General features: G+C 38.0%; 1 protein-coding gene and 1 pseudogene across 1 annotated transcript; both read right to left on the reverse strand.

Annotated features, from left to right (window-relative positions):
• Positions 1–23,375: 23,375 nt before the first annotated feature.
• Positions 23,376–24,046, reverse strand: LOC149225199 (uncharacterized). Its single transcript, XM_089375050.1, has 2 exons — positions 23,787–24,046; positions 23,376–23,701 (listed from the first exon to the last, which is right to left on the reverse strand). Exons 1-2 carry the CDS (start codon positions 24,022–24,024, stop codon positions 23,421–23,423), a joined length of 519 nt encoding a protein of 172 aa, XP_089231176.1. The 5' UTR covers positions 24,025–24,046; the 3' UTR covers positions 23,376–23,420.
• A 106,071-nt stretch (positions 24,047–130,117) lies between these two features.
• Positions 130,118–133,249, reverse strand: LOC149225200 (chorismate synthase 1, chloroplastic pseudogene; annotated as a pseudogene).
• Between the last annotated feature and the right edge of the window lie 155,109 nt (positions 133,250–288,358).

Below are 288,358 nucleotides of genomic sequence, written 5' to 3' on the forward strand. Positions count from 1 at the left end.
GACTGCTTTAATGGATTATTTAGACATTCTCTGGCATTCTGTGGTCCTTCTCGGGTAGATGCAGTAAAATATGAATGAAACCCATAACCTTTGAATCCTTTTAACTGCTTGAGAGTGTACTTTTGTCCTTCGGCCATTCTATTGATTAATTGCAGTTGTTGAAGCTTTAATCGCACAGGTACAGGGTGGTTGATCGTTGTTTTCCTTCCTTGGCAGTAGAGAGCAGGTAAATCATCCCCTTCCTCCTTCGGGTGAATAACACAGGTCACGAGTGAGAACAGAATGGTGGAAGCAGACTTGAATCGGAGGAATGAATCTCAGCCGTCGGATCATACAAACCAACGACGGAGATTAGACTATGGAGGCCATCGGGAGGTGGACGATCGGGGTGAATGAGGGCCGTCGGATCACCATTGGGCAGATCCGACGGTCATTGTGTGAGAAAGTTGCGCGGATGATAACGGCCGGGGGAACAGTGGTATAGCGGTTTCCCCGCACCGCCTTTGGGCTGTGGGTCGTTTGCGTACATGGAGGAGTGATCCTGTAATATGGCACCGCGTGGCAGGCAGGTCCGGCGGGAAACCGCCTTCCCCGCTGCCTAACAGACGTGCAAGTTACGGGAGCGGGGGTTGCAATGACTGTTGGATCCTGGTGAGACAATTAGACGGCGCAAAACGAACATGCAGGCTATAGGCGCGTGGGACCGTCAGATCATGTTATGTGCGATCGGATGGTGGGGATCAAGGCGGGGTTTATATGCATGAGCTTTTAAATAGAATAAGGCAAAAAGGTCTGTGAAAGGGTTTGGACAGTTATCGAGGTTTTATAATGTCAAAACAAAAAACACCTGGGAGCATAAAAGAAACAAGGCTTTATGCCAAACATGGGTGTAAAACAAGGTAGTGGGAGTTATAAGGAGAAAAGGAAAAATGAAGGAGGAAATGGGAAGAACTGCAGCCAGCCTTTTATTGACCCTCAACTGTTCAAATTTGTAGCAGAGCTAACACTGGCTCCTTCTGGGGATGAGATCCTCCCTGTGAGGTCTCAAGAACCTGCAGACCAATGCCTTCATATAAAACCAGCTTCAAAAAAATTTGCCTAGTATCCATTGGGCATGGAGTCAACTAAGCATACAATAGAAACCTGTAAAAGAACATGATTACAATCATTAAAGCCTGAAAATGTAAACTTTTAAAACACTGCCCATCTGCTAGGCCATCAAAAATGTTGCCTGTCATCTGGTTCATCATAGATCAGCAAGACAAGATTTATTTGATCCTTCACCTCAAACAGTTTAGGACATTTGAGCTTGATAGGCAGATATGGATCAAATTTCATTTCCCTTCTGTGTATTTTCCTCCTTAGATGTTCTTTATGGGAGCCTTTGTACACCTGCTGAATATTCATGGCTGTTGTGTACTTGTTAGTGTTATCTGTGATCTGCACAACTAATATGAATGATGTAGCATTGTATTCTTGTGCAGGGGACACAGAAACATTGTCTGCTCCTGAATTTTTCTGTGAACAATCCTCATTCAAGGAGGAGTCCCAAAACTGTAGATTTTCTTCCTCTGTCATCAGAAAAGTTGCCCTTTTATTCTGTGTAGAGGCCACCCTAGCAGGTTTCGGAACATCAAGACTGAGATGATCAATTTCAGCCTTGAGCATAGAGCTATTTCCTGCCTTTTTGTTCAAGGGGCAACTGTGAGGGATTGTCATTTGGGCAGACAGAGGGACAAAAGATGATGGGGAGCTTTCTTCTCCCTTATTGATCACCGAGCTGAGAATGGTAGTAGGCTGGATAATTTGCAGATCTGCATAGCCATGGGAATATGGGCTGACTTCAAGCTCAGATTCTTAGAGGATGAAGGGACCAGCTGCTGATTGCTGCTGCTGATAAGATTTTTGTTCTGCAGCTACAACAAGTTGTTGAGCAGTGCCTCTGGATAGTGCTTTCTCATAAGCAACCCTTGTTAGGAAAGGAGCACCTTCCAAAACATGGACCTCCTCCTCATGCTGCACTTCTTCCATGACTATATCCTTTGATCTTCGTTTGCATCTCTATTTCTTTGCAAAATCTGCAAATGTTCATCTGCTCCTTTACATGGATATGGAGTTGGAAAAGAAAAGGAACAACGAGCTCCTGCTTCATCAAAATGCTGCTCAGCTTTTAGCTTGGAAACTTCAGAGGCTAAAAACTCAATCATCCTAGCTAATCCATCTATTTTAGGATCATAGGATGATGAGGATTCTTCTCCCTGCCTTCTCCCTGCCTTCTCCCTTCAGCATCACCTTCAAGTCTCTCTGCAGCAATGATATTTGCTTCTACTTCAAAGGCTGCAACTTGCATATCAGCCAAAGAAGTGCATCTTCTTTCTCTTAACAGCAGGCAAAATTGAGAATCAAAGGCATTAGCATAAATAAGCATGGCAGAAGTAGGGGTAGGTCTTACTTCAGCTGGCATTCTGCTGTACATATGATTAAATCTGATGTTGAAATCAGACAACAACTCATCATCTTCTCTCTACAAGTTCCCAAATTCTTCATGATAAAAGAGCAGATCTTTATTATTCCCCCAGTGCTTTAAAAATACATCATCTAGGGCCTCAATGTCTGCAATGGACCTAGGGGGTAAATTTATAAACCATTTTCTAGCTTCCCCTTCTAGGCTTTGAACAAAAACCCTCATCCAGACATCCTCTTCATTGATATCCAGGTTATCAGCATAGCTATAAAAGGCTTCTAAATGCTCTTCAGCTGTTACTCCTTCTGCACCAGTAAACTTTGGCATAAATTCTTGATAATCTCCTGCAGGCATGGCATTCAAAGGGACAGGCAAGATCAGAGGTCCATACCTAGCAGCAACTATTCGTTCTATCTTTGTAAGAGCTTGCTGACTTGCCATGACTGAGACAGGGTAAAAGGATACTGGTGGACTGAGTGGAATGAATCAATGAAAAGAATGACAGAAATAGAGGAATACGATGGACAACATGGAAAACTTCTTTCTTTGAGGTCCGAAAGGGAAATGACTAACAAGGAGCTGTATGAATCTCTGAAGGTATTTCTACACTAGCAAAGATACATACAAATCTTTAAGGCTTACCTGACCCTGATGCTCCTTGCTGCAATATTTTCTTCTGCTGAACGATCTTCTCAGGATCAGGTAATGGTTCAGTTGATGGCTTCTAAAGATTTCCGAGCATGCCTCACCAACTGCGCCAGAACTGCAACGTGGAGTCGCAAAAACTTGGTCTTCCTCCAATGGAGTCGCCAGATAGATGATTACAACCAATAATTGTGTTCAAACCTTGTCTATAATCAAAGCTTGAAGCTGTGTCATTCTCCCAGGGAAGCTGAGCTTCGATTCTCCTCTCCCTGGCAACGGCGCCAATTAATGTTATCACCCTAAGAAACTCTCCTAGGTTGTATATAAGAGATGCTCGGGAACATTACAAACTCAACAAAAGTTGGATAAATGGTGGATGAATGAAAGAAATGCTGCATATTCAAGCCAGATAACCACTTCTACTGTGCTTAACCCCAGACATGGGGGAACACCCCCAGACTACAAGGCTTTAGACCACCAATTACTCATAGTTTAAAGAAAATGTGATGATGGAGAAGAATAACCACACCAGCAGATGCATAGGACCCTGTGATGGCCGGCTGCAACTAGTTAAAAGGCCTGTAAATCTGTTTTCTAATACACAGACAGGATGACAGCTCTCTGGCATTAAAATAACAGAAACCTGCAAACAAATTCAATGATACATGCTAAATCCTAACACAGAGGTGGGATGCCAACCCCTCTAATGCTAAACATTAACAACACATGAATAAATGCAAAACATGCTATAGCCTGGAACAAGAAGAAGAAGTGGACAATGAGCAATTAACAACAAAAGAAGATTGCATTAGTTGAAAATGAAGACCAAACACTGCAGGTATCACAACAGTTACAATCTCCAGAAGTTGAACCTTACAACAAAATAACACTCATCAACCTATTACATCGTGTTTCTGGGTATATATAGAATCTGTTTATAAAAATTGCTTTGCTGCTAAGCATGGAGGGGTCATAATGGACCACCAACCACATTTACATTCCGATATGGGTCATTGCTGCAATTTGACTGCTTTAATGGATGATTTAGACATTCTCTGGCATTCTGTGGTCCTTCTCGGGTAGATGCAGTAAAATATGAATGAAACCCATAACCTTTGAATGCTTTTAACTGCTCGAGAGTGTACTTTTGTCCTTCAGCCATTCTGTTGATTAATTGCAGTTGTTGAAGCTTTAATCGCGCAGGTACAGGGTGGCTGATCGTTGTTTTCCTTCCTCGACAGCAGAGAGCAGGTGAATCATCCCCTTCATCCTTCGGGTGAATAACAAAGGTCATGGGCGAGAACAGAATGGTGGAAGCAGACTTGAATCGGAGGAATGAATCTCAGCCGTCGGATCATACAAACCAATGACGAAGATCAGACTATGGAGGCCATCGGGAGGTGGACGATCAGGGTGAATGGGGGCCATTGGATCACCGTTGGGTAGATCCGACGGTCATCATGCGCGAAAGTTGCGCAAATGATAACGGCCGGGGGAACAGTGGTATAGCGGGTGGGAGGTTTCCCCGCACTGCCTTTGGGCTGCAGGCGGTTTACGTACATAGAGGAGCGACGTGCAAGTTACGGGAGCAGGGGTTGTGATGACCGTTGGATCCTGGCGAGACGATCAGACAGCGCAGTACGAACATGCAGGCTATAGGTGTGTGGGACCGTCAGATCAGGTTATGTGTAATCGGATGGTGGGGATCAAGGCAGGGTTTATATGCACGAGCTTTTAAATAGAATAAGGTGAAAAGGTCTGCGAAAGGGTTTGGATAGTTATCGAGGTTTTATAATGTCAAAACAAAAAACACCCGGGAGCATAAAAGAAACAAGGCTTTATGCCAAACGCGGGTGTAAAACAGGGTAGCGGGAGTTAAAAGGAGAAAAGGGAAAATGAAGGAGGAAACGGGAAGAACTGTAGCCAGCCTTTTATTGACCCTCAACTGTTCAAATTTGTAGCAGAGCTAACAGTTCCCACAATTGTGCCCACACGGGCTCATTTTATTTGAGCTTCCCGAATACTAAGTGCATTTGTGATTTCACATTTGTTAATTAAATAATTATTGTCCAATATTAAATGAAGTGTCTTTTTAATGCATATGAGGAACAAGTGTTGTGCGGAAGAATGAGTGCCTAGAGCAATGAACAAAAAATTTCATTCACAATGTTCCTTCCTCTACATACATTCCCTGTCCACACACTTTTACTACACACATCCCTTCCATGTAACACTACATATTAATAAACTAATTAGCGGTTTTGGGTTATTAATGCATGCAAGGAAGAAGTTTTGTGGGGAAAATGGGTGTGCGGAGAAAAGAACATAAACTTTCTTTAGTAATGTTTAGTACCTCCACATACATTCCTACATACAACATATCAATCAATTAATTAGTGGTTTGACTTATTAAAATTTAGCGCATGAAAATTTTGGATTACGTGTATATCAACTGCGAAATAAGGGTGGGAAATTAAGTGTACCCACTACTATGTCAATGTAGGTTCTCTTTATTTCAGTGTCTTGAATACTATGTGCATTTTTTATTTGATATTTGTCAATTAAATAGTTATTATCCAATATTAAATGAAGTTTCTTTTTAATGTGTATGAAGAAGGAGTGTTGTTCGGGAGAACAAGTGTCTGAAACAAGGAACATAAACTTTCAACCACAATGTTCATACATCCCCATACATTCCCCCTCCACACACTTCTTTTGCACACCTCTCTCCTACATAACGCTAAATATTAATCAATTAATTAGCGGTTTTCGATTATTAAACTTTGGGGCATGAAAAGTTTGGTTCACGTGTATATTGTGTTATTATTAGTTAGTATCTACTACATACCATGTATAACGAGGCAGTGACTAATAACATATCATGAATAACATATTATCATTAATTAGTATCTAAAACATATCATGACATTTTAAAAGGTAATGTGACAATTCTAACTACTAATTCTATTTATTTCATCTACAGGTGCATTGCTCAGGTGTTCAAAAAAAGATATCATGAATAACATATCATCATTAATTAGTATCTAATACATATCTTGAAATTTTAAAAGGTAATGTGACAATTGTAACCATTAGTTCTAGTTATTTTGTCCGTAGGTGCATTGGTCAGGTGTTTATCATGTAATTTTTTAGCATACATATTGGCAATGCATATTTGATTAATTTTTAGGGGAGCTAGTTACAAAAAGATTTTTTCTTTGGGTTGTATGATGGTCGTTTTGGTAGTTGATTGACATGATTTTGTCAGGTAAGCAGTGCGTCTTTCCTTCTGTATGTGAGTGTTTAGAAAATTTATGCAATATATGTTACAACCCTATAGCAATCAAAGGTATACAACTTAAAAAGTGGATAATATGTGAGTGCTTAAAAGGTCTATACAATATACATTATTGTCGCGTAGCAGTTATGTGTGAACCATTTTCGTATTATGATTTTAGAACCTATTTTGATTATTTATATATAATTAATCTAATTCATATCTTTGGAGCAGGGAAGATGAACACAAATAGAACAAATTGTTGGAAATAATACTGAGAGGGGGGTAAATCAGTATTTACAAATCAATAATTTTTTTTTTTTTTTTCATTTCTATAATCAGATTTATATACGCTACTTCAGTGAAGGGAACTCGCGTGTGCACGCAACTGTTCTTAACGCAACTAGCATATATCCAATGAACTTATGATTCAGTTAATTCATCATATGTTGATCTTTACTCAATGAATTAGTACTTTATTAAACATTAAACAGTAACAATGTGCAGTAATAACAGAATAAACCATCACACATAAGCAACACACATGAACACCAAGATTTAAGGTGGAAACCCAATGTGGGTGAAAACCACCTGTTGTTGTCGTCTCTGTCTTATTTTAATGATAAGAAAATATGTTTACATTCTTGTACTAGTGCAGACCCATACCAGTACGCAGGCTTCTACCTGCAGAAGGTTACAACCTTCTCTCGTTCTCCAAATTCTACTGGAAGGGAGCTACAACCCCCTAGCTCTTGTACTAGCCAATATGTTTACTAGTACGTAGGTGCCAGCCTACAGAAAACTCCACTCTTCCACCAGGGACCACGTTTCATGAATTTTTCAGACTGGATGCTCCTGGCACATATCAAGACATATGAAGACCTTGACTCATCAATAACCCATCAGAAATTTAGAAACTCAAACTTCATCAACCAACATGTAGTTAATATGAAACAATCAGATCACTGTCATCAAAACACTGTGCTTGAACCTAGAAACTTGTATCAATATTCAGAACCAATTGAAACCTCAAAAATTCATGAGTCAGACTGTATATGCTACTTCAACAAAGAAAACCTGCGTGTATACACTACTTCCTTCAGCCCAACTTGCGTATACCTTTAAAGATTCTAAATCATAAAATCTATGAATCACAAACTGTACCAAACAACAGTGTACTGAACATCTACTGTCAACTTACAGAAATTTACATAGGCAGGCAATAGAAAACACTTCATCTGACTTATACAGTCATTCAAATATCAACCTCCTTATGCATTTAGATTTACATTAAGATCTAAGAATACTTCATTGACAAACAACAATAAAATAGCAGTAGCAATAAATCAGCAATACTGATATGATAGATCAATCATCTTTGAACATCAAACCTTTCTTTTGTATACGCTAGTTGAAAGAACAGAACCTGCGTGTATATTCCCTTTTGCCGAGACGAACCTGCGTATAGATCTACAAATATTGACTCAGAACTTTGCTGCAATTACAGACTTCAGAAAAACCCAGATCATAATAGATAACAAATAAAACAGACGCAAAACATCAGATCTAGCCTCAACCAATATCAGATCATTCAAGAATAAGTCATTTCAGTTCTCATGAGCCTGATCCAGTATTGAACTCAAGGTGCACATAAATATTTCATATCTAGTCCCAAGCATAACCTTGCAAGATAAAATATACTTCAGATAGAAGTATTCCTTACAATCTTATTCACTTCCACATATGGCCTTATGATCCTCTCTTCTTTATATAGCTTTTGGCCTTTCTCAATATCATGAACCGAATCCACTTAGGACCAATACCTTGGATCAAATACCACGGACCGAATACCTCGGACTAAATACCTTGGGTTAATATCATGGTCCAAAGATACCTTGGAACAAATACTGTTAGGCCCCTATACTACTAATGTAACCCCTTATTGTTATTAGTACAACCCCCTTATTATATTGTTGTACCCATGTAGTCCCCATATTATTACTATTTTTTTTTTTGACAAAATCGGGTACTGATATATTATAAAAACTTCCAGGGACTGAGTCCTATTACATGGATATGACAAACCAAGGTATTAAGGATCCAAAACGGGTTCGCAGACCCTTGATCCTTGTTTCTACATAAACGGTAACTGAAATGAAAGAGGTAACGGCTATATTGCCGGATAAAAGAGCCTGCCAGCCAACAAAATTTGCAATTCATGAGTCCTAGGGGTTCTTCTGGTTAACTGAGTCATCCGGGAGGGATTCCTTCCTTGCGCTAGCTCTAGTTGAAGCTTCCGCTTGCATACTTTGGGTAAGAGTCCTGATATGAGCTATGGCTTCCTCTAGGTGGGTGCATCTGTCCTTCAAGGCCTCGATCTCAGCTTTATATTTTTCCAGCTTCTTCCTTTTTGATCTGCTGTCCGCCTGATAGTCATCTTTGAGGTCGTTGAATCGCTTGATGAATCTGCCTATCATGAAGGTGTGCGCTTTGCAGAGAGTGCACTCACTATTCGTGATGACATTTTCTAAGGGATTGGTAGCAGGCTCCTGAGCTCCCTGCTGATTCTGCTGATCCGCCATTTCTCCTAGCTGGGAAAGAAAGCCAAAGTGCTGGTGTTGCAGATAGGGACGATTTCTGGGGAAGGGGGCGAAATAGGGGAAAGACAGAAAGGGGGAGTGCAGAGCTTTGCACAAGGAGGGGGCCGGATGGGAGGAACAAGATGGCGGGGGAGCAGATGAAAGAAAGGGGGAGCGCTGTGACAGCCAAACAAACAACCTGTTAGCAGGAAAAGAAACTCTGAAATTAAAATTGCCTGAGTTTACCGCTGTTGAGGGACGTGATCCAAGCTCCAGATGACTGCGCCCTGCTTCAAGAGAGAGTCTGTGCTGGGAGGAGGCGCGTGCTAGGACCTTCGAAGCGGTGGAGGATGAGATTAAAGAGAGAGCCATGCTGCTATAAATAGAGGGAGAGAGGCAGCTCGAGTGGGTGATCCAGTGCTGATCGGTTCGATTCCTGAGGTGACTGTGAGTCCAGGTGGAGATTTTGCTGCGCGCGATGGAGATTTTGGTATGATGACCGTCTGAGCAGAGCCTGAGATTGACGGCGGAGGACGAATATAACACTAGATCGGGGCTGGGAGAGGTGACATAAACGATCACAGGGGGGAGGATCTGAGAGAGGAGGGACGGAGTGGCGCAGTCGAGGAGATTTGGCAGAGAGTGAGGTGATTCGGGGATGAGCAAATTTCGAGAAAGATGGAGTCTGAGGTGGCTCAGAATCTGAGAAGAGGGAGGAGGATAAGATTCTTTAAGGGATTGCTTTGTCATAGTAGTAGTCGTTTTCTCTGACTTGGCCTACGGGTCTACTGGCTGCCTTGTTGGCCTGTTCATCAGCCTCTTTGTTGCTGCTCCTTAGCACATGTTTGAGGGTGGCCCCATTTATGTCTCTTATGTTGTCGTTGATCCTAGCTTTAATGTTGTTCAGGGCAGTTTGCTTGAAATCCTTCCCCGAAACCATAGCAGCTATAATAATAGCTGAGTCACCCATTATGAGCGGATTTTGAAGACCAAGTCTCTTCAGAATGGAGGTTCCCAGGAGAAGACTATAGGCCTCGGCCCTATTGTTGGACATTATGCCCAATCCCCACTCGTAGGTCACTATAATCTTGCCTTGATGATCTTTGATGACTCCTCCTGCACCTGCCTGACCCGGATTGTTTTTTGAGGCCCCATCGAACTGAAGGGAGGGCCTCTTTTGGTTTTGAATCCATTCTCTGATTTCCTCATTAGAGCCTCTTAGCTTCCAATCAATCTTTTTCTGACCTGTACTTGCTGCTTTGTGGTTCCTTGATTCATGACTGAATTTGCCCATCCATTCAATTTCCCTTGGGTTCCCAGATTCTTGATCTGATTGGACTATTCCATTAGCACTGATGGTCTCCGAGATGAGGGCGATTGTTTTTGCAAGGGTGCTTGAGATGCTGGCCTTCTTATTGTTAAAAATGCTTTTGTTTCGGGTATTCCAGATTTGCCAACAGAGGGTTGGAGGGATGCTATTCCACAGCCTTTTGGCGAGGGTTTTGTTTTTCTTGGGGTAGGGATAGCTGTTCCCCCAATTTTTTTGAAGGAGGGTGATCTGATTGGTCAATTCACCTATCCTTAACGGACTGATAATGAGCTTCCAGCAATTTCGGGCAAAGGAGCATTCTAGGAAGAGATGGTTGCTGCTTTCTTCCGCTGCTCTACACAGGCAGCAAATTGAGGGACCGAGGATGCCTTTCTTCCTTAGATTTTCCGCTGTGAGGATTTTTCTTTTAAGGAGAGTCCAATTAAAAAATTTGATCTTTGGGAGACATTCCGGATTCCAGGCCGCTTTATGAAGAGGCCAATTATTGGTGGCTGTGGCATTTTGGAGGATTTTGTATCCTTCTCTGACTGTGTAGTTTCCGCCATTGGGGTCCCAGACAAACTTATCCTCGGACAAACTGTTAAGGGGAGCTGACCCTGAGAGAGATTGCTTGAGGTCGGCCCACAGTTCCCTTAGATTGTTTGGGAGGGGGAGATGCTTCCAGCCCAGCCACCTGTTTTGGTCCCAAGAGGAAATGTCATATAGGGACTTAAGATTTTTTCCTTCCATCCACAATTGCAGAGGTCTGAGATTTGGGAGAGCTTCCCTTGCTTCTGAGCCCATTATGCGATCAGTCCAGATGTTAATGTCTCTTCCACTGCCCGGAGCTCTTGAGATATAATCTTTGAAATGGGGGAGAGTTTTTTTTATGAGTTTCCAGACTGGGGTGCACTGCCTGTCAACGATAGATTCCGATAGGATGTTGGAGTTGGGGCCGTTCAGGTATTTTCTTTTGATTACTTCTGTCCACCAGGCGCCTTTTCCGTTGAGGATTCTCCAAATCAGCTTGAAGCCCATGGCCATGTTGGCTAGTCTTGGGATTCTTATTCCTAGCCCTCCTTTTTCGAAAGGTAAAATAACCTGGTCCCATTTTACAAGGCTGAATTTTTTGGAGTCCTGCCTTCCTCCCTGCCACAAGAAGCTCCTGATGATTAATTCCATGTGCTTATGAGTGCTGGCCGGGGCGAGAGTGGTTGCGAACTGATATATGGGGAGGGCTGAGAGGATGGCTTTTATGAGAATTGTTCTTCCGGCCAGGTTGAGCCAGGACACACCCCAACTCTGAAGTTTCCCTCTCAGCTTCTCTATTAGTTTCACCCAAATTTCAGTTTTGACCGATTCCTTTGCTAGTGGCAATCCCAGGTACATGAAATGGCTCCAGTTCCTTTGAGCAGGGATGTCCAAAATTGAGGAGATTCTCTGAATAATCTTCCTGGGGACGTTCCAGGTATATATCATGCACTTATTGTTATTGAGCTTTCCTCCAGACACTTGTAGAAAGAGCTCTAACGTTTTCTTGAACCTTCTTGCCATGAGACTGGAAGCTCCTCCAATTAGGAGGGTGTCATCAGCGAAGAGAGAGTGGTTTATCCCCTTGGTTCCACGCACTATGCTGATACCTGTGATTTCCTTTTGCCTGCGAAGATTTTCCAGGTGTATGCTTAGCGTTTCGGCCATAATGATGTAGAGGAATGGGGAGAGCGGGAAACCTTGTCTCAATCCCCTTGAGCTTCTGAAGAAGTTGCTTGGCCTGCCAGTAATCAGAGGAGCTGTCCAAGGGAATGATATACACTCCATGATCCTGCTGATGAAGGTGCTGGATATCCCAAATTTCCCAAGGGCTGCCTGTTACACAGTAATTTATCACTGCCTTCCTGTCAGTCACCCTGCTGTGTCCAAGAAGTCACAATCACTAAATGTTTGCTCCCTGAACTGGCTAAAAACCCATTTTTCCAAAGTTTTGTGCATCAGCGCGTCTGTTCCTAAAATAACCGCGATGACCAGCGCCCCACAGTCTATTTCGTGCGCTGCCATCGCGGAAGAACATCACTTTTCCGCGATGACGCACAGCGCGGCTTTCACGTGTCCTTCCGCGCTGACATGGCTTGTTCAGTTGTTGTCATGTGCTGACAGCGCGGCAGTCTCCATATAATCCGCGCTGATCCAGTTTGGGCGAATTTGTTCAAACAACCAGCCTTCCAGATCTCTCCAGGCTTGGTTGTTAGCTTTGTGAATGTCGACTCCCTTCTATGGCATGTCTGTTCGACCTTTTGCAACTACTCCCCTTGAAGATAAGCTCATCCTTCCACCTTTTTAGGAGACTCCTTCTCCTATATAAACTTCCACCATTACCATGAGCAGCTGGTTAGAAAATAGCTAGACTTAGCTTGGATTATACAAGAGCTTGTAGTGCTCAGATTGCTGCTATAGGTGTGGTGTGTTAGGAGTGGAAGTGATTGATTGCTTTGGGAAGTTTGTTTGTGACATTTGTGTGAGAGAGAGAGACTAGTTTGTCTTGGGAGAACCATCCTCAAAGGTGAATGCTTGAGATACATGCTGACTGATCCCTCCTGAGAAGTTTATCGACGTCAGAACATTTGGTTGTACTCTTCTCTATTCTGATTAATAATAGATGACTGCTATTATTGTTCCATTCTCGTTTGTTTATGCAATGGATAAATGTGAATTATGTCTTTTCTGACTGGCATATAGTTACTTTTACTAGATTTCACGCTTGCGTTTGCTTTCCCTTCGTGTGTGCAGGTGTCCGTTCGCGGGGATCGCGGAAGACTATGACCAGCTGAAGCGAAGGAGCAAGGGAAACATCCCCTTGACAAACGACAGCGCAGGAATCCAAGTAGGTGCTCTTTACTTCTTGTCTAATTGTAACTAGGAACATGCGTGGCAGCATTGTGTGATTGTTGCTAGACCCCTGTTGGGCTAGTAGGGATCGCCTCTATCCGTAGAGGGGATTTACCTTCTCAACAATTTGGCGACTCCGCTGGGGATCAGCCTTTTTGTCTTTTGAGTCCACTTTTGTGTTTGGCTTTGATTGATCTCTTTGTGGGTTTTTGGGATTGTCTTTTGTGGCTTATGAACTCTCTGGGTGTTTCTGGAAAGCGTCTTTATTATTAAAAAGCTCCTGCCTTTGGTTTGGGAAGTTTTTGTTTTGGCTTTCCTTGTTTTTTACTCCCAGCGCGTTTTATTTCGGAACAGTCGCGCTGACATCGCGGCCCTGTTCTTTTGGTTTTCTCTTCATCGCGCCTGTACGTCTAAAAGTCGCGCTGACCTCGTTTTCAAGGGCAGCGCGCTTTATTCGTGTTCTTCCGCGCTGACATCGCGCCCCCTCTTCTTTGCGATTTCGGTCATCGCGTCTGTGTGTCTTATATCCGCGCTGACCTCGTTTGTCCTAGGGCAGCGCGCTTTTTCCCTGACTTTCCGCGCTGACGTCGCAAAGTTGCTGAAGGCCTCCCCCTGTCAGCGCAAAGTTGCTGAAGGCTACCCGCGCTGAGCCTGAAAAACTTTTTTTTGTCCAATTTGACCTCCTGAACCTCTTGCTGTGACTTTCCCTGCTTCTCCCCACTTGTCTGATGACTTGTTTTTCACTCTCTGAGCTTTGAACTGTTTGATTACGGAGCTCAACTCCATAGGGTTTCGTTTTGCTTGGTTTTAAGTTTGCAAACAACTTCCCTTCTAGCTGCTTGGTTCACGTTTTCATCCTTACTTTCGCGATTACTGGATTGTGTTTGAGTCTCTAATTGACTGGTTGCAACTCTGGTCCATCGGATGTTTGCTTTTCTCTATTTGATTTCACGCTCTGAACCCTAGGACATCTAGCGGCCGTGTGTGTGTCAAGCCTTCCGCAAGGATCCCTGTTTGCTTGATTGACCAGCTCGTTCTAGACTCGCTTTTCGCATTTTTTCAGTGATTGTTAGAGTGTATTGGTTTGTGCTTCCAAGTGATCTTTTCCGCTTCCTCCTTGCTTGCAATCCTTGCTTGTTTTGCAGAGCTTAGATCACATAGCTCGTGCATTGCCTTGTTTCCCTTTGATTTCGAGACTTTGGTTGAGTGTTTTGGGAACTTCGTGTGCTCTCATTAAGTAGTTTACTTGGTGTTCAAGTTCCTCCAAATTCCTTTAGGTGTGTTATGTCACTAAAAGAAAATGAATTAGTAGCTTATTTTAAAATTCGAGAAGGAAAAGAACATTTCATTGATTTCCATTTTCAAAAGAAAAGTTTCCTTTCCTCGCTTTAGTTGCATTTAGCTACTTGTTTGTTTGTTTTCGTTTTGTTTAAAAAATTCTTTGCCCTCTCATAGCTAGAATTCATCGAACGAAACGAAATTCTTTTGCATATAGATTGCATCTAAGTAATTGTGAGCGAACATACGATAGAGCTTGAAATCGAAACTTAATCTCAAGATCAACTATAAAATGAACCAAATGAATCTAAAAACGCATTGGAACTAAACGCAAATATTTAGAGGTCTAGGTTAGAGACGTGTTCCGGCGTCTTAAAACATAGTCACTGTTGTTTCACATTAGGTTGGGTGATTCCTCCTTCTGTGACTCGATAGTGGTCTAATACGGACTGCGCTCCCACGTACCGTCGAGTATATAGGGAGACCCCACTAGGCTTTTATCCTTTATCCATAGGAAGCCGAGTCGGCCGCCCTACAATTCGCAATGCAGTGAACACAGCATTCACGAAGATTGACCACCCGTACCCTAAAAAGTATTCTGTGGTTTTGCGAAGAGTTTGGCACACCCTCTACCTAGAGTTCCAGAGCAGTCACTTTTGATCCTTTTCAGACTCCCTAAACGAAAAGGTGCCTGTGAGCGTCTTGTCACTTCGTGCTCATTAAACATTCGAAGGAGACTGGAGTCATCTTTGTCCTTTTCTCGACTCCTGAAATATGAAAAGGTCAAGTTTGGTCCTTGCGTCTTAAAAAATTAATTTGGCCACGATAACATCTCCTTTTTAGGTCTTGTGTGCGATAGTTTTGAGTAGGCTTTTATCGATAGTTTCCTTTAAGAGTTCTAAGGGGTCTGGTCATCCTGGCTGACCCATCACCTCCCGGTACAAGTGACTTAGGTTCTCAATCCCCTGTTGCTCCCGAGGTACCAGTTGAAGGCGGTACTCTTCCCATTGTTCCAAGTATCCAGCCTATTAACGTACGGTCCCCAGGCAACCCAGATTACTTGGAGGATTGGAATCCCGTCTGGGAAGAAGATTGGGATACCCCCCAAACCCCCCGTACCCCTTTAGGTATGTCATCTCCAATGGAGGGGGCAGCTTCCAGCACGGGTGAGACACCCGCAGTCACAGACATCGAGACACCCGCGGTCACAGACATTGAGACCCCGATCCCGTCTTCATCTCCCCTCCCTCCACGATATCAATCGCTAAGGGATAGGTATGATGCTAGAACAACTTCTACCACCATATGGGATCCTTCTCTCGCGGCCTCGATTGGCCCTTTTGTTTCACAGCCTCTTTTCCCACCCCTCACCTCAGAACTCAACCCGATCGTCACCTCAGTTCCCGCTCAACCTACTGTTTGTGTAGCACGTTCGACTCCGGTCGTCAGTGCTGCGCCGATTCCCTCGTCTGAAGTTCCTCAAGCTGGTTCTTTTGTTGGAGGCATTCCAGGATCAGGACCGTATGATGCTTATGGGGAACCTATAACAGACCCAGATTACGATGGTCCTGTTTTCTTCTTCGATGCAAATGGTGAGTTCCTTGAGGAAATCTCAGGTCTCCCTCGTCACCCCTTCGAAGAGAACGAGGAATCTTTGAATGTCAGGTATGACCACACTACTAAGTACTTTGGAAACCGAGACCCTCCTCGGCAGCCCATAGGACCACCCAATCAGGACCCGTCATTCTACGTGCAGCCCCCTCAAGGGCAACCATTATATGGCCTGCCTGACCCAGGACAATCTGGGCACCCACAAGGTCAACCTTACCAGGAACAACCTATGGACATGGGAGGTCCGCCATACCCATATCAGAATCAACCTACTGGGCAGCCAGAGCAACCGTCTTTTCAAGACCAGCTTGGTTTCCAGCCAGGGTACCCCTCTGGACCAACTGGCTCAGTTTACAATCCCTCCAATCAACCAGCCATCCAGCAAGGGTATCCTTATGGCCAGGGTGGACAACCCTATATTCAACAGGGCCCACCTACCCCTCGAAACGCAAACCCTTCTGGGCAAGGGGGGCAACCCTCTGCCCAGCCTATATACCAAAGAGGGCAGCCTGCCGTACAGCAAGCCCAACCCTCTTCCCAACCCGGTTACGGTGGGGGACAAACGGGCCAACCGTCTATACAGCCAAATCAACCCGGGGCCTACCCTCACCGTCAACCTGGACAAGCTGGCCAGCCTCAGCGTCAACCAGCTATCCAACCCATTCGACCACCCGTTCCGCGAAGACAACCCTTGGTGGCACATGGGCCAACTGGCGTTCAGCAAGGCTATCCTGCTGGCCAACCAGGCCCATCTCGAATCCGGCCAAGTCAACCTTCGGGACGTGTAGTCCAACCTCAACCGGTTCAAGGACAATACTCTGGGCCTCAGACTCAAACAGGTTATCAACCTCCATATCAAACGCAGCCTGCCTACCAGGCTCCGTATGCGACCCAGCAGTCACATGGCTACCAGCAACCCCAGGGGCAAAATCAGTATACTCCTTACCAAAATTATCAGCGACCACAGGTCACTCCCTATCAAAATTATCAATATGGTCAACCTGGCGGGCAAGCTGCTAATTCATGGGGAGCTGGGGGGCAAACACAGGGACAGTCGTCCGCACACGGACAAAACTCCTACGGACAAACTCCCTATGTGCCAGGTCCTTTCGGACCAGGTCCATCGGGACAAAATTCCTATGCGGCCGGTCCTTTCGGGCCAGGTCCGTCTGGACAAAGTTCGTGGGGGCAACCCCAATCTGGGTGGAACCCTAATATCGCCTCGAACCCTCAGCCACAGATGTCCTTCAACCCGCAGCTACCATTTTTGGCTACGTTGGAACTACCCGATGTGTCCAAGTTAACAAATGATCCTATTTTGCATAACTCATGGTGGCCACCGGTTCCGACCAAAATACCAGGTGACTGTCCAAAGTTCGACGGCAAAGCCGGAGAGGATCCTCAAGCCCACGTAATGACCTATCACCTTTGGTGTTCATCTAACTCATGGCTTGATGATTCTATCCGACTGCGCCTCTTCCAGAGGACCCTCACTGGTTCAGCCGCAAAATGGTACATCGAACTTCATCGCGGTATGTTTTCAGACTTTAACTCGTTGGCTATGGCCTTTCTTACTCATTTTCAGTTACCCATTCGGTACGAGACTGGGACCCATTTGCTCACGTCTCTAAAACAGGATACGGCAACGCACATCTCTGATCATATACATGAATGGAGAAGGCGCCGTCGTTTGATTAAATTTTGGATTCCCGATCAACTCCTGACCGACTGGTTTACCACGTCCTTTGTTCCTAAAATTGCCAAAGATATTGCAATGGGGGCGTGTGTAACTGAAGAGCAAGCGATTGCGCGAGCTCAATACCTTGACTTAGTATATTCTCAGTCAGGTACTTTGTATGACTATTTGCCAGATGCCCCGAGGCACGGACAAACCAAAGCTCCACCGAAACCGTCTGTGGATGGAGTTATTGGCTCCGTGAATTCACCAAGTAAGAAATCAACCGCAAACTCTGGGAAGCAGAAACAAAACGCCTCTAACGAGAATGCTTCTCAGAGCCCATCTATTCCTGGGAATACCTCCGAGGTAAATGCCGTTCAGTCCACCGCGGCAGACAAATCCTCGAAAGGCAAAAAGAAAGGAAAGGCCAAAGAAAAATCCGGACAACCTAAGCAAAATTCTCCTAAACCTCCCACCGAGGACGGAGCCAAGCGGAAGCCTAAGTATCCCTGCCTCATTTGCGAGGAGGATCACTACACCAAGGACTGCCCTAGGCGGTCCGAGGTTAGTCGGCTTTTAAAAGGTGCTTCAGGGTCCCCCGCCGTCCTTAAAGAGCCTTTCCCATCCCAGCAGACGCATCAGGTGGCAGACCCTTCTCAATCCTCTTCCTCGTTCGGTTCTCAAGTATTCATGGCAGGAACCATCCCCGTCCACGTCACGACTCGAACGAAAGAATATCCATCTTCAGCCGGGAAGGAGCCGGAGGTCCCCTCCAGCGCTCCCGCGTCTAGTTCTGGCCCTCTTCACATTGAACGGCCCAGCACCGAGACGATCCCTCGACCCCCTCCCAAAGGTGTACTCAGGAAGTCATCTTATAACCCCAATGCTCGTGCCGCACAACATTATAGCATTGTCGAGGACTTAGCTCAGGCTCCGTCTGCTATGTCCGCGTTAGAAGTCCTCCAGAGCTGCCCCTCCCAGAGGAAGTCCCTGCTATCAGCAATTGGTGGCATCGACCCGGCAGATTCGGATCTCATTTCTTTCGACCTCGAAGGTTTCACGCAGAGATTACCTCATCAGGTGGCCTTCCTTATACAAGTTCTCATCAAAGGCAAGACGATTCACCGTACTGTCATTGATGAGGGAGCCTCAACCTGCATCATGTCAGTTGCTTGTTGGAAGGCTCTTGGTTCGCCTGCTCTGAGCCAGTCTCCCACCACCCTAGAGGCGTTCGATGGAAGAGAATCTCGTCCACTTGGTATCCTCCCGCGTTTACCTATCTCTTTAGAAGGGAAAACTGTAGAAGTCGAGGTTGAAGTCGTTGACGCTAATCTCACTTACAACCTCCTTCTAGGACGAAGCTGGACTTATGCCATGCAGGCCGTGGCTTCCTCTTTATTCCGTGTCGTTCGCTTTCCCCATCAAGGAAAAATCGTCACGGTGGACCAGCTGTCCTTTTTTGCTTCCTCTTCTGAAGGGAATGTACCATTCGTGGAGCATACCTTCAAATCGCTCGAGAGTGTGGGTGCCGAATTATTTAAAGATCCCTCCTTGATGGGAGTCTTTCCCCTCCCACCTCCAAATCTCGCCTCCGTTAACATGATCAGGACGCATTCTGATCCTTGGGTTCTCCCTCCCGTGAATCAAGAAGACTCATGGGGCGAGATGATGCCGTTGAGCCCAGCCGAGCTCAACTACATCGAAATAGTTGCTGCATCGGCTTCAACCTCCGGACCTGCTTTTCCAAGCAGCGTTCCCGATTCACCTCAAACCTTCCCCTGGTTGGGAGAGAAGGCCACCTCGGACCCCCTGAAAGAATCATTCCCATCCGACGAGGCTATTATCGAGACTATGTCTCCCGAAGAGCTCCCTTGGTTTGATCACCACCATCGCTCTTCGTTCCTCCCTCCTTATTCGGAAATGGCCACGTGTCTCGGAAAGTTTGCTTCATGTCTCCCACATATCCCTCTCCAAACACCTATCCAGTTATATCAAGTGTCCTCGGAAGGGAACATGGGTAACATTACACAAACTTTGGCTATCGACATCTCCGTCAAAACAGGAGTTGTCGAAAATATTCATATTGGAGTCACATGTACTCCCGAGGAAATTCAAATCTACACAGATCTATTTCGTGAATTTCGTGATGTTTTCGCATGGTCTTACGAAGAAATGCCCGGCATTGACCCCAGTATCGTGGAGCACGAAATCCCTACCTATCCTGGGGCTAAGCCTGTTCGTCAGCGTTTACGCCCGGTGCACCCTCGAAAGGCTGCAGCCATCAAGGCCGAAGTTGAAAAGCTTTTTCGAGCTGGTTTCATTTATGCCATTCCCCTCACGGAATGGGTATCTAATATAGTTCCTGTCAATAAAAAACAGGGCACTATTCGGGTTTGTGTTGACTATCGCGATATCAATCGCGCCTGTCCAAAAGATAACTTTCCTACGCCCTTTATTGATCAGCTTATCGATGATTGCGCAGGAAGCGAAATTTATTCGTTCATGGACGGCTTTTCTGGTTACAACCAGATCAACATAGCCCCCGCAGACCAGCACAAGACCGCTTTCATTTGTCCTTGGGGCACCTTCGCTTACAAGAAGCTACCTTTCGGTCTTAAAAATGCCGGTGCCACTTTCCAGCGTGCGATGTTGTATGCTTTTCATGATATCCGAAACATCGTACAACCTTACCTGGATGATCTACCCGCTCATTCAGCTAAACGTCAAGACCATCCATCTCATTTACGCGAAATCTTCCTTCGCTGTCGACACTACCGTATTCGACTCAATCCGCATAAGTGTGTCTTCTGCGTGGAATCTGGCCGACTACTCGGGTTTATCGTCTCCCGAGAAGGCATCCGTTTGGATCCCCTTAAAGTCGAGGCCATTGTGAATCTTCCTCCCCCTGCCACTCTACAGCAATTACAAAGCTTGCAGGGAAAAGCCAATTTTCTCAGACGATTCATCCCAAATTATGCCGAGGTGGCCAAGGGTTTCACGCGATTACTAAAGCGAGACACGCCCTTTCATTGGGACGCTATCGCTCAGCAATCTTTTGAGCATCTTAAAGACCTTCTGGTCTCAGCTCCGCTCCTAAGACCTCCAAATTACCACCGTGACTACACCCTTTATCTGGCCGCCGCCGATACCACCATCGGCATGGTTTTAGTGCAAGATGATGACGATGGCTCAGAGCACGTTGTATACTATCTTAGTCGCAACCTCCTTGATACGGAGACTCGCTATGCATATGTCGAAAAGTTGGCATTGGCTGCTGTATGTGCCGTCCAACGTTTCCGTCATTACATCCTGTTGCGCACAACGACCGTGATCTCTGACTGCAACCCCATGACCTATATTTTATCACGTCAGTTGCTGGGGGGAAAATACTCGAAGTGGATTGTAATCCTCCAAGAGTTCGACTTGGAATTTACTGCCGCCAAGTCCAAGAAATCCCTGGTCTTTGCTGAACTGCTCTATTCCTTACCATCTCAATCTGCACCATCTCACTTAGAGGAGAAAATTCCGGATGAAACACTCTTTCTCATCAGCACTCTCGACCCATGGTACGGGGACATCATTGTATATTTACAAACGTCTTCGTTTCGTCCTAATACATCAAAAGAAGCCCGACGACGGATACGTCATCAGGCTCAACCGTATCGCATTTTAGGCGACACCCTGTACCGCCTCGGCGTCGATTCCCTTCTTCGCCGATGCTTAACTCTCGAGGAAGCTGAGCGAGTCATGAATGACTGCCACTCCGGCGCTTGTGGTGGCCACATGTCCGGATACGCTACCGCTCAAAAGATCCTCCGCGCTGGTTATTTCTGGCCTTCTATATTCAAGGATTGTATCCTTGCTGTACGCGCATGCCATGAATGCCAGGTTTACCACCGGAAGATGCGTGCACCTGTTGCACCACTGCACCCTGTTGTAACCGTAGGTCCATTTGCCAAATGGGGCATCGATTATACGTCCTGTAACCCTCGTTCGGCCGGGGGGCATGGGTACATTATCGTTGCCGTGGATTATTTCACCAAGTGGGCCGAAGCAATGCCTACATTAAACGAAGACGGTCACACAGCGGCGCAGTTTCTATTCAATCATATCATCACTCGCTTCGGAGTCCCTCAGGCTATCGTTACAGATCACGGAAAGCATTTCCGAAATCATATGATGACAGAGTTAACAAACCAGTTAGGCTTGCGTCAAGATAGTTCGTCACCCTACTATCCTCAATCTAACGGTCAAGTTGAAGCTGTGAACAAAGTTTTGATCACCATGCTTCAACGCACCGTCAATACGCACAAGTCGAACTGGCATCTAATGCTTTTCCCAGCCTTGTGGGCCTACCGGACTTCTGTGAAGGATGCCACCAGTTTCACCCCGTTTCAACTGGTCTATGGACTGGAGGCTACCCTTCCCGTCGAATGTGAAATTCCTTCATTAAAATTAGCTGTCGAGTTGCTTCCCAACACCACTTCGGTGGAGGAACGACTTCTTTACCTAGAACGGTTAGACGAGACTCGTCGTTTGGCCTCTCTGGCTATCGAAGCGCAGAAGAAGAGAGTCAAGGCTCACTTCGATCAGAATATTCATCCTCGTTCCTTTGTTGAGGGAGATTTAGTACTGCTCTACGATCAAGCTAAGGATAAGCTGGGGGCAGGAAAACTCGAATCCATGTGGTTAGGCCCCTACATCGTGAAACGTGTTTTACAAAAGGGCGCATATGAGTTGATTGATTATGAAGGGAATCCTCTTGACAAGCCCCGAAATGGGCTCTATCTGAAAAAGTACTATGCATAACTGCTCACAGTCACTTTGTATATACGTGTGTTTTGAGTTTTTACTGCATGAGTTTCTTTTGCTTTGGTGTGAAGGCGTGTTTTTGCCCCTTATTATGCTTTCTCTTTCCTGCGCAGATGTCTTGTACTCCTTATGTTGGTTTCGCTGATGGTGCCTGCCGTAGTACTTGTAATTTGTCTTCGGCAGCGTGGGTGATCTACGATCCTCACGGGGAGTTGATAAACCTACAGGGTGTGTGCCTAGGTCGTACCACTAACAATGTTGCCGAGTACAGTGCTGTAATAGAATTGCTTGCCGAAGCAGTTGACCTCGGCATCCGAGAGCTAGTGGTAAACCTGGACTCCCAGTTGGTGGTCCATCAACTAAACAGGCAATATTCCGTCAGAGACCAGCGCATATTAAGGTTATACCTACGTGTGAGATTGTTAGAACGGAGTTTTGATTTCATTACTTATCAGCATATTCCAAGACGATTAAATACGTTGACTGATGCATTGGCAAATCGTGTATTAGACAGACATTTGCGAAACAGATAAACATCATGCAAGGAAGGAAAGAACAGCATAGTAAGACCATAAGCATATGTAAATAAATCATTCCAAGCATAGTTTGCACGTGTGTTTTTAAGCTTGCATTAAATATATAAAATCCATGAGTCAAGTGTCATGCAAATCCATACATAAGATCACAAATTGTACTGAACAAACGCATAACACAAGATAACACATCATCACATGTAACAACGACTCATCCAAAAACCGGTATGTATATATATATATATCGTGTGGCGCACTGAGGCGCTCAAAAATAGAAGTACGTGTCCAAAAATCTCAGTACATCCGAGTCATAATGTCTCAAAATAAACAGTGGAAATAAAACCTAGGTGACTAATCGGCTGGGTGGTGCTCTCTGTAGTACACGGCCGCTCGTGCTACCCGCCTCAGAAGGCGGTGCACTCTGGGTTCCACACCCACTGTGTGGATCTGATGCTCCACAGGGACCTCCTCAACCCCCTGGAAATCCGGTACCCCCTCCAGCAACCCCTCAAGGTTGCGAGCCACAACCTCTGGCGTGTTGGCCTCTGGAGGGGCTAAGGCCAAAGCTCCGGCTCCTGGGCCCTCTCTCCGTGCCGTGACAGCCAGGCCAATCGGTCTAGTAGGCCCTACATCTGCGTGACAAGACATTTATTAGGACATGTACATAATAAAAAAAAAAAAAATATACAAAACTCAAAAAGACAAAAAGTGTCATACCTGCATCATCCCACTGTTCACCCGGAGGCAGCACCAAGTCAGGATCATTGCGGAAATCCATCCCTGCATATGGCCAATCCTGTACGAAGATCTCCTGTTGGTCCAACCAGTCTCTGAAATATACCCCCCAGCTATGTGGTCGGCCGCCACCCCCACGTGGCATAATCCGAGCCCATCGAGTGGCCCTCGTCTCTCGAGGATCTCTGGGGGCATCCACAGCCATAGACTGCAGCCGCATGGCTGGTACTCGCTCCAGAATAAGCGGGACCAGGATCGATCCATACCCGAACTGTTTCGTCTCTCCGCGACGGCAGTTGCTCAACTGCCTTTTCATATTGTTGCACACTGCAGTGCACCAGTCGAACACGGTAGGCTCGAGACACTCGAGGGCTAGTAGGAGATGAGTCTTGGACGCCTCATGGTTCGCCATGCTGCCCGCTGCCCGGGTCACCATGAACAGAATGGTGCGCAACACTATGTCTCTCACTGTGGCGATCGAGCACTTCCCACTCCGCGTCTTTACTGCCCCTGGGCAAACCTCAGCCATTAAGTCATCCAGGGTACCACCGCTAGGTCGCTGCCCCTCTAAGATGGGCCTCCCACCTCGGCGCGACAGCCCAGTCAAGAAGAAGATGTCCATATGATCGAACTCGATGTCGTGACCGCGGATGGTGAATTTTTGGTCCACCGGGTTCCATGCCCTGATCAGCAGCTCCAACAAATCATGTTGGGCCCTTAGACGCGGCGTCAGGAAGAATTTCATGAATCCACACGCCCGCATGGCGTTGCAACAATTTACGTCTCCCCAAGCAGCCACATCCTCCACATCGTGAACTCTCTCTTGCCATTGAAAAGCCATGATGTCCTGCATGAACAATAAAACCGATCAGAAGAGCTTCCAGGTAAAAATTCACGTTCATTCTCAAAAACACAAAATTTTTCCGCGCCAGCGCGACTGTTTTAGAAACAGCCGCGCTGACAATGGCAGCTCTTTGTTAAAAATGCGAGGTCAGCGCGGAAGAACACGCCTTTTCCGCGCTGACCCGAAGTTGGTTACATTGCCTATTTTTCGATCAGCGCGACCCCGTGGGCAATTTCCGCGCTGACCGAGGGCGCACCCATGCAAATAAAAAATGCCCAATTGGGCCTATTCGACCGTTAAAAAACTCCTAAAATGAACCAGAATGCAGGGCAAAGGAATGGGAACCTACCTGGAAGAAGCAGATCTGAAAATGGTCTCCGGATGGGCTGGAAATCGCTCCGTCAACTTTTTGGCTTCTCCACGTTCTTCGCACTCCAAATAGTAAAATGGTAAAAATGACTTATTACCCCCCCCTATTTATAGTAAAAACTCCTAAATTACCATATTTTTTGGGTTTTTACCATTTTTTGCCATAAAACTAGCCTTGGTTCTGTTTTCAAGCATGTTTCAATATGTTTTTTACGTATATCGAATGGATTTATGCGGGTAGTGCCCTTGTGCAGGTACAGGTATCGCAGCTTGGTCATGACAGTCCACGATTCATGTGATTCCCAAAGTGTCGTCTCTAAGCTCTTCTCCGACGTTAAACAAGAGAAGATGGCCGAGCTCCCTTTCAGCTCGTTAAAGGGAACGAAGGGCGGTCGTTTTTAAGCTCTTTTTCCGACCGTTAAACCAAAAAGATCGCCGGGTGCTTGTCGTTTCGCACTCGATATTGGCTCTAAAACGACGTGTCTTCGACCACTTTTTTACTTTTTCCGGTCGGCGACACTATTTATGAAAAGTACTCCTCGGTTGTAATGACCGGGCGGTTCTTTCGAGCACAGTTTTATACTTTTTCGGGCTCGAGAGACACAACTGTACGAAAAAGGACCCCCCTGGAGCCTCCTTTTCCGCATTCTTTTCAGACTCTCGAAACAAGAAAAGAAGCCGAGTTTTTCCTTTGTCAGGCTCGTTAAACACTCAATGACATCGGATATTGTCAACATGACACACATCAAGCATATGTTACCCCCGTCAAGCTTGTCATCCAAAAATAATCGGGGTACCTGCCTGCAAAGGTGGGGAAAATGGAACTTTGATTACAGTCGTCTCGGCAGTACGTCGCTCTTGAACACGGCACTCCGCTGTTTCGTGTCTGGGTGGGGTCATCTCATCTCGTTTTCACTAACCTCCATGGGTTTGGGACATCCTATTTGACCTCTCGTCTGTTTATTGCCATCATCATCCTACCCGCTGCTCATTTGATGTCAAGTACTGCCAAATCCGTTATAGTGCCGTTATGTGTTCAAGAGAAGTTGTCCTCTGCCACAAAGCAACCTCGTTCGCTATCTCATCACAAATTATTATACCTCTGTCTCGTGTCGCTGATGTGGGAAACATTATGGCCCACCTTCGATCAAGGCCACTTCTCGTCGACTTCAACTCATTATCCGAGAAAGTGACTTAGAGACTCCTTCCAGGTGCCTTGGAGCCTGCATGCCTCAATGGCAGGTTCCTCGTGTTCGACGCAAGGTTTACATCGTTGACCTACGATCGAATGATTCCGTGGGTGTTCGACACCAACTCATTGATTCACACGCTACGGATTGTACCTATAGTACCTTGAGGGCCATTGTCATTATTGGTGGTACCTCTCGCGTCTGTTAACGGTTCTCATCATTGACCGGTAATCAGGCGATGTTCATACATGTTCGACTCCAACCCCTGTATTCACATGTGTGGACCTGTACTCTGTTCGGGTCGAGATGGAGCGCAAGACCCTGGATCCTTGCTCACTGTGGTCCAGGCTGCGATTTTGTGGATAATCATTACATGACTCATCGATGGATGGCTGCGCCCATACCTGAGTCTTCATGGATGGCTGCGACCATACCTTGTCTTTGTTATGGTCTCTTTAGCTGGGTGGCTGCGTCCATACCATAGACCAGTCTTGCATGTCTTTTGGATGGCTGCGCCCATACCTAGACTGCGTGTACATGATTGTCAGAGATTTTTCGGTACTTCCTGGTGGTGTTCCAGTTCGGCGTGTGTTGTAAAGCATTTCACCCCTCCCACTCTCTCGGTCTTCATGCTTTAGGGGGCATCTGTTACACAGTAATTTATCACTGCCTTCCTGTCAGTCACCCTGCTGTGTCCAAGAAGTCACAATCACTAAATGTTTGCTCCCTGAACTGGCTAAAAACCCATTTTTCCAAAGTTTTGTGCATCAGCGCGTCTGTTCCTAAAATAACCGCGATGACCAGCGCCCCACAGTCTATTTCGTGCGCTGCCATCGCGGAAGAACATCACTTTTCCGCGATGACGCACAGCGCGGCTTTCACGTGTCCTTCCGCGCTGACATGGCTTGTTCAGTTGTTGTCATGTGCTGACAGCGCGGCAGTCTCCATATAATCCGCGCTGATCCAGTTTGGGCGAATTTGTTCAAACAACCAGCCTTCCAGATCTCTCCAGGCTTGGTTGTTAGCTTTGTGAATGTCGACTCCCTTCTATGGCATGTCTGTTCGACCTTTTGCAACTACTCCCCTTGAAGATAAGCTCATCCTTCCACCTTTTTAGGAGACTCCTTCTCCTATATAAACTTCCACCATTACCATGAGCAGCTGGTTAGAAAATAGCTAGACTTAGCTTGGATTATACAAGAGCTTGTAGTGCTCAGATTGCTGCTATAGGTGTGGTGTGTTAGGAGTGGAAGTGATTGATTGCTTTGGGAAGTTTGTTTGTGACATTTGTGTGAGAGAGAGAGACTAGTTTGTCTTGGGAGAACCATCCTCAAAGGTGAATGCTTGAGATACATGCTGACTGATCCCTCCTGAGAAGTTTATCGACGTCAGAACATTTGGTTGTACTCTTCTCTATTCTGATTAATAATAGATGACTGCTATTATTGTTCCATTCTCGTTTGTTTATGCAATGGATAAATGTGAATTATGTCTTTTCTGACTGGCATATAGTTACTTTTACTAGATTTCACGCTTGCGTTTGCTTTCCCTTCGTGTGTGCAGGTGTCCGTTCGCGGGGATCGCGGAAGACTATGACCAGCTGAAGCGAAGGAGCAAGGGAAACATCCCCTCGACAAACGACAGCGCAGGAATCCAAGTAGGTGCTCTTTACTTCTTGTCTAATTGTAACTAGGAACATGCGTGGCAGCATTGTGTGATTGTTGCTAGACCCCTGTTGGGCTAGTAGGGATCGCCTCTATCCGTAGAGGGGATTTACCTTCTCAACACTGCCTTAAGGAATTGATGGTTGACTCTATCAAAGGCGTTTGCCATGTCTAGTTTAATAATCATACCCTTTTCCTTTCTATTTATGCTGCTGTGAATTGCCTCTTGGATAAGGATAACGTTATCCGTAATTTTTCTTCTGGGGACAAAGCCTCCTTGATTCTCAGAGATGAGGGAGGGGAGGAGCTTTTTTAGCCCGTTGGCTAGGATTTTGGTGATAATTTTATAGGAGACATTGCACAGAGAGATTGGGCAGAATCGATCGAAGGATTGGGGGTTGGGATCCTTGGGGATAAGGGCTAAGTGAGAAGATTTGATGTTGTTCCCCATTTTCCACTTGGAGAAGAAATTCTTTACCATTCTAATGAAGTCTTTCTTGATGATTTCCCAATGATTTCTGTAGAATGCCACTGTAAACCCGTCTGGGCCCGGTGCCTTGTCCTGCGCCATGCTGAAGATCGACCCCTCAATTTCCTCTGTCGTGACCTCTTGGTCCAGCTCGTTGTTTTGGTCTGCTGAGATTTTATTTTCGATTAGGCTGAGGAATTCCGCATTATCGGTGGGCTGAGTGTCTGCGGATAAGAGGGCGCAAAAGTGTCTGGACGCAGCCTCTTTTATTTCCTCTTGGTCTCTGAGCTCTCTTCCATCCATCATGATTTTCTCTATATGGTTCCCTGCCCGCCTGAGTTTTAGGCTGTTGTGAAAAAAGGAAGTGTTTTTGTCTCCGGCTTTGAGCCAAAGGCAGCGAGACTTTTGTCTCTGCTCTTCTTCTTCCATCCTGTTCTGCTTATACAATTCTTTGTACATTTCATTCTCTTTGGCCTGATCTTCCTCTGTATACTGGATTCGCTCCTTTTCCTGACTCCATTGTTCAAGCTGTGCTTGGAGGTCCGATCTTTTTTTGCTTTCCTCTGCAGCGTGGTTTCTTGCCCATCGTTTGATAACAGTCCTGAGGGATTTGAGCTTGGCTTCCCAAATATAATGGGGCGAGCCTATAATTTCTTTTGCCCACTGCTCCTTAATCAAGTTTCGAAATTCTTCTTTGTTGTCCCATGCCTTGTTGTATTTAAAGGGGAGAGGCCCCATGTTCTTTCCTTTGTCTAAAGTCAGAGCCACAGGTTTATGATCTGAAATGTATCCTTGGATGATTTTGCTTTGGATATTTGAAAATCTTTCCACTATTCTTTCTTGAGCGAGGATTCAGTCTAATCTCTCTTTTATATTGTTGCTGCCGGTTCTTTTATTGCTCCAGGTTTTTCCACTAGATTATGGGTTTGGATTATTGCTTCTAGTGAGTCTCTTGAAGGATCAGCATAGTAGTTTCCTCCCAATTTCTCATCTGCATTCCTTATAAGGTTTAGGTCACCTCCAAGGAAAATGTTCCTTCCTTGTACTATCATGAGGTCTGATGTTATTGATTCCCAACATGAAGCTTTGTCCCTATAATGATTAGGGGCGTATATGTTGTATATAGAGTATTCCTCTACATGTCTGTTCTTACCCACCAGCTGTAAGACTTTTGCTCCTTGAGTTCCCATTTGCTTTTGTCCCATAGTGTTCCTATGCCTCCTGAGGCACTAGCTGCACTTGTTGCTACACCTGCATAGCTTTTGCTTCTTTTTATGTGATTTTGAAATTCTTGTTCCGTGATTTTGGTCTCCTGTAGTAGGAGAAGGTCTGGATGTTCAGATTTGAGGAGATCCCAGACTACATTTGTTTTTAGGGAGGAGCCCATCCCCCTACAATTCCAAGAGACCAAAATCATCATTTTCCTTGTTTGGTATTTGCCCCGCTTTTCTCTTTCATTTTTTCTCCGCTTCCTTTTGATTTATCTAGAAATGTGTCCATTGGTTGTTGCATTCCGGTGGCCATTTCTTTTGCAGCGTTTTCATCTCTAATCTCTTTATTAGACTTTCTTCCAACTTTTCTGGGGGGATCTGTGGAGAGGTTGTTTTCCTTTGATTTATTTCTGGTTAAGATTCTTTCCACTGTTGGGGGAGGAGAGGGCTGGGGGAGGGAGATAGGGGAGGAGATAACGATGGCGGTCCCTCGAGGGGAAGGGGGGGGGATGGAGGGTCCTCTGCGGATAGGGTTTCAAAGGGGTTGGAGGAGGAGGGGAAAGAAGGGCTAGAGCCAGAGGGGTGAGAAGGAAGGGAGGGGTTTTCAAGGGGATCCTTTGAGCTTGGGCCTGGAGGGTGGTTTGATTTTTTCTTTTTGACGTGCTCCCAAGCTCCCTCGGGGGTTTCAACATTGCCTTCAGGGACATTTATTTTAGATTTGCTACATCTATTAGCGAAGTGCCCGTATTCATGACATACCTTGCATTTGAAGGGTAGCTGCTTGTAGTCCACTTGCTGAATGTGCGTCCACTGATCGACTTTAAGTTTGATTGCTTCCGGTAGTCCTTTCCCCAGATCTACTTCAACACAGATCCTTGCGCATGCATGCATGTTCTCCTTTGGTTCAGATCTGTCAATATATTTGCCAACTGCGTTCCCTATGGCTTTGACTGACTCATCCCCCCAGCAATGAAGTGGCAAGTGGGGCAGACGGACCCAGACGGGGACAGCGTTGGGGACATCCATTTCTGGGTCAAATTCTGGAGTCCATCTGTTTAAGTAGAGACCCCGGGAGTCCATGAAATAGGGGCCGTTCCTGAAGATGAGGTTCCTGGATTCGAATAGGAAGGTGTAAAATCCTCTGCCACAAAACCTGATTGCTATTTTCCTTTGTACCATCGAGTTCCAGTTTCTCTCGACCCATCTCTGAACTGATCTTGGGGAGGGCCACAGTCCCCTGAACTGGCCGACTAGGTCTCTTTCTGCTAAGGAGATTGCTGCTCTCCTCGGGAGGGAGGGAGGTAGAGCTACTTCTGGTATTTCATCTAATTTCTTGATGAACTTGGAGGTTGAAGGACGGATTTTTCCCGCTGCGCTCTCAGGGATGAGAGAGGCAAACATTTTCTCGAAGTCTTCTGGATCCTGAGGCGGGGGATCCATTTCTGCCATAGGAGAGTCAGATGAAACCTCGAGGGGGCTACCGGGGGGAGACCCCGGTGCTGGGGGAGGGCAGGAGGCCCAGGAGCGAAGAAGGGGAGGCCAGCAGATGAGGGGAGCGGGCCTAGCAGCCGCGCTGCCAGGCGCAGAGGCGCGGGAGCGGAGTCGGGGGTTCTAGGTCGCGCGCAGGTCCTTCGATCGCCAGAGCTCTCGAGTCACTCACTCATCGACCCATATTATTACTATTATGCCCCATAGAAGCCCACTATTGTTATTATTGTGCCCTTAAATTATTATTGTTATGTCGACTCTGATTATATTATGACCCCTTGGACTACTATATATAGAAAGGAGGTCTTGTCATTTGTATCATCCAAGAATTGTTCATTTGTGTAATGTAAAGGAGGTTGCCCCCTCGAAGAGGCTTATTTCTAAGGCATTCATTTATATTTTCTATCTTTTTGTGAGCTGGTTTCATAACAAATACCTTGGACCAAAACCATGGTTTTCAACATGTATGCGCTTTTCCATCTGTGGGAGTGCGTGTGTACGTTATATGCTTATTTTATTCTATTAACCCACATTTATATGTCGCTTGGACAAAATGAACCAGTGTATACCTCTTAAACCACTCTCTTTCTTCAATCTCTGGAGTTTGATCTGTAAGTTAACCTGTTGCACTGTGAACTGCCTTTTCCAAAATTGAATTGACCTATGAGTGAGTTGCCATCAAGGACAACACTTGTATCATAATGCCAACGATCTCCCCCTTTGGACTTGATGGCAACCATGATGGTGTTGATTTCTGCAAGCTGTAGAAATTGTGGGAGATAACAAGAAACGCCAAAATTCTCTCCCCCTTTGACATCAAGGGCAAATGGACAACTAGGATACTCTTCACAGCTGAATATGATCATGCTCCCCCTAGGCACATGCCAAATTCTCTAATTAAACTCCCTCTTTGTGCATGTTCTGATATGCTGTGATGCATTAACCGTCCATGCTCCCCTTGAGCACATGCAAAGTCTGCAAAAATATTTTCCAAAAGAATAACATGACTCTATAACTCAACTATGTGAGTTTGACCTTCCTATCACAAATGACTGATACATACATCAATCTCCCAATCAAGTGGGGATATACCAAATTTGACTCATTCACCCAACCAAGTGGGGATATACCAATTGTTTATACATGACAAAAATACAATAAATATTACATCATCCATCCCATGCAAAGTGGGGATATAGATTACATCATTTGTCCAATAGTCCACTTATTCAAATGTATGAGAAGACATATCACACCCTAGACTTTTACATGACTTAAGCAACAAATGGTATAAATATCTGAAGCCATAGCTGGACTCAGCAACCATAATGCCAACAATGCAGAATGCATGTGAAGGCTAATGCTCCTCCTGAACCTGTGCTACTATTTTGCCTGATAGAAAACATATATGCTCCTTTAGCCACATAAACTTGTGTGTATATGCGACTATACTTCATGAAACCCGCGTATAATAACCTTCCTCTGAAAAACTAGATTTAACAGCAGGATGATGCAGTAGCTACTCCTAGTTTTTGTCTGAGATATTCAAATGTTTCTCTGGGCAGTGGTTTAGCGAATATATCAGCAACCTGTTCTTTGGAGGGGACATACTCCAATTTGACCTTTTGTTCAAGCACTTGTTCTCATAGAAAATGGTACTTGATGGGTATTTGCTTAGTCTTGGAGTGCATGAATGGATTCCTTGAAATACTAATGGCACTTGTATTATCACATAGAATGGAGATGGGTGGAGTACATGTGATTTGAATGTCTTGCAAAGTTTGCATCATCCAAAGTAGTTGTGTGCAGCAAGATGTAGTAGCCACATATTCTGCTTGAGCTGTAGATAAAGCAATTGAACTTTGTTTCTTGCTGAACCAAGACACTAACCCGGAACCCATATAGAATGCACCACGACTAGTGCTTTTTCTATCATCAAAACTTCCTGCCCAATCTGCATCTGTATATGCATGAAGAGTGAGATCTGCATCTCTAGGATACCATAGTCCAAAGTCCTGAGTTCCTTGAAGATATTTGAAGATTCTTTTGACTGCCTGAAGGTGTGATTCCTTTGGATTTGCTTGGAAACTTCCAAATATTCCTACTACATGCATGATGTCAGGTCGAGTACCAGTTAGATAAAGCAGATTGCCAATCATGGATCTGTAAGTTGGTTGATGTACTGCTGTTGATTCATCGTTTGAGCTGAGATTGCATCCTGTTACCATTGGAGTACATACAGGTTTAGAATCTTCCATTCCGTACTTTTTCAAGATCCGCTTGAGATATTTGGTTTGTGAAAGAAAAATACCATATTTAGTTTGCTGAACTAGTAGACCAAGAAAATAGTTAAGTTCACAAAGCAAGGACATTTCAAATTCTTGCTGCATTACTGAAGCAAAATTATGACTCATGGATTCTTCATTTCTACCAAAAATGATATCATAAACATAAACAATAATAATTAGCAATTTATCATTTTCAATCTTTGTATATAAATTGCTATCTGCAGAACCTTTTGTAAAACCTTGTTGGTGTAGATATTTGTCAAGGCGGTAATACCAAGCCCTTGGAGCCTGTTTTAGACCATAGAGAGCCTTTTTGAGTCCTCATACAAGTTTTTCATCATTTCTAAGAATGAATCCTTCTGGCTGTTCAATATAAACTTCTTCTTCTAAATCTCCATTAAGGAAGGCTGATTTTACATCCATTTGGTATACTTTGAATTTCCAAAAACTGGAAAGAGCAAGAAACATTCTTATGGCTTCAAGTCTGGCAACAGGTGCAAAAGTTTCTTCAAAATCTATACCTTCTTGTTGAGCATACCCTTTACAAACAAGTATGGCCTTGTTTCTAATGACTTCTCCATTTTCATTCAACTTGTTCTTGAATATCCATTTAGTTCCTATAATATTTTTATCATGACGTCTAGGAACTAATTCCCAAGTGCCATTCTTTTCAATTTGCTCAAGTTCTTCATCCATGGCCTTGACCCAACATTCATCTTTGCATGCTTCATTTACATTTTGAGGTTCGGTGGAGGATAGTAATGCTATATAGCTTCAGGTCCCTGTAATAGTTCTTCTTGTCTGTACACCAGCCTCCTTTTCTCCTAAAATTTGAGTTTCTGGATGATTTTTCTGAACATACCTGGACGGATTCTTTTCTTCTACCCTTATATCTTCTTCTGGTGCTTCATTGGTTTCTTCTTTAATATAATTTTGATTTGATGTGGGAAAATAATCCCCATCTTCCTCATTGTCATAATCTTTTGTTGAGTTTATCTGTTTTGGATTTCTGCATGCTTCATCAACTACAACATCAATGCTTTCAACAATTTTCCCAAATCTTTTATTATAACATTTATATCCTTTACTTCTAGAAGAATAACCAAAAAGAATCCCTTCATCTGCTCTGGGTTCAAACTTACCAAGTTTTTCATCAGTCCTTTTGATAAAACATTTTCTTCCAAAAACTTTAAAGTATTTAACAGTAGGAGTCTTACCATACCAAAGTTCATGTGGAGTTTAAGTGCTATTTACCCGAACATTTGCTTTGTTGAGAATAGTCACGGCAACGAATGCAGCTTCACCCCAGAAGGTTGTAGGAGTTCTAGATTCATCTAGCATGGCTCAAGCCATTTGTTGAATTGTTCTGTTCATCCTTTCTACTACACCATTTTGCTGAAGTGCTCTTGCAGTGGAGAATTCCCTTTTTATTCCATGTTGTTCACAAAAGTCAAAGAATTCATCTGATATAAATTCCCCTCCTCGATTAGATCTGAGGCATTTGATTTTTCGATCTGATTCATTTTCAACCAAAGCTTTGAAGGCTTGGAACTTTTCAAATTCTTCATCTTTATGCTTTAGAACACCTATCCAACACATTATGGAAAAATCATCAATGAACAAAATACAGTATTCTTCTCCACGAGGTGATTTTTTCATTGTTGGTCCACATAAATCAATATGGATAAGTTCAAGAGGCTTACTAGTTGACCCTTCTTTTTCCATGAAGTGAACTCTGGTTTGCTTACCAATTTGACATGGTTTGCATATTGTATTTTCTGGGATGCTGATATCTGGAAGATCACGAACAACCTTGAGTCTGCATGCTTTTCTTATTTGAGAAAAGCTTAGATGTCCCAATCTTCTATGCCACAACCAGTTTTCATCATTTTTGCTTAGATAACACTATTTTTGTCCTCCTTTGAGTATGTATAAGTTGTTTGGAGTTCTTGTACCTTTGATCATGGTCTTTCCTATATCAAGCTCACGAAAAACACATCCGTTTGTTCGAAACACCACTTCATTTCCTTGATCACACATTTGACTGACACTCAATATGTTATGCTTTAAACCATCTACATACATAACATTTCCGGCTTTAACCTTTTCTTTCGACAAAACAAAACCTTTACCTTTTATGACAGCTGGATTGTCATTTCCAAATGAGACATTCTTTTCCTTTTCTAAGGCATTATATGAGTGAAGTTTCTCTTTTTCACCTGTCATATGTTTAGATCATCCACTGTCGATGTACCACTGATTTTATTGTCCTTCTGCATACTAGGCTATACCACATCTTTTTGTTTGAGATTCTTTCTTTCTCCATATCTTGGGATTTAATGATGTTTGCGACTTTTGAGTTGTTTGCTGAAATTTGCTCCAGCATTTAGATTCTTCATGACCAAAGTTGTTACAAATTGAGCATTCTATTTCATTTTCAAGAGGAGAAAAGTTATTATAGGAACTTCTCTTGATCCCTGTTACATTTCTTTGATTATGTGCTTCTCTAGTCATGATGGTTTTGTAAGAAACACAATGAGCAGCTTTGTGTCCAAAATTATGACATGAAAAACATTGCCCATTAAATGAGTTTCTGCAACTATCGAATCTATTTACCTGTTGATTGTAGTTTCTATTGATATTCATCTTTGGAGCAAATTGAGTATGATTTGCCTAAGGTTGGTTGTGGCTTCTATTGATATTCATCCTTGGAGAAAATTGAGTATGATTTACCTGGTGATGCCTTTGCTGACGATTGTCATACAGTTCACTGGTCTTTGCTGCATTAAGATAGCTTTTGGTGGAGGTTGACGACTTCTGTGATTGAGATTCTTCTTTAGTATATCCAAGACCTATCTTTATCAGAGGAGAACGCTGAACTTTGATAATTTCATTTAAATTTTCTGATCCTTTAGCAAATCTAAGATTGAGAGATTTTGTTTTCTCAAGATCTTTTCTTAGACCCACAATTTCACATTCTAGTTTTTCATTGTGTTTTTCTTTTTTAGCAAGTTGATATGTCAAGGTATCTATGATCATATTCTTTTCTTATAAACAGATTTTGAGTTTAGATATTTCTTCATGAAGGTTTTCCTCTTCTAAAGCATCCCAAAAATCATCATTGTCATAAGCCATGAGAAGTCTATAATCATCACTATTAGATAAACCATCACTATCCTCTTCTAAACTATCCCAAAAATCATCGCTATCATAAGCCATGAGAAGTCTGTAATCTTGACCAGTTTCATCTTCATCACTATTAGATAAACCATCACTATCTTCATGAGTATAGTAACTCCTTCTATTCATAACTTGTTTCCTATTCCCTTTTGCATATGCCTTTCCTTTTTCATATTTATCTTTATGAGGACATCTGGCAGCATAATGAGTGACTCTACCACAAGCAAAGCATTTGAAAGGTAGCTTACCTCTGAACCTTGCAAAACCCTGTTGAAGCTTCTTGACAAAATTTACCTCATCTTCTTCTTCTGAAATGTGTCCCGATTCATTGTGTTCTTCCTTTTCTTTTCCTTTTGCTGAAGCTTCAAATGCTGGTTCTCTCATATCTGATGGACCTCCTTTTCTCATCTCAAAATAAGTTAGGATTCCGTGAAGCTGTGTCATAGTGATATTCTGCAGATCCTGTTTTTCTTCTATGGCAGACACTTTTGATTCAAATTTAGCAGACAAGGATCTCAAAATTTTCTCAACTAAGGTAACTTCCTTTATTTCTTCACCCAGATTCTTCATACAATTAACAACCTCATCTATATGTAAGAAGTAACTAGCTATACTGTCATCACTAGGCATCTTAAGAGTTTCATAATGAATTCTAAGAGTTTGAAGCTTAGCACGTTTTACCTGAGAGTCTCCTTCGTAGCTCTGAACGATTTTGTCCCATATCTATTTGGCTGATTTGAGCTGCATGACTTTGACAAACTTTGATTGTGACAAAATTCCCAATAAAGTATTGACATCTTTGGCATTGGTTTCATATTGCTTTTTGCCTACTATGTCTGTAGGAATTGTTGTTGGAAAATTATATCCTCCTTCCACAATTTCCCAGACATCTGTTCCAAGAGATTGTAGATATGTTGTGGTTCTTATTTTCCAATAAACAAAGCTGCTTCCATCGAAGATTAGCGGTCTGATGGATCCCATGCTTTCGTGATTATTCATCTTGATGATCTTCTTTCAAGCAATCAAGCTTCTTTTGAAGGACTTGCTCTGATACCAATTGTTGGAAATAATACTGAGAGCAGGGTGAATCAGCATTTACAAATCAATATATATATACATTTGTTTCATTTCCATAATTAGATTTATATATGCTACTTTAGTGAAGGGAACTCATGTGTGCACACAACTATTCTTAAGGAAACCAACGTATATCCAATGAATTTATGATTCAGTTAATTCATCATATGTTGATCTTTAATCAGTGCATCAATACTTTATTAAACATTAAACAGTAACCATGTGCAATAATAACAGAATAGACCATCACACATAAGCAACACACATGAACACCAAGATTTATGGTGGAAACCTAATGTGGGTGAAAACCACCTGCTGCTGTCATCTCTGTCTTCTTTTAAAATAAGAAAATCTGTTTACATTATTGTATTAGTGCTGACTATACCAGTACGCAGGCTTCTACCTGTAGAAGGTTACAACCTTCTCTCGTTCTCTAGCTTCTACTGGAAGGGAGCTACAACCCCCTAGCTCTTGTACTAGCCAATATGTTTACTAGTACGTAGGTGTCAGCCTACAAAAAACTCCACTCTTCCACCAGGGACCACGTTTCATGAATTTTTCAGATTAGATGCTCCTGGCACATATCAAGACATATGAAGACCTTGACTCATCAATAACCCATCAAAAATTTAGAAACTCAAACTTCATCAACCAACATGCAGTTAATCTGAAACAATCAGATCACTGTCATCAAAACACGGTGCTTGAACCCAGAAACCTGTATCAACATTCATAACCAACTAAAACCTCAAAAATTCATGAGTTAGATTGTATACGCTACTTCAACAAAGAAAACCTACGTGTATACGCTACTTCCTTGAGCCCAACCTGCGTATACCTTTAAAGATTCTGAATCATAAAATCTCTTAATCACAAACTGTACCAACCAACAGTGTATTGAACATCTACTGTCAACTTACAGAACTTTACACAGGCAAGCGACATAAAACACTTCATCTTACTTATACAGTCATTCAAATATCAAACTCCTTATGCATTCAGATTTACATTCAGATCTAAGAAGACTTCATTGACAGACAATAGTAAAATAGTAGTAGAAAAAAATCAGCAACACTGATCTGATAGATTAGTCATCTTTGAAGATCAAGCCTTTCTTTTGTATACGCTACTTGAAAGAACAGAACCTGCGTGTATACACCCTTTTGCTGAGACGAACCTGTGTATAGATATGCAAATATTGACTCAGAACTTTGCTGCAATTCCAGACTTCAGAAAAACCCAGATCACGATAGATAACAAATAAAACATACGCAAAACATCAGATCTAGCCTAAACTAATATTAGATCATTCAAGAATAAGTCATTTCAAATCTCATGATCCTAATCCAATATTGAACTCAAGGTGCACATAAATATTTCAGATCTAGTCCCAAACATAACCTTGCAACATAAAATATACTTTAGATAGAAGTATTCCTTAGAATCTTATTCACTTCCACATATGGCCTTATGATCCTCTCTTCTTTATATAGTTTTTGGCCTTTCTCAATATCATGAACCGAATCCACTTAGGACCAATACCTTGGATCAAATACCATAGGCCGAATACCTTAGACTAAATACCTTGGGTCAATATCATGGTCCAAAGATATCTTGGACCAAAACCATGGTTTTCAACATGTACCCGCTTTACCTTCTGTGGGAGTGCGTGTGTACGTTATACGCTTCTTTTATTCTGTTAACTTGCGTGTATACACCGCTTGGACAAAGTGAACCAGCATATACCTCTTAAACCACTCTCTTTCTTCAATCTCTGGAGTCTGATCTCTAAGTTAACCTGTTGCACTGTGAACTGGCTTTTATCAAAATTGAGTTGACCTGTGAATGAGTTGCCATCAAGGACAACACTTGTATCGTAATGCCAACACAAATGCAGTTAAACATAGTGATAACTTTGCTAAGAAGTGTGTTTCTCTTCTATTTATCATCATTTGATTATTAAATTATACACCTCTCTGTTTTTTTTCTATATATATATATTTTTATATATTCTTATGAAAAACAATGATTTTCCAATTTTCAGGAAATATATAATACTTAGAGATTCAAATCCAGGAGAACAACTACAAGGAAAAGGGTATTTTGAACATTTCCATAAAACATTTGTGCATTTTTACATTTGTTCATTTTTCAATTTAATATATGTAACAAGGAACTATAAATTAGAATTTGTCGAAGCTAAAATCTATTTAGTATTTTACCTATATGTATAGATTTCAAATTCTATCTGGTAACTATGAACTTGATATTAGAATATACATTATAAATGACTTAGTGATATCTGGTTCTATATTCATAATGTAATTCTTACTTAGTATCAATTATAATGCCCTTTTAAGCAATGATTTTAGTGCAATATTCATGAATAGGCAAAAAATATCAGATTATGAACTAATCTCAAATAAAGGTATTATTAATGATGTGATGATAGACATGAAAGAAGAAGTAGAGATGGTAATGAGAAACATTATAGAAGAAGATATAATAGGATAAACAATGAAAGAAGAAGAAAACCGACAAGAAACAAAGACAAAAAGGTAGTTTTGTGTAAGTTTTGCTAATTGTATATCATATTTCTTTTTATTTTCGTAAATTAATTTCAATCCAATTCTCATGACTAGGGAAAAAAAGATCAAGTCTATGCCATTATTAATCGAAGATATCAGTGAAAACATAACAAGACACGTTTTCCATGGCATTGTGTTAGTTACATATCAAACTTTTTTGGACAAAAAAAATAAGTTAAGACCAATACTTTGTGCATATTTGAAAGATAAGAAAGCATAAATGACAATAACATTGCTTGTGTTGACATTGTTTATCGAACAACATGAGGCAAAACATATTGTGAATGCTGGTTTTTCTATTAGAAATTTTGAAATAATTCCAAAGCACAAATATGATAGTGGTGATTATGAGAAAACTATTTCACTAAATAGCTCTAGCATTGTAGAAAACATTTTTCCTATTTCCGAAGAGTACCAATTTTTTCCAAATATGATGATTGCAAATATGCCTTATAGTTGAGATCCATTTCTAGTTGGCACAATTGGTGCCATTGCAATTTCAACAACACAGAAAAACATGGGAATGTTGATTAGGACATGGCAATAATAAGCTTAGATTTATTTGAATGTTTCAATGATAGCAAGTTATTGTCCACCTCTTATACAATTTACATGTATTGTTTTACAAATACTGCATATGTGATGGTTCAAGTACATGAAAAACTTCTTCCAATATATATTTCAATCCAAAGACAATTGTAAGAAAACGTTTTTCCACTCATCTTGCTAAAAAATATAGTTAAAAAACAAGAAAGAGTTTTCTGGACTTCACAATCAACGTTCATATGTTCATTGAAATTAGAGAAGAAAGTGGAAAGTCTAAGAAAAATGATTTCTTTGGCGAGTGGAGTATGCACAGTAAAGTCTAACGCACACACACACACACACACATACACACACAACATATATATATATATATATATATATATATATATATATATATATATATATATATATATATATATATATATATATATATATATATATATATGTTGAGAGAGAAAGGTACAAATACATTTGATTTTAGGTTGCTAATACTCCTTTTTTATATCAATTTTCCAACACTTGTAAGGACTACTAACAAAAACTAGTGCATACACAAATTCTTTTGAGACCATATGTGCAAAATGAAATATTCCAATTACAACTATGAGAACTATGGATGAAAATATGGTTTATTGTACCATTTGCAGGGAAAACTGTCACTTTGTTTATTTCCAACTATTAACTTGTATGATACATGCAAAGGACAAGACTACAACATATTATGTTCTAAGGGGCGTGGAACTGGATAAAGTATTGCTTGATCTAAGAAATGTTTCCTATCAACAGTAATGTGCAGAAAAATCAACTTTTATTGTTTTGTTGTCTAGTTTCAAGATCTATGGCACATTTACAGTAAACCATTAAAACATGATTTTGCACGTATAATGAAAGTTCTCTTTATTTGCATTGTCGATCAATCTAATGATGGTACGGTTATCTTTAGTTTCATTATCAAACAATCTAATGATGGTATTCTAGAGATGGTATAGTGTGGTCAACTTCATGAACTCATATTATTGTTGAGTTATCAAAATAAAAAAGTGTTCTACGGAAGGTGTGGATATCCCTGTTACCAGTAACTAGTAAGACTGAAATACCATTGATTAGTGGCGAGGGGGGAGGGGGGAGAGGGGGTGGGGGCGTATGCACCTCTACACCTCTGCACTTCCAATCTTAACTCCACCTTCTACTTTATGCTTGAAGGATTTAACCATTGTCGGAGATATTTTCCAGTCTATTGGATGGTTGAGATCTAGTTTCATCCTATGGTTACCTGATATGTAGCTATTAACATTGTATAAAGACGTATTTAAATGTAGGGAGAATGACCTTAGTAAAAGTAATCATTTTAGACATATCCATATATAAATTCTCTACCCCTTCTAGTACCCAAATATGTTTTGCCTCAAATAGGAGTCTATATTAGGAATTTTTTGTGGGGAGGGGGCAAATTAGAGACCAATTCTTTTTTATTTAGTAAATTGGCTCTCTATCCGAGCTCTGAAGATGCATGATGGATTAGGTTATCTAGATACCTCTTTGGTTAATATTGCGATGGGGGAAAATTTATTCTGGAAGCTCAAAACTCATCCTAACTTATGGTGGGTGCAAGTCCCGCACGTAAAGTATCTGCAAGAAAATCATAACTATTCTTTGGATAAGGAAGTAAGCCAAGGATCTCTGATCTAGAAACTAGCTTCCTCATCTGCCTCTTTAATCATCGATCACCTCTGCTGGATTTCGGGCAACATGAATAAAATCAAGCTTTGGGAATACTCGATTCTAGGTCGCCTAATCTTAAGACAAGAGGAGAGAATTTGACCCTTGATGGAGCACCCGAGTCAGGAAATTATAGTCACCCTTTCTCATCTTTCAGATTTGGATGCTGCAGGTCATTGGAAGGAATGGAAGTTGGAGGAAGTCCCTGATATTGTCAAACCATTTGGAGCAATCTTGAAAAGTAAAGTAGTTGGATGTGCCCCACTTAGCCAATCTGCAATTGATAAGCTGGGTTGGAAATCTTCCTTCTACTCTATTAGAGAAGGCTATAATAATCTTCTTTTCAAGTCCCAGATTCCTTTGAAATTTGTAGTTTGGAACATGCTCAAGAGGGCCAATGCAATTCCAAAGGTAAACACTTTCTATTGGCTTCTCATGCATAAAATGTTTTTAACTTCTGAAAATATTCTAAGGTGATGCATTGCTATCCCTTCAAGACGTCGTCTTTGTGAGAAATAAGAGGAATCAATTTCACATATCTTTCTTTCTTGTCCTTGCACATTGCTGGTTTGGGCCATTTCCCTTGGTCCTCTTTTTCCATAAACCCGATGGTCTCCAAATATTTAATTTTTTTTCTCAATATGAAATAAATCCTATATGGGCTCCCTTAAGACCAAACCCTCTCTCAAATTATTTGGAATCCTCTCCATAAATATTTTTTTCATAAATAAGGCTTTCCAGAAATGGTGCCATCTTCAAAAACATCTCTATCTCTTCAAGATCCTTAGTGTTAAAAGCTCTATCCTTCTGTCTTGAATATAATCCTCCCTCCCTAGATTCTTCCCTTGATCCCTTAGAATCTTAGTTGGAAGTTGTGTCTTTCCCCTCAAGGTTTTGTTGATTGGAAGCATCAAGCTCAGAATTGGATCCTTCAATTTGATGGCACATTAAAGCATAACCTAGGGCTGACAAGAGGGGAAGGGATATTACTAAATACTGAAGTAAGCATTGTGGATAAATTTTCATGGGGTCTTAGATGAAAATCCAACAACCAGGAAAAAATGTATGGTTTTTTTTCTAGGGGTAACTCTAGCTCAAGACCTAGGCATCCGAGACATTATAATTCTAGGTGATTCTTTCCTAATTATTTCATATCTGATAAATGACACTCCTCCAAATGGTAGTAAATTAAGTTTTTTGTATCATCAAATTAAAATTATTCTTCACTCCATCTCTAGTTATTCCTTCTTCCCTATCTTCAAAAATCTTGTTTCTGAGGAGGATCTCCAGGCCAATAGGGATTTCCTTTTGGGCAAAGGTTAGAAGTCAATGGAATAATAAGATTTGTTTCAATTCCATATGTGTTCATGTCTGGCTCCCTTGTGCCCCTCATTTATATTTCCCTCCCCCATGACCCATTGAGCCCCCCACCCCCCCATAATCTGATTCCCTACTCTCATTATATTATCGTTTATGTTCATACGTAACACCGCATTGATTCCCCCATTCACCTCCTTATGATTGTCGAGGACATCAATTGTCATCTTGAAGTGGCAAGGTATGGCCATTGACTTCATGCAAGCGTGCTTAATTTAATTGCTTATGTGTGGAATAGACCTAATCACGGTTCAGATCCCATGGATAGTATAGTTGCATCTCCTCGAATCGATTAATAATTATTGCTTTACCTCGGGGTACTAGAAACAATAATGTTGAAATGAAAGCTCATGCTCAGCTCCCATGGTGCGATGTGCATAAATTTGAATGTGGGAGCATAGCCACATCCATGACCTATGCGTGGATTTAGTTCAAAACCTCAATTCCTAGTTGAATTTGAAGTGGGTTTCCTCTGTATCAAGGGTGGCGTCCAAGCATTGATATAATTGGAAGCTTTGTGATGAGCTTCGAGTAATTCTATGGGGTTTGTTCTACTGTGAGCACCTAGCGTGGATTTAACATCACTGCAGTTGGGTGATTTGGTGTCTTTCCCTTACATAGTCATAGGTAAGAAATTCAATTTATGATCTTCTTGGCATTGTGAGTCATTAGACTAGTGTTGACACCTTATTTGTCCTAGATCTTAGCTCTTTCATTATTCGTGTTGCTCAATTAGAGGCGACATACCCCTTCCAGCTAGGTTTTGACTCTATAAGTTGTTCTTTCATCTCAATTTGCATTTTTTGGGTGCTTTGTCGGAGTTTTTTGGTCATTGTGTATTATCCTAGTTCTCTTCTACACTTTTCACTCTTTTTCGCAGTTGGTACAACCTCCCTCCCTTAGCTCTGACATTATTTAGGCCTCCCCATGGGTTCTACGTCCCCCACCTCAGAGTCCTCGGCCTCCATGGTGTGTGACTAATGTAGAAAAGAACACAAATCCATCAATTTGGAAATATACAACTTGCATGTAAATATGTATCAACATTAGACCTTTGAGTACAACTCCTTTGATATTATTGTGGCTCTTTAGCAAAAAATTTCTTGTCTGGATGATGAAGTGGATGCATTGTATAGTATCATCACATATCTCAAGCTCTAGGGCATTCAACCATATAGTCCACCCACAGGGCCTGCCCAAGATATCGATCTTAACAGGCCAACAATTTCCGCAAACTAACTGATGTCAATGTAATGTCTAGCTTCAAATGTACGTTTTTTGCTCCAATTTTGTTGCATATACTCTTCTCAGCAAATAAGACTATTGTTAGGATTCAAGTTTTTTGATGTAATATGGGTAAGGGAAATTAAACACAATATGACATCGCAAATGTCTTCGAGCAAATTGGCAATGTAATTCTCCCAGTTATTTACCGTGACTGGGCACAAATTTAATACAAAAAGTACTCATTTGTGTTTAGAAAAAAAGAAAAAATGTATTTTAATGAATTTGTTTGTTTAAGTTCCATGTTTTGTATTATTCTATTTACTTACATTATATATACTCTAACATTTGTAGCATATAATGTGTGGCTAGCTCATTATCATATTTCCTGTGTGTTTTTTTGCAATGTGATTTTTTTTCATTATTTTATTAGTTTATCAAATTTGCAAATCATATGATTGGTAAAACAATAATAAAAAACATTTTTCCTTTGCACATATTTTATGTTTTCATAGAATTTTCCATTGCACATTTTAAACAAAGCAATAAGACAAGTTAATGCTAGAATGTAACTTTTCCTAAAGGAGGGAACACAATCCATTTGTTTGCAATTGTACAATTTGATTAGAAAATGAAAGCAAATACTTTCACACATAACATTTACATTAGTCTAATGATCCAATTTGGCATAATTTACAAAATTTATGTCCCATGAACATGATCAGAGTATAGGTGATGCAAGGTTATTAGACTATTCTACTATATGTTTTGAAAAAATATTTTTTTATTGCCTCTAGAAAATTGCAATAAATAGCCTTTAACATATATTGAATTTCAAAATTGGTTGAGCAAGTAGAAAAATTTGGTAATGATTTCTTTATTAATCAATAATAGTTCCTGGAGGTTGATGCTCCCCCTGATTGTGTTGGAGAATGAAGATCTATTTGCTCCATTCATGTTTTGCAAGAGATATTCTAACTGTGTTCTTATGGCGTCCAATTTATCTTCCAACTACCGAAACATTTGCTAAAGTTCCAATATGTTATTCATCAAGATCAAGATATCTTGGTTGACCATAAATAACTCTTCTTGCATGCTTCTGCCATTTCTCCCTTCGACCATTTGTGTCACTATTAGTATTGTAATAGTAATAGCTAAATTGTGGTATTATGAGTGATAGAGTGCGCCCCCCCTATTTGGATTACTAGTTCTTTGTAAGTACCACGATAAAGTCTAGTGCAACGCTAAATCAATAATGCCAGGAATATCAAAATCATCTTTCAAAATCCGGAGAGAGTTTCTATTTAAAGTAATTTTGGCCTAAAACAAAAACAATTTTCAGAAGGCATTTCACTAGAAAAAGAATTTTGATAACGATGATACCAACAAGACTTATAAAATTTAAAAAAAACAATAGATATATGATAAAGCACATCTTGATAACACTTGTCATTTTCAAAACAAACGTAGCAAACTTCTTGCCTAAACCTTTTAGAAATGACTTTAGTGCTAACAAGCCTACAACAAGAACTAGGAAATTCAGAAAATAATAAACATGATAAATCAAACCCCGATAACGCTCGTCAATTTTAGAACAAATGAATAAAATCACTTTCCCATAGCTTTTAGAAACGAGTTCAGAGCCAACAAGCCAACATATAGTGCATCAAACTCCATAAGCAATCTAAATCATGAATTGATATCAAGTTTCTAAAGAACATTTGACTATTATCGTTTTTAATGGTATTCATTTACCATTGATCATCATCAATCTGGCTAGTATTGATTTGCTTGATCTGTAATAAAAAAAGACTATTTCGATATCGGTTAATATAAACGATATCTTCTTTTCTTAAATTCCCACTCGAGATAGTCCAATTCATAGGATTATGTTTCATGATTCTTGTGTTTGGCACACTTTAGAAATCGATATAAACATATTATTTTATTAATATCCTAATTCTGATTCTATTTAGATTTATGCAATGATACAGTGACATTTAAACATTATTTTTATTGAATTGGGTTACTTCTTGTTTAGGGCAGTGTTATTTTTCGTGCTAGTTCGAACCTGATGTTCAATCTTAGACACAGATCTCAAGAAATTTATACAAAACATGAAACAATGTTTCGTTACAAAATTAAAAAATGCAAGGCTTGATGTTATGATTAACTAAAGCTCCCCTGCAAATAAAAGTAAATCTTTTCAACATTTATTCAACAAATCAATTCATAATAAAGACATTGTTTGAGTGCTTAATAACATTTACTTTGTTTGCTTGTTTCATTACTAGCTAATGTTTTACTATCAAAATAGAATCAATGAATCTTGGAATTCACATTTCCGGAATAGTAAGTGCATTAGTGATTTCAAATTTATGAATTGAACACTTATTATCTGATACTAAATGAAGTGTGTTTTTAATCAATGTGAGGAAGAATTGTTTTGCGAGAGAATGAGTGTTGAGAGCAAGGAACACACACTTTCTTCGACAATGTTATGCACTTTTGCATACATTCTCCCTTCGCACAGTTCTTCTGCACACTTCTCTTCCCCACAATACTACACTTTAATCAATTAATTAACAGTTTTGGATTCCTAAAGTTTGGGGCATGTACAATTTGGTTTACATGTATATCGGATGCAGAGTAAGGGTAGACGAATAACCATCTTTGCGGCCTAATTTTGTAACTTAACTCGATATGGTAGACAACTTTTAAATTTTTAGTATGTGGAATAAGATAGCACATTCTGCATCTTCGTATGCATTTCCCTTCAACATATTGACATTTTTATAAAGAGCTACATAAGTACTTAAATTTTTTACCGGTTCACATTAGGCTTGAAACTAGCATTTTAAAAAATAATTTCAGTTTTTTTTTTTTTAATTTTTAATAACTTTTAAATTTTTAGTGCGTGGAGTAAAGGATGTGCAGAAGAGGCGTATGTGCATGACAAATAATATTTTAGGGGCTAATATTCGCAAGTAGGCTATTTTTCCATGATTTTTCTAAAAAAATGATTTGCCAATTTCCCATTTTTCTAAAAATGATTCACCCGAATTTTATAGAACTTTTTTTTTACCTTAATAATCGCCAAAATGACTAAATAAAATCTTTAAGAATTTGAACATTTTTACAAAAAATTGCCAAATATTTTATAGTTTTCAGATTAAGGACTAGTAAGATTCAAAAAGATTTCTAAACTTCAAGATAAATTTCCATCCTTAAAATTTTCTCTAGTGCGTGAGAACCTTTGTTCCCCCATTTTCACACCTATGCATACATTCCCCCTCCACACAGTGTAGAAGCTCAAATTTTAGGTTTCTTGACATAGATATTTTGACATTCCACAACAACATTTTGGTGAAATGTCAAATAAACTCAACCAACTTGTTGTAGTGCAGATCACCACATATTTAAAAATTAATTAAGGCTTAATCCTAGTGTAAATGGGGAATCGTTCCAATTCTTAATAACGTTTACTCTGAAACATTGTGTAATGTTCACTAGTTCTAAACATATCAAGAAAATGCAAAGGGATTCGTAGCTAGTATCCATTCTAGCAGATTGAAACAATGTGTGGAAGAGTGATATGTGCTGGATAACTTTTATTCATCCACATCCACTCTTCCACATCAGTTCTCCCTCTGTGCACTTCTTTTGCACATTGTAAAAGTCAATTTCTACAACATTTGACACACACGTTTTTCCGTTCCGCAACAACATTTTGGAAAAATGTCAAATAAGCTCAATCAAATTCTTGTGTTGCAAAGTAACATATATTAAAACATTAATTAAGGCTTAATCCTATGATTAACTAAATTCATAACTTTGAAACTAATTTTAAATTTGCATTTAAAAATTAGTTTCGTAACTTGACTCTGTAGAATGGAAAGCTTTTAAATTTTGTGTGCAGAATAAAGGATTTGAAAAAGAGGCATATGTGTAGGAGAACCTTTATCCCTCTACTTTGGCACCTCTACACACATTCTCCCTTTGTACACTTCTTCTGCATATTGTAAAAAGGTCAATTCTTACGTTATTTGACACACATATTTTAACGTTCTGCAGTGATGTTTTGGAGAAATGTCATATAAACTCAATCAAACTCTACAACACACATAAGTGAATATTAAAAAAATAAGTAAGGCTTAATTATATCATTAAAAAAAGCTTTGCTACCTGTAAAAAAGTATTTTGAGCATATATTTGGTAAATCAAGACGTAATCAGGACATCATTCAAGTGCTTAACAACATTTACTCTTAGCATATTGAAATGATGTGTGGAAGAGTACTATGTGGGTGAGAAATTTATTTCCCGAAGATCCACACATCCACACATATCCCCCCTCCATTCACTTCTTCTGCACATTGCAAATCATCAATTTTCACATTATTCGATACACATATTTTCTCATTCCACAACAACATTTTGAAAAAATCTCACATAAACTCAATCAACTTCCTACACTATGGACTAACATATATTAAAAAATTAATTAAGGCTTAATGTTATGTTGATGGTGTTGGAAATCCACCAACACAGGGGTATTCACAGTATGAATTCTGAGCTAGACCTCATATCGTTTTGAGTAGGAGCACCATCTAGATAATAGTCCCGACCACCATTATTCTTAGAGATTTTCCTTGGCTGCAAGTACCAACATAAGAGATTATGAAAATAGCCTTTGAAACAAGCAAGTAAGTTGACACTGTGAGGCATACAACTGCAATGCATATAAGTTTCTTCCACAAAAGGGAAAGAAAGGGAGAGCCTCTAGAAGAAAAGTAATGGTACTATCCTAAAAGAGACACACAAGAGAATAGAAAGAATTGTTGATCAACCTGCAAAGTGTTGTAAAGTGCAACTAGGTTCGGTCTTCATAATGACATATAATTATGATCTTTGTAAATGATGAAAATAAGAGAATCAAATTATTTTTGTAATGCCTTGCTTCATGGGTTTCATGAGAAAGATTTTTTATCTAGTTGGCCCCCATTGAGAGCCTTAGGATTTATCATTAGAGTTAAAGAGTCAATGTCATGTATGAAGAACTCTTCTTGGGATATGTTAAATGTATACGAGTCTATAATAACCCTCCAATGACAAGCACAAATTCCTCCTCTTCATGTCAGCTTCAATTCAAAGCAAAAAAATCATGTTGACTTCTCATTATGGAGACACACCTATTCATAAGTTCATGCCAGCTTAATTTGACAGATAGGCCACTGTAAATAGCTATCTTGGCCTATTCCATAAAGACAAAATTTTGGTTATCTTTCTCCGATTTTTTCGAATGATAAAAATATAGTTTCGCATACCTCCCTGACTTCATGGAAGAGTATATTTTGGATGTATCTGTGATTTTGAGTAGACAGTAGCAGTGACAAGTTTGATGCAATCATAGGAAGGAGAAGGGAATGCAAGGTTCTATTTAGGGATGATCATAATCAACAGTAGTTCGGATCTCTGTCTAAGTTTGGATGGATGTTATAGTGGCAAGAAAAGGAACATAAGTTCATATTAGTGACAAGGGCTTTGTATATTAGGTGCACATAATAGGAAGGTCACAAGTATGTGACAAGATCATATTAAGAAAGAAGAGCTCGATGTGATCTGAAAATGACAGTGATTATGGTTCATTAGTATGTCTTCAAGATTCACAAGGAGAATTTTGATATCCTTGACAAACATAGTGATCACAGTTGGGTGTCATAACATATGGTGCAAAATCTGAAGTAGAAGGAATCGAGAAAGAGTAAACAAAAAACATGGAAGAGGACTTGTGTCTTGGTATTGGAGAGGCTACTAGGTCAAGGGTCTTGGTCTTGGTATTCGTCAATTGGAATCTCTATAAGAATAATTTGTGTGGGTTTTCCTCTCAAAGAGTGAGAAGTTTTGGCCCTAGATGATAACCTACATTCCCTGTATCTTGTCTATTTATGTTCATGCATTGGTTATTTTTTGATGAAGAAGAACACTAATAATCTAAGAAGAAGAAGATTCTAATCTAATGAAGTAAAATAACTCACAAGTAGTTACTAATATAAGAGAAATCACCTAATGTTGATGCCCTATATTTCTCAACGCGACATCATAGATATGGTGTCAAAGTCAAGGAAGGGAATCTTATTAAGCGACACTCAAGGATCAAATCTCAAGAAATGATATCAAAGCAAGTTGAAGCATATACATTGAAGAATCAAAACCTAGAACAAAGAAGGAAGTCTACTTCAAAAGAAGTCTTGGGATCATTGAATAATCAAGGAAATTAGAAGTCTACACCAATAAAAGTGTTGGATCCTATAGTCACCATCAAAAGGCCACAAAGACCCTCATCAAGTTGAAGAGATCTACAAATCAAGTATCCAAAAGCATATACATTCAAGAGAAGCACCTCAAGGACAAAAGATCACATCATCTTGGAGTAAGTCAAAGTATCTTGAAAGCTAGTTATCCAAAGAAGGCTAAAAGGAATTTCCATCATCTTCAAAAGGTTCCAAGGGAGTCTCCCCTCTGTGAAGCAATTATCTCCTCCTTATGCTTAAAGAATATCATCCGAGGAAGCATCAAGATGTCCCCATCAAATCAACATCATCAAAGGAGAGCTAGATCAAAGGCATTGGAATCATAAAAAGGGGCAATCTCCTTTTATTGAAGAAAGGAGTTCATTAAAAAATGGGAACTAATACATCTTCATCATCATCAACGAGGAAATCAAGTTGAAGATTTCATATTCACCTATCAAGTAAGTGTTGAGAAATGGCAACAAGAAATTACAATTTAATTTGTCCTCAAATTAAACCGAGAATTAAAATTGAATTCTATTCTCGTAGAAACTTGTAAATAGTTAACTACATTCAATTAACTTAATTAGCTTAGGAGTTTCAAGTTGGAAATATTTCTGAAGTCATGTATATGTTCTCCCTAAGTTTTAGGGGTCCAGTATGAGTTTAAATTGAGCTGTAAATTAGGTAACTTAGTTTACTCAGTTATGTTCAGTTAAATTAGGTCCAAACTGTTTTTGGAACTAATGGAGAGTTAATAGCCAGTTGGTGCACTAGTACATCCACAAGTGCCACTCTAGTTAACTGAAGATTCCCTCATCAGAAACTCATGCATGTCAATTCTGAGAAAGACCTAGTTGAGATTGGAGTGCAGGGACATTGTACTATCAGTTGTGTGATTTACTGAGTTGTAAATATCATGCATGCAATCAGAGAAGGACCTATGTTTGGATTGTGCAGTTTTGGAAACATGAATTCCCTCTAAATATGGTCTATTCATCCTAGGAATTACACAAGGAAATAGGGGCTTGGAGAGCTGCAAAATTGGCTAAGTGTTGGCCAAGAGCTTGCTTGTGCGCTGGGAGAGTTGAGCATACTTGTGCAGAATTGTTCTAGTGAGAACAAGCTTTGTATATTCACTCATATTTCTAATATATGCAATACAGATAGCGGGGTTTTGAGCAGTGTATTTTCCTAGATACATCTTGTGGTATGTGCCATTGATTTATCTTCTTCTTATTCTTAATGTTTTCATCGATCTATTGGCTTCTTCTGGTTGAAAGTAGAAGTAGATTCTTGTCCTGTGCTTTAGTACATTACATGAGCTTGTGAATCTACATGAATTTCTACATGGTATTGAAGTTGAAGATAATATACTAGAGGAGATTTCGAAGTTTTGAGTTTTGACTTATAGGTGAAATCCGAATTTGCAATACATACTTCAAGATCAGGGGATGGCATTCTACGGTTTGTGGCTCGAGTATGCCTTGAAAGGAAGCTCAAATTTTATAACCTAGAGGGATAGAATGGAGGCTATGCTAGAGGATAATGACTTGAAGGAATTTGTTGATCAAGAAATTCCTAAGCCAGCAGCATCAGATGCACAAAATTTGGCTGAATGGAAGAAGTGTGTGGCAAAGGCGAGGCAGATAATCCTTGAGGGAGTTCGAGACCACATTGTCTCAAGTCTCCATGGCAAGGAAACTCCGTGTGCTATATGGAAAGCATTAACCGACCTGTATCAGAACAGTAGTGACCAAAGGAAATTGGCACTGAAGGACAAAATTCAAAAAATCAAAATGGAGAAAGGTGAGAGTATTCCAAAATACTTGACCAAGTTCACTCAATGTCGTGATGAACTTGGAAGTGTTGGAATCACTATTACCGAGGATGATATGGTGAGTCTTGATCTTCCAGGACTCCTAAAGAGTTGGCATAGTTATCGGGACTCTATCAATGGTAAGGAGAAGATGCTAGATTGGAAATGACTGTGGTCAGATTTGATACAAGAGGAGATCAGGAGGAACACCAGGGATGGCTCTTCATCAAAGACTGATGATGAATAGAACTGTGCCTTAGAAATTAAGGCAAAGAATGGAAAAGGGAAAGCTTCCCATTCCAAATCGGATTTTTGTCATGGAGGTAAGAAGAAATACATGACAAAAGTGAAATGTTTTCATTGTCATGAGCTGGGCCATTTTGCTACAAATTATCCACTCAAGAAGTCCAAGAAAAAGTCCTCAGGAGGAGCGATGGGTGAGGCTTTGGCCTCTCAATTCGAATTGGACTTTTCCCTCATTGCATGCATGGTGTCATCAATGATGGGAAGTGTATGGTACTTAGATAATGGAGCTTCATTACACATGACTGGTGACAAAGATTTATTCAGTGACCTGGAAGAGAAAGATCTCTAGATGCATATCGAGATGGGTGACGACGAGAAGTATAGTGTTACTGGATTGGGCATGATTACTTCTCAGAGGGAGCATGAGGCTCTACTTATCTTGAAGAATGTCATGTATGTGCCTGAGTTGAAGAAGAACTTGGTATCTGTTGGCATGGTTGAGGATAGAGGCTATGATGTGATCTCCTCGAAAGGAAAGGCGTTCCTTCAACACATAGCCACGGGTCAAGTAAAGAAGATAGGGATTCAGGTGAAGAATATCTATAAGCTGGAGGTAGAGGAGTGTGTTTCTTTGAGCACGAAAGCTGAAAGGGTGCAGAGTAGAGACGTTGACGAGTTGTGGCACACATGATTGGGCCACTTGCATCATGGGGCTTTGAAGATATTGCAGCAGATCTCTACCGATCTTCCCAAAGGTATGCTTTAGTAAGTTGATACATGTAAGGGGTGTACTTTGTGAAAATACACCAAGTCTTCCTTTCACAATAGAGACAGTTGATCAAAGGATATTCTAGAGTGAGTCCATTTAGATGTGTGTGGACCATTCTTGACAACATCCATGACCAAACACAGGTATTATGTTATATTTGTTAATGGCTATTCTCGTAAATGTTGGATATTTTTCATGTAGAAAAAGGATCAAACCTTCACAATGTTTTGTGAGTTTAAAGCATTGGTGGAGAAAGAGTCGAGCAAGAAGGTTAAACCTCTAAAAAGTGGTAACAATGGTGAGTATGTCTCAAACGCATTTAAGAACTTTTGTATAGTGAAAGGGATTAAATTGGAGTTGATGACACCCCATAACCCTAAGCAGAATGGGGTGGCAGAGAGGAAGAACAAAAGCATAGTAGGGGTAGCGAGGGCAATGTTGCATGATTAGGGTCTACCACTACACTTGTGGGCTGAGGCATGCAACACAATGGCTTATGTTTAGAGCCGTAGCCTGCATCAGATACTTGGGATGAAGACACCAGAGGAGGCTTATTCCGGTAAGAGGCTAGATGTTGATTACTTCAAGATTTTTGGGTCATCGGTATATTGCCATGTGACCAAATATGCACGGAAGAATCTTGAGCCGACAACAGAGTTGGGGATATTTTTGGGGTACACTGATACACCTCACAACTATCGGGTGTACTTGCCGACCAATAGGATGACAGTGGTTTGCAAGGATGTCAGATTCGATGAGGAGAAGGCCATGCGAGTTTCCCTTGAGAGGGAGCTTCAACTACATGCAGATTAGGAGCTTTTAGCTCCTAAGGTTGAGGAACCTTAGATTAATGTGGAGTAGCCACATGCAGAGGATCCGAGAGTGGAGACACCCACTCAAGTAGAGTCTTCCAAAGAGGGAAGAAAACGCACCAAAGAAGTTGACATATTAGTGCATGATGCGCGGGAGAATGTGGGAGCACCCACTTCTCAACATAGGGAGAAGAGGTGACGTGAGAGGTACACTAGATACATGGCTCTTATCGGTGAATGTGTTGTGACAGAGCCATCTTCCTTTAAGGAAGCAGTGCAACAGTTAGTTTGGGTTAATGCCATGGTGGAGGAATATGACTCCATAGTTCGTAACAGTGTTTGGGATGTGGTCTCAAGATCGGAGGACAAGTCAGTGGTGAGATCCCATTGGATTTACAAGGTAAAGCAAGCTGCAGATGGTAGTGTGGAGAAACATAAGGCTATATTTGTGGCCCGTGGCTTTTCACAGGTAGAGGGGATTGACTATGGTGAGACCTTTGCTCTTGTTGAAAGGTACTCATCGATTAGATCTATATTGGCACTATCATTACAGATGGGTTGGAAGATACATCAGATGGATGTAAAGACAACCTTCCTTAATGACATGATTGAGGAAGAGGTGTACATAGAGCAACCTGAAGGTTTTGAGACCTTTGACCGTGAGTCACATGTGTGCTGGCTCAAGAGAGCGTTGTATGGGCTGAAGCAAGCACCCCATTCTTTTTACACTAGGATAGATAGCTACTTCACTGGGTTGGGCTTCACGAAGAGTGAAGCGGATGTGAACTTGTACCACATAGTGGTGGAAGGTAAAATGTTGATCATTGTGCTTTATGTTGATGCTATCATATTGACAGGTGATGATTAGCTGATCAAATCTTGCAAGGAGGACCTTGCAAGAGAGTTTGAGATGAAGGACATGGGGCTTATGCATTACTTTCTTGGCATGGAGGTATGGCAAGGAGATGGGGAGTTATTTGTCTCTCAGGGCAAGTATGCCAATGAGATACTTTGGATATTTCTCATGGAGAGCAGCAAACCCATGGAGACTCCTCTAGGAGGTAACTGGAGGAAGGAGGATGCTACTTCAGGGGAAGTAGTGGAAGCTACTGTTTACAAGTAGCTTGTGGGTTCACTCATGTACTTGGTAACACACAACTAGATATGTGCTATGCAGTTAACCAGCTTAGTCAAGCGATGGTAAGGCCTACCAAGTTGTATTGGAAGGCGGAAAAGCATGTGTTGAGTTACCTTAGGGGCACTTCTAAATTTGGATTATGGTACAGACAGACAAAGGGGGTGAAGCTTCAAGGCTTCACTGATGTAGATTGGGCAGGGAGTCCATCCGACTGGAAGAGCACATTAGGAGGGATCTTCAATATTGGGTCAGCGAAAGTTTCTTGGTACATCAGGAAATAGAGATTGATTGCACTCAATTCGGGAGAGGAAGAGTAAATGGTTGCGAGTCAGGTAGCATGTGAGGCCATCTGGATGAAGAAGATACCGGTTGGTTTGTTTGGTTAACAGATGGATCCAGCTGTGATTTATTATGATAATCAAAGGTGTATCAAACTCTCTGAAAATCCATTTTTTCATGACCAGTCCAAGCATATTGATATATGATATCATAATCTCAGAGATTGTGTATTGAGGCAGATTATGTTTTTAGAGTACATTCCCACAAAGGAGAAAGATGTTGACATTTTGACAAAGGCATTGTCAAGACGGAAATTCGAGTTTCATAGAGATAGGATTAGGGTAGTTGATAATCCATTTCTTGCTGAGAGGGAGTGTTGAGAAATAGAAACAAGAAATTCCAGTTTAATTTGTCCTTGAATTAAAATGAGAATTAAAATCGAATTCTATTCTCATAACAACTTGTAAATAGTTAATTAAGCTTAATTAACTTAATTAGCTTAATTAGCTTAGTTATTTTGAGTTGGAAGTCTTTCTGAAGTCATGTATATGTTCTCCCTAAGTTTTGGGGGTCCAATATGAGTTTAAATTAAGTTGTAAATGAGATAACTCAGTTTACTGAGTTATGTTTAGTTAAATTAGTTCCAAACTATTTGTGGAACTAATAGAGAGTTAATAGTCAGTTGGTGTACTAGTGCATCCACAAGTGTCACTCTAATTAACTGAATATTCCCTCATTAGAAACTCATTCATGTTGATTCTGAGAAAGACCGAATTGAATCTGGAGTGCAGGGATACTATACTATCAATTGTGTGATTTAATGAGTTGTAAATATCATGCATGCAAGCAGAGAAGGACCTATATTTGGATTGCGCAGTTTTGGAAGCATGAATTCCCTTTAAATACGGGCTATTAATCCTAGGAATTAGACAAGGAAATAGGGGCTTGGAGAGTTGCAAAATTGGCTAAGTGTTGGCCAAGAGCTTGCTTATGAGCTGAGAGAGTTGAGCATACTTGTGCGGAATTGTTCTAGTGAAAACAAGATTTGTAACTTCACTCATATTTATGTGTTGTCTCTGAATATGTGATAAAGAAGGTCATATCACTTAGATCTGATCTACTCAAACTGAAGGCATCAAAGGATAAAAGGTTATATTTATAATATCTCAATTGCAAAGATCTGGGAGAGATAATCTTCATTGATATAAATGCACTAACTAATGAACACTACATAAAATATTGGCATAAGCTTAAAGAAGGGCAATAACAAAGAAGATAGAAAATAAGTCCATTTCACCAAAGAAGTGGAGAAAGCTAAAAGGGGAAAAGAATTAGGAGCAAGAGCTCGTGATAGGACAACTGGAACAAAATTCTATGACAGTCAACTGTGAAGGACATATCTCTTGGTGACATGATTTAAATCTCAAGTAGGAAAGGAAAAAGTCATCTAGGATGAGGCTCATCATACATCAAAAGGAAATATTTGTTGGATAGGGCTATGCAAGATCATCAAAATTCTCTGATGAAATCCTCATTGGATGGTTCATTGATATAGAGAAAAAGCAAGTGTTTCATCAGAAACTCCAACATGTGGAATTCATGGGATGATGGTATGATGACATAAGAGATGGAGCAGATCAAGGGGTTGAAGATATTTTCAATCTAGGAAGCTGCTAAAAGAAGCCTAGATGAACAAAAGGTAAATGAGATATGTATGCTTGTATTCAATATTATAAAGTCACGTTGTATGGTTGCAGGTAACATGGATCACTACTCGATTTGAGAAGCATGATTAAAGGAAAGGAATCGCCTCCTATGAAAGGTTATCGAAAGGCATGGGCCACACTAGATGAAATAATCATAATATGTCCTCATATGAAGTATGAGATGGCTGATTACAATTGAGGAACTTTGATTGGAAACTCCTAAGAATGAAATGTGTGAAGAAAGAAAGGAAGATAGTGAGATATGAAACCATGGTAAAGGCAATCAAAATCTAAAAGACCAAGAATATTTCATTAGAAAATTTCCTGGAAAGATATGAAGACTTTGATGGAAGTCTGAAACAAATGGATACCCTTGACAATGGATATCTTTGGGAGATATGTAAAAATGTATGAAGGATGTTGATGCACATTGGAAAATGTCATGATGAAAGACCATCACAAAGGTAATTTTGATTTAAGTGTTCATTTCTTATTGAACAAATATCTAGATGGGTTTATGCAGGTTTTTCAAAGGAAGCAATAGGGCATGAAGCAATACCAGATGTAGACTAATAGTTCACCTTCTGATGAGAGGATTATGACTTGACTAACTTATGGATGAAAGTGATAGATGCTTTGTGCCCTATGAAGAAGTCCCCAAAGCAAGAAGACTTCTTTAACAAAGAAAAATACATGACATCGAAGGAATAATTTCTTCTAGAAACTGGTTGTCCTATCATCTCCACGTAAGGAGCTATTGTAAGTTCCTAATTAAGAGGGAGATTAGGTAGGAATAAATTTTTCCTCCCTAATTGAGAGGGAGAGAGATAGACACATTATTCTTGTCTTCACTTGGGAAGACATAATAGAGGATTTGGTAATTATTTGGCATCCGATACTCTTTTATGATGTGATAGGGCATCTAAAATAAGAGGAGTCATGGAGGAGCGACATTCTTTGAGGGTTGGTGAACCCAAGATAAGAATAGTGCTCATGGAACACACCCTGAGAACTCGGTTTGGGTATGTTCCGAGAGAGATAATGATGATGAGGGTGTCTATAAATCATTGGGTCTTGTCAACATTGAGCTCAGATCTTGTGGAAAGATAGAGTTGTTAGTCAAGGCCTTGCTATATAACAATGTTAGTTGATATGATTCTAAACAAATGGGTTACCAATCTGATTCTTCTTATGAGAAATTATTCAGATTGAGAATGACAAAGTACCATTATGAATACCTCCCTAGTTAAGAGGGAGCGTTGTAAAGTGTAATTGTTGGGTGTGGAGCCTGATTATATTCTGTATTCAAAGGTCTCACCACATTGGACCCCAATTCGTAATGGGGCGGCAACACCGCCTATAAAATATTTGCTATAGGGGGGGGGGCAGCTGCGACTTTTGGGAGCCCCCCCCTGGCGGGGGGATTGGGGGCAGCGCCCATGAAGCTAAGAATAGATATAAAATTGCCTTGTAAAATGTTGTAATTTCGTAGTCAATTTGGGCCGTTCATTAGGCAGAGATCTGACGGTAGAAGTTATGTTTAATTTAGGGTTTTTTTCCCTAGAAGGCAACCCCTTGGTATATATGAGGGAATTGTATTGCGTCTATGATCCGAATGGAAAATGGCATCAACCCACGGTACTCATCCACCCATATTATTCATTAACCCATGGAATTTACCCATGGTATTGTAAATGGCATCCACCCGTGGTATTGTAAAATCCACCCATGGTATTCATTCACCCATGGAATTGACCCGTGGTATTGTAACTGAAAAATACTATAAGTAACAAGTCACATTTTGTAAAAGGACAGATTGTCCGCCACAATGTAGCCTTTACAGTTCAAAGGCATGTGGCCACCACATCTCTTCTCAGAGATAAGCTACCATCGCCCTAGCTGGTTTATTTTCATTACTATTTTAAATAAAAGTTTCTTTGTGGTTTTGTTTATTGGGCATTCTCCTATTTTTCTTCCGGCAATGTAAGTTTTCAGATCTTGGGGGTCTCTCCTCCCAAGATCCATTTCAATCTTTTAGATCTTGGGGGCCTCCCCCCAAGATCCGGATCAGTGGTATCAGAGCAGGTTATGATTCCATGGGAATGAGAGTTTGATGCATATTTCAGTTTCAAATTTTGCAGCAATATTCAACAAACTTCAGGCATGTGCTACAACCTCCACAGAGCACTTTCTTGGGTCAAGCAGGAAGAATTTTTCTTTTCTCAATTTTTTGCAGGATTTTTTTTGGGCGGCGCCTTTGCAGATAATATCTGAAACATTTGGTAAAAAATTTACAAAAACAAATACCAGATCTGGATTCCTCTCGAAAAATCACCCAATTTCAAAAAAAAAAAGGGTCGAATAGGAGTTCGGATGTGGGAGATATCGCTGATTTAAAATCAGCTATTTTATCAGAATTTTTGTGACGGCGGAACTGTTGTAGCGCGAATATGAGATCTCAGAGTGTCTAGATAAGGATTTTCAACTCATGGGAAGATGTAAAATGATCCTTCTGCTTCCAAAAACAGGTTATAATAAATATTCCGAGTTATATTGGCCGAGTTATGTCCATTTTAATTATGGAGCAGCATTCGGAGTGGGTTCCCATTGGAGACGTGCCCTCCCACCCCACTTTAGTAGGCACCTGCTTCACATTCATCAGTTTCAACATAGCATCATTTGGCTTGGGTTATTTGGAGATGTGCCCTCCCACCCCAGGCCATGTAGGCACCTACTACTTCTTCAGCAACCAACATCATGGTTATGGGTCAACCGCATAAAATCCTTGTCATCGAAGTCCATTTGCTAGGCCGCACACTGTCAGAATCACAGTTGGTCACAAGCATTACATGGTATCTCTATCCTCGGATCTTCGTTTATCAGGGTTTTGGGTTAACCACATAAAACCCTTATCTTCAATGGCTCTTCATATTCAACAAAGGCTTCACAGGAGGGAACTTTACGCAATGGGGACCATTGCTTCTTAAGGAGGGAGGAATGATCCGAATGGAAAATGGCATCAACCCATGGTACTCATCCACCCATATTATTCATTAACCCATGGAATTTACCCATGGTATTGTAAATGGCATCCGCCCGTGGTATTGTAAAATCCACCCATGGTATTCATTCACCCATGGAATTGACCCGTGGTATTGTAACTGAAAAATACTATAAGTAACAAGTCACATTTTGTAAAAGGACAGATTGTCCGCCACAATGTAGCCTTTACAGTTCAGAGGCATGTAGCCACCACATCTCTTCTCAGAGATAAGCTACCATCGCCCTAGCTGGTTTATTTTCATTACTATTTTAAATAAAAGTTTCTTTGTGGTTTTGTTTATTGGGCATTCTCCTATTTTTCTTCTGGCAGCGAAAGTTTTTAGATCTTGGGGGTCTCTCCTCCCAAGATCCATTTCAATCTTTTAGATCTTGGGGGCCTCCCCCCAAGATCTGGATCAGTCTATGTAGATCTGTATTCTAAGTGAGGAAGAGAGAGGAGATTGAGAGCAAAGAGGGAATTATGGCGGATCTGTTGTAGGTTGTATCTCTTCAGTTTTCTAGATAATATAAAAAGGAGGACTGGCTGTTTCTCCGTGGACGTAGCCCAAACTGGGTGAACCACGTATATCTGTGTCTCTCTTGTTTAATGCGTTTTCTGTGTTTATATTTCTGCAATATTTTATGTATTCCATTTCTCTGTAATATATAATTCTATAACAACTGGTATCCGAGCCGAAGGTTTCTTTGGCTAATAAACTCGCAGGAGAGAAGGGTTCCTGGTTCAGTGGGAGCAATGGGGGAAGATGGTAGGTTTAGGGTCGAAAAATTTAACAGACAAAACTACCAACTGTGGAAGATGCAGATGGAAGATTATTTGTACTAGAGAGATCCGTACCACTTATTGAGCGGAAAGACAAGGAAGCCAATGAATATGACAGACACAGAATGGAATATTCTCGACAGAAAAGCAATTGGAACAATACAGTTGTGCCTAGTGGCGTTAGTAGCGTTTAATATTTCAAAGGAAATGACAACAAAGGGTTTAATGTCGACATTGGCCAAACTATATGAAAAACCCTTGGCCTCAAATAAGGTATTTCTTATGAAGCATTTATTTAATATGAAGATGTCAGAAGGTGGATCTGTTGCTAATCATTTAAATGAGTTTAACACAATTACTAGTCAGTTAAGTTCTGTAGGGGTAACTTTTGATGATGAAGTTAGGGCTCTGTTATTTCTGTGCTCATTGCCAAAAATTTGGAATGGTTTAGCTATGGCCATTAGTAACTCTGTCTCTGGATCTAGTACTTTAAAGTTTGATGATGTTGTCGGTGCAATCCTTAGTGAGGAAATGCGATGGAAAAGCTTTGGTGAGACATCAGGTAATTCTTTGACTGCAGAGACTAGGGGAAGAAAAATGGAAGAGGAAAGAGCCCTGGATAACGCAGTAAGTCAAGAAAAGGTAGATCTAAGTCCAGATCGGGGATAATGTGCTGGAAATGTGGGAAGAAAGGACACCTGAAGAAAGACTGCAAGTCTCGAAAGGGAAAAGAAGAAGATGCGTAGCAAGAAACTAATCATGAAGCGAATGTAATAGGTGATGTGTTGCAAGATGCTTTGATTCTTTCATTAGAAAATATTATTGATGCCTAGGTGGTAGATTCAGCGGCCTCATTCCATGTCACACTTGATAGGAAACATTTTTATGATTATGTTCAAGGAGATTTTGGACAAGTTCGATTGGGTGATGATAAACCCTGTAAAATCATTGGAATGGGTACAATTTTCATAAAACAACAAAATGGAAATCAGTGGCTATTGAAGGAGGTAAGGCATGTTCCAGATCTGAAGAAAAATATGATTTCAACAGGACAATTGCGAGGTGAAGGTTGCGTAACTGCTTTCACAGATAAAACCTGGAAGGTCACTAAAGGATCCTTGGTAATAGTGAAAGGAGGAAAGGTTGGTACATTGTATTTATGTAATGGTATTTCTAATTCTGTTAATGCTTTAACCTCTACAGGAGAAGATACGTCATTGTGGCATCATAGGCTCGGGAACATGAGTGAGAAGGGGATGCAAATTCTTCACTCAAGAAATTTGTTGCCAGGTTTGAACCATGTTGATTTAAAATTCTGTGAGAATTGTGTTTATGGAAAACAGAAGAGAGTCAGATTCCTTAGAGTTGGGAAAGAAAGGAAGAGCGAAAAATTAGAGCTTGTACATACAAATGTATGGGGACATGCTCAGGTATCATATCTTGGTGGCTCTCGTTATTATGTTACTTTTATTGATGATGCAACCAGAAAAACCTGGGTTTATTGTATTCGAAATAAATCTGATGCATTTGATACTTTCAAGAAATGGAAAGCTTTGGTTGAAAATGAGACAAGAAAAAGGTTGAAGTGTCTCAGATCAGACAATGGAGGTGAATATTGCAGCAAAGAGTTTTATAGGTATTGTTCAGAGGATGGAATTCGTAGAGAGAAAACAGTTCCAAGAACACCACAAGAAAATGGTGTGTCAAAAAGGATGAACAGGACAATCATGGAGCGTGCAAGGTGCATGAGATTGCATGCAGGATTGCCTTTACAATTTTGGACAGATGCTATAGATACTGTTGTTTATCTAATAAACAAAGGCCCTTCAAGTTCCTTGGATGGTGGTATTCCAGAGGAGGCATGGACAGGTAGAAAGGTAAACTACTCTTTCTTAAAGACTTTTGGTTGTGAAGCCTTTGTCCACATTAATAAAGAAAATAGAACAAAGCTTGAGGCAAAATCAAAGAAATGTACCTTTATTGGATATGGTGTTAATGATTTTGGTGATCACTTTTATGATATGAAAAAAAAAAAATCATTAGGAGCATAGATGTCATATTCAATGAAAAGGTTTTGTATAAGGATCAACTGTAGGAAAAGAAACAGGAAAAAGAAAATAGAGAATACACAGTGCTTGACGAGATCACAGGAAAAGTGATGGTTCCTGAAAATCATAATGATCAACAACTAGAACAACAACCACAATAGCAACAAACACCTCAAACACCTGAAACTAGTGTTAGAAGATCTACCAGGATAAGTAGACCCCCTGAACGATACTCTCCTTCATTATATTATGTATTGTTGACTGATTCTGGTGAACCAGAATGTTATGAAGAAGCAGTGCAGGTAGAAACCAGGAAGAAGTGGGAGCAAGCCATGAAAGAAGAGATGGATTCCTTAGCACATAACCAGACTTGGGACTTAGTCAGGTTGCCTGCAGGTAAAACAACATTCCAGAATCAATAGGTTTACAAGTTGAAGGAAGAAGATGGAGGTATAAAAAGGTATAAAGCTAGACTTGTGGTGAAAGGGTTTGCACAGAAAAAGGGTATAGACTTTGATGAGATATTTTCTTTTGTTGTTAAAATGACTTCAATCAGAATTATTTTAAGTCTAGTAGTAGCTGAAGATTTTCATCTTGAGCAGTTAGATGTAAATAAAACCTTTCTCCATGGGGATTTGGAGGAAGAGATATATATGCAGCAACCACAAGGATATGAGGTAAAAGGGAAGGAGAAACTAGTGTGCAGGTTGAAGAAGAGCTTGCATGGATTAAAACAGGCTCCAAGGCAGTGGCATCTAAAATTTGACAGGTTTATGTCTGAACAAGGTTATACTAGATGTCACTCTCATCATTGTGTTTATCTCAAAAGGCAATATGATGGCAACTATATTATATTGTTATTGTATGTAGATGACATGCTTGTTGCAAGTTCTAACATGCAGGAAATAAATGTGCTCAAAAGAAAATTGGCAAACTCATTTGCAATGAAGGATTTGGGTGTTGCAAAACAAATCCTTGGTATGAGAATAATTAGAGATAGGAAGAATCACAAATTAACATTGTCTCAAAGTGAGTACATAGAAAAGGTGTTGAAAAGGTTTAGTATGCAGAATGCAAAACCAATTAGTATACCTTTGGCTAGCCATTTCAAATTAAGTAAGGAGGAGTGTCCCAAGACTCAGGAAGAAATGGATCATATGTCTAAAGTTCCATATGCATCAATAGTTGGAAGCTTAATGTATGCAATGGTCTGCACAAGGCCTGATACATGAAAAATCCAGGAAAAGAACATTAGATGGCAGTGAAGTGGATTCTCAGGTATTTGAGAGGTACCACAAATCAAGCATTATGCTTTGGTGGTTCAAACATTGCTCTACAGGGATATTTTGATGCAGACATGGCGGGAGATAGAGATATCAGGAGGAGCACAATAGGGTATGTGTTTAATGTAGGTGGAACAACTGTCATTTGGGTCTCAAAACTGCAAAGTGTTGTTGCTGTTGGCATTATGATTCAAGTGTTGTCCTTGATGGCAACTCTCTCAGAGGTTGGTACAGGTGATGGCAACTTAATCAGAAGACCGATCTTAGTACAGCATGCCAAGGAAGTTCATATACGCATGTTCGTTAAGCCCAAGTCGCGTGTACACGCTAGTTGGATTCATAAAAAGCGCGTGTATGTGGAAAAGTATCTTTGGTCCATGGTGGTTAGTCCTTGGAAGTTGTGCCTATGATTTCGGACCATTGTGTCTCGACGGGCGTGTCGATCCCTAGTTTTGAAGTTGATGGTATTGTGTTACTATGGTTTTGGCTCTTGGTATTGAGCTAGGCCTAAGACTATATAAGGAGAAGAAGATCATTAGGCAAAATCATCTTTTGACAAGGCTTGAATATCTAAGAGAGAAAGAGATCTGATATGCAGGTTCTGGGTTGCTTGATCTAAGCCAAGGAGAGATCACATCGGTTGATGGAAGACTAGATCTAAGGATAGATCGAGATCTAATGGTTTGAAATGCACTATCATGATATGGTTGATTATGCGTATTTCTAGATCTGCATATTGTCGCAATGTTATGTTCTGGGTCTAACTAATGTCTGGTACAGCTGCAAATTGAGAAAGTTTATTTTTAGATCTGTACGCAGGTTGGCTTCGGTAAAAGCGCGTGTATACGCGGGTTTTGCTCATTGAAGTAGCGTATATCTTTTGAAGCTTGATTTTGGGTTTACAGTGGGATCTGACTGTTATTGCAGAGTTCTGTAGTCTGCTCTGTGTTCTGGTAACTGGTGATTGACAGGGTTCAGTGGTTCAGTGATTCAAAGTTTGGTTGTTTTATGCTTCAATGATCTGTTGTGGAAATTGAATGAATTGTGGTCTTCAGATTGTAATGTTGTGCTTCAGGAATATCCAAGTCTGAAAATGTATGAAAAGTGATACCTGAAAGAAAGAAGATTGTAGGTCAGCACCTACGTACTAGTATCTTGGCTAGTACAAGAGCAAAGGGGGTTGGAGCTCCCTTCCAAGGAAGTTTGGAGAACGAGAGAAGGTTGTAGCCTTCTGCAGGTTGTAGCCTGCGTACTGGTATAAGGCTGCACCAGTACAAAAGATTGTAAACTGAAGTTTCATATTAAAGAAAGATAGAGACAACTTGCAGCAGGTGGTTTTCACCCACATTGGGTTTCCACCTTATATCTTGGTGTTCATGTGTGTGGCTTTTGATCTGTTCTGTTATACTGCACATGTTTACTGTTAATGTGGTGAATAATGTCCTGATGCACTTAACTGAAGAATAAGCTAACTAAATTGTGAGTTTTCTTCTTATACGCTGTTTTACTTAGTCACAGTAGCGTGTACACGCTGGTTCACTTAACTGAAGTAGCGTATATGTTTCTGAGCATTGAAAAGTTTGATTGATCTGATAATACTGATTCACCCCCCCTCTCAGTATTATTTCCAACAATTGGTATCAGAGCAGGTCCTTCAGAGAAGCTTGATCGCTTGAAGGTAGATCATTCATCATGAGCAACTACGAGAAAGAAGCATCAATCAGGCCACCGGTTTTTGATGGAACAAATTTCAATTATTGGAAGGTAAGAGTTACTGCATATCTTCAATCTCTTGGTACAGAAGTTTGGGACATTGTAGAAACAGGCTATGCTTTTCCTTCAGCTACTCCTACAGATCCAGCTGAGAAAAAGACATATGAAACAAATGCAAAAGCAGTCAGTACTCTATTAGGAAGTATATCCCAAACAGAATTCATGAAGGTCATGCACTTCAAATCAGCAAAAGAGATATGGGACAAAATGATCACTAGCTATGAAGGAGATGAACAGGTAAAGCAAGCTAAACTTCAAACTCTCAGGATTCAATATGAGACTCTCAAGATGTATAATGATGAAAGTGTGGCTAATTATTTTCTTCGGGTAGATGAGATTGTTAATTGTATGAAAAATTTGGGTGAAGAAATAAAAGAGACTATAGTAGTTCAAAAGATTCTAAGATCATTATCCCCCAAGTTTGAATCTAAAGTATCTGCAATAGAAGAAAAGGAAAATCTCAAAGTTCTCACTATGTCTCAGCTACATGGAATTCTAACTGCTTATGAAATGAGAAAGGGAGGTCCATCAGACAGAAGGGAAGCTGCTTTTAAGGCATCAGGAAAAGAAGATTACTATGAAGCAAGCCATGTTCCAGAAGAAGAGGAAGAAGAATCAAATTTTGTCAGAAATCTTCAAAGGGGTGCTGGAAGGTTCAGAGGTAAGCTACCTTTCAAATGCTTTGCTTGTGGAAGAGTAGGTCATTATGCTGCAAAATGTCCTTTAAGGATAAAGGAAAAGAACCTGCTAGATGGAACAAGAAACAAAGTGCAAATAAGAAAAGCTACTACACCCATGAAGATAGTGATGGCTTATCAAACAGTGATGAAGATGAACAAGGTAATAAATATAAGCTGTTAATGGCATTTGAAGATGATGATTATGAGGATGCTGTAGATGTGGATAATCTCTATAATGAAATTACTAGACTCAAGAGATGCATAGAAGAAAAGAGTGTGATCATTGATACTTTGCAATTTCAAATTGATGAAAAGGAAAAACATCTTGAAAAACTAGAAGGTGAAATTGTTGGTCTCAGAAAAGAAATTGAGAAAACAAAAGCTATTAATCTTAAGTTTGTCAAAGGATCTGAAACTTTGGATGAGATTATCAATGTGCAGCGGTCTCCTCTAAACAAGACAGGTTTGGGCTATAATGGAGAAACCTCTCAAGCATCCACCTCAAAAAGTTATCTTGATGCAGCAAGAAGAAATGAGCAGAAGAACAATGAAGATAATCAGGTAAAGCAGGGACGAATTACAAACAGAAACTATCAGGGACAATCCTTCTTAAGGGTGAACAAAAGCTACAACCAACCACAGGTAAAATCTTCTCAGTTTGGCACAAGAATAGATGAAAATAGAAATTACAATCAGTTGGCTGGTAGATTCAATAACCGCAGAAGCTTCTTCAATGGACAATGCTTTTCTTGCCATAACTTTGGTCACAAAGCAGCTCAATGTGTTGCATATAAAACAATCATGACTAGGGAAGCTCAAAAACAAAGAAGTATGACAGGGATTACAAAGAGGACCTATAACAACTTTTCGGTTCTTGAAAATGAAGTTGAATGTTCTATTTGCAATAATTTTGGTCATAAAGAATCTGAATGCAGGAGCAGGTTTCAGGAGAAAAAGGAACAAGCCACGAGCACCAAAAAATGGAGAATAAAGGAACCTCAGACAGAAAGATGTGGGATAGCTTTTTATGCAGAAGGACAGGAAAATCTATGGTACATTGACAGTGGATGTTCGAAACATATGACAGGTGATAAAGAAAAACTTGAATCTTATTCTACTTTAGAAAAGGGAAAGAAAGTTTCTTTTGGAAATGATACTCCTGCAACTATAAAAGGAAAAGGTATTGCTCCTTTGAAAGAAAAGGTCAAGGCTGGAAATGTTTTGTATGTTGATGGATTGAAGCATAATCTTCTAAGTGTCAGCCAGATGTGTGATCAAAAAACCGAGGTTATTTTCAGATCGAATGGATGTCTTGTTCGTGATCTTGATACAGGTAAAACAGTTCTCAAAGGCAAAAGAACTCCAAATAATCTGTACATATTTGAAGAAGGACAACAACAATGCTATCTTAGCAAGGATGAAGAGCACTGGTTATGGCATCGAAGGTTGGGACATCTAAGCTTCTCACAAATAAGGAAAGCATGCAAATATCAGGCAGTTCGCGATCTTCCAGATATCAAAATTCCAGACAACACCATATGCAAATCTTGTCAGTTTGGAAAGCAAACCAGAACTAACTTTCCAGAGAAGGAAGGATCAGCTAGCTTGCCTCTTGAGCTAGTCCATACAGATGTATGTGGTCCATTTAGGAAAAGGACACCTCGAGGAGAAGAATATCTGATATTATTCATTGATGATTTCTCAAGGTTTGTTTGGTTAGGGCTTATGAAGCACAAAGATGAAGCATTCGAAAAATTCAAATCCTTCAAAGCATTGGCTGAAAATGAATCAGGACACAAAATTAAGTGCCTCAGATCTGACAGAGGTGGGGAGTTCACATCAAATGAATTTTTCGATTTCTGCGATGAACATGGGATAAGAAGAGAATTCTCTACAGCTAGAACTCCTCAGCAAAATGGGGTTGTGGAAAGAATGAACAGAACTATCCAACAAATGGCTCGTGCTATGCTCGATGAATCAGGTACTCCTGCAACCTTCTGGGGTGAAGCTGCACATGCTGCTGTTATCATTCTTAACAAAACAAATGTCCGAGTAAACAGCACTCAAACACCTCATGAGCTTTGGAGTGGTAAAACTCCTTCCGTGAAGCATTTCAAAATCTTTGGGAGCAAATGTTATATTAAGAATACTGATGAGCAACTTGGCAAACTTGAACCTAGAGCAGATGAGGGCATTCTTCTTGGTTATTCTCCACATAGCAAAGCATACAAGTGCTACAATAAAAGACTTGGCAGAATTGTTGACAGTATTGATATAGTGGTTGATGAGAAGGGATATATTCCTAGGCAAGTTCATCATGAAGACATTGAAGAAGATGAAGGTTACTCTCAAAGGCGAAATGATGAAGAAGAAGAACCTCAAGAAGAAGAAGAATCTCAAGAAGAACCAGAGGAGCAGACAAGAATAGAAGAGAAGACTCCATCCAGATATGTCCAAAAGAATCATCCAGAAACTCAGATTGTGGGGCAGAAAGAAGCAGGAGTACAAACAAGAAGGACACTTGCAGAAGCTTCAAGCTACTTGGCTCTACTCTCCTCCATTGAACCACAAAATGTGAAAGAAGCATGCAAAGATGAATGTTGGGTCAAAGCAATGGATGAAGAACTTGAGCAAATCGAAAAGAACAACACTTGGGAATTAGTTCCTAGACCAAAAGATAAGAATGTAATAGGAACAAAATGGGTCTTCAAGAATAAATTAAATGAAAATGGAGAAGTAATTAGAAACAAGGCCAGACTTGTTTGTAAAGGGTATGCACAGCAAGAAGGAATAGATTTTGAAGAGACCTTTGCTCCTGTGGCAAGACTAGAGGCCATCCGAATGTTCCTTGCTCTCTCAAGCTTTCAAAACTTCAAGGTATTTCAAATGGACGTGAAATCAGCCTTCCTGAATGGAGACTTAGAAGAAGAAGTATATATTGAGCAGCCAGATGGTTTCATTCTTGGGAATGATCCAAACCTTGTATGCAGATTGAAAAAGGCACTCTATGGGCTCAAACAAGCTCCAAGGGCTTGGTACTATCGGTTGGACAAATATCTTCACCAACAAGGCTTTTCAAAAGGATCAGCAGATAGCAATCTCTATATAAAAGTTGAAAATAACAAATTGCTAATTCTTGTTGTTTATGTAGATGATATTATTTTTGGCAGCAATGAAGAGACTATGAGTCAAAACTTTGCCTTGGTTATGCAGAAAGAATTCGAAATGTCACTTCTTGGAGAATTGACATATTTTCTTGGATTGCAAATCCAACAAAATGAAGGAGGTATCTTCTTGTCTCAAACCAAATACCTCAAGCAGATCTTGAAGAAGTATGGCATGGAAGAGTCAAAGCCAGTATGTACACCCATGGTTACAGGATGCAGCCTCAGTGCAAATGATGAATCAGCAGCAGTTCACCAACCCACTTATAGATCCATGATTGGGAGTTTGCTTTATTTGACAGGTACTCGACCAGATATTACACATGCAGTAGGAATGGTTGGAAGATTTCAAGCCAACCCAAAGGAAACTCATCTTCAGGCAGTCAAAAGAATCTTCAAATATCTTCAAGGGACCCAAAACTATGGCTTATGGTATCCTAGAAATACAGATCTCACTCTTCATGCTTACACAGATGCAGATTGGGCTGGAAGTGTGGATGATAGGAAAAGCACAAGTGGTGGTGCTTTCTTCATGGGTTCCAGATTAGTATCTTGGTTCAGCAAGAAACAGAGTTCGATTGCCTTATCTACAGCTGAAGCAGAATATGTGGCTGCAGCATCTTGTTGCACACAACTTCTTTGGATGATGCAGACCTTGCAGGACTTTCAAATCACTTGCACTCCACCAGTCTCTATCTTATGTGATAATACAAGTGCAATCAGCATTTCAAAGAATCCAGTCATGCACTCAAAGACCAAGCACATACCAATCAAGTACCATTTTCTTCGGGAACAAGTGCTTGAGCAGAAGGTCAAGTTGGAGTATGTTCCTTCTAAGGAACAAGTTGCTGATATTCTCACAAAACCACTGCCCAGGGAAACTTTTGAATATCTCAGACAAAAGCTGGGAGTAGTTGATGCTTCATCCTGCTGTTGAAGCTTGTCTGTTCTACAGAAAAGTTGGTATACGCAAGTTACGAAAGGTATATACGCGTATACACGCGGATTTTTGGTGGGAAAGTCGCGTGTAAGGTGTACGCTTGTTGCAGAAATTATATCCGCGTACATACGCCGTTTTATTCAGGAGAAATCGCGTATATGAAGTTCTGAACAGCAAGGGAAAACTCTGGAGTTCTGAACAGCAATGGGAATGTCAGAATTCTTCAGGCACAGTTTCAGGGGGTGCAACAGGCACAGGTTCAGGGGGAGCAGCTTAAAAGTCTCATAAAGCATTGTTGGCATTCAGATGTTTTGGTTGTTGGTTTCAGGAGAAGGAGCTCAGAAAGAAATCCTGGTTGCTGATCTAACAAGATGTTTATCAGATGCTGCTGGTGCCTTTCCTAAGTCTTGGTCTAGATCTGTTGTCTCTATGTCATGTATCTCTCTTGTCATATCTCTTTTATGGTGTCAAGGTCATGTAACGGCCTATGTTGGTTTCCCCTCTATGCCTGGGATGAATGCTGTAATATAATTTGTTGGTTCTGATATGTCCCCTCTTGGTAGGGAGTATGGATGTATGTATTGAGTCTTTTGGTGATAGGAAGGTCTCTTATGGTGTATAAGTCTTGGTTCTTGTTGAAGAACATCTTTTGCAGATCTGGCCTACTGTCAGGGGGAGCACGAGTCAGCACAGCCAAGCAGAGGTATCAGCATGTTCTCAGGGGGAGCACAGCCCTTTGCCCTTGATGTCAAAGGGGGAGAGTGACTTGGTGTGGTGGTTGCCATCAAGTCCAAAGGGGGAGATTGTTGGCATTATGATTCAAGTGTTGTCCTTGATGGCAACTCTCTCAGAGGTTGGTACAGGTGATGGCAACTTAATCAGAAGACCGATCTTAGTACAGCATGCCAAGGAAGTTCATATACGCATGTTCGTTAAGCCCAAGTCGCGTGTACACGCTAGTTGGATTCATAAAAAGCGCGTGTATGTGGAAAAGTATCTTTGGTCCATGGTGGTTAGTCCTTGGAAGTTGTGCCTATGATTTCGGACCATTGTGTCTCGACGGGCGTGTCGATCCCTAGTTTTGAAGTTGATGGTATTGTGTTACTATGGTTTTGGCTCTTGGTATTGAGCTAGGCCTAAGACTATATAAGGAGAAGAAGATCATTAGGCAAAATCATCTTTTGACAAGGCTTGAATATCTAAGAGAGAAAGAGATCTGATATGCAGGTTCTGGGTTGCTTGATCTAAGCCAAGGAGAGATCACATCGGTTGATGGAAGACTAGATCTAAGGATAGATCGGGATCTAATGGTTTGAAATGCACTATCATGATATGGTTGATTATGCGTATTTCTAGATCTGCATATTGTCGCAATGTTATGTTCTGGGTCTAACTAATGTCTGGTACAGCTGCAAATTGAGAAAGTTTATTTTTAGATCTGTACGCAGGTTGGCTTCGGTAAAAGCGCGTGTATACGCGGGTTTTGCTCATTGAAGTAGCGTATATCTTTTGAAGCTTGATTTTGGGTTTACAGTGGGATCTGACTGTTATTGCAGAGTTCTGTAGTCTGCTCTGTGTTCTGGTAACTGGTGATTGACAGGGTTCAGTGGTTCAGTGATTCAAAGTTTGGTTGTTTTATGCTTCAATGATCTGTTGTGGAAATTGAATGAATTGTGGTCTTCAGATTGTAATGTTGTGCTTCAGGAATATCCAAGTCTGAAAATGTATGAAAAGTGATACCTGAAAGAAAGAAGATTGTAGGTCAGCACCTACGTACTAGTATCTTGGCTAGTACAAGAGCAAAGGGGGTTGGAGCTCCCTTCCAAGGAAGTTTGGAGAACGAGAGAAGGTTGTAGCCTTCTGCAGGTTGTAGCCTGCGTACTGGTATAAGGCTGCACCAGTACAAAAGATTGTAAACTGAAGTTTCATATTAAAGAAAGATAGAGACAACTTGCAGCAGGTGGTTTTCACCCACATTGGGTTTCCACCTTATATCTTGGTGTTCATGTGTGTGGCTTTTGATCTGTTCTGTTATACTGCACATGTTTACTGTTAATGTGGTGAATAATGTCCTGATGCACTTAACTGAAGAATAAGCTAACTAAATTGTGAGTTTTCTTCTTATACGCTGTTTTACTTAGTCACAGTAGCGTGTACACGCTGGTTCACTTAACTGAAGTAGCGTATATGTTTCTGAGCACTGAAAAGTTTGATTGATCTGATAATACTGATTCACCCCCCCTCTCAGTATTATTTCCAACAGTTGCACTCTCAACAACAAAAGTAGAGTATGTTGCTGCTACAGAGGCTAGTAAAGAAATGATTTGGTTACAAAGGTTTCTGGATGAATTGGGTAAGAAGTAGGAGTTGGGCAAGTTATATAGTGACAGCCAGAGTGCCATACATCTTGCAAAGAACTCTACATTTCATTCCAAGACTAACATATACAGCTTAAGTACCATTTCATACGGTCAGCATTGGAAGATGGACAGTTGAAGCTGGAAAAGATACACACTAGCCAAAATCCTGCAGATATGTTAACAAAAGTTGTAACTAGGGAGACACTGAGAATCTGCTCAGTTTCAATTGGTCTTCAATTATGATGAAGAAGATGAGAAACAACGAGGTCCAAAGTGGAGTCATTTTCCAGCAAATGAAGCAGCGGTGGAGTTGCCATAATCAGTCTCCAAGTGGGAGATTGTTGGGTGTGGAGCCTAATTATCTTATGTATTCAAAGGTCTTGCCGCATTGGACCCCAGTTCGTAATGGGGCGGCAATGCCGCCTATAAAATATTCGCTGCAGGGGGGTCCAGGGGGGGCGGCTGCGACCTTTGGGATCCCCCCTAGTGGGGGGATCGGGGGAAGCACCCTCGAAGCTAAGAATATATGTAAAATTTCCTTGTAAAATGTTGTAATTTCGTAGTCAATCTGAGCCATTCATTAGGCAGAGATCTGACGGTAGAAGTTATGTTTAATTTAGGGTTTTTTTCCCTAGAAGGAAACCCCTCGCTATATATGAGGGAGTTGTATTGCGTCTATGTAGATCTGTATTCTGAGTGAGGAAGAGAGAGGAGATTGAGAGTGAAGAGGGAATTACATAAGATTTGTTGTAGGTTGTATCTCTTTAGTTTGCTGGATAATATAAAAAGAAGGACTGGCTATTTCTCCATGGACGTAGCCCAAACTGGGTGAACCACGTATATATGTGTCTATCTTGTTTAATGCATTTTCTGTGTTTATATTTCTGCAATATTTTACGTATTCCATTGATTTGTAATATATAATTCTCTAACATAAAAGAAGAGGAGTCATGGAGGAACGACATTCTTTGAGGGTTGGTGAACCCAAGATAAGAATAGTGCTCATGGAACACACCTTGATAACTCAGTTTGGGTATGTTTCGAGAGAGGCAATGATGATGAGGGTGTCTATAAATCATTGGGTCTTATCAACATTGAGCTTAGATATTGTGGAAAGATAGAGTTGTTAGTCAAGGCCTTGCTATATAACAATGTTAGTTGATATTATTCTAAACAAATGGGTTACCAATCTGATTCTTCTTATGAGAAATTATTCAGATTGAGAATGACAAAGTACCATTATGAATACCTCCCTAGTTAAGAGGGAGCGTTGTAAAGTGTAACTATGTTCGGTCTTCATAACAACATATAATTATGATCTTTGTAAATGATGAAAAGGAGAGAATAAAATTATTTTTGTGATGCCTTTCTTGATGGGTTTCATGAGAAAGAGTTTTTATCTAGTTGGATCCCATTGAGAGCCTTAGGATTTATCATTAGAGTCAAAGAGTTAATGTCATGTATATGAGTCTATAATAGCTCTCCAAATGTATAGACTCCAAATGTATATGAGTCTATAATAGCTCTCCAACGACAAGCACAAATTCCTCCTCTTCATGTTGGCTTAATTTGACGGAAAACAACTATAAATAGCCACCTCGGCCTATTCCAAAGAGACAAAATTCCAGACATCTTTCTATGAGTTTTTCAGATGATAGAAACAAAATTTCACATACCTCTCATATTTCATGGAAGAGTATAGATTTGGATGTCTCTGTGATTTCGAGTAGACAATATCAGTGATAAGTTCGATGTTATGAAACCAGCTCAAGAAAAGATAGAAAAAGTAGATCAACGCCTTAGAATTCAACCTCTTCGAGGGGGCAACCTCCTTTACATTACATAAATGAACAATTCTTGGATGATACAAATGACAAAACCTCCTTTCTATATATAGGAGTCTAAGGAGTCACAATATAATCCAGCCGACCTAACAACAATAATATAAAGCCACAAAAATAACAATATAGGGATTCTAGGGGCACATAAATAACAATATGGGGGTAATAGGGGCACAATAATATAAATAAGGGGTATAACTACAATAGTAATGCGGTAATCACTAGTATTATAGGGACCCAACATGCCCCTCTCCTTCAAAAAAGTGTTGTCCTCAACGCTTGAGTAGTTCTGGATACTTCTGCATAAAATTCTCATCCTCCCATGTGGAATCTTCAGCGGATAAGTTCTTCCACTTGATAAGATACTCTGAAATTGATCGATTTCGTAGCTGTCGAGTTCTTGTTTCTGTGACTGCTTCCGGTTCCAATATAATTTTTCCTTCCTCGTCAAGTTCTGGCAATATTGTTTGAATTGGGAGCTTGTCACCTATAACCTTCTTTAAACATGAAACATGGAAAACTGGGTGCAATCGAGAAGCTGCAGGAAGCTCCAATTTGTATGCCATAGTACCAATCTTTTGCAACACCTTGTACGGACCATAATACTTTGGTGATAATTTATTATCCTTCTTAGCTTGCTTTAGGGACATTTGCTTATATGGTTGTAGCCGTAGGAATACCCAATCACCTACATCAAAACTTCTTTCACTGCGATGTTGATCTGCCTGTTGTTTCATTCTATTTTGTGCCAACACGAGGTTATCCTTTAAGAGTTGGAGGACTTGTTGTTGATGTTCGATGTGATGTTCCACTGCCTGAACCTTAGAATTTTCTCTTAAATATGATGTGATGGATGGTGGTTGATACCCATAAAGTGCCATAAATGGGGTCATTTTTGTTGCTGTATGGAAGGAAGTGTTATACCACCATTCAGCCAGAGGCAACCATTTGACCCATTGTGTCTGTTTATCAGATACAAAGCAACGAAGATATCCTTCCAAACATTTGTTTACTATCTCAGTTTGCCCATCAGATTGAGGATGATAAGATGAGCTATGAGCTAACTGAGTACCAAGACAAGAAAATAATTCTGTCCAAAAATTTCCAGTGAAAATGGGATCTCTGTCACTTACAATAATCTTTGGGTTTCCATGTAGCTTTTGAACTGTTTCCATAAATGCAGTAGAAACTGTACTGGCTTTAAATGGATGTGATAATGCACAAAAGTGTGCATACTTGGTAAGTCTGTCAACTACCACCATGATGACACTCTTTCCCTCAGACTTGGGTAAACCTGTGATAAAATCCATTGAAACCTCCTCCCAACGTTGGCTTGGAATGGATAAAGGTTGTAATAGACCTGGTGTCTTAATTGTTTCAACTTTATTTTGTTGGCAAACCAAACATTCCGCCACAAACTTTTGAATATCTGATTTAAGGCCATCCCAAAAAAATTCCTTCTTAACCCTTCTGAGTGCCCTCCTAAGGGAGAAGTGTGCAATTCCATAAGAATCTTTTGTTTTAGCTGGGAATTCTTACAGAGGTATAAGCGATCTTTGTACCATAACGAATCATTTTGCCAGCTAAATGTATCAGAAGTACTGGAATCTTGTTGTAGCTTTCGAATAAGTGCCCACACTTCTTCGTCATTCTTCCATTCCTCCCTTGCTTCGTTTATCCAATCTGGTTGGATAATAGAAATGGCACACAACAATGCTTCCACATCCTCATCCTTTCTTGAGAGTGCATCTGCCACCACATTTTGCTTCCCTTTTTTGTAGATGATTTCAAAGTCATAACCCAACATCTTTGTGACCCACTTTTGTTGCTCTTCAGAGGATAATCTTTGTTCTAAAAAGTATTTAAGGCTATCATGATCCGTTTTTACCTTGAAGTGTCTTCCCATTAGGTAGGGTCGCCATTTCTTAAGTGCATGGAGTATTGCCAACATTTCCTTCTCATAAATAGCTTTGCTTAAAAACTTTCCCTTGATTGGACGACTTTCAAAAGCAATGGGTCTTTCATCTTGCATTAGAACAACACCAATTCCATTTCCTGAAGCATCACATTCCACAATAAAGGTTTTTGTGAAGTCCGGTGTAGCTAAGACCGGTGCTTGGCACATTGCCTCTTTAAGATGTTCAAAGGCCTTTGTTGCTTCCGGAGTCCATGAAAATGAATCTTTCTTCAATAATGTTGTTAGAGGTGCTGCTATTCTCCCATAATTCTTAACAAACTTGCGATAATACCCTGTCAACCCAAGAAATCCTCGCAGATGCTTTATGGATGTGGGGATTTTCCATTCCTTAATGGCTTTAATTTTGCTAGGGTCTACCTTAACTCCTTCATGAGATACAATATGACCCAAATATTCCACCTCCTGGACTCCAAAGAAACATTTGGATCTTTTTGCATATAATTGTTTCTCCTCCAATAGTTGTAGCACCCTGTCAACATGTTCAACATGATCCTTCCAAGACTTGCTGTAGATTAGTATATCATCAAAAAATACTAACACAAATTTTCTAAGGAATGGTTTGAAAATTGAATTCATCAAACCTTGAAATGTTGAAGGTGCATTGGTAAGGCCAAAAGGCATGACCAAAAATTCATAATGACCCTCATGAGTTCTAAATGCCGTTTTCGGAATGTCTTCAATCTTCATTCTGATTTGATGATATCCCGAACGAAGATCCAACTTGGTGAAGTAAATTGATCCATGCAATTCATCCAGTAATTCATCAATAACAGGAATGGGGAACTTATCTTTAATAGTGAGCTTGTTGAGCTCCCTATAATCCGGACACATGCGCCATGATCCATCCTTCTTGTGCACCAATACTACTGGAGCTGAGAAAGAACTTTGACTCGGTTGAATTATACCAGCCTCTAGCATTTCTGCAACCATACGTTCAATTTCACTTTTTTGGACATAGGGATATCTGTACGGCCTGATGTTTGGAGGAACACTTCCTGGAATCAGATGAATAGCATGATCATGATCACGCATAGGTGGGAGACCTTTTGGAGTCTCAAATACCTTGGAATGATTGTCCAGGACTTTTTGGAGATCTGGAGAAATAGATGATTCCAATGTGGAAACATCTAGCGAACATAATTGTGCAATTACACCTCTTTGCTCCTTTTTTAGAAGCTTTGTCATGCCATTAGAGCTGATTATCTTTCCTGGTTTCCCTGCAATACCCCTTAATTCAACTTCCTTTCCTTCCGTAGAAAATTTGATGAAAAGTTCTTGAAAATTAAAAGCTATTGTACCCAAGGATTGTAGCCATTGGACTCCTAGTACAACATCAGCACCTCCCATTGGAATGGAAAGCATTGGGCTAGTCAATACATATTCTCCCATGGATAGCTTGATATTATGGCACTTTCCAGAGCAATTTATTGTTCCTCCATTTGCAATCATCACTTGACACTCTGGTGCTGGATATAGGAAGCAATTCAATTCTTTTGCTACCCTACAATGAATAAAATTGTGGGTGCTTCCTGAATCAATCAACACTATTACCTTTTTCTTCTTGATTTGTCCTTCTATCTTGATGGTTTGAGGAGTGGTAATTCCCGCCAATGCATTACAAGATATGGTCGGATTTATTTGTTCTTCATCTAGGCTTTGTTCCTGGAGTATATCTTCTTCTTTTGACCTTTCTTGCTCCTTTTCTTCTTCCTCTTCACAATCTATGTAGAATAATTTCTTCTCAGCACACTTATGACCTTTAGTGTATTTGCTATCACAACTGTAACAAAGCCCTTTTGCTCTTTTTTCTTCCAATTGTTGTGGTGTCAACCTTATAGGTTGTGGAAGACTAGGGGCAACAACACTTCCGTCTTTATAGTTGTGAGGGTATGCTTCCTGGTTGCCATAATTTTGCTTTCCATTTTTCTTGCTAACCTGAATGCCTTCTCTAATGAATCAGGTTCCCAAAGGCGAACATCATGTTGGATATTATCCTTTAAAGACCCTATGAACACATCAATCCTATGCTCTTCTGGAATATCTTTTACCCTTATGTTCAATTTTTGGAACTCCTCAATGTGCTCCATTACTGAACCCTTTTGTTTGAGACTTATCAATTGGCTAAAAAAAGTGTTGCTTTTTGTATCTTCATAATGTGCTATCAATTCTTCCGTAAAAATTGCCCAAGTGATAAATTGTTTACGAGAGCAAAGCCATTGATACCATACAAACTGATTTGGTTCTTAATATATAGTTGCCATACGTACCTTTTGTGCGTTTTGCACATTATTGAGATCGAAGAATTGCTCCATCTGTAATATCCATATGGCGGGATCCTTGCCATCAAACTTCCTCATATCGATTTTTGGAATATGGTGATTCTTCGATCCAACATTAGCGTCTATGGAATCATGATTAACATTTCTTTTGTTCTCATCATGAGTTTCCTTTACTACCTTTTCACCATTAGTGACCCTTTCTTGTAGCAACTTCTTCAATTCTTCCATGTCTGTCTTCAAATCTATCTTCAAATCATCCATCTTAGCTTCCATGCCCTTTATCTTAGATTCCACGCCATTTACCTTAGATTCCACACCACTTATCTTAGCTTCTGTTAGCTTTTGTGAGTGTGACATTTGTTGCACTTGTTCTTGTAATTTTGATATATCATGTAGCATTTCTTTCTCTTCTTCATGAGTCATGCTAGAGCTTTCAGGTTCCTTACTAGGTGTTTGCATTTTCTTTCCTCGAGGCATCAGTTACCGATAATAATGCTTTACTATGCCCTTTGAATTCCGTTAAACCAAGCTTACACAAAAATTTAAAAAAAAACTACACACCTTTTTTCACTTTATAGAAGCCTGATATTGAATCTAATGTATCTCTGTAATTTTGGATCATCCAGTTCTGAAATTGCTATCTGTAGTAGCCTTCTGCGTCCTCTTTCCAATGCCACAAGTCTGAGCCAAATTGGATTCTCCAAGGAAGAGTTATGTGAAATCTCCCACAATGACTTGCTTTTAGACTGGTTCAGCAGAGCGAACTTGTACGACGTGCCACGAGTCACTGTTTCAACCTTTGAATCTGAAACACACACACAAGAAACTACAGTCCGTCCTATTTCTGTACCATCTTACGAAATTTCAATCCGATCCCCAGAGAGAAAGTTATGACGATTTTCCCCAGGTCACCTGTTTTGAATGTAATTCAGGAGTCTGCAAAAAGACCAACTTCCTCAGATCATATCTCCGCAAATATCGCGCGAAAAGCTCTGAAATTCGGACCCAAGGTTCAGCGCGATTTCTTCTCAAGTGGTTTTTTTTTCGACTTCTGAAACGTCACAAAAAAAAGTTATAGCGAAAATGCCACGATGACCTGTTTGGAGCAGCGAAACCCTAGAATCCAAAGCTCTGATACCAAATGTTATGAAACCAGCTCAAGAAATGATAGAAAAAGTAGATCAACGCCTTAGAATTCAGCCTCTTCGAGGGGGCAACCTCCTTTACATTACATAAATGAACAATTCTTGGATGATACAAATGACAAAACCTCCTTTCTATATATAGGAGTCTAAGGAGTCACAATATAATCCAGCCGACCTAACAATAATAATATAAAGCCACAAAAATAACAATAGAGGGATTCTATGGGGCACAGAAATAACAATATGGGGGTAATAGGGGCACAACAATATAAATAAGGGGTATAACTACAATAGTAATGGGGTAATCACTAGTATTATAGGGACCCAACATTCGACGCAATCAAAGGAAGGAGAAGGGACTACGAGGTTCTGTTTAGGGATGATCATAACAAACATTAGTTCGTACCTTTGTCTAAGTTCGGATGGATTTTACAGTGATAAGAAAAGGAACAAAGGTTCAGATTACAGTGACAAGGGTTCTATATATTAGGTGCCATACAATAGGAAGGTCACAAGTATGTGACAACATCATATTAATCAAGAATATCTAAGTGGGATCTCAAAAGGACAATGATTATGGTTCAACAATATGTCTTCAAGATCCACAAGGAGAAGTTTGATATCCTTGACAAACACAGTGATCATAGTTGGGTGTCATCACATATGGTGTGAAATATGAAGTAGAAGGAACCAAGAAAGAGTAAACGAAAAGCATGGAAGAGGACTTGTGTCTTGGTCTTGGAGGGGCTACCAGGTCAAGGGTATTGGTCTTGGTATTCGTCAATTGGAATCCTTATAGGAAGAATTTGTGCGAGTTTTCCTCTCAAAGAGTGAGAGGTTTTGGCCCTGGATGATAGCTGTTTATTTATGTTCATGCATTGTTTACTATTTAATGAAGAAGAACACTAATAATCTAAGAAGAAAAAATTATAACCTAATGAAGTAAAAGAATTCACAAGCAGTTACTAATCTAAGAGAAATCACCTAATGTTAATGCCCTAGATTTCTCAACACAAAGTAGTTCACAAGATAGCATTGATCATAAAAGCAAGTAACAACGCATTCAACATGATGCATACTAAAGCCAAAAAAATAGTTCATTTTCATTAGTATGTATAAACATAAACTTGACATAAACATACACACAAACAATGAAAGAATAGTCTTACAACATTCATGATATATGCATGAAATTGTGTCGGCTCCAACAACTTCATATATTAAGTGAAAGTCCCAAGATACACGATTATAATGATGCAACACTAGCCCCAATAGTGGAACATTAAGTCACCACTTTCTCCTACAAATAATTATTCTCTCTCCTATGCCAAATTAGAGAAGCCAAGGTGAAAGTCCATTGCTTGAGCTATGAGGGTGTATTTATAGCAAATGAGGTGACTCTTCACCTCTCTTGTGACTCTTGAGCTCCCATGTGACTTTTCAAATTCCTATGTGACCTTTGAGATTCTACATGACTCTTACACTCCCTAGTGACTCTTCATGTCCCAAGTGTGACCCTTGGGCTTCCACACATTTTACATTTTTGTCATTTTGAAAATACAAAATTACTTTCCACAAATTGTGGCAAAATACATGGACACAAAAGAATTTTCTATGATACTTTTCGAGGCCATAATTTTGTGACTATGACATAAGACTTCATTTTAATGTATGAATGCCAAGTTCCTCTCTTTGTTGCTATGTCCTTATTTCTTCACAGTAGATATGACTTGTACTTCATCCTCACCCTCCAAAGAGTCTGGATAAGCATTAAAACCTTCTTGGTCAACATGAATTGCCATCTCTCTGTTGTGGTCCAATATTCTTTTACACCTGCATGATAGCATCTTTGTGACTTGTCTCCAAAAGTGTTCTTCTTGTAACATCCATTGTTAACCTCCTTGATCATCATGATAGTATGATGACTCCTGCAAATGTAGTTCACTCATGACGAGAAAAAATCAGTCCCAAAATGACCTATTATATATTCGTTTGCTTAGGTGAGGCTGACTGCGATGAGGAAGTACACAAAAGCTAAGGAAGAAGCCTCAGATTTTTCAGTGTAGAGACTTAGGAGGAAAGGATTGAGAGTATGGAAACTGTAACTGCACACTGCACAATGGCAGGGGAGAGGAAAGGCATGGATTATGCATTGGGCAAGTCTAGAGATCCAGGAGAGAAGTAGTAGGCACTATGAATGCACAATGTGAAGTTCTTGAGGGAGAGGATCCATGCATTGTGAATTTTATCACTGTAGGGATGAAGGATGGCCCTACTGTCCACTGAGACTATGCAGTTCATAGTGGAGGCAATATTAGGTCAAGACATTACATAGTTGAGCTCCACAGGAGACAAGAGTGGCAAGCTTGGGCACTGTGACTACGCAGTACGTAGTGGCTGAGTAGGAGGCTCAAGGGACTTCATATTTGAGAACTACAAGGGTCCAAGGATGGCCTAACTAGCTATTGATAATGCACATTTCGCAATTATTGGCAAGGTTGATCAATATTGGGCAATTGAGCAAGTGTAACTAGCAACATGGAGTGACTCTGCTATGAGGTTTCTCAATGTGCAGTTGTAGGAGGTTGTCCTTTATGATTGAATAGTGCACAGTTCCAGGAGGTAGGAAATTCATTTTTGTGGTTTAGGAATGCACAATGTGTAATGCTATGGGTTGTAGTATTAGTCATTGATTGAGTGAGCTGTGAGGATAGTGAAAACTCAAGAAAATGACTAAGAGTGGGATCAATGAGACTAGAAGATGAGAGTAAAGCATATAACAAGTATTTAACTTGATCAAACACACATATACACCCAAGAACATGACATGAATACAAAAAATACCCAAAAATAACAAGAGTACTATGAAACAACAGTAAAACGACACTTGTCTCCAAGTTTATGACACAAGTTTCGACTACAACCAAAAGGTGCACTATTCCATGAGAATGTGTCCAACACATGTTCTTATGATAAATAACATCAACTAGTGCAAGGGAGTGCATTGGAGCTACCTCTAGAATGTGTGTCATGGTGCTCTTAAGACATGTGAACACAAGTGAGAGTGACACATGCAAGAGTACTAAAACAAAAACATGAAAACACAAAGAAAGCACAGGTGGCACATGCAATAATGAAAGCAGGCAAAAGTCGCACTTGCAAAAGATAGATGAAGCAAAAAAACACATGTAAGAGAAAAATAAAGTAAAAATGACACTTGCAAAAGTGAAAGCGACAATTGAGAAATTCACTCAGAAGATGAGTCATTTGCAACCACAAGTGAGAGAATGCTCATACTCCGAAAATTTACAAAGTTCATAAATGAAAGATGAACGTGGAGGTGCGCTCTGGATTAGAATATTTACATAGGGAAAACAGACACACACTAGGTTTAATATTGGTGAGTGTGTTTAGTGCACGTTGGGAAACTAGGAGCCACGAGTGAATTGACTAATGTGAAGAAGTACACTCTTACTATCAACAAAGATGGCACAATCATTGTCTGCAGGATACCATTACACTGTCACTATCCATCGAGATCACTCAGTTTTTGTCTCTAGGAATTGTTCAAGAATTGTCACAAATGACTGCACAAGCACTGACATCAAGGACTACAAAGTCACCACCACTCGAAGCCGCGTAATCACTATCATTAGGCATTGTGCAATCACTGCCACCATGAACTATGCAATGACTGTCATCAAGGGTTGAATAGTGCTTGACTTCCAAGGGACATTTACTACTAGTGTAGAAATTCTCACTATAGATTAACCTGATTATGAAATATAACTAAAGAAAAATACTTAATCTACTTCTACAATCAAACTTGCAGAAGATGAATCAATTTGAGAAAGATCAAGAAGAACACATATAACAGAGAAGAAGAATCAATACACATGAAACACAAAAGAATACTCTAGGGAAAGCCTCAGCTAAAAACCTCGCTATCTGTATTATCATACAAGTGGAAATATCTTAGGATTACACACAGATTTAGCTCTCACAGCTATCCAACTCTCAGTACAATCCCTCTCTCTGCTCATAGACATAATAGAAAACACATATGCCTTTCCCTCTACCCTCCAAGCCTCCTATTTCCTTGCACTATTTTCTCTGGGTGTTCTAGCTATAACCTTGTGTGACACTGATCTCACACACTGCTCCAACACTGTAAAACTGCACAAATCTCAAGGAATTAATTCCTTCTGCATGCAAGATATTTTCTTATAGGAAAATTCTTGCAACTGATATTACACTGTCACTGCCTTTGATCTCAACTGGGTCTTTGTCTGAACTGACATGCATGAGTTATTTATGAGAGAATATTCAGTTATCTGGAGTACACTAGTTTCATGCATGCATGCATTAACTGACTGAACTCACAATTAGTTCCTCAAACTGTTTGGAACTAATTTAACTGGACTTAACTCAATTAACTGAGCTAACTAATTACAACTCAAATACAAATCATCCTTATCTCCTTAATTAAGGGATAATCTCCTCAATCAAAGGGATAACTGTTGCATGACTTCACAAAAACTTCTAACTTGAATTTCTCCAACTAATTAACTCAAGATGAATTAATTAATTATTTTTCAAGCAGCTGGTGAGAGTAAATTCTAATTTTAATTCTCAATTTTAATTCAAGGACATATTAAAATTGGAATATTCTTGTTGCCACGTTTCAACACTCCCTCTCAACAAGGAAGGGATTATCTGCCACCCCGATCTTGTCTCTATGGAACTCGAATTTACACTTTGACAATGCCTTTGTCAAAATGTCAGCATCTTGCTCCTCGGTTGAAATATACTACAACAACATGATCCTCCTTGCCACACAGTCTCTGAGATGATGATACCGAATGTCGATGTGCTTGGACCTATCATGAAATACTGGATTCTCAGAGAGTTTGATACAACTTTGATGATCACAATAGATCATAGTTGGATCCATCCTCTAATCTAACAAACCAACTAGAATTTTCTGCGTCCAAATGCCTTACATGTTACCTGACTTGCAGCCATGTATTGAGCCTCTACGGAGTTGAGTGCAACTGACCTCTGTTTCCTGTTGTACCAAGAAACTGCAACTGACCCAAGGTTGAAAATTCCTCTTGATGTGCTCTTCCTATCTGATGGACTCCCTACCTAATCTGCATCTGTGAAGCCCTACAACTTCACTCCCTCTATCCATCTATACCATAATCCATACTGAGATGTGCCTATGAGGTATCTCAAAACATGCTTAGCTTCCTTCCAAAACATCTTGGTAGGCTGAACCATAGTTTGACTCAGCTGGCTCACCGCATAGCACAAATCTGGTCATGTGTTCACTAAGTATATCAGTGAACCCACAAGCTGCTAATACACAGTAGTCTCTACTACTTCTCCTGAAGTAGCATCTTCCTTCCCCTAGTTACCTGCTAGAGGAGTTTGCATGGGCTTGCACTTCTCCATGTGGAATCTCTTGAGTATCTCGTTGGCATACTTGCCTTGAGACACAAACAACTCCCCATCCTTCTGCCACACTTCCATGCCAAGGAAGTAGTGCATGATACCCATGTCTTTCATCTCGAATTCTCTTGCAAGGTCCTCCTTGCAAGACATGATCAACTGATCATCACCCGTTAATATCAAATCATCAACATAAAGAACAATGATCAACTCCTTACCTTCTACCATGATGTAGTACAGGTTCGCATCTGCGTCACTCTTTGTGAAGCCCAACCCGGTGAAGCAGTTGTCGATCCCGGTGTACCAAGCACGAGGTGCTTGCTTCAGCCCGTACAAAGCTCTCTTGATTCAGCACACATGCAACTCACGATTGAAGGTCTCAAAACCTTCCGGTTGCTCTATGCACACCTCTTCCTCAATCTTGCCATTGAGGAATGCAGTCTTCACATCCATATGATGGATCTTCCAACCCATCTATGCTGATAGTGCCAACATTGATTTGATAGATGAGTACCTTTCTATAGGAGAAAAAGTCTCATCATAGTCGATCACCTCGACCTGTGAGAAACCACAGGCAACAAATCTTGCCTTATGTTTCTCCACACTACCATCAACAGCTTGCTGTACCTTGTAAAGCCAACAAGAACTCACAACTGATTTGTTCTCCGGTCTTGGAACCACATCCCAAACGTTTTTCCAAACTATGGAGTCATACTCCTCCACCATAAAATCAACCCAAATCCGCTGCTGCACTGCTTCCTCAAAGGAAGATGGCTCGGTCTCAACACATTCCCCAACAAGGGCCATGTATCCAGTGTACCTATCAAGTGACCTCCTCTGTCTGCGCTGAGAAGATGGTTCTCCCACATTCTCTCTTGCATCCAACAATAATCTGTCAGCTTCTCTTGTGCGCTTCCATCCCTCTCTGGAAGACTCAGCTTGAGTGGATGTCTCCACTCCTAGAACCTCTGCACGCGGTTGCTCTGCATCAGTCTGAGGCTCCTCCTCCTCAGGAACCAAAAGTTCCTCCACAGACTGTAGTTGGAGCTCCCTCTCAAGGTTAACTTGCATGGCCTTCTGATCATCAAACTTGAGATCTTTGCGAACCATTGTCCTCTGACTGGTATGCAAGTACACCCGATAGTTGTGGGGTGTATCAGTGTACCCCACAAGTATCCCCAACTCTGTTGTCGGCTCAATTTTCTTCCCGGCATCCTTGGTCACATGGAAATATACCGATGAACCAAAGATCCTGAAGTGACCCACATCTGGTCTCTTCCCAGAGAAAGCTTCCTGTGGTGTCTTCATCCCTAGAATACGATGCGGGCTTCTATTCTGCAAACAGACTGTTGTGTTGCATGCCTTAGCCCACAAGTGAAGTGGTAGGCCTTGGTCAAGTAGCATCACCCGAGCTGCCCCCACAATTGTTATGTTCTTCCTCTCAGCCACCCCATTCTGCTGTGGGTTATGAGGTGCCGCCAATTCCCGTTTAATTCCTTCCGGTGCATAGAAGTCCTTAAACTCTTGAGATACATACTCTCCACCATTGTCACTTCTCAAGGCCTTGATCTTCTTCCCTGATTCTTTCTCAACCAAAGCTTTGAACTCACAAAACTTTGAGAAGGTTTGATCCTTCTTCTGCATGAAATAAATCCAGCATTTATGAGAAAAATCATCAATGAAAATCACATAATACCTTTGCTTCACGGTGGATGCTATTGAGAATGGTCCACACACATCAGTATGAACTCACTCTAAGATCGCCTTAGCTTGACTGTCTCAATCATGAAAGGAATACTTGGCGTACTTTCCCAAGGTACAACCTTTGCATGTGTCCACTTGCTCAAGTTTACCTTTGGGAAGTCTGGTAGAGATCTGTTGCATTATCTTCAAGGCCCCATGATGCAAGTGGCCCAACCATCTATGCCATAACTTGCCAATGTTTTGGCTTTTCACCAATTCTGCTTTCGAACTCAATGCAACATAGTCATCTACCTCTAGTTTGTAGAGATTCTTCACTCGAATCCATATCCTCTTGGTTTGACTCATGGCTATGTGTCTCAGGAACGCCTTTCCTTTATTGAAGACAACATCGTAGCCTTTGTCTTCCAACATCGCGACTGATACCATGTTCTTCATCAGTCCAAGCACATACTTCACATATGTCAACGTGAGAGGAGCAACATGCTCCCTCTGAAAAGTAATGTGCCCACTCCTGAAACACTGTACTTCCTGTCATCACCCATCTCTATGCGCATCTTGAGGTCTTTCTCCTCCAAGGTACTAAACAAACTTTTATTGCCAGTCATGTGGAATGAGGCTCCACTGTCAAGATACCAAACACAACCCACCATCGATGAAACCATACATGCGATGAGGGTAAAATCTAATTCGAAATGAGAGGCCAGTGCCTCACCTTCTGATCCTTTCGAGGATCCCTTCTTGGATTTCTTCAATGGACAACTAAGCCCACCTCATGATAGTTAAAGCATCTTAATTTAGATTTGTCAATCTTCTTCCCTCCATGAGAATAACTCGATTTGGAGTGGGAAGCCTTCCCTTACTTGCTAAGGCTAGATTTTCTTCATCATCATGCTTAGATGAAGAACCATCTTTGGTGCTCCTCCTAATCTCCTCCTGCATCAGATCCGACCACAGTCGTTCCCAATTCGACAATTTCTCTCATCCATTCATAGAGTCCTGGTAGCTATGCCAACTCTTAGGAAGACCGAGGAGAGCAAGAGTCACCATATCATCATCAGCTGTAGTTATTCCTACACTACCAAGCTCATCTCTGTAGGTGGTGAGCTTGTTCAGATATGTAGAAATAGTATTGCCCTTTTCCATCTTGATTTTCCGAAGCTTATCATTGAGCGCCAGTTTCCTCTGGTCGCTATTGTTTTGATAGAGGTCCTTCAATGTATTCCACATTGAGAACGGAGTCTCCTTCCCATGGAGACTCAAGATAATATGGTCTTGAACTCCCTCCAGAAGAATCTGCCTCACCTTCGCCACACACTTCTTCCATTCAGCCAATTGTTGTGCATTAGCTGCAACTGGCTTAGGGATTTCTTGATCAATGAAATCCTTCAAACTATTGTCTTGTAATGCAGCTTCCATGCGATCCTTCCATGCTATGGAATTTGAGCTTCCATCCAGTGCATACTCGAGTCTCAAGCCATTAAACGCCATTGGTGAACTTAGAAGTATGATAAGAATTTTATTTTACTCCTCCAACCAAGAACTTCAAACTTCAAATTTCCCTTCTTCAGTATACTATTCACAGCTCTGATCAACCTTGCTCTGATACCATGTAGAAATTCTCACTATAGATTAACCTGATTATGCAATATAACTAGCGCAAAATACTTAATCTACTTCTACAATCAAACTTGCGGAAGCCGAATCAATTTGAGCAAGATTAAGAAGAACACATATAACAGAGAAGAAGAATCAATACACATGAAAAACAAAAGAATACTCTGGGGAAAGCCTCAGCTACAAACCTCGCCATCTGTATTATCATACAAGTGGAAATATCTCAGGATTTCACATAGCTTTAGCTCTCACAGCTATCCATCTCTCAGTACAATCCCTCTCTCTACTCATATACATAATAGACAACTCATATGCCTTTCCCTCTACCCTCCAAGCCTCCTATTTCCTTGCGCTGTTTTCCCTGGGTGTTCCAGGTTTAACCTTGTGTGACACTAATCTCACACACTGCTCCAACACACTGTAAAACTACGCAAATCTCAAGGAATGAATTCCTTATGCATGCAAGAGATTTTCTTATAGGAAAATTCTTGCAACTGATAGTACACTGTCCCCGCCTTTAATCTCAATTGGGTCTTTGTCTGAACTGATATGCATGAGCTATTTATGAGAGAATATTCAGTTATCTGGAGTACACTAGTTTCATGCATGCATGCATTAACTGACTGAACTCACAATTAGTTCCTCTAACTATTTGGAACTAATTTAACTTGACTTAACTCAATTAACTGAGCTAACTAATTACAACTCAAATACAACTCATCCTTATCTCCTTAATTAAGGGATAATCTCCTCAATCAAAGGGATAACTATTGCATGACTTCACAAAAACTTCTAGCTTGAATTTCTCCAACTAATTAACTCAAGATGAATTAATTAATTATTTTTCAAGTAGCTGGTGAGAGTAAATTCGAATTTTAATTCTCAATTTTAATTCAAGGACAAATTAAAATTGGAATATTCTTGTTGCCACATTTCAACAACTAGGCTTGCTTGGAGGAAGTGTGTTATGAAGGAATTACAAGCTAAGCACGTGTAAGAAATTTTCTTTGGAATTTAAAATCCTTGAAAGAAGACTCAAGCTCTTTGAAAATAATTAACCAAACATGAAGTGACTATGAAACAACAGATTGTAAGATCATAAGGAGGCCCCAAAATTCAGATGTAGGAAACATTTTGTAGGGTGTTTGTCGCAGTGACAACACTTGGCGACACATTGGAATAACTTCAAGCATCTATTTAGGTCCAACATTAAGTATGAGGTCTAGCCTTGTGGAAGTATTGTCTCATCCTATTGATCACCCTATCTTCCTTATTTAGCTTGGTTAAAGATGTAGTCCCTTTTATTCCCCTTGTCGACTCAACACTTTTCATAAGACTAGTCAAACTTTAGTGGTTTTGATTAGGGAGTAGGAGTATGTAAATTCCACAAATTTAAGATTTTCAAAGTTTTATTATCATCTTTGGTGTTACTCCATTGACAGTAATCCTATTTGATACAAAGTCACTTCAAGGAATCACAAGCATTGCTTCTCTACCAATGAGCCTATTCAGTACTCTGGAGAAGTTGCTTGCTTCACCTCTCTACATAGGAAGCCTTTCTCTTCTTTCAACTTTTGTTTATGTTATTACTTTATGCTCATTAGTTACATATTATCAACATTTATTTTTCCAGGATGGAAGAGGGATCCCGAGTTATTTTACGGGAAAGATAGGTTGTTCCTTATTTTACAGAGACTCTTATGTATATACCTCTGAAATTTGTTTTCACACTAAAGTTTTCTTCTTTCCCTTCTCTACTTGATTGAGTTGACATGTTAAAACCAATTAATATAAATGGCTGATTTAAGGAATGAATATCCTATGATAGATATAGGCATCATAATTCTTCTTGAGTTTTCATATAGGATGAAACATATTTTTCATACATGCATTATTGACCTTAAGAGACATTTCGGCGGAAACAAAGAAGAGGATCACAAATCAGCCAAGAGTTTCTTATCATCACAATTTCCATTTCCAAGATTTTTCACTTGGTTCTGTTTTAGTCAAACAAAGTAGTTTTCATGCACAATCTTATTAAACAAAGAAAAAGAAAAGAGACATGACATAACAAACAAGATAGAAAGTAAGAAAACAAAGCAAATGTAAAGAATAAAATGAAAGAGAATGCAAGGATAATGCAATGCAAAAGGAAAACTAAAATGCACCTAAATCTAAACCTAACCTAACTAGCTAGAAGTTCAGGGCTAAGTAAAGTGAAATTTCCAATGCAACCACATAAGTTGTTCCCGGCAAATAATTTGAAAGATATGAACGATTGATAGCCAAATAAAACAATGTGCATAAATAAAGATATTTACTTGACTTACCTACACATGAGGGTGAAGGTCAGGGCTGCAAGCATTAAGGTGTGCTTTAAAAGTTCATACAATCCAACCTGCAAACTTACCACAATATATAGGATGATAAAAATGAATACCTTGAAGACATTTCTCAAACATAAATCCATACATGTTAAGTTCAAGATAGCGTTGGAACTTATTATTAACAACTGAACTTCTCAGATATGATTCCTATAACTAGACAACAATTGGATCATAAAAACAACCAGCCCCAAAAGATTGAAATTCATGGAAAGATAAGTCTTCAATTATTAAATCCATACTACGAGAAAGATCAGGTGAAGAAAACACAAACCAATATTTCTTAGACACTTTATCAAGAGTATGAGGCCTTGACATAACCATCAACAAACGTTGAAGTGCCCCAACTCCTTGACAAGCATCTGAGCAATAAAGATGTGAATCAAATATAAACAAACTACTATCATCAGATAAGTTAATGGGAAAATAATTAAGGGGATGACAATTGTCAAGGCTAGTGTATTGATCAAATTTCATGGCTAATGCATGAGGTGTTCCATTATTCAAAGATAAGGATGTATTAATTTGAGAGACTTTATAATTGCTTCGAACTAGAGAATTTTCCTTACACATGATAATGCTCAGAATGATTGCTTCATCTTTTCCAATACTTTGTATCCAATTAAAGACTAGACCATCAGCATGAAAGTCGAAAGAATTAACACTAATTTTTGGTATAGTAAAGCCCAAAAATAAAGAATAGTAAGACTGGGCTGACAAAATATCATAATCATGTATCAAATCAAATCCAGGATTGATATTAGCTTGAGGAATTAGATCTGAGGATCAAGAGGATTGATTGTGCCATAAAAATAATTAACTTCATAACATACACAAGAGAGATAAGAAGATGATCATTCACAGAAGGATTCAATAGGGAAAAGTATTTCAAACGATAATGATCTTTGTCTTGATAATCATAATGACATGTTTTAAAGTTGTGTACATCTGCGAAAGACATGTTCCCTGACCCTGGGTCTGATACAAGATATTTGCATGAAGGAGAATTAACCAAATGAGAATATTTTATTCGTCCAGAAGCTCTATCTTGAGGATTAAGATAATTAACTTGAAAGGGATGAAAATCCTTTAAGAGTGAGTTCACATCCAGTGACGTAATGTTAAGGTAATAAATTAGCAAGAAAATCCATATCGAATATAGTTTGGTGATCTCTTCAAGATCACGAAAACCTAAAATAAACATCAGCAAGAGATGAAGTGCCTTGACTCCCTGACAAGTCCCTGAACTTTCATCTGTTAAATAATAATATTTTGGTGGCTTAGAAATATCTACATGTATATGCGCACCATTATCATCAGATGTATCACTAAAAGTATTGTTAATGCCACTGACTTGATCAGATCTAAGATTAAGTATATGGAACTCTTCATGGATAAATAATATAGATGAATCAATTGGATGGCCCCTTGAACATTTGTAACATCTTCCTTCTAACCTATGTAATATTGATAAATGAATAAATCATGAACAACAGATTTAATATTTTCATCTTCTAATTATGAAACCACATTACCTTGTACCTGATTATGATCAAAATCAACAGGGTAAATATCTAAAGAATTGAAAGAAATTGCTAGTGTAGCAGGCTCATCCAACACATCCAGGTACAATGTATAGCATGCTAAAGGTGAGGAAAGATGAAAAGACCCGGGAGGAGGGACCTCACTCGCAACTGAATCTGATTCAAAAGCCACAACCTGGGTACTCATATCAGCTTGCAAAAATAATGAATCATTATGCATGCTACGCTCCATGGGATCATCTAAACATCTGCTATCAGCTGAGACATTTCCTTGGTGATGGAGGGAAAGTGAATGCAAGAGCATATCATGAGGAGGTTGAAGATGAATCGAATCGACATAAATTTCATCAACATAATGGTCAAAGAATGGCATGCCAATGTGCTTTTCATATTGATATTTCTCTTCTTCCATTAGGTATATTAATCCTAAAAAATATGGCAATTTAATTCTTTTGGTTTTGTATCTGACAATGTATGGGTCAGAGGGATACCAAGGCCATCCTGAATGGAAATATTATCCCAATCAAAAACTGGAATTTGTAAATTATGAGAAGTCTTCTCAATAATTCGATCAAAGCCTTGCAAATCTAGGTCTTCACGAGGAAGGATAATATCACCTAATATACTTGGGCACTCATCACTTCTTATATTAGCAAAAACATGAATTTCAAGGTGATGGATGTCCAAGGTTTCAATTTGAGTAAGGGTTTGTAGATCATTTGACTAGTTATCAAGATCACAAGATGATTGATAGGCGAAAAGTGTAGAATCATCATTTCAACAGGGGGGATTTGAAAGAGGGAAGAAATATGCACTATAAGGAAATGACACTCTAGCGGAGGTTTTTGTGGAGGCCCCTCTAAAAATAGCCCAAAAATTTGTTTGTAGTGGAGGTGGGTGGGCAGATGTTTTGGCAGATTTTTTTTAACGACACGTCTATAATACATAAGTGCACCGATGATTTACTATACATATAAGCTCTAGTTCCTAATCGAACTTGGCGCACCATGGCAGATTTTTTTTTTAAATAATAAAAAAATGGTGCGCTAAATAAAAAAGCGCATCGGTGCGTATGCTACTTGATAGCACTAGAAAAGGGTTAAATTTACAAAAATGTTGGTTGTAAAATTCATTTTTCCCAGTCTGGTGCTATATTATGACAAGGACTCGGTGCTAATCTAGTACGCTAACACCCTTATGCATACACAGTATAGCACATTGCTAAAGTGTTATTTAAAACAACGACGCACCACATATATATAATGCACCAATGCTTACACCACTCGATAGCACTGAACAAAGGTTAAATTTAAAAAATGTTAGTCCTAAAATTATTTTCACCATATCATTACTATATCCACTTGAAGCACTAGTGATATTCTTGTTTTAAAATGCCTCTGTGTGTAATTAAAACAACATTGCTATAGGGTTTTTAATTTTAAAAAAATTGTGGCACTATATTCCAATGAAGCACCGATGTTGTTCATGTATTAAAATGCTCTGATCCATCTTAGAAAGAGCATAACTAGGGAGTTTTATATTTTAAAAAAATGCGGTGCTATATTCCCACGAAGCACTGGTGTGGGTCATGTATTAAAACAAATCGGTGTGTCTTTAGAAGAGCATCTCTATAGGTTTTTCGATTTAAAAAAATGTGGTGCTATATTCCCACGAAGCACTAGTGTTTTTCATGTATTAAAACACCCCAGTGTGTCTTAGAAAAAGCATCACTAGGGGGTTTTTAATTTTTGAAAAAATGCAGTGCTATATTCCCACGAAGCCCTGATGCAGCTCATGTATTAAAATTCCCTAGTGCGTCTTAGCAAGAGCACCACTATACGATTTTTTTTTTTTTTTAAAGTAGTGCTCTTGGAGATAGTACATGCCGATGTTATTATAATAATGCATCGAAACAGGGTTAAGTAAAAGAAAACATATCAGTCGTAAATTTCATTTTTACCATTTGTAGTGTTGTAGAGCTCTAAAGCACTGATGCCACTCTTGCCTCACACAAGCACCCTGTCGTTCATGATTCTCTTTCTCACCATCCTTCCACACCATTCTTAGTGTGTGGCTTTCCAATTTTCTCAAATGGTGGTGAATTTTTTGTTTCTCATTTATGTGTCAAATATGCCTCCCTGACGACCAAATATCTATGTTTCTCTCTAATTTATTTTTTTTGCGGATTAGAATTGAAAAATAGGTCCAAAAATACACTGTTTTTAATTTATTTTTTCCTGCATGGTGCGTTCACCAAGTTTGGCTCTCATTGATAGCAATGTAACCTGTAAATTTACAGGGTGCACCGTAATTCGGTGTATGAAACTTACGTGCTGTGGTGTTGTCATTGCGTTGCATCTTGTAAATTACAACGCATAGGTAAAAGTTATAAATTTTAAGTCAGTGCATAAATTTTTAGGTTACTCATGGTGTGTTTATATTTACCAAACACACCACGCATATAATATTAAAAATATATAGCTCGATGCATTCAATAACCTGAACATTCCACATTGCTGCGAAAAGGTTTATGTACACACCAGTGCATAAGGTTGTCTTAACAGACGTGTTGAAAATGTATGTATGTGAATCAAAAGTGGTGCGTCATATGTGTGTATGCACTGTTGTTTTGTTTGATAGCGCATTGGAGCCAATGCATTTGGGCGCAATGGGGATTTTTTTTCTGTTTTTAATTGAAAGTTATCTGCCCATATTTATAAATACATTTTTCATTTAATAAAATAAAAGTATGTTTTATGTATGAGACTGATGTATTTTATATGTCAATCATGTAACAGAGACATCAATAGAGGAAGAAGCAATAGGAGTACGAGCAAATGGATGACCAATATAATGTGGTTCGACCATGGGAGGCACAATAGAGGGAGAGGGATTTACACCCTCGCACTATTAGCACAATGAATCGAGTGTTGTTGAGGAATGCAGGCCTCCTTAAGTACTACGAGGAGGATATATCCATGAAGGTGCAATCTAGCTTGTTGGCACAACTGATCCATCAGTGGAATTCCCACCAACAACCTTTCCGTGTTGGTCTTGACATGTGGTATAGGCCCTTTGAGGAGGACATATATTTTATCATTGGCCTATCTAGGAGAGGGGAGGATTTTCCCGAGTTCCCTAATGTCCCCCATGGGGTTACAGTAGAGAGTTAGCTTGTCTACTCTCAAAGATATGTTGGGGGTCATGTAGTCCATCTAACAGATTTTCAGGTGCGTGGTGGACAACTATAGATTGTTTCTTTTGCTACATAGGAGGTTAGGTGCCTCTCATTATTAGTGACCACCATTGCACACTATACTAGTGATGGGTGGTGCATTAGTTTCCCTCTTTTGTTTTATGTCGATTCTTTGATGCAGACGCCATGATGCATCAAATGGTCTACCATTTTTTTGAGGTAGTTTTGTAGATGTCATATGATGATACATGGGAGGACGAAATTTCCTTTCGCTTTCGAGATTTTTTGTTTATTTTTTGAGAGGTTTATAGAGACGAGGCCTACATTTGACCATCGGCCTCCTAGGTCGATGATTTAGGTGCAACTACACATGTGGGGATAGATGATGCCCAAGAGGGTCCTACCGGAGTATCTGACCAAGATTTCCACCTAGGAATTAGTGCTACTGGACAGTGAGTATGACCACACGTTTATCTTGGTGTCATGTCCATACGCATGGATGAATTGGAGATAGTGTCCCAACATCGTCTTCACATTAGATGAGCCTGAAAATGATAGAAGCAATATTAATGCTTTCTTTAAATTAATCTAGTTTCATTTTATTGTCTCAATTAATTAGAATAAAATTTACTCTAGCATGTTCTTTAACTTGTATTATTAAATTGTTTAATAAAATTGTCTAATTATAGTTGTGTACTATATATTTTGTAGACATTGACACATTATTTGGGGACATGGCTCCTCCCCCACCAGAGAGATCAAATATAGATATGGGCGAGGCCTAAGAGGGTGAGGCACATCCTCAGAAGCAGAGGGGCATGGGCATCAGGGCTCGTAGGGCGGGTCTTAGATTTACGATAGACTACTGAAACCGACTGTCTAAACTTTTGTTTTAGGAGGGAGTCCTCCCTACAAGGGATCAACACATCGGGGTAGATCCTAGGCTCTAGAGCTCTTCAGGGACTGCCCGTGCGATATGATGACTCTTATGCATCATATTGTCAGAGCTACTAGGATACTGGTAGTGAGGAGGGATGCAAGGCATGCAACATATATGCCACATGAGTCTTTACATAGTGCTAGCCCATCGGATCATGATGATGAGGGTGGTGATTGTGCTTCTAGTAATACTACCCCATCGTATCATGGTCAGGGTGTTGATGATCCTTCTGGTAGTACACCTCCTCATCATTCACGTGATGATCATGTCCCAATAATGGTGAAGGTGCCTCATTTTTCTCTTGAGAGAGCAGACCAACCACCTTCTCCTCCACCTAATAGTTCGCCTGTTGAGGCAGTACTTGACCATCCATCGTCTTGTGCTACAGATCAAGCTGCCACTACTATGTATATATATATATATATATATATTGCATTTTTTTTCATGTTTATGTACTTAATTTATATGTTGGTGTTGATGTGTATATTGTTAGGTCATGTTAGATATGTTCATTTAATGTGCTTGCAGATAAATTTGTATGTGATGGTAGTGAATTTGAATGTGTATCTTAGATGATATTTATGTTTGTTAGATGGTTATCATCATGATGTTTATTTTTATGAAATAAAATTTATTATAGATTATGTATTGGTGAACTTATATCAATTTTTTTTGTATATAAAATTACATGCAAAACGACTTACTTTAAAAAAATGCAATTTTTATTTTTATTTTTTATAAATTACGAATTTTAGTAGAGTTGAAACTATAATTGTAAAATTAATAGAAATATTTTTATATTTCTTAGATAGTTCATTCATATTCATTCTAACCTAATTAGTAAAACATTTCAATACTCGCAGAAAAAAATAATTAAAGGTAAAATATTTTAGCTATTTCTTAATAAGACGAAAATGTGTAACTCATTCAATTTTTAATATAAAATATTAATAATAATAAATTATTCAAAAAATAAAATTTAAAAAATGAAAAATTACGTAATGGTTGATCTATATATAGAGATAGAAAACCACTATAGATCCATCTTAATCACAAATTTATCAATCACTAAAAGATATTAAATCTTTTGACATGTACACCATTTTGGTGCTATTTTGGTTCTTTATTTGCTATTGTGGTTTAAATTTATCTTTTTTTTTTTTTTAATAATAAATATGAGTTAAATAATAAAAAAAACATATTATATTATATTTAACTTTTTGACAATAATATATTTTATTATTTCTTAATGAACAACTCAAAAAATATTATTTTCTCCACATACTTATCACGATATAGCCACAAATTTATGTTTTCACCTTTCTCCTACTTAATATTACATCATGTTCACAATGATAAAGACATGTCTACTTTAAATAATTTACTTATAAATACATAAAAATAGATATTTATTTTACATAATCTAAATAGGAAAGAAAATGCATCACCAAGTCTATTAGAAAGTCAAACAAATGTCTCTTAATCACCATCACATTATTTATCATTTAATTTTTAGCCATAAAATATTTATTAATTCAACTTTTATTTATAATTACCATTAAAAGAAATGTCAAAACTCTTCCATTATCCATGAAGAAAAAAATTAAAACCTCTCATGCATCCATGTAAGCCCATTTGTTTCTCTTATGGTCCATAAAAATATGTAATCAACATTTTATACATGCATAAGACCTCCTTTTAGTTTACATAATGTTGCAAGAACTAGAATTTAAATATAGTAAACATGACGTTACCTCTCATGTCAAGAATTTAATCTTACATGTTAACACACAATTTTTTAATTGTTAAAGTCCTCATAGATTTATCATGACATGATTTATATTGATTTTGAAATAGACAAGAAGAAAAAACATGTGAACTGATTAATAAACCAAAAAATATGTAAATCTAGAATAAATCTTCAATGTTGTTTCCAAGTTCCCTATTTTCTCATTTTGGATATGTTCTTCTCATTTTCCTATTTGAGAAGGATTGTGACCTTGAATCCTTATTATCATAGATATTGTACACCATCTTTTAAACTACATTTATATTTATGTGGATATGTTGCATAGTGAAGATAAGGGAGATGCTTTTACTATATTGGAAATCTTTGACGATGGTTGTAGTAGGCCATTTAGTACACATATATAACAAAAATATGATTCTCCTTCTCCATTTTCTATCAATTTGTGAATTGTTTTAGATTGATACTCACAGTTTCATTTGAGAAAGGAGATAATATGAGTATATTTAGATTGTTATCTTAATAAAATATAGTTATAAATTGATAACTCATGCTTTGAATTACAATCTTTTAATCCATCCAGATGTGTATACAAAGCCTATAGAAGAAGTATATTTTAAATTAGATTTAAACACATTAAACAAATATGTTAAAGTTTTAATTTTTAAATTATAAATTACACAATTGGAAATACTTAGTTTTAAGTGTAAAAATGTTTCCACTACAAAAAAATGTGTAAAAATGTTTGTGAATCTTACCAATTATATAAAATGCCAACAAGACGAATAAAAACAATATAATTAACAACATAAAGAAATAAAAAACATACAACAATAGTATAAATGATGAAATAGCACAAGTACATGTCACTCTCCGTTGTCATCACCCTGATTATCTTCTTCTCTTGGCATGATAACATTGTTGTTGTCAAAAAATATGTTTGATCTAGGGTTGTGTCTTAATACGAACCACCAATCCCTATCAAACACATCTAGGTAAAATAACACCTAGTTGCAGTGTTTTGGGAAAACATAAGGATCCCTAACTTCATGCCACACCTTTCTAGAGTTGATAGATATCAACCCACTATCACGATTTTCGTTTAAATTATTATGATCAAAGGTGTCCCACCACTTGTACCTAAAAATAACACATTGGAATGAAGAGAAGTCCACTTGAATGATCTCTTGTATCTTTCCAATGTAACCTAACATCTCCTCTATTAGGTTTTGATCGTAATGGCTAGCACTACTAGATTGGTCGAACTCAACTTGCACTCCACAATCTTGAGACATGCATCCATCATCGGAACCCTCCGTGCGAAAATGATGTCCATATGCCTACACAGATGGGAATAAATGCACCTATAAAAAAGTGAAAAATCACAGTGTCATGTGTCTAATCACCTGAATATAATTAAAAATACAAAATATAGATATTACAATTCAAAGGTGCATTATGAAGTTAAAAAATGTATAGAAAGAGATTATTACTGAGTTGCTGCACCCAAACCCTATATTTAGTGCATCCTTTTTAGCACGCGGGTAACGACCAGATGCATCGTATTTCTCTCTGAATTGATTAACAACACAATTGTTAGGGCATGTCATTGGCATATTTTTTTTAAATGATTAGGATAATTCACACTTCTAACATTCAACTATTTGAATTATTTGTTGTCACTGTCCCATTTCCTCCTCTTTTGCTCGTACAATGCAACCCACAGTTGTGTCGCTTCCATATTGTAAACAATGGATTGTTGATGAATTCAATTTTTGAATTCCTTGATGAAATCAAACCAACATATATAGTACTATTGTAGCAGATACAACCACCCTCCAAAATTTTTCCTTCACTTTGTTTTGGAGCCTTCCTCCTCAAAATCTTAAAAATTTGTCTTACACTGCTAAGGTACTTGTGTTTTCATTTAAGTTTATCTTTCACTTTGCAACTTGTATTCACTCACTTTCTTTGTTGACTAACCAAAAGTTTACCTCTCGTGAGTTGGTTTGCATCCAATTCTTGTGTTGTATTGGAAAACTACATAGTCCTAGAGGGCAGCTTGCCTTGTGTTGGTGCACTAAGATGATTGTTAAAAGAAATCTTAATTTACATAATCGGTTGCTGTTTGTATTGAAAAAATAAGATTGAGGAGGCTAAGCTCCTGTGTTAGAAGGCATTATGCCCGGGAAGCAAAGTAAGGAAATATTATAGGGAAGACAAAATTCCTCTTTGCTTCTGTCATGCTTGACTTTTGGAAAACCTGAACAAGTATAGATTCTAATAAACTGAAACAGTAAGAAACAGAATTTGTAAGACATGCTTAGTCTATGTTTATATGACTAATTTGGTGGGCTGTAGATTCATCAATATTGCCTTTAGCTTCTGCGTTCCTTAGATTTGAAGAGCTGGTGCTGGGAGTGTTATTCTTTTTCATGATGAACTTCAGAATGTTGATGGACACTTGGACATGGCTACATTTGTTTGAGAGGTCATTGAACTACTCCTGAAGGGAGAAAACTCTGTGGATAAAGAGATTGAGGTTGGCCTCATGCTTCTCCTTAGTGATCTTGGAATGGATGTCGATTTTGGTGTCCAAAATCTTCTGATGAGCACGGATTGGTTCCAATTCTGCTTGTAGATCCGTGTAGTGAAGGAAGTCTTCATTTCTCGCTATTTTGTATGACCAGTCTGAGTTCTCAGAGCACTGTGAGCACAGAGTGCTGCAAAAGAGTTGAACCAATGTTCCTGGGTAGAAAAAACTGAAAGGAGGAGGGGTAGAATAGAGGGAAGGGAAGTGAAGGCTCAGAGCAGAAGGATGCCTGAGAGCAAGCGATAGATGAAGCGGGTGCAGCTAGAAGGAAGATGAGATGTGATACTGAGCGAGGGAGAGTGCGGTTAAGTAGGCAGGCTCTGTCGAGAGGGTAAGGGAGAATGGAGTGGAGGTCACGGGAAAAATGCGAGGCGGGTCATGGGAGAGGAAGGAGCAGAGCAGAGAAGAAAGTGCGATTGGACAGGAAAGGGACAGGCGGATCAATTCCAGAGATTTGGGGGTAAAATCATAATGATGGTGAATTCCCATGTAGATTCTAGCAACAACCAAGATTTGAGTCTGCTCGAGGACGCTGCAAGTGTTAGTGAGAATTGATTTTCTGCGAGCCTTTCTAAGAATAGATAATACCTACATTAATCATCAACCGACGGTAAGTCTGTTTATTTCAAAAACGTTTAGCATTGTGTATGCAAGTGAATTCAGAATGAAATGATTTAGAATCGTTGCAATAATATATAATTCTCGAAGTTCAATCCAAACAATTCTGAAAGAAATCTTTAAAGCATTTTCAAATCTACCTTAATCTATTATGCAAAGAACTGAATCAGAATGCAAGTGAAAGGAATCACTCTTAGCAAATCTAACTGATATTGACAATAATACATTCAACACGAAGGGAAGCTACAACAAATGAACAACAAGTAACTATTCAAACATCTCATGGAAATAAATCAACTATAAGCTCGAGATATCTGGTAACACTACTTCATAATGAACAATAAACAAATACTTAAATCAACCTGATTAATTCATTAAAGATTAACACGCAGATGTAAAACACGACAAGCTCTAGAATCTAGTTTGAACAACAGAAGAAAATCATAATCATCAATACTTAAAGCAATCAGAATAATTCTAATTTCATAGACTAACAATAATATACGATTATAAGAATAAGCAGAAATAAATATGACACAATTAAAGCAGTAAATCTCCTATCGATCGGGCCCAAAGTCTCCAGAATTCACTGCTGAAAGACACTCAGAATGCAATTATAGGTAAAACATAGTCTTCTTCATTAAACTTGATAATAGAGTTACAACATCACAATAATGAAAATACTCTTTGTCCAAAATGAATAGTTACAATCTTAAAATTTCTAACTAGCTGTTCATTTCACCGAATGGCTTTATATAACCTTGGAAAGATAAATGGATAAAAGTGAATCCTCGGGATCAGGAGATCCTGAGGATTTCGCAACCGACAATCTGATTTCATCACAGAATAGAATTAATCCTCCTAGTCTTCCACTGTCCTTTGTAATCAAGATGTTGTATTTTTCCTTTCTTGGTCGCTGATGTTCTGTCATTTGAACAACAATAGTTCAATTTGTGTTCTTGCATATAAAGATAGTGAAAGTTAGTTTTTCATGCCCAGATTTACGCAATTCGTTAATGATCAATTTTATCCAGCTTTTGCGATTGTTTATTCTATATTTATGCCTAAAACAAAGATAAAAACATAAAGACAAATGATTGATTTAATCTATTATGAGGATAAAACATACCTTTTCCATGACCCAATATACTCCCCTTCCTACCTTTTTGCATGTCCTCATGCAATAATATGATTGAGGTGTAGTTGTGTCAAGGAATAAGCAAGGAAACTTCTTCCTTATATAGCCTAAAACCGTTTTTTTGTTTAAGTACTGCAAAAGCCTCGTTTACCCTGTGATCTCGCAAATTATAATCACTGTGATACCCATCAGGAGGGTACCAGATAATCAGACATCTATAATGACACCCTATCTAGTCAGGGCCCATGCTTAGGACCATATTGTTGTATCTATGTAGGCGAGTAGAGGAAACTTTGAAATTTCTAAACCCAAATGACTCCTTGTTCCTAACATTGTTAGAGGAAGCTTCCCATCTTTTTCTTGTTGTTGAAAAAGCTTCCTCCTTAATTTCCTGAAAGTATTCCTTTCCTGCCCATATAATGTCGGTATGGAGTGGTCCTAATTGAGCCACGACTCATATTTTTTTCATGAACTGTTTATGCTGGATAGAAAGGTGTAGCAGTTTTGTGGGTTCTCCCCTGACCCATAAGTCTATACCATATTCCATTTTTTTTAAAGTGTTATAGGCTTTGGCCCATTTGATCTGATTGGTGGCAAAAGAAAGAAAAGCTTGAAATTGAATATCCCCAATGAAGGGGCCGGGATTATTATCTAGGTCATCCTCCAAGAAAAATTGTGCATGTATAACTCACATAAAAGGTGATGTACATGTTCATTTTGTTTCTTGAAACATTTTACAAAGTCTGGAGTGGTCTTGAATTCCGTTGACTTACCAACCTTGACGGCTTTAACTTTCAGTAAGAGATATCTTTCTAACAAGAATAGTGCATAATTGGTTGCAGGTGATCGACAAGACAAAGCATCAGAGTAGAGAGAGAAAATAGTTTCAATTTTCTCCTTGGCTTTCTACATCTTGGCTTTTTATTTTTCCACTTTATTCTGCTCATATTTGAAATTGGTGAAAGTCTCATCTTCTGTGATAGTAAGTGCCTCAAATTTCTTCTGCAATTCCTGGTGTACTTGTAATGACACTACTTCTTCCTTATGTCGAGCCAACTCCTACTGAGTCTTGGCTAGTTCATTTTGCAATTTTATGATAACAACTTCCCTTACCAGAGGAATGTAATAAGGTGTTTCCTCTATCTGCATTTCATCATCCTGTGTTATCATTGAATCAGTTTGAACAACAACCTCAGCTGCTTCTCGGGACATACAACAATTTGCTTGGGCATTTCCTTTAAAATCAATTTGAACAACAACTTCAAATTTTCCTTGGGGCATACATCAGTATTCATGAGTTTTCTCCTTAGAATTGGTTTGGACAGCAACATCTATAGTGGGAAAATCCGTTTGGGTTTCCATTGAGCAAAAGCAAGGACCTTCCATCTGAATCTCACTGTTATTCAAAGGACATTGCTCTGTTTGGGTCCCTTTTGAACAAACACAAGGTCTCTCAGTCCAGCCTTCAGTATCCTCCAAAGAGAAGTGTTCTATTTGGGTCCCTACAGTCTCCAATTCTACTTTCAGTTTTCGGATGCTAACTGCTTCCTTCAACCATTCTCTCAGTTGCTTAATTGTTTTCTTCTGCTTCCTGTACTTCTTAAGCAGCTTCCTTAATCTATCCTTATACATTTTGTTCGTCGTAGGGTTTTTGATCGGCAGTGGCACAACTGTGTTTATTTTAGGTTCAGGTGGAGCTGTGCCAATATCAAGATGATGTTCCAATTGAACTGTGTCTCTCGATTGATTCTCATCTTCCAGGTCTTTTTCTTGATGGGCTTCCCTCTCAGGGGACTCTAACGAAATAATATCTCCTAAGTGGTTATCATTTTCAAGGTCTTCTTCTGTATGGGCCTCGTCCTCTAGGGACTTCATTAAGACAATATCCCCTGATTGATTTTTATCCTCCAGGGTTTCTTCTGTAGGGCTTTCCTTTGCTGGGGGTTCCAATGGAATAGTAACCTCTGTTTGATTTCCATCTCTGAGGGTTTCCTTTGCATGGGCCTATTTTTCAAGGGGCTCATTCATAGAGGGCACTGGTTCCCTCTGGCCCTCCAAATTATCAGCAAATGGAAAAGTGTCAGCATGGCCGAAACTATTGGTAGAGGCAGACTCGTTAAGTGCATGATTTTTCCCTTCAGAGTTTCCAAAAGGCTCCCTTTCCTCATATAATGTCCCCATATTATCTAAAACTCAGGCAACATCTTCCTCATATTCTTGCAAAAATTCATCTTGTGGACTTGGAGAGGGCATGTGAGACAGCCCTGCCTCTTCTATTGGAATTGGGGTGTGTTGTTGTGATTTTATCCTCACATAGTGCCTACGCTTTACTGGGCCCGAAAACAAAGAAGGATTCCTTCTTTTTCTTGTCCTTTTCAGACCTGTTACTCTTACCCCCTGCTGTTCAATCTCTAGTTTTTCTCTTGGTGGGGTCAAAGCAAGATTTACAAGGTTATCCCAGGTCAATTGCTACTGGGTCAATCCATGAATGATGATTAATTTAATTAGCCCATGATGGCTGATGACAAAATGTGGGTCCTTAGCCTTTATGACCCAACTAGAAACGTCATGCAATAAAGAATTTAAATAAAATGGAAAAGTAACTGTAATTTTCTACTTCAGAATAGCTAACAGTTTGAGTTTGCAAGGTTTTACCACGTCCTGACGTCCATCACAAGTGATATACCTCTTAACAATGGTCGCTAATTCATGCCATGGTTGCCTTAAAGCTGTAGGGTGAATCCATTTTTCTTTGCGTACCAATTTTTCGTCTGGGTCTTGAAATATTGCGACTGCATCCTGCTGAAGAACATGCTTATCTATCCATCTCGTGCCTTCTGTTGGAAGTCTAGAGACTTTAACTATAACTACTTCAGAAACTGTTATGTTTCTGCCTTTCACCGTCGTGCGCCCATTCTGTAAATTATGCAGAAATTCAAGTGTTATATCCTCATGGAATCGATGTAATTTGGTAAGGTATTGAAGCTAGTCGACGCACTGTAGGTTCACTGCAGATGGATTTCCCTCCCATGGTTGTTGTTTCACAGTAACTGGTTCACTTGCAATTTTTCATGCACTCTTCTCACAATTTCACAGTTTGGAACAACAACGTAAAATGTTAAAGCTATTGATAGAGCAGTGACGTTGTTTGAGAGTTAATATCAAAGGCAATTATGTTATTTGTCTCATTAGCAGTATTTGGCGCAGCTTCATAATTAATTCGCATGCTATCCATAATGCTTGCCTTCCCCCCTCCAATCAGAAAACAATTTGATAATTATTACACATGCGTGTTCATAATGCATTCCTTCCCCCCTCCAACCAGAAAGTAGTTTAATAATCATCACACATTCTATCCATAATGCAGACCTTCAATGGAACCAAAATGTTGGTGCACTAAGATGACCGTTAAAAGAAATCTTAATACATACATTAATCATCAACCCAAGGTAATTCTGTTTATTTCAAGAGTGTTCAGAATTGTCTATGCAAGTGAATTCAGAGGCTAGTTCATAATGAAATGATTTAGAATCGTTGCAATAATATATAATTCTCAAAGTTCAATCCAAACAATCCTGAAAGAAATCTTTAAAGAATTTACAAATCTACCTTAATCATTTATGCAGAGAACTGAATCAGAATGCAATTGAAAGGAATCACTCTTAGCAAATCTAATTGGTATTGAAAATAATTCATTCAACACGAAGGGAAGCTATAGAAAATGAACAACAAGTAACTATTCAAACATCTCATGGAAAGCAATCAACTATAAGCTTAAGATCTCTGGTAACACTACTTCAGAATGAACAACAATCAAATACTTAAATCAACCTGATCAATTCAGTAAAGATTAACATGCAGATGTAAAACACGACAAGCTCTAGAATCTAGTTGGAATGATAGAAGAAAAACATAATCATCAATACTTACAGCAATCAGAATAATTCTAATTTTATAGACTAACAGTAATAGACGATTATAAGAATAAGTAGAAATAAATATGACACAATTAAAGCAGTAAATCTCCTATCGACCGGGTCCAAAGTCTCCAGAAGTCACTGCTGAAAGACACTCAGAATGCTATTATAGGTAAAACACAATTTTCTTCATTAAACTTGATAATAGAGTTACAACATCACAGTAATGAAAATACTCTGTGTCCAAAATGAATAGTTACAATCTTAAAATTTCTAAATAGCTGTTCATTTCGCCGGATGGATTTATATAACCTTGGAAAGATAAATGGATAAAAGCGAATCCTTAGGATTAGGAGATCCTGAGGATTTCGCAACTGACAATTAGATTTCATCACATAATAGAATTAACTCTCCCAGTCTTCCGTTGTCCTTTGTAATCGAGAGATTGTCTTTTTCATTTCTTGGTTGTTGTTGTTCTGTTGTTTGAACAACAATCATTCAATTTGTGTTCCTGCATATAAAGATAGCAAAAGTTAGTTTTTCATGCCCAGATTTACCCAATTCATTAATGATTGATTTTATCCAACTTCTGCGATTGTTTCTTCTATATTTATGCCTAAAACGAAGATAAATACATAAAGGCAAATGTTTGGTTTAAGCTATTATGAGGATAAATCATACCTTTTCCACGACCCAACACCTTTCTCATAGGAATTGCGCAAAGTAGCCCAACAACCTGCCTTGTTCTCAAGAAATGCATAGAGCAACCCGACAATTTTCCTTGCTCTCCAAAATTGCACAAAACATCCCTGAAATTAGCTTACACTCCAAAACTACGTAGACCCAGCTGAAAGATTGTTTTCAGCTGGGAAACTGTGCAGAGCATGAGAGGCAGCCAAAGCCACTGAACCCATAAATTGTGCAGAGAATATTGTGCTTAGAAACTGTCTGATGCATGTGTCGGCAGGTTGCCCGGTTCCCTCCAGAACTGCGCAATTTCTCCATGCATGCATGAAATCTCTTCCCAAAAAGAAAGAAGCTAAAAGGAAAAACATCCCTGGGAAGTAGGGATGTTATAGATCTAATCCAAAAATATATGATAATAGAAATAAACCCAAGAGATGATAATATCTGAATATAGATAGAAATTATTCACTTTATTGATCAAACCCTTAAGGTAGGGCAACACCATACATTCACTCCTTAAGGAAGGAGAACACTCCACAAGCCATATGCCTGTTCATACAATAATCCTTGACAATTATTCCTTGACATGGAGTCTCTAGCCTCTATATAGGCCTCATACATACAATACCATGGGTCATTACCATGGTTCCCTCATACCATCAAACTAATACCATCGGCCCATTACATTATTACTAACTACTTGTGGTCCCTTACATGATATGGGTTAACCACCTTATTTATTACTATGGCCCATCCCATTATTACATTATTACCTTGGGTACCTCCCTTGGTACCCCATATTATCCCCCCTAGGTATATAACATTCCACCCCCCTTAGCATGTTTCGTCCCCGAAACATGGGAAGAACACAAATAATAAGATCTACTCAAAAGAGTAGTCCACTGGTACCATGCACGTGCATCTAACCATCCAAGAGAGAGGTGAACCCTCAGTCTCGCTGGTGCTTCGCTCGCTTGAGATGGAAGTTGACCGTGGTAGCTCTTCTGTGTTGATTTGTAGTAGGTGGATCTTCGATCCTCTCTATCTGTCCTGCGGGGGTTGTTGTCCGTGTGGCTAATTGGTTGCCATCTTGATGGTTGTCTTGCGGGGTGATGTGGGTGATGATATGTTGAAGTTTTAACCCACAATGGCTTTTTCTTTAATTCACCCCTTACTGGAGCCTGACTGTTATGTTGTGGTGCCTATTGTGGTGTCTTATCTTCCAATATTACTTCCACTACTGAGCTCTCATCTGATGTATCAGCACCTGTAACCTTTTCTGCTTCAGCCTCTATTTGTGTTTGATTGTCGACCATCAACTGCTCATCATCTGATATGTTAGTCCCTGGAACATCTTCTGCGTCAACCTGTTTATTGATGGAAATATCCTGTAATGTAATTTTCTTCTTTTTATACCAGAGCTTTAGGAATTTCTTCTGCACGTTAATATTTATAGTACCCACAGATTCCATCCAAGAATATCCTAAAACAACATCCATATTATCCATCTTTGAAGTATAAAAATCACCATGCAACACATACTTATCCATAGAAATCTTCAAATCCTTATACACTTGAACATCCTCATCATCCACCTGTGTGTTTTCAATGTGTTTTGTAGGAACTTGCAATTTTTTTGCCAAATTAACATTGATGAAATTATGCTTGCAACTAGGATTTATAGAAACAATGATCTTCTCTTTCTGAATCAATCCATGAACCTGCAATAAGGAGATACCAGAAGAAAATAACCCTTTAGGTTCCTTGGTTTCCTTCTTTTCTATAAAATATTTGCTAGGCTGTGTGTCTGTCTGTGTGAGCTTATCCACAAGATTAGCTTTATGGTCAAAGTGGTCCATAAGATCTTTTGTGAATGTGTCCCAAGTTAAGGGCCTTTGATAGCAACGTTGATGCCATTGCCACCATTGCCACCATTGCTGTCTTTTTTGCCCAAGAAAGTGCTCTGATACCACTTGTTATAGCTCTGATACCACTTGTTATGGCTTTGATACCACTTGTTATAGATCTAACCCGGAAATATTATAGATCTGATATGAAAATATAATATAATGCAAATAAACCCAGAAATAATATGAAATGATTCTTTATTGATCAAACCCCTAAGGTAGGGCAACACCATACATTCACTCCTTAAGGAAGGAGAACACTCCACAAGCCATATGCCTGTTCATACAATATTTCTTGACAATATTCCTTTACATGGAGTCTCTAGCCTCTATATAGGCCTCATACATACAATACCATGGGTCATTACCATGGTTCCCTCATACCATCAAACTAATACCATGGGCCCATTACATTATTACTAACTACTTGTGGTCCCTTACATGATATGGGTTAACCACCTTATTTATTACTATGGCCCATCCCATTATTACATTATTACCTTGGGTACCTCCCTTGGTACCCCATATTATCCCCCCTAGGTATATAACATTCCACCCCCCTTAGCATGTTTCGTCCCCGAAACATGGGAAGAACACAAATAATAAGATCTACTCAAAAGAGTAGTCCACTGGTACCATGCACGTGCATCTAACCATCCAAGAGAGAGGTGAACCCTCGGTCTCGCTGGTGCCTCGCTCGCTTGAGATGGAAGTTGACCGTGGTAGCTCTTCTGTGTTGATGTGTAGTAGGTGGATCTTCGATCCTCTCTATCTGTCCTGCGGGGGTTGTTGTCCGTGTGGCTAATTGGTTGCCATCTTGATGGTTGTCTTGCGGGGTGATGTGGGTGATGATATGTTGAAGTTTTAACCCACGATGGCTTTTTCTTTAATTCACCCCTTACTGGAGCCTGACTGTTATGTTGTGGTGCCTGCTGTGGTGTCTTATCTTCCAATATTACTTCCACTACTGAGCCCTCATCTGATGTATCAGCACCTGTAACCTTTTCTGCTTCAGCCTCTGTTTGTGTTTGATTGTCGACCATCAACTGCTCATCATCTGATATGTCAGTCCCTGGAACATCTTCTGCGTCAACCTGTTTATTGATGGAAATATCCTGTAATGTAATTTTCTTCTTTTTATACCAGAGCTTTAGGAATTTCTTCTGCACATTAATATTTATAGTACCCACAGATTCCATCCAAGAATATCCTAAAACAATATCCATATTATCCATCTTTGAAGTATAAAAATCACCATGCAACACATACTTATCCATAGAAATCTTCAAATCCTTATACACTTGAACATCCTCATCATCCACCTGTGTGTTTTCAATGTGTTTTGCAGGAACTTGCAATTTTTTTTCCAAATTAACATTGATGAAATTATGCTTGCAACTAGGATTTATAGAAACAATGATCTTCTCTTTCTGAATCAATCCATGAACCTGCAATAAGGAGATACCAGAAGAAAATAACCCTTTAGGTTCCTTGGTTTCCTTCTTTTCTATAAAATCTTTACTAGGCTATGTGTCTTTCTGTGTGAGCTTATCCACAAGATTAGCTTTACTATCAAAGTGGTGCATAAGATCTTTTGTGAATGTGTCCCAAGTCAAGGGCCTTCGATAGCAACGTTGATGCCATTGCCACCATTGCCGTCTTTCATTGTCCAAGTACATTATTCCCACACTCAACTGAGTCTCATCATCCATGATGTAATTCAATCTAAAATATTTCTCCATTTGTGCTAGCCATTTGGCTGGATGAGAGCCATCAAATTTATACAAGTCCCTGAAATTCTGACCTAGGGCCGCCATCACAAAAAAAATTGGCAAAAATTTGAAATGGTCACAATTTCGTCAATATTGCTCAGAATTCGTATTATGACCTGTTTTCAGAAATGGAACAACCATTCTGCATCTGCCCATGTGATAGAAATCCTGATCCAGACACTGGAATTTTAGATCTGCGCTGCTACTCTCCCGTCGTCACCACAATTTTTGCAAAAAAGATCTAATTTTAAATCAGCGATATCTCCCTCATCCGGACTCCGATTCGACTGTTTTTTTTTTGAAATTGGGTATTTTTTCACAAAGAATCCAGATCTACAATTATATTTTGTAGATCTTGCACCAAAACATACAGATCTGATCTGCAACTCGCCGCCCCTGAAATCCTGCAAAAATAAAAAAAAAATTCTCCACTTTTTTCCCAAGAAAGTGCTCTGATACCACTTGTTATAGATCTGATATGAAAATATAAGATAATGCAAATGAACCCAGAAAGTATATGAAATTATTCTTTATTGATCAAACCCTTAAGGTAGGGCAACACCATACATTCACTCCTTAAGGAAGGAGAACACTCCACAAGCCATATGCCTGTTCATACAATAATCCTTGACAATCTTCCTTGATATGGAGTCTCTAGCGTCTATATAGGCCTCATACATACAATACCATGGGTCATTACCATGGTTCCCTCATACCATCAAACTAATACCATGGGCCCATTACATTATTACAAACTACTTGTGGTCCCTTACATGATATGGGTTAACCACCTTATTTATTACTATGGCCCATCCCATTATTATATTATTACCTTGGTTATCTCCCTTGGTACTCCATATTATCCCCCCTAGGTATATAACAAGGGATTTATTATTAGTTTCCTGAAGGTGACACATTGCCATCTTCAATAGTTTAAGCTAAGTTTCAATGTTGTCCTTGATCTCAAGCATATGCGTCATGAACTCCATTTGCTCAAATATATGTAGTGGACACCTCTAGAGCTCACTTATGCATTCAATCATTTAGCTCTAGCTTCTCTAGGAGATCAACGAGCCTTCAAAGCATTGTCATTGCTTTTCGGGGTGAGGTTTTCTTTTATCACATTTTGTTGCTTTTTCTGCCACTTTTGCCTATTTAGCTTTTGAGATTATTGTTTCGCTCATTTTGTTGAATGACCGTTCACATTTTAACTTGTAGAAGTGTTGTTTCAAGTTATGCATTGCCTTCCCTAAGCATTGCATGAGTTTTCATGTTTTTGCACCAACAGTCACCGGTGCAGCGACCCCTTCGCACGCTTTGTGTTCCTTCAGTTTAAACCATGGCTACACTTGGTTTACATGAATACATCTACACGTCAAATATACACTCATCCTCACATTATCCTTCAGATATTCTTGTTGGCACACTACCCATGGAAATATCTAGGCTCCCCTTGCTCAAGTCTCACATTCACTTGCATGCATGCGCAATGGGGCAGCTCAAGGCCTTTGCCTTGGCTTCTGGAATTGTGTAGAGGTTGTCCTGGGTTGGCTCCATCTGTGCACTATGCAGTACCAGGAGCCAGTCTCCCAGCTTGGTCACTGAGACTGTGCAATGGGTAGTCTCTCCCAGTCCCTATCCGAGATTGAACTACGCATTGCATAGTTCCAGTCAGCAGGCTTCCACATTGACTGCGCAATGTGTAGTTCCCACATTCAGTCAGTCACCCCATGTCAATAAAAACTGTGAATTTCCTCTCATGAGATGCCCTGGATGCTGCTCGATCATGTTGTAAAGTTAGATTTGTAAGAGCTAATGTTTGCTTTCCATGAGTGTATGTTCTATCCCACGGGTACCACACTCGTGAAGCACTTCTCTCCAGAAGTCATTGTACCATAGCACTAAATATAGCTCCTTCAAGAGTGACCGCTGAAAGCAATACTGGGGAATTAGTTGAGCAAGAGCCGATTCACTTTCCAATATATGCAGATGCTCAACACTAAAATTTTAGCAAGAACAACAACAGTGGTAGAAGGCAACAATCTAGTATAGGAACATGGAAATAGGATGTTTCTGAAATAACAAAGGGAGAAAACAAAGTGAAGAGCAGAGCTTGTGGGTAGCAGAAATGAGATTGAAGCAAGCAAAACAAGAATCGAAGGAAGACCATGAGCTAAGAAGCAAAAATGGGAAGAAGAACAAAGGAAGGGCATAATGACAGATCAAACAATGCCCATACAGGTTGATAAGTTGGAACAACCAACAACTTTGGAAGAGAGTGAACAGATGTAGATTCCCTCACCAAAGCTAAGCAGGAGAACCAAGTCCGGTCAGTGGTTGACAGGTACATGGAGCAGTTGATGTGCAAGGTCATGAGTGATTACTTGTAGCTAAGCTTGGACAACATGAAAAAGTACATCGGTGGTCCATCCACACTTAGGACAATTTTGTGCATGCTTCAGGACAAGATGGACACTGGTTCCAAGACCACATGCCTAGATGACATGGGGGCAAGAGTTCACTTTCAGCAAGACAACATCAAGACGTTTGGGGACATCACATCCCAATACCAAGCTTGGCATCAGTACGCGACCGAGTAGCATCAAGTGGGTTTTTCCGAGTTGGTATTTCCCCAAACCTTGGAGTCATAGTCTTTTGTCTTGTTAGGCTGTCTCTAACCTATTTTGTATCACATGGGTACATCTGGAAAATGTATATTATTATAAACATGTTGTAAGTGAAATTCCAAGTGTCACTAGTGGAATGCGAATAGTCACTATGTAATGTAATGAATTTTGTAATGATGTTGAAGAGTCATGAGGGTAGGTGAAGAGTCATAAAGGCGAATGTCAAGGGTCACCCCACCCTTTGTTATAAATAGAACCTTGTAACTCATATACCAGGGTTTTGGGAGCCAATATTTTGGCTAGGAATTTCTCAGAGAAGGCTTAGAGAGTATTGTGACGAGCCTTGGCTTCTCCACAATGTAGAGCGAGTACATCTCTTTGGAGTAGCAAGCGGTGTTGATTGTAATGTCCATTATTGGGGCTAGTGGATGTCAATGGTGTATGTATGGATGGAACTTTCACTTAATATACAACAAAGACAACATGTTGTCATGCATATGTTGTTATTGTAGTTGGACTATCTTGGTTGCTTTAGCAATGTATGTTATTTAACTTACACATTTTTGTATGAAATATTTTGTATGCAATTGTATGAATCTTGTTGAAAACGTGTTGTTGGTTTAACCCGTCACTTTGGTTGTGGACTATTCCACTTTCCAACTTATGATGTCATTCCGCTCGTGTGTTACTTTCAGTCTGTGTACTATTACACACTTCTAAGGGACACACTTAATTTTCCCCTCCATGTGTTAGAAACCCCATGCATCTCACTTGACTAGCTGCAAGGTCACACACTTGCTTTCGACAAAGTTATCACACTTACCTCTGCGCTCTACTGCAGTCAAGGCATTACTTTACTATCCACTACTAGGACTCCTAATCCAAATGGTCTAAGGTCTAGTTGGGACTTCTTACTGGGGAGATCCCTTGACAAGTTGGCGGGTCCAACACCGTCAACATTTCTAGCACTGGAAGGAGAGCTAGATGAAAAGATGAGTCCTTAATGTCTATTTTGAATCTCTGCACATTCTTCATGACTTACATTACAGTTAAACCTCCGACATGTCTGTCTCATGGACGTGATTTTGAAGTGTTGGAGCATCTCCTTAATGACTTGTCACGTAGTACATATGATGGTAAAGACAGAGCAACTTTGCTTAGTCACATAGTTGCCTTCATGGCTTTTCGTGAAGGAATGAAGTCCTCCCAAATGACACTGCATGCTCACTGTTCGCTTACATGCTCAGAGGGAACACATTGCAATGGTGTGTCACATTTCTCACAACCTCAATTCGCTCTTATGATCAGATGATCGGAGAGTTGGCCCATGCTTTCTATCATTATGATCATAAACCACTCAATAAAAACATTATGGAATTATTAAAAGCACCTGATGAATCCCTTTTGTGATTTTGGAATCACTTCTATAATCTCTCTTTTCAAATCCCAGAAGATGAAATTGATTGGAAATTTCTCAATGAAATATTTTAGTATCTTCTTCACATATCTGCAAATCTGCAGGTGTTAGAATCATTCAAACCCCCTCCCAGCATACCTCAGTGTTAGAGCTTCCAAACCCAACATGGACAAGGTTGCTATCACAGGTGACACTCTGTCCTCTCCTCATCAAACAGATCTAGCTCTGTAGTGCGAGGTGGGAGAAGTTGTGAACCCGTCTATTGAACTATCACATCGTCCCACCCCACTTGCATTGGATATCTACATAGATTTGGCTCGTAATCCTATTGGTTGTCACGTGAACTCGTTTTCTCAACCTCCGTCCTCTCGTTTTGCTGATCCTCTGGATTGTACTGTGTTGTGTTCTCCCATTTCGGACTCCACATTTGTTGTTCATGAGGACCAAGTTGTCAAAAGAGTTGGTGTTGAGAAGCCAACATGCACTGCCATTTTTTATGAGTATGTGTGGGAATCTGAAGAAGAACCTGAAGTGAAGGATGACCTCATTTCATCCATGCCTAATCCTCTTTTTCCTAACATCTTTTATGATTATGTCATTTCTAACTTGTCGTGTGAAAATTTATCCCTGGATGTTTTTACTTCTGATCATTCACAGAACACACTAGATGTCAGTTTGTCGTTTGATTGTGGAGAGGACACATCTTTCTCTCTGAATCCACCTAATCCATCATCTTTTCTTTCTGGAAATTTAGAGGGTGAAAAATTATGTTTCTCATGAACCCCTCTATATGATTCATCAGATCATGAGGATGTCGATGGACATGTCAACTTTTTAGATCATGAGGATGTCGATGAACATCTCAAATTTTCAGATCATGGTTGTTGTGATATCTTTACTCCTTCATTCGATAACGATGTTGATTTACTTTTTGTTGATGTTTCTAAGCCACTAGTCTTTGACGATCTCTTTAATGATGAAGTGGAAACCCCTCAAGCTGTCTAGGCACTTCACCCTGTGCTGATGGTTATGTCAAGTCCTCGCTGTCTTGAGGTCAGTTCTACTTCCAATCAGAAATTAGTTGAAACACTCCAGGCTCCTCATCATTCTCATGTTTGCATTGAAGATCAATTTAGTTTACAGATTTCACATCCCCCACCTGAATCACACAATCCTGTCACTCATGCATTGGAGGAATCATACACAACGAGTACTCTCGCTCAAAATTTTTCTTCCTTTTTCATGTTTTCTCATTTGTCATGGTCAAAAGAGTGTACATGCTCATTGTCTGTGCACAATGTGTTGCAACACCATGGTATGTCTGCAAAATGTTTGTCTTACACGTTAAGTCTTTTCCTTTTTGTGGATGCTTTTAAACTTCGAGCTTATTGGTCTTCATTGTCTTATCTTTTTTGTGCCATGGTTTACTTGTATATATTTTTGGTCGACTATGCTTTCACCAACATGGGTCAACCAATGCATCGGTGGCTGCATTGGAAGTATCACTTCGCATGAGTAGGCCCATGCACTGTTTAGTTTAGAAGTAGTAGTGTTTTATTTCTTGTTGTCTTTGCTTTCAAGTTCTATGATGCTTTCGTTTTACTTATGTCCTTTTATTGCTTGTTTGTTTGCTTGTTATGCACCCATAGGTTAGTTTCACATGAAATCGAGTTTGTCTCTCGAGATAAGAAATGTGAAGGACAAGAGGACTTGTACAACTATCAACATTGGTTATATGTTATCCTCTCTCTTTATGAATATCTTGTTGTCTTCAATCGATGATACCCTAATGGAAAATACGTTATGTTCAGAGTGAGTCTTTTTGAAAGCACAATGCTTTCAGTTTTAACTAGTACCTCCTACTCTAATCGGTTTTTTTAATATTCGGTTAACCCTTGTCATCTCAGCCAAGTAGAGTAAGGTGAGGGGGGAAACCTTAACAAGTATATCATAGGTATATATAACATACTTCTATGAAGGGACAACCTCTTCTGCTCTCAATAAGTCGGGATCCCTCTTCCGCCTCATGAAATAAATAAGTGCCTATGCACAGTTCTTTGAAAAAAGAAAAAATAATAATAAATAAAGGTGAAAGAAGAGAAACGCTACCTGCTCAGAGAGGTGAAGCAAGAAACTCCGCCGGGGTACTCTCTAGGCTCATTGGCAGCGGAGCGATGCTTGTTTTCCTGAAGTGACTTCGTCCAGGCCTACTGGCTGCGAAGCAACACTAGAGATGAAACTAAGACCCTGACAATTATATTACTTGTGCATCAATATACCCCTCATCCCCAATCAAAACCACTCAGTTGACTTGGCTTGGTATGTGTGCTGATCGATCAATATAATGGCAGGGACTATATCTTTAACTCAAGCTAGTGAAGATGCCATGAATATCAAAGAAGCGAACAATACTTCTAGAGGAGTTAGAATTGCTTTACAGAAGACAAGGTACATACTGAGAGTTGGATTTCTACCAGTGTTGCCAATGTTGTAGCAGCTACAACTACCCTCCAAAAATTTTCCTTAGCTTTGTTTTGGAGCCTCCCTCCTCAAAATCTTAGCATCTTGTCTTGCATTGCTTAGGTACTTGTGTTTTCATTTAAGTTTATATTTCACATTGCAGCTTGTGTTCACTTACTTGATGTGTTGACTAACCACAAGTTTAACCCCCATGACTTGTTTTACATCCGGTTCTTACTCTATCTTAGCAAATTGCGCAGTCCTAGAGGGCAGCCTGCCTTTCTCTTAGGAATTGCGTAGAATAGCCCAACAACCTGCCTTGTTCTCAAGAATTGCGTAGAGAAGCCTGACAATATGCCTTTCTCTCCAAAATTGTGCAGAACGTCCTGACATTGAGCTTAGGCTCCAAAACTGTGTAGACCCAGCTAACATCTTGTCTTTAGCTGGGAAACTGCACAGAGCATGAGAGGCATCCAGAGCCACTCAACCCATAAATTACGTAGAGCATACTGTGCTCAGAAACTATCCAATGCATGTGTCGATAGGTTGCCCGATTCCCTCCAGAACTACACAATTTCTCCATGCATGCATGGAATCCCTTCTAGAAAAGAAAGAAGGTAAAAGGAAAATCATCCCTGGGAAGTAGGGATCCGTTACTAGTTTCCCGAAGGCGACACATTGCCATCTTCAGAAGTTTCTACTAAGTGTCGTTGTTGTTCTTTATCTCAAGCATACACGTCATGAACTCCATTTGCTCAAATCTATGTAATAGATGCCTCTAGAGATCACTTATGCATTCGATCATCCACCTATAGCTTCCCTAAGAGATCAAAGAGCCTTCATAGTGTTGTCATTTCTTTTCAAGGTGAGTTTTGATTTTATCACCTTTTCCTGTTTATTTTTGTCACTTTTTCCTGTTTATCTTTTGGGAGTGTTTTTTTTTTCTCATTCTGTTAAACAGCCACTAGTGTTTTAACTTGCAGAAGTTTTGTTTCAAGTTATACATTACCTTCCCCAATCATAACATGAGTTTTCTCATTTTTGCACCAACAGTTGCCAATGCGGAAACTCCCTTCGCATGCTTCGCATTCCTTTAGTTTGATCCATGGATGAACTTGGTTTACATGCATACATCTACACTTAGTCATATCTGCACTCATCATCACATCATCCTTCATATCTTTTTGTTTTCACACTCCCCATGGACAAAGCTAGGCTCCCCTTGCCCGAGTCTCAAATTCACTTGCATGCACTACACAATCTGGTAGCTCAAGGCCTCTGCCTTGGCTTATGGAATTACACAGAGGCTATCCTAGGCTAGCTCCAACTGCGTAATTCCAGGAGCCAGTCTCCTAGCTTGGTTACTAAGATTGTAAAATGTGAAGTCTCTCCCAGGCCTTGTGCGAGACTGAGCTACACATTGCGCAGCTCCACTTAGTAGGCTTCCACATTGACTGTGCAATGCACAGTTCCCACAGTTAGTCAGTCACCCCTTGTTAGTCAAAATTGTGCATTTCCTCTCATGAGATAACCTGGTTACTGCTTGATCATGCTGTAAAGTTAAATTTTTAAGTGCTAATGTTTGCTTTCCATGAGTGTATGTTTTGTTCCATGGGTACCACACTCGTGAAGCACTTATCTCTAGTAGTCATTGTACCATAGCACCAAAGAGAGCTCCTTCAAGAGTGACCAGTGAAAGCAGTACCGGGGAATTAGTTGAGCAAGCACCGAGTTACTTTCCAATATATGCAGATGATCAACACTAAGATGGAGGCAAGACTAGTAGCAGTGGTAGAAGGCAACAATCTAGTACAGGAACAGGGAAAGAGTATGTTGCTGACATAACAAAGGGAGAACAAAGCTACAGAGTGAAAGTGCGTTCAATCTTCATGCATGGAGTTTTGACAACATAAGCAAAAGGAAGCAGAGCACGCAGATAACAAAGTGAAGAGAAGAGGCTGCGGTAGTAGAACAAGAGTCGAAGGAAGAACATGAGCTAAGATCAGAAATGGGAAGAAGAACAAAGGCAAGGCATAGTGATAGATCAAACAGTGCCCATACAGGCGTATAAGTAGGAACAACCAGCAGCTAAGGAAAAGAGCGAGCAGATGTAGGTTCCCTCACCAAATCTAAGGAGGAGAACCAAGTCTGGTCAGAGGTTGACAGGTACATGGAGCAGTTGATGCATAAGGCCACTAGTGATGACTTCCATCTAAGCTTGGACAACATGTAGAAGTACATTGGTGGTCTAGCCACTCAGGACAATGTTGCACATGCTTCAGGATGAGACGGACATAGGTTCCAAGATCACATGCTCAGATGACATGGAGGAAAGAGTCCGCTTCCAGCAAGACAACATAAAGACGTTTGGGGACATCACATCCCAGTACCAAGCTTGGCATCAGTACACGACCGAGTAGCATCAAGTGGGTGTTTCTGAGTTGGTCTTTCTCCAAACCTTGGAGTCATAATGTTTTGTCTTGTTAGGTTATCTCTAGCCTATTTTGTATCACATGGGTACATGTGGAAAATGTATATTATTATAAACATGTTGTAAGTGCAATTCCAAGTGTCACTAGTGGAATGTGAATAGTCACTATGTAATGTAATGAATTCTGTAATGAAGTTGAAGAGTCATGAGAGTAGGTGAAGAGTCACAAAGAGGAATGTCAAGGGTCGCCCACCCTTTTTATAAATATAACCTCATAACTCATATACTAGGCTTTTGGGAGCTGAGCTTTTGGCTAGCCATTTCTTAGAGAAGGCTTGGAGAGTATTGTGATGAGCCTTGGCTTCTCCATAATGTAGAGTGAGTACATCTCTTTGGAGGAGCAGGTGGTGTTGAATGTAATGTTCCACTATTGGGGATAGTGGTTTTCAATGGTGTATGTAGGGATGGAAATTTCACTTAATATATAACGGATCCAACACATTTTCATGCATGTGCTGTTATTGTAGTTGGACTATCCTGGTTTCTTTAGCAATGTATGTTATTTAACTTATGCGTTTCTGTATGAACTATTTTGTATGTAATTGTATGAATCTTGTTGCAAACGTGTTGTTGGTTTAACTCATCACTTTAGTTTGTGGACTATTCTGCTTACTAGCTTGTGATGTCATTCCACTCGTGTGTTACTTTCAGGTTGCGTACTATTATAGGATTCTAAGGGACACACTTCCTTTTCCCCTCCGTGAGTTAGAACCCCCATGCATCTCACTTGACTCGCTGCAAGGTCACACACTTGCTTCCAGCAAAGTTATCACACTTACCTCTACGCGCTATCGCAATTAAGGCATTACTTTACTACCCACTACTGAGACTCCTACTCCAAACAATATGAGGTCTAGTTGGGACTTCTTACCAAGGATATCCCTTGATATGTTGGCGGGTCCAACACTGTCAATAGGTACATATGATATGAAAATATGAATTAATATGAAGTTCAGTGTGAATAGTTACTGTGTAGAAATTTGACAAATGATAAGCCACTTACTCTTTATCACACATCTCTTTCCATTCATTTGGGGAAGCTCCCCTTCTCTTTTATATTCATCCCTTTCATCATCCCAAATCGACGCACCTGGCATGTTGTCGATTTGCTTGATGTACTCACTAGAATAATAGAAAGACTCATACGATATATACCCCTCTTCCATACACCCCTAAAGTTTTTCCCTTTGTCAAACAAAACCTTTCAAATTATTCATGTATCTCTCTAAGAAGAACATCCAACAATAAGAAACCACCCCAACTAAGTCAACCTCATCTAATAGGTGAATTGAAAGGTGAACTTGCAAGTCCATGAAACTCGTTGGTAGATCCTTCTCAAGCATACAAACACTCTCAACTATCTCTTGGCACCACTGTGGAATGCTAGCCATATGATTCTCCTTTTATGTGATCCAATGTTCAAATGAAGATGGCATGCCATAGGTCTTAGGGCAAGTCATGGTTCACAGGCCCACAGACGAGCAGAGAATAATGACACTGCACAATAAATGGTACATTATAGAAAAAAATGATAAAATATCCCATTACATAAAAATAATAACAAATAATAAAATCATGTTTTTGACATACATACTCTTAGAAGGTTCAAATGGTCATGCGATTTCTACCTCGATAAATGGTCTTCCAAAGTGAAGCAATGTCGTAGTGAAGTCCCATATAAAAAAGGCACCCTCACACTCATTATAAATTCCTTTTGCAAAGAAAGATAATCTTTCTTTAAATCCATGGGACATCACCTTCTTTGAAAGACCAAGAGGGACCAACATCTCCTCTAGTTTCACGTCTTGACCAATGTTTCTTTTTAGTTTTTGAAGAAATAAGATCTTTACTAACAACCAATGTGCCATTTTATTTCGATGATATGGGTCTCCATAAAGAAGATGAGAAAAATAAAAATAAAAATATATGTACATATCTAAAATTAATTTTTAGAACCATATAACCACAATATGAATTTCAATATAGTTTTCTAACCATGTTTCAAGAATAGGGCGGCTTTAAGCATAAAATGTATAATATGAACTACTACAACTCATGTGGATGTGTCCTAAAGAATAATTTGAGATGAATATGCTGTTTTATGTCAAAATAAAATTCCAGATAGCTTTTAAACCCTACCAATACTCTTATCAAGGCTAACTTCACCGATGTGTTTCAATAATAACAACATTGGAGCATTAAAATAATAACCACACTGGTTTCTAGCATTTCAAAAATAAAAATAAAAATATTCTATCATATCGGTGCTCTTGTTGAAAACAACACTAATGTGTTTAAATAAAACAACACCAATCCACACCTATTTATGGGATTTTGAAAATAAAGACGAATTCTACCATGTCGGTGCTCTTATAACAATTACAACACCAATGCATTTAAATATTAACCACATTGTTTCAGGATTTCAAAAAAAAAGAAGAAAAAGAAAAAAATCTATCATGTTGATGCATTTAGAAAATTTGGTGGCCTAGTAATTTCTCCAACACTTGTAAATGCATCGATGCTCTTTAATATCGAACACACCGATGTTTGGATTAAGTGAAAAAAAAGCGCGAGTTTTTTTTTAAATAGAAAAATTTGCGAGAATTGATTTTACGAAATCTAATTTCATAAAGTCTTTTAAATAGTAAAAATTTATTCACTATTTCATTATTGTTTCCAAAATTTCAAGAGAGTGATTTGCAAAAGAGACATACCAAGAGCATTATGCAACAAGAAAATACTTTGGAGTAGTAGAACTATTCAAAAGATCAAAAGTTGAAAGGTATGGTGATTCACTTAAAACCCTACATAGTAAAAATTTTAAATTTTATCGCTTATTTTACTAATAAAAAAATTTACAATTTTTGTTGGGGTTTAATTAAAGAGAGGTCATTTGCAAGAGTTACATTCTGGGAGCATTGTGGATTAGCAAAATATTTTGGAACCGTGGAAAGATCAAAATTTGAAAGGTATGGTGATTCACTCAAAACCCTGCGTAGAGAAAAATTTAAATTAAACTATTAAGAGTTTTTACAATTTCTGTTAGATTTATTGAAAATCCAAAAAAAATAAATAAATTAAAAACCCTGCATAATAAAAAATTGACTATTGATTATACTAATATTTTTTTTTATTATCTCTGTTCCTATTTAGATTTAATTAAAATTCGAAAAAAATAAAAATTCAATACTTACCTTAAACCCTTGCTTCTTCTTGCTTATGTGGCTACACAATTTCACCTTAAGGTTTAACTCCCTCTACCACTTCACAATTAGGGATTTTCATTTTAGGAATTTTAGATTTAATCGGTTTGTGTACTTACTATATATAGGGTGTTTAACAAATAAAGTATAGAGATCAATTATTGAATTAGATCCAAACCCTATCAGCCTTGTCCATTTTTTTTAAACGACGTCTATTTCGCGATGCAACCTGTGTAATATAATGCACCGATGTTGGTGACTCTTCTATTGTTACATATCAAACTGAATCTTGTCATTCATGTCCAATTTATTTATCAGTGCACCCAATGTAATATAACGCATCAACTCACCTCTACCAAATATCGTCGTTAAGTGATGGTGGTGCTTTTATTGTCACAAATCGCACCATCATAATTTAAAATTATTTAAAAAAATTAAATTTCGTTGTGGGTGTTGAACAATTAAATGCTCAATGCGTTTAGTAGAATAAACACACTAGGGTGTTTATTCAAATAACCGCATCGATTACCAGAGCCCTTTTTGGCTGAAAATTATTTGATTTATGTATAGAATATATATAATGGCTTCTGTATTGAATGGTACAAGTTGTATATTGATAAAAAATGTCTGAGAAGTCAAGTAACAAAAATATTATCGACACAATGATAACACACCCAAAAAAGAAGAAAAGACAAGTTCTTTGTAAATTCTTTACAAATTAATTTGTTTGAACTATAGGTAAGTTTAACTAATATGTATTGGTTAGTGTGTGTCATGCAGAGCCACAAAATGAAGAAGTTCAATAAGATTATTTCTAATCTAGGTGCAGAAGAATGTAAAAGTTTGATACAAAAATTGCAAAAGGATGAATTTGGTGAATGAAAAAATACTATTCAATATGTTTTTTTTTTTGAATTTTCATTAATAATATACTTGAGAATATTAGATAACATGTTTCAAACAATCTATTAATTCATATATGTTTAATTCTCTATAGGGAACAACAACAAAGGAAAAGAAGGCCATGGAAGCTCAAAATCTAACAAAATAAAATATCAATGTCGTTCTAAGAAAAGAAAATTTATAGAACATGTAAATGACGATGAGTTGGTCCTTAGCTCATCTGGAGTGGTGTTGGAGGTTAATGAAAGGTGGGAATTTGTTTACAAAACTATGAGGGATATAGTGGAGTGAACATATATATAGACTTTCCACTTATATTACAAAAATTGATCCAATTTTTCCAAGAATTAAATTATATCTAAACTACACGAAGCATTTCCAAAGAAATGGTCAATAAGACTTGTCAGACTTATAATAGAAAAAACATACAAGAACAAAAAAAATCATTCAAAAGGTAATATTCCTAATTAAAATGATTTTTTAGAATTATATGTATATATTACTACAAACCATTCATTTATTAATATCATTTTTGCTATATCTAGTTTTCGTATATCAATATAAAAATAATTTATTACTTTTTTTTAGGAAGATTATGCAAATCCCAAAGGATCAAAGAGTTTATATGTGAAACATGCCAGTGGAAATGTCCAAAAAAATGTACAAGGAGATGGTCAAAGAAATGGATATAATTACATCATGGGAGGAGGCATATCAACAACAACGTGTTTCAAATGTAAGTAATCATGATTGACTTTATACATATAAACAAATAATTTAGCATTAAATATTACTTTTCAAGTATTTTCTTGCAGAAAAGAAAACAAAATGGAACTCATTCATCACATAAAACATGACAAGAAGGAAGAAAATGATTGATATCAAAGTTTGTGAGTAATTGTTAATATTCCCTTATAACAACTCAAAGTTTCATTTTAACATACAAAGAAGAGCCATCGAAAGAATTGATTGACATTGTCTTAAATATGGGTTGTGAGTATATGTTGGCATGTTAAAAATTAATTGTGGAATTTGTAAGTATATATGTTGTTTTTCTTATCTGAGTTTATAACTAATAGAACAAAAAAATCCTTTATATTAAGTCTATGATTTATAATGGAGTATAAAACATGCAAGAAACAAATTATGGAACTACGCCAATAGAAGACTTGTTGAAACAAGGCAGGAGACTTTTTTTTTGAAACCATGTCTATAGTTCATGAGCCACTTATTGATATGGTACATTGCTATTCGATTTTCATTGATGTATATTATTTATTTCAATTTTCATTATTCCCACCAATGTAGATACGCTCATTATACTTTATTTTATGTTTTCATATGGAACATGATCAAGAAGACGGAAATAATCGATGCAATAAAAAAAACATTCATCCAAATAACCCAAGTCATGGAAGTAGCTCGAGCACTGACAACGGTTCCAGTGAAGAATGATGATCTATTTGGATATCAATGCAAGTTGTTGTATTTTTTGAAATAATTGTCTGTGAAAATCAGACATTATGTTTAATGTAATGGACATAGTGTCCCAATTTAAAGACAAGGGGTTACCAATAATTATCCCATTTTGTATGACAAAGAGCCTCTTATTGACATATAACAAAAATACATTTTAATTTATTCTATTGCGTTATCCACTTTCACTATGAAATGTTACACCACTGATTAAACATATGGATGATTAAATATTATAATGAAGAGATGCAAAATCTGATGATATAACAAATTAATCCAAACATCATATACAAATTCACTAATCAAAATTTAATTTATATGAATATTGTTACAATATATATTTCGATTTTTCGATGAATAACAAATTTAAAAAATCAAAATAATTTTAGTGTCATAGGTCGATGTTTCTAAAAAAGAGAAAATATCGTACAAAATATCAGTTCATCCATAGCATAAACACCCACCGGTGCATTATTTTATCTAACAACACCGTTACTTCAAGATTTTTTGCATGGCCAATGCCTTTTCTAAAAACAACAACACTAGGGCATTATATTATTCAAGCATCGGTGTTGTTTGTATTTAATGCTTCGGTGCATTGTAATTCTTAAAACACCAGTGCTTTCATAAAACTAACGACCCAGTGATACAAAATATTATTTCCATCCCTGGTGCATTATTTAAATTAACATGAACGATACTTTTATGTCAGTAGTGCACTGGTGCTTTTATGTAAAACATACGCGTTGGAGCTATGAGTTTAAATTAAAACACTGGGTTTGTAATATTTTTCTGCTTTCCCTAGTGTCATTCCTAAAAAGAACGCCTCGGGGCGTTTTGTTAATGTATACACATCATGGCTATATACATTTCAAGCACTGTCGTTATTTGCATTCAACACATCGAGGATTTTGGTTATGTATACACCCCTATGCTTTTATTTATTTAGTGCTCCGATGTTATTGTTTCCATGAAGCACACCACTAAAACAAAAGCTGCTAAAACCTTCGTCTGCCCAGATTTTTTCAATTATCATGAAGTTCTATTATCATCTTTGCTAAAACATCTACTACCGCAAATGGATGTTGTATCGGAGATTTTTTTGACAATTTTTGTCAATTTTATAACACTAAAAACCTCTATTATAACCTCCGCTAGAAGGTATTTTCCTTGTAGTTATGGAAAGTGCCTTCACTCTTTTTCTCCTCTACTTATGAGACATAAACACATTTTATTTACCACCATGTGAACCAACAAATTGAGAATCAAAAGTATTATGGACAATTATTGGTAGAACAAATTTATTAAATAAATCAAGGTGCAAAGGGTCATGAGGCGTAAATGATAGAGGATGATAGGTATCCCTTGAAGAAACACTACTTTAAATGTAATCAGATTCAAGATTAAGATTATGCATGCTAGTGTTATCTTGAAGAACCAAGGGACCAACCTCTACAATAGATTCAATGGAATCATGAGAACCATGAATGCTTCTCTAAATTAAAATTGGTTTATGAGAAGAAGATGAATGTGGGAGAAATGGATTAACAATTTGGTTTTCAGATTTCACAACTCCAACCTCGAAATGTGGGGCACCTTTGTTTGGTAATGATAAAGGAGGAGGGAAAGGAATAAAATGAGTAATAGATTCCTCCTCCGAGAATGGAGGTGCCTCATGAACGACAAAAGCTGGAAAAGAAAAATCATCGGGAGAATTTGATATAAATTGCTTCAAGGAGATTAGAACCAAGAGCTGAAATTTTTCACTCATAAAACCCCAATCCACATCTTCTTCAGAGAATTCAAAGAAAATGTGAAGAAACCGATCAAGAAAATCCTCTATTGATTCACTTGGTTTCATTCTAAGTTGATTGATCCTTTAGTATAAATCTTTATAATCATACATGTCAAAAGCTTCACAAAACTCCTTAACAAGTTGCTCAAATGAATGAATACAAGAAACTGGTAATGTATGACACCAACACTTAACACGAACTTCAAGTGTGAGGGTAAAAAATTTAGCTTGAGTATCATTACAATGTATTCCATTAGAAAGGAAAAATAAAATGAATAAAATCATATGCCCAAGCACGGTTGTCCAATCATTTCCATCAAACTTAAGATGTGACAAGTTATGAATGATTTTTGCAAGGATTGTAAGATTTGATCTTTTCAAAAAACATCTCGGGATTATGATTTGGGAAGAATCTAGTCAAGATAAAAGGTTCAAAACAGACTTTAATGAGATCAACTTGTCATATGTCCCTCCTTCTAACGCCTCTTGTTTACGGTGTTGGAATTCTGCCAACACAAGGGGTCTCCCAATTATGAATTCCAAAATAGACCTCACACCATTTGGAGAAGGAGTCCCATCCAGATAATAGGCCCGACCATCATTATTCTTAGAATTTTCCTTAGCTGCAAGTGTCAAAATAAGAGATTATGAAAACAACCTTTGAAACAAGAAAGTTGTCACTTTGAGGCATACAATTGCAATGTATATAAGGTTCTTCCACAAAAGGGAAATAAAGGGTGAGCCTCTAGAAGAAAAATAATAATACTATCCTAAAAAAGACACACAAGTGTGTAGAAAGAATCATTAATTAACCTGCAAAGTAGTTCACAAGATAACAATGATCATAAAAGCAAGTAACAACACACATGCAACAAGATGCATATTAAATCCAATGAAATAATTCTTTTTACTAGTATGTAAACATAGACATACACCAAAAACAATGAAATAATAGTCTTACAACATTCACAATATATGCATGGAAGTGCGCCATATCCAAGAGCTTCATGTATTAAGTGAAAGTTCCAAGATACACGATTGCAATGATGCAACACTAGACCCAATAGTGGAACATTAAGTCACCACTTTCTCCTCCAAATAATGATCCTCTCTCCTATGCCAAGACTTGGTTCACTAGTATTTGACAAGCTCCTCTTGGTACATCCTTTACAATGCAGGTAATGACCCCACCAACTGAGTCACCTTTTGTTCAAACATCATCTATAATAGTTAACATGTTCTAAACATATACGAGATCTAGACATCTAACAATATTACTTTATATCTTAGCCTAAGTCAATGTATCATGATCAATAACCCCATCTAGGAGAAACTCTTTTGAAACTGTGATATGTATGATAGAACCTTAGTTACAAATTTTAGCTGAAGTATCTTCTTTTCCATAGCCCCAACAGCTACTCTTCCAATTGTTTCTCGTGCTGAAGATTTTCCACCTTCATATACTGAACGAACACCATATTTGAAGTCATATGTGGCATCCGCATGATATGGATAATACACTAATGACATTTCACAGTAATCATTTCCTCTTTGATTAGTATTTGGCCCAAGCACAACAATTGAAGTTCGAATAGTCTGACCTTCAAAAAGACTTGAGAGAATGCAACATGTGTCAGTTTCTTTACAAGGAGTAGTGATGCAAATTTATCTCAGCCTCTTCTTGTCAATTTCCAATTACATATCAGCTTTAGATATAGGAATCTGAGGTGGGAATCCATCAATTACACATCCTAAACCTCCACCATGGGATTCTCCAAAATATGTGACACGAAATAAAATACCAAATGTATTTCCAATACTAGCTCGTATCTCAAATTTCCTCAAGTGTGTTTGTTGGGGCAGGATCTAAATAGTCCTCAGCCTGTTGAGATCTATCTTGGGCACACACATCCCAGGGCTCTCCAGGGTTCCATTCATATGATGTCAAGACAAGCATGGTGAGGTAATTGGCTAAGTATATGTTGGCAAAAAATTATGACCTATGGAAATGGAAAGAAGGCCCCAGGAGATCCCTAATGCTACAAAGGGAGCATAGTGTTATCCTACCAGTGGGAAAAATCCATGAGCGATTTCTTCTTTGGAGATGCTAAAATTTATTTATGATCTGTTCGAGATATTTTGGATCTTTGGCATCAACTGATCCATGACTTTCTCTTCCTTTTCTGCATTGTCTATAAAAATTTGTAGTGTTTCCTCTTGCTTTATATCGCTTTCTGTAGAATTTGAGAGGGCTTCTACTTCAATTACTCATTATTTCTGCATTTGATATATAGTTTTTATATATAGCTTGTGATGAATTTTTTGAATCCCAATGTTGACAGAGATTTGCAACATAATCAATCAAACCATGATATATATAAAAAAAAATAACAAAACAAAATTTCCATGAAATTGATCACAAATCCTCTAGCTTTGCAATCTCCCAAGAATTACTCACCCTTTCTAAGGACACCAGTATGTAGAACATGCTTGAGAATATACAACATATGATACACCATTGGATCTAGTTAGGTTCATGTAATACAATAGTCATATGTAGCTTTGATCTAACCTCTGATGTAGATGCATTTGAACAAAACCCATACTAGAAGCCACCCATGACTTTCAACAATTTAGAGAGAAAAACCCCAGTAATATATCAAAGAGCTCATTCATATCACTCATTTTGTACATCATCAAGAGGAAATCCACTATGTCAACTGATTGGGCTTTGAATGTCTTTCATTATTTCATACTCCATTTTACTACTGTAAATAAAAACTATCACCCTGAATAAATCAATAGGTTCTCTACCGATATATGTGATGCTCTTTCACAATTGTTCTCACATTATTTTCATCAAATTGGTCAAACTTCTATGAATGTAATTCCCTTTTCACTGTGAATGTGTGATCTGAAAATGAAGATCTTAGATTAATTTTAAGGTATTACATACTCATGTGCATGGATTTGCCTATATTACTTAGTGCAATGGATCGATAAGATTGCAAATAACATAGACAATGAAGCAGTTAAAGAAACATAATAGACAAACACACATAACACAACAAGTTTAATATGGAGTTCACCGAAAACTCCTGGGCTGCATCTCCTGGTCCAGCCTTCAGTGGTGACCTCTCTATTATGTCTTTAAGAGCACAGTTTTACAAAATGTGAGCTCAATTTGAGTCTCAACACAACAGATGAAAAATAGCAGGAGTTTGCTTGAATCCCTCAAGCCTCTTTGAGTACACAAACTCTTTCTCTCCTTCTCTGGCTCTATTTTCTCTCTGTCTCAGCACTACTTGTCCCTGTCTTATGTCTTCTATGGCTTTTAAGCCAATCGGCATTGTCTGTTCGTTTCCCTTTCTCGGGATCTCTGGCTCCCGGCCTCTGTTCGCTCGAATCCCCTTCTGAGCGTTAGCAATCATGGCATAACGTCTTCAAGGGAGGTGGCCACCTATTCTGCAACAGAAGGGACCGTCGGGCCTTTGAAATCCCCAAAAATAGAATTCTCTGTTTACATAGAGAAACATTGTAAAACACGGGAAAATTCACCAATCTATCATTTTTCGGACTTCAAAAATCATTAATTCCGCCCTATACTCCTATTGGGTCCACCTGTAATCGCTATCGCAAGTCACAATGCCCCTGTGCTATGGTTCCCTTTGTATTTGTAAAAATATGTTAAAAACACTGAAAATCTGACGAAGGGATTTATGGTGGACTTCAAATAATTATGTAGCGGCATTTACAAACCCTTTCGGGTCCAGTTTCATTGCATCAGCGCATTCCCTTCGTATTTCGTTTATTTAACGAACACACAAAAATACATAGAAAAATGTCGTTTTTTGGATCTCAAAATATATTAAATTTGGTCCATAACCCCGTCGGATCCAGCTATCACAAGCCGCATATACATATGGCCCTGCTCCTTTGTATTACTCCTACGCAATTTTGCGATACGACTTGTCACAATCGCATATCGCATAAGCCCCGGGCCATTGGTAAGCGCTACCTTGTGTTTCTCTAATGCGATATCGTGAGTTAACCCGAGCTGTCGATCTGCGTGCTTGATCGACGGTCCCCGTTGACCGCGCTGATCATTGTCGCAATATTTATGTGGTAGCCTCCGATATCCTCCCCTGATTGTGATATGCCGATCGGATCTGGACCGTTGATTGGCCAAATCTAATGGCTCATGTGCATCACTGTCCAAGCACCCAATAACTTTGTTTTTGGTCATTTCTTCGTGTTTTTCACTCCCGATAGTGTTTTCCGCCATTTTGTGAAGGTTTTCCTTTTGCGATAGTTTTGATTTTTGAAGACTTAGAGGGTGTTTTGGATCCATTTTGGATCACGCTTCCCACTGAAAAATATTTTGGACCACCAAAAGTTGGTTTTTAAGCATCGATCAAGTGAGGGTATAGCTTCCTCACTTGTCCAATCTCTATCCATCATGTGTTGTTTGGTTTTGAACCTTTGAGTCCAATTATGAGGTACTCAACATCCCCTCTGTGCGTAGTTCTCACCTTCCTGTCTAGAACTATATCTTCCTGCAACTCATTGAGATATTCAGGCAACAGATCATCAATAGAAGGCAACTGAATTTTCTCTTCGGGATCTTCAATCAATGAAGGTTCAAACAGTCTCAAGTTTTATGCATTAACCACTGAATAGATATGCATGCAAGCTGGAAAATCAAGGCGAAAAGTGTTTTCACCAATTTTCTCAAGTATCTTGAAAGGCCTATACCTTATTGGCTTCAGCTTCTTACCTTCACCTTGCATCCTATCTTTGCTGATGTATAGCCAGACTTGATCACCAACTTGGAAGCTATGCTCAATTCTATGCTTGTCATGCCTTGCCTTATGCTTGGCCTGGCTTCTTTCTAGTTGTTCCTGCACTGCCTGGTGAATTTCTTGGATTTGTTCAATGAACCTGGTTGCTTTGTCCACATCACTGTGTCCATCAACTTCTATGTCTTTACTAAAGACAAAATCCAAGGGAGACTTTGGTGTAAAACCAAAACAAGTCTCAAAAGGAGATCTCTGTGTAGAAGAGTGTTTGGCATGGTTGTAAGAATGTTGCACATAACACAAATGTTCATCACAAAGCTTGGGATGCTTGCTGCAATAGACCCTGAGCAACTGGATCACTGTCCTGTTGACCACCTCTATTTGGCCATCTGTTTGTGGATGAAAGGTTTTGCTCTTCTTTAGTCTAGTGTCCATCAATTCCCACAAACTTGACCAAAACTTCCCCACAAATCGGGAATCTTGATAAGATACAATGGAAGTGGGTAACCCAAAATGAACCTAGACATGCTGAAAGAACAACTTCGCTGTTTGTTCAGCTGTAATATTCTTGTTGCAAGGTATTAGAATACACATTTTGTTGAACCTATCCACAATAACATATAAATAATCATGACCTTTCCTAGATTTTGGCAATCCCGAACAAAGTCCATGGAAACACTTTCCCAAGGATGAGAAGGAACTGGAAGTGGAGTGTACAAGCCTAATTTTCTATTGTTGAGCTTGCTTTTAGCACACATGGTACACCCTTTAATATATCTAGAAACTATTTCATGCATTCTTGGCCAATAACAGAACCTTTGCAATTGTGCAACTGTTTTACTTACACCAAAATGACCTGATATTAGAGAAGTATGTGCTTCTCGAATTATCTTAACTCTTTCAGTTTGAGGAATGCATAACTTTCCCAAATGATATAAGACTTGGTCCTTAACATGATAATCCAATTCTTCTACTTGTTTTCCATGACTTAAAGTTGCATATACATCTTTAAAATCTACATCTTGAGCATATTGTTCAATGTAGCTTTCATGCAATACTGAGTTATGCTCAAGTATATTAGATGCATTTATGATTGGTCTTGATAGCATATCTGCAACTTTATTGTGTATGCCCTTCTTATATCTGATGACAAGATGAAACTGCTATAGAAAATCCATCCACCTATAGTGTCTTGATTGCTGCAATTTAGTTTCTATGTATGTATAATTGTTTCTATGCCCATTAGGTAATGTTTCCACTTTTTCACACTCTGTACTAAAGCATACAATTCTTTATCATATGTGGGATAATTAAGTACTACAAAATTAAATGTCTTAGAATGATAACATATGGGTTTACCATGTTGCATCAACACTTCTCCCATGGCATAGTCACTGGCATCTGTTTCAATCTCAAATGGTCGTTGAAGATCTGGCAGTGCTAGTACTGGTACTATACTAATTTTTTCTTTCAAGGTGTCGAAGGCTTTCTGCTATTTGCCTCCCCACTAAAATACCTTATTCAATCTTGTTAAAGCATGTAAGGGAACTGCAATCAAGGAAAAGTTAGCAATAAACTTTCTCCAATATTGTGCTGCTCCTAGGAAGCTCCTAACTTCTGTAGCAGATTTGGGTTTAGGCCAGTTCACAATGACTTCAACCTTAGAGGGATCTATCTTCAATTCACCACCCCCTACAATATGACCCAAATAATTTAAAGATGTTTTTCATAATTCACATTTTGATAACTTAACATAGATATTTTCTCTTTTCAAAACATCTAAAGTCTGCTTTACATGCTTCAAATGTTCTTCCCATGTTTTACTGAAAACAATAATGTCATCTAGATATACAATTACAAAATCATCAATAAAAGGTCGGAGTACATCATTCATAACTCTCATGAAAGTGGAAGGAGCATTAGTTAAGCCAAAAGGCATAACCATCCATTCATACAGCCCTTGCTTTGTTTTGAAAGCAGTCTTCCATGCATTTTGTTCTGCAACTCTACCGTGATGGTAGCCACTACGCAAGTCTAACTTGGAAAAGTAAGCTACTTATTTTAACTGATCTAATAGATCATCAATGCGAGGAAGATGATAGCGATTCTTTATCATTATTTTATTTAGTGCTCTGTAATCAATGCACATCCTCCACGAACCATCTTTCTTTCTCACCAACACAATTGGAGATCTGCATGGTGATGTGCTTGGTCTTATGAACCCTTTATCGAGCAACTCCTGTACCTTCTTCTTGATCTCTGCATTCTCTAAAGCGGATAACTTGTACATTCCAATTTTAGGCAATGGAGCATCTTGCTACAAATGAATATCATGTACTATTTCCCTTTTGGGTGGCAGACCTTTAGGTTCTTAAAATAGGATATCATATTCTAAAACAACTTTTTCTAAATCAGCTTTCTGTTTAGCATCAAAGCCTTCAAATACATTGGTTTTATCAGGGTTCTTTTCATTTACAACCATTAGTAAAAATTACTTGCATGAATTTACAATTCTTTTCATCTACCCTGAGTTTATGAGAGTGTAGTTATTTTTGAGTTTATGAGCTCTTACAATGTATTTTGTTCCATCTTTAGTGAGTTGATACTTATTTTCAACTCTATATAAAATGGCTTTTCTATCATACAAGTAAGGACTTCCTAAAACAATAGCACATATATCTAAGGGAACTATATCTAACTCAACCTCATCTACAAATGTTGACCCAATAGCAAACCTAAGTTTACGTTGTCTAGTCACTTGTAGCTTTGCTTTATCACATACCCAACCTAATGGATATGGCTTCTTGTGAAGTGTTGTTAGTAAGCCCAACTTCTTTACAATTGTTTCAGAAATCAAGTTTACTTGTGAACCACTATCAAATAAAGTATCAATCTTTTGGTACTTGGAAATAACTCTAATATGAAAAAGCTCATGTATTTTCCTCTCATTATCTTCATTATCAATAGATTGAGCAGAATTACTTGTAGATGCTTCATAATTTTTACCTTTTATACCTGTAGCTGTGACTATTGTTTCATCACCTGAGTCTGACCCCAAGTCTTTCTGAACAGCAGCAGCAGTCTTCTTCTTCTTACCACTGAACTTTTTGGGTTTCAACTCTGGATGCAAAGACCAGCTATGTTCATCATCGTGTCCATCCTTCTTGCAGTGTGTGCATGAAGGTTTGTCTTTCTGTAGAGTGTTTTCCTTCCTCTCTTTCCATTTCTGCTTCTTCTTTTCCTTGTTCTTGGTTGCAGAGGGTTTTGATGATCCCCCAATCTATGGGTTCACATTCTTGCCTCTAGACTCTAGATGTGTAGCCTGAACTAATACATCATCTAGGCTAGTGGGGTTAAACATGAGAATGATGCCTCAAATAGCTATGCAGACCACCTATATACTTCAGCAAAGTTTCAGGTGAGTCTAAAGAAATGCCTAGAGTTAAAGCTCTTTTTCTAAATTACTAGGTCTAACTTTGTACACTTTGGCTCTTTAATTGGCGAACAGTTTTCCAACTCATATTGCTTGTTGCATGTAAGCTAGTGGATAGAATTGCTTTTTAATGGCAGAAACAATTTCATTCCAGGTAGAAAGAATTTTACCATGCTTCTTCAAATCAATGTCTGTCTTGCCTTCCCACCACACTAGGCCAGTTCCTCCAAGGCGAAGGCTAGCCAGTTGAATTTTTCTCCTTTTTGAATCGATGCTCTGCACCCTGCAATATACATCAATATGTCTAATCTAGTTATCTAGATTTTCTACATTTAATTCTCCATCATAGATTGACAAATCAAACTTTACATCTAATTTAATCAAAGATGTTTTCTTCTTTTTATTTTTAGGGCTAAGAGATGAAGATGATGGAGGTGAAGGTGGAGGAGATGATGGAGGAGTCTTGTCCTCTGGGGCATCTAGAGAAGGTTCTTCTGCTCCTTTATCTTGTTTGCGTGTCGAAGTGCTTTCACCTCGACCCTTCTTGAATTCTTGATATATCTCTTCTACCATGGCTCTCACGGTCATGAAACTATCCATGAATTGAGATTCTGATTCCAATGGGACTTGTTCTACCATTTTCCTCTCGGGATAGACTCTTCCAATTTCTGGATTAGCCTCAACCAGTTCTCCTTCTCCTAATTTGAGCTTTGACCTAGTTAGCATTCAAAAATCTAGCACAAGCTTGTCTAAACTTAGCAAACCTAAAGCTCTGATACCACTTGATATGAAAATGAAGATTTTAGATTAATTTTAAGGTATTACAGACTCATGTGCATGGATTTTCCTAAATTACTTAGTGCAATGGATCGATAAGATTGCGAATAACATAGGCAATGAAGCAGTTAAAGAAACATAATAGACAAACACACATAACACAAGAAGTTTAATATGGAGTTCACCCAAAACTCCTGGGCTACGTCTCCTGGTCCAGCCTTTAGTGGTGACCTCTCTATTATGTCTTCAAGAGCAAAGTTTTAAAAAATTTGAGCTCAATTTGAGTCTCAACACAACAGATGCAAAATAGCAGGAGTTTTCTTGAATCCCTCAAGCCTCTTTGAGTACACAAACTCTTTCTCTCCTTCTCTGGCTCTGTTTTCTCTCTGTTTCAACACTGCTCGTCCCTATCTTTTGTCTTCTATGGCTTTTAAGCCAATCAACGTTGTCTGTTCATTTCCCCTTCTCAGGCTCTCTAGCTTCCAGCCTTTGTCCACTCGAATCCCCTTCTCTGTGTTAGCAATCATGGCATAACATCTTCAAGGGCGGTGGCCACCTATTCTGCAACAAAAGGGACCATCGGGCCTTTGAAATCCCAAAAAATAGAGTTTTTTGTTTACACAAAGAAACACTATAAAACACGGGAAAATTCACCAATCTGCCATTTTTCAGACTTCAAAAATCATTAATTCCGCCCTATACTCCTATCGGGTCTGCCTGTAATCGCTATCGCAAGTCGCAATGCCCCTGTGCCGTGGTTCCCTTTGTATTTGTAAAAATATGTTAAAAACACTGAAAATCCGACGAAGGGCTTTATGGCGGACTTCAAATAATTATGCAGCGGCATTTACAAACCCTTTCGGGTCTGGTTTCATCGCATCGGCGCATTCCCTTCACATTTCGTTTATTTAACGAAAACGTGAAAATACATAGAAAAATGTCATTTTCTGGATCTCAAAATATATTAAATTTGGTCCATAACCCCGTCGGGTCCGGCTATCGCAAGTCGCATATACATATGGCCCTGCTCCTTTGTATTACTCCGACGCGATTTTGCGATGCGACTTGTCGCAATCGCATATCGCATAAGCCCTGAGCCATTGGTAAGCGCTCCCTTGTGTTTCTCCGACGCGATATCGCGAGTTAACTCGTGCTATCGATCTGCGCGCTTGATCGACAATCCTCGTGGACCGCACTGATCATTGTCGCAATATTTATGTGGTAGCCTCCGATAGCCTCTGCCGATTGCGATATGCCGATTGGATCTGGACCGTTGATCGGCCAGATCCGACAACTCCTGTGCATCACTGTCCAAGCCCCTGATAGCTCTGTTTTTGGTCATTTCTTTGTGTTTTTCACTCCCGATAGTGTTTTCCGCCATTTTGTGAAGGTTTTCCTTTTGCGATAGTTTTGATTTTTGAAGACTTAGAGGGTGTTTTGGATCCATTTTGGATCAATGTACATGAAAAATAATAGGCCTCCATGAATATAGTTCAAAAGGAGTCCTCAAAACCAATGGCAACATCAAATTTTATTTTTCTTTACCAGAATAGAGGGGGTTATGGGAAGGGGACTAATAGGCATGATAAAGTAGTAGTGGATAAATTAGGCAGGGAAAAGGGGGAAATGACAATCACATGAGAAGCTACATATAAATTCCATTCATCCATAATAAACTAAAAGAATAAAAAATGATTTACCTCAAAAAAATTTAGATGTTAGTACTAATATGATCATCAGACCTTAGGATGTTGCATTTGGGAGGATCAAACTTAGACTGTTCAAGGGAAAAATGATTCAAAACCAGTTTGGTGATCCAAGAAGGTGGGATTTGATGGATTGAATGTTGATGTTGATGAAGACTTGTTGTTTCTATCCCCCTTTTTTTACTGCCATATTGCTACAACTTATGTTAGAATCAAAAACCATAAACCATATCTAGTATAATTATATCTATGTGAATAAATTTTTTGAAGTCAAACATAGAAAGATATCACTAGATTATTGACCATTGATGGATGGTGTTAACTAGTGCAAGAAAACTCACCGTTGATGTCATTGAATGTCAAGGTGCAAGGATGCATTCCAACAGGTATGAATGGATGTGCTGAAGTCGAGTCAATGCAGAATATGGAAATCGATAGATGTTAAGGTATTCCCTTGTTTTCAGCAAGGAAGTGTGCCATTTATGTATGTAAACTCCAAGGCACTCAAAAAAATCTCTAATGTTAGTCTCAGATAAAGTGTTGAAGCCAATGGGACAAGATGTGTTTGAAAGTGGGCCTCAAGGAATCCCACATAATACAACTCAAGCATAAAAGCACAAATATTTTAAAGAACCAATGGAACCAATATAAAATTATAAATCTTATTGTGAATTTTGCTTGCCAAGAGGCTTGGTTTTCAAGAAAGATTAATCTCTAGTTGCACTAGTTTCTTGGTTTTCACAACTAGACTTATTTTTATCTTTAATATTTCATTCATTTATTTATCATACTATCCTATTCTACTTTGAGAAAAACATCCTCCTTCAAGTGTAGGAGTACTTTAGTGAATCCACGTGTGTATCAAGATAACAAATGTTCTCATGCTTGGATTTGAGAGGTATCCTTTAATATATACTAAATCATGACAGACGATCTACTTCAGATGATACAATGAAAATAGTTGTTGAAGAAGAGAGTGGTTCTTTGGATTGATGGTCATCTGGAACCAATGTTTGATGTCATCATAATGCTCTTGGCTCTCTTTCTCGTCTAGTCCACTCTGCATGTCCTCCTTTGTCAAGTCATACATATATATTTTCCATAGGATGATTGATCTCTTCAGTACATTGTGGATCTAGGCATGTTAGGAACTCATAAATCTCAAGTTCTAATGACTTCTCCTCATTGAATTTGGCCCACAATTCATTGATCTCCTTGGAATATTGATGAAAACGAGCATGGAAGACTTCTAGATATACTTGTGGCTCATCAAAATCTTGATATCTTATCACTTTTAAAGAAGCAAATATTCTCTTGACTACTACCAAGATTTTCTCTTCCTAAAAGTTGGATATTTTTCCAATTATTGCTAGAATCTGAGAATGTTCTTGGAGTTATACTCTTCAAACTCTTGATCAATCCTAAGTTCTTCTTATTCGTAATTAATCACTATGTAGAACATGGATTAGTGTGCATCGGGGTGGGGTTGTTACAACACCCAAATAAAAACTTCTTAAAGAAATGAATGAAATGTATTAAAGGAAAACAACTTCAAAACAAGATTTTTCATGTACTCGGATGCATTCATGTTACTAAGACTTGTTACCACTATTTATATGTTAATAATGAGTTCCCTTTTTCCTTTACATGAATCAAACTACAAATAAAACACACTTGCATAAAAACGTACTAAACCACATGACTAGGCTTTGGATAAACCCACTAAAGTGGATGTGGTAGGCAAGGAATATTTTCAAATATTAAATGAGGGCATCTCTGTATCTTACTATTTCTCCTCCCCCTAGTCACAGGATTTTGTGAAAATAAGAGAAAAAATTAAACAACCAAATGCTTCAATCCCTTTTAGGACCTCCTAAGTAATGACGCTAAAAATGTTGGTCAAAATACATGTTTATATTACCAACATTTAATTATTGAACTGTGATCGTAATTCTTGGAGATGCAAGAAAAATATATGCAGGATAAAATCCCTAATATATCTAATGATGGAAACTATTGGGAAATCAATTTCAAAAACTAAATACCAACGTTGATAAACATACTGGGACTAAAATCCATCTAGATGATCCTTGTCTCAAACCCCCTGGCACAACCTCGAAATGAAATATTTCACTTAACGGGTTGGGTTCGAAAGATAAAAGGATTCTAGTTATGGTTTCTAGTCTCTCAAAACCAAATGCAAAACATTACAGACACAAATCAATGTAAAGGAAATAAATATAAACCAAACTATCCTAAACTAAATCATCAAAGTAACATAAAGCAAATGCTAGTAATTAAAGGAAAGTGAAGTAATCTGGAAATTAAATGCATGAAAAGCTTGAAAATAGAGATTGAAAACATTGCACATCAAACATACTATAATTTACCTTAGAAAATTAAGAAGTAAAGGGCATTACCCAAGGTTGAAGGATCCTTACCAACCTGACTAATGTTGCCAAAGAAATAAGATAAAGCTGGAGTAATGCACCAAAACTTGAGAACAAACAACCTTCATTAGATCAACTCTATTTTACAATAAGGCAACAAATAGGTTGGTTCCACAAATGAATCTCCTAAAAATCTATCTAAAGCTTATTATAAAGGTGAATGCTCAAAAAATCTAGATATGCTCTAAATCTGAATGTTTATATAAAGAGAGCATTGGGGTGGATGAAAACCAATCCCCTCAATCTCAAATTTGCTCAGTTGCGAGATAAAACAAGATAAAAATTGGTTGTAACAACCCTGGTGAAAAATTCCATGTAAAAAAAGTTTAAAAAGGAAAAATAATAACCATGGTTGATGGGACACTTATTCCAAGTTGAATGATGGGCAAGACATCCTAGTGTGGGTGTTCATTGGTTTATTATGGCTAAGGAAATTGGTAAAGGCAATGGCTAAGGCTAAGGAAAAATGGCATTTTTGGCACATTTATTTATGAAAATAATGGAAATTAGGAGAAAAGGAAGGTGAAAGGTCACAAGTTTCAAGTGAGGAGGAAAACGAAGGAAAATAATGGAAAATGAAGAAAATAGAGGCCTAATTGATAAAAATTCTTCTGAGGATCAGTTGGTACCTTTTGTTAGTTCATTTTTGGGCTCTCTCATTGTTTTCTCTCTCTCTCTCTCTCACTCTTGGACACTTAGAGTTTTCTTAGAGCACTTTGGCATTGGATCAAGAAAGGAAAAGAAGGCAAGAGAAAGGAAGGAGAAAGCAAGGAAGAGTAGGATCAAGTAGCTACAACAAGAGTCTTTGCAGATGTCAATTTTCATGTGTGTTTTCCTTGCTAGATTTGGCATGCATGGTATTGTATGTGGTTCTTTGTTGTTATGGAATGGGTTTTGCCAGGTGTGACAGTGTTTTCAGCATAGCCTTGCCATTTTTAGATAGCCATGGTGTGATGAGGTTCTCATGTTTTGGGGTAGCTGGATTTTCGGATGGATTCAAAGCCGAGTGAGGTGGATCTCTGAATAATAGAACACATGGCCTAGTAACCCCTGAACTAGATTGTGGGTTGCGGTAAAGCTAGATTTTTTGGTTGCCTCCGTGAACCTAGGAATCCTTGACTAGTGAATGGCTGGATATACTATAAAGCCTAGAGTTGGTTTCCCTTAATTGGGCATAGGAATCCTTGCTGGTGAATGGCGTCATATACGATAAAGCCTAGAGGGTGGATTCTCGGTTGAGGGCCTAGTGATCCCTGGATTAGACTATGGATTACGATAAAGCTTGAGAGATGAGGAGACAGGAAAATTCCTCACAGTGTAGGTGGAGAAATACGGTGGCGTACATGCTTGTTTTGGCCTAGTGATATGGTGGAGATCATAGTAAAGTCTACTATTACATGTTTATTGTTTTGGCCTAGTGATCTAGTGTGGATTGTGGTAAATCTTTGTTTATATTGATGAGGGTGAGGTGGTTTAGCCTTAAGATGCCCTCGTTGGTTCTTTTTGTTTGAGTCCCACATTCATGCTTGGAATATGGCATGGGGGTGAATGGCTAAAGAGAGAATTGGCTCAGCCATTCTATGGTCGGGTGGAACATGGTAGTCCCATCCCAAGTTGGATTTTGCATTCGTTAATAAGAGTTTTTTCCCTTGAAATCTTATGTGTAAATGTACTAGTGTATATGTGGATTCTATGGTTAATGTATCCTTGACATTTCTATTGTTATTATGCTACTTATAAGCATGTTTTATGACATTGATGATGTATGGCTCTCCTCATATTTTGTTTTGTAAATGAATGAATAATGTATCTATGACCTAATAGATTATATTGTAGCTAAGGATATAAGGGAACAATGCTTCTTAGCGATTCTCATATAAGTTTGAGACCCCTATGATGAGATTTGTTGTTTACACCTGTAGATTACATATTTGTGACATGTTTGAAAAAATTCCTATCATGGCTAGTAGTGGCCTAGTCTATACATTATCCTTGTTTTTGCAAGTGCATCATTGTTATGTTGTGTAAATTCATTTCCAAAAGTGTCATTGAGTTATGGGCACTGGGCTCTAGGCCTGAAAAAGTGGCTCAAACCTTGAAGACATAGGGACAACACTGGGTAAAATATTCCTGGATGCATGCATACCCATGCTGTGGGAGTGTCTGGAGCCTCCTGGACGCATGTTTACCCATATCAAGGGAGCATTTGGGGGTTTAGTGGTCTAAAGCTTCAGTTGGTCTTAGGGGATGGTTACCTAAGTGGTTGGGTTGGATCCTCGGATTTCTGTTGCTGATGTGGAAGGTCTGTGTGGTGTTTTTCCATCGATTCTACTTCCTTAAGGGCACATAGGTGGTTGAATCCCATTATAATGGCTTCTCATCACATATTTACCCCGATTGGTTGATTACTTGGGTAGATGTGGGATGAGGGTATTACAGAGTGGTATCAGAGAAGGTTGCACTCCCTTTAGGTCATACCTAATACCATAGATCAGTATCAAAGCATGGTTCACCCCTTGGATTGGATGGGCGATGTGTGATGGTAATGAATTAATGTTGGTTGCACGTGTGTAAATAATTATTGTGGCCCATATGCTTGTTGCATATGCATGGTGTCGGTCATGGTTGTAATGGTGTTGCCATGTGAAAGCAAATGTTGCTATTGTTAAGTGTGTTGTCATGAGTGTATAATTGGTTACATGTTTTTTATGCTTACGTATTATTAGTATACAATGGTAATGTTTTTGTTGTCATGCAGGAGGTCATGATTGGTGTAGTTGATATGGCCATGCATTCATGGCTAGACTCTAGCTAGAATGATGGTTACATGGTTATATGCTTATGTACTAAATGTATATATGTTTTCATGATTATGTTATGCATGTACTACGCTGATTGATTGATCTTGCAGATGAGATATCCTCCCTAAATTTTTCTAAGGTACATTCTTTTATTTTGATTTGGTTTATCTGACATAATATGCCTCGTAGGAAAGAGATAAAAAATGACTAGCAAGATGGTAGACTACAAATATTCTCCTTAAGACTCAGATGAGCAGTGTGGTGTTGGGAACTCTTTTGATTTAGTAGAAACATTGAGAAGCCTGAAGGAAGAAATAAGGAGTTGTAAAGCGGACAATGACAAAATCATGCAGGCACAAGAGAAACAAGCAGAGGTTAATGCAATACTCCTTCATCATTTGTCAGAATTGTAGTGAGAGGGGCTACTTCAGATCAACCATTGACAGGAGGAAAAAAATAATGGGGCATATGGTAGTAGGTCTCATGGTGGTCACAGGTCGAATATAGATGACACAGTTAGAGATGGCAAATTGTTAAATACTCTGGATAGGAGAGGTGATGGATACATGTATTATTCTATTTCTGGTTCTAACAGGCATCATGATTGTCATCCTTATCATCCTTACAGGAGGAGTGATAGGGGATACTTTCTAGATTAATTTAAGAAAGCAAAGCCACCTACTTTTTATGGAGATGTGAAAAAGTCATAAGATGTAGAGGCTTGGATACTTGGGATGAACAAGTTATTTGAGTTGCATGAGTACACATAAAACATGAAGGCCAGAATTGTTATCTTTAGCTTGAAGGGTAAAGCAGACATATGGTGGGAAGATGTGAAGCATGCCAGAGACATCAGGATGGAGGACTTGAGTTGTGTTTGTTGAGAAATTAAGGGCAATGCAATTGTTATATTTCTCTTTACTATGATAAATGCCTGATATATTAATTTCTTCAGATTTGATTGATATTATTAACATGTAGTGTTATCATCAACCAGATATCAAAACAAGAAAACCAATCATGCACAAGTACACAAGATATTGACACCATGCTAGGGCAAAAACCTCTCCAAAATCTGAGAGGAAAAACCCTTTGAACTCTTTCTTATAGAATATTTATTGAGAAGTTACATGACCCAAAGATTGACCCGGAAATGCCTTCAACATCAAAATGAAAAACCTTCTGAAATGTATCCAAACAATAAATCTCCTTTTGCAACTTCGCACTGTAGAGATGTATGAAAGTGATGACAGTCAACAAAAGATGTCAATATCAGCTTCCTTTAGACTCCTTCCACCTTTGCTTTCCATGAAAATTAAACACACATGAGGCAGCTCCTTGAGTTGAGCTTGATTCACTTCATTATATGCCAAAATATGTACCGTCCAAGAGATGCGAAGATATTACTGTCATCTTTAGATTATGGAGGCATGTGCGAGGGTGATAGAGGTTGTTCTAGCCCTTCCAATACTTTGATCTTCAAGAGATTGGATCTGCTTCATAGATTGAGGCTAGATCTATCATGTAAACCCAAACAATACACCTTCTCAATGATGCCCTAGCACAAGACCAGACCTCCGCACGTGTGAACAGATCTGAAGATGATCTCGAGTGAGGGAACAGACTTCCTCTACTATGGATCTCCTCCTTCGTCTCATCTTTCTTCATCCTTGCTGCGAGAATGATAATGTGTCACTTGTGTTTCAAAGGGAGATCAACTTTGCCTATTTATAGTCTTGTATAACCTACTTCAAGCCGATGTTATCCATTTCATTAAGCTGACATTACAAGTGGATACCATATCCTTTGATTTCGGTGGGCATGAATTCCATGGGTACATTTCGGTGGTTTTCATTTGATGATCTGGAAGGACTTACATTCATTTCATTTACATAAATAATACATGATTGTCTTAATTTTTACATGATTTGTCTTGAGATCTTAATTAGAACAAAAATAATTCTTTTAATACAAAAATACATTAGTGCAAAAACTTGACATAATGAAGACCAAACCTAGTTACACTATTTTCAATAGTGTTGTAATGGCTGCAACCACCCTCCAAAATTTTGCCTATGCTTCATTTTGGAGCCTCCCTCCTAAATCAAAGCAGCTCATCTTGCACTAACCCAGGTACTTGTGCTTTGATGGAGCTTTATGTTTTTCATTATGGCTTGTGTTTTCTTACTTGCTTTACTATCTAACCCACAAGCCCATCTCATTGACTTGGTTTAAACCTAGTTCTAGGCTTGCCTTAGTGAACTATGCAATTCTTGAAGGCAACCAACCTTTCTATCGGGAATTGTGCAGTCCAAGATAACAGTGAACCTTTAGCTCCAGAATTGCATAGAGCCAGCTGACAGCCTGTCTTTAGCTAGGAAACTATACATAGCATGAGAGGCAACACAGAGCCACTCAACCCAGAAATTGCGTAGAAGCTTCTCCCTTAGAAGTTGCTCAGTGCATGCGCTGGTGAGTTACCCAGTCCTTCCTAGAACTACGCAATCTCTCTGGGAAAGGCATGGCAGCTTTTCCTGGAAAAAGAGAAAAAGAAAAAAGTGAAAAAGAATCCCTAGAAAATAAGGATCTATTTTTAGTAGCCTAGAGGAGACACTTGAGTTATTTTGGAAACTATCGCCATGTGTCACTTTTTCCTTGATTTTTGGCCTTCATGTCATAAACCTTAAATTGATAAAATCTATTTAATCGACATAGCTAGAGCTCATTTTCACAATTGATATTGGAGCTCTGGCATTCCCAAGGAGATCAAGGAACCTACAGTGCAATCGTCATTGCTTTTCTAGGTAAGTCTCGCTTTTTAGTCTTTTGTTGCTTTTTCTGTTGCTTTTGTTTGTTTAGCTTGTGAGAGTGAACAATCGCTGGTGTTTCAACGTATTTTAGCTTGTATAAGTGTTTTTTTAAGTTTTTCATTGCCTTTCCCAAGCGTCGCATGCATCACCCAGTTTCTACACTAATGGTCGTCGTTGTGGCGACTCTCTCCACATGCTTCATTTTCCTTCATTTTGATTGATTCCTACACTTTTTTCACTTGCATGCATTATCATTCACTTATATCTGCACCCAACATCACTCAATCCTTCAGATCTATTTGATTTCTCACTTCCCTTAGGAAAATCTGGGCTTCCTTGGCTCGGATCTCATTTTCCCAAGCATGCACTACGCATTTCTGGAGCTCAAGGCCTCGGCCTTGGCTTCTAGAATTGCACAGAGGTTTCCTAGTCCTGGCTCCAGCTACTCACTACGCAGTTCGAGGAGCCAGCCTCGAGCCTTGGCCACTGAGACTACGCAATGTGAAATCTCTCCTGGTTTGTCCCCAGATTGGACTGTGCATTGCACAGTTCCAGTTATAAATACCTCCCCATTGATTGTTGGGACTGCGCATGCACATTCCTAGCTAGTAGCCAGTGACCTCTGAGATCTAAGATTATGCAATCCTTCCCAGCAGTTTCCCAGTTTGTTACTTGGTCTGTTCTTGAAGTGCTTCTGGTTTCCAACTAACATTTCCATGCCATGAGTGTCCTCTCCGTCTCCAGGTAAAACAGTTTTTTAGCAACTCTCTAGTAGTTACAGGTAACATGGCTTCCAAGAGAGCTGCATCGAAGGATACTGTTGAGAGTACCACTGGGGAATCAATTGAGCAGGTGTCAGTGAATTTTCCAGTTTATGCAGACACTCAGTTGTTCATTGAGAAGGGAATGAAGTTAACATGGAAGGAAATCAAGGATATCTTTGCAGGGGACTTCAAAGAAGATCTAGAGGATCAAAAGTTTTGTATCAGTGTCCATCGGTCAAGCTTACATAAGGTTGCATGCAGGTACCCTGCCTTCACATGTGCGGACAACATCCACTAGATTATTTCACACACAGATCCAGAGACTATAACATTGAGTAGCACAAGTGGGATAGATATTTCCACCTTTATGGAACTATCAATAGATGTATCATCTACGTCAGTCGATGAACTGCATGGACTCACTTTTCTATGCCACCCACAACTTTGTGAACACCAGAGATATTGTACAACACTAGGTGAAAGAGCCATCAAATTTCATAGCGACACCCAATCATGTTTACAAGACAAAGTCTCTGAGGAAGGCTTACCAGTTCTTAATCATCTTTGCATGTCAATTATATGTTTAAGAGAGCATGGAGACCTGTTGTAGTGGCTACAACCACTCTCCGAAATTTTGGCCTGCACCCAATTTCAAAGCCTCCTTTGAGAGTTTCACTTCATGATTGTACAGACTCGGGTTCACTCCGTGAGCTCTCATGATTGTACACACTCAGGTTCACTCGGTGAGCTCTCATGAGTCTTCGCATTTTCCTTGCTTGTTCATTTCACCAAGTCTTGCATGTTGATTTCAAAGTCATTCTTGCAACCATGTTCTGGTTATGCTCAAAGTCTTCGCTTCGTTTGTACTTGTTGTCTTCACTATGAAAACATCTATCGCACTCGCACACGGAGTCACATTCACTATTGTGAAAGCGTCGTCACTATCGACCAACGATCAATCACAAATTCCGCACTTGTCGCTTACACCGTCGGTCAATCATATTGAACATGTGTTTCTGGATGGTTTGAGTCATCTCGTCGTCAAGTCATGCAAGTGTGTGTTTGCAGGATCACATATCCATCTTTCACTCATTCGCACACTTAGTCATTTTTCTGAAGTTCTGATGACCGAACTCCCCTCTAACAGGTGGACCATCATCCCACCATTGACTCGATCGACTGCCACCCAGAACAACATAGAAGCACCAAGTAAGTCATTTAATCTGCGTTGCTCACAAGAAAATCAATCAGTCTCCATGTTGGTCAACCAGAGAGTTTGACTCGGCAGCCACCCCAGGACTGAATCCCTAAAAAAATTGCATAGAGGCTACAAGCATTTCCCGCCCTGCTGACTAAGAAAATTGCGTAGACAGGCCAGAAAGACACCTAATGCCCATCCTTGTCTCTCTCAGATAATTGCGCAATTTTTCTAGCCAGCCCTCCCAACAGTCGACAAGCTTCTCATCCAGAAAATTGCGCAGTTTTCATGAGAATTCCCTCTACTGGCCAACAATCCGCTCAGCTCAGAAATTGTGTAGAGATGATCAGCAGGCTGGATTCCTAGCATCACTGCAGTTTCTCTCGCCAGAAACTACCAGTAACAGACTGCCAGTTCCCTCCAGGAATTGTGTAGTTTCTGCTGCCAAGCTTCGAGCAGTTGACTATCAGTTCCCCTTAGGAATTGCATAGTTTCTACTGCTAGTGATCCAACAACTAGCTTCCAGTTCCCTCCAGGCATTGTGCTGTTTTGGCTGCCAAGCTCCTGGCTCGGTCTTCCAAAAAATTACACATTCTTTTTTGCCAAGCCTCCCCGTAGCCCGACATGTTCCTCCAAAAAATTGCGCAACTTTTGCTACCAAGCCCCACTACCCGCTTTTTCTAGAAACTGCGTAGATTTTGCCTGACCAACCTTCCTGAAGCCTAGACTGTTCTCCTCAAAAACTATGTAGTTTTTTCCTCTAGCTAAGCCAGACATCTCGGACAGTCACTATCGATCTAGATTGCCCATATTCCTCACCCAGTGACTCTTACGCAGTTTTCATCAGGAGTGCTCGGAGCCTCCATTCCACCTCGCAACCTTGTTTCCTCTCCCAATCACCTGCATCCGAAATGATCATGTATCCTCGTAGACTAGGAGGATTTTTGGTTTGATGTCATCTCGTCATGAGTGACTGCAGGAACAGGTACACAAATAAACATGGCACGACGACGAGTGGGATGAACGAAGGGGAGCACATGCAAAAGGACAGGTTCACCAACAGACAAACAGACGAACATGCACCTTTCACGAACAGATGGACCTATTAAGCCTTCCAGCATACAAGCAAGGAGCAACATGCAAAAGAAAGATTAAGCGAACCAACGACAATGGAATACTCCGCGCAACTTGACATGCACACCAGCAGCATCACAAATGTACCAGCATTGTCATGTCGATTCATGTCATCCACATCTCTACTATGGGCCATATTGTCTATCAATGTAATGTAACATGGAATTCCAAGAGACCCACTTGTTGTACAAAGAGTCATGTAAAGGCGAAAAGTCATGGAAGTCAAACATTCATGAGGGTAGTCGAATAGCCACAAGTGTTAGTTTCACCCTTGGCTATAAATACCCCCTCATTTGTACATGCAAGGGACTTTTTTTCACCTCAGCTCCTCCCACATAGCCTTGAGAGTTTGTAATCTTTTCTTTGACGAGTAAGCAGTGGCTCCAATGCCCCTCACATGGGGTTAGTGATGTATGGCGTAACAATGTGTCTTGGAACTTTCACTTAATTCAAAAGCCTGCCAATAGGCCAGCACGTTTTCACACATGTATTGTAACTGTTGTAAGACTAATCTTAAACACTTGTGATGCATGTTGCTTTAACCTGTGTTTCACACTTGAACTATTTCACTTGTTGTAATACATAATCTATTAATGAAAATGTGTTGTATATGTTGTTAACATTGTCTCGCCCATGGTGGCTACCTTCCCAGACATCAGACAGACCTTTCACATAAAACTTGATGTAACAACCATTGCACTCGTGCGGACTAATCCACTAAGTGTTATACGTGTTATCTTCCCTTGTGTGTTGTGACTGTCGCATTCGTGTGGACTGTTCCGCCAGAAGTTATGCACATCCTGTTGTGTTGTGTGTTCCTAACAGAGTTGGGACTTCTCCCAACCGACTTGGGACTCACTCTCACCCTCTCCCTCTACAGTGAAAGAACCATTGACACAAGTAACACTTACAATCACCAGGCACACGAACCTCACTTCTTGAAGACAAAGTAGACCACTCTCCTGTGCTGACAAGCAAGAGTTGAGGCAAATCTTTAAGATAATGGCAACTGGGCCATCATACCAGATGGGACTCCCACACCAAACGATGTGAGGTCTAGTTGGGAATTCATACCGAGGTGATCCCCTGAATGTTGGCAGATCCGGCACTGTCAACAAGACCTTTCCAGAAAATTGGGTGGTTATGTTGGACCAGTTGGTGAGTGATGGGAAGCCATTCAACTAGTCGGATATGTTGGCTCTTCAGTTGAAAATCCATATGACTAACACCCAGAATCCGCCCAAGGATGAGCAAGTGAGATTCTACATGTTTGCATATTTACTTGATGCAATATGTGCCCAGCATCAGTTTCTTGGCATGGGTTAGACATGGACACCAAAAGTAACTGCCCTCAACATTTATTGCAAGTTTCTTTCAGACTATAGCTACTAAGTAGTTATGGTGAGGTTGACTAACCATTTCATCATCCTGGTGTACAAGTTGATCTTTGAGCAGGATCCACCTTGCATGTCCCAAGAGGCGATGGAGGCTATACTTAACATTGCATATTGGTATGCCTCACCCAGTGGCACCTTCATTAGAGTGTTTAGTGGAGAGAAGCCTCTGCATGTCCTACCAAGGTATGCCATAGACAAGTTGGTCATGCACAAGGTCTCATATCACCTCTCCACATGGTTATCACCATGACTACACTGGAAGAAGAAGGCACCATGGCATGCCATTCCTTTACGGATCGGATTGTACGAGATTAAGAGCTTGAAATATGTGGATGTCGAAGCTAAGGAGATAGTGAAGATTGAGTTCAGCTCCAAAGAATTCAATACGTATGATCCCCACGACATTTGCAAGAACCACTGTGCGAGGGTGTACTATCCATCAATCCATGGGACATTCCACTAGCATGATGAAGACCCTTGGAGATATTGTTACAATAACTCCAAGCTTCACGATCCGATCAGTATAGCCACAACATGGAAAGATGCTCTGTAGGTAGCAGCACCATAGGAAGAAACAACACTAGCAACAATAAGTAGAAAATTGGTGCAAGACAAGGGTAAGAGGAAGATTTCTGAGAACCTAGAGGTTGAGAAAAGCTACAAGTTCAAAGAAGATCCTATCATTGAGAAAGAAAATTTGGAAATGGAGGCAAAGAGGCAAAAATGCGTAAATAGGGCAGAGAGAAGAAAGAAAGAGAAGAAACGGTTGGAGGAAGTAGAAAGGAAGTTGCAGGAAACAGAGAAGAATTTGAACAGATATCAAGAGCTAAGAAGGAGAGAGAAGGAAAAGAAGCAGAAATAGGAAGAAGAAGAAGGGGTGGGGTGCGATTATAGAACAAATAGCGCCCATACAGGTTGAAGACTCGGAACAGACGTAAGTGTAAGAAGAAGGTGAAAAGATGCAGGATCAGGAGATTTCTCAGCAGATTGAGCAACTAATTGGAGTGATAGAGATGGAGTTGTGGTATGAGCCACAGGAACAAGACACTAACCTCATGTCGAGAGCACTCGAGGTCACCTCTCAATCTCCACCACCTCTAGTGCCAGAAGCAGTCCCGAGTGAGCAATGAGAGGATGTTATCCTTGATGATGATCCAGGGATGGATGTGTACAATCTATCATTCAATGAGTTGCAGAAGAAAATTGTACAAACACAGAGAAATCATTTCCCATATGATCATGCGTCACCTGCATTCATGAAGGAAAGGGTGATAGTGTCAGATGTCAGAAAGCATCAAGTCGCCATGGTCGATGCCCCTTTGGCTTATGTAGGAGCCACGAGCTCAAATGTCAAGTTCATGTTAGCAAAGAACAAACACATGGAAAAGAAATTGCAGGGAGCCAGGAAAGAGGCAGAACAATCCAGAGAGAAGAGTGTGGGTTCCACAATGGCAGATATGAGAAAAGTGATACTTGTTGAAGTATCAACACTAGAGGATACCATGTGGAAGCTCTAGGACGGATTCATCACTGTGCATAAGGTGGTTGTCCATCTACATGGCTTTCAGCAGTGGATTAAAAGGCTTGTCCAAACTCTCATGGACATACATGCTACCATTTCCCATGTGCAAGAGTGGGCAATGTGGTACAAAGGGGCCCCACTTTACTTGCCCAAGATGATGAAGCCGCATGAAGAGCTTGACAAATAAAAGGTTTGAATTTTGATCCAGGACTATGAGCAACTCACCTCGTTCGTCAACAACATACAGGATTCATACACACACTTACATAAGAGTTTGGATGTCATGGTGAGAACACACATGATCTCGTCAATCGGTTCCCTCATAGAAGCTAAGCACAAGAACCAATTCCAGCTAGAGATCGCCAGGTACATGGAGAAGCTAAGGCATCAGGCCACCAACAATGACTTGGAGCTTAGCAAACAAAACATGCAGAATTAATTTGGTGGTCCTGTCGTGGTCAACACCATGTTGCACATGCTTCAAGATGAGTTGGACAAAGGTTCCAAAACCATATACCTAGAATCTATGGAGGAAAGAGTACACTATCAGAAAGACACCATCAAGAAGTTTGGGGATATCATAGCACAGTACCAAGCTTGGCATGAGTACATGACCGAGAAGAATCAACTGGAAGTTGCAAAGTTGGTCTTTCCCCAAACTTCAGAATCATAGTGTTTTGTCTTGTTAGGTTGTCTCTAGCCTATTTTGTCTCCCATGGGTACATGTGGAAAATGTGTATTATTTGTAAATATGTTTTAAGTGAAATTCCAAGTGTCAATAGTAGAATGTGAACAGTCTCTATGTAATGCAATGAGTTATTTGTAAAGGAAGTTGAAGAGTCATGAGGGTAGTCAAAGAGTCACAAAGGGGAATTTCAAGGGTCACCCCATCCTTTGTTATAAATAGAATCTCATAACTCTTAGAACGGGCTTTTCAGAGCCAAGTTTTTGGCTTGGCTTAGGCTTAGAGAAGGCTTGGGGGTATTGTGACAAGCCTTGGCTTCTCCACATTGTAGAGCAAGTATAATTCTTTGGAGAAGCAACTGTTCTTGACTGTAATGTTCCACTATTGGAGCTAGTGGCTGTCAATGGTGTATGTATGGATGGAACTTTTACTTATAATAATAATAGTAGATCCAACACACATTCATGCATATGTTGTTATTGTATTTGGACTATTCTCGCTGCTTTAGCAATGTATGTTGTTTAACTTACACATTTTCTTATGAACTACTTTGTATGCAATTGTAAGAATATTGTTGAATGCATTTTTTTGGATTAACCCATCACTTTGTTTTGTGGACTATTCCACATTTCATCTTGTGATGCCATTCCGCTCATGTGTCCTTTTTAGGCTGTGTACTATTACATACTTCTGAGGGGCACACTTCATTTTCCCCTCCATGTGTTAGAACCCCCATGCATCTCACATGAATCACTGCAAGGTCACATACTTGCTTCAACCCAAAGTTATCATACTTATCTCTGTGTGCTACCGTGGTTAAGGCATTTCACTACCACCCACTGCTGGGACTCCTACTCCAAATGGTCTGAGGTCTAGTTGGGACTTCTTACCAGGGAGATCCCCTGAATGTTGGCAAGTCTAGCACCGTCAACAAGTTAGCATGAGTTCGAGAGGATTGAAGAAGTACTTGTCAGAAAGGTACTACAAAAATAAGGCCAAATAACTCTATGAGCTAAATATGGGATCAATGATAGATGAAGAGTACATGACTAAGTTCCTAGAGTTATTGAGGTATGTACCGCATCTTAAATATGAGAAGGCTAAAGTTCATTGATTTTTTAGTGGTTTTCCATTAGCATTTAGAGATAAGATTGAGTATGATGAATCTCAGTCACTTAAGGAAGTTATTGGGAAATTGAAGCATTTCTATGAACAACCAAAGTGTAAGAATGAATCTCAGCAATGATGGAAAGGGAAAGATAAGAATAAAGGTAAGGGAAAATGGTAGCTGAAAAGAACAAGGCCTCAGAATGCAGAAGAGAAAGAAAATGTGGCACCACAAAAGAAGTTCAATGTAGCTAGATAGGGACAAACAACAACATAGAGGTGATGGTACTGGGTGGTTGGAGTGTTGGACATGAGGTAGGGAACACCTTAAGAGAGATTTTCCATAGAATAAGGGTGGTAGGCCTTAGACCTACAATGCACAAGAGGCACAGACTGCTGGGGATGTTGGACAAAGCATTCCTCATATCTATGCAACACTGGACAACAGACAGGCAGACCATCGGGCATTTGTCATTGAGATGGATGGTAATATTTGTGATCAAGTTGTTTCTATTCTAATTAAACCTAGTTCTAATTATAGTTATGTTAGTCTTGACTTGGTGGATAAGTGTGGTTTGAATAAATAAGTGCATGGAGAATCATGGTTAGTGCAGTTGGCTACAGGTACAAAGAAGCGAGTTCATCATTAGGTAAGAGCTTGTGAATCTAATTTGAATGGTATGCTTACCATAGCACATTTGAATGTATTACTGTTGGGATCATATAGTATGTTATTGGGTATGGACTGGCTATACCTTCGTAGGACCAAGGTTGATTATTATGACAAATCCATTGAGTGTTTGGATGACGATGGGGAACCAAGAGTCTTATAGGGGAAAAAGAAAGCCACATCAGTTAGGATGTTGAAACCTATGCGGGAAAAGCGTAGTCACAGGAAAGGGTGTATGTTATTTTTAGTGCATATTTCTAGAGACAAAGGTAAGGAAGCTGAGGATGCAGATGTTTTGAGAAGGTAACCAGTTCTACTATAGTTTCATGATGTGTTTCCTGCAGAGATTTCAGAGTTTCCACCTCATAGGGAAGTAGAATTTTCTATTAAGTTAGTACCAGGGGCAACACCAACATCAAAAGCACCTTACAAGATGAGCAAACATAAGTTGGTAGAGTTAAAGTTGCAATTGAAAGAGATGCTTCAAAAAAGGTACATTAGGCCAAGTGTATCGCCTTGGGGTGCATTGGTATTGTTTTTGAAGAAGAAGGATGGTATTCTCATATTATGCATTGACTACAAACAATTGAACAAAGTGACCATCAAGAACAGGTATTCGTTGCCGGGGATTGATGACTTGTTTGATGAGCTTAAGGGAGTAGCAATGTTCTTGAAGATTGATCTAAGATCCAGATATCATCAGGTACTCATTAAAGAGAAGGACATTTGCAAGACATCTTTTCGGACCAGGTATGGGCATTATGAGTTTGTTGTACTTCCATTCGGTTTGACTAATACTCCAACTACCTTTATGTGTTTTATGAATAGTGTGCTGTGTCTGTATTTGGATAAGTTTGTTATTGTGTTCATTGATGACATATTGGTATATTCTAGAAATGAGGAAGAGCATGTCGAGCATTTGGCAACAATGTTGGGGTTGTTGAGAGAGAATCAATTGTATGTTAAGCTCAACACATGCAATTTCTTTCAGACTGAGGTACATTACTTGGGACATGTTGTCTCTAAGGAGGGCATAACAGTGGATCTAGAAAAGGTAAGAGCTATCATGGAGTGGGAAGCTCCTAGAAATGTAGATGAGGTGATATCATTCAAGGGATTGGCAGGTTATTACAGGAGGTTCATCAGGAACTTCTCATAGATTGCTTATCCTATCACATTGTTTTAGAGGAAAGGTAAAAAGTTTGAATGGACAGAGGAGTGTGAGGCCAATTTTCAGTGGCTCAAGTAGTTATTGACAAATGCACCAGTGTTATCTAGAAAAATAATTTGTAGTATGTATAGATGCTTGCAAGAGAGGACTTGGTGGAGACCTTATGCGGGAAGGATAGGTAGTGTGTTATGAGTCACAAAAACCGAATAAGCATGAACAAAACTATTCGATGCATGATCCTGAGCTAGCAACGATCATACATGCATTGAATATGTGGAGGAACTATATTCTTGGAAGGAGGTTTGTATTGATGAGTGATCATAGTGGATTGAGGTATCTATTTGACCAGCTGAATCTGAACGCCAGATAAGCTAGATGGTTGGACAAGATCAGTGAGTTTTATTTTGAGATTAGATACATCAAAGGAAAGGAGAACATGGTTGCAGATGCTCTTAGTAGGCAGATACAGGTAAATCATAAAGCAGCTATGAGTTGCTATGGGACAAATTTACAAGATAGGATATTGTAGGAAGGTCAGCAGGATGTCAGGTACATGGATATTATGCACAGGTTGCAGCAGAGTACAGGTACAGGTAGTGGTACAGGTACAGGTAGTGGTACAGGTGCAGGTGTAGAGGATGTGGGCTATTGTCTTACAGTGGATGGATTGGTCTGGTTTAAAGACAAGATATATGTACCAAACAATAGTGAGCTCAAGAAGGTGATCTTGAGGGAGTTTCATGCAAAACCATATTCAAGTCGCCAAGGATATCAAAAGATATTGATAACAGTGAAGAAATTCTATTATTGGTTGAATATGAAGAAGGATGTAGTAGAGTTTATGGATAGATGTTTGGATTGTCAGCAGGTCAAGGCAGAGTGTAAGAATTGAGGTGGACTGCTACAACCGATTGTGATTCCAGTGTGGAAATGGGAGGTCATTTCCATGGACTTTATCATAGATTTGCTGAGGACAATGAGACAACACGATTCTACCATGGTTGTTGTGGACAGGTTGATGAAGGTCTACATTCTTAGCTAGCGATGTAGCACAGGTATTCATTAGATATGTGGTTAGATTGCATGGTGTTTCAAAGAAAATTGTGTCATACAAGGATGAAAAGTTCACTTCCAAGTTTTGGAAGGAGTTGTTTGTAGGTTTGGGCACAGAGTTGGCCTTCAGTACAACTTATAATCCACAAACAAATGGAAAGACTAAGAGGGCCAACAGGTGTTGGGAGCGAGATCCCCCAAGGGCAGTTTTGGGGCTAAAAGCCCATGTTTAAGTCAAATATTTGTAATATTATTATAAAAACTCCACATTTTGTGGTCGCAGAGCGCGAAGGTGTTATGTGTCACAAAGGGTAGTCCGCCCTTAGTTTTGTAAAGTAAAGTCAGCTATAAGAGATCTACCCATGGTCTGCGGACCATGGGATTGTATAAAAATTGCTAAGCTCTAAGTAGTTTAGGCATCGATGAATAGAATGGCAGATCATGTAATAGAGTGATAGCTTTGAAGAACACGTCTAAGTCATGGATCGTAGTGTAGATAGAGGCTCTACAGCTGAATGTGCACAGGCCTAGGGTAGAAGTCCGTAGCTGAGTGCGTGGACCCCTGTAGCTATGTGTGCAGGGTGAACAGAGTCTATAACACTTGGAAGATATTAATAAAAGGAGTTATTCTGCAATTTCTGTGTATTTGTTCTGTTGATGGATTTGGATATTGTGTGTATGAATTTCCTTTATTATGCTTCTATGAGTCACGAATGAATATAGTTACATTGAATAATCAAACGCAATTACGAATATTTGATTACGCGGTGATAACTTTAAGTATTAGGCAAGATCAGAAAATCACTTAGGGTAATTGAGGAATCTGCACGGCGCGCCGCCATAACAACGCGAAAGTACTTGAGCCCCAGGTTAGGGCTGCGCGAAGGTTGATCGTATACTTTCACAAAGGTATTGAAAGCCGGAATACAGGGTTTGTCTTACAAGCCCTAGAGTGATATCACCTGCGCGAAGGCAGTGATAGAAGAGATCAAATGACATAACAACCATCTCAGGGTGCAGAAACTTGGTTCCAGCATCCCCCCATACTGCTTCGAGTGAGACTTCAGTTCACACTCTGCGGGCTAATGTCGAAAGGGCCAGTAGTGTAGGGATTTGTTTGGCTAATTAAAGTTGAACCTGGGTCAGGCCCCATCAAGCCAACAAATGGTTGCATTGATGGCACCAGAATCTGCATAAGAGATGTGTGATGTCATATCACTAGAATCCAACTAAGAAGGAGATTGGAGACTGGTTGGATAGAAAGATCCATGAATTCACGGAACAGGAGAACAGAAACCCACGACTGACAAAGGAACAGTGGTTGGACCGATACTTGTATACAGAGATCCACGAGATCTTTTTCTGCTCTTTCCCTATTGAGCTATACAAGTGGATCACGAAGCTAGCAGATAGCCAAAGAATGTTGAAACTTGACGGTCCTATTGTGTGGATCCGAGAACTAGTGCAAAGGTTGGAAGCATCAGAGGATAAAATTTCCCACGTTGTCGATCATTGGCTCGATCATGTCATAGGAGGATTTGTGATTGAATTTGCGGTCGACACCTCAATTAGCTATAGTGAGGTAGAGCGACGCTTTTTCAAAGGACCGTGAGGTAAATACATAAAATCTTTGAATACTTGGATTAAAATGTTGTTGTGAGAAAAATGGGTTATGCAGCTACCTTGATGTTCGGGACTGCGCGAAGCAGAAAAACTTACAGGAACGAAGGAAAAAAGGGTTTGAAGTATAGCCCCTTGATTTCACCTCCGTGAAGTGACAAAGAAGGGATAGAGAAGGTTTCTTTGCGAAGTTCTATTCAGTTAATAAGACAAGGATTCCCACGAATACCACCTCCACCCACACCACCTCCGACTTCACCACCATTGCCTCCAACTTCACCCGTACCACCTCCACCTCCACTGCGGTTCAGTATGGAAAATACAGTGAAGTTTCCTTTGTTCAAAGGCTTGGGAAATGAGGACCCGAACCAATTCTGGTTCATTGTGAGGGCTATATGGGAAGCTCAAGGCATTACAGATGATCATATAAAGAAGGCAAGACTGGTTAGTGCTCTGCAATATTGCGCACTAACTTGGTATATTAAGTACTCTAACAATAACCCGAATGCTGGAGTAGCAGACATCTAGGCAACACTAAATAAGGAATTTAGTAGGCCTAAATATGAGGCGCAGTCAATTGTGGGATTCAAAGAGATCGTGATGCAACCAGGCGAGATGCCTTGGGAACTAGATTAGAGGTTGAAATGTACAATCCGCGAAGCCAACATGAATTTGACAAATGGACAGCATCGCGAGTGGTTTGTGGCTTCGCTACTACCACACTTAAGGAGTGCGTTGTCACAGCAGAAGATAACAACTCAGGAAGAGGCCTTGGAGATTTCCATGAGACTACATGAGACTCTGATGCAAGATCCTAATCTAGGAGTTCAGCAGATCCATGCGCAGCTGAAGAATCTGTGCCTTGAGATGCAAAGTCTGAAGTAGGACAGGACGGTTTGACTAGAGGTACGCGAGGAGGTATGGTGCTTGAAATGAAAGAGTCAGGGTCATGAAAAAGACCATTTCCTGGTCTTTGAAAATTACATTGCAAGAGGAGGACCAATGCCTTTAAGGCCAGAAGCTCAAGAAGGACCTAGCGTAAGGCCTGCATTATGGTGCGCTATCTATCAGGTAGTTAGAAAACATGCCACGGATAACTGTCACTTGCTACAGAAGTATGTACAAGCACCGCAACAGCTGTTCTACAACTTTTGTAGGTCGGTAGGACATGATGAGTGTACTTGCAGGAGCTATGAATTGATGATGGATAGAACTCTCGCCTATAGGGTTTAGGCCGAAACGCGGCCCCTTGACCAGAATGCAAGGATGGTGTGGACAGGATTTCAGGGGTGCGGACGAGGTTGAGGTGGAGGAGGACCTGGTAGAGGTCAAGGACAGTTGATTTGCTATAATTGCGGAGGACCAAGACACTATGCTCGCGATTGCACTAATCCAACGCGTCCGTCGTGCAAGTATTGCACATTGTTTGATCATGAAACAAAAGATTGTCCTACACTAATAGCTAGGATACGTGACAAAGGGGTGCTACCACCTCCACCGACTCAGAACCTGCAGATTATGAGGTCTGAGCCACGTGAGGGAGATCCCAATGTAAATATAGTGCTAAGGAGTGTAATCACGACAAGAGATGACAAGGGGAAATAGGGAAAAGACAGTACATGGGTTCACAAAGCCCCGACAAAAGAGGTTGAGTTCGATTTGGAGTGTGCTTTTGAAGCCTTCATAGAAGCTAAGAAGAGCTTTGGTGAGGCCTCCACCTTAGGAAGCAACGATAAGCCTAAGCCGGAGATGGACCCCTCTATGCTCACAACTTTCTTGGAAACCTGTATGAAGTTACTGTGCGACAGTAAGGCTGTGAAAGGGTTGCAAGAACCCATCAATAGATGCATTGGAACCGCGCCAGGTGAGTTGCGCGTAATACAAAAGATTGGCAAGCATAAAACAAGGACGGGACGGAATATGAGACTGACCACATAGATAAGAGAGTATGAAATGGATTAGGTCATTTTGGACTTGGGGTCAAATGAAAATTTCCTACCAAAGCAGACTAGGGAGCGAATGGGGAGACTTGCGCTGCAATGGTCTCCGATTCAGCTAAGGATGGCTAATCAACAGAAAATCATCCCCATGAGGTGGCTGCAAGGGGTGATTGTGGATATTGAGGGAGCGAGCGCGCCAGTTGATTTTGAAGTAATATAGATAGTGGATGATAGCAATTCGTACCTTGCGCTCCTGGAAATTCACTGGCCTACTAATATGAATGGGGTAATCAATCTGAAGAAGCGAAAGATGATCTTTGAGAATAAATCACTGCGTGTAATAGTACCCCTCGATCCTGCTGAAGGATCACACTATACTGATCCTATCCATGATTATGAGAGTGATGACGACATGGACTATATCTATAAGATAATAACGCGAGACCAATATTGGGTGAATCCCACCGCGGATGGACGGATTACATGGGATCGCGAGAGTTCCTGCACTTTGGACTTCGACGAAGAAATAGAACGCTAGCAGAATCGGTTACATGAAGTAACTACGCTAAATTGCAACATGATGACCCGGTCGCTGCGTTGTGTGTCGTCAGAGGTAAGAAATCTACCTATTTATGATGGTTTGAATGAGGTAGATATCTTTTTGGATGCATTTGAAAGGGAGGTACTAGAAAAGCAGTGCTTCCAGGCCTTGGACTAGGCACTGCGTGCTACGCCCGCAAGATGGTGGGGTACGCACAAGGGAAGCTTTGATGATTGGCGTGAATGTAGGAGGATGATGAGAACACAATTTGGGAAGTGTAAGATGCAACTGACAGACAAGTACGATGGGCAGAATGATCTGCACACGCATCTGGCCAAATGGATGCAGACTTATGGAGAAAATCCCCAACCTGAGTGGGTGCACTTGTTCTGTCATACCTTGGATGTTATCCCAATGCAATGGTATATAGAAATAGAGCTCTGCCATGGGATAGGCGAATGGGATATCCTGCGCGAAGAATTCATGATGAAATTTAATTTTGAGGACGGGTTTAACAATATTGATGAAGTGCTACAGGAGGTGAAAGCAACTATCTTTAGGATACCGCAGGATCCTTTAGACCTGATTCAGCTTGAATGGGCTAGTTAGCTGAGTTGTGTGCTTGAATGTTATAATGTAACTATTAAAGCAAAGGATAAGGATCCACGGAAGATTAACATTCTAGAAACAGAAGGCCACCGCAAGGTTCAAGGACCGCAGATTGAGAACCCTGATATAACTGCGCCGGTGAAAATGAAACAAGTGAACATTGGTATGGAGGCAGAACCCAAATTCGCGAAGATTGGAGACTACTGGGACGATGCGACGATGGATATGATCACTAAATTTCTCCGTGAATACCAAGACTTATTCCCTACCAAGTTTACGGATTTGAAAGGAATAATCGGGGACCTAGGAATGATGAAGATCACGTTAAAGCCCGACGCGAAGCCAGTTAAGCAAAGGCCTTACCGTCTCAATCCGAAATACAAGGAGAAGGTCTGCTTAGAGCTAGACAAAATTCTAGTGGTAGGCATCATTGAGCCTATGGAAGAATCTGATTGGGTAAGCCCAATGGTGGTGCAAGAGAAGAAGCAAAAGGATGAGATAAGGATATGCGTGGATCTCAGAAAACTGAATGACGCTTGTGTGCATGATCCTTTCTCGACTTCATTCATGGATGAAGTGTTGGACAATGTAGGTGGCTAGGAAGCATATTCCTTCACTAATGGGTTCTCTAGGTACCACCAAATCAAAATTGCGCCAGAGGATAGGAGAAAGACAACCTTCATGACTGAGTGGGGTTGTTTTCAATACACTATAATGCCATTTGGATTGAAGAATGCGCCTGCAATCTTTTCGCGTGTGGTTGTTGCAGCATTCAAGGAATTTATTCATAAGTTCCTGGAGGTATATTTTGATGACTGGATTGTATTTGGGCTGGTTAAGCACCATGTATCAAGCTTGCGCCTGATGCTGGATACTTGTCGAAGATACCAAATCGTGCTCAATCTCAAGAAGTGTCTGTTTTTCATTCCTTTTGGGAACATATTGGGGCATGTGGTTTGCAGACAAGGACTAATGGTAGAGCCCACGAAGATTGCGGTGATACTGAACTTGGAAGTGTCGAGGAGTGTGAAACAACTACGCGCTACTCTGGGACATACGGGATATTACAGAAAGTTTATCAAAATCTATACCAGATCACTGTGCTTATGGAAAAATTGTTGAAGAAGGATGTCACATTCTATTGGAACGATGACTGTAAGAAAAGCTTGGATATATTGAAAGAAACGATGGTTACCGCGCTGATTCTAGTCTTCTCGGACTGGAAGAAAGAGTTTCATGTACATGTCGACGTGTCATGTATAGCGCCAGGGGCAATACTAACACAGGCTGGCGGAGAAGGCTTGGACCATCCTATCACGTTCACAAGCTGTAGATTATCCAAAGCAGAGAATAATTATTCTACCACTGAATGCGAGGGGCTAGCTATGGTGTATGCGCTCCAGAAGTACCGGCACTACTTGCTAGGAGGCCATTTTAAGATGTATACGGATCACTCCGCACTGAAGTACCTAGTCAATAAGCCTGTGTTGGGGGGGTGAATTTGCAGATGGCTCTTATTGTTCCAAGAGTACGATTTTGAAGTTGTTGTGAAGCTTGGATGATTGAACGCGGGACCAGACCATCTGTCATGCATCGAAATAGGGGAGGAACCTACTAACTTGGAAGAAGGATTGCCTAATGCGCAGCTATTTGTAGTGCGTGTCGTGGATGGTCATTTTGAGGATATAATACACTTCCTAACAATAGGAACTGCACTGGAAGGATACTCTGTCCAACAAAAGAAGGAATTAGTGGTGCACGCAGTAGATTTCTTTGTCATTGCTGGGAATCTACACAAAATGGGGACTGATGAGATATTGTGGCAGTATGTACCTGAGTTTCAATGAAGCAGCATCCTCACGAACACTCATGGGGGCACTATGGGAGGACATTATGCAGGGAGAGAAACCGCGGAGAATATTCTACGTGCAGGGTTGGGTAGCCAACCCTTCATTAGGATTCAACATCATATTGCAAAGCGTGCGATGTATGTCAAAGAACGGGCAGGCCATCGCGGAGGGATGAAATGCCTTTGAATCCAAAAATGACATTGTAACCCTTCGAGAAGTGGGCAATAGATTTTGTAGGACCCATTCAGCCACAAGGGAAGACAAGAGCAAGGTACATTATCACTGCGACGGAGTATTTGACTCATTGGGCGGAAGCTCAGCCAGTGAAGGATTACACAGGCGCGACGACTTCGAAGTTCCTATTTGAGCATGTACTGATGCGATTTGGATGTCTAAGGCTCTTGATGAGTGATCTTGGTATGCACTTCCTGAATGATACGATCAGTGCATTCATGGAGGAATTTCAGGTATATTACCAGAAGAGCACACCTTGTCACCCACAGGCTAGGGACAGTGGAGGAATTCAACAAAGTTCTTGAAAATGCACTGACCAAGGTTTGCAATGCTTAACGATCCTTGAAAATCTGCCGCCAATCCGGCATTAATGGACCGATTTTGGGGGGAACGGTCGAATTTGAATTCAGAATGCCCTATAAATTACAAGTGACTTCTTAGCGAAAAACACTTGGAATTTTGAGTATTTAGCAGTTGAGCTCTCAAGCGCCTATGAATCATGAGCAATACGAGCTTCTCATAGTTTCTGGGGTGTTTGCGACTTTGCTGGTGGACACACAGGAATTCTTGTAGAATATCATGTCCACGCTCCCACAAGTTATCAATACACAGCAAGTAGTAGAGGAGCCGGCACAGGAAATGGAGCGAGAGGCCAAAGTAGCTGCCCCGGAAGTAGCCGAAGTATTGGCAGAGGTCCCTAAATCCTCAAGAATGGTGAGACTGAAGCCAAACCCAACCAAGGAGACCATGAAAGATAAGAAGGGAAAGTAGCCTACCATCCCGATGTGTGCGTTGCCGAGATGAAACCCACGAAAGCCCACTGCCCAAGAGAAAGGCAAGGCTATAAAGCTAGAGGCAGAAGAAGAGGATATTGAAGACATCCCCATGGACGATGAGGATGTGGGAGTGGAAATAGAGGAGGTTGAAGCCCAGGGTGCAAACCCTATTACACGGTTGCCGGAGTATGTCCCTCCATGCAAGCCTAAGTCCAAGGTCCCAAAGGACATTGATGAAAGTAAGACTCCCCTGCAAACCCCATTGCTACCAGATGAGATCACTTTTGATGGTCTGCGTTTGGCACAGGTGCCAATTTTGAAGCTCAAAGACTGGGACTTGGCGGACCATGAGAAGTTCCCGCACCTGGTGACCGAACAATTGATGCACCACATCATAGACACAAATACGGGAATGACTCCACTAGAGCCACAGAAGTAGCTTAGAGGAGTAGAGAAGGCAAGATTACTCAACCTCCTCTGGGTATTGCACTATAACCACACCCCCGTGACAGTTTTAGTCATCAAGCAGTTGTTGTGCTTGGTGCATGATGGGTGTCTGTGGTTGGAGGAGCTAATACCCATCACTGATATGTTGATTCACCATATAATACGCCTGCTGTATACAGACAAAAATCCAGCTATGATCTTTGGCGGCAAGGGTGGTGAGTTGGCGCTCGCAGAATCAATGAAAGAGAAGTTCAAATTGGTGAAGAAGCCGCGCGGGTACGCTATCTCCAGCATCTGCGATCCCACTATGAAGGTGGAAACACACATCCTTGCAGGGAAGGTGATGCAGAAGTGCCATGCCGATGAGGTGCCGATGCCTATCGTCACGCTCACACAACAATGAGCGGAAGGAGTCCAGTTTAACTTGTTGGACTACCTTCACGGAGAGTTCCTGGAAAACTTCCGCGAAGCGGAAGAGAAAAGCAAGAGGTTCCACTACGCATGGCTCTTGCTATCGATTGTGCTCGTAGCATGGGAGCTACCAGAAGAGATGAAATTCCCCTTGGTCGTGTCGAACCTTCCTGAAGTAGCTAAGAATGCTTTGCTGTGGGTGACCCAAGGACGCAGAGTGCGTTCAGGACAACAAGATCTTCTGGATCTTGATGGAAATGAATATCAGGATGGCTATCAATCGCAAGCCACGATTGTCACCCACGGTATATGCTAACCTGCAGATCTATGCTGAATTCAAAGCTGATTTCCATCGGATATCAATCAGGGCGCAGAAGGACCCTGCGCAGAAGTGGTACGATTTGTCGTACCTAGCCACAGATGATGCCATCGATGCGATATTGGATAAATGGCCAGCGGAGTGGCACACCACCATGGACTTGGCAGTGGGTGGAAGCAAGTCTGACGCATAAAAGAAGAAGGACGAGGCCAAGCTGAAGATGGCGTAGTTGGTCGAAAAGAGGAAGAAGGAGGTCACTGAGAAGGCCAAGGTAGAATAGAGAGGAAAGGAGGTAAGAAAACAGACAAGTGGCATAGAGCGGGGCTCTGACAAAGGCGTGTGGTCGCCTTCACTTGAAACTAAAGAAGAGGACATAGAGAAGCATGACGCGGACCCTCAGGAGACGTCTGGCTGCATTAAGCGCTCGAGAGAGCAGGAAAAGGGAGGGTCTATAAAGAAATCCAAGGCGACCAAGACCTTCCTGGACCCTATCACACTAATGGAGGGAGATTTATACGACATTGGTGACACAGTTAGAGATGTCACTGTGGAGGCCCTGCAGCAATTTGAAAAGTAGCAATAGATCCTCCTAGGGGCCATCCAGACTGGACTGCAGGAGTTGTAGTCCTGCGTGTCACAAGTTGGTATGGTGTCTACCAACTTGGTTATCAGCACATCAGATGCTGCTGATATGCTGCACACGAAGGCTTCCAGTGCGCTAGTGCTACCAGATGGAGCACTGAAAACAGAAAATGAGGCTGATGGGCCCACTATCAGTGCCTTGAAGGGAGTGGAATTGATCCTGGTAGCACTCCCACGTGAAGCACTCCACCTCTTGCAGGATGGAGTAATTGCAGAGCTAAGGGTCTGTGAGCACCGTGCCCTCCAAGTGATTAGTGAACAGAAAATAAAAAATGAGCAGATGGCCTTACAACGGAATGTTGCCATCGACGCTGAGGCCGAGGCAACCAGCTAGGGCAAGAAGATCATACAGGTCATGGAGGAGGACTCTAGAATGGTCCTGGAATTGGCCATTCCGGAGGAGGAGCCAATTGACGTCCACATCCATAAATTGGCCATAGGGGTGTGCGACACTCGGATAGAGATGGCGCACGTTCAGTTGGAGCTAAACCTACAGATTACAGAGCTCTAGTTGAGGGCTCAACCTTCAACACCACCAGAGGTAAAGGAACAGCGGGTGGCCGCTGTCACAGAAGTAGTTGCGGCACTGGAGAGTGCAGTAGTAGACTGCACATAGTTGTTCGAACAATCATTTGAGGTCCTGACCGGCTTGTAGGCGGACCCAAACATCCAAAGGCTAGAGATAGAAGTGTGCGAACTCTAACAACGCTATGACGAAGTTAAGGGCACAACGCGAACTGTCACTCTGATACAGAGGTTAGCCAAGCTACCAGAAGCTAAGCAGCTGAAGGAATAGGTGGATGCAGCACTGCACAAGGAAGCAGTGCTGAAGGCGCGACTAAAGCCCTAGATGGAGGATGCTTATGCAGTCACAGGAAACATTTAAGGAAAGCTTGTGACTCTGCAAGCGATGCAACAATAGCTTCAGGCTAACATCGTAGGGGCAGTAACCAAGAAGATAGTCGAAGATGCGAAGCAGGCAGCAGCTCAATGCATAGCCAAAGTTGCAGTCATCAAGGTCAAGCTGGACGAGCTTTGTGCAAAGATCTCTGCAGCTACCGAGTGACTCAAGGGCGAGTCACGATGTTTGTGTTGGGGGCCTGTTGGAAGCGGGATCCCCCAAGGGCAGTTTTGTGGCTAAAAGCCCATGTTTAAGTCAAATCTTTGTAATATTATCGTAAAAACTATGCATTTTGTGATCGAGAAGCACGAAGGTGTTATGTGTCACAAAGGGTAGTCTACCCTTAGTTTTGTAAAGTAAATTCGGTTGTAAGAGATCTACCCATGGTTCATGGACCATGGGATTGTATAAAAAGAGCTAAGCTCTAAGTAATTTAGGCATCGATGAATAGAATGGCAGATCATGTAATAGAGTGATAACTCTGAAGAAAACATCTAAGTTGTGGGTCATAGTGTAGATAGAGGCTCTACAGCTGAGTGCACAGAGGCCTAGGGTAGAAGTCCGTAGCTGAGTGTGCGGACCCCTGCAGCTGTGTGCACAGGGTGAACAGAGTCTGTAACACTTGGAAGATATTAATAAAAGGAGTTATTCTGCAATTTCTGTGTATTTGTTCTATTGATGGGTTTGGATATTTTGTGTATGAATTTCCTTTATTATGCTTCTATGATGCGCGAATGAATATAGTTACATTGAATAATTAAACGCAATTACGAATATCTGATTACGCAGTGATAACTTTAAGTATTCGGCAAGATAAGAAAATCACTTAGGGTAATTGAGGAATCTGCATGGCGCGCTGCCATAACAATGCAAAAGTACCTAAGCCCCAGGTTAGGGTTGCGCGAAGGTTGATCGTATACTTTCTGAAGGTATTGAAGGCTGAAATAGAGGGTTTGTCTTACAAGCCCTAAAGCGAGATCACCTGCATGAAGGCAGGGATAGAAGAGATCAAACAACATCACAACCATCTCAGGGTGCAGAAACTTGGTTCCAGCATCCCCCCATACTGCTTCGGGTGAGACTTCGGTCCGCATTCCGCTAGCTGATGCCGAAAGGGCCAGTAGTGTAGGGATTTGTTTAGCGAATTAACGTTGAACCTAGGTTAGGCCCCCTCAAGCCAACAACAGGATATTAGAGGACATGTTGAGGATGTACATGAAGTATCAGCAACAAAGGTGGGAATGTTAGGGTCCCACCCTAACCCCCTTATTTATGTAATAGGATCGAGTCATAGTTATAGTTAAGTAAAGAGTCAATAAAGCCCACACTAATAATTGTAAGGGTTAACCCTCATTTAATGACGGGACCACAATTAGTTGCAAATGGGCCATGGTATTAGATAGATGGTATTAATAAGAACCATGGTATTTCCCCATGGTATTGCATGTATGAATTCTATATAAAAGATAGAGACTCCCTGCGAGGAGCGTCGTGTCTTATTTTGTAATCGAGCTTAGCTCTTTTGGAGGTTTCCCCCTCGAAGAGGCAAGTGAACTTTGCTTCCTGAATAATAAAATACTTGTTGTTATTGCTCATTGTTCTGTGTTCTAGGTATATTTCTTCGCATATTTGGTATTCTGGTATCGTCTTGCAAGTTAAGAGCATAACAAGTGGTATTAGAGCGCTTTCCAGGGCTGGTGGGATCTCCAATTTTTAGCAATTTTTTTTTTTGGCTAGAGACGTGTTCTGGCGTCTTTAAACCACAGGATCTATCGTTGAGCGCATAAACCTACGGATTTGGGGTGGCATGCACGCAGGAAATACAAGAGGTGGTCATGCTTGTTGGACTCCCTTGTAACCCCTGTGGGTACCCTTTCGAGTAGTAGTGCATTAGACAAAACCGTGCACGGACTGTCTTCCAAGTACCATTTGGGTATATCGGAAGCCCCCTAGCTCCCTTGAAACCTCGCCATAGATAAACCGTCGGCCGTCTTGCTACTACAGTACACTGAGAACAACGCTCGGAGAGATTACTCGCCCATACAATATGGTAGTCGGGTTGTACAACTAAGGGTATGGTTGATCCTCCTTGGTTAGTGCCTTGAAAAATTGAGCCGACTACCACTGTCAGACCCTTATGTATATTGCGATCTGTAGCAGCTGACACTCCTGGAGACCATAGTTCCCTTCTCTATCTCGGGATCATGCATAATCTCTTCCAAATCGGATCTCGCAAGTGGGGTTTTGTAGCCGTAGTAGCAATCAGTTCCACCGTTCAGATCTATCCCATCAGCCTTTCAAATTTCTCAGATCCATCAGATCCGCCATCCAGATCTGAGTAGTTGTGTGGGTTCCTATACCAGGGCGCGATTTTCGCAAGACTTTTGGTAGCATTGACATTTCAGGGATTCGACGATTGCAGTATTCCTAAGCAAGGAGTAAAACTCTGTTAAGAGTAAAAAAAAAAAGTCTGAGACCCCCCGGGGCGCTTATTGGTGACTTAGCCCATAAGAATTAGGACGACGAGCTGAGTAAGGTGGTACCATTCAATTGTTAGTGCCAAAAAAATTGGGTGGTCCCAAATTTCAAGTAAATCGGTTCGGTGCATGGTACAAACTAGAAATCAAGCTATGGCGAATGAGAGGATGGAAAACCTTGAATCATCCTTGAAAGAAATCCAAGCGCAGTTGAAGGAAATAACTACAAAACTCTCAGAGCAAGGTGGAGGCACGCGAGGAGGCATATATTTGCAATGAAAACAGTGAGGGTGAGTCTAGCCAGTCTCTTCACCTCTTTGGCACCTCCCAACCATACCATCCGCGACCTCCCAAGTTGTACATGTTTAAATTTGATGGCTCTAACCCGGCCGCATGGATAGCACAAATGGAGCAATATTTCACACTGAATTACATCCTGGATAATGCGACTCAGCTTAGTGTGGGTATCATGTACTTGGACGATGAAATATGGAAATGGTGGCAATGGCATCAACGTTGCTATGGAAGGCCCTTGACGTGGGATACATTCAAAAAAGCTCTTATGGATCGCTTTGACCATGATTCTAACTTTTTGGGCCATCTCACTAAGCTCAGATAGACAGGAACAGTGGATGAATATATTGCAGCTTTTGAAGCCTTAGATTTCTGCACTGGCGGTCTACAAGATGAGTTCTACATGGAATGTTTTGTCAATGGTCTCAAAGAAGCCATACAATCCCACGTCCGCCTGCACCGCCCTCCCTCATGGCTGCAGGCTTGCAAGATAGCTCGTGAAGTAGAACGTGTGTTAGCGGCCCAGTCCAATCGCCCAAATTTCACAGCCAAGGGTCACCCCCCACAAGCTCACAACACTACCCAAACACTCAAGGTTCAAAAGGTGTCACCTGCAGAAATGGCGGAAAGAATAAAGCAAGGATTATGTTACTACTGTGATGAAAAATACTCCCCCGGGCATAAATGCAAGGAGCCCAAATTCTTTCAAATTGATGTTATTGATCACAGTTCATTAGAGGAAGCCCCACCACTTGAGGAACTAGAGGAGGAAGGAGAGGACAATCAGAAGGACAATGTACCTGAAGAACCAGTTATTTTGTTGCATGCTTTGGCAGGGATTTCTTCGCCTCAAACTCTCAAATCAGAGGTTTTATTAAGCATCGCCCAATAGTAGTCTTGATTGATAGTGGAAGTACACATAATTTTATCCATCAAAGAGTCGCGAAAGTAGTGCATTGTTTTGTATGAGCAGTTTCTAACTTCCAAGTCCAAATTGCTGATGGGGGAACAATGAAATGTGAAGGCCGCTGTGAAAATGTCAAAATTCAAATGGGGGATTATCAGTTAAAGACCCGCATGTTTGCCATACACATGGGAGGGTGCGACATTGTCCTAGGTGCTAAATGGCTTCGCACACTTGGCCCAATCACAATGGATTTCCAGGAGTTATATATGAGCTTTAAGCAGAACAACCACACGCATACCCTCCGCGGACTCCAGGCGGGAGCTCCCTCTATCATCAGCTCACATGGGATGGAAAATTTGTTAGAAAAGGGCCATCTTGGAGTTATAGCTCAATTTAATGCCATCTAGGCCTTCGAACCCCATTCTTTGATCATCCTGAGATGCAACAGATCTTAAATAACCATCTGCCAGTCTTTGACAAGCCTTATGAGCTTCCACCCTCGAGAGGGGAACATGATCATAGCATCACTTTGGTCCAAGGGACCCAACCACCAAATGTGCACCCATATAGATATCCGTTCACCCAAAAGAATGAAATAGAAAAAATAATCAAGGAACTTTTGGAAGCAGGCGTCATTCGTCCCAACATTAGTCCTTATTCATCACCGGTGGTCATGGTGCTCAAGAAAGATGGGGAATGGCGTATGTGTCCAAAATTCAGGGCCCTTAATAAGTTAACAGTCAAAGATAAATTTCGCATCCCGGTTGTTGATGATTTGCTGGATGAACTAAATGGGGCTCAATTCTTCACTAAGCTGGATCTTCGCTCAAGCTACCACCAAATTCGCATGAAAGAAGTCGACATTCCAAAGACTGCTTTCCAAATTCATGAAGGCCATTATGAGTTCCTGGTCATGCCCTTCTTTCTTTGTAATGCCCCATCCACTTTTCAAAGCCTTATGAACCACCTGCTCAAACCATATCTCAGAAAATTTGTCCTTGTTTTCTTTGATGACATCCTCATCTACAGTCGCACTTGGGCCGCACATCTTCAGCATGTAGATCTACTCTTGCAACTACTCCATGAGCATAAATTATTTGTTAAGATGTCCAAGTGTTCTTTTGGCATGGAAGAAGTTGAGTATTTGGGCCACATTGTGGGGCATGAAGGTGTCAGGGTGGACCCCAAAAAGATCTAGGCAATGCAGGACTGGCCTCAACCTAAGACCTTGAAGAGCCTGAGAGGATTTTTGGGTCTCACGGACTACTATCGCAAATTTGTCCACAATTATGGTCGCATTGTGAGGCCCCTCACTTAACTCCTCAAGAAAAATTCATTCCTCTGGAATGATGAAGCACAACAGGCCTTTACAGCTCTCAAAAATTCCATGTGTTGCACTCCAGTCTTAACACTACCTGACTTCACCAAATCTTTTGTCATTGAATATGATGCTTTGGGTACGGGTATTGGGGCGGTCTTAGTGCAGGAAGGTCGACCCTTGGCCTTCACAAGCCAACAACTAAGTGGGAAGAATCTAGGACAATCTACCTATGAGAAGGAGATGATGGCCATCTTACATGTAGTAGATACCTGGCAACCATACTTATTGGGGCGATGCTTCCAAATCCGTACAGACCATCAAAGCCTTAAATATTTTTTGGAGCAGCGCCTATCCTCACCATAAAAAAATAAATGGCTTGCCAAAATGCTGGGATATGATTATGAGATAATTTACAAGAAAGGGCGCGGAAATATTGTAGCAGATGCATTATCTCGTCAATTTGAGGAGGAAAGTACCCTGCTCACAATTTCCCTTCCCATTCCAGAATGGATTAAAGAGGCTCACAAGGAATGGTTTTCACATCCCTGGCTCTCCCAACTCATTACTCAATTGCAGGCGGATCCTAATTCCACCGAGGGCTACTCGTGGCAGGATGAGATTCTTCTCTACAAGGACAGAGTTGTAATATCACCAACATCCACCCTCAAAAGCCGCATTTTGGTGGAGTTGCACTCATCTCCCACTGCAGGACATTCAGGCTTTCAGAAGACATATGCTCGCACTCGAAGATCATTTTTTTGGATAGGCATGAAAAAGGACATTCTTACTTTTGTAGCTGAATGCGACATCTGTCAGTGCCACAAAGGAGAGACAGTCAAAGCACCAAGCACATTACAGCCATTGCCCATCCCTGCATCAATATGGATGGAGGTTTCTATGGATTTCATTACAGGTCTTCCAAAGTTAGGAAACAAGTCAGTCATCATGGTGGTTGTGGATAGACTTTCTAAGTATGCTCATTTTTGCGCCCTACCCCACCCTTTTACACTGACTTTGGTCGCTCAATCTTTCATGGATCAAATCTTCTAATTGCATGGCATGCCCACTTCCATTATGTCTGATTGTGACCCGGTCTTCACCAGTAACTTTTGGCAGGAACTCTTCCAGCTACAAGGTACCCAACTACAACTTAGTACTTCCTATCATCCACAAACTGATGGTCAAATTGAAGTAGTCAACAAATGTCTGGAAACCTACCTTAGGTGCTTCACTTCAGAAAAGCAACATCTTTGGGTACAGTGGTTACCTCTAGCTGAATGGTGGTATAACACCAACTATCATGCCACCACCAAAATGACTCCATATGAAGCAATTTATGGTCAACTCCCTCCTTCCCCTACTTCTTATATCAAGGGGTGCTCGAAGGTACAAGCAGTGGATCAACTCCTATAGAATCGCACAACCATGCTAGCCCATCTTAGAGAGAATCTTCATCAAGCTCAAAACCACATGAAGCAACAGGTAGATCAGCATTGCTCAGAATGCCAATTTCAAGAAGGGGATCAGGTATTTTTGAGGCTGCAACCATATAAGAAAACATCAATCAAAGACAAGGGTTGTCAAAAACTATCTCCAAAATTCTACGGACCGTATCAAGTACTTCAATGCATTGGAGAAGTGGCCTACAAGCTAGCTTTGCCACCCACTGCAAAAATCCATCCAGTTTTCCATGTCTCATGCCTCAAGAAAGTGATTGGGAACAATTGCAGAATTCAAACCAGTCTACCTGAACTGGATGAAGAAGGGTCAATCTGGCTCCAACCTGAACAAGTCCTGGACACACGAGAATGGCACCTGCGTGGCCGCATGATCAAGGAAGTCCTAGTCAAGTGGAAAGACACCTATTTGGAAGATGCAACCTGGGAACCAACCACTATTCTTCAGCAGTTTCCGTAGCTTCAGCCTTGAGGACAAGGCTATTCTTATGGGGGAGGGCATGTTAGGGTCCCACCCTAACCCCCTTATTTATGTAATAGGATCGAGTCATAGTTATAGTTAAGTAAAGAGTCAATAAAGCCCATATTAATAATTGTAAGTGGTTAACCCGCATTTAATGATGGGACCACAGTTAGTTGAAAATGGGCCATGGTATTAGATAGATGGTATTAATAAGAACCATGGTATTGCCCCATGGTATTGCATGTATGAATCCTATATAAAGGATAGAGACTCCCTGCGAGGAGTGTCGTGTCTTATTTTGTAATTGATCTCAACTCTATTGGAGGTTGCCCCCTCGAAGAGGCAAGTGCACTTTGCTTCCTGAATAATAAAATACTTGCTGTTATTGCTCATTGTTCTATGTTCTGGGTATATTTCTTCACATATTTGGTATTCTCGTATCATCTTGCAGGTTAAGTGCATAACAGGGAAGATTATCTTCCACTTGTAGAGTTTTCTTACAACAATGAGTATCATGAATCTTTAAAGATGAGTGTGTATGAGGCATTGTATGGGCGGAGTTGTAATAATCCCATCAGTTGGAGTGATCTAGTTAACAGTGTGTTGATTGGACCAGACATGCTGACAGACATGGAGTGGGAAATGCAAGTAATCAAGAAGAATTTGAAAGTAGCACAAGATATGCAGAAGAGCTATGTAGATTAGAATAGGTTGTTCAAGGAGTTTCAAGTTGGGGAACAAGTGTACTTACGCATCAAACCGAAGAAGATATCCTTGTGGAATGGATCATGTGCCAAGTCGACACCGTGGTTTTGTGGACCTTTCAGGATAATTGAGAGGATTGGGCCAGTAGCCTATCAACTTGCACTACCTCTGACAATGAAAGTGCATGATGTTTTCCATGTGTCATTGCTTAAGAAGTATGTTAAATATGTTCATCATGTGATTGACTGGTCTGTATTGCAAGTGGAGCTAGATGAAGAATTCCAGACAGAGCCTTAATGTATATTGCAGAGAAAGGTGCTCATGCTCCAAAACTGAGAAATTGAGCAGGTTAAAGTGCAGTAGAAGCACTTTGGCCCTGACTGAGGCACATGGGAGATGGAAAATCAGATGCAGGCTATGTATCCTTCCTTATTCGCTGGTTGAGCGGATGTTTTGGTATATGTCTTTCATATATGTTTTTGTTACATGTTTTGGTGATGTTTGGTATATGTACATATGTATATGGATGTAAATACCACCATGAGCTATGTCATAAAGCTCCAATAAGCGGTATGGGTGTCATGTCATTACATTTTTCATGTTGTTATGTTGTCATGTTGGTTTTCTTTTTAGTAGGGTGATCATTATAAATATTGCATCGAGCTAAGTTATAAAGCTCCATGGGTAGTATGTTTTCTTTTCAACAGTTTTGTTGAGGTATAGGTGTTGTTGAATACCGAGGATGATGTCCCCCAAGGGGGGAGGGTTCTGTAATAGCCCTAGTGAAAATTTCCATGTAATAAAATTTAATAAAGGAAAAATAATAATCGCGATTGATGGGACTCTTATTCCAAGTTGAATGTTAGGCAAGACATCCTAGTGTGGGTGTTCAATGGTTTATTATGGCTAAGGAAGTTGGCAAAGGCAATGGATAAAGCTTTGGAAAGGTAAAATGGCATTTTTCTCACATTTATTTATGAAAATAATGGAAATTAGGAGAAAAGGAAGGTGAAAGGTCACAGGTTGCATGTGAGGAGGAAAATGAAGGAAAATAATGGAAAATCAAGAAAATAGAGGCCTAATTAATAAAAAGGATTCTGAGGATCATTTGGCACCTTTTGTTAGTTCATTTTTGGAATCCCTTATTATTCTCTCTCTCTCTCTCACTCACTCTTGGACACTTAGAGTTTTCTTGTAACACTTTGGAATTGGATCAAGAAGTGAAAAGAAGGCAAGAGGAAGGAAGGAGCAAGCAAGGAAGAGCGGAATCAAGCAGCTACAACATGATTCTCTACAGGTATCAATTTGCATGTGTTTTTTCCTTGCTAGATTTGGCATGCATGGTATTTCATTTGTATCTTTGATGTTATGGCATGGGTTATTCCAGGTGTGATAGTGTTTTCAACCTAGCCTTACCATTTCCGAATAGCCATGGTGTGATGGGATTCTCATGTTTTGGTTGAGTTGGATTTCCGAATGGATTCGAAGTTGAGTGAGTTGGATCTCTGAATAATATAACACATGGCCTAGTAATCCCTGAACCAGACAGTGGGTTATGGTAAAGCCAGATTTTTTATTGCCTCGATGGGCCTAGGAATCCTCAACTGGTGAATGGTGGGATACACGTAAATCCTGGAGGTTGTTCCCTTGATTAGGATGAGGAATCCTTGCCGGTCAATGGTGAGATATACAATAAATCCCAAAGGGTGGAGTCTCGGTCTAGGGCCTAGTGATCCCTAAATTGGACTGTGGATTATGGTAAAGCCTGAGAGACTAGGAGACAGGAAAATTCCTCACAGTGTAGATGGAGAAATTTGGTGGCATCCATGCTTGTTTTGGCCTAGTGATCTAGTGGAGATCATGGTAAAGCTTGTAATTACATGTTTATTGTTTTGGCCTAGCGATATGGTGTGGATTATGGTAAAGCCTGGTTTCTAATAATGAGGATGAGTTGGTTTAGCCTCGGGATGCCCTGATTGGTTCTTTTGGTTTGAGTCCCACATCCATTCTTAGCATATAGCATGGGGGTGAATGGATGAAGAGAGAATTAACTTAGCCATTCTATGGTTTGTTAGAACGTGGTAGTCCCATCCTAGGTTGGATTTTGCATTCATTAATAAGAGGTTCTTCCCTTGACATCTTATGTGTAAATGTACTAGTGTATATGTGGATTCTATGGTTGATGTATCCTTGATATTTATGTTGTTATTATGTTGGTTATAAGAATATTTTATGACAGTGATGATGTATGGATCTCCTCATGTTTTGATTTGTAAATGAATGAATAATGTATCTATGACCTAAAAGATGATAATGAAACTAATGATATAAGGGAACAATTCTTCTTAGCGATTTTCAGATAAGTATTTGACCCCTATGCTCAGATTTTTTGTTTACACTTGTAGATTACATATTTGTGACATGTTTGACGAAATGCCTGTCATGGCTAGAAGGGGTCCAGTCTAGATCTTATCTTTGTTTTTGAAAATGCATCATTGTTATGTTGTGTAAATTCATTTCCGAAAGTGTCATTGAGTTCTAGACAATGACATGGGCTCTGGGCCTGAAAAATGGCTCAAACCTAGGAGACATAGGCACAACACCGGGCAGAAAAGTCCCTAGACACATGCATACCCATGACGTGGGAGCGTATGGACCCTCCTGCATGCATCCTTTCCCATATCAAGGGAGCATCTGGGGGTTTATTGGTCTAAAACTTTAGTTGGTCTCACGGGCTGGTTACCTGAGTGGCTGGGTTGGCTCCTAGGAGTTATGTTACTAATGTGGAAGGTCTATGTGGTGTGTTTCCATCGATTCAACTTCCTTAAGGGCACATAGGAGGTTGAATCCCATTATAATGGCCTCTCATCGCATATTTACCCCTGTTAGTCAGTTACTTGAGTAGATGTGGGATGAGGTGTTACATTGGTAACATCCAAAGTGAGATTGGGTTATTTGCTCCCCAAAATACAAAGAATGTGTAACAAATCGTTTCCATAATTCATCATGGTTGAGATTCATTTATCCTTTTCTATGTTCATTGATGATTTTGTATTTTCCTCAAATTTAGGCACTACTTTGAATTATGGGAAAAATTGTGCATTTTGGGCATATTGGTGTTAAAGAACTAAGTTTATATTTCAAACCATATCGAATTTTTGAAAACAGACCAATACTTAACCAATTTTCCATATTAGGAATAAAACCCATGTTCCATAATTTTTAGATTCACCCTCATCACCTCAGGAATCGTACCTAAACTTGATTATTTAGAAACTTCAACCTATAACATTCTTTTGGATTTGAAGCTTGACACGTGTGACCTGGGTGTGATCTAACTAGACTAGAATTATTCTAATACCTCTACCTTCAAAACCCACGTGGCAACATTTCTTCTAGAAAGATGCAAATGTGTTAAACATGATCGGGTACCAAACCTAAATTGTTGGTACAAGAACTAGACTGAACAATTTATCATTAGAAAAATCAACTTGAAATTCAACTAATTTATTAGAGACTTAGGAATTAATCAAAATAATCAAATTTTACCTCAATATGTGTGTCAAAAGGCTTTCAACCTCAAAAATGTTAAGAAAACATAATGAGAAAGGAAATATACAATTACTAAGACAAGATATCAATGGTAAACAATTAAAATAGCATTTGCACCAGATGTTGCAAAGGAAATGCCGTAAAACATAAATTGAAGAATGCAAATATTTAATTTTTTAAATAAATGAGAAATTTATATTGAAAAATATTAATTAAAGTAACATTTTAAAGCTTAATCCAATTTAAGCCATGAGATGAAAAAGCTAAAACATGGACAGTTGACAGTACTTGGTAGGTCGGGGGTGGAAATTTAAGTTTAAATGCATAGCAATGTAAATATTATTATCTCATCTCATTTTATTTTGCAGCATATGTTCATTTGTAAATTCCATGAATTCCATTGCATATGTTCGTTTGTAAATTCCATGAATTGCATTCCATCGGTTGTCTGAACCAATATTTAACTGTGCATATTATCATTTTTTGTTTTATGTACATTGTTATTATGAACTTCTCCTTCTCTCAGAGTTTGAAATGGAATTCATTCGTTCTAATTGCATGCTTCCAAAAAAAATTGATAATTTGAGTAATTTGATTAGACTTACACAAAGGGGTCTTCTCTAGTTCTGTAGGATCTTCTCTAGGATGTTATTCTAGTATGGAGTTTACTTTATATCACTGTTAATACATTATTAAAAACTATCACTAATTATTTTAATGAAAATATAGAGAAACAATTAATTTCCCCTTCCTGCACCTAAAAAATTATAGAAAGTAATGCATGCATCCCAAAAATTTATGAAAACAAGCATTTCGATTAAAAATGAATGCAATGTAACCTAAAAAACCCTATTTGTCTCATCTCATTTTATTTTGCAGCATATGTTCGTTTGTAAATTCCATGAATTCCATTGCATATGTTCGTTTGTAAAGTCCATGAATTCCATTCCATCAGTTGTCTGAACCAATATTTAACTGTGGATATTATCATTTTTTGTTTTATGTACTTTGTTATTATGAACTTCTCCTTCTCTCAGAGTTTGAAATGGAATTCATTCGTTCTAATTGCATGCTTCCAAAAAAAATTGATAATTTGAGTAATTTGATTAGACTTACACAAAGGGGTCTTCTCTAGTTCTGTAGGATCTTTTCTAGGATGTTATTCCAGTATGGAGTTTACTTTATATCACCATTAATACATTATTAAAAACTATCATTAATTATTTTAATGAAAATATAGAGAAACAATTAATTTCCCCTTCCTGCACCTTAAAAATTATAGAAAGTAATGCATGCATCCCAAAAATTTATGAAAACAAGCATTTCGATTAAAAATGAACGCAATGTAACTAAAAAAACCCTATTTGTCTTTGAACTCATTGGCTTGAGTCTGCTAGTGTTTGTATGTCCCAATTAATGACAGTTGAAACTTTTGACAAGAGTTCATCAAACTTGTAATGGAAACAGTCAACTTGCAATAAAATAATCCAGTTCTAAAATGCAAGGACTAATAATGATTACGCCTGCTTCTATTTCATCTTTGCCCTTTCTTTATGCCTATGTCACACCCGTATATACAAGGAATAATACAATACACCTGAGGTAAATTTTTTATGGTAATTAAATATAAAAGTTCACCCTCTAATTATTCACAACAATACGCATACATTTTGGTTTATTTACTGTGTTACAACTAACCATTGTAATTATGCAACAAAACCTTAGCTCTTAACTTCAACGCCGGTTGTGAATCACATAATACACGAGACCCGAGTTTCATTCATTAATAATCTGTAAATGGTTTGATCTTCCGTATAGTGGAGGACAGGTTCTTATCCTCTTTGATTTATTGCCCCACCCCTCCAGCTCGGATTTCAGGTCTTATCTTGAGCTTGGCGTGACCGGGTTACCGCTGTCATACACTTCTCCGGACCAGCAGTGTTAATGCATGCAGTGGTGCTGTCAGTGAACCTCGGGATCATCTGTCTCATCTACGGTGGAGGTTTTTGGTCACTGATCTGACGGCTCTGGGATATTCTAAGTGTTTTACCCTCTACAGGGTCTAGCTACGCAGCTCATTCTACCCATTCCTCCTTGTGCTGGCTCTGCTTCCAATCCATCGCGGAGGTGCTTACGCTGCGAGCATGTCTCTTGTTGAGGTTGGATCATTTCGTGAGCTGCTTGAGGGTTCTGCGCTCAAGTTAGGGAGTTCTTGGGAAATTACCTAGGTGAGTTCTTGGGAAATTACCTGGGTGAGGTTACCCTATTTTCTAAATAATGTTGTTGTTAATGTTAGCTCAGGAACTGATTTCAGTTTTCTTTTGTGTGCTAATATTTGGAATTATGCTCTGCAGGTTTGGCAAGGGCTCTTCACCACATTGAGGGAAAAGCCTCCCGAAGATTTCTACCTCATCCTTTCGGGGCCTGCGCTTCTAGGGTTTTATCCGGGTAAGCTTGTAAGGCTTCCCTCCTGCCCTAAGTTCGATGGCATCTCCTTCTTGCCTGAGGTGTAATTTCAACGTTTTGGCTTACTGGGTTCTTCTACCAGGGTTTGACTCTTGTTGAAGTTTCACCAGGAACAAAGTTTGTATTTGTTTAAACAAGACCTATTCCGGCTTGCAAGGAACCTCTGTCTCCTGTTGCGATTGGATCGTTCCATGAGCTGCTTGAGGGTTCTGCGCTCAAGTTAGGGAGTTCTTGGGAAATTACCCAAGTGAGGTTACCCCATTTTCTAAATAACTTTGCTGTTAATGTCAGCTCAGGAATTGATTTCAGTTTTCTTTTGTGTGCTAACATTTGGAATTATGCTCCGTAGGTTTGGCAAGGGCTCTTGACCGCGTTGAGGGAAAAGCCTCCTGAAGATTTCTACCTCATCCTTACAGGGCTTGCACTTCTGGGGTTTTATTTGGGTAAGCTTGTAAGGTTCCCCTCCTGTCCTAAGTTCGATGGCATCTCCTTCTTTCCTGAGGTGTAATTCCAGCGTTTTGGTGTACTAGGTTCTCCTACCAGGGTTTGACTCTTGTTGAAGTTTCACCAAGAATGAAGTTTGTATTTGTTTAAGCAAGACCTGTTCCGGCTTGCAAGGAACCTCTGTCTCCTGTTGCGGTTGGATCGTTCTGTGAGCTGCTTAAGGGTTCTGTGCTCAAGTTAGGGAGTTCTTGGGAAATTACCCAGGTGAGGTTACCCCATTTTCTAAATAACGTTGTTGTTAATGTCAGCTCGGGAATTGATTTCAGTTTTCTTTTATGTGCTAATATTTGGAATTATGCTCCGTAGGTTTGGCAAGGGCTCTTGACCGCATTGAGGGAAAATTGTCTCGAAGATTTCTACCTCATCCTTACGGGGCTTGCGCTTCTAGGGTTTTATCTAGGTAAGCTTGTAAGGCTCCCCTCCTATCCTAATTTCGATGACATCTCCTTCTTTCCTGAGGTGTAATTTCAACGTTTTGGCGTACTGGGTTCTCCTACCAGGGTTTGATTCTTGTTGAAGTTTCACCAGGAACGAAGTTTGTATTTGTTTAAGAAAGACCTATTCCGGCTTGCAAGGAACCTATGTGATTAATTTTTTGGTATTTCCATTAATACAATATAGGAAATGAAAATTCCAAGAGCATCTGAGCAAAATCCACTGTAACTCTATCATATAAATATATTACAGTCCAGTATGGAGTTTACTTTATATCACCATTAATACATTATTGAAAACTATCATTAATTATTTTAATGAAAATATAGAGAAACAATTAATTTCCCCTTATTGCACCTAAAAAATTATAGAAAGTAATGCATGCATCCCAAAAATTTATGAAAACAAGCATTTCGATTAAAAATGAATGCAATGTAACTAAAAAGACCCTATTTGTCTTTGAACTCGTTGGCTTGAGTCTGCTAGTGTTTGTATGTCCCAATTAATGACAGTTGAAACTTCTGACAAGAGTTCAGCAAACTTGTAATGGAAACAATCAGCTTGCAATAAAATAATCCAGTTCTAAAATGCAGGGACTAATAATGATTACGCTTGCTTTTGTTTCATCTTTGCCCTTTCTTTATGCCTGAGATATGCCTAATTCCAATAATATCTTGTTTACATAATTTTTTATAAATAATTTTATTTTCTCCATGTTATTTTGAATATCAAGTATTTTATGAGGCATTTGAATGGTTTAGTGAAATATTTGTTTTTCCAGTTATATCTGGAAACTTATATTGTAACTAAAATAGTACTTTGCCGAGGAATCTGAATAGTTTAGTAAACAATTTGTTTTTCCAATTGCATCTAGAAATGCAGTGGAACTGAAATAAATAAATCTAGTGTTGTGACTCGTAAAATAGTTATATCTGATGTCGAGCAGAGTTTCCACCCACAGGTTATTATCATTAGAAGAGCTTGTTATAGTGTAATGGAAATAGTAAGTGAGCATAAAACGAATACTGAAGATCTGGAGAAGCCAGCAGCGTCTGATGAAGTGACTATGAATGATCGGCTTGTTGATGAGAGCAAGACTGGTGGATTGAGGAACGCAGTGAAGGATGTTATGTTCCCTGATCTGTTTCGACGATATAGGAATCAATCAAGGATGCATAAATATATTACTGGTCTTCAGTATGCATTCCCCATCCTCGAATGTTTTCCCACATATTCTTTTGGTCTCTTCAAATCTGATATTATCTATCGCATTACCATTACCAGCTTTTCCATTCCACAGGTATAAGCTACCCAAAGCTTTGGCTTCTCTGCTTCGGTACGAGAGATACATATGTCCCGAAGGCATTATAGTATATTCACATTCTCTCAAACCATGTTAGATGTTTCTTAATGTTTTTTATTCATCTGATCTCGGCTTCAAATGAAAATGGTAAACAACTCATAATACATACTAAATCAATGGGATGATACTGCACAAAATTTATAGAAATAAACTGTAAATCTCATTCAAACTCTAGCTTTTTACTGCACGTTAAAAACTCTTCCTCTACAATTAACCAGAGCTCTGGCTTGAAACGCATTGGAAGAAATAGAAACATTGGAAGAAACAGAAACGCCAATGTCTGAAATGCACACCCAGAAAGTTGTGTCGTTGTACTTGTCGGGCATCACAACTCTAGTTTTCCTCCTGCGCTCTGCGGCAATTGCTCTCCTCCTGCGCTCCGCAGACACTGCGATGCCAAAAGTAACGAGAAACCACGCTGTAATTGGTTATGCCTCCTACGCTTTGCAGCCACTGCTCTCCTCCTGCGCTCTGCGGACACTGCAATGCCAAAAGTAATGAGATACCACGTTGAAATCGGTTATGCTGACCAGTGCGCAAACCATTTCCCAAACGAATTTGTAACCATTTTGTAACCATCCTGATCGAATAGTTAAAACTTTTGCAATCATCTAACATAGGATCCTATGGCGTACGAGGATAACAGGTGGGCAGAGAGGGAAGTTCATTTAAGAGGGAATGCCTTACGGCATAAAAAATAATAATGAGAAATTATAAATGAATGTTATAAATAATAATGACCAATTTATTATGGAGGAATTTATTATAATTGGAATAATGTCAAATCCCCGGAAAATTGGTGGGATTTTTTAAATTTATTAAAAGTAATGGACCATTTTGCTAAATAATATTTTCTTTATATATAAATAAATATTATAAATAATAATGAGGAACTAAGACATTTGTGATCCATGATGTAGAGAATATTCTTTCGGATTAATCACATGTAAGGATTGGGTTGAAGTTTCGAACCAACTAATGTTGTTCATCCTCAGGACAAGGTGAGAAACCAATGAATCTGAGAGAATTAATAGCAGGGATGCATCAATGTTCAGGGTAAGCCGTTCAAAAAATAGCCGTTGGTGAAGAATTATTAAGTGATAAGATGTTTATTAAAATAACAATTATTTAGTTAGAAAATAGCCGATATGTAATAATTAATTATTTCATATCGAAAATGTAAATAAAATAATATTATTAGGGTTGACCTATTCAATGTGATTTAGGTAAAAGATATAATAATCTAAAAATTAATTAATATATTTATCGATTAAAATGACAATTATTTTATATATATTAATATTATTTAAATAATATTATTAGGTTGAAGATAAGTTGTTATGAATGAATTGGTTAGTGATAATATTAAAAAATATAATTTATTTACCAATTCAAATAATAATATTATCATTCTAAAAAATAAAATAATTCATATGACATTATTAGGGATGACTTGTTCAATGTGAGTTAGGGATGTCATTAAACTACATCCCCAATAGCCTTCATTATTTTGTTCAATTTTGGAGCTCCTTTCCAAATCTGCAACATGTCCATGTTCTCTGCGTGCATCATAAAACGGGTGCTCATCAGGAAACACAAAGGGGCCTTTCTTTAAGTTGAATACAATGAACTCATAGAGATTGCATGATGAAAGATTAATTGTCTGTCAAAATAAAAGATATGAGATTCACAATCAGATTCTTCATTATGTTCACATTCACCAGCAAGACAACCCTAATAGCTTCCTCCTGGATCTGGCACATTATTGTCTTCAAGATGGTGAGGGATAGTTTCTTGTAGAATATTTATCCCTAGAGCAAACAACATTGTTCAGTCCCAATTTTGGGCCTATGTTATCCTTCAGAGTAGTAGATTTATCACAAGGAGGTTTTCCAATAGTCTCCTTCAAGGTGAGCAAGAAGACCTTCCTTTTCTAAGCCTACCAATAAGTGTTGGTGGGTGTCTCCAAAATATGCATTTCCGGGCCCCAACATTTGAGAAAACATTCAATGAGAGCTATCATAGAAGATATGCTCTTCAAGATGCATAAGTGCTTGAACTCGTCTTTCTGCTTGTACTCCAAACAAAGAAGAAATAATTTTATGATGGCAAGCTAGAGGAACTAAAATTTCCTTTAGAGATGAGAATTGTTGTGACAAGGTCTTACCAAAAACTTATCACCAAGTTTAGAAACACTAAGGTTTAGTTTAAATAAATTAATTGTAATATTGGATTTAATCAAGATGTTCGCCTATCCACTGAATTATTTTCACACATATGTTGAAGAATTAGAGGGTTGTTTAGAAAAAGCAAGTTGTGTCAACTTAAGTATAGCTAGTGTTTTCATCCCGCTTCTTATGTTGCTGATATTGATTTTAGAAAAATAAGCCCACATAATCTCAACAAGAAACTAAAAGCTCTAAATATGTGGTGTACAAGACCGTGGTAAACACTATGGAAAACAAGAAGCTTTTATGATTTCTTCAAGCACTAGCCAAAACCAAACAAAGGTTAAATTAGGTTGGCATTAAGATGTCAAATATTTTATTAATGATTAGGCTATAAAGGAAGAGGTCCCTCTATGGATTAACAATAATATTAAGCATGTTATTGCAAATTCTACATTTGAGTAATGATTTTCGTATGATAATGAATTAGAGGATGAGAGAAAATATAAAAATTATAAGAAGGTGATCAACATGAATATTTGGACTAGCCTAAAGAAGTAAATCAATATTCCCCAAATACGGATAAACTCTCACGACATCCATATTGAAACTGGGGATTGGACAATTTATAAAACGACACAGTGGAATAATTTGTGCTCGTTGTAACATAAGATGGGCCTCTTAGATTATTCTACTTCCAACTACTTTAAACCACAATTACAAAATGTTTGTTATAATACAACATTTCTAACATTGTCACTTATAGAACCTATAATGATTTATCAATGTTTCGATTAAATTTTTTAGAGTGCACAATAGCATATCCTTATCTTTCCTAATGTCACATGAACTAAATTTGTTGTGAGATATCAATCATCCTTCTCATCATGAATTAAAGATATTTAATTAATGTTAATAAGAAAATGAACATCTCCAAGATAAAAAAAAAGCTTTATATTGAGTAATTGTCAATTCCCAAAATGCCATGGGATTAGAGAAAATTTTAAGGACTAATATTCCCAAGTGGGTTAATTCTCCATATTTTTCCCAACAAAGAAAAAACACAAAAACTCCACTTTCCATTTTTCTAAAAATGACTTCCGGGACTTTATAGTGTAAAATTATTTTACTTTTGAAATCACTTAAAAAAAAAATCTAATTAATCTCCTACCATGTTAACAGCCTATAAATTATTTTTAACTAATTTCTTTAAAATATCACTCTTCTAATAAATGTTTTTAATTGCAAATCAGATTTCCCTATTAAATATAAATTCAAAATTTTGAACTTAATAATGAAAACACAACGTAACGTTGATGCATTTCAATAACATTCAAGTTTGTCTAACATTCATACGTTCAACGGATTTTTTGGAATTTATATTTCACTCTTCATTTGCAAAACTATAACTACTCTCTTGCCCCTTGAAACCGTAGGATGGTCTCTTAAACAAAACCTGTTTAGTGTCTTACTGCGGGTCAGACTATCGGTGCGGTGAGTTAAGAAACTAAAGATCAAGGAGCGTGACTTTCCATATGGATTCTTGAAAAACTATTAAGGGAAGCCACCAAACAAAACCTAGCAAGCCAGTTAGTCGGAGCTCTGAGGAGACATTTCGATATGACGGGAGTCAGAAACGGATCAGAAATGTTGTACGGCAGAGTTGAAAGTGTGGAAACCCTAAATTTTTAAAATAGGTGTAAAAATTATAATAATATTTTTTTATTTCCATGTAAGGAAAAAAATACATATTCAATAAACAACATTTTCTCCTCGTCACGGAAAACCTGTTGTATTCCAACAACCTTTTCTCCTCGCCAAGGAAAAGCTATTGTATTCCAACAACCACTGAAAAAAACCTATTGTATTCCAATGGCATCATCCTGCTTCAACGTTAGCGAATGGAAAAAGTTAAACTAAAACCTTCACCGCAATATTGACAAAGCTTTCTCCATATTTTTTGTACTTACTCCATACCGTTATCACCGTGAATCGCTAAAGGGGTTGAATTGAGCCATCTGTTTGATTGGTTTCCGCTCTGAATTTCTTGAAGAAGCCTATCCTCCGGATCAGGAGCGCCAGCAAAGCCATTAACGCTAAACGAATCCATATGGACGTTAGGCATAGGAGCTTCACCTTCCAGTATTTGACGCACCTGCGATATCCTCAGCCTCCTCTCCTCCTCGGAAAACGTATAATGGTTAAACAATGCCCCAGCAGCACAGCCATTAACGCGAAACAAATCCATATGGACCTCAGGGAGAGTAGTTTCACCTTCCAGTATTTGACACACCTGTCGTATCCCCGGCCTTAAATTCGGTTCCGTATTGGAGCACAATAATCCCAATTTCAACACCTTCTCCATTTCAGTCTCATCGTATTCGTTTCCCAGCTTCGGATCTGCCACTTCGAGCAGACTCGCATGGGCGTATAGCTCCCACACCCAGTCCACCAAAAACAGTCGTTAAGCGTCCATGGATAGGTCCAGGGCTTTCCTCCCGCACGCCATTTCCAACAAAAGAACACCAAAGCTGAACATATCCGAGCTTGAATGGTCTTGAATGAAATTCCCCGTAGCTACTGAAAAGCCAACGAACATCTTCTCTTCTAAAACTATCTACCCATTCCAATAGCCGGCAGCCTTGCTTCCAATCCCAAGGCGATTTCGATCACCGGAGCATTTGGGAGACCGGTTCCCCTTCCGAAAGAAACGAAGAGAACCGACGAAGGTGGCTGCTTATCTAACCGGCAATCCGCCCCTCCATCTTCGACAGGTTTGTCATTTTGTAACCATCCTGATCGAACGGTTGAAACTTTTGCAATCGTCTAACATAGGATCCTATGGCGTACGAGGATGATAGGTGGACAGAGAGGGGAGTTCATTTCAGAGGGGAACGCCTTACGGCGTAATTAATGGTGAAAAAATGGGAGCCAAAAAGCCATGACCTCAGTATCTGAAACACTTACCTTGTCTTCTATGACTTCTTGCTCCAAATCAAAAAATTCCTGTTGAATTCCCAATGGGGTGTGCTCCCTAAACCTGTTAGAAAATGTGTAGGTTTGGGCTTGAACCTGGGCATTGTTGTAGGCTCCATGACCTGTAGCACCCCATATCGAGTGAGCTCATTGGTGGGGCATGATTGAGGTAACAAAAAGAAGACTAGATAGGTATGATATAATAAGGGAGAGACTAATGAGTGAGAGAGATGGGATTCAAAAGGAAAATTACCATACCAAGACTCGATGAGATAGAACCAATGGAGAAGAGGACTAATTGACAAGATAAAGAGGGATCCCTTTGGTATAATTAACCTCCGCAAATTGCAGTAGAAAGAAAGCCCAACAAAGATAACATAAAAACACCATTCACATGGATTATATACCTACTATGTTAAACATCCCATGAAGATGTATAAGGAAGGAGGTTTATGAGAGAAAACACATATATCCAAGTGTTGTAGTCCCTGATGCTCTAGAGGCTTTCATTGAGTGTTGTCAGTGACCCCTACTAGGAGGATGACATTACGGTCAGGCAAATTAGATGACTGTGGAATCAGAGAAGCAACCCATGTTATGAGAAAAACCTCGTGCTCAAAACAATCTAACATAAGTGGAATGAGGGAAGGGACCGAGCAAAGAGGGTTGGTCCCTTAGACTACAAAGGTTGAGCCAAAAGGCTGGAACTTTCCTTGACACACAGAAGGATACTAGGTTGGACCTAGAAACTGCTAATATTGGCGGTGAAAAACAATGAACCTAACCTCCTCATACCAAATTTCTCTATAAAACCAACCCTTAGTATGTTGGGAACCCCAACACCATCAATGACAACCTCCATAAACAACGATGTATTCATTACTAAGTAAATTTGAGTGGGCGCACAGACCTCTTTATGAGATGTCTTAATGGGGAGAATGAAAGCACATTAGTTCATGGTGATGCATGTGATACAGGAGGGCATCCAATGCCACGTCACCTCCCAAATCTTCATGAAGTGGCAACTAGCATTTGTCCTCTCCTTCTTGCTCACATCTTGAGACACCCCCATTAGGAGATGTTTACTAAAATTTATAAATTAGGTCACCTCATAAAAAATTGTTAATGTTATTTGTAAATTTCATATTGTTCCAAAAATATTATCAATAATACTCCCTCCAATTATCAGGATGGATAACTCTTATTTATAATATTTGTTTATGTTTGAAATCACACATTTTAAGTAATAACATTAATAAATTTATGAAAATATTGTTAGATTATAAGTCCCTATACAATCACAAAGTCCAAGACCACTTAGATATGAGTTGTAAACCTTATATTTGATGAGGTGTTGTCATGATCCACTGATGAGTTGTCAATGATATCTAGATCTAGAATGGTCCAATTGTTGTACTATAAAATCAAATCCTTAGATCAATATAATGAGTTGAAGAATGACCTAAATCCTTTTCCACTATTTTCTCGTTGTGTCTCACTTGTGCTTAATTATTAACAAACATGTACAATGATGATATGTGACAAAAAAGTAACTATGACTAAGTGTGCATATGAACTCCAAATTGATGATGCTATTGTACATGCCAGGAAAAAAGGACACATCCACCCTCAACTTTATATTAATATTAAAGATATTAAATATAAATTGGTGCTTATGAAATAAATCTTGATGGTTGAGCAAGGATTTTTTCTAAAGTAAATAACTTGACGATATTTATTTTCTATTTGAATATAGAATTATTAAAGGTCCGATCATCATATTTTTCATGTGTTTTTGTGATATCTGTGCTGAGTAATGGTAAATCATCTTTCTCAAACCCTTTTTTTAAGGATGTCATTTAAAACAAACCCATTAATTTAGCTACTTCAAACCCTCCCATGTATAATGTGTAAATTTTGGGGAAATCTAAAATGTGTCCAAGTTAGACATAACTGAGTAGGATGTTATAAATTTTCTTTTATTTTACCAATCCTCTTTAATAATCTACAAATTCAATGGTTTGACCTTTTTCTTTCAGTTTGTATCAATGATTTTTTTTATATAAACACAACATTTGGAGGTTCATGTCCACTTCAGGTGTTTTTTATTGTTTAATTTGAAATCCATGTTGATTATAAAAGAAATTTAAAGGAGGGCCCCTTATTTTCAGATAATGTGAATATTTTTATATCCCCTTGATTTCCTAATTTTTTTCCATCGACTATGTTTATAATAAAATTACTAATTTCAATTTGGATTCCAAATTTGACACTTTTATTTTTTACATTCATCTAACTCTTGAGACATTGGCAATATTGTGAATAATTATATCAAATTAAATCTAGAAAAACTTAAACAAGATATTTTTATATATACCAAAATATATTTGAAATTGATATCAATCAAGATTGATTTAAGAATTTTAGATGGCATCAAGTTCTAAATTATAAAAATATTAATTTTTAATATTAACCCTACCAACAACCTTGGCATCTCTAAAAGTCAATGTTGTCCTCATGTATATGTTTATTAAAACAAAAAAACAAAAAAAACATAAATCTAAATAGAAAAAAATACAAACATGTGAGTAACCATATCCAAAAGATTAATTAGATAAAAAAAATGCCAATCAACAATCCATTATTCCAAAGAAGGAAAACTTTATTGGTCAAAAGGTACCAAGGCTCGAGAAAATCACATGAATATAGGGATTTCCTCCTAAAATGTGGTAGTCGTAAATGAAATCCCTATAAAAGAGAATGAAAGATTACACGAATTCAACATTTCTTATTTTGGTATGAAATTGACTCCATATCTAAGTACTAAATTTTAAACTTTTGAATTAGAATTTATCATTATGACCTTACTTTTCTTAAAAATTTAGATAATAAAAATAAAAAATAAAATAAATAAATAGTTTTTAAAAATATATTTGTTATATAATATTATTTTTATAAATGTATTATGCATTTTAAAAATATAATATTAATTTTATATAATGTATTATGCATGTTAAATTGCTTTTAAAAAAAAAAATTAAATGTTATTTGAGTTTTATTCATAGTTGGATTAATTCTTCAAGATGTGATTTGAGTTTTCATCGACCATTAAAGTTAGATTAATTAACTAATTAATTAACATAGATTTATCTTAAGCTTAGATCTATCAAGTGTCTAGAGGGATCAAATCTTGTGAGTTGCAACTTCTTTTACAATGTAAAACTTGAAAAAAGTTTTGTATCTAGAGAGTTTTGATCCCTCTTCTTACTTGATAAATTTAAGCTTAAGATGGATCTACATTGGTTATATGTGTGTGTGAGATATTTTTTGTCATGTGTCAACTCCTTATTAAGTTTAAAATAATTCCATAATTCCTTGATTTTGAGTAATCTAGATAAAATGTGTTAATCAAAAGATTATTTATTTATTTTTATAATATGTACAACGTTGACAGTGAGTATTGAAATATTTTATTCAACATAGATGTTGAAATATTCACATTAAAATGTTATTTTCATATTAATATATTTTTAAATAGACATATCCTTCTATTGATATATGCATATTGGAATACAGATCTCCACCGCATATTGGAATACAGATCTCCACCATAATTGATCTTCTTCTTTTTTAAGTGATTTTCTCTTTTAAGGTGGACATAGATATTTTTTTAAAGATCAACTTTAAAATATAAGTTTTTTTCTATTTCTACACATGTATAAATTTGATATTGAAATATTAGTTAATATGGATATTGAAATGTGAAGGAATTGAACATCTAGCTTATACTAGAAAGTTAAAAATAAAAAATTGATATACATATATATATAGTTGATATAAATTTGAGTTACTTAATATGGAACTTGAAATATTCAACATTATTTTAGCTGTCACATATAAATTTTTATTTAGTAGTGAAGAATTACACTTCTCTCCCATATAGAAAAGTAGAAAGAAAATTAGAATTTTTCTTACTATCAATTACTTTATCTTTGGATCTATAATGTTGATGTAAAATAATGTTAATTAAGGTGGACTGTGAAATTTTTTATTTATGGTTGACACTGAAAGATTTTTATTATTAATATTTATGTTCGATATTGAAAGTTTTTTTTGTTATGAACATATTTGTCGAAGGCTTCTTATTTAAACTTAAGGTGGATGAGGATCTATTGAATTTTTATTTTATTTTTTTAATTGACAGCTTAGATTGATTCTCAATGAAATATGCTCAACGTATGCTTAGTCTTAATGCTTATCAAAGGTTGTAGTGTGTTATAGAGTTTGTTAGGTTGAATTGTCTTTTAACAAAATTAAAAAATTAGATTCATGCCACGTAATATCACTAGACAACATCTCTCCCATACTGGATTGTAGAGCTTCTCTCTACGCAAAAATACTTGAAGAGGGAACTTTATATGTAAATTTAAATTATGTGAATTTAAATTAAGCGTGAGAATATGGAATATGAGAAATTTGGTTAGATTTAACTCAAGTGTGTGAATATGGAATTTGAACTTTTTTATTAGGTTACATGGAATTTAAGAAGATCGGTTAAGTTAAATTTACATATTCTTTGATAATTAAACATTTGCTTGTAAAATGAGTTCATATAATAGTGTATATATATATATATATATATATATATATATATATATATATATTCTCCCTTTATGGGTGACAAGTACTTCTTCCATCCAATTTAGGGGTTGGCCTAGGCCTAAGCTTAGTGTACACGAACAAAAATAAAAAAGAAGAAGAAAGAAAGTGTATATGTTTTCATTTTAATATTAATATATTTTAAGATCATTTTAATGCTAATGATGGTCTTTGTTACTACTTGTAAATTATTTTAACTTGTGATTGCATTAATGACATATGTTTATAATATTTTTTAAAGAATATATTTATAGATTAATATTAATTTTGAATGTTTATATTTTGAAGAATTTTATATATAATAATTTTGAGACTAAGAGATTAAATATTATTATACATAGTGATCGCTAGTGCATTAACCTACAATAATCTCAGTTGAATTATTTTCATCTGTGTAATTTAGCCAAAGTTCTAAACAATTAAAAAACAATTGTGTGTTTTGATTGGGTATCATATTCAACCTCTTATTACAGCTCCAGGGACAATATCCTAAGTTTTTGTAGGCAAGCCATAAATTAAAGTTACGATAAACATGAATCAAAGCCTTAAAGTTAGAACTAATTCTAGCCTCAAAGTTAGCATTAGTCCATGACATTTTATGTAATATAAATAGTTTGCTAGTTTCAAAATTAGCATTAGTTCATAGCATTTTATGTAATACAAATAGTTTGAAAAAACCTTGGTGCATTTATATTAATTTCTCAATTCTTCTAAAAATTACACCTACTATGGCCCACTAATGCCCACTACCAACTTCCCAGGTCGCTCTCCAACGCACCTTAACACCCTCTCCCGCATCTAAGCATGAAGTAGGGTTATTAATCCTCTACAATGGCTTATTCCAAACTTCTATGTCTTCATAGCTCTCATGCTTGTGTTCTAGTTTCCATCCCTTGCTCCTATTATAGTTCCCTTGGTCCTGTTTTAGTTCCCATTTGCGGTAGGTTTTTTTACATATGTGAGCTTGAAGTTGGGTTCTTAACCCTCTACCCTGGCTAATTGTAGTCTTATCAATCCTCATAGTTCTTATTCTTATGTTCTAGTTTCCATCCCTTGCTCCTATTCTAGTTCCCTTGGTCATGTTCTAGTTCCCATCTACGTTGTAGGTTTTTCTTTAGTTAAACCATATGCTTGAAAATTCTGGACTTTGGTTTTAATGAACTCACAACTATGCAACTAGGTTAAATATGCAAAGAATCAATTTCCAGTGCCAAGAAAAAAGAAGTTGTTCTAACTCCCATTTGAGTTTTAGGTTGCATGGCAACTGCTTCAAAAATCAAGATTTATTTCTAGTTCAACCATATGCTTCTTGAAAATTACAAGCTTTGATGTTAATGAACTCACAAACTCTACAACTATAAAACTTTGCAAATAACTAGGTTAAGAAAAAATTATTATGCAATCAAGTTACAGGTTATGTCAACAAACTTATTTTTATTCAATAGCTTGTTAGCATGTCATAGTTTCTCTGTCTAAAAGGAATGAGGAAGGCATTAATATATAGGTAAGGCTTATATCATGGGCCATTGACCCATTAATGTGGGGTGGCAGTATATGCCACATGTTGGATTACGACAAGTATATAATCTAATGGGTGGCATATACTATCGTTAGGCATTAATGGATCAATGGCCTGGGAGATATTGGTTGCCTTAATATATACCTAGGTCGGGTAGTCACAAATGAGATTATATGATTATATCACAGATATATGTTAGAGGGAATGTTAGTATTGTGCCTAGAGAAAGGCATGTTGGTTCAATTGCTAGCTTGAAAACTGATCTATTGGAGTGGGGGGGCAGGGGGTTAGGGTTCAATTTCTAGTTGGAAGGGAAAAGTTCAGAGAGAGGGAGAAAGTATACCATAGCCTCTAGGAGATACAAATATCGAAATATAGGTATTGGAACTGAACTTATAAGAATTATAGGGAATGGAAAAACATATGAAAACTACTAACTCTAAATCAATTGTAATGTAATTTCTTCTTATGCTTTGTCTTGCTCAGCGAATTCTAGCTTTGGGCCAGCAAGAGAAATTGAGTTAACAAGGTCAAAAACTAAAAAGAAAGGAATTTTTAAAGTAGTTTTAGACAAAACAGAAACTGACGTTTTCTATGGTGAAAGCATAACTTCAGGTCAAAATAAGAATTCAAATTGTGTGTAGTTTTACCTTAATTTGCATTATGCATATTACAACCATACAACTAGGGAAATTACCATAAAGAAAAAGAAAGAAAATTGTATACTTTCTCATCAGGATGGATGTAAACTCATCAGCTATCACTTGCTTTGGTTTGGTCGGGTTTACAGAATCATTATGTTCTTCCTGTGAAAAAATCACTTTGCCCACCCTACCAAAACAGAGTGGCTTCTTTGTCATCGTCACTTTTCTCTTGGTCGGGAAGGAGACCATAGGATTAGTTAAAACATATGAAATGGAGGAGGACCTAGTTACTGAGTAGAACTCTGAAGCACTATTGTTATAGCTCCAAATCTCACTCTTTATGTTTGTGATGCTGCACTCATGGCCTAGGGCAACCCCTCCTTCCATACCTGGTCCAAATACTTAAAAAACAATGTTTTACTCCCTATACACGACATTGCCCTAAGCTAAACGCATGTGTACGCGGGTCTGTGTATACTCAACCCACGTATATGTCTTAAAACACTTTAAAAAAATTAAATCTCCTTATTTTCGGGCGGAGATCACGGGTTTTACCTGTTGATTACCTATTAGTGCCCATGGCCCAACTGTTCCCAACGAATTCCAACTAAAAACAACTTTGGGAGAAGTATAAAAAGGCTTCAATGGGAAGGCCTAAAGGATGAGAGAGGAGAGAGAAAAATCACTCTACTGAGATTATACCTTATCAGGTCTGAAGATCCTTGTGCTTCCAGCACTTCCCCCATTACAGGAAACCCTTGTTTCCTTGAGTTATGATTTCTTTCCATTAGTTGAGATATCCTTGAGTCATGGAAGGAGCTTGTTGAAGGCTTGAGATTGGACGAATCCCGAGGACAGTTCCGCTTGGATCCTGTGAAAGGAAGACTCAGGTGAAATCATTCCTTATAGTATTTTAGTTATCTATAATAAAAGAAACACTTGTCTTGTTCCTTATATGAATCTTCTTCATGCTTATGATATTAATGTTATGATTTACATATGAATGGTTGTTTCAATTGTATAACTAAATTTCAATATGCTATGAAGTTGATTTCCTTATGATGCTTGGTCCATATACTGCTATGCTTTCTGGAATTGATTGTTTTGCAGGTTGAAGGATTGAAAGGAACTCCAAGAGGGTTTGGACCCTGGCTGGATCTACCCAAACGAAGGACCCCCAGGTGCACCTCTTTTCACGTAGTTTGTTTATATTAGCATCATGGTTGTATGGAATGCTTGTTTTTCTTTGTAGATAACCCCCACTCTGCTAGGGTATTGACCCAAGACCCTAGGGGAATTTGTCCCTAAAAAACTACTTTTTTTCTACTCCTGAAAGATTCTCAATCATTCTTAGCAGCTAGCTCTTAAGATCTTGACATCCTCTTTTCATTTCAAATTGGTATGTTGTAGATTTACGTTAATTTCCATTATGCATACTCCAATTGTACAATAAGGGAAATTGCTAGAGTCTAACCCTATCTTTTGCAATTCCACATATTCGATGGCATTACACAACTGCTAAATAATAAATGTTGTTTTATTTTATATTTTCTTAACATTATGCAACTTATTTGGCAAGAATCCCATCTACTATACGATCTTCTTTAGACTAAGAAAAATTCAAATTTAAAATTAACTTTTCTTTGTAATTTTCCTATGTGGTTTGTGATTTTTATCCATGTTATTCTAAGGATATTTTGTTACATTGATATATTAAGTATGTGTATTGTAATATTCCATCCATACATATATATAATTAAAATGGCTTATAAAATATTGTTTAGATAAAAAAATATATATTATTTTAAAAACTGATTTGTAGAAATTATTTATAAAATATTATAATATTATATTTAAACTATATAAATATAATACCCCTATGTAACAATTTCTAATAAATTGAAATTATTATTGGGATTTGATGAATGGTTGTAATAATTTTATTGACTATTATTATGATGATAACTCATTGAATGAACAAGAACAATTGTGTAACTAACCATCTCTCTCTATGGAAATCAAATAGAAAAGGGGGGGCTTTTAGAATTATTCATTTTCCATTTTACTAATACCCAAAATCTGAATGTGCTTTCAACAATAGCATGGAGAATTTACGCACTACATGAGACAAAGCTATTATGGAATTAACTACGCAAGGTCTAGCTTTTATGAATCTAATAACAAGATATATGTGGCTATAGAGGACAATTTACCTTCCATCTTTGAATTTATCCAAAATTTGGCTGGTGATTTGATTCTTAGAGTCTCACACAGTGTTGGAGCATGGAAAATCATTAGCGTCATGCAAGACATTGTTGGTTGGAAAGTGTGGTAGTAGAAAATACATCTGCAAGGATCAAATATTCGACCAATTATTATTCTCAAGGTAATGGATTAGCATAATCAACAAACAAGAACCTCATTAGAATTATCAAAAGAACTATTGATCAAAATCACAGGAATTGGCATAAAGCATTAACATTTGCTCTATGGGCAGATAGGATTACTCAGAAAGCCTCTATTGGTTCTTCTCCTTTTGCTTTAGTTTATGGAAAAGAAGTTGTTCTTCCCACAAACATAGCAATCCCATCTCTTGCCCTAGTGCAATTTATTGATGAAAACCCTTCATCTTCTCTCCAGGCCAGAAAATTTCAAATCCTCAAGCTTGAAGAAGAAAGAGAAAAGGCTAAAGCAACCCACTTCCATCATCAACAATTAGTCAAAGCTTCTTTTGATACAACTTCTACCAGTCATAAAAATATTGAAGTAGGTGACTTAGTTCTAAAATGGGACAAAGCACATGAGGAAAAGGGTAGACATACCAAATTCCAAAGACTATGGCTTGGCCCTTTTCAGATCATTGAAAAAATTAGACAATCAACATTTCTTCTACAAGACTTGTTAGGTAAAAAGTATTCTTTGCCTGTCAATGGGAAAATTTTGAAAAAAATACTTCTCCTAAGACATAGCCTCTTCCAATTTTGTAACACATTGCTTTCTAGGAAAATAATGGTCAAATAGTATTTACTTTTTTATTTTCAAAAATAAAATCTTTGGTAACATTTCTGTTTTTTCGCTTTTATAAGAAAGTAAGAGTTAAAAGGAATAATTAGGACATTTTAGTACTAAAGTAAACTTGATTTATTTGCAACAACTTGACCTTGCTTAAAACATTTATTTTACAAACAAACTCTTATCTTTATAGAATAAGAAGTTTTTGTTATCAGTCCAGAAAAGAATCTTTAACCTAGTAAGGATTTTTCCAGATCAGCATCTTAAAAACTCTATCATTATCACCCAAAACTCTCAAAAGAGCTAATGATCCACCTCATCTATTAAAATTTTCCTTTTTCAAAGTGTAATTCTAAAATATAAAAACTTAAAAGATAAAAAGTCTCATTATGAGCTTGTTTACCATGTTCATAGGGAAGTGATTAAACTGATATTACCAATATTGCATACCAAACAGGGTAATAGCTAATGGTCTCCTCGATCAGAAGACAAGGGGTCTCATCAAGAGCCAGCTTGTTCAGTTTAGTTACAACCAGTGAATGGCATTGTCATTAGTAGGTTACCACGCCTAGACAATGTCTTTTAAGAAACCAAAAAAGAGCAAGATTACATTCAAAAAAGGAAAAAGAGGACAAGGTCCAAGTGAGATTCAATCCAAGTGAATATCATTTTGAAATTTGAAAATTCATACAGATGGGACAATGAATCATTGTTGGTTAAAAGATAACCCTGTCGAGGCTATGAACGCCTGCTGGCAGTAGAGGCTCTATCTATGATAAATGAGTAAACTACAAAAAACTAATCTGCAAAAGACACCTACTATATTTCTTTAAACTTTATTGGTTGATGCAAATGTTTATACTTCTATCATTACAAGAGTAAAGTAATTAAGTAAATAAGCTAAGAAAGTACTGATGATTCCAAAGACATGTTGTTTACCTTATAAATCATGTAATCATCGTTCTTATAACCCTAATTACTTTGAAAGTTTTTAGAAATTTCAGAAAAACTACTTAGAGATAACTGGTTCTCCCAAGTGAATCACCAATTGTTGTACTACAAAACAACCCCCCCATTTATAAATGACAATAGCTAGGCTTAGAAGTGTAAATGGGGACCCTTTTAAATTTTTATGCTTAGGATAATAAAACCCTAACTCTAAGAAAATTCCTAGCAAAACCTTGCAAAACTAACTAAGGATGAAATCCATATCGCAATCGCAAAATCGCACTTTTCTGCATGACCATGTTAAAAACCGTTACAAAAGTGCGATATGCGATGAGGCCTCCCACTGCAATAACATCACCTGGTCATTTCGCAATCGCATTTCACACTTCACATAGTTCGCAAAAAACTTGACCATGCCATTAGAACAATCACAAACGATTTGTGAAATGCGATATTGCGATCTCGCAATTGCATTTTGCTTAAAATATCTAGTAACGCTATACTATATTCTTTTTAAGACTACGATGCGCGATTAAGTCCGGCAAAACATGTGGAATAATTATATTTTAAATGCTAAAACAAGCAAGTTGACATGTTATTAAATATTTAGTAGCCCCAAGGAAGGAAAATCATTTTCTTGGTTATGGGTAGTTATAATTCAGTATCTCATTAAAACCTTTCTCATGATCCAAAGTCATTTCACAGAAGTTTTCAATCTTAATTGCTAGATATCGTCTGTGCTGATATATCTTGTCTATCTCAGGAAAGCGACAAAAGACATGTCCCTTAGAAAGGTGATGCAAAAACAGAGCAAACAGACCATTTTTGAAGTTGAGTTTACAGAGATGGCTCATATCTTTCTTGATACAATTTGTGACGCTATCGAAGGCGCAACAGCTTGGGAAGTAATCTTTAATAGGCTAGAGGATGAACGTCCTAAAATCACTGTTACGAGAGAACATCTGATTCCAAAAGGCCTTTAGAACTCCAATGTAGAGATGCTTCCTGTTCATTCCTTCATAGGATAGGAGCAAGGGCTAAAATACTCCCCTATACAGATATGATCAAGTGGGTGATTGAAAAACTTATAATTGAAGATAGGCAATTCAAGAATTCAAATATGGAGCTCATTGGATCTTTCAGAGCAGAGGATTTAAAGAAAATGTACCACATACCTAATCCCCAAGATATCTACGAAGGTACATTTGTGGCTATCTTTGCAATGAATAATCCAGACCCCTTCAAGCTAATTCAGGGTTGGAGGGTGTTGGACAATAAATTCAAGTATGAAAAATCGGGTATGTATGCTATAGCCTCTTTAGTGAACCCTTACAACTATGCAGCAGCCATGTTATGTAGATTGTATGGGCTACCCAATAATACTAAGTTTTCAATTGAATGGATTCCTCTGATTGATGTCTGTGTTAATTCCCATATCATGAATTGGCATTCCATCCTATCTGACAACCTAGTCACCACCATTACCGAATATCGATAGAAGAAAGCCTCCTTCTCAGATAACCTCCCTCCCTTCTATTTTAGTGCCTACATTATGGATGCTATCTGTTTTTGCACAACATTTCCAACCATGGGTTGGAAATGGACCTTACAAGATCCTTACCCAATCCATCTTAGCCATAAACAACTATGGGAGTCACATTACATACCTCACTTCTATAAGATATTCCATGTTGTTGTGTTGCCCCTACATCAAATGATTTTCAATAAAAAAAGCCCCTAGGTTCTCCCTATAATGTTGATGTAAAATAATGTTAATTAAGGTGTACAATGAAATATTTTATTTATGGTTGACATTGAAATTTTTTTATTATTAATATTTATGTTCGATATTGAAATATTTTTTTGTTATGAACATATTTGTTGAAGGTTTCTTATTTCAACTTAAGGTGGATGAGGATTTGGTGACTTTCTTTTTATTTTTTAATTGACAGCTTAGATTGATTCTCAAGGGAATATGCTCAACATATGCTTAGTCTTAATGCTTATGAAAGGTTGTGGTGTGTTAAATATTTTATTAGTTAAGGAATAATAAACAAATAAGAATTTATTTAATTATTCCTAAGGGATTTAGTCAAATTTAACAAAGAATAATAATTAATTAGTGATTAATTAATTATTCTTAGAGAAAAATAAGAAAAATAATGATTTATCTTATTTTTCATGATTGGCTAAAATTTGATAAGGAATCATAATAAAACAATGGTTAAATTAATTATTCCTAGAAGAAAATCAAATAAATAATGATTTATTTAATTATTCTTCATGGGTTTAACTATAAATTACTTAATAAAGGTGGTTTATTAGGTAATTTCTCACAGTGAAAACAATTTTACTATGGTAAAATTGGCTTTACATGGTGTACTTCGATCCATCTAGTAAATTAGGCTAGATGATCAAATTTTTTGTGATAACATTAGGCCAGTAGCCTATTGACTTGCATTGCCTCCAACAATGCAAGTCCATGATGTTTTCCATGTTTCATTGATTAAGAAGTATGTTAAATATGTTGATCATGTGATTGACTAGTCTGTATTATAGGTGGAGCCAAATGGAGAATTCCATCTGGAACCTCAGTGTATATTGTAGAGAAAGGTTCTCATGCACCAGAACTAAGCAATTGAGCAAGTTAAAGTGTATTAGGAGCACTTTGGCCCTGATGAAGGTACATGGGAGATGGCATATTAGATGCAGGTTATGTATCCTTCCTTATTCACTGGTTGAGCTGATGTTTTGGTATATGTATTTCGTATATGTTTTTGGTACATGTTTTGATGATGTTTGGTATATGTACATATGTTTATGGATGTAAATACCGCCATGAACTATGTTATAAAGCTCCAATAAGTGGTATGGGTGTCATGTCATTATAGTTGTCATGTTGTTATGTTTTCATGTGGTTTTCTTTTCAGCAGGGTGATCATTGTAAATATTGCATCGAGCTAAGTTATAAAGCTCCATGGGTAGTATGTTTTATTTTCAGTAGTTTTGCTAAGGTATAGGTGTGGTTGAACATCGAGGATGGTGTCCCCCAAGGGAGGAGGGCTCTATAACAACCCTAGTGAAAAAATCAATGTAATAAAAATTAAAAAAGGAAAAATAATAACCATGGTTGATGGGACACTTGTTCGAAGTTGAATGTTAGGCAAGACATCCTAGTGTGAGTGTTCATTGGTTTATTATGGCTAAGGAATTTGGCAAAGGCAATGGATAAGGCTTTGGAAAGGAAAAATGGCATTTTTGGCACATTTATTTATGAAAATAATGGAAATTAGTAGAAAAGGAAGGTGAAAGGTCACAGGTTGCATGTGAGGAGGAAAATGAAGGAAAATAATAGAAAATCAAGAAAAAAGAAGCCTAATTGATAAAAAGGATTTTGAGGATTAGTTAGTACATTTTGTTAGTTCATTTTTTGGATCTCTCATTATTCTCTCTCTCTTGGACACTCAGGGGTTGGTTACCTGAGTGGTTGGGTTGGCTCCTCGAAGTTCTGTTACTGATGTGGAAGGTATGTGTGGTGTGTTTCCGTCAATTCCACTTCCTTAAGGGCACATAGGAGGTTGAATCCCATTATAATGGCCTCTCATTGCATATTTACTCCAGTTGGTCGGTTACTTGGATAGATGTGGGATGAGGGTGTTAACTGGTAACATCCAAAGTGAGATTGGGTTATATGTTCCCCAAAATACAAAGAAGATGTAGCAAATCATTTCCATAATTAATCATGGTTGAGATTCATTCCTCCTTTTCTATTTTCATTGATGATTTGGTATTTTCCTCAAATATGGCACTACTTTGAATTATGGGGAAGATTGCGCATTTTGGGCACATTGGTGTTAAAGAACCAAGTTTATATTTGAAACCATATTGAATTTTTGAAAATAGTCTAATACATAACCAATTTTCCATATTAGGAATAAAACCCATGTTCCATAATTTTTAGATTCACCCTCATCACCTCAGGAATTATAACTAAACTTGATTATTTATAAACTTCAACCTATAACATTATTTTAGAGTTGGAGCTTGACACGTGTGACCTGGGTGTGATCTAACCAGCCTAGAATTATTCTAATGCCTCTACCTTCAAAACCCATGTGGCAAAATTTCTTCTAGAAGGGTGAAAATGTGCTAAACATGATCGGGTACCAAACTTAAAATGTTGGTACAATAACTAGACTAAACAATTCATCATTAGCAAAACCAACTTGAAATTCAACTAATTTATTAGAAACTTAGGAATTAATGAAAACAAAAAAAAAAATTACCTCAATATGTGTGCCAAAAGGCTTTCAGGCTCATAAAGGATAAGAATACAAAATGAGAAGGCAAATATGCAATTACTAATACAAGGTATCAATGGTAAACAATTAAATGAATGGTTGAAAATGGTGACAAAATGGGAGCCTGATAGCCATGACCTCGGTGTTTGAAACACTTAGCTTGTCTTTTATGACTTCTTTCTCCAAATATTTTTTTTTTTGTTGAATTCACAATGGTGTGTGCTCCCTAAACCTGTTAGCAAATGTGTAGGCTTGGGCTAGAACTTGGGCATTGTTGTAGGTTCCACGACCTATAGCACCCCTTCTCGAGTGATCTCATTGGTGGGGCATGATTGAGGTAACAGAAAGAAAACTATATAGGTATGAGATAATAATGGAGAGACTAATGAGTGAGAAAGATGGGATTCAAAAGGAAAATTACTGTACCAAGACTCAACGAGACAGAACCAATGGAGAAGAGGACTAATTAACAAGATAAAGAGGGATCCCTTTGGTATAATTAACCTATGTAAATTACAGTAGAAAGAAAACCCAACAAAGATAACATAAAAACACCATGTACATGGATTATATACCTACTATGTGCCACATCCCATGAATATGTCTAAGGAAGGAGATTTATGAGAGAAAACACATAGGTTGAAGTGTTGGAATCCCTGATGCTCTAGAGGCTTTCATTGAGTGTTGTCAGTGACCCCTACTAGGAGGATGACCTTACGCTCATGCAAATCAGATCACAGTGAAATCAGAGAAACAACCCATGCTAGGAGGACAACCTCATGCTCAAACAAATCTAACATAAGTGGAATGAGGGAAGGGACCGAGCAAAGAGGGTTGGACCTTTAGACTGCAAATATTGGGCCAAAAAGATGGAACTTTCCTTAACATACAAAAGGATACTAGGGTGGACCTAGAAACTGCTAATATTGGCAGTGAAAAACAATGAAACTAACCTCCTCATACCAAATTTCTATATAAAACCAACCCTGATTATGTTGGGAACCCCAACACCATCAATGGAAACCTCCATAACCAAAAATGTGTTCATTGTTAAGTAAATTTGAGTGGGCACATAGACCTCTTGACAAGATGTTTTAATGGGGAGAATCAATGCACATTAGTTCATGGTGATGTGTGTGATATGGGAGGGCGTCCAATGCCACATCACCTCCCAAATTTTCACGAAGTGGAAACTAGCATATGTCCTCTCCTTCTTGCTCATATCTTGAGACACCCCCATTAGGGGATGTTTACTAAAACTTTATAAATTAGGTCACTGCATAAAAAATTGTTAATTTCATTTATAAATTTCATATTGTTGCAAAAATATTATCAATAATACTCCATGTAGTAAGGATGGATAACTCTTATTAATAATATTTGTATATGTTTAAAATGCACACATTTAAGCAATAACATTAAGAAATTTATGAAAATATTGTTATATTATAAGTCCCTAGAAAATCACAAAGTCCGAGACCACATAGATATGAGTTGTGAACCTTATATTTGATGAGGTGTTGTCATAATCCACTGATGAGTTGTCAATGATATCTAGTTCTAGAATAGTCCAATTCTTGTACTATAAATTCAAATCCCGAGATCAAGACAATGAGTTGAAGAATGACCTAAATCCCTTTCCACTATTTTCTTGTTGTGTCTCACTTGTGTGTAATTATTAACAAACATGTACAATGATGATATGTGACAAAAAAGTAATTATGACCAAGTATGCATATGAACTCCAAACTGATGATGTTATTGTACATGCCAAGAAAAAAGGACACATCCATCCTCAACTTTATATTAATATTGAAGATATTAAATATAGGTTGGTGCTTATGGAAGAAATCTCAATGGTTGAGCAATGATTTTTTCTAAAGTAAATAACTTGACGATATTTATTTTCTATTTGAATATAGAATTATCAAAGATTCGATCATCATATTTTTCATGTGTTTTTGTGATATATGTGTTGAGTAATGGTAATTCATCTTTCTCAAACCCTTTTTTTAAGGATGTCATTTAAAACAAACCCATTAATTTAGCTACGTCAAACCCTCCCATGTATAATGTGTAAATTTTGGGGAAATCTAAAAGGTGTCCAAGTTAGACATAACTGAGTAGGATGTTATAAATTTTCTTTTATTTTACCAACCCTCTTTAATAATCTACAAATTCAATGGTTTGACCTTTTTCTTTCAATTTGTATTAATGAAATTTTTTATATAAACACAACATTTGGAGGTTCATGTCCACTTCAAGTTTTTTTTTATTGTTCAATTTGAAATCCATGTTGATTATAAAAGAAATTTAAAGGAAGGTCCCTTATTTTCGGAGAATATGAGTCTTTTTATATCCCCTTAGATTTCCTAATTTTGGTCCATCTACTATGTTTATAACAAAAATACTAAATTCAATTTGGTTTCCAAATTTTACCCTTTCATTTTTTACATTCAAACTCCTGAGACATTAGCAATATTGTGAATAATTATGTCAAATTAAATCTAGAGAGACTTAAACAAGGTATTTTCATATATGCCAAAATATATTTGAAATTGATATCAATCAGAATTGATTTAAGAATCTTAGATGGCATCAAGTTCTAAATTATGAAAATATTGATTTTTAATGTTAACTCTACCAACAACCTTGGCATCTCCAAAAGTGGTGTCCTCATGTATATGTTTACTCAAAAAAAAACACAAAAAGACATAAAAAAAAATACAAGCATGTGAGTAACCATATCCAAAAGATTAATTAGATAAGAAAATAACAGTGAACAACCCAATATTCCAAAGAAGGAGAACTTTGTTGTTCAAAAGATACCAAGGATTGAGAGAAACACATGACTATAGGGATTTCCTCATAAAATGTGGTAGTTGTAAATTAAATCCCTCTAAAGGAGAATGAAAGACTATATGAATTTAACATTTCTTATTTTGGTATGAAATTGTCTACCTATCTAAGTACTAAATTTTAAACTTTTGAATTAGACTTTATTAGTATGAACTTACTTTTTTTTAAATTAACATAATATAATATATATATATATATATATATAAATTATATAATATTATTTTAATAAATGTAATATGTATTTTAAAAATATAATTTTATTATATATATATAATTTTAAAAAAATTTAAATCACCTTTTACAAAAAAAAAAAATCTTCAATGTTATTTGACTTTCTATTCATAGTTGGATTAATTCTTTAAGATGCGATTTGAATTTTCACCGACCATTAATGTTAGATTAATTAACTAATTAATAAACATAGATTTATCTTAAGCCTAGATCTATCAAGCGTCTAGAGGGATCAAATCTCGTGAGTTGCAACTTTTTTACAATGCAAAACTTGAAAAACAATGCATCTAGAGAGTTTTCATTCCTCTCCTTACTTGATAAATTTAAGCTTAAGATGGATCCACTTTGGTTATATGTGTATGTGAAAGATTTTGTGTCATGTGTCAACTCCTTATTAAGTTTAAAATAATTCCATATTTCCTTGATTTTCAGTAATCTAGATAAAATGTGTTAATCAAAAGGATATTTATTTATTTTATATAATTTATACAACGTTGACATTGAGTATTGAAATATTTTATTCAACGTAGATATTAAAATATTCACATTAAAATGTTCTTTTCATATTCGTATATTTTTAAATAGACATATCCTTCTGTTGAAAAGCATATATATATATATATATATATATATATATATATATATATATATATATATATATATATATATATATAACTCAATGTGCATATTAAAATACGGGCCTCCTCCATAATTGATCTTCTTTTTTAATGATTTTCTCTTTTAAGGTGGACATTGATTTTTTTTTAAGATCAACGTTAAAATATATGTTTTTTTCTATCTCTATACATGTATAAATTTGATATTGAAATATTAGTTAATATGGATATTTAAATATTTTATTCAAGGTGCTCATTGATATCTGAAGGAATTGCACATCTTGCTTACACTAGAAAGTTAAAAAAAAAAAATAAAAAAAAAATTGATATATATATAAATATATGTGTGTGTTACTTAATATGGAATTTAAGGTTGCCTCCAAATATTTTTCTTGTTATTAATATTTATTTTATAAATACCACATGTCAACTCTATGTTGAGTATGGAAGGAATATCTCATCTCTTCATAGCGGTTGTAATATCAAAATTATTTTAGATGTCACATATAAATTTTTATTTAGTAGTGAAGGAATTACACTTCTCCCCTATATAGAAAAGTAGAAAGCAAATTAGAATTTTTCTTACTATCAATTACTTTATCTCTAGATATATAATGTTGATGTAAAATAATGTTAATTAAGGTGGACTGTGAAATATTTTATTTATGGTTGAGATTGGAATTTTATTATTATTAATATTTATGTTCGATATTGAAATATTTTTTTGTTATGAACATATTTGTTGAAGGCTTCTTATTTCAACTTAAGGTGGATGAGGATTTGGTGACTTTCTTTTTATTTTTTTAATTGACAGCTTAGATTGATTCTCAAGGGAATATGCTCAACATATGCTTAGTCTTAATGCTTATGAAAGGTTGTGGTGTGTTATAGAGTTTGTTAGGTTGCATTGCCTTTTAATAAATTTAAAAAATTAGATTCATGCCACGTGATATCACTAGACAACACCTCTCCCATACTGGACTATAGAGCTTCTCTACATAAAATAAAATTGAAGAGAGAACTTTATATGTGAATTTAACTTATGTGAATTTAAATTAAGTGTGAGAATATGGAATATGAGAAATTTGGTTAGATTTGACTCAAGCGTGGGACTATGGAATTTGAAAATTTTGATTAGGTTACATGAAATTTAAGAAGATCGGTTAACTTACATTTATATATTCTTTGACAATTAAACATTTTCTTGTAAAATGAGATCATATAATAGTATATATATTTTCTCCCATTATGGGCGATTAATACTTCTTCCATCCAATTTAGGGTTGGCTTGGGCCTAAGCTCAGTGTAGACATATATATATATATATATATATATATATATTTTTTAAGATCATTTTAATACTAATGATTATCTTTGATACTACTTGTAAATTATTTTAAATTGTGATGACATTAATGACATATGTTTATAATATTTTTTAATCAATGTTTTCTAAAAACTATATTTATAGATTAATATTAATTTTGAATGTGTATATATTGAAGAATTTTATATATAATAATTTTGAGACTAAAATATTAAATATTATTATACATAGTGATCGCTAGTGCATTGACCTATAGTATTCTCAGTTGAATTATTTTCATTTGTACAATTTAGCCAAATTTCTAAACAATTTTGTTTAATAGTATTTGAAAAACAATTGTGTTTTTTACCTGGGTGTCATGTTCAACCTCTTATTGCAGCTCCAGGGACGATATCCTAAGTTTTTGTAGGAAAGCCATCTAAAGTTAGGATAAACATGAATAAAAGCCTTAAAGTTATAACTAATGCTAGCCTCAAAGTTAGCGTTAGTTTATGACATTTTTATGTAATATAAATAGTTTGCTAGTTTCAAAGTTAGTATTAGTTCATAACATTTTATGTAATACAAATAGTTTGAAAAAAAAATTATGCATTTATATTAATTTTTCAATTCTTCTAAAAATTACACCTGTTATGGCCCACTTATGCCCACTAACACCTTCCACCATCGCTCACCAACACACCTTAACACCCTCTCTCGCATCTAAGCATGAAGCGGGGTTATTAATCCTCTACAATGGCTTATTCCAGTCTTCTCAGTATTCATAGCTCCCATGCTTTTGTTCTAGTTTCAATCCCTTACTCCTATTCTAGTTCCCTTGGTCTTGTTTTAGTTCCCATTTGCAGTAGGTTTTTTTACATATGTGAGCTTGAAGTTGGGTTCTTAACCCTCTACCTTGGCTAATTATAGTCTTCTTAGTCTTTATAGTTCTTATACTCGTGTTCTAGTTTCCATCCCTTGCTCCTATTCTAGTTCCCTTGGTCATGTTCTAGTTCCCATCTGTGTTACAGGTTTGTTTTCAGTTAAACCATATTCTTGAAAATTCCAGGATTTGGTTTTAATGAACTCACAACTCTGCAACTAGGTTAACTATGAAAATAATCATTTTCCAGTTCCAAGAAAAAAGAACATCTTCTAGCTTTCATTTGAGTTCCAGGTTGCATGACAACTGCTTCAAAAATGAAGATTTGTTTCTAGTTCAACCATATGCTTCTTGAAAATTACAAGCTTTGGTGTTAATTAACTCACAAATTCTACAACTATAAAACTCTGCAAAGAACTAGGTTAAGAAAAAAGTAGTATGCAATCAAGTTATAGGTTACATCAGCAAACTTATTTTCATTCAATAGCTTGCTAGCATGTCATAGTTTCCTTGTCTAAAAGGAATGAGGACGGCATTAATATATAAGCAAGGCTTATATCTTGGGCCATTGACCCATTAATGCGGGGTGGCAATATATACCACCTGTTGGATTATGGAAAGTACATAATCTAATTGGTGGCATATATTTCCACCCACATTAATGGGTCAATGGCCCCAGAGATATTGGTTGCCTTAATATATACCTCGGTCGAGTAGGCACGAATGAGATTATATGATTATATCATGAGCCTATTCTAGAGGGAATGTTAGTATTATGCTTAGAGAAATTCATGTTGGTTCAATCACTAACTTGACAACTGATCTATTGGAGGGGGAGGGTAGGATTCAATTTATAGTTGGAAGGGAAGAGTTCGAAAAGAGGGAGAAAGTACGCCATAGCCTATAGGAGATACAAATATTGAAATATAGGTATTGGAACTGAACTTATAAGAATTATAGGGAATGGAAAAAAATATGAAAACTACTAACTCTATATCAATTGTAAATGTAATTTCTTCTTATTCTTTTCTAGCTTTGGGCTAGCAAGAGAAACTGAGTTAACAAGGTCAAAAACTAAAAGGAAAGGAATTTGTAAAGCAATTTTAGAAGAAACAAAAACTGAGTTTTTCTACGGTGAAAGCATAACTTCAAGTAAAAATAAGAATTCAAATCGAGTGTAGTTTTACCTTAATTTCCATTATGCATACTCCAATCGTAAAACTAGGGAAATTACCACGAAGAAAAAGAAAGAGAATTGTACTCTTTCTCACTAGGATGGATGTAAAATCATAAGCTATCACTTGCTTTGGTTTGCTCGGGTTTACAGAATAATTATGTTGTTCCTGTGAAAAAGTCACTCTACCCACCCTACCACAACATTTTGGCTTCTTTATCATCGCCACTTTTCTCTTGGCGAGGAAGGAGACCATAGGATGAGTAGCTAAAACATATGAAATGGAGGAAGACCTAGTTAGTGACTAGAACTCTGAAGCACTACTTTCTTTCTACTCCTGAAAGATTCTCAATCATCCTTAGTAGCTATCTCTTAAGATCTTAACATCCTCTTTTCATTTCAAATTGATATATTGTAGATTTACATTAATTTCCATTTTGCATACTCCAACTGTACAATAAGGGAAATTGCTAGAGTCTAACCCCATATTTTGCAATTCCATAGATTCGATGGCATTACAGAATTGCTAAATAATAAATGTAATTTTATTTTATATTTTCTTAACATTATGCAACTTATTTGGCAACTATCTCATCTACCATGCAATCTTGTTTATATTAAAAAAAAATCAAATTTAAAATTAATTTTGCTTTGTAATTTTTCTTTATGGTTTTTTATTTTTATCTATGTTATTCTAAGGATATTTTATTAGATTGATATATTAAGTATGTGTATTCTAATATTCCATCCATATATATAATATTAAAATGGATTATAAGATATAGTTTAGATTATATATATATATATATTATTTTAAAAATTGATTTATAAAAATTATTTATAAAATATTATAATATTATATTTAAACTATATAAATATAATACCTCTATGTAACAATTTTTAATAACTTGAAATAATTATTGGAACTTGATGAATGGTTGTAATAATTTTATTGACTATTATTATGATGATAAGTCATTGAATGAACAAGAACAATTGTGTAAGTAACTATCTTGCTCTATGGAAATCAAATAGAAAAGGGAGGGCTTTTCGAAATATTCATTTTCCATTTTACTAATACCCAAAACTTGAATGTGTTTTCAACGATAGCATGGATAATTTACGCACTAGATGAGACAAAACTATTAGGGAAATAACTGATTTTATGAATCTAATAACAAGATATATGTGGCTACAAAGGACAATTTACCTTCCATCTTTGCATTTATCCAAAAATTGGCTGTTGATTTGATTATCGGAGTTTCAGTGTTGGAGCATGGAAAATCATTAGCATCATGCAAGACATTGTTGGTTGGAAAGTGTGGTAGTAGAAAACACACCTACAAGGGTCTGCATTGAAGATGATTAATCAAGGTGACGTGATATAAATAGATCAATTTCATTATTCTGGTGCACAACAAGTGTGCGTGTTTTTGTTAATTTCCTTGGAAATTCTTGTAAAGTACTTGTGCATTAAAAAGATTGCACACATGATATATGTGGATATCTTATTAAGTTCTTGAAAATGTTTTTTAGTTTATGCACAATAAAAGATAAGTTAGGGTTGTTATTATTTTGGAAAGAAAACACATCTGAAACTTGCACACAGGAAGATTAAAGAAATCATGATATTTTTCATGAAAAAAATGTATGTGAACTTTTCTTATGAAAAGAGAAAGAAAATAAGTTTTTTCATTAAAAAAAAATTTGTGAGGAAATTATTTGAGAAAAATTGATTATTAATTTCTTTGGAGATATTAACATGATTCCTATAGACTCTTAATAGGAATATGTGCACAATAATAATATCCATTATATTAGAATTTTCGAAATCAATTTCTATGTTAGTTCTTGAAAAGGAAATATTAATCCCATGTATCATTGTATTAGATTTCAAAGTAAAATGTATTTGCATACATTATTGTATTAGATTTCAAAGTAAAATGTATTTGCATACATTATTGTATTAGATTCTTGGAAAAGAGAAAAGATTTTGCATGCATTATTATATTAAATTCTTAGAAAAAAGAAATGTGTGGGTATGCACAAAAGAATGGCAATATGCATTAGACCTTTGAAAATAAAAAAGGATTATTTAGTTCATGTACAAAGAATAACCAATGTGTTATAGAAATATATATTTACATGCAAGGAAAAGATTAATTATGTGTTATAATTCTTGAAACTGAAACATGTGTTTAATGGATATTATGTTTAAAATCTCCTTTTGAGAACATGGACGTGTATTTGCATGCACGGAAATTGAATTAATTAGTTTGATGTTTCTTGAGAGGAAATAAGTTCCTTGCATGTACCAAAATAGAACTATTGTTCTCGATATTTCTTGAGAGGAAATAAGTTATTTATGTGCACAAAATATAATTACCATGCTTGATATTGCTTGAGAGGAAATAAGTTATCTGCATGCACAATATAGAAATACTATGTTTGATATTTCTTGAAAGGAAATGTGTTATTTGCTTGCATGAAAAATAGAAATATTGTGTTTGATATCTTGAAAGGAGATATGATCTTTGCATCTATTGTAACATTTTTTGGTTTTGATAAGATAGAATAAAATAGTCAAAAAATAAAAAGATATTTTAAAAAAATGTTAAGTTGGGATATGGACATAACAATGTTAGTGAAAAAATGATGAAATGTCAAAGAAAATGTTAAGTTAGATGTCCTAAAAAATAAAGACAAAAAGAAAAGGTTAAGTTAGAAAGAAAAGAAAACAAATAAACTCTTAAAGTGAGCAAGTCTAAATGCCACTACTATTTTTCTGTAAAATAATGGTTGTGTGCAGCTTGTCATAAATGCCACAACCCATGACAGTCAAATAGTTTTAATCTTAACTTCTTCATGCTTTAAATTTGATGTTATAGTTAGAGAATAAAGATCTAGCCAACCTGTTTAATCTTGACAGATCAGTAGTTAGGTAGAGAATAATAAGGTGCTCATCAGTTTAATCTGAGCCCTTGGATGTTATAAGGTTAGAATTAGATAGTTTGCTTTTGAAAAATAAAAAGAAAGGAAAAGGGTTTGTTAGCTTAAATGCACCCATTAAGTGAATAAAAAATGATAAGATAAGCAAAGGGTAAGTAGAGAAAGGTTGCAAAAGTATGATCATTGACTGGACAAAATTTACGTTTATCATGTTTTACTATATGTTTCTATGTCCATGAAGCAATTACACAAAGCAAATTAAGGTCTGCAAGATCAATTAATTAACTTCCCATTCATCTTCATTCATCCTGATATTCACTAATTTCCCCTTCCCACCTTCATACGTTCATATTCATTCATTTTCCATAAAAACCCCTTTTCCTAAGGTCAAAATCATTTTTGCCTAGGAAAAGCAAAAATCCCATGTTAAATCCCCTTTTTACTCAAAAAAACCTCAAAAATATGTTTACCCTAAGTATTGATGTATATTTGCGAAAAGCAAATAACCCATGAAAAGCATAATACTTAGTATATTTCCCCTTTTCGTGTATATTGTCCCTTTCCACTCGTATTTTCATATTAACAATAACCTATAGTATTAAACCCCTAAAAGTCCATTTTCCCGTATATATTAACTCCCTTTATTAAATAACTCAAAACCCTTAGTATTATTATAAAAACTATATATTTAATAAAATATCGCATCGGCGGATCACAAGCCTTTCAACGTGCATCCACTCTCCCCGCTGTTGCGATCTCTAATTGCGATGGGCCCAGACTCGACGCAATATATTTCATATTTCATTCCCATATTGCATTTGCCCCTCATCGCAAGTCCCAACTAAACCATACCCTCCGCCATTGCGATCTCCGATACGCGATGGGAACCCAAACCCAATCACAGTATTAACCATGTTTTATTTCCACGTCACGTACGGCCCCTATCACATTCCTTTGCAATGGGCCTTCCTCCGCTAAACTGCGATTGCGATATGCCATATGAACCTGGACCCGATATCATTTATTTGCCCGAGTTCATATTATTTCAAGTCCGCCATATCATGTTTTGCGAAGAATTCCTTTGTTAAATCGTTTTTATGATTTAAACAAAGAACCCTGCTAATCTCAGTTTTAACCTATAAATAAAGCCATGCCGCCATAATTAATTGATTGGGCCCCTCTGCGTTGCTCTTTCACTCCAACAACGTCCGATCTAATGCATTCAAATCCAACGGCCCTCAGAAATTTCGGGTTGTCTCTCTATACGGGCATTACCCACCCAAAAAGCGGTATTCCACTAACCTCCCTTGCTACGTGTCAAGCTCAGATCATTTCGAGTGACCCCCTCCCAAAACCGCCCACGCCTTATAAGTGATGCAATGAAAAACAAAACCACCTCCCACATAACAACAAAATGACCACTGTTCATTTGCCCCATATTTCAAAAAAAGAAAGTTGTTTCTCCGTTTAAATGCAAAAATCACCATTTTGCTCTGTTTTACCTATTTTCACAATGAAACCTCCATAAATCCTTTGCGACCAATAAAACCATCATTTTACCTTCTGATACGCTCTGGACTCCTTCCACTATCCCTTCAACCTCTATAAAGCCATTGAAGACCTTCTCTGTCACCTATGTTTTTCTTAACAGTTTCTGTGTTTTGTAGGTAAAGACTCCTGTTCCAGGCTTACAAAGGAAAAAGCTTACATACAGTTGGAAGACAAATACAAAGATCATATCAAATTATTTTACCATGTGACATAAAATCTAAAAGGATTTATTGTTGAAAAACACAGTAAAAGCCTGAAATGCACAGTAATGGTAAAAAGGAACACAGTAAAGGTTAATCAATAGGGTCAAATGATTTTCACAGAATTTAAAGAGTATCAGATGAAAGATCAAATGAAGGAATTAACCAGCGTAAAGGATACAAACAATCAAGCAGCTTAAAGGGGCAAAATATCAAACATCAAAGCCAGCACAACCTGAATAAAAGGGATAGCAAGATGCAGTTTAACAGCTGCCCCTATCTTCTTGTATGAAGATCTTTCCTTTCCTAGAATAGATCTTAATCAGTTTTAATATATTTCCTTAGTTTCATTATTGTATAAATAACTCCCTTCTCGAGATGTTATGGGTTCGAAGTTTAGGGTTTATTATTCATTGCTTGTTAGGTTGTGGCTGTTTATTCTACTTTGAACCTGGTTACACCTATGAAGGAAGCTTTTGTAGACAGTTGATGTACTCAGTCTTTCTAGAACCTTAATACAAAGAAGAAGATTCTGAATTTGGTTTTACACAGTTTGTGTTATCCTATAAGTTTTTCCAGTTATCAATCATTATGTCTTTCTTCATATGCCTATGACTTCTAGAGATATCTAGGTAGGAATAATTATGTCTCAATTAATTCCTATAAGCTCCTGAAGTGATCATCTATTAAGAGAATGGATTAATGAACTGTCTATTTAGCTAATCCCCTCTAATCAATAAATCATCGGCATCTTATGTAAGCTTAAGTATACTGCCTTGAACCTTTGGAACATAGTTTAGAAGGTTTTCTTACTTATGATTGTTTTGTTTTACAGTCTGGAAACTGTGATAATCATTATTTTATGTCTTCTTCTCACCACTATTTTGATCTATATCACTGTGTAAAGTTTTATAGCAACCATTTGTTGAGATATTAATATAACCCAAAGGATTAAGTATTTCAATTCTACATCTGTCTTCATTCATTGGTCTTCCAAAACTAAAACCAAAAACCCCAAAACAATTATTTTAGATGCTCTGGCATTAGTAGCTGACCTACTGCTATCTCAGAGGTACAATAGCATCCATGAAAAGTACACTTATAATGCTAAATTGTTTGAAAATAATTATGCATGGAAAGTATATAATTATTGTGTTATGCCTTTTAAAGAGAAACAAGAATTTTCACGCAGAAAAGAATAATCATTATGTTAGACCTTGGAAGATAAACAAGTAATCGCATGCAATAAACGCATTAGTTTTCCTTTGGAAAAATACATATATCCGCAAGCAAGAAATAATAACTAACACATTAGTTTTCTTTTAGAATAGAGCATGTATTGGCATGTACAATAGATTTTGTTAATAACTCTACCTTGGGAAAGATGCGTTTGGAAAAGGGACTTTCATTTGCATGCATGATAATAGTATCTATTATGTTATCTTTTCCTTAGAAAGGGACATGTATTTGCATGCATCGTAGTAATAAAAATAATATCTATTATGTTGGAAAGATTGCTTAGTTACATGCACAAAGAAGAAGTTGAGGGGCTAACTTTCTTTGAAAAAGTTTTTATCTATTTACATGCATGGAGAACAAAACTAAGTTGCTAGTATCCTTTAAATGAAAATGGATGAACAATGTAAAATTTGAAACAGGAACTGTACCGAGTACCATTTTTTTTGATGTAGCAAAAAACTCATTTGATTTTCAAGAGCGCTGATTTAGAATACATAATTTTTTTAGCATATTTTTTGACACTTTAAATTTTCTTATTTATCAAGTATAAACATTATTTTTAAAATGTTAGTGGTTTTCATGTTGATTTTGGAAAGTGTTGATGCAGCGTCAACTCCCTTTTTTAGAAGGCTTTTTTTTTTTTACTTTAAATTTTCTGACATATTAAGTTTGGATAATTATTTTCTAAATTTAACAATTTTTGAAGTAGTTGTCTTCTTCGTATTTTCTTGCTTTTCTTTTCATTTTTTGTTGTTGTTGTGAGATTTTTGTTCTTTTACATAGTTAAAGAAAAATTCGATATTTTAAAGTTTCGACCTTCTATATATTTATATATCGTTAATTAATATTTCAATGCACGTCAAAGAATTGTCTCTAAAAAAATAATATTTTTTAACAGTTGACATAAAAATACACATTTTGTTGAAAAATGTGCAACAAGAAATGTTAAATTTAGAATGTGCTAAAAATAGACCTGCTAAAAATAGCATGTCTAAAAATATTAGTTTGGCTAGTGAGGTCATTGGCGACATTGAGTGAGAGGTGAAACTACTAAAAATAGAAAGTTCTAAAAATAGTATTTCTAGGTTCCTTCCTATTTATAGTAGTCCCTAGTCTATCTATAGGAAGTAAATTTAATTTTGGTCTTACCAGCAGTTTGGAATATTAATTAATTAATTCTCCACGAGTTAATTAGTTAAGGAAAAGCAAACTTGAAGTCTTTGTGAGAACATGCAACAGATTATATTTTAATTGATGAATTTATCCATCAGTTAAAGAGATAAGGATGGGTTTTAATTAGTTGGCTCAGTTAACCGAGTCAAGTCTAGTTAGATTAATTTAACAAGTTGTTAAATTAATGAGATTTAGCTTGTTAATGCTTGCATGCATGTAACACCTGGTATTTTCATATAACTGAATATTATAGCTTAAATAACTCATGCATGTTAGTTCAGACAAAGACCCAGTTGATATCGGAGAATGGATAGTGTACTATCGGTTGGATAAATATTTCTCCTATAAAAGAAGCTCATCCATGATGAGGATTTATCTCCTTCAGGTTTGTGCAGTTATTTCAAAGGTTAGTGTTGTGTGTGAGGTGAGAATCACACAGGTTGCAGCTGAAGGACCCAGGAAAAACTGTGCATAGAAATAGGAGACTTGGAGGGAAGAGGAGAAGGTTTGTGAGAAGCCTTTAACTGTCTATGAGCAGCAGAGGGATTGTACTGAGAGCTGGATAGCTTCCGAACTAAGGCTTTGTGTACTTCGAACTATATTTCCACTTGTAAGATAATACAGAGGTGGGGTTTTAGGCAGGTGCTTTCCCTGGGTAAATTCTTCTGTGTTATGTGTGATTGATTCCTTCTTATCAGTTATATGTGTTCTTATTGATGTTGCTCATGGTTGATTAAGCTTCCGCTAAATTGTTTGTAGAAGTAGATCAAGTGTTTTGCTTTAGTACATTGCATTACCAGGTGATCTACAGGGGGGAAATTTCTACATGGTATCGAAGCTAATTGATTTGTAGGAATAATTCTACAAAATTCTACATGGTATCAGAACACAGGTTATCAAGGAAGAACAATATACTGAGAGAAGATTTCAAAGTTTTGAGTTTTGGGCCAAGAGTTTTCAGAGAAGATCTGAAAATTTCTGTACAAAATTTTTAGAAACAAATAGCAGATTTGGATTCCTTGCAGAATAATACCCAAAATCAAAAAAAACAATTGGCTGAATCAGAGTTTGGATGAGGGAGATATTGCTGATTTAAAATCAGCTCCTTTTCTAGAAAATTTCATGACGGCGGGAAAATGGAAATAGATTGGTGTGCTAGCCGAGAACCTGTATGCATTTGAGGTACAAGATACATGTAAAGCCTTGAGGAGCAAGGCAAAGGTTAGAGACTTGGTGGTTGAGAGGGAGGGTATAGTACCTCTCAACATGCAGCACTAGAAAAAGTCTCAGACAATTGTGGAGGAGCCACGATTGGTACAACAGCTTCAGGAGGTTGTGGAGCAGCCACAATAGGGGAAGCTGAGTGGAGATTGAGTAGAGACATCTACTCATGTAGAGACCTCTAGTAGGGGGAAATTCAAGCCAGGTGAGCTGAGGGATCACATGTAGCCATACCTCCAGGTAGGAGGTGGGGTGATGTAGAGTGATTGTCCCAAAGAGGAGGGGCAGGATCCTCGAGGTACCCAACCTCTTGGATGAGACCTTACTATGGGAGCCCCGATGTGGAGTAGCAGGAACTGATTGATTGGGTAGAGACAGATGCGGATGGAGCGACAGAGAGAGTAGCAGTGTAGGCAATCCCAGGACAGCGCATAGCTAGCAGGTTGCATCAATGCGAGAGGCAGAAGTGTTTTGCACAGTGCTAGGTGGCACAGAGAGGTGTGTAATGGTGCGAGATGCATGGAGATGTTGCAGTAGCAAAGATGTCAGAGAGGGAGCACTTGTCAGTAGCAGGTAGAGCTTCAGCATCAGAGTATGTTCCTAGCCCAACAGAGTGGTCAGTTGGGAACATTTTTGTTCCAAGTGTTGTTGGAGCAAGTGGACGGGGTAGAAGTGTTGCATGCAAAACATTCTAGAGTTATATGATTGGGTTTGAGAGAAAGCCTTTCTTGTTGAGAGGGAGTGTTGAAAAATGTGCAACAAGAAATGTTAAATTTAGAATGTGCTAAAAATAGACCTGCTAAAAATAGCATGTCTAAAAATAGCAGTTTGGCCAGTGAGGTTTGTTGAGTCCCAAACATACATCTTCCCTATATACCTTTTCAGCCTTCTTTTCCATTTACTTGATCCACCAAGCTGTCAAATCATTACATATTAGTCTAAAAAGAGCTTATGAAATGGTTTCCTAACTATGTTTATGACTGCTGTTCGATTTAGATTTTTGTTCAATCAGCTGCGGAAACTTGTCACTTTCCGCAGCCATTTTGTTAAAGACTATGTTACAGGTGTCCAATGGAGAATTCGGCCACATGGGCAAGCTGTAAATGACATGTACATGGAGCGTGTCCCTCAGTTCAGTTGAATCACTCAAAAACAGCCATGGTCAAAGATGGTCAAAGGAGGGGTCAAACCAAGAGTTTTGCGTTGGCACGGCTCTGTTTTGCCCACATGAAGTTTTGCGTGGCAAGATCCTGAATTTCCAGAGGTGTGCCAACACCTGTGGATCAATTCGTGAACCGAATCGAGCAGCCACCACTCCATGGATTTATCTGTCATAATTACCATACCGCTAGGTCTCAGGCCGTGGAGATTTACGTGTCTGTTTGGCAGTGTAGAATCTAGGAATTAGTTATAACGTTTTCACTTATAAATAACGCGTTAGTATATGCTGGATAGTTAGCTTTTTCATATGTAATCTTGACTGTGTTTTACGAGCCACTGTACCGTGCTCTATTTCTATGTTTTTACTGCACTTTAATATATGAGAAGACAGCATTCTTGAGTTCCATTTGTGACTGAGTATTGATTGGCTGAGGTTGCAGAGGGCCCCTGTACACCAAAGCCCTGTATCTACTGTATAATTTCTCGCCTTCTTTCATTATGTTACTACTTTTATAATTAGTTGCTTGTGTATATATTTCCTGATGTTTATAACTAACTGTGGTTTATCTTTTCTTTTATGCTTTCTCATGGTTGCTAGCTGATCAGCCTTTGTCTTTCAGGTTCTTGTAGGCAGCCCGGGCAAATTACATAGTTTTTATGACTACTAACATGAGATCATCTTGTCCTTTCTGCTGATTCATTTACTGAAGTTTTAATTCCAACATTGTCATTTCTTTCAGTTTTGCTTTGCTTATTTACTTTTCTGCCACTTAGATATCATATTACTCATCTGTTTATGATTTCCTTCCTATAGCCAAGCGACTCAATTAGTAAGGAATCAGAATATTATTTGATGTAGTATGATTTAGTTTGCTTTCCTGCAAGTTAGTGATTAAATTACTTATGTCATTTTCAAGAATTGAAATATGAATGAGTAGTTAAATCTTAGTTTCCTTTTATGCAATTTGATTTCCTGCAATTTAGATATCATATTACTCAACTTGTTTATGATTACTTCCTATAGTCGGAGCGAGTCAAAAGGTGAAGGGTCAGAATGTGGGTTGAAGTAGTGTGATTTAGTTTGCTTTGCTTTCAGTCTTTGAGTTGCTTTGAGTTCAGTTTTTATTTTCTTTTCATACAGCAGTAAGGATACTGGGCCATTGTCACTAGTTCACTGTTTTGGTACATTTATTTCCTTTTGAGAATTGATTTCATCACAGTCAGTTTGAAACCTTGTTTTTGAGAACTTTAAAGTTTGGAAAATCATTGTAGAAATCACCATTACCATCCATACTTGAATCATTGTAGAAATCACCATTACCATCCATACTTGATTTCAATTTTGCCATCTCACACTAGGGAATCCACAGAAGATAAACCCAAAAACAAACAAAAAAACTTTAAAATGACAAAGAACTAAGAAATCGGTTATCTTGCATATACAGTGCACTTCACTTCAACAGTTTACGACTCCCGGATTGACATTTTAAATAGCAATTTAGGACACACTAAATTGACCAAACATTTTGGCGCCGTTGCCGGGGAAGTGAAACTAGGTAGCCAATTTCTTAAAAAAAAAAACAAGAAAATTTCAAGGAAGGAAAAATTGATAACTTCTCAAAGTATGCTCTCCTCTTGCACTTAGTGTGAACTAGAAGATCATAAAAGAAAGAGTTATTGGTTTAATAATTTCTTGAGTATGCTCTCTTCTTGCACCTAGAGTGACCTGGAAGATCAGAAAGAGAATTATTAGCCCAACTTGAAGAAAAATAAAAAAAATGACATGCATAGAGCAAGAGATTCTAGGGGAAGGTTTTTAGCTAGGGCCAAGAGTTCAATTTTTACAACTCCATCTACTTCAAGGAATAGACAAGAGACACTTCCATCATCTCCAACTCACACTCCTAGCCTTAGGATTCCTGGAATTCAAGAGGCAGTAGTTGAATTAGGAGACTCTCCCACACCATCCATCGAATCTGAATTAGGAAAAGATCCTTTATTTCCTTCTACAGGCAGACACATTGTAGTTGAAGAAGTAGAATCACCTGAAGAAGAAGAGGGAGAAATTCCTCCTCATTCGCCATTAGTAGAGGAACCAGAGGACTCTGAAGTCTCTGAGGAAACTATCATGACAGAGGAAGTAGTAAACGGATTTGGTAGAGGTAGAGGTAGAGGAGGAGGAGGAGGAAACAATGGAGGAGGTAGAGGTAACAATGGGGGAAATAGGGATGGAGATAACTCATTCGGATTTCTTATAGTTGATGAGGATTCTCGAGCAACAATGAAAAACATCTCACCATCTGTCCTCCCAAACTTTCATGGGTTAAGAAATGAGGATCCTGATTGTCAATCTGCATTTGAAACTTTGAAAACAAGAATATCTGAAGCACCCATTTTGAGAGGGCCAAATTGGAAACTTCCTTTCCATATTTCTACAGATGCTTCAGATACAGCTCTAGGAGCTGTGTTGGGTCAAAAGGATTTAGTTCCTTATGCCATTTACTACACCAGTAAAAATTTGACTCCCACTGAGTTAAACTATACTGTGACTGAAAAAGAGTTCTTAGTTGTTGTTCATGCAATCAATAAGTTTAGACATTATATAACAGGCTATGAAACTTTTGTCCACACTGATCATTCTGCAATTAGATATCTAATGAAAAAACCTGTTACTAATGGCAGAGTTACAAGATGGCTCTTACTTTTACAAGAATTCAATATTACTGTGTTGGATAGACCAGGGAAACAAAATACAGTAGCTGATTTCTTGTCTAGAATCCAAAATACTAACAAAGATTATCCTGTAGAGGATAAGTTTCCAGATGAATATTTATTTGCAATAACTACTAAGACTCCTTGGTATGCAGATATTGCTAACTATTTGGTTACAGGGAAGCTACCTCCACATTTATTTCCTAGTGAAAAAAGAAGAATTATTCAGGAGAGTTCGAATTATTCATGGATTTCTAATGAATTGTTTAAAACAGGGCTAGATTGTGTGATCAGAAGATGTGTTCGGGAAGATGAAATGCTTGATATCCTTAAGGCATGTCATGATAAACCATGCGGTGGACACTTTGCTGACAAAAGGACGGCCTATAAAATCCTTTCTTTAGGATATTATTGGCCTTCCCTCTTCAAAGATACAAAACAATATGTCAGAAGGTGTGATAGCTGCCAAAGAGTTGGGAGACCGACTCTTTCAAATGAAATGCCATTACAACCACAGGTTCTCATTGAACCCTTTGAAAAATGGGCTTTAGATTTCATTGGACCCATTAATCCACCATCTAAACAGAAGAAGTATATATTGGTATGCACTGATTATGTCACTAAATGGGTAGAAGCCAAAGCATTGCCTTCTGCCACTGAAAATTTAGTTGTTCATTTTATTTATGAGGATATTTTTACTCATTTTGGTGTCCCAAGAGAAATTGTGACAAATCAGGGAAGTCAATTTACATCTAACTTGATGGAGAAGCTGATGGAAGAATACAAAATCAAGCATAGAAAATCTACTCCTTACCATCCGCAAGCAAATGGCCAAGTGGAGTCTACAAACAAAGTTCTTGAGAGCATCATCACCAAAACTGTCCACCTACACAGAAGAGATTGGGCAGAGAGGCTTCCTAAAGCCTTGTGGGCCTACAGAACTACATGGAGGAACACAACAGGGCATTCTCCCTATGAACTTGTTTATGGGAAAGAAGTCCTGCTCCCCATCGAATTTCAAGTCAAGACTTTCAAGATGGCAGTTCAGTTGGGGATGAATCTATCAGAAGCCCAAAAGCACAGAATGGAGCAACTGAATGAGCTAGATGAGATCAGACAAGAAGCAATTCTAAGAACTGATCTAGTTCAACATCAAAGAGCTAAGTGGCATGACAGATACATCAAAGAGAAAAAGTTTCAAGAGGGAGATTGGGCACTACTGTTTGATTCCAAGTTTAAAGACTTCAAAGGTAAATTTCATACTCATTGGCTTGGGCCATATGAGATTGACAAAGTCTTTAGCAATGGAGCAGTAAGAATCAAGACCATTGATGAATTTCAAACTCCTCTCATTGTGAATGGCCACCGATTAAAAATTTATCATAAGCCACTCTCAAAAGAGGAATTTGTCAAAATGTTTCAAGAGAATTCTGCAATAAGGCTGGTGAAGAAGAATCCTTCTTCCCCACCAGCCTAGCCTTTGTTTCTTTCAGTTAAAAAAAAAAAAAAAAAAAAAAAAAAAAAAATTGTATAAGACTGAAAACCAATCACAGATTTGCGGTCCTATACAGAAAATGTAGAGTGAAAATCAGGGACACCTGACACTCTATATTTTCCAAAAAAAATCTCTTCTCTCCTTCTTTTTCCATCTTCACTCCACCTCATTTTCCATTCCACTCCATCTTCATCTCATTTTCATTTCACTTCACTTCGCTTCATTTCACTCATTTCATTTCATTTCATCAATAAAAGTCCCTTTCAGGACTATTTTCACTCAGTTAGTTATTATCTAACTATCTTTGTTCAACTAAGAGGGTGTTGTGTCATTTTCCGCAGCGGGTAGCAGTTTCCGCAGCCAGAAGCAGTTTCTGCAGCCACCACTCTGTTTTTCAAATTCACAGTCAAAATGTTAGTGCAATAATCATGAAAATGCAGGTGTAATTGAGCATATGCTATGAAGACATGGAGCATCCCCAAGACATCAAGGAAGAGCAGTTGGTTAAAAGCTATGAGCAAGAAATGACAAGGTTTCCAAAGGTATGAGCAAAATTTTTTTAATCAAATAGCAATTAAAGTCATGATTATGCATAGTTATCAAACCATAAAAGCTCTACTATGTGCAATGATTGTTAGGATAGCTCCATTACCCACTACCATTCCACGATATTATTCCGCACACCATGAATTCATTTCTTAACAGTCTCATGATTGATTTTCGGGTTTAAACTCATAGTCGACTACACTTTCATTCACCACCTGTAATCATGAGATGTGACCTATCCCATTACGGCTCCTCTCCACCGCATTTTCCGCAGCCATCCATTAAAACGTGTAACATTTCGTACGCAGCCGTTAATTCAAAATCTCGACTTCACTCCATTCACTTACCATTCTATTAAAACCATCTTCTTCACATACATCCGCATTTCATCTTGTGAACTTATTGCGGCTGCTCATCCTCTGTTCCGCCTGTAATCCCGAAGCACTCCCGTTACCTGCTATCCATCTACCGATTGCAGCCACTGTATTTTGCTATAAACCCTGCAACAGAGCCACCTTCCCTCTGCTAAACCCTCACACGCAATTGAATTTTCAGTTGAAATTCAAAACAGAGGAAGGAATGGGAAGATTACTAAGAGTAGAACCAGAAGGACCGAAATATTTAGAAGGTTACCCTCAAGCAAAAGATTTGCTGAAGAAAGCCAAATGGTTACGCTTCATCCAAAAGTTTAAGGGCTATAATAAAGAGGTAACCAAAGCTTTTGCACGGTCTTTCGATGGCCAAATGGTGGAGATTGGAGACTTGAAGCTCACGGTGACTGAAACAACAGTAGCAGCTGCCACAGGCTTACCCCAGGAAGGTGAGCGATGGTTTAAGAACAAAAGCGTGGACGAACATGCATGGAGAATTATGCTAAGAAACCCAGGTATGGACACCACTGTGTTTACAAAAGGAATTCTTGGTCATGCATTCAAAGAAGAATGGGCAAGTCTGCTGTTAGTTATCCAAAAATTTATCACTTGCGAAGGACGCTTTGGTTCAATGTACATGTACCATGCTAGACTGTTGATGAATTTCTTAGAGAGTCAAACTCTTAATTTGCCTTATTTCTTGCTATTGAGTTTGAAAAAGATGAGTATCACAGTCCAAAAACACATAGGAAATATAGAACCTCATCTATATCATCATGGACTTGTAAAGATTCTCATTGAGGACCAATTGAAGAAAAACAAAGATATCTGGGAACAATTCTTGATAAGAAACTACTTTCAAGAGCCATCTGAGACATCTGAAAGTAGTACACCAAAGACATCAAGAAAGAGTAGGAGAAAAGAAAAGAATACCATAGTCCAAGACTCTCCTACTACAGAAACTCAAGAAGTTGGTCAAAAAGAAAAAGAGAACAGAACTAAGGACAAGAAACAGAGAAAAATGAAAGGCAAAAGAAACATACAAGAAGTCTACCAATCACCTGAGCCATCTATAGAGGAAGATTATCAAACACTGTCGGAGAGATTAGTGCATCTTCAAGAACAGGCTGCTATAGCAAAGAAAAAGGAAAAAGGGAAACAGAGCATACAAGAAGGGAGTACTAGTCCACCATATTTAAGGAGAAGCACCAGGCTTAGAGGAAAGGGGAGTAAAACACAAGTAAAACGGCCCCACTTCATTGACTTGGGTGGGGAAACACCCGAGAAACTTCCAGTTGGCCGTAATCCACCTCATCCTCAGCCAAGTATTGAAACTAGTCCTCCACATCTTGATGAAAGCCCTTCTCAGCCAGAGCTAGAGAGCAGTCCTCCTCCTCCACAAGATTTTGAACTCAGTCCAAGAAAGACACCTGAAATAGATCCCAGTCAACAGGAGGTATATGACTACCTTGAATCTTTAGAAAAATCAACTGCAGGTCCAAGTACCACTCTGCCCCACATGACACCAGATGCACAAGTTCAATCCTTAAAGCAAGAGGTATTTGAATTAGAAGTTCTAAACAGGCATATCAAGCAAGAAAATGAAGCACTTAAGGAGCAGAGCAAAGTAGATAAAATTATTCATGATAACACTATGCTTCATTTGGGACTATGGCAACAGAAAAACAAGAAACTAAAGAAAAAGTGCAGAAAGTTGAGCAGAGAATTGATCAATCTCAAATTCAGATGTCTAATAAGGAAGCCCAGGATGGTGGTAGCACCAAAGAAGAAGAAAAGAGGGCTAGATGTCCTAGCAGAGGTTTCAGAACATATGGATTAGAGGGGAATGACTACAATTTTGGTTGCATGAGGACATGCAACACCTTCACAGTGGGGGTATGTTGAGTCCCAAACCTGCATCTTCCCTATATACCTTTTCAGCATTCTTTTCCATTACTTGATCCACCAAGCTGTCAAACCATTTCATATTAGTCTAAAAAGAGCTTATGAAATGGTTTCCTAACTATGTTTATGACTGTTGTTTGATTTAGATTTTTGTTCAATCAGCTGCAGAAACTTGTCACTTTCCGCAGCTAGCTCAAGTTTCCGCAGCCATTTTGTTAAAGACTATGTTACAGGTGTCCAATGGAAAATCCGGCCACATGGGCAAGCTGTAAATGACATGTACATGGAGCGTGTCCCCTCAGTTCAGTCGAATCACTCAAAAACAGCCATGGTCAAAGACGGTCAAAGGAGGGGTCAAACCAAGAGTTTTGCGGTGGCACGGCTCTGTTTTGCCCACGTGAAGTTTTGCGTGGCAAGATCCTAAATTTCCAGAGGTGTGCCAACACCTGTGGATCAATTCGTGAACCGAATCGAGCAGCCACCACTCCATGGATTTATCTGTCATAATTACCATACCGCTAGATCTCAGGCCGTGGAGATTTACGTGTCTGTTTGGCAGCGTAGAATCTAGGAATCAGCTATAGCATTTTCCCTTATAAATAACGTGTTAGTATACGCTGGATAGTTAGCTTTTTCATATGTAATCTTGACTGTGTTTTACGAGCCACTGTACTGTGCTCTATTTCTATGTTTTTACTGCACTTTAATATATGAGAAGACAACATTCTTGAGTTCCATTTGTGACTGAGTATTGATTGGCTGAGGTTGCAGAGGGCCCCTGTACACCAAAGCCCTGTATCTACTGTATAATTTCTCGCCTTCTTTCATTATGTTACTGCTTTTGTAATTAGTTGCTTGTGTATATATTTCCTGATTTTTATAACTAACTGTTGTTTATCTTTTCTTTTATGCTTTCTCATGGTTGCTAGCTGATCAGTCTTTGTCTTTCAAGTTCTTGTAGGCAGCCAGGTAAAATTACATAGTTTTTATGACTACTAACATGAGATCCTCTTGTCCTTTCTACTGATTCATTTACTGAAGTTTTAATTCCAGCATTGTCATTTCTTTCAGTTTTGCTTTGCTTATTTACTTTTCTGCCACCTAGATATCATATTACTCATCTGTTTATGATTTCCTTCCTATAGCCAAGTGACTCAATTAGTAAGGAATCAGAATATTATTTGATGTAGTATGATTTAGTTTGCTTTCCTGCAAGTTAGTGATTAAATTACTTATGTCATTTTCAAGAATTGAAATATGAATGAGTAGTTAAATCTTAGTTTCCTTTTATGCAATTTGATTTCCTGCAATTTAGATATCATATTACTCAGCTTGTTTATGATTACTTCCTATAGCCGGAGCGAGTCGAAAGGTGAAGGGTCAGAATGTGGGTTGAAGTAGTGTGATTTAGTTTGCTTTGCTTTCAGTCTTTGAGTTGCTTTGGGTTCAATTTTTATTTTCTTTTCATACAGCAGTAAGGACACTGGGCCATTGACACTAGTTCACTATTTTGGTACATTTATTTCCTTTTGAGAATTGATTTCATCACAATCAATTTGAAACCTTCTTTTTGAGAACTTTAAAGTTTGGAAAATCATTGTAGAAATCACCATTACCATCCATACTTGAAGAATTGTAGAAATCACCATTACCATCCATACTTGACTTTCAATTTCGCCATCTCACACTAGGGAATCCACAGAAGATAAACCCAAAAACAAACAAAAAAACTTAAAAACAACAAAGAACTAAGAAATCGGTTATCTTGCATATACAGTGCACTTCACTTCAGCAGTTTACGACTCCCGGATTGACATTTTAAATAGCAATTTAGGACACACTAAATTTACCAAACAAGGTCATTGGCCACATTGGGTGAGAGGTGAAACTGCTAAAAATAGAAAGTTCTAAAAATAGCATTTCTAGGTCCCTTCCTATTTATAGCAGTCCCTAATCTATCTATAGGAAGTCAAATTAATTTTGGTCTTACTAGTAGTTTGGAATATTAATTAATTAATTCTCCATGAGTTAATTGGTTAAGGAAAAGCAAACTTGAAGTCTTTGTGAGAACATGCAACATTTTATCTATTAATTAATGAATTTATTCATCAGTTAAAGAGATAAGGATGAGTTGTAATTAGTTGGCTCTGTTAACTGAGTCAAGTCCAGTTAGATTAATTTAACAAGTTGTTAAATTAATGAGTTTTAGTTTGTTAATGCTTGCATGCATGTAACAACTGGTATTTTCAGATAACTGAATATTATAGCTTAAATAAATCATGCATGTCAGTTCAGACAAAGACCCAGTTGAGATCAGAGAAGGGATAGTGTATTATCGGTTGGATGAATATTTTTCCTATAAAGGAAGCTCATCCATGATGAGGATTTATCTCCTTCAGGTTTGTGCAGTTATTTTAGAGGTCAGTGTTGTGTGTGAGGTGAGAATCATGTAGGTTGCATCTGGAGGACCCAAGAAAAATTGTACATAGAAATAGGAGGCTTGGAGGGTAGAGAAGAAGGTTTGTGAGAAGCCTTTGACTATCTATGAGCAGCAGAGGGATTGTACTTAGAGCTGGATAGCTTCCAAGCTAAGGCTTTGTGTAATCTGGACTATATTTCCATTTGTATGATAATACAGAGATGGGGTTTTAGGCAAGTGCTTTCCCTGGGTAAATTCTTCTGTGTTATGTGTGATTGATTCCTTCTTATCAGTTATATGTGTTCTTATTGATGTTTCTCATGGTTGATTAAGCTTCCGCTAAATTGTTTGTAGAAGTAGATCAAGTGTTTTGCTTTAGTACTCTGCATTACCAGGTGATCTACAGGGGAGAAATTTCTACATGGTATCGGAGCTAGCTGATTTGTAGAAAAAGTTCTACATGGTATCAGAGCTAGCTGATTTGTAGAAAAATTCTACAAAAATTCTCCACATTTTGAATATAGATATAACAAAGAAAACATATTTTGAGACTTTTTTGCTAAAAATGACATGTCTAATAAACAAATTTAATGGGAAAAATTTAACAAAAAATTGTTTAAAAAATAGCAATTTGTATGAATTTCATGTCAAAAAATAATAATAATCACAATTGTTTTCAAAAAATAATGTTTCACATCAAAATTAAAGTGAAAATCACATAATACAAATATTAAACATATAACCACAATAACTGAATACTTATTCTTCTCATAAAATCTCAAAGTTAAAACATTAAAAGTATAACTAATTAATAGTTACAAAAAATGAACTTGTTTTCCAAGCATAACTTAAATTTGATCAATAATATCATATAATTCATACTCTTCATCTTCTAGATTTTCATCATTGTCTTCTTCCATTATATTTTCTATTTCAGTTTGGTCATATCCTCTTCTGATGGGTATTTGATGTCTGTGAATCTCCCAATGTATGTCTTTCCAATCATTCCATCTAATGGTGGTTGAGCTTCCTTTGCCTTTTTTGCCACACATGATTAATTAAAATCCCCTTTTCTTAAACCATCTTCTTGCATTGCATCTGGAAGAAATTGAAGAGCATTAATTCTTTGCTAAATAAATTTGCATTGTACTAGGTTTTTTTCAATGGCAATGCAATTTCTTCCTTTTTGTAAGCAATATGCTAGTGTTATACCTAATCATCAAGTACAAAAGAAATAATTAAGTAAATTAATATAAATACATAAAAAATAAAAAAAAATAAGATATTAAGATTCAATTTTATATAATGAAACTTACCTAAGCCTGAGAATAAATCCAAAACTCAACCTCCTTCATTTGAACATAAATCTATAAGACAGTTAATCAATGACTTTGGTTTGTTATAAATATCAACTATCTCTCCTTTTGCTTCTTTATCTTCATATGTTAGTTTTTTTACAACAACATCATGAATCAGTACTTGGCTATGACTCTTTCCATCTACCCGATTTAGAAGCATAGGCTTATAGCTATCATCTTTTGTCCAACATTCAACATAGATGAACTCACAATCACTTATAATTGGTTGATCTCCGTAGTTAATAAAATTTTACTTTTGCTTGTAACATGAAATAATAAAATTTTATTTAACTTCTACATAAATGATTTTTTTAACATTAGTCAAACATAAAATTTCAACATCTTACCATGTAAGTTGTGTCCTTGAGTTTTATTTTCCCTTGAAGCTTGTTAATAGCATTCTAAATTGTGTGTCTAAATGAAATGTCACAAATCTCCAAAATGGTGATGTTGTGACTTTTAGAAATCTTACAACCACTTTACTAAAATCTTGATAGGTATAAGGGTCACTATCATATTCAATTTTTGGGATATTGAAACCATGAGGAATATCTGCAATACCTAGGTAATAATCCCTTTTAGATATGAGTTTTTCAATGTCTTCACAATCACTTTCTATTATTTGATATTGAATAGTATCGATCTCATTCCAAATAAATGAGTAAGAATAGAATCAAGTTCAACATTACTAAGATGTTGCTTTCTCAGCCTTTCCATCTTAATTTTTTCAATAAAGCTTCTGAAACTATCTGGTACTCCATTTGCATCCTTCATCTTTAATGAAATAAACAAATACATGTATAAATTATAAAATAAAATAGTATACACATGAATAAAAATGAATGTATAAATCAACATACGTTTTTAAATGCAGGATAATAATAAAAATAGTGTTGATGTAGAACTTGAATCTGGGTAGTTGTGTACAACATCATCCCAACTATCTTCATTCAACAATTTAACCATTTGTTCTTGTATTCTCATATAAACCTTGTGACTAAATAAATAAAGTAAAAAATGTTAATATAATGATATGTATAACAAATACTACCAACAACAATATGTTATATTTAAAATAAACTTATAATCTAGAAATAAGTAAAAATAATTCAACAAACTTACTTTTGAAATTCCTCACACATTTTGTCCAATGATAATTCACTTGACTTCACACGAGATAATATTGTTTTGACAATATTTTCATCCTTCACTCCTTGCAATTCTCTCCAAGGTGTGATAGTCATATCTTCTGGAAGGAGCTTCATTTTAGGACCTAATTTACTGTTGGTACATATCAATGGTTTAGACTTTTTGACCTTTTGGTTTTTTATGCCAATGTTCTCCCACATGTCGAAAATCTCATTAATCAATTCCCATATCTCTCCAGTTCTAAATGCCAACTGGAAAATGTTATCCATACCTCTGAATATTTCATAATTTACTTTGCCACCTTTTGAATTGATTTTTTCCTCAATTTGATAACCTATTTCCATACAACATTCCTTTTGAAAGGCTAGACTAACCTTTGTCTTATCCCCACCACATTTTTCTTCAAATTCATTATGAATAAATCTAACCCTTTGGATGAAAGTCATAGACATCCTATACTCATTATCTGTATTATGATCCCATGCCAATAACTTTGCTTTTGTATCTGTTAAACTAGCATAAATGATACATTTCATTGTTTCAAAATGTGGGTTATTGGGATATTCCTCCATCAATTGTCTTTGAGCTTCTACAAAATGGTTCCCCCCAAGTACATAATATTTGTATTCAAAACATTTTGACTTATCAAATGCTTCTTTGTTGGGAACTTGAATTGGATCAACAAGAAGCACATAATCAACCACATGAGCATATGGATTGTACTTCATCAATGTTTTCAAGTTTTGAACATGCAGGCAGTGTGGCTTTATAATTTGATTTGGCTTATAGATTTCGCTGACATTACGATTAAATGTACAACCGCCCTCAATTAAGTTTGTCTTCTTCAACTGATGTCAAATGGCTTTTTGTTTTGTTTTAATAATGCCATCCTCTAAATCAGCTCTTGGTGTAATGGTTTCCCTGCTTCCTTTTGAGTTTTCACTAGGTTCTTCACTACTGGCCATAATTTTTTTTTAAGATGATCAACTTTTAATTTCTTCGTCCTATCGATTATCATATTTTCTTCTACATAAGCGATCTCCTCATCATCAACTAGAAGGGAGACATTCTTGGGCATTTTTGTTTTTGGTCTTTTATGACTCTTATCCTTTCTAACATCAGTTCTAATATCATCTTCAGTAGTGGCAACATATTCTTCAACTTCAACTTCAACTTCCTCATCTTCAAAAGTAGCATGTCTAGCTTTACTAGATTGATCCATATAGGCATTATTTTTTGATCCCTTGAATGTATTCTTGTAGCATCATGAAGTACATTTTTTTGCTTGTTTGTCATATATTCTTCTGGCCCAGAGTAGAAACTGTCAACAACATTCATAATCAATCTTTTGTCGACGCGTTTCGAACCAACCAGTGTGGTTCATCGTCAGGACAAGTTGAAGAACCAATCCGGCTTAGCTTGTTTAAATAGAGTATGCAGAGACTCCAACGGCTATATCACCAACGGCTAATATTAGCCGTTGGTGATATAGCCGTTGGAGTCTCTGCATACTCTATTTAAACAAGCTAAGCCGGATTGGTTCTTCAACTTGTCCTGACGATGAACCACACTGGTTGGTTCGAAACGCGTCGACAAAAGATTGGTTATGTGATTTTGCCAAAGATTATCTATACAATGTCATGGATCACAGAAGTCTAAATTCTTTAACATTCATAATATTTCACTCTTTAAAATAAATTCCCCCCAACATAATTGAAAGACCCTCAGTAAAATTATGTCAAGAAAAATATAATATGTCAATAATAACTAAGTTATAAAAAATATAATGATACAATTACAATAATGAAAAACACATGAATATAAATAATAATACTTACGATATTTTGTGCAATGTCATTTATGATTTGTTTACATACACTTATAGAATCATCCGTCGTGTCATACATCAACAATGCAAAATGATATATAATTTTGTCATGTGACTTGAGCGGTTTTGTAAATACATAAACAACTTTAATATCTCGCATCAAACATATGTCTAGTAATTTTCCCAACACCTTATAAATTCCATCATCGTAAATAATACAAACCATGCAAATTTTGTGCATTTCACTTCTTCTGATTTCTTCCAGTATGAAATCAACTTCTTTTCCTTTGAGGAGCCACTTGCTAGAATTTTAGTCATTAGATTACGTCGGGTTCATTCAACTGTATTTTTTGAGGGTCCACCTCCAGCTCTAGATGATGTAATTGTTGTCTTTGGTCCAGAAAGATTCACAGAAATATTCCTTGATGTCATTTTCCTATATATATATATATATATATATATATATATATATATATATATAAGTAAATTTTAAAAAAACCAATATCTTAATTAAACAAACAAAACTAAACAAAAACTAAAAACTAAAAAAACACCAGAAACATGCACAATGACCCCCATGTCAAGTGGGTTGTTAGGTTCATCCAGGGTAGCAAAAAAAAATCCATTCCTTCAAAAAAACAATAATTTTTTTACATTTTCCCCCTATCTGCTAGGGGGTCATTGTGATGCCGATGGGCGCACCCGCCAAGGGCACAGTGGCCCCCTGGTAGGTAGGGGTTCAATTCTCAGAATTGCCCCCCTCCCTTTGAAGGGGGCACCATGTTGCGGTCGAGCACACCCACGGTCAAATGCGCCTATCCAAGGCACAGGACTCATGTACCTTGGGCGGGCGTGCTCGACTATGGGTGTGCTCACCCGCATCACAATGATCATGCAAGCCTAGCACGCCCACGGTCGGGCACACCCACCAGTGGCACAGCAACCCCATGGCAGTCAAGAGGTTGATTCTTTGAATCGACCCCTACCTGAGAATCGGCCCCTTCCCTGCCAAGGGTCTTCTGTGCCATCGGTGGGCATGCCCACCCGGGGCAAGGTGCCAAGGGGTCAATGTGCCTTGGGCATGCCTGCCCACTCGCAGCACAGTGGGTGTTCCCACCTGTGATAGAGCAAGCATGCCTGCCTAGTACGCCGATTGTGTTGCGGGTGGACAAGCACGCCTACTGTGTCGTGGGTGGGCACACCTGCCCAGGGCATAGCGTCCCCCTAGCAGGAACACCCGGTGTGCTACGGGCAGGCACGCCCATGGCTGGGCGTGCCCGCCCAAGGCACACGACTCCCTGTGCCTTGGGTGGACATGCTCGTAGCATGCCCATTGTGTCATGGGCATGACCACCCCTGACACAGCAGGCATGCCAGAAAAGGTGTGTCTGCCCACAGGATAATGGGCGTGCCAGCCACGATGTGCCCACCTATGACATAGTGGCCCCCTATTAGGTAGGGGTTTGATTCCTAGCAGGCTCTGAATCAAACCCCTAACAAGCCGAGGGACGATTTTGAGAATCAACCCCTTACCTACCAAGGGTCGATTTTGAGAAATTTCTCCTTACCTACCAAGATTCGATTCTCAGAATCGGTCCCCTTCTTGCCAGGGGTCGTTTCTCAGAATCGAACCCCTTCCTGCCAGGGGGTTGTTGTGTCGTCAATGGGTGCACCCGCCCGCGACACAGTGGCCCCCTACTTGCAAGGGGGCATTGTGCCCCAGGTGGGCGTGTTTGTGCCTTGGGCGGGTGGACCCAGCTATGGACGTGCCCGCCCATAGCACTACTAGCGTGCCTGACATTCTCGTTATGCTGCAAGCAGGCACGCCCACAACCAAGCATTCTCTCCCAAACCACAAGTGTCGCACAGGATTCTTATTCCTTGGGTAGGCAGGCGGGCACGCCCATGGTCAGGCCCATTGTGCCCACCAGTGGCTCAACGGCCCCCTATCTTCCAGGGGACAGTCAGGTGAGCCAAGCCCATATGAATTTTGTTTTTAATTTTTTATTTTGAAAAAGAATCTATTTTTTGTTAACTGAATGTTAAAAAAAAATTAATGAAATGGGTTTTTTGCCTTGTATCTTGGATGAACAATAACAACCCAGATGACACATAACTACTAGTAAACCTATGGGGGTTTAAGACCTACACTTAGTGGGATTTGAACTTAAGTCTACCTAGTTTCAAAAATTTCCTAAATTTTGAATTAATAAATTGAGCTACCCCACAAGACAAAGAAAATAAATTTAAATAAAAAATGATTTATATAACAAACTATTTTACACAAATTCCTCGTTGAATGGTCAAAGTAGAAGAGAAAATAACCTTTGAAATGCGACAATCTCATGTTGAATTTGTTATCGATGACAATGTAGCTGCTCCACAAAATCACTCTAATATTTTTAACGAAACCTTGATAAGTCTTGATGTGATGTGAGGAATAGCGATAACAAAATTTATTATATAGTGGAAATTATGGAATTTTTTTATCACTTCTTGAATGTGGTATTAAAAATAAAATTATAAAAACTTAAATTATAGCTAATATTATGACGATACACTAATTGTTGTTACATGTTGTTAGACATCACCATGGTGAAGACCAAATATGGAGGATAAGCATTAAATGCATATATTATTAACATGATATACATTTTATAATACATTGGAGTGACCGTTGGATTCCATATTCCAAGGCCTGTTGGACTCCCTTTGACTGCTCACATTCCACACTAAACCTTAGAGGATTAGGTGTCCAAAATTGCCCCCCTTAATCCAAAGGGGTATGTTTGAGTCCAAGAAGAGAGTTATAATACAAAATGTGAAAAAATGCATGGTAACACTAGGTTGGATGTGCTCTCTGAAATGTTGGCATAAGGTGTTGGTTTAAGGATGACCACCAACATTAGAATGCTTAGTGCAGTTCCTGGAACTCTTCCAAATCTGGCAAGAAGTTGAAGTCTTATGCTAGAGGAAGTGCTCCTAATGCTTTGAAAAGGGAGACCTTCAACTTGGAAAAGGAAGGTATACAACCTATGTAAAAAAGGGAGAACCTCAACCTGAAAAGGGAGGCCTCAACTTGTGGTGGTTTAAGGATGACCAACAACTCTGGAATACTTAATGCAATTCCTGGAACTCTTCTAAAACTTGCAAGAAGCTGAAGTATTATGCTAGAGGAAGTGTCCCCAATTCTTTGAAGAGGGAGAAGCTCAACCTGAAAAGGGAGGTCTCAACCTCGCATAGATGGTTTAAGGCTCACCACCAACCAAAGGCATGCTCAAGGGCATCTCTATCTTTGGCTACATCTCTAAATCTAGTATGGCAGGTTGTGGCTCAGGCTTTCTTGATGAGGCTTTGAAACTTGTGACCATCATTCCCCCCTGTCGGATACAAGGTGAGCTGATGGAGAAAACTTAACTGCAAAATTGTTCAATACTTTAGAACAAGTTCTGACATATGACTTAAATATCTTCTTGGTTGTTGAAGCCCATTGCCAAGAAGTGATCCGTCCAAGGTGAATCTTTGTTCTTGCAGGAGGTTTGTTTTTGAAGCATTTGTTTGAAGAATGAGTGGTTTTATGATAGTTCTCACACGGATGAAGACCAAAATAATGATCTTTCATATTTCCAACTCAGTTACAATGTTGGCATTTAACAACTTGTTGTGGCTACTGTGGAAGAGGAGAAATATCTGGAACAATTGAAGATCAACTGTCATGAAGAAATACAGCACTCTGAAATTGAATGGGATTTGAGTAATTTGGAATATGAAAGGAAACATCCTTGTCATATCCAAGACCAATTTTGTGCTTGTTATGAGCAAGTTCTTCCCAAAGTCTGAAGATGGGTTTGGGAAGTGTAAACTGAACTTTTGCATCTGCATAAAACTTTGTTGCTTCATTGGGCATTGGATTTGAATCAACTGCAACATTATTGGCTTGTTGCTTATGGGAGTTTGTTTCAATGTTCTAAACGTAAACAGGTTTAGAATGATGTCTCCACAGCTGTAATTTTGATCGTTGAAGCTAAGATTCAAGCTCCAAAAAGTCTAGCTTCCCCTGTGTATACTGCAGACATGTTTTAATATCACATAGAATGTTATTGTTGATGTTTACCATCCCATCAAGAGTGGAGAGTATCATAGTATTTAGAAACTTTAATACATCGTCAAGTCTGACCATTTTCTTCATTGTCAAACTTACACTTTAAAAACTGATCACAACTATGACCTGATGAACAAAAAAAACAACCATTAGAGGAAATTTCAGCCTAAAAGTGCCCATGAAATTTTCACATAATTTCCATGTCCTAATATGTAAACCAATCAAAATACTTTAAATTTAAAAATAAGTACATGTAAATATTTTGAAGGGAAAAGTATAAAAGCTACTTTTTCTAATTGTATTTTTGGCTTATCTCCTTATAGGTTTACTCAAATTTCAAGTGTAGACACTCATTGGATGCAGAATTAAATTCCACATCCAATGAGTACCCATTATGCATACTTTTGAGAAGACCCACATTGATAAAATTTAAAGATACATTAAAAAATCATGCTCAACACGTTTTTTTAATGTATCCTCAATTTTTATCAATGTGGGTCTTCTCAAAAGTATGCATAATAGGTACTAGTTGGATGTGGAATTCATTTTTGCATCCAATGAGTGTCTACACTTGAAATTTGAGTAAACCTAGAAGGAGATAAACCAAAAATACAATTTAAAAAATAGTTTTCTTCTTTGCCCTCTAAAATTCATAACTCTTATTTTATTATTTTATTATTTTTCCTTAGGAGGCCACTTTTATGCTGAAATTTTCCCTAATGACCCAATCACAATACAATTTCACTACAAAATATTCTCAAATTTAGTTCTCCCAAGCAACTACAATACTCGAGTGGTATTCTTTCTTGAGGGATGACCCAAAAAAAAAAAAACTCTACGCAAGTTATTTGTTCTTCAAGTCCACATTGGAAAATATATGTAGAGAGTATTAATTGGCATGTAACAAGGCATATGAAACAATATCTAAGGCATGGTGCATTATACAAATTCAAGATGTAAAACCAACAATGGTAGGCTTTATTATTGATGTTCAAACCTAGAAATTCCATTCGTTCATTGGGCTTGTGCATTATGTTTGTCCCATGATTGAAGAAGGGAGGCTTTTGGTGTAATCACACCCAAACTCAAATACAATGAGTTATGGCATTGTTGTTATATCAAATTGAATATTTTTAGACAAGATCTAGATTCGAACTATCATCTCAGGCCTCTCCCGCTTTCATAATTGAATCAAGTAGGTGTTCTCTTGGGTTATATTACCAAAAGAAATGTTTTGTTTAACAGTGTATCCATGCTCTTTTTCTCTATAATATCTATTGAGAAATTTGAAATTCTTTGCAGTAGTCTTCTTTAAATTATTATTACAAATGAAAAGAACTCATGGAATTACCACTCTTCAGGTCCTTCCTCAATTGAAAGGAACTCGCCATTAGGGAATCCAACGAGTAGAGTATTTTGTGCATGAAACTCTAGCCATAACAAAAACACAGTTTGTGCCTTCTTGACTATCTTTGGTCGACCCGAAAGACATTTAGAAAAAACTACATCACAAATTTATTTTGCATACCTTCAAATATTTGCATCGACACTTGAAATCCATAAAACTTACAAGCTTGCTGCAATAATGCCATTGGTTTGGAACCCACGATGACTCTTGGGTTCAAGCCATTTGCCTTTCAATTCAACACTCATGCACTATTCCATGAGCACTCTTACCTTGTTCCATCGTGCCACACTCTAGTTTAAGACAACAACTTGCTTCTATTAAGCAATATCCCTCTTAAATAATGCAACAACGACCAACATATATGAATCATAGTAATGGCATAGGAATGTACACTAGATCAACCATATTATATGGCAGAGAGCTTAGACAATTAAGGATATGCACAAAATTCACGTATAGAATGCCAATATGACGCCTGGGGTTTAATCGATGGCTATAAACTTCTAAGGTTTATAAAGCTCAAACTCTATTGTAACAATGATTTTTACAGCCTTCAAACTGTGCACAATGTGAATTATCAATTTGTCCAGTAGGAAAATCATCCAGAAGTGAGTCTATGATCATACTCAGTAGCCTGGAATTTCGTCTATGGGGAGACATCTGATAGGATTGATTCAAGGAGAGCAAGGAGTAGGTGCAAAAAAATGGCTAAGGAAGCATTATCTCAGAGCGGTCGAGCTAGCCATTATGACATCAAATATGTTTTATGATCTGGCAAAAATAGACGTCGGAGACAGAGCACAACACTTACACTGACACTAGCCGAAAATTCTAGGTGACCACATTGGGAGGTAGAGAAACGTAGGACCTGACGAACTATGGTTCACAAACCAGTTCAATTTGTAACAAGGCCATCGAGTGGTGGCTCAAATTTGAGCAGCAAGGCAGGAAATACCAAGGGTTTCTTTGGCTATGGGTAGACAAGGCCGATGTAAAACTTTTAAATGCATTAGGTCAAGGGAACGACAATTCAACCAGAGACCAGGAAAGGAATTAGCTGACAAAGGAACAACTCTACACAAACGTAGAGAAACGCCCAAATTCACTGCACCACAAAATTAATGATTCTAATTTGAGCACAGAAGGAAGGTATCAGCTCTGATACCATGTTAGACATCACCATGGCGAAGACCAAATATGAAGGATAAGCATTGAATGCATATATTATTCACATGATATACATTTTATAATACATTGGAGTGACCGTTGGATTCCATATTCCAAGGTCTCTTGAACTCCCTTTGACTGATCACATTCCATACTAACACTTAGAAGATTAGGTGTCCAACACATGTGGGATAAAAGATATAATATTATTTTATTTTTTTTTAAATCAATTATCTAGTAAATGTTATATAATTTAAATAAAATGTTCATTTAAGTAAAAAATTTAGTTTAATTTTTAAGGAATGTACTAAACAAAAAATGTGTGGAAAATTTGAATGGAAATTAGGGTGAAATTTTTCAAGAGAAAATTCTAGTAGAAAATTTTTAAATAAATTCTAGAAGAAAAAATTTGAGGGAAATACTTCAAACGAAAGTTTTGGAGGGAAAATTTTCAGCGAAAATTTTTGGGGGGAAACTTTGGAGGGAAATTTTCATTCTTTAAGTTATATATTATCGTTTGGAGAGAGTCCATTTGTATCATTCAACATCTTCTGTTTTAAAGTCATGGATTCTACTGACAATGAAGTTTCTCTTTGTGAAGCATCAACATCTTCATCGTGTAACAACTCTATTCATATTGATGAATATAACGAAAATTCTCTCACTATGAATAGAGAATAAAATACTACACTTAGTCCTAATCCTAAGGACTATGAGAAAAGCACTGATGAAGGGTAGTATGAAGAATTTCAAATAAATAGAGAGTCACATTTTCCACCTAGCCCTAATCCTATGGACTATGAGAGCAACAATGATGAAGGTTAGGATGAAGAATTTCCAATAAATCGAGAGTCACATTTTCCACTTAGTCCTAATCCTATGGACTATGAGAGTGGCAAAGATGAAGGGTAGGATGAAGAATTTTAAGTGAAGAGATAGCCACATTTTCCACTTATTCCTAATCCTAAGGACTATGAGAGCAACACCGAAAAAACAGGATGAAGAATTTCCAGTAAATAGAGAGTCAAATTTTCCACTTAGTCCCAATTCTAAGGAATGTGAGGGTAGCACTAACAAAGGGCAGGATGAAGACGATAAAGAATATCCTCCAAGTCATTATTTAAAAAGCAAGGATGATGGTAGTAAAATTTTCCTACAACTGAGGATGGTAATGAATATTTTTCAAACAATGATGGTGATGAATTTCCTAACTATGTTCAAAATGATCATAGTGAGGATAATATTTCTCCTGATGATGATGAAAAATCTTATACAAATGATGATGAAATGATGAATACGTTTCCAGCAAATATTGTATCTACGAGCAGGAGTAGACCTTTTCGTATCAATCCAAGATGTTCTAGTTATACAAAGGGTAGAGTAGAATATCTCACGAGGATAAGTTATATAAGTGATCTCATTTCAAGTGAATGCTGTCAAAAGGATTGCTTGAAACATATGGATTTCAAGTTTGCATTGGAGAAAAGGAAGAAATATTTGTCAATGAATAAAAGCATGCAAACTTTAGATTTAGTGGGGTGCATGCAATCTACATTGTCAGGTTATTATTATCATATTGGGTCTTTATTGATATGTAGAAAAGTTTTCAAAATGTTTCATTCAATTGGTAATTTCGTTTGTCAAGAATCCAAGAAAAATTGGAAAAATAACCCACAGTTTATTCAGAAGTACATCATAAACGAGACTTTGGGCCATTAGCAAATATTGCAATGTCAAGGATGCAAGACTTATTTCCAAAGCATGGAGAGTGTATGCCAAATAGAGACAAAATACATATTCCAGATAATTTTTCAAGATGAGAAATCTACAACTTATACAAATAATATGTAGAAGGTGTTGAAGGAAATGGTCATTTTATTACATATCAATATTTTGTGAAGATATGGAGGAAAGAATTCAACAATGTCTGTATTCCTAAGAAGACAAGAGTGGGGGTTTGCAGTACATGTGCTTCTCTTAAATCAAAAGGGGATACATTTCAAGAGGCGGAAAGAGTTAAGCATTCAGAACATTATCTTTTTAATTGTATAGTCATCAACTATGAAAATGTATTTATTAATAGGTTTTTTTTTATGTTATGTGTAGATTCCATTGTCAAAGCACTTCAAGAGCATCGCAAACAAGAAACAAGTGAAAGGAAAAAGTTGTACAAGCATCAAAATAAGTGTTATGATCATCCAAATAAATATGTGGGTTTGATAATTGATGCTATGGACCAGAAGAAAACACTTCTACCACATTTTGTTCACGCACCCAAAAATTTACAGGAGGAAAATTTTATTCAGTTTCACTTGGTTGGTTTTATGGTATTCAATGGAAAATGTTGCGAAGGGTTTACTTCACAACTCCAAATATTCATAATGATGCAAATATGACAATAACCATAATTCATGATGTGATTTCTCATTTTTGTGGTAATATTCCTGAAGTTTTGTATACAACTGGACAACACTTGTCGTGAAAACAAAAATTAGATTGCTTTTGGATACCTAAACATGCTTGTTGAATTGAGAATTTTTTAGAAGGTAAAGGTTGGTTTTCTTCTTGTTGGGCACACTCATGACAATATTGATTAGATGTTCGGTATTTTTCAAGCAACATTGAGGAGTAAGGATGTTGGGAGCTTCCCATCATTAATTGAATGTATTAAGAAATCATATATGCCAAAGCCTATTTTTCATGTGTTGGAAGAAATGTTGATGTGCGAAGGTTTATTCTGGGATCACATGGTGAGGAGAAATTCATTGAACAAATTAATGACATTAACTTCTAACCTCAATTTCATATCAAAAAAATTGATGGGAAAACACTAATATGGGGCAATAACTATTCAACTATTGTAGAATGCGCATCATCGTCATGTTTGGCATTTTTAAAATTCACTCCAAATCATTCAATATTTGCATCAAATATATTGTTATTGCTCAATTGTTGAAGTTCATAATGCACAAAAGCAAAAGAGAGATATAAATTATTCTGAATGCCTCGAAGAAATTAAAAAATCTATTAGATATACATATGAGTACTTTGATGTTGTTGATTTAGTTTAGTGGGAGTCGTTTTTCAATAATCATAGTGATATCATTTCAAGATCAACAAATGAAAATATACTTTTGAAGACTTCATTTATTTGGCCACAAAATGTGTCAAATGAACATGAAGAAAGAAACATTGTTGAACAACAACAATCTCAAGGTATTATTAATTATTCACCGGTAGAGGAAAGAGAAATTTATATTGGTCCCAGAAGATCTCATGCACAACGTGAAGCCATGGAAGACCTTTACAGGGGTTCAGTATAGGATATTAAGGAGGGTTGTGTGATCGCATTATTAGCATATGGAGATGCACATGGCTATCCATTCTGGGTTGCCAAGGTTATAAAGCTCATTATAGAAAATGAAGATGTTGCAGGTGTTGAAGTACATTGGTTTGCCACAAATATACACCCATTCAATGGTGTGTACAAGCCAAAGATGGTAGTTGATAAAAAAATTGGCGGGAACAAGAAAATAAAGGGTACAAATATAAATCGTCATTGCACGGACCTCTTAAAATTGGAGGATGTTGACATACGTTTTTATGACTTCAATTTAATAAAGAGAGAAACTCTTCACTTTAGGATGATATATATTTTGAAGAGGTTGCTACCAAAAGAAACAGTGTTGAGATGGGAGTCTGTTGAACCTAGTCGTAGATCTATAAGGATTTTGAAACCTAAAATGGTGGGCATGCATGTTGACTCAAATGGGGCACTAGTTGATGAAAGAGAAGAATATGGAACATCTTCATCTGCATCTAGTCATTCATATGAAGATGTGAATTTTGATGGTGTGCAAGAACATATGAGTGATTTTGAATAATTGTCTAAGACAATTTATATAAATGATGTTTGCATGGTAACTTGAAATAAATATTTTAACTTCCATATGATCTTACATGAAGTTATGAGTCATTTTTATGTTTGTTGGATTATATGTTTTAATTATGATGAATTTATTTGTTTAGAATATCCACAATGCAACAATAACTTAGAGAAATAATTTATGTTTCATTCAATCTACAAGTATTGATATTTTGATTAATTTAGTCATATAATTTGTTCATAATGTCATGGTTGAAATATGTTGAAAACTTAAAGTTTTTTAATTAATGGTTGAAAATTTATCAAAAAAAATTATCGTTAATGTTATGGTTGAAAACAATTAGAATTTTAGTGACTTTTAGTGTCATGTTATTATATGTTTAACGACATGGATGAAAATTGTTGGAATTTTAATGTGTTTTGAATCCCATTATTTTATCTTTAACGCCATTACTAAAAAATGTTGAAATTGTACCCGGAAAAGAAAAATGTTATTCTACCAACAACATTAGTGTGTTTTTTTCATTTATTTTGCACAAAAAATTTGGTTTTACTGCCATAACAAAAATAAAGCATCATTTTGGAATACACACTTTCGTTTTTGGGTTGTTTTTCATGTTTTTTGGGGGTTTTTTAGCTAGAGTTCTTGTTTCAAAGTTTCATTGTTGATGACTATAGTGGTTTTCCTTTGGAAAATAATGTGTGCTTGTGCGAGAAGGATCATAGTAGCGTGGTATTTATTTTGACATGCTTTTGCTTATAATTAATGCATGAGTAGTGTTGTTAGAAGAATAATGTTGAGACATTTTATTTACATTTCATGTATGCAGATGAATTAAGATGTTGAATAATTACTATTAAATATTGGTTATTGGTTGATAAATACTCTATGTAATCATGATATCAAAGTTTATTGACGACAACAATGGCAGGAAAGGATGGTGACTTGTGCAAAGGATACATTATGTTTAACATTGTGGTAGGTAAAGAACAAATGGTCCATGTAGATTAGTGTGAGCATTGGGATGGTCCACTAATGGAACAACTAGGCTACAAAGATGTAAAAATTGAAGATTTGTGGGTAAATGATATCATGAAGATTGTAATAGATTTTAGCTGGATATGTTGTCTTTAAATGATACTTCCCTGTAATATTTTATGGCAATGGTTAAGGAATGGATTACCTTATAAGCCATTGAGTGAGGGGTGAACACCCTCACGAGTGTTTAATAGTAAAATTAAACATTTGTTGGCTTTCACCCTATAGGGTTTCCAGGGTATATCGGTGTCTAATGATGTGGTTGTCTGTTGTGCTACTTTTATGACATGGATTCCTTTTATGAAATGATGTTTATAATATCAAGTATGTGATTAACTGGTCTAGTTAAAGGAATCATGAAAATGATGCAAGGTAACATCATAATTTTAAGTTAATATGTTACAACATTAGTTGTTAATGGTTATGTAACTTACTATTCCTTTACTACAATTACTCTATGTAATGATGAAGATTCTCTCTAATGGTTATTGAGGAATCTGGAATACTAATTTGGATAGTTACTCATGGGTAAATTGTGTAAAAAAATTCTAACTCCATGGAATTTCATGCGAGGGTATTACAAGTGGTATCAGAGTGTTGGGTGTGGAGCCTGATTATTTTCTTTATTCAGAGGTATCACCGCATTGGACCCTAGTTCGAAATGTGGCAGCAACGCCACCCGTAATATTTTCACTACAAGGGGGGTCCAGGGGGGGAGACAACGATCTTTAGGAACCCCCCGCCCCCCCCGCCTTGGTGGGGGATAGGGGGCAGCACCCCCGAAGCTAAAAATAGATGTAAAAATTGCCTTGTAAAATGTTGTAATTTCGTAGTCAATATAGGCCGTTAATTAAGCGGAGATCTGACGGTAGAAGTTATGTTTAATTTAGAGTTTTTTGCCCTAGAAGGCAACCCCTCGCTATATATGAGGTAATTGTATTGTGTATATGTAGATCTGTATTCTAAGTGAGAAAGAGAGAGGAGATTGTGTGACAGCAAAAAGGGAATTCCAACGGATCTGTTGTAAGTTGTATCTCTTCAGTTTATTGGATAAGATAAAACGAAGGACTCGTTGTTTCATGTGGACGTAGCCCAAATTGGGTGAACCACGTATATCTGTGTCTCTATTGTTTTATGTGTTTTCTGTGTTTATATTTCTGCAATATATTTTATGTGTTCCATTGCTCTCTAATATATAATTTTCTAAGACAGAGCTGAAGGTTGCAACATTGGCGCCTTTTGGGAATTGGTAAGCGGAAAGGAATTTGGGGTATGATACTAGTGGGCATCAGCTTAGGTATGATTCTAACAAACTACATATCGATATATGCAGTAGACTACTTTTGACATGAAATGCATGATGCATGTTTATCACTGCATTAAAGAGTAGTAAGTAATAAAGTCTGTTGTAAAATTTTGCTCATAAAATTTGAATCTTGATGAGGATAAAAAGACAACAAAAACTTTGTTTCACTTATGAACAATCCTGAGTACTCACTAGTGAAAGTAAGAGTTGACTACCAACCTTAGCATATATGAAAATATTACTAATACATTTAATGAACATGACTAAAGTTACAATGAACTACTTATAAAGAATAAATGCATTGTAAAATATTGGGAATGTCCTTGAAGAGGATGATAGAGTGTTTCAAAAGGACATTGAAAGAACCCCTTTAGTTGTTAAAAATAAACAATGAGTTGAGTAGTGAGACTTGACAGTAATAACTATTTGTTGATTGAGTCTTGTCATGGTTGCATTATGATGGTTGGTACCATTGATTAGTTAGTGTTGCATGACTAACTATTAAAACTTATGTGAATGAATTAGTCTTGATTTAAGCTTATTGCAAGTTGTGAACAAGTGATTATGTTAGTTACCTCATGTGTCGGTCTGTTGGTAACAATACACTGTGGGAATTGGAAATGTTTGAATTGTCAGCCTAATTGTTATTAACATATACGCACTATATTTGTATATACTTTTATGCATGATAGCATTATATGCATGAAACTAAAATGATTACAAGAGTGAATACTTGTTTAAATAATGCATATTTATGACTAACATTGTTGATGGGATTAAGCAAGAGTATCTTAATGGAAACAAGAAAACTTGTGAAGGTAAAACGTTGCAATGTGAATTGTGACTATAAATGAGAAAGTATAATGTTATGATATGCATGATTGTGTTATTTGGAAAATTAGAATATATACCACATATATGTCAGTTATGTTTCCTATTAATATAGATATTTTGGACCCATGTTGTATGAATGCATGATGTACATAAATGTTCTTTTGTTTTAATGATAATGTGCATATGGTTTATTATGTAAATTATTGTGGGAAAGAGTGCTAAAAGATAATTTCACATGCCAGACAGTTGTGGATAGTTGTGAAAGGCCAGGAGGCCTTGGGTTGATGGCGGTTGTCTACCCAGAGGAGTTGATGGCACTTTCTTGCTCGTATTTCCTCTCCCTGGAGATAAGATGACCACAGTAAGGAAAAGAGTTGACCAAGATGGTAAGAGGGGAAAAATATTGAGGAAACTTTGTTGATTTGGAGCTTGTTGGAGGAGGCCCGAAATTCCTCATAGATGGGACATTTTCAATTGAATAGGTACGAAGTTTCCAAGAGGAATCATGTATTGGACCCTGTGTGGTCATTGGAATTCTTGAGTTGGTTTGCCAATGGAATTCCATAATGGACCCAGTATGGTCTCTATCGTAGAACTACCTGGATGTGAAAATGGATCCATCTAGTTGTGGAAACCAGTTCCCATTGGTTGGGATGAGAATTCTTTTTCCATGGTGTTTCTCATAGCATAATAAATTAACTAATCAGTTATGTGTTGTATTAAAATTGAAATTTCCAGTGTTTGTTCAAAGAATTCTATGTATATCTTAACAGGAAAGGGGCCTAGTGCTCAGAAATGAATTAATGGAAGTGTAAGTTCCTTTATTGTATTACCAATATTGTCAATGTATTTAGAAGGGGCTAAGATAGAATGTACTTGATGCAGTTATTGATCATTTTTATGATTCGAAAGTTAGGTGCTCTTTGAGTACTTTTAGAAGTATTGTGTGGATGTCTTTAGCATGGAGCTAAGACAGTGTGCATTTGGTACTTGATTTATCATTTTAATGATTAGAGGGTTGGTTCTCTCTGAGTACTTATGGAAGTACTGTGGCTAAAATATCACTTGACATTGTATAAATGAGTTATAGTTACAACTATTACATTTGATTTAAAATGTTGTGACTAATGTGATTATGTTGGATTTGTTGATCATAGAATACAGGGTGCTTGTTGTTGGGTTTTTAAACCATTGGAGTGCCTGTGTAAAAGTGATTGTGACTTCCAAGAGTAATTAGTAAGTAATGGTAAGTTGGTGTAGAGATTTTGTTTTGCTTCTATGAATTTGAATAATAGCCGAGTGAAGCAAAGTATAAATTGCATATTTTCGCAACTATAAATGCTTATGAATATTGATTTTACTTATGCTATAACATTATTGTTTTCATTTATTAGTATTCCTTCGAACGAAATCCTTCATTTTAAAGGGGAAGGATCCCCTTTTGGGTGGTTTATATTGTTATATCATGAGTAAAAGTTAAAGTCCCAGTGAGACATGAGCATTGAGGATGGTGTTCTCTTTAAGGGGGGGTATGTAATACCCCTATATAACCATTTTTAATAACTTGAAATTATTATTGAAATTTTATGAATGGTTGTAATAATTTTGTTAACTATTATTATGGCGATAACTCATTGAACGAACAAGAACCGTTGTGTAACTAACTATCTCGCTCTATGGAAATAAAATAGAAAAGGGAGGGCTTTTCGAATGATTTATTTTCCATTTTACTAATACCCAAAACCTGAATGTGTTTTCAATGATAGCATGGATAATTTACGCACCATATGAGACAAAGATACTAGGGAATTAACTGTGTAGGGTCCAGCTTTTATGAATCTAACGACAAGATATATGTGGCTATAGAGGACAGTTCTCCTTCCATTTTTGCATTTATCCAAAGTTTAGCTGGTGATTTGATTCTTAGAGTCTCGCACAGTGTTGGACAATGGAAGATCATTAGTGTCACGCAAGACGTTGTTGGTTGGAAAGTGTGGTAGTAGAAAACACACCTGCAAGGGTCTACGTTGAAGATGATTAGCCAAGGTGACATGATTTAAATAGATCAATTTCATTGTTTTGGTGAACAAAAATGTATAACCATCATGCTAATGTTCTTAAAATGATTTCTTGCATAGAAAGCGTAGATGCTTTTGTTAATCTCCTCGGAAAGTCTTGTAAATTTATTGTGCATTAAAAAGTTTGCACACATGATATATGTGTATATCTTGCTAAGTTCTTGAAAATGTTTTCTTAGTTTATGCACATTAAAATATAAGTTAGGGATGTTATTTTTCTTGGAAAGAAAACACACGTGAAACCTACACAAAAAAGATTAAATAAATCATGATATTTTTCATGAAAAAAATGTATGTAAACTTTCTTATGACAAAGAAAGAAAATCATTTATTTCATTAAAAAAAAAATTGTGAGGAAATTATGAGACAAAATTATATTATTAATTTCCTTGGAGATATTAGCATGATTCATATTTAATAGGAATATGTGCACAATAATAATATCCATCATATTGAAATTCTTGAAATAAATTTCTATGTTAACATGCATCATTGTATTAATTTCAAAGTGAAATGCCTTTGCATACATTACTATATTAGTTTATTGGAAAAGAGAAAAGATTTTGCATGCATTATTGTATTAAATTTTTGGAAAAGAGAAATGTGTGGGTATGCACAACAGAAATGGTGCTATGCATTCAACCTTTGAAATTAAAAGGATTATTTAGTGCATGTTCAAAGAACAACCAATGTGTTAGAGAAATATATATTTACATGTAGGGAAAAGATTAATTGTGTGTTAGAATTCTTGAAACTTAAACACGTGTTTAATAACTATTATTTCTAAACTCTCCTTTTGAGAACATAGACATGTATATGCATGCACGAAATTGAACTAGTTAGTTTGATGTTTCTTGAGAGGAAATAAGTTCCTTACATGCACCAAAATAGAACTATTGTGTTGGATATTTCTTGAGAGGAAATAAGTTATTTGTGTGCACAAAATAGAATTACTATGCTTGATATTTCTTGAGAGGAAATAAGTTATCTGCATGCACAATATAGAAATACTATGTTTGATATTTCTTGAAAGGAAATGTGTTATTTTCTTGCACGGAAAATATAAATATTGTGTTTGATTTCTTGAAAGGAGATATGATATTTTCATCCATGAAAACTACATCTATGATGCTAGATCATTGAAAATAATTATGCATGAAAAGTATATAATTATTGTGTTAGGCCTTTTGAAGAGAAACTTGAACTTGTGTGCAAAAAAGAATAATCATTATGTTAGACCTTCGAACAAAAACAAGTAATCGCACGCAATAAATGCATTAGCTTTCCTTTAGAAAAATACATATATCCGCACACAAGAAATAATAACTAACACATTAGTTTTCTTTTAGAACAGAGCATGTATTTGCATGTACAATAGACTTTGTAAATAGCTCTATCTTGGGAAAGATGCTTTTGGAAAAGGGACTTGCATCTTCATGTATGATAATAGTACCTATTATGTTAACTTTCCCTTAGAAGGGGCCATGCATTTGCATGCATAATAGTAATAATAATAGTATCTATTGTATTGGAAAGATTACTTAGTTACATGCACAAGTTATAGCTAACTTTATTTGAATAAGTTTTTATCTAATTACATGCATGGGAAACAAAGTTAAGTTTCTAATATCTTTTAAATGAAAATGGATGGTTACAGTGGTTTTCCTTTGGAAAAGAACGTGTGCTTGTGTGAGAAGGATCATAGTAATGTGGTATTTATTTTGACATGCTTTTTCTTATAATTAATGCATGAGAAGTGTTTTTAGAAGAAGCATGTTGTGATATTTTATTTACATTTCATGTATGCACATAAATAGATGTTGAAGAATGCCTATTAAATATTGATTATTGGTTGATAAATACTCTATGTAATCATGATATCAAAGTTTGTTGACGACAACAATGGAAGGAAAGAATGGTGACTTGTGCAAAGGATAGATTATGTTTAACATTGTGGCAGGTAAAGAAATAATGGTCCGTGTAGAGAGTGTGAGTTGTAGGATAGTCCACTAATGGAACAACCAGGCCACAAAGATGTAAAGGTTGAATATTTGTGGGTAAATGATATCATGATGATTGTAAAATATTTTAGCTAGATATTTCGTATTTAAATGATATTTCCTTGTAAGATTTTATGATAATGGTCAAGGGTTGGACTCCCTTATAAGCCATTGAGTGAGGGGTGAACACCCTCATGAATGTTTAATAATAAAATTAAATGTTTGTTGTTTTTCACACTACGGGGTTTCCAGGGTACATCGATGTCTAATGATGTGATTTCTTGTTGTCTACTTTTATTATGTGGATTCCTTGCATGAACTTACATTTATAATATCAAGTATGTGATTAACTAATCTAGTCAAAGGAGTCATGAAAATGATGCAAGGTTACATAAGAAAGTTTATGTTAATATGTTACAACATTGGTTATTAATGGTTATGTAACTTACTATTCCATTACTAAAGTTACTTTGTTTAATTACGAAGATTCTATCTAATGGTTAATGAGGAATCTGGAATAGTAATATGGATAGTTACCCGTGGGTAAATTATGTAAAAAAATTCTAACTCCATGTATTTTCATGCAAGGTTACCCAGGGATGTTACAATAATATTTATATATATATATATATATATATATATATATATATATATATATATATATATATATATATTATATGAGGAATATACATGTTTGGATCGTTAAGGAAATAATCAAGTTCAATACGCTTGATATCCATTACAACAAAGTTCGTCATATTATTTGGAGAAATTAAACTTGGGTGGGGAGGATGGTGATCAGTACTCCCAACCCCCCACATTAGGTGATTAACACACACACATAAACCATTACCTTCAATGAAATAGATGGTTAATTTGTTTGATGGATGGCAAAGGAGAAATTAATCAGCAACATGTTTTAGAGTTCCTCGGGTGATGAGGGCTCGTATGGAACTACAAAGGTATGGGAGTTGTATGGCTCAATCTTATGGTGACCAATTTGGTCACACTCTGCTATAATTTCACCATTATGGGAAGCGTTGAAGCTGTCACATAGGTCAGGCGCCACCACCCCCACCATCATTTTGATACATGGATGGAAATGGTTATATGCATGGATATCTAGTGTGTTCCTACTTTATGGTGAACTTGAGATTTATTTTGCAGAAGTCAATGGTAGGGGAGAAATTCAACAAGCTCAAAAATTCTATGTGATGGTAAAATTGTCAATTTTTTGGGTTTTCTCAGTGGGCTTTTTAAGTTTCAATGCTGTAGTTTTATGGTCACATCTAGGTGTTGTGGTATCATAATAATTTTCTTTATGGCTCTAATTACACTCAAGTGGGGATATTGGTCTATTTCTATGTGTTTCCCCTGAGATAATCAAGCGGCGACCTGGTGGGACTATGCCATTGTATGTTGGGTCCACCATTCTATTAGGTGATTTTTCACTTTGGTCGATATTATGCTCTCTGGAGAAACAAGGGAGCTCTCTTTAAATGAAATTCAATTTTTTCATGTGCATGAATTGATAAGGAATTATGAGGAGAGTGACTCATTCCATTTTTAGGCCTCCTTTATCCTCTCCTCAATCTAGAAAAAAATTGATATAGAGGCACACAATGTTGGGTTGGGGCATTTAGTGATATTTGTAGGCAAGTGGACACACACTCTGAACCCTTGCACATATTCATTTGATAGGGTTCATAGTTTTTTTGGTGGCATGGAAAGTGGTAGGTGTGGATAAGGAAACACAACTAAAAATCGTGGGGGTGGCAACAGATGCAGTCGGTGTCGCATGGGGATAGACGCACCCTCCCATGCACAAATATAGGTAAAGTAAGTGGAAAAAATGTTATTCATTAACACGCCACGAGTTTTTCAAGAGAAATTAGAGGAGGCAAAGGAGGAAGCACATATGAGGTGTTGAAACTTGTTAGATGTGGAGTTGTTGGGTGAAATGAGAGATTAGATTTTGAACATTGGTTTCTCCCCTAGTTGAAAAACTAGGTATCTTCTTGTGGTGGATATTTATTGGCAGATAAATACTATCCTTGGGAATGTTTTAAAGGAGAGATGAGAAGCTCGGCAAAATATGCAAGTTCAATTTGGGGGAAATCTAATAATAAATCAACACACTGGACCACAATCTTAACATCCTAGTGGACCAACAAGCTAATATCATGTTTACTAAAGTTAAAGTACAATCCAGGCCCCATTTCTTAGCTTTGTCTAGCATTTCATAAAATAAAAAGGAATATCATATGCCAAATATATCAGTATTTTCACCCACATGTCTCCATTATTTCCTCATTTATCATTATTCACATCATTTATCAATTGTCCATTTTCATGACAAAGTATTGTTTTATAAGGAACTACCTTACCTCCTCTTCTCACTTTTTACTTAATCATTTTCCAAGTTATGCGGAAGTATTTCCCCACATCATACTCCTATATCCATTGTCCATTTTCATGACTAAGTATTGTTTGGTAAATAATTATCTTACCTCCTCTTCTCCCTTCTTACTCAATCATTTTCCAAGTTGTGTGAAGGTATTTCTCCACTGCATATTCCTTCACACACTCCTCTCTCCACATATAACCATAACCACTCCATACTTAAAGGTTTTTCATACCACGCCCTCCGCAAAATCATAACTTCTGCACACCATTACCTCTACACAACCCTAAATACCACCATTACCTCTCATATTCATGTTTTATTACTTAGTTATTTTACCTTAGTCAATTTCACCCTCATTTACTTTTAATTTTCATACTTATCTTATTTTCTAATGTTTTATTACTTAGTTTACATTTGCACAACCCTAGCTTCCCCCATTACCTCTCATATTCATGTTTTATTACTTAGTTATTTTACCTTAGTCAATTTTACCATCATTTACTTTTACTTTTCACACTTATCTTATTGTCTAATTTTTTTCACCTCACGTTTGCATTGTCAATATTTCTCATATCATTTCTATCCTATGTACCTTTGGCAGATCTCTTTATGACAAATGGAAGTTAGCTAAACAAATAATAGGGTGACACATGGAAGGCAATGATTAGACACATATGACTAGGCAATGATTCAACATGATGAATGGGAAATGAGATCAAAAACAAAAAAATACATCATGCGTGAGCTCCTTAAATTCCCATGACTCTTTCTACTTCAAACATAAGTAATATGAGGAGCCCATTTCTTATAAATTATTGTTGATATTCTCCCATAAAGCATGTGGGATGAGTAGGTTGGAGCTATAAATCAAAAATAAAAGGTTTATATGGATTAGAACAATGATCATCGAGTCATTTCGTGTAGATCAATGGTGGTTGAATCATGATCTGAATTGGATCCTAAAACACTCTCTAAGTTTTCATGAACTCAGTATAATTCATGCAAAAGTTTCAAAGTCTTACAAAGAATGAGCTTATCAGAAATATCCTCGAAACAGTTGTAATTTGTGAACAACGCGGAGCAACGAGGACCCTCGGTCAAGCGCGCAGACCGTTGGCCTCTGGTAACGCGCGTTGTCACGAATTGGCAAAACGGGAGGTCTTTTTGAGAAACGGGGGTGGTTTTTGACAAGTCGCTAATCGCATATCGCCGGGCAAACCCCTCAAGAGTGACCCAAACCCAAAAAGTTATAAAACATAACGGATATCACGCTGATTCTGTCAAAGGCGGGGTCCCACAAAACCGGCAGGATATCGGAAGGGCTTCGAGGTGGTAAGTGGTTTCAACCAAGTCCCACCCGATGCCACACAACGAGTGACACGCGTCTGGTGGAAGAGAGAGAAAATCGCTCACATCGGACGGGTAAATGTCGTGTTACTTACCCGCCCGATATGAATGATGACCATAGGATCTGGAGGCTCCAGATTGACGGTGGAGACGCAATTCGATGGATGACCAGATTCAACGGGGTAAACAGGCAGAGTTGTATAAGATTTGAAGTTCGACGTGGACGATGCATTGGTAGAAGATCATGTTCGCGGGCATTCTTGGAGTTAACGGTAAAAACGGTCGTTTCAAAGATGTCCAAGAGAAATGACACTCAGTTCATTATGAAACAGGTGGCCACCTCCCTGTGAGGCGTTATATAGTGATGATGATGCAGAACAGAGGAATTCAAACGGATAGAGGCAGGGGAACCGGAAAGCCGAGAAGCAGAAATGAAGGGTCGTAAAGAAAATTGGCTTTAAAGCCACGAACTAACAGAGAGAGAGGCAAGCCGTAAAACAGTAAGTGACTTGAGAAATCTAAGAGCAGAGAATAGAGAGAAGAAGTTGAGCTGACCTGTAAGAGTAAAGGCAGCATCAAGACAGTGACAGAGAGAGAGTCAGAGAGTCTGTGTACTCCAGAAAGGGCTTGAGAGGTTTAAGCGAGCTCCTCTGTATATGCCTGTCATGTATTGAGTCTTGGATTGGACTCATACCATTGTGACCAACAGAGGTCGAGATTCAGTAAGGAGAGTCTGTGTACTCCAGAGACTTGGGGGATCCAAGTTCGATCTTGCTGATTTATATCTGTTGAGTGAGACTCAAATTGAACTCACTGTTGTAAGAAATCTGCTTTGAAAACATAATAGAGAGGCCACCACTGAAGGCTGGACCGGGAGACATATCCCAGGAGTATTGGGTGAACTCCTTATTAAACTTGTTGCGTTTATATGTTTGCCTGTTTTGTTTTCTTTAACTGCTTTAGTGTCTGTGTATTTTGCAATCTTATCAATCTGTTGCATAAAATAACATAGGCACATCCATGCACATGAGTCTGTAATACCTTACTTAATTGTCTTGGATCAATTCCAGATCAAGTGGTATCAGAGGCTCTAGGTTACTAAGGTTAGACAAGCTTGCGCTGGATTTTTTTGTTGAATGCCAACTAGATCAAAGCTTAAATTAGGAGAAGGAGAGTTGGTTGAAACTAACCTATAAATCAGAAGAGTCTATCCTAAGGGGAAAATGTCAGAAGAAAGTCCCTTGGAATAAGACTCCCAGTTCATGGATAGTTTTATGACCATGAGAGCCATGGTGGAGGAAATGTATCGAGAATTTAAGAAAGGTAGAGAAGAAGATTTAGCAAACTCCAAACAAGATAAAGGAGTAGAAGAATCTCTCCTCCATGACCATTCTAAAGGAAAAGGGAAAGAAGAAAAGTTGCCCACACCTCCCAACAGCCCTGAAAATAAAAAGAAAACATCTTTGATTAAATTAGATGTTAAATTTGATTTGCCAATATATGATGGAGAGTTGAATGCAGAGAAGTTGGATAATTGGATTAGACAGATTGATGTGTATTGCAGGGTATAGAGCATTCACTTAGACAAAATTAAGATTTAGTTGTCCAACGTATGCCTTGGGGGCACCACCTTGGTATGGTGGGAAGGCAGGACACAACCTGACATGAAGAAGAATGGTAAAATTCTTTCTATCTGGAATGAATTTGTTTCTGCAATTAAAAAGTAATTCTATCCACTAGCCTATCTGTAGCAAGCCATGATGATCTGGTAAACTCTTCGCCAATTAAAAGGGCAAAGTCACAAGGCTACACTCAAGAATTTAGAAAGAGAGCTTTGATTCTAGGAATTTATTTAGACTCACCTGAAACTCTGCTGAAGTATATAGGTGGTCTACACAGCTATTTAAAGCACACCATTCTCATGTTTAAACCCACTAGCATAGATGAGGTATCTGTCCAGGCTACACATCTAGAGGCTAGAGGCAAGAATGTGAACCCGGAAGTTGGGGGATCATCAAAACCCACTGCAAGCAAAAGAAAGGAAAAGAGAAAACAGAAAAGGAAAGAGAGGAAGACAAATGCTATACGAAAGACGAAGCCTTCATGCACTCACTGCAAGAAGGATGGACATGATGATGAACATTGTTGGATTCTGCATCCAGAGCTAAGACCCAAGAAGTTTGAGGGCAAAAAGAAGAAGACTGTTGTAGCTATTCAAAAGGATTTGGGGTTAGACTCAGGAGATGAAACAATAATTGCAGCCACAGGTATAAAAGGTTGTCCGCTTTAGAGAATGCAGAAATCAAGAAGCAAGTACAGGAGCTACTCGAGAAAGGGTTCATAAGACCTAGCACATCACCATGTGGGTCTTCTATTGTCTTGGTGAGAAAGAAAGATGGCTCATGGAGAATGTGCATCGGTTACAGAGCACTCAATAAGATAACGATCAAAAATCGTTATCCCCTTCCTCGCATAGATGATCTATTAGATCAGTTAAAAGAAGTTGTTTATTTTTCCAAGTTGGACTTGCATAGTGGCTACCATCAGGTCAGAGTTGCAAAACAAGATGCATGGAAGACTGCTTTCAAAACAAAGCAGGGATTGTATGAGTGGTTAGTGATGCCTTTTGGCTTAACTAATGCTCCTGCTACTTTCATGAGAGTAATGAATGATGTACTCAGGCCTTTTATTGATGATTTTGTCATTGTATATTTAGATGACATTCTTATATTTAGTAAAACATGGGAAGAACATTTGAATCATTTCAAGTAGACTCTAGATGTTTTGAAAAGAGAAAATCTCTATGTTAAGCTCTCAAAATGTGAATTTGGAAAAACATATTTGAATTATTTGGGTCATATTGTAGGGGGTGGTGAATTGAAGATAGATCCCTCTAAGGTTGTAGTCATTGTAAACTGGCCTAAACCCAAATCTGCTACAGAAGTTAGAAGCTTCTTAGGAGTAGCACAGTATTGGAGAAATTTTATTGCTAACTTTTCCTTGATTACAGCTCCCTTACATGCTTTAACTGGATTGAACAAGGTGTTTCAATGGGGAGGAAAATAGTAGAAATCCTTCGACACCTTAAAATAAAAGATTAGTACGGCACCAGTACTAGCACTGCCCAATCTTCAAAGACCATTTGAGATTGAAATAGATGCCAGTGACTATTCCATGGGAGCAGTGTTGATGCAACACGGTAAACCCATATGTTATCATTCTGAGACATTTAATTCTGCAGTAGTTAATTATCCCACATATGATAAGGAATTGTATGCATTAGTACAGAGTGTGAAAAAGTGGAAACATTATCTAATGGGCAAAGAGACAGTTATACATACTGATCATCAACCATTTCAATATTTACACTCTCAAACTAAGTTGCAGCAATTAAGACACTATAGGTGGATGGGTTTTCTACAACAATTTCATCTTGTCATCAAATATAAAAAGGGTATACACAATAAAATTGCAGATATGTTTTCCAGACCAATCATAAATGCATCTACTATACTTAAGCATAATTTAGTATTGCAAAAAAGCTACGTTGAATAGTATGCTCAATATATATATTTTAAAGATGTATATGCAACTTTAAGTCGCAGCAAACAAGTAGAAGAATTGGATTATCACGTTAAGGACCAACTCTTGTATCATTTTGGAAAGTTATGCATTCCACAAACTAAAAGAGTAAAGATAATTCTAGAAGCACGCACTTCTCTAATATCAGGTCACTTTGGTGCAAGTAAAACAGTTGCACAGCTGCAAAGATTTTGTTATTGGCCAAAAATGAATGAGACAGTTTCTAAATATGTAAGAGGGTGTACTATGTGCGCTAAAAGCAAGCCCAACAATAGAAAACTAGGCTTGTACACTCCACTACCAGTTCCTTCTCATCCTTGGGAAAGTGTTTCCATGGACTTCGTTGGGGGATTGCCTAAATCTAGAAAAGGTCATGACTATTTATATGTTGTTGTGGATAGGTTCAGCAAAATGTGTATTTTAATACCTTGTAACAAACATATTACAGCTGAACAAACAACAAAGTTGTTCTTTTAGCATGTATGGGTTCATTTTGGATTACCCACTTCCATTGTATTTGATCGAGATTCCTGATTTGTTGGGAAGTTTTGGTCGAGTCTGTGGGAATTGATGGACACCATACTAAAGAAAAGCACAGCCTTTCATCCAAAAACAGATGGCCAAATAGAGGTGGTCAATAGGACAGTGATCTAGTTGCTCAGAGGCTATTGCAGCGAGCATCCCAAGCTTTGGGATGAAAATTTATGTTATGTGCAGCATGCTTACAACCATGCTAAACATTCTTCTACACAGAGATCTCCTTTTGATACTATTTTGGTTTCACACCAAGGTCTCCCTTGGATTTTGTCTTTGGTAAAGACATAGTGGTTGATGGACATAGTGATGTGGACAAGGCAACCAAGTTCATTGAACAAATCCAAGAGATTCACCAAAAAGTACAGGAACAACTGGAAAAGAGTCAAGCCAAGTACAAGGCAAGGCATGATAAGCATCGGATTGAACATAATTTCCAATTTGGTGATCAAGTCTGGCTGTATATCAGCAAAGACAAAATGCAAGGTGAAGGTAAGAAGTTGAAGCCAATAAGGTATGGACCTTTCAAGATACTTGAGAAAATTGGTGAGAATGCTTTTCGCCTTGATTTACCAGCTTACATGCACATCTACTCAGTTGTCGATGCAGATAGCTTGAGACTATTTGAACCTTCATTGATTGAAGATCCCGAAGAGCAGGGTCAATTGCCTTCTATTGATGATGTGTTGCCTGAATATCTTAATGAATTGCAGGAAGATACAGTTTTGGACACGAAGGTGAGAACTACGCGCAGAGGGGATGTTGAGTACCTCAGGATTGGACTCAAAGGTTCAAGACCAAGTAGTGCGAAATGGATAGAAATTTTGCAAGCGAGGAATTTGTACCCTCACATGATTGATGCTTACAAACCAAATTTTTGTGGTCCAAAAGCTTTTTCAGTGGGAATGTCGTGATCCGAATTGGATCCTAAAACACTCTCTAAGTTTTCATGAACTCAGTAAAATTCATGCCAAAGTTTCAAAGTCTTACAAAGAATGAGCTTATCAAAAATATCCTCAAAACAGTTGTAATTTGTGAACAGCGTGGAGCAGCGAGGACCCTTGGTCAAGCGCGCAGACCCTTGGCCCATGGTAACGCGCGCTGTCATGAAATGGCAAAACAAGAGGTATTTTTTAGAAATAGGGGTGGTTTCTGATATGTGATTAGCGAGAGAAGGAAAAGCCCCGAGCGACCCGAACCCGAAAAGTTATAAAACATAGCAGATATCGAGCTGATTCCGTCAGAGGTAGGGTCCCACAAAACTGGAAGGATATCAGAAGGGCTTCGAGGTGGTAAGTGGTTTCAACCAAGTCGCGCCCGATGCCACATAGCGAGTGACACACGTCCGGCGGAAGAGAGAGAAAACTGCTCACATCGAACAAGTAAACATCGTGTTACTTACCAGCCTAATATGAACGATGACCATAGGATCTGGAGGCTCTAGATCGACGGTGGAGACGCAATCCGATGGATGACCAGATTCAACGGGGTAAACAAGAAGATTTGTATAAGATTTGAAGTCTGACGTGGATGATGCATTGGCAAAAGATCGTGTTCGCGGGCATTCTTGGAGTTAACGATGAAAACGGTCGTTTCAAAGACGTCCAATAGAACTGACACTCAGTTCGTTATGAAACAGGCGGCCACCTCCTTATGAGGCATTATACAGTGATGATGACGCAGAATAGAGGAATTCAAATGGACAGAGACAGGGGAACTGGAAAGCCCGGAAGTAGAAACGAACAGTCGGAAAGCAGATTGGCTTTAAAGCCATGATCTGACAAAGAGAGAGGCAAGCAGTAAAAAAGTAAGCGAGTTGAGAAAGCTAAGAGCAGAGAACAGAGAGAAGAAGTCGAGCTGACCTGTAAGAGCAAAGGCAGCATCGAGACAGTGACAGAGAGAGAGTCAGCGAGTCTGTGTACTCTAGAAAGGGCTTGAGAGGTTCAAGCGAGCTCCTCTGTATATGCCTGTCATGTATTGAGTCTCAAATTGGATTCATACCATTGGGACCAATAGAGGTCGAGATTCAGTAAGGAGAGTCTGTGTACTCCAGAGACTTGGGGGATCCAAGTTCAGTCTTGCTGATTTATATCTGTTGAGTGAGACTCAAATTGAGCTCACTGTTGTAAAAACTCTGCTTTGAAAACATAATAGAGAGGCCACCACTAAAGGCTGGATCGGGAGATGTAGCCCAGGAGTATTGGGTGAACTCCTTATTAAACTTGTTGCGTTTATATGTTTGCCTATTGTGCTTTCTTTAACTGCTTCAGTGTCTATGTATTTCGCAATCTTATCAATCCGTTGCATAAAATAACATAGGCACATCCATGCACATGAGTCTGTAATACCTCACTTAATTGTCTTGGATCAATTCCAGATCAAATCATGAACTTCCCAAGGTCATAAAATGAGTTCCAAGTGTTGGCTGTCAACAAATGAGAGTTCATTGAAAAGATAAAAGAATTAAGAACATGATGGGAGTGATCTCCAAGGCCTAAACTATAGATATCATCTTTTAAAATTGAGAGAATTGTCACAAAAAAAAATTCAAGCCTCTCACCAAAATATTTATAAAAATTAGATATAAAATGGAACTCCATAATATATGAAGTGAGACCCAACTTTTAGAATGAATTCTTAACTACATATTACTAAAAATTGATCTTTATTCAGTTGAAACAAAAGGGGAAAACCCAACTATAAAGAAGCTTTATAAAGAATATGTCAATCACATTGAAGTGAGCAAACAGAGGACAAGATGAGAAGTGAAGAGGCTCTAATATTTTGGCTCTCGAGCTATTATTGCAAAAGTTTTTATTTGTTGGGTTTTTGCTAGAGGTGAATTTTTCCTTTCAAATATTTTTATGAATTGGCCATCTTGACTTTTCCTTTCATATTTAATTCTCATATTTCTTTCCAATAAGTTATACTATGTACGCTTAGCAATAGAATTAATCTAGGATTCATGTAATGTTCCCTCCCCCTACTAGTCACCCACGCAGAAAAATTTCATTTAAGAATTCTAACATAATATTTATCCATATTATTTTCTATATATCCATCACTTAGTTGATTTCCCAACGTACAGAGGAATTGTACACACATTCTCCCCATGCACCCCCTTATGTACATATTTATTCCACACATCAATCCTCCACATACTATCATCCACGTCATACTAAGACATCTCCAATGTCTGGGGTGCACTGGGCTAGCCAAACCAAAGACCACAAATCCTAATACTTTGTTAAGTGGTTACTTTGTAACATTCCTTGGCCATATGTAAGTGAATTCTAGCCATTTTCGGGGAATACCCATATCCTTGGCACCTTGTGTCATGATTGTGCACTAAATAACTTATCAGATATAAGATAGATTGAGTTCCCTCCTTTCTTGTTATATGCCAATATGGAAATGTACCAATATCAGAGTCCCAAGACCTAAAGCAATCAAACACTATCATTTAGCACCTCACGATTCAAGGTTATGACCTAGAGCTAGACCCTATCAAATATCGGAGTAAATCACAAGTTGTTCAATAACCTCAACATCCCATGGTTTGATATGGCCCACCTTGTCACGTCACCTTCCTGATCACAAACTGCATCATGTGTGAGTTACACAAGTTTTTGTGACTCTTTCTACTTCACATGTATTCCCCCATTCCATATCCCTTTCCATACTCCTTTCTCCACACATCCATACTTAACCATTCTAAAGGATATGCTGAAGGTTTTGTATACCACATCCTCAACAAAACTTAATCCTCCATACAACTCTTTTAATTCTTTGTAATACCATTAACACCTCCATCTGCCAACTAGTGCATATCTTTGTGCTTATTACCCATGTAACATTTTTTTTGGGAAATTCCCCTTATCATTTCATTTCCCACCTAATATGCATTTTTGGATGGATGTTAAATGAAAAACTCATGCACAAACATATATTTGCATAATTCTCAACCTTAAATTATGATTCATATGAAATTCACAAAAGGACATGAATCATTTTAGTACAAAATGAATAATGACAGAAATAAACACTTATCTTTTATTTTCACCAACTGGCTACAAACCTTCGATGTTCCTCTTAGTCATAGACCACGTTGTTCATTTTCTCTCAACAATAGGTTACTCCGGAGCCACGGATTCAACTCCATGGGGCCATAATTTTCCCAATTCTAAGTATGTGTCCAGTACTATAAATAATCCAAAAAAGGTACCAAACCCCAACAACTTTTAACCTACATGTTCACATCCCCATTAGCACACACCCAAGTAGTGCACCCCCTTCTTTGGACCCACAGTCCCTCGAGCTATGCCACTATCTCCAGGGTGTCTATCTCAGTTGGACAAGGATATTCTCAGAGTCCTATGGCTCCAAGAGTTCTTTTTTCTCTTAAAGGTATCTAGGTACCCTCTGGGCCCACATATCAAACCTAGTAGCCTCCAACCTTGAGTCTCACATCCCCCATCACCCCACGCCCAAGTAGTGCAGACCCTTCTCTGCACTTGTAGTCCCTCAAGTCGTGCCACTATCTCTAGGGTTCCTAACTTAGCCAAACAAGGATGTCTATAGAAATGTGGCTCTTGGAGTTCCTACTACTCTCCTAGGTCTCCAACTCTAACTAACTCCCTCATAGTACCAACATCTTTCCTTTTATGTGCATGTCTTTTCACCAACACTTGGCAATCCATAAGTCACTTCATGGAATTTGGTTATATGCATATGGAATTTAATGATTATTAAATAATATGAGTCCATTTTTTATACCCATCGAGTTTTGGTGCCCCATACTCTTTTTGTCTAGCTCAGTTACATTCCCCTCACCCTCTTGGGTTGGAGAATACTCTTTAGGTTGGTGAGAGAAAAAGAATTAAGTAGGTTGGTGATTCAAGGACTTCTTTTGGGGCTAGTGTGCCCATGTGTATATGTATTACTATGTTTTGAGGGTGGGTATGCCTATATGCATGTGTTTTTATATGTTTTGAGGCTAGAAATCCTATTGTTGTAACTATGATCTCTTATGCACATTAATAAACACATTAAATCATGTAGGACAATTTTTTATACCCATGGATTTTTGGTGCCCCATATTCTTTTTGTTTAGCTCGGTTACATTCCCATCCCCCTCTTAGGCCAGGGAATATGGCTTACATTCCCCTCCCCCTTATTTATGCATTGTCCTCAATGCATTATATATACACATATACAACAATATTATCCAAATCCCACATTACATCTTCATGCTCTGATGTACCATCTTCAAGACTGAAATGGGTCCACTACACCTTTACTAAGGTGATGGCTCAATTTCAAAGCACCTTGACTTTCTTGTCCAAAATTTGAATTAGTTGGAACTGAAAGCCTCCCGCAAGCTCCATGTGAATCATATTCCAATCAATTACATGGTTAGCATAAAAAATATACTTTATAAGTAATATGAAACACATTGTGAATATGCATGGATGTTGGTAATGCAATCCTATATACAACTGGACCAATCCTCTCTAGGATCTCAGACGACCCACAATATATAGTTGTCAACTTTTCACAACTACCTGATTTTAATGAAGTTTTCTTTGCCTTCACTTTCAAGAAGACATTATCACCAACTTCAAATTCCTTGTTTAACATGTTCTTATATGCATAGCTTTTATGTTTATCCTAAGAAACCTTCAAACTCTGTTTAATTTTTATTTCTTTCTCTTCTATTCCCCTGGGTAGGTCTAGACCCACATCACCCTACCAACTAGATTGTCCCAACTCACAGGCGTGTTGCATTTTCTTCCATATAAGGCTTTAGATGGGCTCATCATCAAAGATGATCGGTACCCATTATTACAAGAAAACTCCACCAAGTGAAATTCATCCAATTTCAATGTTTTTTTAAATCACATACATCCTCAACATATCTTTAATAACTCAATTAACTCTTTTTGTTTGACCATATAACTTTGGTGGGTATGATATGCTAAAATTTAAATTAGTTCTAAATACCTTGAATAATCCTATCCTAAAGTTGGATGTAAACTTGGGATCTCTTTATGAAATAATTGTTAGAAAATTATATAGTACAGAGCAATGGAACACATAAAATATTGCAGAAATATAAACACAGAAAATGCATAAAACAAGAGAGACACAGATATACATGGTAAACCCAGTTTGGGCTACGTCCACTGAGAAACAACCAGTCCTTCCTTTTATATTATCCAGCAAACTGAAGAGATACAACCTATAGCAGATCCGTTGTAACACCCTCTTTGCTCTCAATATCCTTTCTCTTCCTCACTCAGAATACAGATATATATAGACACAATACAATTCCCTCATATATAGTGAGGGGTTGCATTCTAGGGCAAAAAACCCTAAATTAAACATAACTTCTACTGTCAGATCATCCACCTAATGAATGGCCCAGATTGACTAGAAATTACTAGACTTTTACAAGGCAATTTTACATCCAATTTTAACTTCGGGGGCACTGCCCCCGAACCCACGCCGGGGGACCGCTGGCCCACGGACCCCCCAGCCGGGGGGGATTAGCCCCCTCAGACCCTCGCGGGGGGGACAAGTCTCCCCCACACCCCCCCCGCGTGGAGGGGTGTACAATCTTCCTGGGATATGCATCCGGCTGAAACATTTAAATACAGAAGATAATTAGGCTCCACATCCAACAATCTCCCACTTGGAGACTGATTATAGCAACTCCACCGCTACTTCATTTGCTAGACAATGACTCCTCTTTGGACCTGGTTGTTTCTCATCTTCTTCATCATACTTGAAGACCAATTGAAACTGAGCAAATTCTCAGTTTCTACCTGGTTACAACTTTTGTTAGGATATCTACAGGATTCTGGCTAGTGTGTATCTTTTCCAGCTTCAACTGTCCATCTTCCAATGCTGAACATATGAAATGGTACTTGAGTTGTATATGTTTAGTCTTGGAATGAAATGCAGAGTTCTTTGCAAGATGTATGGCACTCTGGCTATCACCATATAACTTGCCTAACTCTTGCTTCTTACCCAATTCATCCAGAAACCTTTGTAACCAAATCATTTCTTTACTAGCCTCTGTCGCAACAACATACTCTGCTTCTATTGTTGAAAGTGCAACAACACTTTGGATTCTTGAAACCCAACTGACAACTGTTCCACCTACAGTAAATACATATCCTGTAGTGCTCCTCCTGTTTTTTTGTCACCTGCCATATCTGCATCAACATATCCCTGTAGAGTAATGTTTGAACCACCAAAGCATAATTTTTTATTTGTGGTACCTCTCAAATACCTGAGAATCCACTTCACCACCATCCAATGTTGTTTTCCTAGATTGTTCATGTACCTGCTTACAACTCCCACTGCATGTGCAATATCAGGCCTTGTGCAGAACATTGTATACATTAAGCTTCCAACTGCTGATGCATATGGAACTTTAGACATATGAGCCATTTCTTCCTGAGTCTTGGGACACGCCTCCTTACTTAATTTGAAATGGCTAGCCAAAGGTATACTAACTGGTTTTGCATTCTGCATATTAAACCTTTTCAACACCTTTTCTATGTACTCACTTTGAGACAATGTTAATTTGTGATTCTTCCTGTCTCTAGTTATTCTCATACCAAGGATTTGTTTTGCAGCACCCAAATCCTTCATTGCAAATGAGTTTTCCAATTTCCTTTTGAGCACATTTATTTCCTGCATGTTAGAACCTGCAACAAGCATGTCATCTACATACAATAACAATATAATATAGTTGTCATCATTTTGCCTTTTGAGATAAACACAATGATCAGAGTGACACCTAGTATAACCTTGTTCAGACATAAACCTATCAAATTTTAGATACCACTGCCTTGGAACCTGTTTTAAGCCATACAAGCTCTTCTTCAACCTGTACACTAGTTTCTCCTTCCCTTTTACCTCATATCCTTGTGGCTGCTGCATATATATCTCTTCCTCAAAATCCCCATGGAGAAAGGTTGTCTTTACATCTAACTGCTCAAGATGCAAATCTTCAGCTGCTACTAGACTTAGAATAGTTCTGATTGAAGTCATTTTCACAACAGGAGAAAATATCTCATCAAATTCTATACCCTTTTTCTATGCAAACCCTTTCACCACAAGTCTAGCTTTATACCTTTTTCTACCTCCATCTTCTTCCTTCAACTTGTAAACCCATTTATTCTGCAATGTTGTTTTACCTGCAAGCAACCTAACTAAGTCCCAAGTCTGGTTATGTGCTAAGGAGTCCATCTCTTCTTTCATGGCTTGCTCCCACTTCTTCCTGGTTTCTACCTGCACTGCTTCTTCATAACATTTTGGTTCACCAGAATCAGTCAACAATACATAATATAATGAAGGAGAGTATCGTTCAGGGGGTCTACTTATCCTGGTAGATCTTCTAACACCACTTTCAGGTGTTTGAAGTGCTTGTTGTTCTGGCTGTTGATCAATATGATTTTTAGGCACCGTCACTTTTCCTGTGATATCATCAAGCACTGTGTATTCTCTATTTTATTTTTCCTATTTCTTTTCCTATAGCTGATCCTTATAGAAAACCTTTTCATTGAATATGACATCTCTGATCCTAATGATTTTGTGTTTTTCATAATCCTAAAAGCGATAACCAAAATCATTAACACCATATCCAATAAAGGTACATTTCTTTGATTTTGCCTCAAGCTTTGTTCTATTTTCTTTATTAATGTGGACAAAGGCTTCACAACCAAAAGTATTTAAAAAAGAGTAGTTTACCTTTTTACCTGTCCATGCCTCCTCTGGAATAACACCATCCAAGGAACTTGAAGGTCCTATGTTTATTAGATAAGCAGCAGTATCTACAGCATCTACCCAAAATTATAAAGGCAATCTTGCATGCAATCTCATGCACCTTGCACGCCCCATGATTGTCTTATTCATCCTTTCTGACACGCCATTTTCTTGTGGTGTTCCTAGAACTATCTTCTCTCTACGAATTCCATTCTCTGAACAGTACCTATCAAACTCTTTGCTGCAATATTCACCTCCATTATCTGATCTAAGACACTTCAACCTTTTTCCTATCTCATTCTCAACCAAAGCTTTCCATTTCTTGAAAATATCAAATACACCAGATTTATTTCGAATACAATAAATCCAGGTTTTTCTGGTTGCATCATCAATAAAAGTAACATAATAATGAGAGCCAACAAGAGATGATACATGAGCAGGTCCCCATACATCTGTATGCACAAACTCTAATTTTTCACTCTTCTTTTCTTTCCCAACTCTAAGGAATCTGACTCTCTTCTGTTTTCCATAAACACAATTCTCACAGAATTTTAAATCAACATGCTTCAAACCTGACAAGAAATTTCTTGAGTGAAGAATCTGCATCCCCTTCTCACTCATGTGCCCGAGCCTATGATGCCACAATGTCGTATCTTCTCCTGTGGAGGTTAAAGCATTAACAGAATTAGAAATACCATTTCATAAATACAATGTACCAACCTTTCCTCCTTTCACTATTACCAAGGATCCTTTAGTGACCTTACAGGTTTTATCTATGAAAGTAGTTACGCAACCTTCACCTCCCAACTACCTTGTTGGAATTAGATTTTTCTTCAGATCTGGAACCTGCCTTACCTCCTTCAATAGTCATTGATTTCCATTCTGCTGTTTTATGAAAACTGTACCCATTCTAACAATTTTACAGGGTTTATCATCACCTAATCGAACCTGTCTAAAATCTCCTTGAACATAATCATGAAAATGTTTCTTATTAGGTGTGGCATGGAATGAGGCCCCTGAATCTACCACCCAGGCATCAATAATATTTTCTAATGAAAGAATCAAAGCATCTTGCAACACATCACCTATTGCATTCACTTCATGATTAGTTTCTTGTTGCGCGTCTCCTTCTTTTCCCTTCTGAGACTTGCAATCTTTCTTCAGGCGTCCTTTCTTCCCGCATTTCCAGCACACTATCCCCGATCTGGACTTGGATCTGCCTTTTCTTGACTTACTGCAATATCCTGGGCTCTTTCCTCTTTCCGTTTTGCTTCCCCTAGTCTCTGTAGTCAAAGCATTACCTAATGTCTCACCGAAGCTTTTCCGTCGCATTTCCTCGCTAAGGATTGCACCGACAACGTCATCAAACTTTAAAGTACTAGATCCAGAGACAGAGTTACTAATGGCCATAACTAAACCATTCCAACTTTCTGGCAATGAGCACAGAAATAACAGAGCCCTAACTTCATCATCAAAAGTTACCCCTACAGAACTTAACTGACTTGTAACTATATTAAAATCATTTAAATGATCAGCGACAAATCCACCTTCTGACATCTTCATATTAAATAAATGCTGCATAAGAAATACCTTATTTGAGGCCGAGGGTTTTTCATATAGTTTGGCCAATGTCAACATTAAACCCTTTGTTATCGTTTTCTTTGAAATATTAAATGCTACCGACGTCGCTAGGCACAGTCGTATTGTTCCAAGTGTCTTTCTATCGAGAATATTACATTCTGTCTCTGTCATACTCGTCGGATTCTTTGTCTTTCCACTCAATTTTAGGTACAGATCTCTCTGATATAGGTAATCTTCCATCTGCATCTTCCACAGCTGGTATTTTTGGCCGTTAAATTTTTCAACCCTAAACCTACCATCTTCCGCCATTGCTCCCACTCAAACCAGGAATCCTTCTCTCCTGCGAGTTTATCAGCCAAATAGACCTTCGGCTTTGATACAAGTTGTTAGAAAATTATATATTATAGAGAAATGGAACACAAAAAATATTGCAGAAATATAAACATAGAAAATGCATAAAACAAGAGAGACACAGGTATACGTGGTTCACCCAATTTGGGCTATGTCCACTGAGAAACAACTAGTCCTTCCTTTTATATTATCCAGCAAACTGAAGAGATACAACCTACAGTAGATCCGCTGTAACACCCTCTTCGCTCTTAATCTCCTCTCTCTTCCTCACTCAGAATACGGATATACATAGACGCAATAAAATTCCCTCATATATAGTGAGGGGTTGCCTTCTAAGGAAAAAAACCCTAAACTAAATATAACTTCTACCATCAGATCATCCACCTAATGAACGGCCCAGATTGACTATAAATTACTAGACTTTTACAAGGCAATTTTGCATCTATTTTTAGCTTCGGGGGCACTGCCCCCGAACCCCCGTTGGCACCCAGACCCCCCAGCCAGGGGGGATTAGCCCCCCCACACCCCCCCCCCCCCCCCCCCCCGCACGTGGAGGGGTGTACAATCTTCCTGTGGTATACATCTGGCTAAAACCTTTGAATACAAAAGATAATTAGGCTCCACACCCAACAATAATTGCCTTGGGCACACCATATAGTGTGTCAAATTCCTTCATGTAAATATCAATAACATTAGTTTCCTTGTCTCTTGACTTCATTGGAATAAATTTGGCATCCTTGGTGAGTTTATACACCACAATCATGATGAAATCATGTTGTCTCATGGTTCTAGTAAAATTTGTAATTAAACCAATAGAAACAATTTCCCATTTCCACTCAGGAATGGGTATTGATTGTAGCAACCCTACTGGGTGTCTATGTTAAGTTTTAACTTTTTGGCATTCCAAGCAATTGCCTATATAATCAACCACTTCTTTCTTCATACCTAGCCAAAAGTATTGTTTCTTAACTGTTGAGATTTTCTTTTTGTACCCTGGATTCCTAACATAAGGTACCTTATGCATCTCATTTAACACTAATTTCTTATCCCCTAGAAGTTTGGCACATAAATCTTTCATTCGTTAAAAATATTACATATTTTCCTATTTCTTAAATCTTGTGCTTGGGTTACACTTTACCTTGTTTTAGAGTACTTTTTATTTCCATGTATTTGTCATCTCAATTTTCAGTGTCTAAAATTATGATTTTTAAATCATATTTACATATGCTCATTATTGTAGCATGCATTGTATGCACCCTTATGTTGAGTGCATCAACCAATTATTTTCCTTACCTTTTGTATGCTTAATTTCAAAGCCATAATCAGCCAAAAATTCTAGCCATCTAATTTGTCTAGTATTTAAATTTGGCTAACCAAACAAATTCTTCAACCCATTATGGTCAATTCGCAATTCAAACCTCTTTGCCATGAGCTAATGCCTCCACATTTTCGAGGCATGTATAATGGATGCTAGCTCCAAATCATGAGCGGCATAGTTCTTTTCATGCTCTTTTAGCTTCCTATATTCATAACATATCACATGCCCATTTTTCATGAGAACTCCTCCAAGTCCCTCCTTACATGCATCTATGGACATAATGAATTCTTCATTTGGATCAACTATCCTCAATATAGGTGCATTTGTTAACGACCTCTTTAAATGTTTGAAGGGCCTTTTCACATTTATGAGACCATTTTCACACCTTTCTTTTGTAAGGAAATGATAGGATGGGATATTTTTTATAATCACTCAATAAATATTCTATAGTATCCTACTAAACCCATGAAAGATCTCACCCATGTCACATTTTCAGGTGCTTGCCACTTTTTGATTGCTTTAGTTTTTTCTAGTTCTATTGCTATCCCTTTCTCTGAAATGAAATGACCTAGATAATCACTTTGTCTTCGATAAAATGAGTATTTACTCAGCTTGGAATACAATTGATCCTCTTTAAGTAAATATAACAACATCCTCAAATGTTTTTCATTCTCCTCCTCAGATTTGTAATACACTAGGATGTCATCCAAGAATACAAAAAAAAAAAAAAATGTCTAAATAATTCCAGAAAACATCATTCATAAGGCACATGTAAACACCTAGTCTATTAAATAACGCAAATGATTCCATTGGGAACTCATAATTCCCATATTGAGTTCGAAACATCACCTTACTGATGTCCTCATCCTTAATACCTACTTGATGACACCCTAATCTCAGATCAATTTTGGAAAACACTTTAGCTCCCCTAAGATAGTCAAATAAATCATTTATTCTTGGCAAGGGATATGTATTCTTCATTGTGAATTTTGTCAAATACATAAAAAAAAAAAAAAAAAAAAAAAAAACCATAACCTTAGTGTACAATCCTTATTTTTAACAAAGATGTAATAGCATTGGCTAAAAATCCATGTAAATATATATAAGTCCACAGTCATGGGACATGTATTCCAATTGAATGGTGGGGAAAACATCCTAGTAGGTGTTTATTTGGTTTATTATGTCTAAGGAAATTTGCAAAGGAAATGGAAAAGGATTTGGAAAGGAAAGAGGCATTAATTGGCATTTTATTTATGAAAATAATGGAAATTAGGAGAAAAGGGAGGTGAAAGGTTACAAGTTGCATGTGAGGAGGAAAATGAAGGAAAATAAAGAAAATAGAGGCCTCATTAATAAAAAGGCTTCTGAGAATCAGTGCGCAGGCTTGGTCAGTTCAGTTTTGGTGGAGCTCTCTTCTATTCACTCTCTCTCATATTCTTGGACACTTAGAGTTTTCTTAGAGCACTCTTGGAGAGTGTGGCATACTTGGAGTTTTGGAGCAAGAAGGCAAAGGAAGAGCAAGAAAACGCAAGAGGACATCAGGATCAACAGCTACAACAGGTTTTGCTTGCAGGTACCAAGTTGCATGAATGTTTTCCTCACAAGTTTTGGCATGCATGGCACATGCATGTGGTTTATTGGTCATGATTTGTCATTGGCATGGAGGATGGAAGGGGTTTATAGTGGATTTTCCTAGCCTTTCCATTTCCTAGATAGCCATGGTGTTGTGGGTTTATTTCTTTGCTTTTCTGGTTGGTTCTCATGTTTCCTTAGCTTGGGTTGAGTTACAAGTTTCTGGAAGCCCTAGTTGGAAAAACACTCGAGAAGCCCTGTAACAAATTGGGTTGAATTACTAGTCCTAGAAGCCTTGGTTGGACAAACGCTACAGAAGCCCAATAACAGCTTGGATTGAGTTACTAGTCCTAGAAGCCTTGGTTGGACAAACGCTCTGGAAGCCCTTGGTGGGTTGAGTTAATAGTCCTGGAATTCCTGGTTGGAAAACGTTGTGGAAGACCAGAATAAGTTGTAGGTTGAGTTACTAGTCCTGGAAGCCCTGGTTGGACAAATGCTCTGGAAGCCCAGAATAAGTTGTGGCTTGAGTTACTAGTCCTTGAATCCTTGGTTGGAACAAACACTCTAGAGCCTTGGAAGGCTTGGGTGGAGACCAATCTGGAAATGGTTTTGTGATGTCTGACTATGAGATGGAATCATTGTTTGATGAGTTGAGGTGGTTGGCCTCTCGAAGCCCTGGATTGTTTTGGATTTATGTGTTCTATGAGATCCCACATTCATGCTTGGAATATGGCATGGGGGTGAATGGCTGAAGAGAGATTTGAGTCAGCGATTCTACGATCGAGTGGAACATGTTAGTCCCATACTGGGTTGTCTTTTGCACCATTAATATTAGGTTATTTCTCCTTGTTATCTCATGAGTAGTATATTGGTTTATATGTGGACTATATGGCTATTGTATCCTTGTTATTTTTGTAGTTATTATGATGGTTACGAATATGTATTATGACAGTGGCTATATATGGCTCCCATCATTTTTTTACTTGTATATGAATGAACAAAGTATCTATGACCTAATGGATGGAACTGCAACTAAAGTGATAAGGAAACAATGCCTCATAGAGAATCCCAGATAAGTATGAGACCCCTATGCTTAGATATGTTATTTAAACCTTTAGATTTCATTGATGTTAAGTGTTTGACAAAATGTCAGATCCAGTTGGGGATGGTCATGCCTAGTCCTGGAGTTGGTTTTTGGTTTATTAGTCTTGTCATCATGTGTTTAATGGATTTCAGAAGTTACATCAAGTTTTGGGAAGTGGCCATAATTCTAGGCTTGAAAAGTTCCTTAAATTCCCCTGACTCTAGCAAAAGTTTGCTAGAAATAGTCGTTAGATGTGAGCATCCAGAGCTCTCTAGATTCTAGCATTCCCATAGCATGAGAGTGTACATAGGTTTAATAGCTTAAAGAATCAGTGTAACCCAAGGGTTGGTTAGCAGAAAGGTTGGGATGGTTCCTAGGGTCCTATTGCTAATTTTGAAGGTTTGTATGGCTTGTTTTCATCAGTTTCACTTCCTTAACTTGACTTAGGAGGTAATCATATCATAATAACTTCTCATCACATTTTTACCTTGATTTGTCAGTTACTTGGGTAGATGTGGGAGGAGGGTGTTACAAAAGAGAACTAGGGAACCCAAGGTGACACACTCGGGAATATGTACCCTTTCTTCAAGAGTTCTTCTAACTTTATATCTATTTTTTTATGTTCTAATGTGCTCGTCATGTATGGTGTTTTGGATACTAAGGCAGCTCCATGTACTAATTCTATAGTCAATTTCTCTTTTAAGCGGTGACCCAGGAATTTCAGTAAACACATAATTTGATTCCTTAAGTATTGTGTGGTCCTCAATGCTTGGTGCCTAATCCTTGACTATCTCCCCCATGTGGGTTGCATAAATTTGGCACCCTTTCCTAAAATTTCTCTTCAATTGTATAGTTGATACTTCCCTAACAAAAATTGGCCTTGGAATTTCTTGTACTTTTCTTCGCTTCCCTACTTCATCAAAGAAAGTAAATGTTTTATTGTAATAGTCTAATATTGCACGATGTTTTTCTAACCAATCCATGTCAATTAGACAATCGTTTGATCCCAATGGTATTATGTTTAAATCTGCAATTGTATCTAACCTGGCCTTATTTATGGGGCATTATTTTATAAGTTAAATTATTCTCCTTTTTGGTCTTGTAGCTAACTGAACTAACCAAGACCTATCATGCTTGTTTTTATTTAAGTTGAATATTTCAACAAACGTAGGATCAAGATAAGTATGTCTAGCTCCCAAATCAATTCAAATGGCAATGGGCTTGTTGTTTAACTCACCTTCCACTTCGATCATATGCGCCTTATGCTTGGTTTGTTGGTTTTCCACTACTACATAGATCTTGGGCAAACTTCTAACCATGTCCTCCACTATATCAACTCCTTGGATGTGATGTACAATCCAACTTTTCCCTTCTTTGTGAGTGCAGTCCTTATACATGAGCTCTCATCCATAACCCAACAACTAATGGACTAAAATCTTGGTATCTTACCCAATGAATCAACATGCTTTGGTTCACTATAGACTAGATAAGTTTGTTTATTTGATTGAGAATTATTCGTAAAAATTGAGGTTTGAACCCCTTCTTCCTTTTCTCCATCTTTCTTCTTTTCTTGTCATCCCAAATATTTTTGGAGGTTGGTTTACTTTTTCCTTTCTCATAGAGGTACTTTTCCTTCCTCATAGCTCCAAAATCCTTGGCTCATCAAATTTAATTCCATCACCATGAAATGGTGGTAACCCACTCACATATCTCTATATCTTCATCTTTTCATCCCTTATAAAATATACATAACTTAACAGTTCAGTGAATTTCAACTATATTATTCCATTGTCATGTTACCCAACTTGATTTTGAAGAAATCCTACATTTCCTTTCATAGTAATGCTTAGATAGGTGTTTTCTTTAAAAGTATTTTTAAAATTGCCTCCTTCAGGTCTTCGTTTCATCCAAATTTTTTACTTCTTTGAGATGCTCCCACCACAAATTCATTTTTCCATTCAAGTGATAGATTACAATTCATGCCTCTAAATTGGATGAGTAATCATGTAGTTGGTGATACTTTCTCATCTATAGCAACCAAGCTTCAAACTCCTCCCCTTTCTTGGTTGCCTTACTAGTGATATGCTTATACTACTTCCTGATTTTGAGGAAACATAAGATATTTTAGTTTACTTCTTTGATGCATGATGATGCTACCTAGAAACACTCTTAGATTCCCTTGAATCTACAACATCTTTCCCTATAACAGCCCTGGTCAAAATTCCATGTAAAAGTTAATAAAGGAAAAAAAATAAGACCAAGGTCATGTGATATGCATTCCAAGCTTAATGGTAGGAAAAACATCCTGGTGGGTGTTTGTTTAGGTTATTATGGCTAAAGGAATTTGGCAGAGGTAATGGGAAAGGCTTTTGTTACAGGGAAAAGTGTCTATATAGAACTGCTCTATCCCACTAAGGTGTGACAGCTGCCTTAGAAACAAACAGAGAAAAGCTACTTTCGTTTTTCCTTTATGAATTATAGATAGAGAGGAACAGAAAGACCAACCTCTGTCTTGCGCTAATCTCCTGATTTGATCCCTCTCTTCTTTGATAGTCCTCAATTATCTGCTCCCTTGCACGCCCAGCTTCACAAAGTACCTGTAAGATCACAGAAGCATAGCACTATACAAAGACATGGATCTATAATCATAAACAATCTAGGATCAGATGTAAATTGACCATACAAATGCAACAAGCATCAATGACACAAAAGCATGGAGGAAAACTCAAATAGCTTTTATTGATAAACAAGAAAAGAGCCAAGAGGAGTTACAACCAGTTGTTCTGACCCAGCATCAACCACCCAGCAAAGAAGCCCCTCTTCACCTCAAACAAAGCTTAGATCACCCAACAATCTAATGTTTGTCTCAAGAAACCAACAGCAATTCCTTACAATATGCAAAATTCCAGCCTCTGGATCTCTGGGATGAGGGATCCATATATAGATATCTGTAAGGGGGATGAGTCAGCTTGTGATTTGATTAGTGTCTTCTCTCTGATAGTTCTTGCTTCCACTTGGAGACTGATGGCCTCTTACTCATCCTTGGTCGAATTCAGTGAGGCAAGTGCCACAGGAGAAGATTCTGGAAGCTTCCATTGCCTCTCCACCTCGCGGAATGACACTGCCATTTGTCATTTCTCGCCCATCGCACCCCATAGAAGGGAATTTTGAAATACAACGCACCCTCACAGTGTATTTTGGTAAGATGCAACGCACTTAGCCAGTGGAGCAGCTGCAATGATCCTGTTTTGACCAATTCTGAGCAGTTTGTCATGGAGAACTTTTGGGAGAAGCTGTAATCTGTTGACCTTGTTCCTTTAAGGGTTAGAACAACACTTTTAGGGACTTAGGAGCCCTTGATTTATGGACATTTCATGCTTGGGGTTGTAGGGCCCAAAAATGTCTATAACAGCTTTGGAAAGGAAAAATGGTAGTTTTGGCACATTTATTTATGAAAATAAGGGAAATTAGGGCAAAAGGAAGGTAAAAGGTCACAAGTTGCATGTGAGGAGGTAAGTGAAGGAAAATAATGGAAAATGAAGAAAATTGAGGTTGCATTGATAAAAAGGCTTCTAAGGATCATTTGTCAAGCTTTTTGCTCAGGCTTGGTCAGTGTAACCTTTTGTCAATTCAGTTTTGGAGCTCTATCATTATTCTCTCTCTCACGCGCTCTTGGACACTTGGATTTTTCTTGGAGCATTTTAGCTTTGGAGAAAGGAAGGGAAAATCAAGCAAAGGAAGGAATTGAAAAGAAAGGAAAGAAAAGAGCAAGCAAGGAAGATAAGGATCAAGCAACTTCAGCAGGAATACTTGCAAGTAAAATATTGCATGTGTGATTTCCTAGCTGGTTTTGACATGCATGGCTTTTCATGTTGGTATTTGGTTCTGTGGTTGTTAGTGGCATAGTCTTGTCAGGTTATGATAGTGATTTTCAGCTTTGCCTTGCCTTTTTCTAGATAGTCGTGGTGTGATGGCATTGTCTCTCGATTTTGAGCTTTCAAATTGTCGGATGGTTTCAAAATTCAAGGCGGAGGAGGTCTCAGGAAAATTCCCAAAGGCCTAGGAATCCCTTGAACGGTTTTGGTGGGATACACAGTAAAACCTGAGGGTAAAATCTTGGTTTAGGGCCTAGTGATCCAGTGTGGATTGCGGTAAATACTGAGAGACAAGGTGATGGAAAATTCCTCAAGGATAGTAATGGAGTCTAGAGGCATTCCAAGCTCGATTTGGTTTTGTGATCTTGGTGTCGATTTTGGTGGGATCACGATTTGGTGAGAGTGGAGGTGGTTTAACCTCTGGATTCCCTTGGTTGTTTTTTTTATTGGTTTATCCATGAGATCCCACATTCATGCTTGGAATATGGCATGGGGGTGGATGGCTGAAAGAAATATTTGGCTCATCCATGTCTATGGTCGGGTGGTGCATGGAAGTCCTGAACCTAGTTGGCTCTTGCCTATGTTTAATAAAATATAAGTTATCTTGCTTTTGTACTTGTTATTATGTGGCCTTAATGGTTTTTATCTCATTGTTATTTACATGGTTTAATGTTGGTTATATGAATGGTTATAGTCATTGTTATTTCATGTATTTACTTATAATTAAAGGGATAATGGATGCAAGACCTAATTGATGTCAAATCAATTAAGGGAAGAGGATGGTGATCCTTCTTGTCTAGTCTTATATGAGTTTTCAGTCATTTATGCTCTGTCTATTATTCATGTCATGTAGATTGCATTGATGACAAGTGTTTAATAGAATGTCAGTCCTAGTTGGGGATGGTCAGGCCTAGTCCTGGAGCCAATTTTTGGCTTGCAAGTCTTTTTGTCATGTAAATCATGGATTTTGAAAGATACAGGGGTTTTTGCGTGGTGACCTGGATTTTGGGCTTGAAAAGTGTCCCAAATCCTAGAGTCGTAGGCACAAGACTGAGGAGAAAAGTCCACAGTTGCACCCATGCCTTGTTGTGGGAGCATACAAAGCCTCCCAAACGGACCCTTTTTCATATCAAGGGAGAGTCCAGGGGTTTGATGAACTAAAAACTCAGTGAGACCCAAGGACTCGTCATGGGGATGACTCAGAAATATTTTGGGAGTCTTGTAGCAGTTCTAGAAGGTTTTTGTTGTGTGTTTATGTCAATTCCACTTCCTTAAGGTCACCTAAGAGGTCGAGTCTTGTCATAGTAGCCCCTCATCTCATGTTTACCTTGAGTAAGCCGATGAAAGTGGGTATATATGAGGGGAGGAATCATTACAGGGTGATATTAGAGTAGGTTTCAATCTCTTTGGGTCATATCTAATACCACAAAGTGGTATCCGAGTGGGTTGCGCTTCCTTTGGGTCATATCTGATACCACAGAGGTGTATTAGAGTGTGGTTTCGTTCTCTTTGGGTGGTATCTAGTTTCTGATATCTTTGTGTGATATCTGATACCACAATTATGTGGTATTAGAGCATGGTTCAACCCTTAGACTGGATGGGTGGAATGTGTTTGTCATGCATGCATATCAGTTGCATGTGTTCTTTATGTTTGTGGACTATGTACTTGTTATGTATACATGGTAGTGGCCATTGTCACAATTGTGTTTCCATGTAGGAGTTGATGATGTTGTTGTCAGGATGCATTTGTCATGAATGCATGTTTGTTGTATATGAATTTTTTATACATGATTATGGTTACACATGTAAGGTAGGGCAAACATGCAATGTGAGGTCATTATATGCAATTAGGTCAGCTTGATGTTATTGGTATGTTATGATGCTAATGTGTTGAATGAGGTAAAGCGGGAAAAGCAGACCATCAAAGTGAAGTTGCAGCATTGGACCTTGAGGCAAGAGCATGTCGTCATACAAGTTTGTACGTTGGGCATGTAGTTATGTATGTTAAGGATTTCTATATGCATTATGGTTATGTGTATGTCTTTCATTCTATTGATTTTATGGTTACATACATGATAGATGCTAGTTGATCAGTGTAGTCATATGCACATGTGTCTGATAGTCATGAATGATGTAACATGTGGTTGTATGCATTGCTATTTTTGTTTTACGACAGTTAACTTGATTATTATGTTATATGTTGTTGATGAGCATGTTATATGTTATTTAATGATTAGGGTTATTGCATTAAGATATTGATGTTATATGTATCATGCTAAATTGGATTGGCCTATGTAGATGGTTAGGGTTATGACATTCAGGTATGAGTTAATATGTTGTGATATTATGTCAGACTAATCTAGACTCACTGTGCAGATGTGATTATTATGTATGAATGATAATTGTGTATGAGTTTATGATTTGAACATGTTAGCTAGTGACTATTATGGATATCATGACCTTATTTGTGTTTGATTTGATATGTTGTGAAGTTATATCGTGCTAATCTAGATTTATTATGCAGACAAGATAGCCTCCCCTGAGATACATTGAGATATGAGTTGGCTTACGTCGTCTAGTTGATTTATTTAACATGGTATGCTTGCAAGTTGGTTGAATGTTTGATGAATTGCATAATATGAGTATGTGTTCAAATGATCTTGTTTTAAGATGATTGTACTAACACATATGTGTTGAGACAGCTAATATGTACTTGAGTGTAACAGTATGTATTATGACTGATGAATGTGAGTTTATTTTGATTATGACATGATTGTTAGTCTTGTTAAAGGTTGATTTCAAATTAGTATATATGTTGCCTTGATCCTTGGAACATATGGTCGACATGTGTGAGCAATTGAAGGGAAACATGCTTGGTGCAACAAGGTAAGGTAATTGGTGTAATGTTATGTTCACTTATGCACTAAAATTTATGTGTTTATGGCAGTAGGGTGTAGGGGATTGCATGGAAAAAGAGATTTCCATGAAATCTTAAAGAAGGCTCGGGTTCAGCTTTCACATGGAGGCACTGGGAACCATGGCGATGGAGTCATGGTGTCTTTTGCTAGTTTTGTGCCTTCGGTATTTGTGATTTGGTGGTGCTTGATTTCATCTTTTTTATTCCTAGTGCAAGGCCTTTCCACTTTGTTGTGGTGTCATAATGTTATTGGTTTTCATGGTCTTCTTCTTATTTGTTTCTTGTGCTTGCCTTTTAATTTTTGAGTCTTGGGAATTTGTTGGGAAAGTGGAAAGTTAATGGAGCTCAGGAGAAGCTGAATGAAACCCACCAGGTAATATGAGACTCAGATGAAGCTCAATACATGAGTAAAGGGCAGTTGAAGGAAAGAAAATGACAGCCATTTGGATTGGTTTGGTACATTGGGATAATGGAAAGCGGTAGGACAATCACGAGAAAGGTAACAAGAAAGGTAAAGTAAATGGGCTTAAGGCAACAGATCCCTTGGCTATCTTGGGAACTATTTTTCTTAATGTTGTGCATATTGTGCATGAAAAAGTAAGTTCTCTTAACCTTGGCCTTATGATATCTAGTAATTATTTTGTGATCATGATTGCTTTATGCTAATGTTTATATGCATAAATGTATGTATGTACGTTGTTATCTCATAGGGTCATCAGGGATCATGATTGTTTTATGTTGATGTGTATATGTATACATGTATGTATTTATGTCATTGTCTGATAGAGCCACTAAGGATCATTCTTGTGGAGGAATGATTTTTTTTGCAGGTGAATGGCATGAAGAGGTTCACGGTTTATGAGGATTCAAGTGGGAAGAGTAGCCCTGAAAGATCTATGAGGTCAATATCGCATGGATATGACTTGATATTATGTGATTATACTGTGTATATATTTATTCTATGACAGGCTATGCTGAGAGATACATCAACAGAATGAAAATAATGTGATCTGCGGCATGTTAATATAAGCATGGATGGTGGAGAGACACTAGAAGCAAGGTTTCTTGGTAGATGCAGTATGGTTTTGGATGTGCAGTGTATATGTTATGCATGTTGTATATTCAGTGATTGTACCTATGGTGATGTGTAATGTTGTATATGTAGTATTGTGTACATATGACGTTTTATGCTTGTTGTATATATGGTGTTATGTGTATGTTACATATGCAGTGTTGGGTATAGATGGTGCTATGTACATGTTGGATATGCAGTGTTGTGTACATATCATGTTATGTACATGTTGTATATGCAGTGCTATGTACATATGGTGTTGTGCGCATGTTGTACATATGGTACTATGTGCATATGGTGTTGTGTGCATGATTGTACATGTGGTGTTGTGTGCACGTGGTGCTATGACACGTTGTACATGTGGTGTTGTGTGCATATCGTGCATGTGGAATTGTGTACATGTGGTGTCATGTACATGTCGTGCATGTGGTGTTGTGTACATGAGGTATTGTGTACACATTGTATAGGTGGTGTGGTGTACATATGGCATTGTGTACACATTGTGCATGTGGTGTTGTGTACATGTGATGTTGTGCACACGTTGTCCAGGTGGTACTGTGTACATGTTGTACATACGTTACTAGTGTACATGTGGTATTTTCTGCATGTCATAAATGTTTTATTGCGGGCATGTGATACTATGTATGTGCATTGTGTATTCGTGGTATCATGACATGTCTATTCATTATGTTGTACTTTGTGTATGTATTGTGTTGTGTTGTACACTGGGTTTAGGTGTATGTGTTGTATGTCAAGTGTAGGTGCATGTATTGCATGGTGTTGTATGTCATGTGTGATTGTAGGTGTGCGATGCACACTATGTGTATGTGCACATGGTTGAGGAGAAGGAACTGGGTGTTTGTCGAGTGTGGAAATCAATCCGGAGTGCATACAGAATAAGGACAAAGGTAGCAGCTAAGGATTGGTTAAAGGATAAGTATCAGTATTTTATTTAAATTTTATCACGCATGTGATTTATGATTTTGGTATATGATTATTACATGTGATCTATGATTCTGGTTTATGATTGTTACATGTGATTTATCATTTTGATCTATTATGGTTGTGTTTTGAGCTAACCTGATGTGATAGGTTTATACATGATGATTTCATCAAAGATGCTAGTTTGACTTGTTGTGACAGGAAGCAAACAGAATTGCAACTATACCTTATTGACAGGCCACCAATGAGGTATGATTTGAAGTTATTTCAAATTATTTTGAATCTATTGGAAATTATGTGCTTGGTACAGGAAAGCATGAAATTCTCGGTTGGGTGGTCAAAACTGACAATAAGAATTAGCAGCAATAGTGAATGAAATTGGAACAGGTAGCAGTATGTTGGTAAAGCACTTTAGGAGCAGGGACATTGTAAGGCACTGGTACCCAATAGTGTCCATTGACTACCATGAGCATGCTATGACCAGTATGATGTTTTTGAGGCAGTTATATGCCTTAGTTATTTGACCTTCTGATGTGAGGAAGGCTTGCCAAGGGATGGATTGCCTAGGATAAGGGATGTTGGGGAACTTGGAAGGTGAGTGACTACACAGAAGGGGTGACCAGATTTCCTGAGGGACTGTGCAGCAAAGAAGGTAAGGTCAGGGATGGATTTTTTTTGGTCATTAGCATTTCTAGATGGAAACAGATGCACATTGGGAGTGTGCCCTGGAACAATGAATTGGTAACTGTTCACTGAGAGAACAAGTGGTGTAGGATTGTAGCGCTGAACATTGGATGCAACTTTGACTTTGACAATGGATTCTAGACTTCTTGGGAAGGAGGTGAATCTTGGTATTAATTTTGAGGGTGGAGGTGTAAGCCTCTGGATTCCCTTATTGCTATTGCATGCATTGTATCCTTTATTTGTTGGTTTAGAAAATGTGCATATGTGTATATGTGGTTATTGTAAATATTGTAATGAGCTATGTTATAAAGCTCGATTAAGCAATATATTTTTCGTGTTTCAGCAGTGGTCATTGTAAATATGAAATGAGCTAAGTTATAAAGTTCCATGGGGAATATTTTTGGTTTGCAACAGTCTTGATGGTTGTAGGTGTCATTGAACACCAAGGACAGTGTTCCCCCAAGGGGGAGGGTTCTGTAACAACCCTAGTCAAAAGTCCATGTAAAAGTTAATAAAGGAAAAAATAATACCAATTTCATGGGACACATATTCCAAGATGAATGGTAAGAAAAACATCCTATTGGATGTTCATTTCGGTTATTATGGCTAAAGGAATTTGGCAAAGGCTTTGGAAAGGAAAAATGGTAATTAGGAGAAAAGGAAGGTGAAAGGTCCCAGGTTGCATGTGAGGAGGAAAATGAAGGAAAATAATGGAAAATGAAGAAAATAGAGGCCTCGTTGATAAAAAAGCTTTTAAGGATCAGTTGGAAAGCTTTTTTCTCAGGCTTGGTCAGTGTAACCTTTTGTCAGTTCATTTTTGGAGCTCTCTCATTATTCTCTCTATATCACACTCTTGGACACTTAGAGTTTTCTTGGAGCATTCTATCTTGGGAGCAAGGAATGGAAAAGCAAGCAAAGGAAGTACAAGGAAAAGAAATCAAAGCAAAGAGAAAGCAAGGAAGATTAGGATCAAGCAGCTTCAGCAGGAATACTTGCAGGTAATATATTTCATGGTGATTTCCAAGCTACTTTTACATGAATAGATTTGCATGTTGGTATTTGGTTCTCTGGCTATCGGTAGCATGGTCTTGTCGGGTTATGACAATGATTTTCAGCCTTACCTTTCCTTTTCCTGGATAGCCATGGTGTTATGAAACCAACTCACAAAATAGAAGAAAGAGATAGATCAACGACTTCAAAAGTAGCCTCTTTGAGGGGGAAACCTCCTTTACATTACATAAATGAACAATTATTCAATGATACAAATGACAAGACCTCATTTCTATATATAAGAGTCTAAGGGATCACAATATAATCATAACCGACATAACAATAATAATGTAAGGTCACAACAATAACAATAGTGGGCTTCTATGGGGCACAATAATAACAATATGGGGACAACATGGGAACAACAATAAAAATAAGGGACTACAATGACAATAATAATAATAAGGGAGTACACTAGTATTATAGGGACCTAACATGTCGCTCTCCTTAAAAAAAGTGTTGTCCTCAATGCTTGAGTAGTTTTGGATGCTTCTGTATAAAATTATCATCCTCCCATGTGGAATCTTCAACGGGTAAGTTCTTCCACTTGATAAGATACTCTGAAATTGATCGATTTCGTAGCTGTCGAGTTCTTGTTTCTGTGACCGCTTCAGGTTCCAATATGATTTTTCCTTCCTCGTCAAGTTTTGGAAATATTGTTTGAGCTAGGATCTTTTCACCTATAACCTTCTTTAGGCATGAAACATGGAACACTGGGTGCACTTGGGAATATGTAGGAAGCTCCAATTTGTATGTCATAGTACCAATCTTTTGCAACACCTTGTGCAGACCATAATACTTTTGTGATAATTTATTATCCTTCTTAGCTTGCTTAAGGAACATTTGTTTGTATGGTTGTAGCCATAGAAATACCCAGTCACCTACATCAAAACTTCTTTAGCTGCAATGTTGATATGCCTGTTGTTTCATTATATTATGTGTCAAAGTGATGTTATCCTTTAAGAGTTGGAGAACTTGTTGTTGATGCTCGATGTGATCTTCCACTGCTTGAACCTTAGAATTTTCTCTTAAATATGATGTGATGGACGGTGGATGATATCCATAAAGTGTCATAAAAGGAGTCATTTTTGCTGCAGTATGGAAGGAATTGTTATAGCACCATTCAAGCAGAGGTAACCATTTGACCCATTATGTCTGTTTATTAGATATAAAGCAACGAAGATATCTTTCCAAGAATTTTTTCACTATCTCAGTTTGCCCATCAAATTGAGGATGACAAGATGAGCTATGAGCTAACTGGGTACCCAAACAAGAAAATAATTTTGTCCAAAAATTTCTAGTGAAAAAGGTATCTCTGACGCTTAAAATAATCTTTGGGTTTCCATGTAGCTTTTGAATTGTTTCCATAAATGCAGTAGCAACTATACTGGCTTTAAATGGATGATATAATGCACAAACGTGTACATATTTGTTAAGTCTATCAACTACCACCGTGATGACACTCTTTCCTTCAGACTTGGGTAAACCTGTGATAAAATCCATTAAAACCTCCTCCCAACATTGACTTGGAATGGATAAAGGTTTTAATAGACCTAGGGTCTTAATTGTCTCAACTTTATTTTGTTGGCAAACCAAACATTCTTCTAGAAAAGTTTGAATATCAAATTTAAGGCCATCCCAAAAAAGATCCTTCTTAACCTTGTGGTAAGTTCTTAAAAATCATGAGTGCCCTCCTAAGGGAGAGGTGTGCAATTACATAAGAATCTTTTATTTGATTTGGGAATTCTTACAGAGGTATAAGCGATATTTTTACCATAACGAATCACTTTTCCAGCTGAATGTATCAAATGTATTAGGATCTTGTTGTAACTTTTGAATGAGTGCCCACACTTCTTCGCCATTCTTTCATTCATCCCTTGCTTCGTTTATCCAATTTGGCTAGATAATATAAATGGTGCAAAGTAATGCTTCCACATCCTCATCTTTTCTTGAGAGTGCATCTGTACCAACAATTTTGCTTCCCTTTTTTGTAGATGATTTCAAATTCATAACCCAACATCTTTGTGACCTATTTTTGCTGCTCTTTTGAAGATAATATTTGCTCTAAAAAGCATTTAAGACTATCATGATCTGTTTTTACCTTGAAGTGTCTTACCATTAGGTAAGGTCACCATTTCTTAAGTGCATGTAGTATT

Source organism: Pinus tabuliformis, chromosome J (assembly GCF_031772625.1).
Source record: "Pinus tabuliformis cultivar Carrire ecotype Pingquan chromosome J, CPIR1, whole genome shotgun sequence".
In the NCBI taxonomy this organism is placed as follows: Eukaryota; Viridiplantae; Streptophyta; class Pinopsida; order Pinales; family Pinaceae; genus Pinus; species Pinus tabuliformis.

What these genes read in the sequence shown, in the direction of transcription:
- LOC149225199 (XM_089375050.1), bottom strand. Translation starts at nt 24,024, where the DNA reads ATGCGGCTGCAGTCTATGGCTGTGGATGCCCCCAGAGATCCTCGAGAG. An exon ending in TGAACAGTGGGATGATGCAG is followed by an intron (nt 23,702 to 23,786) that starts GTATGACACTTT and finishes CTTGTCACGCAG; the next exon opens with ATGTAGGGCCTACTAGACCG.